This window comes from Equus caballus, chromosome 4, assembly GCF_041296265.1.
Source record: "Equus caballus isolate H_3958 breed thoroughbred chromosome 4, TB-T2T, whole genome shotgun sequence".
Classification (NCBI taxonomy): Eukaryota; Metazoa; Chordata; class Mammalia; order Perissodactyla; family Equidae; genus Equus; species Equus caballus.
Genome location: NC_091687.1, coordinates 106,392,555 through 106,658,054, shown reverse-complemented (window position 1 = coordinate 106,658,054; position 265,500 = coordinate 106,392,555). Strand labels below are relative to the sequence as shown.

The 265,500-nt window shown below is 44.8% G+C and overlaps 14 protein-coding genes and 1 long non-coding RNA gene across 37 annotated transcripts in view; 10 read left to right on the top strand and 5 right to left on the bottom strand.

Annotated features, from left to right (window-relative positions):
- Positions 1-5,761: 5,761 nt before the first annotated feature.
- On the bottom strand, positions 5,762-10,289 carry LOC138923928 (GTPase IMAP family member 1-like). Of its 2 annotated transcripts, none has more exons than XM_070266064.1 (3): positions 10,152-10,289; positions 7,813-7,860; positions 5,762-6,865 (listed from the first exon to the last, which is right to left on the bottom strand). In XM_070266064.1, the coding sequence occupies exons 2-3, from the start codon at positions 7,853-7,855 to the stop codon at positions 5,967-5,969; spliced, it is 942 nt and encodes a 313-aa protein (XP_070122165.1). In that variant the 5' UTR covers positions 7,856-7,860; positions 10,152-10,289; the 3' UTR covers positions 5,762-5,966. The 2 variants fall into 2 exon arrangements, with proteins under 2 accessions (XP_070122165.1, XP_070122166.1); XM_070266065.1 differs by lacking the exon at positions 10,152-10,289 and adding an exon at positions 8,359-8,495.
- An 8,742-nt stretch (positions 10,290-19,031) lies between these two features.
- LOC138915065 (GTPase IMAP family member 7-like) lies at positions 19,032-27,542 on the top strand. Of its 5 annotated transcripts, none has more exons than XM_070266066.1 (4): positions 19,032-19,180; positions 20,736-20,889; positions 21,511-21,650; positions 26,074-27,542. In XM_070266066.1, exon 4 carries the CDS (start codon positions 26,125-26,127, stop codon positions 26,971-26,973), a length of 849 nt encoding a protein of 282 aa, XP_070122167.1. In that variant the 5' UTR covers positions 19,032-19,180; positions 20,736-20,889; positions 21,511-21,650; positions 26,074-26,124; the 3' UTR covers positions 26,974-27,542. The 5 variants fall into 5 exon arrangements, with proteins under 5 accessions (XP_070122167.1, XP_070122168.1, XP_070122170.1 ...); XM_070266069.1 differs by lacking the exon at positions 19,032-19,180 and adding an exon at positions 21,261-21,356 and having other exon boundaries at positions 20,760-20,889; XM_070266068.1 differs by lacking the exon at positions 19,032-19,180 and having other exon boundaries at positions 20,760-20,889; positions 21,432-21,650.
- A 19,728-nt stretch (positions 27,543-47,270) lies between these two features.
- LOC138915149 (GTPase IMAP family member 4-like) lies at positions 47,271-52,041 on the top strand. Its single transcript, XM_070266058.1, has 2 exons — positions 47,271-47,402; positions 50,263-52,041. The coding sequence occupies exons 1-2, from the start codon at positions 47,345-47,347 to the stop codon at positions 51,192-51,194; spliced, it is 990 nt and encodes a 329-aa protein (XP_070122159.1). The 5' UTR covers positions 47,271-47,344; the 3' UTR covers positions 51,195-52,041.
- Positions 52,042-75,523: 23,482 nt separating this feature from the next.
- LOC138923927 (uncharacterized) lies at positions 75,524-77,541 on the bottom strand. Its single transcript, XR_011438294.1, has 2 exons — positions 77,281-77,541; positions 75,524-75,830 (listed from the first exon to the last, which is right to left on the bottom strand). It is a non-coding gene; the product is annotated as an uncharacterized lncRNA (long non-coding RNA).
- A 3,607-nt stretch (positions 77,542-81,148) lies between these two features.
- Positions 81,149-84,205, top strand: LOC100057398 (GTPase IMAP family member 2). 3 transcript variants are annotated; one of them, XM_023639957.2, is made up of 3 exons: positions 81,149-81,269; positions 82,217-82,252; positions 82,864-84,205. In XM_023639957.2, exons 2-3 carry the CDS (start codon positions 82,225-82,227, stop codon positions 83,847-83,849), a joined length of 1,014 nt encoding a protein of 337 aa, XP_023495725.2. In that variant the 5' UTR covers positions 81,149-81,269; positions 82,217-82,224; the 3' UTR covers positions 83,850-84,205. The 3 variants fall into 3 exon arrangements, with proteins under 3 accessions (XP_023495725.2, XP_070122158.1, XP_070122157.1); XM_070266057.1 differs by lacking the exon at positions 81,149-81,269 and adding an exon at positions 81,484-81,687; XM_070266056.1 differs by lacking the exon at positions 81,149-81,269 and adding an exon at positions 81,695-82,001.
- A 2,662-nt stretch (positions 84,206-86,867) lies between these two features.
- On the top strand, positions 86,868-127,252 carry LOC111772168 (GTPase IMAP family member 1-like). The gene is given in 8 exon segments (XM_070264314.1): positions 86,868-86,910; positions 88,005-88,160; positions 88,163-89,761; positions 113,592-113,699; positions 114,522-114,608; positions 118,865-119,015; positions 121,838-121,921; positions 122,309-127,252. Coding segments are annotated over 3 exon segments (1,008 nt in total). The 3' UTR covers positions 88,972-89,761; positions 113,592-113,699; positions 114,522-114,608; positions 118,865-119,015; positions 121,838-121,921; positions 122,309-127,252.
- Positions 89,490-127,246, top strand: LOC138923702 (GTPase IMAP family member 5-like). The gene is made up of 5 exons (XM_070264312.1): positions 89,490-89,667; positions 90,400-90,509; positions 113,592-113,699; positions 124,536-124,763; positions 125,751-127,246. Exons 1-5 carry the CDS (start codon positions 89,490-89,492, stop codon positions 126,684-126,686), a joined length of 1,560 nt encoding a protein of 519 aa, XP_070120413.1. The 3' UTR covers positions 126,687-127,246.
- A 2,989-nt stretch (positions 127,253-130,241) lies between the features above and the next one.
- LOC138915136 (GTPase IMAP family member 5-like) lies at positions 130,242-136,451 on the bottom strand. Of its 3 annotated transcripts, XM_070266045.1 has the most exons (5): positions 136,101-136,409; positions 134,058-134,251; positions 132,997-133,132; positions 132,434-132,482; positions 130,242-131,174 (listed from the first exon to the last, which is right to left on the bottom strand). In XM_070266045.1, the coding sequence occupies exons 4-5, from the start codon at positions 132,474-132,476 to the stop codon at positions 130,288-130,290; spliced, it is 930 nt and encodes a 309-aa protein (XP_070122146.1). In that variant the 5' UTR covers positions 132,477-132,482; positions 132,997-133,132; positions 134,058-134,251; positions 136,101-136,409; the 3' UTR covers positions 130,242-130,287. The 3 variants fall into 3 exon arrangements, with proteins under 3 accessions (XP_070122146.1, XP_070122145.1, XP_070122147.1); XM_070266044.1 differs by lacking the exon at positions 132,997-133,132 and having other exon boundaries at positions 136,101-136,413; XM_070266046.1 differs by lacking the exons at positions 132,997-133,132; positions 134,058-134,251 and having other exon boundaries at positions 136,101-136,451.
- A 7,598-nt stretch (positions 136,452-144,049) lies between these two features.
- LOC138915062 (GTPase IMAP family member 1-like) lies at positions 144,050-148,578 on the bottom strand. Of its 2 annotated transcripts, none has more exons than XM_070266047.1 (3): positions 148,440-148,578; positions 146,101-146,148; positions 144,050-145,153 (listed from the first exon to the last, which is right to left on the bottom strand). In XM_070266047.1, exons 2-3 carry the CDS (start codon positions 146,141-146,143, stop codon positions 144,255-144,257), a joined length of 942 nt encoding a protein of 313 aa, XP_070122148.1. In that variant the 5' UTR covers positions 146,144-146,148; positions 148,440-148,578; the 3' UTR covers positions 144,050-144,254. The 2 variants fall into 2 exon arrangements, with proteins under 2 accessions (XP_070122148.1, XP_070122149.1); XM_070266048.1 differs by lacking the exon at positions 148,440-148,578 and adding an exon at positions 146,647-146,784.
- On the top strand, positions 147,937-165,830 carry LOC138915107 (GTPase IMAP family member 7-like). 7 transcript variants are annotated; one of them, XM_070266052.1, is made up of 4 exons: positions 159,047-159,176; positions 159,599-159,643; positions 159,798-159,937; positions 164,362-165,830. In XM_070266052.1, exon 4 carries the CDS (start codon positions 164,413-164,415, stop codon positions 165,259-165,261), a length of 849 nt encoding a protein of 282 aa, XP_070122153.1. In that variant the 5' UTR covers positions 159,047-159,176; positions 159,599-159,643; positions 159,798-159,937; positions 164,362-164,412; the 3' UTR covers positions 165,262-165,830. The 7 variants fall into 7 exon arrangements, with proteins under 7 accessions (XP_070122156.1, XP_070122150.1, XP_070122154.1 ...); XM_070266051.1 differs by having other exon boundaries at positions 159,548-159,643; XM_070266049.1 differs by lacking the exon at positions 159,599-159,643 and having other exon boundaries at positions 158,949-159,176.
- A 19,762-nt stretch (positions 165,831-185,592) lies between these two features.
- Positions 185,593-190,328, top strand: LOC102149732 (GTPase IMAP family member 4). Of its 2 annotated transcripts, none has more exons than XM_070266042.1 (2): positions 185,593-185,690; positions 188,550-190,328. In XM_070266042.1, exons 1-2 carry the CDS (start codon positions 185,633-185,635, stop codon positions 189,479-189,481), a joined length of 990 nt encoding a protein of 329 aa, XP_070122143.1. In that variant the 5' UTR covers positions 185,593-185,632; the 3' UTR covers positions 189,482-190,328. The 2 variants fall into 2 exon arrangements, with proteins under 2 accessions (XP_070122143.1, XP_070122144.1); XM_070266043.1 differs by lacking the exon at positions 185,593-185,690 and adding an exon at positions 185,763-185,939.
- Positions 190,329-202,590: 12,262 nt separating this feature from the next.
- On the bottom strand, positions 202,591-210,309 carry GIMAP6 (GTPase, IMAP family member 6). Its single transcript, XM_023639958.2, has 3 exons — positions 209,634-210,309; positions 206,231-206,315; positions 202,591-204,496 (listed from the first exon to the last, which is right to left on the bottom strand). Exons 1-3 carry the CDS (start codon positions 209,805-209,807, stop codon positions 203,703-203,705), a joined length of 1,053 nt encoding a protein of 350 aa, XP_023495726.1. The 5' UTR covers positions 209,808-210,309; the 3' UTR covers positions 202,591-203,702.
- A 31,338-nt stretch (positions 210,310-241,647) lies between these two features.
- Positions 241,648-245,555, top strand: LOC138915061 (GTPase IMAP family member 2-like). 2 transcript variants are annotated; one of them, XM_070266041.1, is made up of 3 exons: positions 241,648-241,761; positions 242,710-242,745; positions 243,357-245,555. In XM_070266041.1, the coding sequence occupies exons 2-3, from the start codon at positions 242,718-242,720 to the stop codon at positions 244,340-244,342; spliced, it is 1,014 nt and encodes a 337-aa protein (XP_070122142.1). In that variant the 5' UTR covers positions 241,648-241,761; positions 242,710-242,717; the 3' UTR covers positions 244,343-245,555. The 2 variants fall into 2 exon arrangements, with proteins under 2 accessions (XP_070122142.1, XP_070122140.1); XM_070266039.1 differs by having other exon boundaries at positions 241,663-242,180.
- Positions 245,556-251,239: 5,684 nt separating this feature from the next.
- Positions 251,240-255,634, top strand: LOC102151033 (GTPase IMAP family member 1). Its single transcript, XM_070266038.1, is given in 4 exon segments — positions 251,240-251,377; positions 253,537-253,584; positions 254,537-254,745; positions 254,747-255,634. Coding segments are annotated over 3 exon segments (942 nt in total). The 5' UTR covers positions 251,240-251,377; positions 253,537-253,541; the 3' UTR covers positions 255,437-255,634.
- Positions 255,635-263,116: 7,482 nt separating this feature from the next.
- LOC100146250 (GTPase IMAP family member 5) overlaps positions 263,117-265,500 on the top strand; it is a 6,675-nt gene continuing 4,291 nt past the window's right edge. The window contains exon 1 of one of the 5 annotated variants that reach the window (XM_005609518.4): positions 263,117-263,812. The gene's annotated coding sequence lies outside the window, so the exon portion shown is untranslated. The remainder of the gene's footprint in view (positions 263,813-265,500) is intronic. The other 4 variants (XM_005609520.4, XM_005609521.4, XM_023639963.2 and 1 more) reach the window with 4 other exon arrangements.

Sequence of the window (265,500 nt, the reverse complement as noted above, 5' to 3'; positions counted from 1 at the left end):
CAAAGTGGTTTTTATGGTTTTTAATGCTATTGTGATGGTACTGATGATTTAATTCAACTTTCCAGTTGTTCATTGCAGAAATACCATTGATCTTTGCATGTTGACCTTGTATTCTCCTACTTTGCTAAGCTAAGTCATTAGTCCTAGAATATCTTTTTTTCTCGACTCTTTGGAGTTCTGTATGTAGACAATCATGTTATCTTTGAATAAAGAGCTTTATTACTTCCCTTCCAATTTGTATGACTTTAATTTCCTTTCCTTGCCTCATTTCGCTGGCTGGATGGCCATTGCTATGTTGAATTGGAGAGGTTGGGATGGACAGCCTGACCTTTTCTTGACCTTAAGGGAAAAGTATTGTTTACACCTTCTGTAATCTTACTGATTTTCTGCCTGGGTGTTTCACTGATTACTAAGAAAGGAGGTTTAAAGTCTGCAATTATAATTTAGGATCTGTTTATTTATCCTTTTGATTTGTTGAGTTTTAACTTCATGTCTTTTGAAGCTCTATTTTAGGTGCATACAATTTTAGGATTGTGTCTTCCTGGTAAATTAACACATGTATCCTTATGTAATGTCTGTCTTTCTCTTCAGTAAGGTTCCTTGTTCTATAGACTACTTTTTTATCAATGTAGCCATTCAGCTTTCCTTTCGTTAGTATTTTCATGGTTTTTCTTTCCCAATTCTTTTACTTTTAGCCTGTCTGTATTGTTCTGGTAGACAGAATTCTAAGATGGCCCACGATCCCCCTCTACACGTGTGCATGCCCTGGATAATCCTCTCCCTCTGAGTGGGGCAGACCTGTGAATAGGATGGAGGTCACTTTAGATGGCAATGATGAATAGACCCCCAGATGTAATTAGGGTCCCTACTCAGCTGGCTTTGAATTAGTCAAAAGGGAGGGTGTACTGGGTGGACCTGACCTGCTCAAGAAAGCCTTAAAAGCCAGAGATTCTCCTGCTGACTTTGCAGAAGGCAAATATCCATGCCGTGAACTGCCTATCAAGAGGGCCTGCCTGTAGAGCCTCTGGGAGGACCTCAGTCCTACAGGCACAAACAACTCAATTCTGCTAACAACTCAAGTGAATTTGGAAAAGGACCCTGAGCTTCAGATGAGAACCACTGCGTGGCTGAGCCCTTGACTGAAGCTTTGTGAAGCTCTGAGCAGAGGGCCCAGTTAAGCTGGTGCCCGGACCTCTGACCCACAGAAACCATGAGATAACAAATGTATGTTGTTTTAAGTTGCCAAGTCTGAGGTCATTTGTTAGGCAGCAATCGAAAACCAGTCCAGTTGTTATATTTACAGTGAGTTTCCTGTAAATAGCCTACAGATTGGTCTTGATTTTTAACCCTATCTTATAGTCTCTGCTTTTTATTCAGGGGGTGTTTAGACCATTTATCACAGTGAACTTGTAAATAATATTAGACCACTTCGCATGTGGTTTAAGAAACATACAACAGTATAGTTGCAATTTCTCCCTCCCACATGTTGTCATGTTTGCCTTTTGCATATGCTGTAAATTCCCTAATATGTTATTAGTAGTTTTGTTTTACACAATTATCTTTTAGAGCTATAAAATGTAAGAAAAATGTCCTTTATATTTATCTTCTTTCTTTTGGTCATTTCTGGAGCTTTTAATTTATGTAAATAAAGATTTCTGTCTGGTATCACATTAATTCCTTCTGCCTGAAGAACTTCTTCTAATATTTCTTTCAGCGCAGGTAAGCTGACAATGAATTATCTCAGCATTTTTTAGCTGGACAGTCTTTATTTCACCTTCATATTTGAAGGAAATTTCTGTTGTTTATAGAAATCTGGGTTGACACTTTTGTTCTTTAGTATTATAAAGATGCCACGCCATTGTCTTCTGAATGGCAGGCTCTGACAAGAAATCATCTGTAATTACAATATTTATTTCTCTAATATAACGTCTTTTTCCCTGGTTATTTTTTTTATTTTTATTTTTTATTTTTTGGTGAGGAAGATTGTTGCTGAGCTAACATCTGTTGCCAATCTTTCTCTACTTTGTCTGTGAGATGCCGCCACAGCATGGCTTGATGAGCTACGTTTAGGTCCATGCTTGGGATTCGAAGCCCAGGCCACTGAAGCGGAGCACACGAACTTAACCACTACACCACTGGACGGCCCCTCCCCTGGTTATTTCTAAGTTTTTGTCTTTATCTTTGGTTTTAACAGTGTGGATATGAAGCGTCTAGACTTTTGTTTGTTTGCTTGCTTCTGTGTTTATTCCGCCCGGGCTTCTCTGTGATTCTTGGACCTGTGGCTTGGTGTCTTTCATTATTTTTAGAAGAGTCTCGACCAAATCTCTTCACGTATTTCTTCTGCATGTCCTCTCCTTTCTCTTTCTGGGGCTTCAGTTATACGTATGTTAATCCGTTTGATATTGTCTACAGCTCTTGGATATTCTGTTCTGTTTCTTTTTCTCCCTCATTTTTAGCTTTTGTTTCAGTGTGGGGACTTTCTCTCCACCCGTCTTCAAGTTCACTGATTCCTTCGTCAACTGCGCTGAGTCTACTGATGTCCCTGCTCAGGAAGACTTCATCTCCGACAGGGCTTTGGATCCCTGCCACTGATTTTTGACTCATGGTTTTCGTCTCTCTCTTGAAATTCCCCTTCTTGTAGTTCATGTTACCCACATATTTTATTCAGTCCTCGTTGTTATTTTAAAATCCTTGTCCAACTTCTGGACTGTTTCTGAGTCTGGCCTGTTGATTGCTTGGTCTTTTGGTAATGTACATTTTTTTTCTTGCTTTTTTTGAATGTTTCATAATTTTATTAAATTATACACATCATGTGTAGAAGGAAAGTAGAAACTGAGATAAATAGTATTTGTGCCTAGAAGTGGAATCCCGTTTCTCCTGTCTGGCTGTGAGCATGGGGTTTGAGTCAGTCTACCCAGGAGGGGAGCTGGTGGGGGTTGTTGCTATGGTTCCCTTTGTGCACCTTAGGCTTGTATTTCCCGAGAGTTGCCTGTGCTTAGGGTGGGCACTCAGATGCCGTAAGGTTTTACTCAGTGTTCCTGCTTTGCCCGCCTTCAGCTTCCAGTCATCTCTGCACAACTCTGCCTCCCAGTGTCTCCAGGCCTGACCCTCCCTTGTGGTAGAGGCCACTGCTTGTTACTTGTTATTAAAACTGCTTGTCAATTGTTAATTGCTTTTGAGGCACAGAGTGGGGCAGGGCAGTGTCCTCTGTTCTTGTCCAGCTTCAGTCTCAGGCATCTTTGTGAATCTGGGCCTTGGGAGCTGGACTTTCTCCATGTGTCTAACTGGATTAGGGTCTCCAGAGAAACAGAACCAATAGGACAGACAGATATAGTAATATATCTTCTTACACTTGCACTTTGTAAACGTATTCAACAACTAATCATATCCCACCTTGCATTACCACTAGCTCCCAACTCTATACACTTCTATATAATGTGAAGTATTTATTCTCATGAATAATAAATATGGAATATTTATGAGTGTGAAATTTATTTATGAGTGTGAAATTTATTTATTGATGAGTATTTATTATTATGAAAAGTTTCCTCAGGTATTTCTATTTCTGTATCATAGTCACGGTATTTACCTACAAAGTGCTTCCACCATATTATTTCATCATCCATAAAAGCTATAAAGATTAATATTAATATACGCATCTCAAGAAAAAAACGGAATCCTCTTGTGCCCCAGGTCTTGGAGCAAGTACACAGCAGACCAGCTCTGAAACACGAGCCCCTCAGGCCCCGTGGTGCATCTCCCGCTGTCTTTACTACTCCCGTTATCGCGCCCCTTGCGATGCCCCGAGGAGGGCATTTTACCCACGGACGTCCAGCCCTCCCTTGATCCAGCTATACATTTCTATATGCTACGGTCCACATGAGAATTTAAAAACCGTAATACTTATATTTACTTTAAAGTCACATTTCCATTTATAAACAAGGCAGAAACAATAAGTAATGACAAATATTGGAGGGCATTTGCGGACACATGTACGCAAGACAAGGAAAAAATGAAAGAATAACAGATTAAAATCAGCCCACTGGTAAGCAACGCCTTGGCCCACAGCACTTGCTCCTGCACACGTTGCTCTGGAGCCAAACTGGGGACACGGGCCATCCCCCCGGCTCTGCCCCTTTCTGCTGCCCCTCGGGTCGTTGAAGGAACCCCTGCCTGGCTCAGAGCCCCTGCATTAACCCGGCAGGGCTGCTGAGGACGCTAAAGGCGGGGATTAATAAGGAACATTTCCCCAGCCATGCTTCACAGACCCTAACGCGCTGCAACGGTCGCCAGGCCCCTCAAGCCCCCCCGACCACAGCCCACCCTAAGCCCGCAGCCCACCCCGGGCCTCCCCCCAGCCCTAAGCCGTGGCCCCAGAGCGCTTTTGCGTAGGCCCCTAGTTCACGTGGAGCCAGCATGGTCCAGGGCGCCTGCGCACAACTGCCTACCTTCCCCACAGATGCCTCCTGGCGCATCCACACCTCCCCACTAGAGAAGAGAAGCGTCTGTCACATTCGGAAACAGAAATAAGGAAATCCTATCCTTTGATTACACAACTTAAGGATGGCTCTGGTTTTCTAACGATGCGGCATTCCAGCACTTTCGTGGGCTGGCCCATCCTCTGTAACACCCAACCATACAGCCACACCAGTCTAACCTCGGGTGTTCTGCGACTTTCTGCCCAGGCACCTGCCTCTCCTTCTCTTCTCCACTATCACAGAGAAGTTCGATTTTTTTTTTCTTTTGCATAAAAATCCAGGTAGATAACCACACTGAAGACATTACTCAAAATCCTGCTTCACTTTGGATAGACTAGAACCATGAAAAGTGCAAAAAAAAAAAAAAAAAGGAAACTGCTATTTTCAGTATAATTACGTTTTTCTTGTGGGTAGTAAATCCTTGTACAAGTAGGTAAACTGATGTGTCAGATGTAAACGTTAACATGTATGCCCCTGATATCGCTTCATTGATGATCCTAAAAGCCCATGAGGATCATAAAGGGATGAATCTACCATGTTGAGAACTAGAAAACTGTTAAGCGAGGCGACCCTGGGGCTGAGTGGTTAAGTTCCTGTGCTCCACTTGGGAGGCCCAGAGTTCACCAGTTTGGATCCCAGGCGCAGACCCACACAGCAGTCATCAAGCCATGCTGTGGTGGAGGCCTGCGTAGAAGAACCAGAATGACCTACAACTAGGATATACAACTATGTACTGGGGCTTTGGGGAAGGAAAAAAAAGAAGAAGATTGGCAACAGATGTCAGCTCAGGGCCAATCTTCCTTACCAAAAAAGAAAAGAAAAGTATGGTTTTCCATACTTTTCGAATGTCTGTTATGGTCTGAAGGTTTGTGTCCCCTGGGAGGTGATTAGGCCATGAGGGCAGATCCCTAATGATTGAGAATTGTGCTCATATACCACAGGCCCCAAGAGCTGGCTCATCCTTTCACCATGTGAGGACACAGCCAGCCAGCATCTGGAACGCCAAAGAGGGGTCTCACCAGAACCCGACCAGGCTGCCATCTTGATCTGGGACTTCCAAATCCGGAACTGTGGGGAAAAAAGTTTGTTGTTTATAAGCCACCCAGTCTGCAGCATTATTTTTTTAAAAATAGCAGCCCTAACGGACTAAGACCGTGTCTAAACTTTTTAAAACGCTCAAAATAAAAATCTTTGCTTTCCTTTTGCCTAATCCATTTTCTAATACGAACTATCACTCACTTCATTATTTTTCAAGAAAGGAAAGATGCATCAAGACTAAAACGTTTAAAGGACATTTTAAAGTTAGGCCAATTTATTTTAAAATGATATACATTAGCCAAAACTGAAACTTGAAAACTTAACAAGTGAACTTCGAGCTTTTACAAAATTGATGCAGTGTTCACAGATTTCCGCGACATTAACACTCTGTCTGAAACTGCAGGATTCCTTTGGAAGGAGGTTTTAAGTCCCCCCTTCAGCTCCAAGCATTCAGCTCCTCTCCCGCCAGGGGAAGGCATTTTTAAGACCTGCGCTATCTGTCGCGGCGTCCGCCTGGCGCCTGGCAAGCAGCAGGCAGAGCAGGCCCAGGGCCCCCAGCAGCGCGGCCACGACCAGCCTCGGACGGCTCCACGGCGCCCTCCCGCGCCCCCACAGCGCCGCCAGCAGCCCGCGCCCCCGCCGCCGCTGCACGCGGGCCGCCACGCTCTCCGCCACCCTGCGCAGCCGCTCCTCGGGGCGCGCGCGGCCCAGGGCGCGCGCCAGGCTGTACACGTCGTTGGTGTAGGGCGCGCCCCCGTGCGCGCGCACCAGCCGCTCCAGCAGCGCCATGAGCTCGGCCACCTGGGCCTCCCGCTCCGCGCCGCTGGCGCGGTTGTCGAAGGCGCAGACGCGGCCGCCGCACTCGGCCACCAGTTCCCGCAGCGCGCGGTTGTCGGTGCAGCGCACGTAGTCCTGCAGCGAGGTCCCGGCCAGGTCCTCCTTGTGCGTGAAGAGCAGGACTGTGCGAGCCACCGCGCCCTCGCCGAACATGGCCTTGAGCCGGCGCGCGGCCTGCTGGTCCTGGGCGGTGAAGCGGCCCAGCTGGCTGACGAGGAGCAGGGCGTGCGGCCCGGGCGCCGAGAGCAGGTAGCAGCGGCCCCTCTCGCCGCAGCCCGGCTCTGTCCTGGCGTCTTCGGCGCCGAACAGGTCCGGGGTGTCGATGACGTCCAGGTGCCAGCCGGCCCAGCGGCAGCTGCCCACGGCGCAGGTGGTGGTCACCTGCGCGGCGCTGAGCCTCGAGAGGAAGCGCCGCTGGCCCAGGATGCTGTTGCCTGTGGCGCTCTTGCCGGCCCCCGTTCTCCCGGCCAGGATGAGCCTGAGCCTGGGCTCCTGCGGGTCGTCCTCGGAACCTGCGCGGACAATGATTCGTGAGCCGCACGCCTGGAAGCGACTGAGCCTGCTGACCTGGACCTGCTGAACGCCTTTTGAACAAAGGGGACCAATAGTGCCTCAGCCTTTGCTTTTAAGGCCAACCTTCGCTGAGGTGATCTGGTTAGAGACTTTTGGACTCCGGGGTATCTTTACCCGTCTATGTCTTTCCTCTTTGGCGTCACCACATGCGCCTGGGGATGCTCCAAGACCCCGTGGGCTTTTCCCTAGAGGACGCCCCTTTGCAATTCCAGGCCGCATGGGCTGCATCTGACGTGACCTCTGGTCACCCACAGCGTGCAGAGCTGTTGCTTATTTCACGACTTCAGTGGCCTCTGCGATACTCTCCCAGGTGCCATCCCAGGAGGAAAGGCAGCAGGCCTCGTGTGGAAGGGCTGCCCAGAGCCCTAGACACCTGGGTTTGAGCTACAGCCCCGCCATCAGCCAGCTGTGTCACCTGTGAAGGTGCTTACTGTAAGAGTTAAACGTCTTCTGCAAAAATGGAAATAGATTGTTTCTCACAGGTTTGTGGGGGGTGAGCTGAGACAAGCTCTCTTCTTCCCTCCCTCCTCCTTCCCTCCTCCCTTTCCTCTCTCTCAAACCTGCTGCCTAAGAAGACAGCGGTTTAACCTTCCATCCTGTTCTCTAACACCTTCTGCCTGGCAAATCGTGTTCCCTCTAGTCCATGATTGGATCCCTTCTCCATCCTCCTCTGCGGAGATCCGAGTAGATCCATGGTCCTCATTTCCCACTTTGGGATTGGAGGCGCAGGCTAGTCACAGAACTTAATGTCTCCCAGCAGGGCAGGGGCAGAGGTCCAGCTAACGTGCAGGTGGGGCTTGTCTCTGGTCAGTCTGGAGTTGGCTCGCCCCTCATCACCCAGAGCTCACCCCTGGGGGCAGGAACGCCTTGCGAGATGTGTTCTTACCATAGGCATTTTCTTCGTCTCTTACCATCTTCCGTCCTCCCATGCTACCTGCAAGAGTCCCAAACACAGTTTGATCTTTCGTTTCTCATTCATTTATTCATCAGATAGGTATAACTCCCCACAATGTGTCAGGCAAAGTGGAAAGAGCTGGTGACCCCACAGTGAGGAGGCCACGGTTCCCTCCTGCCCCTGAACATCTGAGTTTAGGGAGGAACCTGGGAAGAGCCTGGGCTGAGGTTGGAGTGAGGCTGAGAACTTGGCTTTGTCATTTCAGGGACTCCAAGTGCAGCAGCAGAGCGCAGAGCGTGACACTCTGCGTCAGTGAGGTGGCTGTGGATGTTAATTTCCTAGGTAATTTTGTATCAGTACATGAGCCTTACATATTAAATTTTCCCAGGAGGTTCAGCAGCCAGAGGAGACTTTGGAAAACCCTGAGAACCCCAAAATTTGCCCAGTGACTTAGGGAACACCCTAGGGTGGTTGACCTGGGAAACAAACAAGAAGAAAATTGGCGTTTTGTTTGTGGAAATTGGAAAACAGACATACCTCGCAAGCTGCTCTGGACAGCCTCTGACTCTGCTCTCAGCAAGCTGGATTATTTGGCTCGCAATGTGTCTAACTCTGATCTGTGTGCTGGAGAGACTGGGGCGCTCCCCTCCGTCTCCTGATGTTCTGCCCCAAATCTGAGGCTTCTCGAAGTAAACTGATGATGCCCAGTTCAACCATCATTTAATACAATAAACGTTCAGGGAGCACATTTGCCGGATCCCACAGGTACCTGGACGCAAGTGCACAGTCTCTCCTCCATCTGCGTCTCCAGCCTCATCTCCAGCCAGTCCCCGACTCGATCAGCCGCTCCACCAGGAGCAGACTTCAGGGCCTTTCCAGCCCACCTTGTGCTTTCCCTGCTGTGACCATTCATCCTCTCCCACGTTCTGTCTGAGTCCTGCCTGAGCTCACGTGTGTTTCCAATTCTCCCTGTCCCTGTCGTCCACCTGGTTACTGCAGGTGACCGTGTTCTCTCCCACTGGCACCACACAAGGGAAAGCAAAGCAGAGGTTTGCTGAATACCTTGTCTCTGGCCAAAGGACCAAGAGGACAGGTTTGCCTGGTCCTCAGTCCAAAGTGCTCATGTTCCTGCAGTAAGTGCCCTGCCACCTCCCCAAGCCTTAAGTTCAGCCCACGGGCCTCCTGTGATTGATTAGTTTGTGTGTAGAAATCAACAAGCTGCCGTAATTGACAGCAGAGCAGAAATGAGGAAACAGCCACAAGATTAGAACAAAGATCAAGACTTTAGCCAAAGTGAGCAGTCCTCGTCAAAGATGGAAATGAGAAAGTGTGCTGCAGGGAATTCACTGAGCCCTTGGGAGGCGTTTGGAACCTCCCGCGGAGTTTGGAGTGGGATTTGAACAGTTCTCCCAAAGTTCCTAAGAGCTGAAACCTGGGGTGCACAAGACGTATTGTTGCTGAGGAACGTCAGCCGTGTAGAATCCTGTCATCTGAAAGCTCCGAGGGTCGGAGTCTGTTTACCTAGTCCAGTGCTTCTTGAACCTGCTATCTTTGGAATTGTCTAGGGGATTCTTTAAAATGAGGATTTCTTAGAGATTTTGGTTCCCATATCTGTACTTTTGAGAAATAAGTTCCCCCCTCCTGTGACTCTAAAGCGTTTGGTCCACGGTCTGAGTTTCTGATGAGTTATCCCATAGCCTCCTTCATTACACGGGTGAGAGGAGGCGAGGACGTCAAGACGGCGCAGCAGCCTGCAGAGCCCTGGGCAGCTGAGATTGGGGGCAGGTGTTGAAGGGCACACGTAGGGCGAGGGACTGAAGACCACGCTCGTAACCTTAGATGCCTCCTGCAAGACCCAGTTGTGGACAGAGCTGAGGAAAGTGGAGCGTTTCAGGAGGATTCAGTTCAGGTTTATACCGAATTTTCACTTTGTAACTTGCTCGAGTTTAGATTTGTATGTATGTCCTCAAAAATATTTTTTGCCTTGCTGAACATGCATGTGGGGAGTGTGTGTGCCTTCTAGAGTGTGCTGTGTTCCCTGTAGTGGTTCTAGCAAACACCTTCCTTATTTATTAGGGGAGGAGGGAAGGAGAGAGGATTTGATAAGACTGTGTGCCCTCCAGAGCTGGAGAAGCTGTGTCCCACTTCTTGGGAACTTACTCAATTTGAATCTCAGCACATCCTTTAAAACCTGGAGGTGTGAAGTGATTCTTTCTAGGCTCTGCTCCCCGCCACCCCTCAACCTCGTAGCTCACTCATCGGGTGACATACAGACACCGCATTCCGCACAGGTCCTCCTCCCCGGCCGGCTCCCTTGCCCTTGGGCTCACCTTTCCTGCAGAGTTGGTGAAGGGCTCTGACGCTGGCTCCCGGGAGCCTCTGACCTACTGCTTTCCCTTGGTTCTGAGGCCAGCAGGCTGTTTCCTCCCAGCACAGGAGGAAGTCTGCCTCTCAGCCCTCAGAGCTCAGGAAGCTCGGGGCGGGAGGGTCCCGAGGTGACGACTTAAAGAGACAGAAGCATTTGCCAGTGCCCTGGTGGGTATCTGATGTTTCCACTGGGAAACCACCCCCCTCACTGTGGACTATGATGACGTTTTCAGAAAGTCCTGTGACACCAACATCTTGTCTCCCAGTAGGGAAGAGCGTTTTAGGTTTCTGATGCCTGTTTTCACTTCTGGCCTTTGACCGATAATCTTATGCCCTTTTGCTTTATATTTTTCTGTAAAATGGCCTCTTGAGGGTCTCCTTCCCCAGGACAGGAATCCTTGACATGAGTGTGGACAGTGCTACCAGTGTGGACCTATCTGCCAGGAACATCACATGCAACTCTCATCATTCTCAAAGAAAAAGAGCTGTTTTCCAGCTGTTAAAAATAGCACAGCTGGTAGAGGATGGAAATTTTTCATACAAGGCTTAGTCTGTCCATCTCTGTTGGCATCTCCAACCCAAGTTACTGTCTCTCCTCTCAAGAGGGTCTTGAGAAAGGTGAGTAAAACGTGTGGAGGGAAGGCCACCACAGGATCATGGTGAAATGGGTCCTGGAGCTGGTTAGGTCATTAACAGGCCATGTGATTGTGCCTAACTCCCTTGAACTCTCTGGAATGGACTCTCCTGTATGTAGTGAGGACATTAACTTAACCTGAATCTGATTGGCGGGGTCTGATTTTCACCCATTCTTGCCAGCTCATTATCTGCAGTGAATTACCCAGCTCTCACTGAACTCCACTTGTTTGTATTCCCCCAGCTTTATTGAGATAGAATTGACATACAACATTGTGTAAGTTTAAAGTGTACGGTGTGTTGGTTTGATAGACGTACATATTGCAGAAATGATCACCACCATAGCATTAGCTAGCACCTGCACCATGTCACGTAATTACCATTTCTTTCTGGTGGTGAAGACATTTATGCTTTCTTAGCAACTTTCAAGGATATAATCTAGTATTATTAGCTGTAATCACTGTGCTGTCCATTAGATCTCCAGAACTTAGTCATCTTATAACTGGAAGTTTGTACTCTTTGACCAATATCTCCCCATTTCCCTCCATCCCCCAGCCTGTGGTAACTACCATTCTACCCTCCATTTCTATGAGTTCAGCTTTTTAAAATTCCACATAAGAAAGCATGGTATCATACAGTATTTGTCATTGTCTGTCTGACTTACTTCACTTAGCAAATGCCCTTTGGGTCCATCCATGTTGTTGCAAACCACAAGACGTCCTTCTTTTGCATGGCTGAGTAATGTTCTATTAAGTATATGTACACCACGTCGTCTTGATCCATTCATCCGTCCCACTCTAACAGGTATGAGGTGATATCTCCTTGTGGTTTTGGTTTGCATTTCTCTAATGATTGGTGATGTTGAGCACCTTTTTGTGTATCTCTTGGCCATTTGTTTATCTTTGGGAAATGTCCATTCAGTTCCCTTGCCCATTTTTTAATTGGATTGCTTGCTTTTTACTATTGAGTTGTGTGAGTTCCCTGTATATTTTGGATGTTAACCCCTTATCAGACATATGATTTGTAAATAGTTTCTCCCATTCCATAGGTTACCTTTTCATTTTGTTGATGGTTTCCTTTGCTGTGTGAAGCTTTTTAATTTGATGTAGTCCCACTTGTTTATTTTGGCTTTTTTCGCCTTTGCTTTTGGTGTCACATCAAAAAACTTATTGCCAAGACCAACGTCAAGGAACTTACCACCTATGTTTTCTTATAGGAATTTTATGGTTTCTGGTCGTATGTTCAGGTCTTAATTCATATTGAGTTGATTTTTGTGTATGGTGTAAGACAGGAGTCCAATTTTGTTCTTTTGCACATGGCTATCCAGTTTTCCCAACATCATTTATTGAAGAGGCTATCCATTTCCCATTGTGTTTATACTTGGCTCATTTGTCAATAAATTTATTGCCCATATATACATGGGTTTATTTCTGGGGTCTCTGTTCTGTTCTGTTGATCTGTTTGTCTTTTTTTTATGTGAATACCATGCTATTTTGATTAGTATAGTTTTGTAATATAGTTTGAAATTAGGAAGTGTGATGCCTCCAGCTTTTTTCTTTTTTTTAAGACTGCTTTGGCTTTTCTGGACCTTTTGTGTTTTCATACAAATTTGGGGGTTGTTTTTTCTATTTTTGTGAAAAATGCCATTGGAATTTTCATAGGGATTGCGTTGAATCTGTAGATCACTTTGTGTAGTATGGACATTTTCACGATATTAATTCTTCCAATCTGTGAGTACAGAATATCTTTCCATTTCTTTATGTTGCCTTCAGTTTCTTTCATCAATGTCTTATAGTTTTCAATGTACAGCTCTTTTACCTCCTTGCTTAAATTTATTCCTAGGTATTTTATCCTTTGCGATGCTATTGTAATGGGATTGTTTTCTTAATTTCTCTTCCTGATGAGTCATTACTAGTGTATAGAGACACAACTGATTTTTGTATATTGATTCTGTATCCTGCAGCTTTGCTGAATTTGCTTATTAGTTCTCACAGCTTTTTGGTGGAGTCTTTAGGATTTTCTATATATAAAATCATGTCATCTGCAAATAGAGACAATTTTACTTCTTCCTTTCTGATTTGGATGCCTTTTATTTCTTTTTCTTGCCTAATTACTCTGGCTGGGACTTCTAGTACTATGTTGAATAAAAGTGGAAAGAGTGGGCATCCTTGTATTTTTCTTGATCTTAGAGGAAAAGCTTTCAGCTTTTCACTGTTGAGAATGATGTTAGCTATGGGCTTGTCATATAGGACCTTTATTATGTTCAGGTGTGTTCCCTTTTTACTCAGTTTGTTGAGAGTTTTTATTGTGAATGGATGTTGAATTTTGTCAGATGCTTTTTCTGTGGCTGCTGAGATCATCAGGCAATTTTTATCCTTCATTTTGTTAATGTGGTGTATCACCTTGATTGGTTTGTGGATGTTGAACCATCCTTGCATCCCTCTCCATCTTGTGTTTGAACAGTGTCTTTTCTTGTCTAATTGCCCTAGTTAGAACCTCCTGTACAAAGATGAAATTAAGTGACAGGATCAGATATCCTTGTCTTATTCTTGATTTTAGCAGGAAAGCTTTCAGTCTTTCATCATTAAGTGTAGTACTAGTCGTGGGATTTTCATAGATGCCCTGTACCAGGTTTTAGAAGTTTCTTTCTCTTCCTAGTTTGTTGAGTGTTTTTATTATGAAACGCTATTCAATTTTGTCAAATGCTTTTTCTGGGTCTATTGAGATGATCATTTTTTTCTCATTTATTTTATTCATATGGTTTATTACATTAATTGATTTTTGGACATTAAGCCAATATTGCATTCCTGGGATAAACTTCAGTTGCTTATGGTGTATATTCCTTTTTATATTGCTAGATTCTCTTTGCTAGTATTTTGTTGAGGGTTTTTGCTTCTATGTTCATAAGAGATACTGATCTGTAGTTTTCTTTTATTGTGCTGTCTTTTTCTGGTTTGGTATCAGGATAATACTGGCATCATAGAATGAGTTGCGAAGTATTCCTCCTCTTGTATTTTTTGGAAGAGTTTGTGAAGGATTGATGTTAATTCTTCTTAAATGTTCAATAGAATTCACCAGTGAAGCCATCTGGGTCTGGGTTTTTCTTTGTAGGTAATTTTTTTGTTCGTAATTGAATCTGTTTATGTGTTACAGGTCTATTCAGATTTTATATTCCTTCTTGAGTCAGTTTTGGTAGTTTATGAATTTGTCCATTTCATCTAAGTTACCTGATTTTGTTTAGTATAGATATTTCCAGCTGTAAACTTTCCTCTAAGCATGGCTTTAGCTACACCACTTAAGTTTTGCTATGTTGTTTCTTAATTTACATTCATCTCAAGGTATTTATAGTTCCCCCTTTTGATTTCTTCTTTGACTCACTGGTTATTTAGGATTGTGTTGTTCAATATCCACATGTTACTGAATTTCCCAATTTGTTTTCTATTGTTCATTTCTAATTGCACTCCCTTTTGGCTGGTGAGCATACTATGTATGATTTCAAGCCTCTTAAATTTATTGAGGCTTATTTCATGGCCTCACAAACAGTCTCTTTAGGAGAATGTTCCTTGTGCGCTTGAAAAGAACGTATATTGTGCCGTTGTTGGGTGGAGCGTTCTGGTGTTAGACCTAGTGGATTTATAGTGTTGTGGTCACATCTTCTACATCTTTGTTAACCTTCTGATTAGTTGCTCTACGCTTTATTCAAAGTGGGGTATTGAAGTCTGCAACTATTATTGTTGAATTGTCTATTTCCCTTCTGTTATTTTTTGCTTCATGTGTTTCAGGGCTCAGTTGTTAAGTTCATATATGTTTATAATTGTTATATCTTCAGATTCATTGATTCTTTCTTCTGCTGGTTCAAATCTGCCATTAGAGCCCCTCTAGTAAATTTTTGATTTTCAATTATACTTTTCACCTCCATCATTTCTATTTTGTTCATTTAAAAAAAGATTTGTATCTCTTTCTTTTTCTTTTTTTTTGGCCGAGGAAGGTTCACCCTGAGCTAACATCTGTTGCCAATTTTCCTCTTTTTGCTGAGGCAGATTTGCCCTGAGCTAACATCTGTTGCCAGTCTTCCTCTGTTTTGTACATGAGCTGCTGTCACAGAGTGGCTGCTGACTGACGAGTGGTGCAGGTCTGTGCCCAGGAACCGAACCTGGGCTGCCTAAGCGGAGAGCACCGAACTTAATCACTAGGCCACCAGGGCTGGCCCTCTATGTCTTTCTTGATATTTTCTATTTGATGCAATAGTGTCATTGTAACTTCTTTTATTTAAGTGTGCTTTCCTTCAGTTCTTTAAACGTGTATAATTGCTGCTTTGAAGCCCCATCTTTAAATCCAATATCTGGGCCGTCTCACAGGCAGCTTCTGTTGCTTGTGTTTTTTCTGGTGAGAGATTACGCTTTCCTGTTTCTGTCTCTTATAGTTTTCATTAAAAGCTGGGCATTTTAAGGAGTACAGTGTAGCAATTCTGGGTACTGATTCACCTTCTGCTTTTCTAGGGCTCGATGTGATGCTGTTTGTGTATTTGCCTGGTGACTGGGCTGGACTCTTCCAGTGAGGTCTGTTTCCCCTGCGGCGTGAAGCCTCTGGTGTTGTCCTCAGAGGGTGCAGCCTGGAGCCTGCACACAGTCACCTGGAGTGAGAGCAGTTTAAGCAGTGCTCTCTCTGACTGTCTCCTTCCTGCTCTCTCTGTTAACCTGTGTGTCTCTGTTGGTTTTACACCTGGCTGTTAGGCTTGCTAATTACCCCCTGATTGCTCTCTTGTTTTTGACAATGACCTTGGGCATAAATTGCTCCCCCATCTGATCTGATTAAATTTTGCTTCCTCTGCAGGGGTAGTTTTCGTGGTCAGTCTTTCAGGTTTTCTCTGACCCTGGAGGGACTGTTCTTACCTGTCTCTCTTCCTGGTTCTCTCTGGCAAACTTGCTGCCCTGTGGTTTCTCCTGTGGCTCTCAGACTCCTCTAAATTGCTTACCATGAAAATCTTCATTGTTTTCAAGAGTACCCTTGACTTGAACTTCCCACACTCTGTTTAAAATAAAGTTATTTCCTTTGGGGAGAGCTGAGAAGTTCTCTGTTGTTATGGACTTCTTTTCATTCTAAACAGAATCTCTGAGCCAGAGCTCTGGGCCCAGAGCAGAAGACAGTAGTCTCTGGTCTTCTCAACTTGCCTCTCCCTGCATGGAACCTCCATCATGTGAGGGAGCTGCAGTGTGGGCAGTTGGGGTCCCAGTATTTTTAGCCTGTTGTGCCTGGGACAGAGCCCCTGCCCTGTGAACAGAGGAGCAGTAGGGTGCTGTTGGCGGCACTTCCCAGGAGTCCCCTCTGCAATTCATAGCTAGAGGGGATGGTCACTGCTTCCAGTCTACCCCTATCTGTAGGATGCTCTTGATGAGCAGCTAAAGGGAGAGGGAGCCCCGTCTTCTTGCCCACACCTGCCCAGAGTGGAGTTTCCTTCAGGCTGAGCTGAGGATGGGTTGGGGAAGGAGGAATTAGGTCATGGCTCAAGTACCACACAGAGTGTCACTGTTCTTACTAAGATTTATCAGGTTTTAAAAAAATAAGTATTTCTTCATTTGCTCTATGGCATTCAGACAACTTTTAGAGACTTTAAATTTTTTTTCACTTGTTCTGGTTATTCCACTAGCAATGTCTGCAGGATTCTTCATGGTCCTTTCTGGAAGTGGAAACCATGTCAGTAGTTGTAGATTAAACTTTGGCCACATTGCTAGCTCCTCTCTGCTTTCTTCCTGCTGAGTACGTGGATTTTCTATAGTTTAGTTTTCCCTTCTTGTGGTTCTTTATTGCAATTGAATGAAATACTGCAAAATGGGAACCTAGGAGGCAGCTGCCGTTCTCTTCCAGATTGCTATCTTTATCTGGAGTCCTTGGTTTTCCACTAAATGCAAATGTGTTATACATGCAGAGGATACGAGAAATGTTGGTGCCTCCTTATATTTCTAAATAATCATTAATTGTCTTTCACAGCTTAGAGATGAGTCATTTAAATACAATTTTCAAGTTATGCTTCTTCATGATAAACAATAGTCAAAAGGAATGAGGCTGCTCAGCTGCTAGTTGGCTCTTGAGGCTTTGAGAACTTCATTGTTAGAATTTTGGAACATGACAACCTGCATATGCACCTATTCCAGTTTAGAGCAGAGCTTCTCTTGCTGAGCTCATGTCAGAGTCAAAGTGCCTGCTGTTGTGCCTGCTCTGAACGAGGCCCTGGGTGGGTTTGGAGGCTCACAGGAAAACTCTGCCACTTCATCCTCAGGCAGCAGCAGCCTGAGGAGGGTCCGAAAAGGAGCCTGAGCACAGTTTGGAGTGACCTCCACGGTGTGATTTCTCCTTGGCCCAGTCTTTCTACCCTCATTCCTTCTGAACGCTGCAGCAGGTACAAACAAGGGGACATGGCCCTGCGACCCAGCCTTTCCAGCCTGTGCTTTGACCACAACTCTCTGTGCAGAATAAGACAGAGTCAGGGGAGGAGAGGCAGGAAGTGGCTGTGGCTGAGGCAGGATGCCTGTTTTTCTGTGCACAAGTGAATTTACAAAACATCATCGGGTTGCTCATTTCTTGAAAATATAGGGGATTATGAGAAAAACAATGTGATATGCTGAGATATGCATTACAATTGTTCTCTTTACTCCTTGTTAAATTTTATTTCTAGAATTTATCACGAGCACTAAAGCACTTAAGAACACTCTCTTAATGCAAGGATTGGAGTGAAGCAACAAAAGACGTCAGATTGAAACCAAAAGGAGAAAATGAAGATCATAGTGGAAATTGTGCAGACCAAATTGCAAATCCCAGAAAGAAGGGAAGTTACTGAGCGCTGTTGGGTGGTCGTGGCGGCCTCTGAATCTTTTCCCCGATTCCTCTCCTCCTAGGCAGCCTCTTCTTCTTCCACTAGGGTCATGGAATGGCTAAGAGTTCAGGGATATGCAGGCAAACCTTGTGGGCTTTGGAGGGATGGGACTAAAAATTCTGGTAGCCGAGTGAGGAAGGGAGCCGTGGGTGTGTTGAGAGCAGCAGGAAGCTGTGGGGAAAATGCCTGATTCTTTGTTCTTGCTTTCTTGGCTGTTGGTGCCAAAGGGTAAATGACGTTGACTCTGTCACTGTCTGTAACTATACGTTTCCCTGATGACCCTAGGGACTCAAACGCCCTGGGAGAGGGGCCTGTGCTCATATTGCTCCCTCTCGCCAGACCGCTTAAGCCAAGAGCCCAGCTCTTGTGGTCTCCCTTTGAGGACAATTGCTCTCTGTGCTGCTGCTGGAGGTTTGTAACTATAACCACCCGACGTCTGAGAAGTAGCATGAGTGAGCGGAGCTGGGCTCATGATCGTGCCACTGGGAGAGTCTGGGGACTTGTTCTCATTGGACAAAGCCCGAATGTTATTGTCTGACACAGTTCCACAGCAGGCATCAGTCTGAGACAATGCAACACCACCCCATCTTCGCATCTGTAGAGATACTGTGGCTCAGAGGGCTCATGAGTTTTTTCGCTGAAAGCCATAGGTCTTGCTAGTGGCAGAATCAGACCCACATGCTTTCTCCCTGAGTGTGCGGCTTATATTAGAGGGAGATGCCCAGTGCTGTTGGGCTGATATGCGACTCCAGTACTGAAGCTCATGGAACAAAACAGTTGCCATTGGGGGAACAGAGGGTGTGATTGACCTACTTAGACAGGGTAGTAATCCTGTGCAGCCAGCGTAGCCTAGGAGGAAGGCTCCTGGATATTTAGACGCTTCACAGCTTGTTTTGTCTTATTGTGAGGGGATAATGCCCCCCTCCCCCTTTTCTTTTAGATAAAACCGTTCTTTTGTGTGAGTTTGGTATCCTGTAAGAGCGTGAGCTTGGCTCTTGCTGGTGGGACTGGGCCATGCTGGGAGGCGGACGTGGTCTGATAACCCCTCAGCTCAGCCCATCCGGGAGTCTGCCTGTGCCCCTCATGAGTCAGGAGGCCTCAACTGCACTCTCAGGACTTGAGTCCCTCTGTCCCTCTTTAAAAGAAACGTTTTTTTGTTTTGGTTTTGGTGTTGAATAAATTGTTGACAAAAACTAAACTCCCCTGAGAATTTTAAAGCTAAATTCTCTGAGGAAGCCAGCGTCTCTCCTCCCTGAGATTCCATGGTCATCTGGGCCTGCCGTGTGGGTGGGACTGAGGGAGAAGATGTGCTCATAAGGTTGCACCGCTCAGACTGCGCAGTGCAGAAGGGGAAATCTTTGAGTCGTTAAGAGGATGGAACGAACTGCAGGCAGAAGAAGAGGTGTAGGAAGGAGAAGGTGGTGCATTAGATTCCCAGGGCTGCCGTGACAGATCCCTGCACACCGTGTGGCTTAACACAACAGAAAGGTATTGTCTGTTAGTTCCGGGAGTCCCAAATCAGAGTGTCGCAGAGCCTTGCTCTCTCTGAAGGCTCCAGGGGAGGACCCTTCCTTGCGTCTTCACAGCTTCTGGTGGTTGCTGGGAATCCTTCGCATTCCTCGGCTTGTTAGTGTATCACTCCAGTCTCTGTCCTCGTGCATTTTACCGTAAATCAGCAAGAGAACCCAGGCAACACCATCCACACTTTGCTCGGACACCTCCTCAGCTAAATATTCAAGTTCTTTGCCTACGAGTTAGGCTTTCCACCCAGTGGTAGAGCATAATTCAACCGACTTCTCGGCCACTTTATACCAAGTATCACCTTTCCTCCAGTGCCTGATAGCGTGTTCCACTCTTGGATCTGAGATCTGACCAGAAGTACCTTTAATGTTCGCTTGTCCACCAATAGTCTCTTCAAGGCAATCTAGGACTTTTCTATCCGGCGCCTCAAAATTCTTCCAGTTTATGTCCATTCCCCAATTTCAAAACCACTTCTACATTTTAGGTATTTTTTAACGCAGCACCCCACTTCCTGTACCAAAACCTAAGTTAGTTTCCATGGGCTGTTGTCACAAATGGGCACGAACTGGGTGGCTTACATCAGCAGAGATCGGTCGTCTCACAGTCGGAAGGTAGAAGTCCAACACCGAACTGCTCTCGGGGCCGCGCTGTCTCTGACGCCTCTGAGAGGATTCTCCTTTGCCTCCTCCAAGCTTCTGGAGGCTGCTGGCCACCCTGGGCCTTCTTTGGCCTGTAGATGTGTCACTCCAATCTCTGCCTCTGTTGTCACCTGTTGTTCCCCTCTGTGCATCTGTGTCCAAATTTCCCTCCTTTCATATTGATACAGTCATTGGATTAAGGCCCCCCCCCCCCTTAGTGACCTCATCTTAAATGGATTACTTGCAAAGACCCTATGAAGTCACAGTCTCAGGTACCAGTGGTTAGGACTTGACCCCATCTTTGGGGGAGACAATGCAACCTCTAACAGGTGCTCAAGGACCAGTGTACCCAGTTGGAAGGTGAAATGCCCTGATCTCTGTCTTCCCAGGCCTAGTTGTAGTTAGTAGGTTAAACCCATGTGCTCATTGGAAAATGTTTTCCAGGCCTCGTCTTCCTCTTTTTCTCTTGGTTCCCAATGGTTTAGACCCTTTGGCTTAGTTTCTGAGTGCTGTTAACTTCGGAAAGAGTAACATGAGACCTTCCTGAAAGACTATAGTAAAAACCCACATTATAGGGTCACTGGGAAGCATCCCCAGGCTCTAAACTTGGAAACACCAAGCCACATATCTGAGTTCTTTCTTCCCCGAATCACCCTGCAGTCTCCCACCCCACCCAGGGGAGATGAGCAGACCTTGTGCCTGGCTTCCTGGGCCAGATGTGGGTCATTTAATAAGGTCCCTTTGGCTCCACCACTATAACCCAAAACAGTGAATGTAGCTTTGGAAATTCTGGTGCGCTAGCAGGCACGTGGAGAAAAAGCTTTCAACTTGCGAACACTGAAGCACCCACCAAATCATGAGGCAATATTTCTGTCTCTTTAAAGGCAGAGAGTTCCTTCACTGGCTCCACCCAATCTGAGTTTCCTCACTCAGAGGTTTCAGAGGATGCAAAGGCTTTTTCCCCAAAGTTAAAGCAAAAGCACCATTTCAAAGAGCTTCTTTGGAGAGGACTTGAGAACTCAACTCATTCAAAAGAAGGTGAGCCTGGCTGAGAAGAGGCCCCCTGAGCATAGAGCTGTGAGGGGCAGTAGGATCCAGGGCACTGCCTGGGGTGTAGATTCTGGTATGAGTGTGGTGGGAGAGATGTGGTGGTGGAGGGTAGGGTGGGGAGTGAGGAGACGGCGTCTGTCCATCTCCTATGTAACGGGACAAACTTGTGCTGCGTAGGGCTCCTTCCATCCAGTTGCTCCTGTGATGGACATGAGTGCTGCCTGATAACCCATCCTCTTCCCTGACTAGGAAGTTAGTGTCCCCAGGGCAGGTCTTAGAGCACTTTAGAGACCACCTAGTCTTTTTACTGAAAAAGAAGCAGAATCCCAGAGTGTGGTGACTCTCCAGGGGTTACACAGGTCACTAACGGCAGAGGAAATTTGGAATTCGGTTTGCTGAATCCTTTCCAGCAGTTAACAGAGAGAAGCTGTGTCCCCAGCAGTGTAAGAGACGAGGTGAGGAGGGGAGAGGGTCAGCTACGCTAAGGAGACAACGTGTGTGACGCCCTCCTCGTTCCTGCCTAATTACAGCCTTGCTGCCAGTTCTCGCTTCTGGAAAGAGCGGACTGTCTTCCCTGCTCTGCCCTGATCTCTCTCTGTCCTGATGCAGACTGAAATTTAGAGCCGTGCTCCTGAGGAGGAACCCAGAAGAGGCCGTAGTGTGCAGTGGTTAAGAGCGAGCGCGGCGTGGTCGGACAGACTTTGAGCTGGATCCCCCTCTGCCCACAACCTTTAGCACCGTGACCTTGGGCAAGTTTCTCAGTATTTTTGAGCCACATCTACTTCCTCACTTAAAAAATTAGAATAATAAAATTAGTTTCGTTGCAGATCATATTTTGGGAGTAAATGAGATAATGTGCGAAACATATTTTTCATGGTGCTTAGTATACAGTGTGTGTTCAGGAGTAGTTATACTATACACAGGTTAAGTTTTTCATTACGGAAAAGTTTTAACTTATTCGAAGATAAGGAGAATAATATAAGGAACTTTCCTGTGCCTATACCAAGATTCAACCATTATCAATTGATGCAGTTTTGTTTCCTCTATTACTCAGCACTCTCTATCCTCCTCAGATCATTTTCAACTAAATATCTGACATGACGTCACTCCATCAGTAAATATTTGAATATGTCTGTCTGAAAGATAAGGGCTGTGTCAAAAATATTACCATAATCAGACTTCAGAAAGCAACTAGAATTTTAAAAAATATTACTGATTATATTCAGACTTCTCTGATTGTCTCATAATTTTTAAAATTGTTTGATGTCAGATCTAAATAAGGTCCATAACTTGCAACTGTTCAATATTTCTTAAGTTTAGCTTAATATTAGGTTTTCACCTTCCTTGTTCTTTCTCTAAAATATCTTTTTTTAAGAAAGGGGAAGTTTTTTGTCTAACAGACTTGGACAGTGTACTTTTTGTCGATTGCATCCTCAAGATGTCATTTACCACGCTCTTCTAGTTCTAGTGTTTTGTGTGAATTTATATTTAGGGAGAGGCTTAATCAGATTCAGGTTTGACTGGTGTTTTGGTGGGACTGCTTCAGAGGTGCAGCTGTGAACTTCCATCAGAAGATGCGTGATGTCCTGTTGTCTCTCCTTCTGTGATGTTAGCAGACAGTGATGACTGCCTGGAGTAAATTTGTTTCATTAAGGGTCACAAATAAGGATATTCCATCTTTCTTTCTTCATTTATTAGATAGAATAATCCTATAAAAAGAAACTTCCCCTTGGCAATCCTTTCAATCCACGAGGTACAGTTGTTATAAGGAAGACAAGAGAAGTGCTTGATTCTTTCCCTTTTTGTCAATGTTCAGAATGATTAGATGCTCTCCTGGCAGACTCCAAGGAGAGCAAGTGACTTCTTTTCCGAAGGTGGAACTGTTAGCAACTCATGGATTTCAACACATTTGATATATTTCAATCCTTTGGAATTATTATTCTTATTGACGCTCAAATGGTCTCATCTTTGTCCAGTGGGAGCCTCTTCAAGTTGGCTCTTGAGTCTCTTTGGTAAGATCCCAGAATTTTTGGTAGCGTCCTGGCTTTCTAGTATGACAAGGTGGTCTAGGGTCAGCTTGTACATTTCCTGGCCCAGACCCGGAATCAGTTCTTCCTTCTAAGAGCCTTAATTTTTTGTTGGTGGGAAATGGCATTTGAAGACCACAATCTGGGCACTAAGGGTACTTGTTGCTACTGGGCTCATTGTTATTTTTATGCCTTTACAATGGACTTCAAAACTAGATACACACACACACACAGACAACTAAGGATCGGATTCCTTAAAACAATTTATGATTTTTGCAAATTATTATATATTGCAATGATTATAAATTGCAAATTATGCAATTTATGCAGGGTTTTTTTGGCCTTAAGGTATTTCCCACTAGGGATGAACAATGAGATTACTGCATTTTCAGTCTCTTGGACCAATTCTTTCTGTGTCTCATCTACTACACACACACAGTTAGGTTCATTCGTTTCATTTGCTTTTGCTTTTCACTGGTATTTTTTAAATGTAATTTTTGTTGTATAATTATGTAAACTATTCACGTGGATTCAAGATCAAATCTAGCAAATCTGAATATATCCAAAAAGTCTAGTTTTCATCTTTTATCCCGGTTCCTCCCCCTGTTCCTCCCACTCCGTGTAAGTAACACTTTGTTTAGTTTTCAGATTAGCCAGCCCTGGCGCTCTAGTGGTTAAGATTCGGCAGGTTCATTTCTTGGTCAGGGAGCCACACCACTGTCTGTTGGTGTCACACTGTGGCAGCTGCATGTTGCTGTGATGCTGAAAGCTGTGCCACTGGCATGTCAAATAGCAGCAGAGTCACGAGTGGCGGACAGGTTTCAGCAGAGCTTCCAGACTAAGACAGACTGAGAGGAAGCACCGGGCCACCTAATTCTGAAAAAACTAGCCATGAGAACCCTGAGAATCGCCGTGGAGCATTGTCTGATGTAGTGCTGGATGGTGAGGGTGGCACCGAAAGACCGGGCAGAGTTCTGCTCTGCTGTCCACAAGTTCGCCAGGAGGCAGAATTGACTCCATGGCACTAACAGCAAAGTTTTCAGATTACCCTGACGTTGCTTTCTCCTATATTTGAAAATATACATCTTATATTTTATATGTGTAGTTCATATTCCTCCCTGTTAGAGAAGCGGTAGTAAACTGTACATCACTTTCTTCACTTTGCTTTTTTTGCTTGATGATACATCCTGGAGACCTCTCTATACTGGTTTATAGAGATAGTGCTCATTCCTTTTCACAGTTGCAGAGTACTTCACTGTGTGAATACCTAGGTCTATTCACCCAGTGCCCTAATGATGGGCCTTTGATAGGGTTTTGGTCTTTTGCTATTACAAATAGTGGTGCAGTGAATAGCCTTGTGCATAATTTTTGTCTGTATTTTTGTCAGTGTAGCTTTGGAATAAATCCTAAAATTGGGATTTCTAGTCAAACGGTAAATGCAGATGGACTTTTGCAAGATGCTGCTAACTTCTCCTCTGTAGTCGGGGCTGCCTTTCCACTCCCTCTGGCCGTGTGGGAGAGCACCCGCTTCCCCTGTACCTTTACCAACAGATTGTGCCAGCCGACTTCTGGATTTCTGACAAAGCTGTAGGTGAGAAGTAGTGTCTCAGTGAAATTCTAATTTATTTATTTTGTTTTTTCTACATTTTGACTTATTTTTCTCTATTTTGAAGGAATGTGAATATCTTTTTATATATTCAAGGGACATTTACGTTTCTTTTTTTCTTTGAACTGTTTATTCATATCTCTTGCTTCATTTTCTATCAAGTTGTTGGTCTTTTGTTTCTCTCCTTTTCGATTTTCTTTGTCTAATACGGGAATTAACCCTCTTGGATTTACGTTGGAATTTTTTCCCCTAGTTTGACATTTGTTTTTCAATTTGTCTGTGGTGATTTTTGCCTCACATTGTCGTTTATATTTTTATGTAATCAAATTTATGAGTCTTTTTCCTTCCTCTGTTTCAAATCCTAGCAATATTTCCCCTGCCCTCAGGTTACAAAGAATTCATCTGTGTTTCTTCTATTATTTATAGGGATTTGTGTCTTACCTTTCAGTTCTGATCTACTTGGAATTTGAATGGCATGAGGAAACGGATGCAGTTTCATTTTTTCTGTCAGGTTATGTAGTTATCCCGGTGTTGCTTATTAGTCCATCTTTTTTCCCATTGGTGTGAGATGTTGCCTTATTGAATATAAATGTAGCATAATATAATCGAATTGAATATAAGTGAATATAGTATGATCAATTCGGTCTATTTGTGAATTTTCTGATTTTGTTTCCCTGCTCTGTCTCTCTTTGCATGCACCGACATCATACTGCTTTAATTATACAAACCAGAATGTTTTACTCTCTGGTAGAACTAGTCTTCCTTCATGGTTCTTGTTTTTCTTGGTTGCCCAGCTAATTTTCTTTATTCTTCATCCAACTGAACTTTATAATCAACTATTTTAGCTGCAGAAAAAAAGTAATGGCATAATTTTTAAAATTTATATTTATATAAAATCATATTAAAAACATCTATGAATTCCAATTTAATGAAATGCTTTAAACATGAATCAGTGTTGAATTTGGTTAAATGTCTTTTCTGCATCTAGCTAATTTTCTTCTTAATCTGTTAAGGAGATGTGTTGTAAGAATCAATTTTTCTCATATTGAACCACCCTAATATTTCTGAATAAATCACACTTAATCATGGTGTATTACTTTTTAGTGTCCAATAATATATTTAGGATGTTTGTATCAAAATTCACAAATGAACCATGTCTGTAGATTTATTTATTGGTGAAATCTTTTTTAGCCTTTGGGGTCAATATCACCCTTGCTTCATGAAAATAATTGAAAGTTTTCATTCTCTTTATATGATCAGGAATAGTTTATGTAGCATCAAGATGATCAGATCTTTAAAGGTTTAAATGAGTTCCCCTGTGAAGCCATCTATCTGGACCTGGTATTTTTTTGTGGGGAAACTCCTTAACTCCTTTCTCTATTTGTCTTTCATAGTAGTTGAACTGTTTCATCTTTCTGTCTCTACTGGGATAAATATGGATAATAGACTATTACAAATTTTCAGGGAGGAGAAGAAAGAAAAGAGAGTTGGGAATGGTTCCTATTTACTGAAATTGAACCTTTTTTCTCTTCTTCTCAGCCTTCCTAACCTCCAGGTCTTGTGGGTCCCTAAGTCCCAGATCCTCTGAACATGGCTGCTGCTCAGGACAACACTCTGAGGATTGTTCTGGTAGGGAAAACTGGAAGTGGGAAAAGTGCGACAGCAAACACCATCCTTGGGAAAAACGTGTTTGTTTCTCGAATTTCTGCTCAAGCTGTTACCCCGACCTGTCAAAAAGCATCCCGGGAATGCAAAGGGAGGGACCTTCTTGTTGTTGACACCCCAGGGCTCTTTGACACCAAGGAGAAGCTGGCGAACACCTGTAGGGAAATCAGCCGGTGTGTTCTCTCCTCCTGCCCTGGGCCTCACGCCATCATCATGGTTCTGAGGCTGGGCCGCATCACAGAGGAAGATCAGAATACCATCGCATTGATCAAGGCTCTCTTTGGGAAGGCAGCCATGAAGCACATGATCATCTTGTTCACTGGCAAAGATGGTTTGGAGGGTCAGAGACTATGCGACTTTATAGCAGAGGCGGATGTGAAGCTGAGAAGCGTGGTCCAGGAGTGTGGGGACCGCTGCTGCACCTTCAACAACAAAGCAGACGAAGCTGAGAAGGAAGCTCAAGTGCAGGAGCTGGTGGAGCTGATAGAGAACATGGTGCAGAAGAACAGAGGGACTTACTTTTCAGACGCCATATACAAGGACACAGAGCACAGGCTGAAACGAAAGGCAGAGGTCTTGAAGATGATGTACACTGACCAAAAAAACCATGAAATTGAACTAGTAAACAAGGAATATGCTGATAAACTGCGAGAAATAGAGGAAAAAATTGAATTACTAAAGCTGAAATATGATGAACAAATAAGAAATATAAGACAAGAAACTAAGAGGAGTCTATTCCAAGATGTCTTAGATGGGATTTTGAATATGTTTTAATAAATATGGCATGTGTTTTGGAAGCAATGTAAATTTCATTTTTTTCTTAATTTACTCTGATTTGTTACTATGGTGTTTATATTTTCCAAAGATGGCTACGCCAGTATCTTCTATCCTACTTATTCTTCTTCTATCTGATGTTGATACTCCTTCCATTGAGTTATGGGATCTGTGCCCCTTACCCTGAAATTGGATGGACTTCGTGACTGCTTTGATAAATAGTGGATAGTTGGAGCAACACCATGTGACTGCTCAGGTTCAAGAGGGAAATTGACGCATTGCTCTCTTGTCATGTTTGCCTTTGGAACTTGGCCACCATGTTGTGAGGGAGCTCAAGTTGCCCGTCAAGAGGCCCACATACAAGGATTTCAAGTCACGGGCCCACTTCCCTGGCTGATCTTTCATCTGCCAGCCTCGCAAGTGAGGCAACAGAGAGAAGTGGATTGTCCAGCTGCCAACTGAGCCACCTCTGAGGAAGCTGCAAAGAGCAAAGATGAGCCACTCTCACTGAGTCCTGCCCAAATGGCAGATTCATTAGAAAAATAAAGGATTCTTGCTGTTTTAAACCACTAAGTTGTGGGATGGTTTGTTATGCAGCAGTAGCTAACCAGAATTAAACATCTTCACAGCTCATTCCCTACCACTCCCTGATCCCACTTGTCCCCCATCACAGTGCCAACGAATTTAAGAAGTTACAAAATTGGCAAAATCAGGCAATAACCGATCACTAGAATTCAAAGACTCAATTTAGGAAAGTTCAGATAAGAAATCCTGCATACGTTACGTGTTAGCACCACTGGTCATGTGTGTTATTTCAGTCCACGTCTGTGAATACTTTGTTAGTGAAGCATCAGGCTTCTCTGGCAAGATTGTCCTGTGGTTCCTGGGGCTCTGGAGGTTGACAGGTCCTCTTATTGTTTTTCTCTCTTTTCTTTGTCAGGCACCCTCCTAACTTCAGCTGTCCCTGACTATGACTTAAAACTCTCTTCTGTGCAAAATACTTTCCATTTTCCTCTGCAGACCCACTCTTCACCCTTCTTCACTCTAGCTCTTTCCCTAGGAGGGGATCTCTGTGGACTCCACCAGTGGATCTCTTGCTTTCTGCCTTCTGCTTGGCTTCTGCCAATGGGAAGTCCAGGCAGGGGGTCTCTTGGGGGCCGACAAACAAGGTCAGGGTGTTTGTTCTCCTGCCTCTCTCCCTGTAGGGTCATCACTGACTAGCTGCAACCCGTAGTCCAAGGTCACAGCTCCTGCCCTGGTGGCCTCTCCACCCAACTCTCCTTCTGGGCTCCAGTTTTCACTCACCCCTTAGGGTTAGGATGTGATCTCCTCACCGTCACCAGCACTCACCCTGGTTGTTTCCAAACCCCGTTCCACAGCTTGTAGGAAGCCGCTTCACTAGCTGTTCCTCCAGGTCCCAAATTACAGCGGGCCACCTCTCCTGCTAGAATCCAGATTGATCAACCGTATGACACCCACTTCTTTTTCTCGTTCAGAGCATTCCTTGATATTTACTTTTAAAAAATTCTCTCTAGTGTTTTCTTCCACCAGAAAAATCTCTCCTGATAGCTGAAATCTCTGGGACAAGATTATCCTCACAAACTATGACATTGGCCGCGAGCAGATGAAAGGTTCTGTCTTGCTTAAATAATCGAGAGTCTTCAAAGTTAGAGGGATGACCTTTATATCATTTATTGTGATTGCAGATAAGCCAAATTCAAGTTGTTGGGATTTCTCCAGTTGTCCTTTATTTGGTCTGTGAACATGACCGAGAGTATTTACTGTATCAGTGGATTTTAGGGAGACAGGGAGTAGAGAGTAAGTCGGGAGAAATAACGTCTCAAATACTTGCTCATTCTAAGGTCATTACAAATATTGTGAATGGAGTCAAGACAACGTGGAAGGAAATAACTGTGGTGAGAAAACACATTCATAATATATGGGAAATAGCACAGCCGACCCAACTGCTATTTGCCATAATGCAGTTCTCCTGTTTAAAGTCATTTCTGGTGATTGACACATCAGTGCAGAATCATCTCTAGAGAGCAAAGTGTGCATGCACAGTCCTGGCACCTTTCATTTAAGAACCATTTAAAAGATATTTTCCCTCAGAGACCTCCAGAAGCATTATTTATTCAATTAACCTGTGTGTGTCTAGGCCTGTGTTAGGGTCTATTGAAGATCAACTTAAGTGAGGTGATGTCTTTTCTCCTGATCTTATATTCTGCTTTGGAAGGTAAGACATACCCAGAGGAGAAATGAGCAAATCAAATAAATCGTATCAACACTATCTCTTTGTTTGACAAATGAAATATTCCCCACTCAATTATCTTTACAATCCTTATATCTCAGTTTTCTCCAAAAGTGGTTCTGATTGAGTTCTGAGGTCTCTGGAAGTTCCATCATTTGATGTGTGCATTATCCCTGTTGTTGAAATATACAATCACCATGACCCATAGTGGGGAATTAGACTAGGATTTCTAGGAGAAGACTTGAGGAAGAATTCAGGGCTTGAAGTCTACTCTGAAGGAAGTGTAGGATGTATGCATGTGGCTGATTGAACGACGATCTTGCTTCTTTTCAGAAACAGGAAAGTTGGGGGCTGCAGGCAACATTGTCAGGGGAAACATAGACTCAGCGGCAACAGCATTCAGTGAGGTTTGTGACAAGTTAAGTATCAGATGTCAAAGGGAGGGTCCAGCGTAAGAGTCCTGCATTAACTTGAAATTTTGGACTGAAGATGATGTGAAAGGCCTGGGGCGAATGTGGCAAGATATTAACATAAACATCTCCCTCAAGATCAGCTGAGTCCTCAGTGTTTGCCAATATGGCCAGATTCCAAAGCTGTGTGCCAGAAAATCTATGGAGGACTTGTCAAAGGAAGGAGCTAGAAACCAGTCATATGAGGTTTAGTCTTCAACTAATTCGATAGGTATTTGAAGAGGTCAAGAGGAAAGGACTTTGTAAAAGAGGACATTTAGATTTTGGGTCACTGACCTCAGGGTTCCTCTGTAGAGTAACAGCCTTCCCAGCAGTAAGGTGATCTCTATGCAACAATGTGTTACAATAAGGGAGGCTCCACAGTGACTCCACCTTGCATCTCCTACCCAGTGGGATGATGGTTCCCTCTCTCCTCAAACATAGTAGGGAGCCCTGTTGGACTCTGAAGGTGCCAGAAAAGGTGAGTGGTGTATGGTAATAGATTCCTGGGAGGACATGAGCTTTGTCCTCTGGAGTTTAGTTTTGGAGCCTAGTGGCTCTAAATATATGAAAGGATGTTGCTGTGTGCCAGAGGGAGCAGGGTAAAGATTGAGGAGCCTGTACTGGAAGCACCCATAACTTTCTCTGACTGAGGGGAAAAGTATGTGTTTCCCATAAATCAAATGTGGGCTACACAGAAGGGAGCCAGCCAGAGCCAGCTAGAAGGGAACTTGCCCTGGAGTCCACCAGGGATCCCATCAGTGATGAATGGACCAGACCTCTGGGAGCCCAGGTGCTGGGAACTGGGCTGGAAGTAACCTGCTGGAGGGGACATAGTGGTCATTAGCTGGACTTGGAATTAGACATTTCCAGGGCACACTCTATGATGAGTCATCAATGGTGCCCTATGAGGAAAAGAGTCACTCACTGTGCCTCCAACCCCCAAGGGCAGATTACACTGACTTGTCTTCAGTGTCTCTTCCTGTTCTCCTCCAACCCATGAACAGTCAGACCTATGATGCCTGACTGGAGGCGGAAGAGGAGAAGGGCACCGTTGGGAAGCCCTGTCCACACGGCAGGTCCTTCAGCTGAAGCAGGCACCAGCCAGGGGAAGGAGCCACTTTACCCTTCAATGAAATTCAGAGTTTGATGATTGGGTTGGATGTTTTAATTACACAAATCTGACTAACAGTGATTGGAGAGGTGCTTGCTAAGGGCAGAAGCCATCCAAGATTTTCCTCTTGAGGCACTAACGGAGCCAGTTTGAAAGGGCAGTAGGAGAAAAGAGTAAAAGTCTTCTTTCCATGCCCCTGTGGAGTCCCTCCTATGCAACCACACAGTTATATACAGATTGCCTTCTTGGCTGTGGGGGAGATGACTCTAGAGAAGAACTCCAGGATCTCGCCAATCCTGAGTCCTGCACCTGAGGTGTTGGGAATTCAAGTGAGTGGCAGGAGTGGGAGTCAGGGGAAGGCACTGTGCTCATGCGGATTACTGAGAGAGTTTTGAAGCTGCCACATTCCTACTAGGGAGGGGTGTTTGTGTACAAATCCCAGAGTCACGAGATTCAAATAGGTGGAGTCGGCCCTGCAGTATCTGAAGTGGGAGAAGCGTCCCCGTGAGCCCTGGGCCTTGTTTACTCAAGGTCAACCAGAGCCCAGCCTTGACCAGCAAAAAATCTGTGCTGAGGGGTCTCCACATCCTTGTGGCTGAGGAGAGGACAGGCAGTAAAGAGCAGTGTGGTGCCCGGCAAGACATTTACAGTGGTGTGGGAGACTTTCACAGCAAGCTTATGGTACGTCTGTGGCAAAAGTTCTGACCATTCTTAGGGATCACAACTCAACTTTTTTTTTTTGAGGAAGATTAGCCCTGAGCTGACATCCATGCCTATCTTCCTCTGCTTTATATGTGGGACGCCTACCACAGCCTGGCTTAACAAGCGGTGTGTATGTCCGCACCAGGGATCTGAACCGGTGAACCCCGGGCCGCTGAAGCAGAACATGCGAACTTAAACAGTGTGCCAGAGGCCTGGCCCCACAACTCGACTTTTTGAGAGCGGATTTTGTTTTTGACAGAGTCTCAATCTGGTGTATAGGGCTAATGATCAGACTTGAAAGTATGCTTATGGTTGAAAACAAGAAGATGCTATAAATTAGAGACCTGTTTTCTGCTGTGACTTTTAACTCTGAAGACCACCCCACCAGAGAAGTTCCAGAGATGCTGTGAGTAATAAGCCCCCGAGGTCAAAGAAGGCATGTTTGAGATGCAGCAATCATTTGCCAAAGAGCTGTGCACGTGGTCTATGGACAATGACCAAAAGTTTATTTGTATAGTCAGTTGTTGAATATGGATGTAAAAATTGCAATTTCTGGATGTTGTACCCCACACCGGAGCCCTCACTAAATTCATAAAGCAAGCTTTGAATGGTAGTCAGAAACATGGTCCTTACTGAACTCTAAAATGTCTCTAATGAGAAAAGCCATCCTCCAACTTAGAATGGCCTTAAACATCACTGCCTCGCAAGGAGGCACCTGTGCCATTATCCAAACAGAATGTTGTGTGTTCATACCCGGTGCGTCTGCTAATCTGTTGTCTTTCTTAAATCACATGAGGACACAAGTGAATGCCCTGAACCAACCCCCAGCCTGGAGGACTTAGTAAATCAACGGTGCAGATCACGGGGCTCTTGGTGGACAAAGTTGTCCCTGATTTGGGGAATTATTGTCTTGACCTGTGTTTTCTCTTGCATGTGCCTGTATTGCTGCTGTAGCATTTGCCTCCAACGCAGCAAGACAGCTGCCAAACGAGCCACCTCCGTGCTAGAGAAACCCCTTGCTGACCGCTGAGGGCACATTGGGGAAGAGGGGGCATGAGAGACTGGAAGAGCTGGTCACAAGAGGTGGAGTGTCGTGGGAGGTAATGGAGAGGACACGACTGCCAGTTGACCCTAGAGTTGGAGCTGGGCAATTGGAGGCTCCCCACTTCCTATCCTCTTCTTGGAATGTACATTCCGCATGCCTTCCCCATTCCCAGAAGCTGCCCCAAGGATCCAGCCTTGAGATGGAAACGTGGTGTTGAGACTATCTGGATGGCATATGTGACTGAGCCAAGTAAAGGCTCTATATACATTTTTAGGATTTGGCGAGCAGGTGGGGAAACTACTCATCTTGCCGCCACCTGAGACAAGCCTCGTAAGTAAGCTCCCTGGCTTGCTCGACCTGCCGCCCGCCCATCTAGCATGGTCTGCCTCTTTCTTCCGTCTCTCCTTGCCGTCCACCTACGGGGGTCAAGAAGCTCCTGAGGAGGTTGTGAACTAACATATGCTTTTGACACAGCAGTCTTATCTATGTTTATAAACAAATATAAAAGATGGAATCTCTAAGGCCATGACTCTCAGTTCTTTCTTCTTGTTAGAAAGCATCTTGATGACCTGAAATTCCTTCTACTCTGGGTTGCATTCTCTGGGATTTGGACTCCGCAAATTGCTGTGTTGCAGAAGTTTGTGATGATGGCAATGCACACCCTCATCCTCCTCCTCGTCTCCTCCTCCATAAAGATCTGCGACCTCAGCTCTGAATCTGGGACTCAGGCAGTGTCTCAAATGTTCCCATCAAGGGACAGTTGCTATGCATGTCGGTGCACAGCACATAAATGGTTGCCTGGGATGAGGGTGGTGGGATGGGGAGGGATTGCAAAGAGCGTGAGGAACCTTTTATGGCTGATGGATGTATTCTTTTTTTTTTAAATTTTTTATTGAGTTAATGATAGGTTACAATCTTGTGAAATTTCAGTTGTATATTATTGTCTGTCAGTCGACTTGTAGGTGCAACCCTTCACCCTTTGTGCCCACACCCACCCCCCTTTCCCCTGGTAGCCACTAATCTGTTCTCTTTGTCCACAGGTTTAAAGTCCTCATATGAGTGGAGTCATACAGAGATTGTCCTTCTCTACCTGGCTTATTTCACTTAACATCATTCCCTCAAGGTCCATCCATGTTGCTGCAAATGGGACGATTTTGTTCTTTTTTACGGCTGAGTAGTATTTCATTGTATATATATACCACATCTTCTTTATCCAATCATCCGTTGATGGGCACTTCGGGTGCTTCCACATCTTGGCGATTGTAAATAATGCTGCAATAAACATTGGGGTGCATAGGACTTTTGGAATTGCTGACTTCAAGCTCTCTGGATAGATACCCAGTAGTGGAAAAGCTGGATCATACGGTAGTTCTATTTTTACTTTTTTGAGGAATCCCCATACTGTTTTCCATAGTGGCTGCACCAGTTTGCATTCCCACCAGCAGTGTATGAGGGTTCCTTTTTCTCCACAACCTCTCCAACATTTGTTACTATTTGTTCTAGTTATTTTTGTCATTCTAATGGGTGTAAGGTGATATCTTAGCGTAGTTTTGATTTGCATTTCCCTGGTGATCAGCGATGATGAACATCTTTCCATGTGCCTATTGGCCATCCGCATATCTTCTTTGGAGAAATGTCTATTCATGTCTCCTGCCCATTTTTTGATCGGGTTGTTTAATTTTTTGTTGTTGAGTTGTGTGAGTTCTTTATATATTATGGACATTAAGCCTTTGTTGGATGTATTACTTGCAAATATTTTTTCCCAGTTAGTGGGTTGTTTTTTTGTTTCAATCCTGTTTTCCCTTGCCTTGAAGAAGCTCTTTAATCTGATGAAGTCACATTTGTTTATTCTTTCTATTGTTTCCCTTGTCTGAGAAGACATGGTGTCTGAAAAGATCCTTTTAATACTCATGTCAAAGAGTGTACGGCCTACATTTTCTTCTAGAAGCCTTATGGTTTCAGGTCTCAGCTTTAGTCTTTGATCCATTTTGAGTTTATTTTGGTGAATGGTGAAAAAGAATGGTCAATTTTCGTTCTTTTACACGTGGCTTTCCAGTTTTCCCAGCACCATTTGTTGAAACGACTTTCTTTTCCCCATTGTATGCCCTCAGCTCCTTTGTCGAAGATTAGCTGTCCATAGATGTGTGGTTTTATTTCTGGGCTATCAATTCTGTTCCATTGATCTGTGCACTGGTTTTTGTACCAGTACCATGCTGTTTTGATTACTGTAGCTTTGTAGTATGTTTTGAGGTCAGGGATTGTGATGCCTCCAGCTGTGTTATTTTTTCTCAGGATTGCTTTAGCAATTGGGGGTCTTTTGTTGCCCCATATGAATTTTAGGATTCTTTGTTCTAATTCTGTAAAGAATGTCATTGGGATTCTGATTCTGATGGCGTTGAATCTGTAGATTGCTTTAGGTAGAATGGACATTTTAACTATGTTTATTCTTCCAATCTATGTGCATGGAATGTCTTTCCACCTCTTTATGTCGTCATCCATTTCTTTCAGAAAAGCCTTGTAATTTTCATTATATAGGTCTTTCACTTCCTTAGTTAAATTCACCCTGAGGTATTTTATTCTTTTTGTTGCGATTGTGAATGGTATTGTGTTCTTGAGTTCTTTTTCTGTTAGTTTGTTATGAGAGTATAGATATGCTATGGATTTATGTAAATTAATTTTATACCCTGCAACTTTGCTGTAGTTGTCGATTACTTCTAAGAGTTTTGCAATGGATTCTTTGGGGTTTTCTATATATAAGATCATGTCATCTGCAAACAGTGAGAGTTTCACTTCTTCCCCCCCATTTGGATTCCTTTTATTCCTTTTTCTTGCCTGATTGCTCTGGCCAGGACCTCCAGAACTATGTTAAATAAGAGTGGTGATAGAGGGCATCCTTGTCTCATTCCTGTTCTCAGGCGGATGGCGCTCAGTTTTTGCCCATTGAGAATGATGTTGGCTGTGGGTTTGTCATATACGGCCTTTATCATGTTGAGGTAGTTCCCTTCTATCCCCATTTTGTTCAGAGTTTTTATGATGAATGGCTGTTGGATCTTGTCAAATACTTTCTCTGCATCTATTGAGATGATCATGTGGTTTTTATTCCTCAATTTGTTGATGTGGTGTATCACGTTGATTGATTTGCAGATGTTGAACCATCCCTGTGTCCCTGGTATGAATCCCACTTGATCATGATGTATGATCGTGTTGATGAATTGCTGTATTCGGGTTGCCAAAATTTTGTTGAGAATTTTTGCATCTATGTTCATCAGCCAGATTGGCCTGTAGTTCTCCTTTTTCGTACTGTCCTTGTCAGGTTTTGGTATCAGCGTGATGTTGGCCTCATAGAATGCTTTAGGAAGTGTTCCATCCTCCCTAATTTTTTGGAATAGCTTGAAAAAGATAGGTATTAAATCCTCTCTGAAAGTTTGGTAGAATTCCCCAGGAAAGCCATCTGGTCCTGGGGTTTTATTCTTTGGGATGCTTTTGATGGCTGTTTCAATCTCTTTCCTTGTGATTGGTCTGTTCAAATTGTCTGCTTCTTCTTGAGTGAGCTTTGGGAGGCTGTAGGAGTCCAAGAATTCATCCATTTCCTCTAGGTTATCCATTTTGCTGGCATATACTTTTTCGTAGTATTCTCTCATAATCCGTTATATTCCTGCGGAGTCTGTTGTTATTTCTCCTCTTTCATTTCTGATTTTGTTTATTTGAGCTTTCTCTCTTTTTTTCTTTGTAAGTTTGGCTAGGGGTTTGTCAATTTTATTTATCTTCTCAAAGAACCAGCTCTTTGTTTCATTGATCCTTTCTACTGCCTTTTTTGTTTCACTAGCATTTATTTCTGCTCTGATTTTTATTATTTCTCTCCTTCTGCTGACTTTGGGCTTTGTTTGTTCTTCTTTCTCTAATTCACTTAGGTGTAGTTTAAGATTGCTGATTTGGGATTTTTCTTGTTTGTTAAGATGTGCCTGAATTGCGATGAATTTTCCTCTTAATACAGCTTTTGCTGCATCCCATATGAGTTGGTATGGCATGTTATCATTTTCATTTGCCTCCAGGTATTTTTTTATTTCTTCCTTAATTTCTTCAATGATCCATTGCTTGTTCAATAGCATATTGTTTAGTCTCCACATCCCTGTGCCTTTCTCAGCTTTTTTCTTGTAATTAATTTCTAGCTTTACAGCATTATGATCGGAGAAGATGCTTGTCATTATTTCAATTTTTTTAAATTTGTAGAGGCTTGCCTTGTTTCCCAACATGTGGTCTATCCTTGAGAATGTTCCATGCGCGCTAGAGAAGAATGTGTATTCTGCTGTTTTTGGATGAAGTGTTCTATATATGTCTATTAAATCCAACTGTTTTAGCTTTTCGTTTAGCTCCACTGTTTCTTTGTTGATTTTCTGTCTGGATGATCTGTCCATTGATGTGAGTGGGGTGTTGGGGTCCCCTACTATTATTGTGTTATTTTTGGTATCTTCTTTTAGGTTTGTTAATAGTTGCTTTATGAACTTTGGTGCTCCTGTGTTGGGTGCATAGATATTTATAAGCGTTATTTCTTCTTGATGAAGTGTCCCTTTGATCATTATATATTGGCCCTCTGTGTCTCTCTTTACCTGCCTTATCTTGAAGTCTGTTTTGTCTGATATAAGTATTGCGACACCTGCTTTCTTTTGTTTGCTATTAGCTTGGAGTATTATCTTCCACCCCTTCACTCTGAGCCTGTGTTTGTCCTTGGAGGTGAGGTGTGTTTCCTGGAGACAACAAATGGTTGCATCTTGTTCTTTAATCCATTTTGCCACTCTGTGTCTTTTTATTGGAGAGTTCAATCCCTTTACATTGAGGGTGAGTATTGATGCATGGGGGCTTAATGCTGTCATTCTGTTGCTCGTTTTCCAGTTTTCCTGTGTTTCCTTTGTTTCTCATCCTGTGTGTTTTAGCCTACCCACTGACTTCTGCAATTTCTTATGCTGGGTTTCTTAGACTTTTCCTTATTTATGTTTTGTGTCTGTGTTCTGTTTTTTATTTTAGTGGCTACCCTGAAGTTTGTATTCAGAATCTCATGTATAACATATTCCATTTTCTGGTGGTCTCTTACTTTCTTAGCCTAGACTGTTTCAGTCGCTTTCCTCCTCTCCTCCTAAATTATTATTTTCATCTCTTATTCCAGCTTGTGTTGTGAGTTTGTGTTAGAGTGATAAGATTGTTTCTGCTCTTGTGATTTCCTTCCCTTTATCCTAATGCTATAGTTGAATATTTGCTATCCTATTCTGAGTCTATCTATCTGTCTCCCTACTCTGTGTTTTGTGACCCCTTACTCCCTTTTTTCTTTTTTCAGGTATGAGAGCCTTCTTGAGGATATCTTGTAGTGGAGGTCAGGTGACTATGAAGTCCATCAGCTTTTGTTTGTCTGGAAAAGATTTAATTTCTCCCTCATATCTGAAGGATATTTTTGCTGCATAGAGTATTCTTGGCTGAAGACTTTTATCCTTTAAAGTTTTGAATACGTCACTCCAATCTCTCCTAGCTTGTAAGGTTTCTGTAGAGAAATCCACTGAAAGTCTGATGGGAGTTCCTTTGTAGGTCATTTTCTTCTGCCTTGCTGCCCTGAGTATTCTTTCTTTGTCCTTCATTTTTGCCATTTTTACTACTATGTGCCTTGCAGTAGGTCTTTCTACATTGACAAATCTAGGAGATCTGAAAGCTTCCTCCACACACATTTCTCTCTCAATCCCTAGATTTGGGAAGTTCTCTTCTATTATTTCGTTGAGCACACTTTCTGTTCCATTTTCCTTTTCCACGTCCTCAGGAATTCCGATGATTCTTAAGTTGCATTTTCTCATTGAGTCAGGTATTTCTCTGAGATTTTCTTCAGTTCTTTTTAATTCTTAGTTCTCTTTCTTCCTCTGTCTGGAGCCATTCAGCCTGTCTATCTTCGATTATGCTAATTTGCAGCTCTATGGTGTCTATACGGGCATTCAGGGAACCCGTATTCTGTTTTATCTGATCCATTGTATTTTTCATCTCTAGTATTTCTAATTGATTCTTCTTTATAATTTCAATCTCTTTTGTGAAGTAACTCCAGAACTTGTTGACTTGTTTCTCTACATTTCCCTTTACCTCATTGAATATTTTGAACTCCTCTTCACTTAGTTTACCCATTTCCAAGCCCTCAGGACCTACTTCTATATTTTTATTGTTTTCCTTTTGGACTGGAGCTTTTATAAATTGCTGGATGGTAGAGAAGCGGTTTTTGCGCATGATGCTATTATTCGGCTGCAATTACAGCCTGTTGCCACTAGATGGGGGGTCGAGAGGGTTGTTTTCTGAGCCCTGTGCCTTCAGCCAAGATGACGGCGCCCAAGGTGGGTTAGGGGAGGAGGAGCACTTTCACTCACGCCAACCCGTATTGGATAAGCTCTCACTTTCTGGTCTCCCGGGGCCCTGGCTTGCTGGGGTTCCCCCATGCAAAAGCTTTCCCCTGTTGGAGGGTTTCTGCTGCTCGGGTGGTGGGAGTCCTGGACCATCCCCCCCGACACATGGCCCCTACCCCACTCCTTCCCACACCTGTGGCAGAGATCCCAGTCTCTATGGGAGGGAGCGAAGTTCTCTCCTACCCCGTTCCAGCTCCTCCAAGGCTGGCTGAAACCTCTCTCACTTCCGTCATTTGGCTGCTCTGGGTCTCTGACGATTTCTGTTATTAGGATTGTTTTTTTGGTTGGAAAGCAGTTGCTCTTTTTGGTTGTACTTTGGAGGGGAGAGAGTCCTGAGGGAGCTCACGCCACCCTGTTGCTGACGTCTGTCTGATGGATGTATTCTTTACCTTGGTTGTGGTGATGGTTTCACCGGTGTACACATATGGTAAAATTTATTCCTATGTAGACTCGAATTATATGCAGTTTATTATATGTCAAAACTGCTTATTCATATCTTTTGTCCATTTTAAATTGGGTTGTCTTGTTATTAATGAATTGTAAGTGTTCTTTAGATAGTCTGATCTTTTTCAGCTCTTTACCAACTATGTATACAAGTTCTTTGTCAGGTATTTGATTTGCTGACATTCTCTCCTTGTTTCTAGCTTGCTCTTATTTTTATTATTTTCTTATTACTTAAGATATATATTTTGCTGCTTATTTTTCATTTCTACTATGTACACTTAAAGCTAGAAATTTGATCTGTAAATACTGCTTTAGCTGCATCTCATAAGCCTTGAAATGCAATTGTTGTAAATATTTATCAATTTCTATTATATGTTATTTCCTCCATGAGTTATTTAAAACTATGTCCTCAAATTGCCAAACCCATGGCATTTCATTTATTTATCTTTTAACTACATTGTGGTTAGGAAATATGGTCTATATAATTTCAATCCTATGAAATTTTTAGTGTTTCTTTGTGGACAAACATAAGACCAATATTAATAAATGTTCCCTGTGTCCTTGAAAAGAACTGACTGGAACTGTATGAACTAGTCTATATAGTTCATCAGATCAAGGTTATTCATCATGTTGCTTAAATCTTCTGTGTACTGTTTGAGTTTTTATCTGCCTATTCTAGCAATGACTGAGAGATGTGTGTTAAAATCTGTCATCATAAATGTAGATTTGTCTGTTTTCTCTTATGAATCAATTACTCCCTTTGTAAGTGTGATGCCTCTCCGTGTGGTACATGTAAATAGAGAACCAGTTTTACTTTGAAGAATGGGACTTTGTAGCTGTGCCCTGCCCACACTAGTGATGTGTGACCTGCCATCTCCTCTCTTGATCCTCTTTACCGTATGCCACAATTTTGTTTCTTACATAGGTGAACATCTTCTCATGTATTTTATAAATTACAAATTTATTCCTTCTTTGTCTATTTTCTGTCCTTTCAAGAAACACTGAAAGATCTGGAAATGTAAGGATCTTTACCTGCTATTATCTGCTGAGATATCCAATCACCAAGAACAGTGCCTGCACATAACAGCTCTCAATAAATATTGAATGAAAAGTCGACTTCATTTGATATTTTGCTCTCGTATGTGTAGAATTTGCTATATTTGCCTACACTTCTGATTTCAACCTTTCTCTAGTTTCATGTTTTTGATTTGGATTTTGTTTTGAATCCACGGAAAAAATGTTTATTTTTTTAAACTGAAAGCTTTGGTTCATTTATCATAGTTATAATATCTGATATATTTGGATTCATATACAAAATTTTATTTTTTGCTTTCTACTTGTCTAACTTGTTCCATAATTTGTTTTCTCCTTCTTCTTTGTAGTTTAGTTTGGATTCTTTGAGTATTTTTTCACATTATGTATTCTTTCTCTACTAATTTTGGAAATTATATACAGTTTTCTCAATTTTTTAGTGGCCACTCAGTAATTACAACACATATTTTTACTCTTTTAAAATTTATTTTTTGTGGAGGATTAGCCCTGAGCTAGTGTCTGCTGCCAATCCTCCTCTCTATTTTGTATGTGGGACGCCTGCCACAGCATGGGTTGAGAAGTGGTGCATTGCTCAGCTCCTGGGCTCCCAACCTGTGAACCCTGGGCCACAGAAGTGGAGTGAACTTAACCGCTACGTCCCCAGGCTGGCCCCCAATCTTCCTCTGTTTTGTATGTGGGGCGCCTGCCACAGCGTGGCTTCCGATGAGTGGTCTAGGTCCACGCCTGGGAACTGAACCTGGGCGACAGAAACGGAGTATGCTGAGCTTCAACACTAGGCCACGGGGCCGGCCCCACGACACGTATTCTTAAATTAGCAAAGTCTAAAGGTCATCTCTATTTTTATATTCTTCTAGTACAACAAATTACTTTAGAACATTTTAATTCCATTCCCACTCTCCACATCAATCTACATATAATTGTAGTTCTGTATTTTAATTTTGTTTTTTCTTTTTTAAACCCTAGAAATAATTACTGTTATTTTGTACCTTTTATGTTTGTTTAGACTTAGTCTTTTTTTTAACCTCTGATTTACTCTCTGGAATTACTTTCCTCTTGCCTCAAATACATTCTTCAGAAATTCCTTTAATGACAACTGGAGGCAAGAAGTGTCAGTCTTTGTTGTCTGAAGTGTGTTTATTTTGCCCTTATTTTTGACAGCTATTTTCCCTGAGTATAAAATTTTAGGCTGACCGATACTTTCTCTCAGCACATTGAAAATCTGTTTCCACTGTTTTCTGGCTTCCTTTGTTACTGTTAGGAAATCAGCGTAGTTCCAGCCATCGCTTCTTCAAACGTCATCTGTCTGTTGTTTCCAGTGAGTTTTAAGAGATTCTCTTTTGATGTCCTACAGTTTCACCATTATGTGTGAAGGTGTGAATTCTTTCTTAATTATTTTCTCCGGGATTCATTAGATTTCTTGAATGTGTGGATTGGTGAATTTCACCAGTTCAGCAAACAATTCAGCCATCACCACTTTGAACGTTCCCTCTGCCCTATTCTCTTCTATTTTCTCTCTGTAAGCATCGTTTGCCTGTTTAATTGCATGCTGGCCTGTTCTGTCTCAAATCTCTCATCCAGCTCACCAAGTAGAAGTCACTGGGTTCTAGATCTCCCTTCACTGAGGGAGTGCCCTTTGGGGTTCGTGGTGAAAGTCCCCCTATTAGATGCTCCCCTGAACCAGCCATTGCCTTTGACTCTCATTTTCATGTCAGTGTGGCTTTGAGAAGGAAAGCTATCCAGGGATAGTAACATAAACCCCAAATGACAGCCAGCTGCCATCCTCACTCACCTGTCTGGGTTTCATCCTTCACTTTGCTCTGCATCTGAGAAAACTAATTTTCTTGCCTGCTCACCCATGCTTTTCAGAAAATATATGTAGTATCATTTAGTATTTTTAGTTGGTTTCAATGGGAGGATCAATAATCTAGATACCTGAAAGAGAAGTTTCTTTAGATTTATTTGGTTAGTTTGTTCCTGTTTTTATTTCCGTTTCCTGAGTTAATGGCTCCCTTTAGAGTTATTTTTCTGTTTATCTTTGTCTCTTTTGTCTCGGTTTCATGTTGTAGTCTTTTCTCAAATGTGAGTTCTCCCTGATTGTCTTTTCATGTTTAAGGATAAATCATCACAAAAGCTACCTGAAAGTTCCATGTGGTGAGTGAGGGTCATGACTGCAGGCTTCACCTGAGGTGAGAGAGAGGGACAGGCTTTATGCAGAGGGAACCCTAAATGCCAGAATGCAGAGGTTTTCCTCTGGAGATGTTCTAATCTTTAGAGAAGAGCCCTCTAATTACACACTGGGGAAGAGAGACCTTGAAGTGTGGGTTTCTGAATTAGGGGGAAGTGAGGGGATGATGGCAGAATCACTTGTCTCATATTCATGTCATGCCCTACTTTCAGCCCCACAGCCCCATTCCACGTAGCTGAAGTTTCTGAAGCCGGACCTCCTCGAGGTGCTCCAGGCAGCGTGTGAGCCCACCTCACCTATAGCGTCTCTGGGATTGTGTTGACTGCGGATGTCCTGCCCCAATGCATCCTTCATCTCTCTCTGCCTTCCAGAGATTTGTTGAAACTTCTTGTCGCTGATACTCCTACTTTGAAGGTCTCTATGACATCGTGGTTTAATTAGGGGTTGCAAAAAGAGAGGACGTCTGTGGTCTATGATTTATGTTAATCATTTCCCACAATGGTTAGCATAGGGCCGGTTTGCTATCTTGACTCTGAAATCCCTGATCTCTTGTTAAGTAGAAATAAAATATAATAAGAGAGAATGTGCAAATGACTTTGACATATTTATCCTTACACAGAATGATTTGTGGTCATTCACAACTTGGAAAGAGAGAAACTCAAAACTAATTTCAAGTTGCTATTACTTTAAAATAAGGAATAATAAAAAAACGATTGACCTGCTAAATTTCATATAAACAGTTTAGGCTTTTTAAGCTCCATCATCAGGATTCTAAAAGCAGAGACAGGCAGAACAGCCTGCACCCACTAACGGCCCTGGTCATTTTCCTCAGCTCAGGACAGGGTGTGAGTGTCCTGAATTAGGCCTCCTCTCCAGGTCTGAGTCCACTGTGAGCACCGCCCCACACAGAGTGGGGGACGTGGACCTTGCATCTTAACCTTTCTGTCCTGGGCCGTCACCACAACTCAGTGTGATAGATAAGACAAAAGGTGAAGGTGACGAGGCAGGAAATGGTGGTGGAGACAGGGAGGAAGGTTGCTCTGCAGAGGTAAATTTACAAAGACCTTTCTTGTTTTTGTGGAAGGTTCTAAGAAATGGGCTAACATCATTGCAGACCACATTCTTCCTGGGGACCCTGCTGTGATGTGTGAGAATCATCCTCTGGTCTCTTTACCATATAATTTCTAGTAAAGTGGTACACATATGTTGATATGCATGAGAAGGTGGTTCATAGGTTGGAAAAAAGGTGTCAAATTGTGAAGCAGAAACAGGAAATGCACAAAAGAGCAGAAATTGTCAAAAATCAGCTGCAAAGTCTTTGAGGCTTTGAGCTTCAAGATGTGCAGACATAGACCTCATCTCTGGATGGGAAGAGAGACAAATTCCTGTTGTCAAAGGGTGTGGACATCGGTAGAGTGCTGACTGGTGGCCAGTTGTATAATCATCCTACCATGACCAATTATCTGACTTACATTCAGTTGTACCTAAACAGCTGCAGGTTTCAGCTTTTTCAAATGTTACCTCTCATAAAATAGTGTTTGTTCATTTTAAGTGTACAGCTTGATGAGTTTTGGTAATTTTACAGAGATGTATGACCACCACCTTAATCAAGATACAGAACAGTTCCATCACCTAACAATTTTCCTCATGGCCTTTGGAATCAATCCTCTCCTCCATGTCCCCAGCAACCAGTAATCAGCTTTCTGTCATGACAGTCTTGCCTTTTCTAGAATTTCACATGAATGTAACCTACAAGATGTAGTCTTTTGTGGTTGATGTCTTTTGCCTAGCATTTCTTTTCAGATTCCTGCATGCTGTGGCATGTTCATTTTCTTTTTGGCATGTTCATTGTTCAATTTATTTGCTGACTAGAATTCCATGATATGCACATTAGTTTCCTTGGGCTGCCATAACAAAGCACCACCCATTGGGTGACTTATGGACATTTATTCTCTGAATTCTGTAGGCTAGAAATCCAAGATCCAGGTGTCTGCAGAGTCACTCTCTCTGCGGGCTCTAGGGGCGAATCTGTTCTTAGCTTTTTCTTCTTCTTAGCTTCTGGTGTTGGCAGCAATCCTTGGTGTTCATGGACTTGTAGACCTATCACTCAAGGACTCTTCCTCTGTAGTCACACGGCATTCTCCTCTTCGAATGAGGACACTAACCGTTTCAAGATTAAGGGTCTACCCTCCTCCAGTATGACCTCATCTTAACCAAGTATTTCTCCAATGGCCCTATTTCCAAATGAGAACACATCCTGAGGTTCCAGGAGTTAAAACTTCAATGTATCTTTTTAGGGCATAAAATTTAACCCATAGCTGTATGGAGATACCAGAATTTGTTTATTCATTCACCAATTGATAAACATTTGAGTGTTTCCAGTTTCAACTATTAAAACATTATAACAAGCATTCATATACAAGTCTATGTTTTTATTTCTCTTAAGTAAATATCTAGGAGTGGGCTTCCTGGTTTGTGTGTTTAACTTTATGAGATACTGTTTATTCTTTTCCAAAAATGTGGTAACTTTTCGTATGCTTGTTTGCGATCTATGAAAGAACGTCCCTGCCAACATTTGGTATTGTCAGTGTTTTCAACTTTAGTCTCCTCACAGGTGTGTAGTGGTATCTCATTATGGTTTTAATGTTCATTTCCCCAAAGATTAGTCAAGTTGAGCATTTTCCATGTGCATATTGGGCATTTGTATACCTCCCTTTCATAAAATCGTTTGTCCGTTTTCATATTGGGTTGTTTGATTTTTTATTATTTGTAGGGATTCTCTCTATGTTCTTGATACATGTTTGTGTTTGATCTGTTTTGCAAATAGTTTCTCCCAGTCTGTGGCTTGCCTTTCATTTTCTTAAGTGTGTCTTTAGAAGAGCAAAAATTCGAATTTTGATAATGTCTATATTTTCAGGTTTTTCATCTGTGTTTTTTATTTTTTTGTCCTGTTTAATGAATCTTTGTTTAACCCAGTATCACCAAGATTTTCTTTTATATTTTTCTCTGGGAGTAGAATTGTGTTAGCTCTTACGTGTAGGTTTAAGTCCATTTGGATCTAATTTTTATGTGTGATGTGAGGAAAGGATTCAGGTTTATTATTGTCTACACAGATATCTAGCGATTTCAACACAATTTGTTGAAACAACTATCTTTTCTCAATTGTGTTACTTTGGCACCTTTGCTGTAAATCAATTGATTTAAATATGGGTGTGTTTCTGGGCCGTCTATTCTTTTCCATTGATCTCTGTGTTATCCCTTCACCCACAGAACATCATCTAGATTATTACAGCTTTACAGTAAATCTTGATATGAGGTATTGTAAGTCCTCCATTTCCTTCTTCTTTTTGAAATTGTTTTGCCTATTCCATGTCATCTGCCTTTCCGTGCAAATTTTCTTTTTCTTTTTTTCTTTTTTATTGAGGAAGATTAGCCCTAAGCTAAGTGGAGAGGGGACCGCTCCCCTGGGTCTGTATCTACCCTCCTGGCCGACTTACTCTCAGAATCTATTTCCTGTTGGTTCCTGTTCCCCGTCTTTGCTGATTTTAGGCTGTAATCTGTTTTCAAGGCTGAGACTCACAAATGGATGCCTCTTGCAGGGTCACTGCTCAGAGGATACTTGTACAAATAAATGATTCCTTTGACCATTTATAGAATTTATAAGCAAATGTGAAGCTTTCAGGGATCGAGATGGGTGAGTGGGTGAGCTGTGTGGGGAAGTTGGAGTGGTCCTCCCTGGAGAAGTGTCAGAGGGCTGAGGGCTGAGTGCTGAGCAGGAGTGTGCTGGCACTGGCTTGGAGCAGGAGTGCTCCCGGGGGAGGGAGCAGGGCCGCAGGGGTCTGGAAGTTGGAAGGAGCTTGGGGAGCAATGAGGAGGCCAGTGTGGTGATAAAGCCTTTTGAGAGAGAGTAATTGATCACGCAGGGTCTTAGGACCATCCAAGGACTTTCAACTCCTTTTTTTAAAAAGCAATAGAAAGCCATTAAAGAATTTAAACAAGAAAAGGAATCAAATTTTAGTTCTAAAAAGGCATCTGATCATAGAATAGAAAAGAGATTGAAGATGAGATGATCAGTTAGGAGCCTGTTACATTGCAAACAAATGACAGTGGGTTGGATTAACATGAAGATGAAGAGTAAAGGATAATTTTGCATTCTTTGGATGTAGAAGCAATAGGATTTGGTGCTAGATGGATGAGCAGGTAAAGACAGAAGAGTTGTAGGTGACCCCAAGATTCTGCCTGAGCCACTGGCTGAATGGTGATGCTGTTTGAAATGGGCAGTGATGAAGGTGGAGGTGGAGGTCAAGGGTTCCGTTTCTGCTGAGCTCTGTTTGAGATGCATGTGGAATTGCCAAATGGAGAAGCTGCATGAGGTATAAAGGTTCAGAGCTCTGAGGAGAGTCTAGGCTACAGGCCACGTATAAATGGCGTTCAAAGCAGTAATTCACTGAATAGAGTGGGGGAAGGGCATGCACAGCCAGTGCTGAGGAAGCACGTGAAGCATTTATGTTTGTGTAAAGAAAGAGGAACAATCTGAAAATGGAGAGTTGAGGAGACATCTTGGGAAGTAGGGGCAAGAAATCTAGTAGCAAGTTTATGGAAAAAAGAAACTGTTGGCTACAGGAGGTTGCGGTTTCCAGTCACTCTCCGTTTCCCTAAAATGACATAGTTATGTTTCTTTATCTACAGGAATTCAAACTACAATGGCAGCCCGATACCACAGCTCATGTTCCAACCCCAGTGAATCCAGGAGCTGCCGTGGTGAGAGGGTGCCCTGGCTCCCCAGGCCAGGAGGGTTCCTGTCTGAGCAAGAGCAAACCATTTCCAGCCTCCTCTCTCATTTTCTCTTCGTTCGCCCTGCTCTGTCATTTCTCCCTCGACCCTCTATGCTTTCTCCTCATGATGCAGTAGAACAGTGAAGAAGAAGAGAGGTAGAACTATCTGGACTGATCCCAGGCTCGATGAGGGTTCTGATGTCCTACTTCCCACTATGTGGACACACCAAGCCAGGTGGAGCCTCTCTGGTTGATTTTCTGCCCCTCTCTTCAGGCTGGGAGAGGACTGGGAAGGAGGAACGTGGGAGTAATTGATTCCTCATTCAGGTCCCTAATTTGCCTGCTTCTAGTGGCCTCACTATAACCAACAAGTTCAACAGACAACCTCATCCAGTTCTGTCACATAACCTCCTTCTACTCCCTTAGCCATGGAAAGCGACCACAATAGTTGAGCTTTTGCTGGTTTAGCAAACCACCCCACAATTAAGTCACGGAAAACATCAACCGTTTAGTTGGCTCTCTATTTTGTGGGTTAACTGGGCAGTTCTTGGGTCTGGGTCAACTTGGCTTAGCCAGACTCGCTCATATACCTGTGGTAAGCTAGTGGTTCAGGATGCAACTGGATAATTTTTCACAGCCTCATGGGCATGTTTGGTAGTTAGCAGGCTCTTGGGTGGGCCAGGGTGACAGAGATAAGTGGACCTTGTTTCTCTCATCATCAATGAGGCTAGTCCAGGCCTCTTCATGGGGCAGTTGCAGAGTTCTGAAGAACAAAGGGAAGGCACGCCAGAACGCATCAGCACTTTTGAAGTCTCTGCTTACATCACCTTTTTACTTTCCTATTGTCCAAAACAAATCACAGCCCAGGCAGATTCAAAGGCTGGAGAAATATGCTCAGCATTGTGATGGGAGGAGCTGCAAATCCACATCCCAGAGAAGCATGTGTACAGAGAGATGGGCATCATTCAGGGCCATATCTGCAATCTATCGCATAGATCGTCATCCACATGCTGCCCACATTGGCAAATTGTTGCAGTGTTGGAACTGGCCTTTGGTGCCCTTTGTTTCACCTCTCATGATTTTCCTACTCCCTCTCTCTATAGCCAACCAGAGCCCTCAGCACAGCCTTAGGTTGGAGTCTTCTATGGTGATGATAACCAAATAATAATCTGAAGTCCTGCCCACATTTTTCCTTAGATAATCTTAGCCATCCTGCATGCAATATTCTCAGCTGCTGGAAATTTACTTCTCTCACTCCAGGATTCTGGCTGTCAAATGTGGGAAATTCTACTTTAGGGATGGTTTTGTGAATCTCTGGATTAGCTAAAACCTCAGCATAAAGTGTGTAGGGATGGGGATTAGCTACAGATTTTGCGGAAGCCAGAGTGGCAGTTTCTGCAACATCTCTCTTCTGTTTGTTTGATATTTTTAAAAGATTGCTCCAATTACAGAATAGACTAAGGGGGCAACAAGGAAGTAGAGAGACTGGTTAGGAGACAACTGAGGCATGGGTGGTGATGGTAGCTGGGGCTAGAATGATGGTCTTCAAGATGGAGAGGAGATGGACGGAGCCAAGGGAACTTACTAATGGGTTGGGAATGGAAAATAAAGGAAAGAGAGGAATCAAGAGCCATTCCTAGATTTTCGGTCTGAGGAAGTGAGTGAATGTTGAAGTATCTCGAAAAATCAAAATGGAGTTAATAACATTGTCTGTAATGTTGTGATATGATAATGTATGCATTTCCTCCAAGCAGAAATCAATGGTTGTAACACAGGATTCCTTATGCAGGAACCAATCTTACTCTAGGGCTACACTGGGACGGTCTACCTTCTTGGAGAAACAGGCTCTCAAATGCATTCATCAGTTGCCTTCCGTCTGCTCCCAGTCTGTGCTTAACAAATCCCCAGACTCCAACTCTATAGCCACATTAAAGAGCTATGCGGAGAATTACCGAATACAAATACAGAGAAAGCCATAGAGATTATTTGTTGTCTGACTCAAGGCACAATTATTTGGGAGACATAGTTTCAGTTGACATGTTATGCTGCTCTGAAATTAACTTTCAACTTCCCCAGAAAGTGGAATATGCTTAACCAATGAAACTAAGAAAGTATAACTCTACTGATGTTAATCGGTATGGGTTTTTTTCCATTTGTTAACTATCAAAGGATTTTATAGTAACTCCAGAGAACTGTCATGTATTTGCTGGCTATAATTCTTCCACCTCTTAATTTAAATATAAAAGCTTCACTAAATTTCTATTGATATATCTAGCATTGCCTCTTCCTGATTTGCTAAAGCTAAAGTCGTTAACTTTCGATGTTCGGTGTTTTGTTCTCCTGTGGGTCATAATCCTTGAAAAAATGGTTGCATGTGTGAAATATAACGGGACGATGGGCTGGATACCCACCTACCTGACTTCTTAATGGGAAGAAGAAAAGTCCCATTTTGGATAGAAATTGGGGGGAAAATAATCTCCCACTGCGATGTCCCCAAGTCAGATTTCGTGTTGCTTCCTGCATTATCTTACGAGGAACAGCTACCAGCAGCAGCTCAGAGTTCACTTCTTGAGCCATCCTGTTCCCTCCTCTGTGGGCCACTTAACTAAAAAAGTCAGAGTAAGAACCTCAAAGGAATCCTGAAAAGTCCTTGGGCCTTCCCTAAGCATTGCAAGAGGAACATCAGGCCCACAGGACTTTCTCTAGTCTTCCTGTGAGTGCACACATAACTGAAGAGAGAGGATGCTAGTGGGCAATAGTGGAGGGTGCCCGTGGGTGGGGGTCCTGGGGGGGAAACAGCTGGAGGTGGATCCTAACACTGCGGCTTTTGTTCCCTGTTGTCTTAGGGCTTGGAGACCAAAACCCCAGAGATTTGCAACTGAGACTTGTCTTAGTGGGTAAGACTGGAGCAGGAAAAAGTTCAACAGGGAACAGCATCCTTGGTAAGAAAGTGTTTAATTTCGGCCTTGCAGCAAAATCCATCACCAAGTCCTGCGAGAAAGGGAGCAGCATGTGGCACGGGAAAACAATTGTCGTTGTGGATACGCCTGGCGTTTTTGACACCGAGGTACAGGATGCTGACACCTGCAAAGAGATTGCTCGCTGCATCCTCCTGACCTCCCCGGGGCCTCATGCTCTGCTCCTGGTGGTCTCGCTGGGCCGTTACACGCAGGAAGAGCAGAAGGCCACTGAGAAGATCCTGAAAATGTTTGGACACAAAGCTAGGAGATACATGATTCTCTTATTCACCCGGAAAGATGACTTGGAAGGGACCCACTTCCGCGATTACCTAAAGGTAGCTCCAAAAGTCATTCAAGAGCTGATGAAGGAGTTTGGCGATCGCTACTGTTTGTTCAACAATAAGGCGACGGGAGCTGAGCAAGAGGCCCAGAGGGCACAACTGCTGGCCTTGGTTGAGCACGTGGTGATGCAGAATGAGGGAGGATGCTACACTAATGAGATGTACCAAAGAGCAGAGGAGGAGATTCAGAAACAAATCGAAGTGTTGCATGAACGTTACAGAGCAGAGCTGGAGAGAGAGAAAGCGCTGATAAGAGAGGAGTACGAAGAGAAAATCAGAAAGCTGGAGGATGAGCTGGAGCAGCAGAAGAAAATGGCACAAATGGAGAGGGAGTTAGCTGAAAGGGAGATTGTCTGTGCCTCAAGGCAGCGAAATGCCAGAGAAGAGGTTGAGAGTCAGAATGCGATCCTTGAATTAATCTTTGGAGCACTGAAGATTGCTTCCTTTGTCATCTCCCGGCTGTTTAGGGAAGATTAAGCTTAATGAAAATCTGTCGATACTTCTTGCATATGTTCAGGTGGCCCTGCCACTCATTCCCCAAAGTCAGAGCACGCTGGTCTCTGTCTCTCAGGACTCAGGAGTGCAGTGAAGTTCGCTGTTGGCAGTTGGTAGATGTTGAATCGATTTAACAGGGAGGGACAAATTCTCAATTTGTGAAACTCCAAAGCAGAAAGTATTGATGCTCCCTACCTTGTGAATTCTTTCCCAGAGACATGGAGAAAAGGAATGCAGGAGACCAGAGAAGATGACCTCGAGCTCTCTCTGCTCATCCCTAGTAAAGATTTCTCTCTAGATTCTTTCCAGACTGGCAGACAGTCACGCCCTGGGGCTTTTCTCACTTACTTTCCCTTTAGGAGGACAGTGAGTGAGCAAAAGCAGTGCTCTGCGGTACTCACCCATGGAGATGCTTAGAGAATTCTTTCTCCATGCATGTAAATGTATTTAATTCCGTTTTCACAGAAGGGCTCAATTTGTTCCTTATTGTCTCCCCATTGAAGTGTCGATGAAGAGTTCCTGGAAGATGGATCTCTCAGAACTCAATTAGGTGAAATGCCAGAAAGTGAGAAAGACAGAGACTCAACAGATAGGACAAGAATGTTTGGTGCATTTGGATGCATCTGTAGAAACTCTGACCAACCTCAAAGTGACCAATTTGCTGAATAACCAGTCCTCTCCTTTTCTGTGAAACTAACTGCTGCACCCCCACCTCCATAACCCCACAGCTTGAGTACTTACTGCTTGGCGGGTCACCTTCACTCTGCTGCTCCCACCCAGTTGAGTTATTTGCTTATTATTACTATAATAAAGCTTTTCTGTTCTCTCATATTTGTGCACAATTGGAATCTCTTTTTTTTTTTAATACCACTATTCTGCTACTTCTTCTAAGAACACGGGGATGAATTTCACTTTTTCATAAAAGTTCCAGAGGATTTTCGAGCTAGTTTTGGTCTACCCTCCAGACATCTCTCCTCCTTTTCCCTGGAAGATTGGAACCACGTTCTCAACCCTTCTGCCAGTCAAAGACCACATTCTCTTTGGTTTCGTTCATTATGTGCTGATAGAAATTATGTGTAACCAAGGTTTCTGAGACCTGAGTGGTTTTCCTGGGGCAAAAATTCCCTTGAATATTTGGACAACAAGAGTTGAAGTCCCTGTCCCTTTGTTACTTTTCCACGGGGTACCCCTCACCTGATAACTTCTAGGATTTCCCAAAGCACATTTCCATGTTCTACCAACATGTCCTGGTGGGTATATGTGGCTTATGCCAACTTGAAATTGGCTTGTCCATGCTCCAAGCCATTTGCTCAGAATAGGACATAGACCTCTCCCTTATTTCTCCAAAACAAAAATGAGTTTGTTCACTTAATAAAAGTTAGCAAAGGCTCAAGGGTAAGAGAAGGACTACAAAGAGATGCTCCCAATTCCTTTAGAAATAGTTCCTCTGAGTGAGATAGATTTGGTTTCACTCTTCAGAATGTGGGTGCATTTTGTGTCTGTTGTTTTCATCATTGGAGTATTAGCCAAAGTTGGGGGATACAAATCTAACATCCTATTGCAATAGAATCTTCTATAAGCAAATATATAACCAAAGGGCCATATATGCCTCCCAAGAAAAAGTAAATACAATTTTAATCTGAAAAAAAAGTGTTTAACTGCAGTGGTACTTTCTGTGTCAATGCATTCAATTATTCTTACCCTTGCATTCAGGTTTATGTTGTAGATGAGGCAGAAAAAAAAAAAAAAAAAAGGTTCTGCTCTTGAGAATCGGCCAGGAGACGAGATGCCCATGTGAAATACCCTGAGAGCATTGTTGCCCATCTGTCTCTCAGAGCAGAAGGTCCTTGATAAATACTACTCATTGTGATGAATACAAAGGAGGCAGGTGGCATGTGTCCTTCTCTCAAGAGTCTGGGAGTCTATACCTCTTCATCCATTCCTTATCATTCATTGATTGTTTGCACTTCATGGTAGATTTTATACCAGAGGCTGAGAATCTAGAGACAAGTGAAGCCAAGTCCCTTTTGAGACTGGCTTCATTCACTTAGCATAATCATTTTGGAGAATCATCCAAGTTGTCTGTATGAATAGCTTGTTCTCTTTTATGCTGAGTATTATTCCATCTTAGGGGTGTACCACAGTTTATCACTTCTTATTCTTATGCTTCTAATTGATTTTTCTTGTCTAATTCCATTGGCTAAGACCTCCATTATAATATTGAACATTAGTGTATGGGCATGCTTGCTTTGTTCCTGGATATGGCTTCAGTGTTTCTCAGTTAAGTAAGTGAGATACTTGACTACAGTAGTATATAAGATGTATTTGTGTGTGTGTATATGTGTGTGTATAATCCTATTAAGCAGGTATCCCCCAATCACTATTTTCTTGAGAGTTTTTATCATGAATGACTATTGAATGTCGTCAAAGCCTTTTTAAAAATCGTCTATGGGAATAACTTGTGATTCTTTTTCCTTAAATCTTTTCACAATGTCGACGAAAATAATCCATAACCAATCTATAAATGAAAATTTGGGAGAGTTTATTCTGAGCTAAAATGTGAGGACCATGACCTGGGGCCTTTCTTCCAGAAGGAAGAAAGGGCACCGAAGAAGCGGGGTGCACAGAGTGGTTATATACTATACCCCCAAAGAGGATGTTTCACATATGATTGAAATGTCCCTTTTACAGTAGTCACGAGACTGCTCTGTCGGCACAGCGATTGATGGACACAGCAGGTAGGTCTGCTGTCTCGGTGAACACAACAGGGTGGCAGGTCTGTTGTCTTGAGCTGAGTGGTCACAGGTGAGCTGGGTGGTCAAAGGTGAGTGCAGCAATCAGTTCCTAGCCTAAGGAAAGATGCTTATCCCTAAGGAAATGCCAATGTGGGGGGAAGTTGCACCTTTATCTTAAGGGCATTTGTTCTTGCCATAGTAAATGTTTAAAGCAGATATACAATGCATGCTCAATGGCCACAGTCAGGCCCTTTTTGGAAAAAACAAAGTCAGGCCGAATTAGGTTTACACCAAATGTCTTCCTCATATACTCCAATAGATCCTATTGCTTGCCATTTCTATTTGTCAACAAGATGAATGATATTAATAGATTTCCAAATATTGAATCAATTTTTCATTTCTGTTTTAAATTCCACTTGGTCATAATACATCACATTCTTAATGTGATGTTGGAATATCCTTGCTAATATTTTATTTAGTATTTTTGTATTGATATTCATAAAAGATCTTGGTCTTGTCGACATAAATAATCCATGAACAATCCATAAATCAAAATTGGGGAGAGTTTATTATGAGCGAACCCTGAGGACCACACAACTGGGAGAGTCCTTTCACAAAGGAATGGAGCACTCCAAAGAAGTGGGGGTGTTCAGGGTGGTTGTATACCATCAAAGAGCATGTACCACATGTGATTGGAATGTCCCTTTTACAATAGTCACGAGATGGCTTTGCTGGCACAGCAAGTTGGTGAATGCAGCAGGTTGGTGGTTGCAAGGTAGGTGGTCACAAGGTGAGCACAGCAGGTCAGCAATCCATCCTTAGTTTAGGGAGAGATGCTCATCCTCAGGGAAATGCTGATGTGGGGGAAGTTACATCCTTATCTTTAAGGGCATTGTTCTTGTCTTTGGGTCACAGTAAATACTTAAAGCAGATACAGGCCATGTCAGGCCCTTTTGGAAAAACAAGGTCAGGCCAGCTCTGTTTTAACCCCAATGGCTTCCTCATATACTTCAATACATCCTATTGCTTGTCATTTGTTTATCAGTCTATAGTTTCACCTCTTTGTCCTGTCTGTACCAGGCTTAGGTATCAATATTATATTTGTTTTGAAAAAGCAATTCAGAAATTTCCCTTCATTTCAATGCATTGGAACTGTCTCGACTTTAAAGATTTGGAAGAATTTTCACGCAAAACAATCTGGCCCTGGTGCTTACTTTGTGTTGTGGTTTGTTAATAGCTTTGTCCATTTCTTCCATCTAAATTGGTCTATTTAAATTTTCTTTCTGTAATGGAGACAACTTTTGTTATCAGTATTTCCCTTGGAAATTATCCATTTCATCTAGGTTTTCAAATTTATTTGCAAAGGGCTTTTAAATTTTTAAAATTTCTTCTACTTCAATAGTTATTTCCTCTTGTCATTTTGAAAATTTTATCTGTGCTCTTTTCTCTTTTTTTATTTTTATTTTTTGAGGAAGATTAGCCCTGAGCTAACATTCCCTGTCAATCCTCCTCTTTTTCCTCCCTGATCTAGCATCTGTGACCATCTTCCTCTTCCTCTACTTTAAATGCGGGACACCTGCCACAGCATGGCTTGACAAGCAGTGCACAGGTCCACACCCAGGATCCGAACCGGCTAACCCCAGGCTTCTGAAGCAGAACATGCGAACTTACCTGCAGCACCACCGGGCTGGCCCCTTTTCTCTTTTATTCTTGAGCGAGTTACTTAGCACTTTGTCTATTTTAATTTTTTCAACAAATCAGGATTTTGAATTATTAGTTATCTGATGTTCTTTATTCTCTACTACACTAGTTATTGTTTTCTATATTTTTGCTTTCTCTTGGTTTACTTTATTGTACTTTTTTCTAGTGAGAAAAAGTTTTTGAAGTGAGAATTTAATTATTTTCACTGAAAAAGTCTTTGGTGCAGTGCATTTTCCTGTTATCATCTCTTTAAAAGAATTCCATAGCTTCTGATATTTAGTGTTTTCACTACTAAGACTTCTAAGAAATTCTAAAGTCTCAGTTTGTATTTTTCTTTTCAACAAGAGCTGTTTAATAGAAAGCATTTTATTTTCCAGATCGAAGGACTATTTTTCAGAAGTAATTTCTGGTTTTATTGCATTGTGATCAGAAAGTGTTGTTTGTAATATTTTTATTTTATAGAACTCACTGACATTTGCTAATGTTTATTAATATATGATCAATTTTGGTGAATGTTCCATGTGCATATGCAAAAAAGATGTATTCTCTGTTATCGTTGCAAAGAGAGTGTGTTCTCTCTATGTCTGTGAGATCTACTTTCTTCGTTATGCTGTTTAATTCTCTGTCTCCCTTCTTATTTTTTGTCTACTTGATTTGACTCGTACTGATAACAGTGCATTGAAGTCTCCTATTATTAGGGCATTTTAGTCCACATCTCCTTGCATTTCCCGTACTTTTTGCTTCATAAACACGGTTGCTGTTATGTGACGCGTACTTTCTTAAGCATTATATCTCTGATAGAGGATTTATGAGAGAGCATAATGCGACAGAGACGTTATAACTCTATTTTTCATTCCTTTTGATGTCATAGCCGCCTTTGTAGGAAAGTGCTTTGAAGAAGCCTGTGGAAATGAGTCCCCTGAGGCTGTAAGTCACTGCTTCTTGTGGAACAATTTGGAATTCCTGGAAACAGCCTGCACAGCAAAATCGAACATACACTACATTGAGGGCACAGAGAGAAAACGTAAATTTGTAATTTGTCTGTGATTTTATAATCTTTCCTAGCTCCCATCCATCATTTCTAGGGAACAAATAGAACTAAACATTCCCTCTTGTTTAAACTGGTCCCACTGATCCGTTAAGAAGCCCCTTTTGAAGGTGTTCAGCTCTCTATTTAGGTGACTTAGAGAGCCCAGCCCCCACCATGGTGATTCTGTCCTTCAGTGGGGGATGGATGCCTTACGTGACATTGTGGTTTGTGGAGAAAGATGGGGTCCCCAGGCCTCAGCCCCTGCTCCTCTACTGCTGGGTGATGTCCCTAGTCTGTCAGGTCTCTGAAGTCCTGCTGGCCCCTGTCAAGGCAGTCCACAAGCCGGTGTAACCCAGAGTGAATTTCCCAGTTCAGGCAGTGCCCCTGGGGTGCTCCTTTGCTGAGCTCAGCACAACTCAGCTGCTGTTGGTCTAAAATTCCCTATGGCTGGTCGGGCTGCACCTCTCATGAGTCCTGTAACATCAGCTAGAGAGTGTGTTTGGCTGCACGTCAGAGAAACTTCCCTGCAGCGGCTCAACAAACGAAGGATTCAATTCTGATATAACAAGGAGTTACAGGTGGCGAGTCCAGAGCTGACGTAATTGTGCAAAGAACTTTTTTTTTCTCCCTACCTGCGCCACCATCCTTTGCAAATGACTTTTGTCCTCCAAGTGGCAAGATGGACCCTTCTCCTTTAGCCTCGTGTCTGAATTGCAGGCAGAAAGAAGATAGAAACTATAAGGAAGACAGAATGGCTCTTAAAACACAAAAGCAAAGTCAACCCAGACATGCCCACAGGACGTCTGCTTACATCTCTTCGTCATGTGGTTACGACAAATGCAAGAAACGTTGTGCGATTTAGTGTTTCACATGGGCACATGGGTCTTACAAGGCGAACTGTCGTTTTCTCAGTGAGCAAGAAGGGGCAAGTGGCTAGTAAGCAGGTGACTAGCAGCGTGTGCCATATACAGCGTGGATGAGTGTGCTCTCCACCTCGCTCTGTGGTGACCTCACTCTCACACCCATGGGAAATTCCTATGACAGTCTCCCAACCAAATTTTCACATAATTCTCATCTCCTGTTCATTTTACACACGAACCAAGGAAAGGACAAGAAAATAAAACGTCAAGCTTGAGTGTGGTCTCTAAAATAGCACAGAGGCTTGCAATAGACCAAACATCCTACAGATCAACTTTAGATAAACTATTAAGAATCAAATACCAGAGGGGCCAGCCCGGTGGTGTAGTGGTTAAATTTGTGCATTGTGCTTTGGCGGCCCACAGTTGGCAGGTCCAAATCCTGGGTGTGAACCTACATACCACTTATCAAGCCATGCTGTGGCAGGTATCCCACATATAAAATAGAGGAAGATGGGCATGGATATCAGCTCAGGGCCAAAAAGAGGAAGATTTGGGCTACAGATGTTAGCTCAGAGCCAATCTTCCTCACCAGAAAAAAAAAAATGCAACTGAAACCGGATAGAAACTGAAGTGATTCAATCCTGGGAGCAAGGACCACATAGGGTGACACCCATGTTTAATACGCTTTTCCTCTGAGGGCACTCCCCAGGCCACAGCTCAAGGAGTAACTAGAATGCAATTATCTAATATGCTTTTTGATTTCTGAACCTGGAAAGATAAAATTTAGGACACACATCTGATTGCTTTATTCTTCTGCCTTTCTCTCTGTTTCTTCCCCTTGTAAGATGAAGAGGTGTCCGCATCTCTTATTATCTGGACTTCTACTGTATAAAATGTTGTTGCCTAGTGACTACACCAGGGACTTTTATGCAAATTGGAGATGTGATAGAATATAGAGGATCCATTCTAAAGGAAATGCCCAGTCTTACAAGGCTGTCATCTTTTGACAAAACTCTATTAATATTCTCTTAATATTAGAAGCTGATTAGTCAGGTTTTTCTCTGTATTTTGTGAAGCATTAGCGTGTATCAGGGCCCCCCAGAAGGCTTGTTCCAATACAAAGTTTCTGATCCAGTGGGCGTGGGGTGAACCTGAGAGTCTGCATTCCTAACAAGCTCCCAGGTGCTGCTGATGCTACTGGCCCAGGACCGTCCTTTGAGAGTCGCTGCACAGGAGCAAATGTCCTGTGTTTGAAAAGGAAAAGGGACAGTGACCTCAATACTGGTCCAGGCATTTCCCCCACTCCAAATGCTACAAGTGGATCCGGGGCTCCAAACACCCTTTTCCCCTCCAGGATTCTGAAGGAAAGTATGCACACAAAGAACTGAATCAAATAAGGCAAAACACCATATTTCTACCATAAGGCCAGCTCTCCCCAATAAAGATGAAGCACAGACCAGAGGCCAAAGTTCGATGTCTTCATTTTTCTCCCTGAAAGGAAGAGAGCTAGTTGCACATGGTGGGGCCACCCGACAACCAGAGGCACCGTCTGGGAGGATGGAGCCGAAAGAGTAAGACTTAGCTGGACCTGCCCGAAGGAGAACATCGTTGATCAGCCTGTAGAATGAAACCAGGAACTGAAAGAGCAGGTCACATCTGGTCACAACTGCCCAAAAGGAGAGAGGACAGTCTGTTTCCCGTTTCTTGCTTTTGGGGTTTTTTTCTTTGGACGATAAAGCCAGATGCCCTTCTGTTTCATTTTTGAAAAGTGAAAATAATAGTGGGAAGTGGTCTAACGGAGGTCAGGCTCTCCTAACATCCTCACATCCCGAAACAGGTCAACCCCTCTGCCTTCCGTGAGGGAGAGGATTTACGAGGCAGCGACCCAGAGCTCCTCCCTCCTGGGTGCTGGAGGGATGAGCACCTCTTCCTTCCAAGCCAGAGGGACGACAGGCAACTTGGCGTAGCACTGCCAAGGGCTGCCTGTGGGACCCCTGCCTGTGACTTTCAAAGTCTCTGATGAAGATGCTAACGCCTACAAAATGCTTCATATAAGTTGTTAGTGTGGAAATCAGCTAAAGAACTGAATTTCAAATCTACCAGAAATGACTTGAGCCAAGTCTCACCAAATCTCCAAGGGGTAGGGTGAAAAAATACCTAGTGAGAGCCTCGTATGTGCCAGGAACTTGGTGCACAACAGTGAACGAGGAAGAGCTCACTGCCACCCACTCCCGTGGCCCTGTGTGTTAGTACACTGAGACAACGAGTAATTGAAATACAAGATGATAAAGCAATACTTTGTCCCAGGCAGACCCAGGATCTAATAGGCCGAACTCCTATTTGACATCTTGGAGGAGAGAGGACACATTTCCACAAGAAAGTCAGATATAGGACGAATACTCACATATGAATGATTCAACTCTTCTGAATCCTGTTATAAACATGGCACCCCTGGTGGTCCCTCTATGCTCTCTGCATCCCAGAGAAGGAGGCTGGAACAATGCTCCTCATCCTCCCTTTCCAGATAGGTTGGGTTAGAGGCTGTGGATGAGAGGCGATCCCGTGAGGTTTGGAGCGTGGACGAGGAGGACGATTGGCAGCTATTGCAAGTGGACGGCAGTGGTGTTTCACAGCTGATGGCTCTTGAAAACCACTCAGTTCCGCGCACCAGTTAGTCTCCCAGGCCCCAGCGTTCCCAGCCCTCCCAGGCTTGGGCAGGCCTCTCAGTCCCCAGGTTAAAAGCATATCCTAGTGTTAATACCTACATTGGATCAGTTTTCCTAATCAAGTACTCTGTATAACTGGACGGAGATGAAATGTTTCTGGAAACAACTGAGGCAAAATAAAGGCAGGATGCAGAAGTGGCCACGAGTCGTTCTGGGACAGAGAGAGTGAGAGCTGGACTGGAGTCTTCCGCAGGCACTGCCATCGCAGGTGCTTTGTGCCGAGTTTCTCCCGCACTTCTCATCCGGCAGCTTGAAAAGCTTTAAAAGTATCTATCCCACTAATGTGATATTTTTGCCCCGAGTTTACAACACCTCTTCATAGCTTTGGGAACGCTGTAAGACACACTCAAAGTGTCATTTGGGCAGTGTCTTACATCACACTTCCCACAGGGCTCTGGAGAGGAATATCTGCAAATTGTCACATTTTAAGTCAATTGATCTTTGATGTTCTTACAAAGGTCTTGTCTTCTATGGGCAACTGTTTGGCTCCTTAATGGAAGGTCGTTCACATTTTATATACTTTAAAATGTTTAATCTTAAATTTTTCCAACAAAACTTCCATAACCAAAGTAGTGATTTCTTTTCCATCTCTGCAACTAAAAGTGTTTTGCTTTTTTGTGCCATAATCCAAGCTATTTTAAAGCTGGTCTGAGCTACAAGCTCAGATCCTATCCACAGTTGAAATAAAGGATTGCTTTTGAATTCTGCTAGCAGCCATTTTCTGGGTGCTGACCCTGGAGAGCTGCCAGACTGCAGCCGATGGCAAGAGATCGACTTGGAGCTGAGCCACTGAGATTCTGGGAGTGTTTGTTACTGCACGTGATCTGGCCTAACCTGACTCACATGGAACGGAAATCTCATGTTTGATCTTTCTGCTGACTCTCACTTTTGGCGATTTCTTTTCTGAAGGAATCTTCACCATCTTTGACTGTGAACTCAAATGTGGAAATCCTAAGGACTGAAATAAAGGCAGTTTTACTCCAGAGAGGGTTTGTGTGGACTTTGATCAGGGACTGAGAAGGGGGTGTTGGTGCCACTGACCTGAGACCACGTTAGCCCCCTTCGGGTGTCTCTGACTTAACCAGAAACCCCCAGTCTATAGTTCACTTTACAACCGAGTCGAGACGCAGGCTTCAAATGTAGGGCTGATACCTTCGTGTTCTCAGAGCAGCCAACCTGCCCTTCGAGTTTATAGCTCACAGCTCCCATTTCAGTTTAAGATTTTGTTGTTGTTACTTGTTTTGGTTTTGCTCACACAGCGTCAAACCTCACTTCTTGCATGGCAAATACGGTCGTGTGCTGTGTAACAATGTTTCAGCCAATGATGGATGCGCACACACCCTGGGGGTCCCAAAAGATTATAATAGAGCTGAAAACTTCTGAAAGGAATGACACCTCCTCAAGAAAAGCCTCAGGCAGGTCCCCCAGGAGCTGTTCCAGAAGAAGGCGTTGTTATCACAGGAGATGACAGCTGCATGAGCGTCACGGCCCCTGAAGACCTTCCGGTGCGACGAGATGTGGAGGTGAAGACAGGGGTATTGGTGGTCCCGAACTGCCAGCCCTGCAAGCTCCGTTCACGGCAAGCGCCCTACGCAGGTGCACCATTGTGTATCTTTCATGCTCTACTTTTACTGCGCCTTTTCTGTGTTTAGAGACGTTTACATACGCAAATACTTCCATTGTGTCCCCATGCCGACAGTATTGGGTACAGTAACACGCTGTGCAGGTCTGCAGCCTGGGAGCAGTAAGCTGGACAGTCTAGGTTTGCGTGTGCACTCTATGATGTGTGCACAACGACACAGTCACTCAATGACTCTTTCTCAGAACATATCCCCATTGTTAAGTGACACATGATGGTAATACAGTCTGTTGTTTCGTAGAGTGAGGGCCTCTCTGTGCTGATCTCTTAAACATAGCATCTCTGAGGACATCATAGAATGTAGCTCACAATCCCTTGCTTGTCCTGTTTCTTAAACCTTGACCAGAATCCCACCACACTGTCACCAGCGCCCTGGGTGCTTGTTGTCCCCCAGGATAGAAATCAAGAGCGATAACAAATGGGAGCAGAAAAGCAAGTTTGTTAGCTTGCACACAAGAGAAGCACAAGGGAGCCGGTGCGGAAAGGAAGGGGACAGGTGACCTGCTGGTTAGGGAGTGGGATTGTGGGGCTTTTTATCAGGCAAAGGCTGGGGAGGGGGGCCTTCTCACGGCATGTGCAGGTGGGATTTTTCTGGCGCTTGCATTCTTGTTCCACAGGCCCCCACAGGTGTTGCACGCATCGTTAGCATGCTAGCTCTCCACCCCTGGGTGTGACTTTTAGTCTGGTAATGGGGCTAAGGTCACCTTCAGCCAACTCCTGGGTGCTGGGGCACATGGGTAAGCCTGGAAAAGTCTGGGGGCTGTGGATGTCGGATCTTGGTGGTCTATCTGATTCTCTTAGCTTACCGCTTGGTTAGCGCCTTATCTTGTTAGGCCAGGGGCCTTGCGATGACCCTGTCTCGTTAGGCTGGCTCCTCTCTCAGTGTGGCCCCAAACTAACAGCCTGGGAAGCTGGGATATATGGTGGTCACTAATGGTGTCAGGCACGCTGTCCACCCTGCGAGGTGAGAAGCCAAACATTAGTCACAGTTGCAAAGAAAGAGCTTAATACAACGTATGGTTTCTGAAAAGGATGATGATTGGAAAGTTGCAGCTCACGTTTGGATAAAAGTTCCTCCAGGCACGGCTGTGAGTGCTTTCCGTCGTTAACTCATTTAAGGCTCACGGCCGCCCTCTGAGGAGGAGACTATTGCAGCTTCAGTGTTTACAGACAGAAACCGAGGCACAGAGAGCGAAGCTTCCTGTCCACAGTCCTGAACTGGGAATGGCCAAGCTGAGGTTTGCACTCAGCCAGTCCAGCTCCAGAGTCCAGGCTCTTAGCACTAAACACAAGTTCAGAAGATCCCACCGGGAGCGTCGTGTGGTCCAGGCAGCCTAGATAAGACAGAAAGAGGCGAGTCGCCCTGCTGTAGAACATTGCCACGGTCCACAGTCTCTGACGTCACAGCTGGAGTCCCTCCTCCCCAACACATATGCTCTTGACCCAAAACAACAGTCAAACGTGACTAAGGACAAGGCAGGGTCTTCAATTTGAGAACTGTAAAAATCCTTAATTTTTAAATGTTGTGTCTGATGTGGGTTAGCATTTCTTGTATAAACTTCCTTATCTGCTTCTCACATATTTACTGCTCACGTGTGAACATGCCCTGGCTGGTGTGCTGGTCCCAGGAGGAGGAGGACTGACATGGAACAGACCTACCCCAGCCAACCCACACGTGATGTGCTGGTTAATTTTGTGGGTCCACTTGGCTAGGCTTTGGTGCCCAGCTGAGGGGTCAAATAGCAGCCCACATGGTACTGTGAAGGTGCTGATTTATTTATTTTTCCAGCTTATTTAAGTATAATTGACAAATAAAATTGTAATATATTTAAAGTGATGATTCAATATGTGTATGCATTGTGAGATGTTAACACATCCATCACCACACAGAGTCACCTTTTTTTCTTTTTGGTGAGGACACTTAAGATCTAGTCTCATAGCAAATTTCAAGAATACAGCACAGTGTTGTTGCCTATGGTCTCCATGCTGCACGTTAGATCCTCAGAACCTACTCATCTTATAACTGAAGCTTTGTACCCTTTCACCAACCTCTCCCTAATGCCCCCAGCCCTCCAGGCTCTGGCACCCGCCATCCCGCTCTCTGTTTCTATGAGTTCCACTTTCATTTTTTTGGATTCTACATGTAACTGGTGTACCATGCAGTATTGTCTTTCTCTGTCTGCCTTATTTCACTTAACGTAATGCCCTCCAGGTTCATCTGTGTTTTCACAAATGGCAGGATTTCCTTCCTTTTTAAGGCTTAATAACCTTCCATTGTGTATATATACCACATTTTATTTATCAATTCCTCCATTGACAGACACTTAGGTTGTTTCCATATCTTGGCCATTGTGAATAATGCTGCAATGAACATGCGAGGGCAGGTGTCTCCGCAAGGTACTGATTTCATTTCCTTCGAAATCAGAAATACCCAGAAGTAGACTAGCTGCATCACATGGTAGTGCTATTTCCGTTTTGGGGGGACCTCCCTGCGGTCTCCCAGGGTGGCTGTACAATGTGCATTCCCACCAGCAGAGCCTGAGGGCTCCCTCTCTCCTCATCCTCTCCATCACCTGTTATCGCTTGTCTTTTTGGTGACAGCCCTTCGGACAGGTGGGAGGTGATACCTCACTGTGGTTCTGACTTGTGCTTCCCTGATGATTCGTGGTGCTGAGCACCTTTTCTTGTATTTATTGGCCATTCATGTGTCTTCTTTGGACAAATTTCGATTCAAGCATTTGCCCATTTTTCAATTAGGTTACTTGTTTTTTATTATTGAGTTATATGAGTTCCTGATGTATTTTGGGTGTTAACCTCTTATGAGATAAATGGTTTACAGATATTTTCTCCCATTTAGTAGGTTGCCTTTTCATTTTGGTGACGGTCTCCTTTGTCGTGCAGAAGCTTTTTAGTTTGGTATAGTTCCACTTGTTTATTTTTGCTTTTGTTGCCTTTGCTTTAGGTGTCAGATCCAAAAACTCATCACTAAGAGTGACGTCAAGCAGTTTTTCCCCATGTTTTCTTCTAGAATTTTTACAGTTTCTGATCTTATGTTTCAGCCTTTACTCCATTTGAGCTGATTTTTGTGTGTGCCTTGAGATAGGTGTCCAGTTTCGTTCTTTTGCATGTGGCTGTCCGGTTTTCCCACCATTTATTGAAGAGACTGTCCTTTCCCCTATGCTTTTGTTGAGAATTAGTTGACCACACGTGTGTGGTTTAGTCCTGGGCTCTTCGTTCTGTCCGCTGACCCGGATGACTGTGCCCACGTCACGCTGTTTGGAGTCAGATCGCTTTGTTATGCAGCTGAAGTCAGGAGGTGTGATGTGGCTTTGCCTTTCCCTGGCTTCTGTAGATTCATGTTGTTCTTTTGTTTGGAATGCATTCCCTTGTTTCTTCATTTTCCTTGACTCTGTTGTGGTTACCGCACATTTGACTACATAGCCACCACTCCCGGTCTTGACAGACTGACCTCATGGAGGAGACGAGCCTCACCATCCAGGCTGGCCTGAGCTCCTGGCTGCCTCTCAAACCTTCATGCTCTTCCAAACTGTTGTCTCTGTTCTCAGTGGCTCCCAGGAGATTAGGCTGTGCAGAGACCCGCCAGTGCCCCCGGGCCTGGGAAATGCCCACCCGCCTGTCCAGGCTCCCAAGGACTACGAATTGCCTGCCCCTTCAGCTGCCCAGTGCAGGCTAATTGGACACCGACCTTCAGGCAGCAGGTGGGAAAGTCAGGGCATTGGAAACACAGCCCGGCCCCTGTCAGGGGGACACCCTGGGTGCTGTGGCTGCTCCCTCTGTGCTGAGCCAGCAGGAATGGGCCCTGGGAGTGCTCGTGCTCCCCCACAGAGCAGCCCCTTTGTCCTCCGGGGTCCTGGGGAGCCTGTGAATGCCTAGCCCATCAGCTCACAGGGTGGGGCATTGGGAGCCCCCCTAGGGCAGCAGCTGTGGAAGGTGGGACGCGAGTGAGTGGACAGCTCCTTCTGTGGAGAGTGGAGATGACTAGGTTTGATTGCTGGAGTGCACCTGGGGGAGAAGGTAGGGGGCTTGCCCACCAGCTCCTTCAGGCTCCCAGGATGATGCGCCTCAGCTCCCAGACACAGGCTGGCTAGAAGCCTGACCTGTGGGCAGCAGGAGGAGAGCAGGAGGCAGATCCCTTGAGAGAGAAACTTTGAGACGGTGTTTTTGCCTGTTCCCTCTGCACTGAGCAGGGGGGCGGGGGCGGGGAGGTAGCTGCAGGAGGTGCTCTGAGCCGGGTGACTTGCGAGCCAGGCGCCCGGGTGCCAGCCGTCAAAGCTGGGGCGCTGCGTGGAGGGTCCCAGCTCTTCACTCCTAAGGGATAGACTTGCAGCAGGGGCTCCCTCCCGATTGTAAGGGTGGGGCTTGTGGTGAGTGGGTCTCAGCCGTTCCTTCCCATTTACGTGGGTACTTTCTCAGCTGCCAGGTGTGCAGGAGTCACTAAACTGGCTTCTGGATTTCTCTCAGAGAGCATTGAGCCATGTGGGGCTGTGCATTTGGTTCGTCTGTGGGAGCACGGGAGGTCGGGAGCCTCCGTCCCGCCATCTTGCTGATGCCCCTGTGAAGGTATCCGTTAGCTGTGATTCACATTGACAGCAGTGGACTTTGAGTAAAGCACATTATCCTCCATCTTGTGGGTCGGCCTCATCCAATTAGTCGTACGCCTTAAGAGAAAAGTCTCAAGGTTTTCAATTCCATGTCTGACAATTCCAACATCTGTGTCATATCTGCATTGCTTCTAATGTTTGCTTTGTGTCTTCAGACTTCTCTTGCCTTTTAGCACGCCCTGTAATGTTGCTGAAAGCTGGATGTGCTGACTCAGATACTGGGAGTTGAGGTAAACAGCCTGTGGTGTGAGGCTCTATGTTACTCCATCCAGGGGCTGGCTTGTTAATGTTTGCTGTAGCCGTAGGTGCCCGAGTGCCCATTTCCCGCAGGTCCTTGTTTTGTCTCGCCTGTTGTCTGTGGTTCTCTCTGAGTCCTTCTGAAACAGAGTTTGTGCCTCGCAGTCCCTCAGCGTTAATCTCGTTTTTATGCGGAGCGCTGTTGGCGTGGTGGGAGGAGGGAGGGAGGGAGGGGAAGTGTGAGCCTGGGGCTCAGTCTCCCTCTCCAAGTGGGTCTGTGTCCCTCTGTGATCAGCATTATTTTTTTACCTTTTCCCTCTTCTCCCCCTTTAGGCGACACAAGCCAAACACGGACACTGCCCACCTCTCCCTCCTCAGTTTCTTTAGTCTCTTTCTTTCCTCTCTGCTCTGGCCTCAAAGGACTTCCTGGAGGCCTGACTGCCCTCAGGATCAGGCTCCTTCTATCTTCCAGAACCACCTCGTTCATCAGAAAGCCTGCCTCAGGTATGCTAAGAAGACACAATAACGATCCCACACCCTCTTTCTTTGGGAATCAGGACACCAAAAGGGGGTTTGCTGCATCTGGATCTTTGGGGGAGGAGAGTGGGAGATGAGGCATTGCCATCAGGAACAGAAGCAGAGAAAGGAGGATGAAAAGATAAACTGGATGTTCTAGAGTGTTCCCCCAAGGGCTGTTCCTGGTCACAGGCTAAGATGTGAGAGTTCTCACTACAAAGCCACAGGACACATTCTACAATGTCCTATCCCATGGTCGATGGTATTCTCTCTATTTCCTAAATATGTCTGTAATTATATAAAATTCCTTGTCACTTAGATTGCTTTCTCTGGGATCTGGAATCCACAAGTTACCATGTTGCCCAAGATGGTGATGAAAATCAACAGTGTCCTCATCCTCATCTTCATCATCTTCCTACTTCTCCTCCTCCATGAAGCAATTTATATTTTGGGAAATTGTCTTCTTTACTTTGTTTGCATTCTTCTTCCAAGATCCCTGTGAAATGGTACAAATACACAGTATAATTTCTGTTAAAATATTAGGAAACTGAGGTTCGAGTGAGGTATTAAGGTCACACAGTTAGCGATGAAGTTCATACATAATCCAGACTTCTGTTTTTCATATGTTCTCCTTAATTCTCCAGGAAAAAACAAAAACTGTTATTCTAAATAATATTTGCAATGAGACATCCTCAGGCCAGGAAACAAAATGACATTGACAAGCTAGAATCTTGTACTAAAACCAGCTGGATAATTATTTTGAAAATTCTTAAGTGATAGTTCTTCCAAAAATAAATTTAAAAAGCAGATTTGAGGGGTTCTAAATAGAATCATTTCAGTAGAAAATAATCCAGTGCTTTCAGGTGAGCTAAAACTCAATATGAATCAATGATGCCAAAAAGCTGTCACTCAAAATAAGCCCCGTGCACTCAGGCTATATTCACAGAAGTTGGGACTCGGCAGGAAATCATGCTCCCAACTCTCTCCGAGTTGACTAGACAACACAGAGAAACACATAACCACTTTCAGGGACCAGGTTCTGGAGGGTATGGACCATTCAGAGTGTTCTGGGGAGTGCAGCGAAGAATATTAAAGAAGTGTATGAAATCATTATCCAGGAAATAGTGAAGGAACTGGATAGAAGTTTCAAGAAGATACCTGACAATTATGCAAATCAGAAGAAATTTGCTGTCTGTTGATCTGCAAAGCAGACAACAGACAAATGGGTACATATTTCAGGATTTCTTCACCATAAAGGAAAACCTAAATGAGGTGTTCCAAAACAGAGGAGGGCGCCATCAGCGAGAGAAGACTAGAGTTTGATCAGAGAGCTTACAAAGCCTGATGATTGTAACCACGTGTAAGAAGAGGTCAGGCTTATGTGGGAGCCTGAACTCGATGGATGCCAACGCGCTTTCCCCTTTTACTCGTTTATAATTCTGATCTCAGTGCAACAGTGAGTCATCTGGAGTATCCCCACAGCAGAGGAATTTATGCGGGATTTCCGAGCCACATTTCTTAATCTGCCCCCTCCACCCCCAAAAGCATCTCCTCTACAAATCCGCTGCAGTGCTGACATTCTAACTCCTAGGCCGTCACCCACTTAGGGTTTTATTAATTGTGACTCTCTGAAACCCCCAGGTTAGCACACATGAAATTATTCACTCAGACGCTGAGACCTGGTTGCAGGAACGGGGCACGGGCTCCGAGCGGGAGGGAGGACCGGGCTTGAGAGAGCGAGCGCACAGGAGGAGGTCAGGTTGGATCTGTGCTGAGTGACAGGAGAGCCATCTCGCCTGCATGCCCCAAGGAGACCTTAAACGGGCATCACCGCCTCCAGTCAGTCTTGACGTGCAGAGATGAGCGCCGAGCAGCGACATGTGGGGTGGGGAAAATGTGCAAACAGCCCCGTGGACTATCAAGGATTTCATTTTCTGGTCTTCCAGTGGTATTTGCCCGGTTTTGCTATATTTTCACTATTTGCTCACTTTCACACTGTGTCATTTCATAGGACATGGAGAGAGCAATTAAAATTTTTAAGTGGTTAAAGAAAAATAAGAAGAAAAACCACCACATACCAAAGAAATGGTTATTTCCCAGACCTCCAATGGGCAGTAATCTCCCGGAAACCTGCCGGGCAGACCCCCCCCCCAGCTCCCACACAAACAGTTGCTGGTGCACGTTCACCAAACTGTGCCCACCCACTCAGCATGCTCGCCCACAACCTGAGTTCAGCCCATTCCAGCCCACACCTTCAGCTCAGGTGAAAGGCAAAGTAAGGGCAGAGTAATGGGTTCCAACTGAATGGTCGTTTTGATTGCTCACGAGGGTCAAAAATGCTCATTGCTGAGCCTGCTCTGAATGAGGCCCTGGCGTGTTCTGGAGACTCAGAGGAAAAGGCTCCTGCTTCCCCTCAGGCCAGCACCAGGCTGAGGGGGTCTTCGGAGGAGGCGGGGCACAGGCCAGCAAGATGAGCACGGTGAGGTCTCTCTTCGTCCCAGCCTGTGCCTGTACCGGGTTCTGAGCGCCATCCTCATACAGGGTAGGGGTCCGGGGGTCCAACCTTCAACTCTATCCTGTGAAGTGACCACAACATTATGTGACGGGGAAAGGAAAGGTGGAGGAGGTGAGACCGGGATGACCGTGGCGGAGACAGGAGGCAGTGTTGCCATGCCCCCAGGGAAGGCCACAACCAACAGCCTTCTCATAATTTGAGCCAGTTCTGGGAAATAGTCCAACATCAGCTGTGGAGCACCGACTTCCTGCCGGCAAGCTGAGATGCACATGAACAAAAACTCATATCCTATAGTTGACGTCAGACAAATGGAGACTGACAAACAGTCCCCGCCCGCCCACTAACATGCCCCATTGTAACAACATAGCCCAGAGCCTCACTCCGGGTTTGGTTTGCATGATGTGGGTTTGCAAACTGTCTTTTTGGTGTGTGCACAATAAACTTTTATTAATTACTACTTAGGTGATTCATTGGTTTTACTTCTGTTGTTTCTGAACTTTCGACAATATCTAAGAAAGGGGCACAGACTTCGGTGAGTGATGGAGAACGTGAGCAGAGGAGATGTTCGATTGGAGGGAGAACTGAGGACAGCAGGGACATGCTCAGGCCTGGCGGTGAGCCCCTGGGGTGGCGCCCTGCTGGCGCTGACCCTCCTATTCCTGCCGGCTGTCTGAGCAGCATGAGCTCCACTGACACTGAGGGACAAGTAAGAACTTGGGGCTATTCAAGTGTATAGCCTGGTTGTGGTGAGGGAGAAAAGGACTCGGAATACCAGGAAGGGCCGTGTACACACTGCCTCCGGGATATTTTGTGCCATGAGGTGCATAAAGCTGACTTAATTTACCCTTAATTGTCTCCAAGTCAGCTTCTCTTTTGAACCTAGGAGTCAAAACTCCAGGACCAGAGGATGCTTATCGATATTGCCCTGACAGGGCTCTTGACTCCAAGCCTCCCAGTTTGGCACTGCCCCTCCCCTGGTCTGGCCCCCACTGATGATCTTGCATTAGGGATCGCTCATCCTCTGAACCAGCCCGGCAGAGTTAGAACCTCCTTCCAACCAGCTTCGGAGACCTGCGTGAGCCTTGCCGGGTTGGGGGGCCTGGGCTTGCACTAATGGGTGGGCAGGGCTCTCGTGCTCACTGGGGAAGGCCAGAAGTATTGGGGAGCCCTAAGGCCAGGTGGGAAGAGACCTTAGATCGCCTGCCACAACTTTCATTTTATCCATAAAATGAGTGACACTTGGAGGCTTTATGAGTCTCGTCTAAGGCCGTAAAACACAGTGGCAGCATCATGTCCACAACCTTCAGCTTCTGCCCTCAGACCCATAGAGTTTCTGCTCTGCCTGTATATTAGTGGGAGCACTTGTGCTGGGGTGACAATAGGAAAGTCCAAAACTGATGGGCTCACAGGAAGCCAGCACCACTGCGCGAATGGAAGAGTCATAATGTCACTAAGATGGTCATGACTGGTACTAGGTATGGTAACACGCAAAGAGGGTGAGAACTCAGATACTAATGGGAAGGGGTAGAGATGATTTCAAGGGAAGGCTAAAAAAATTTAAAAAGTCCCTACATATTTCAATTGGTGCTCTAGCGGTTAAATCCAGCACTCTCACTGCCGTGGCCCAGGTTCATTCCCTGGTCGGGGAGCCACATCACCCGTCTGTCTCTTGCCATCCTGTGGGAGCTGTGTGTTGCTGTGATGCTGAAAGCTGTGCCACTGGTATTTCAAATACCAGCAGGGTCACCCGTGGTGGACAGGTTTCAGTGGAGCTTTCAGACTAAGACAGACTAGGAAGAAGGACCTGGCCACCCACTTCCGAGAAAACTGGCCATTAAACCTTTGAACAGCAGCAGAGTGTTGTCTGACATAGTGCTGGAAGGGGGAGGATGGTGCAAAAAGACTGGGCAGGGCTCTGCTCTGCTGTCCACAGGGGCGCTAGGAGCTGGAATCAACTATGCAGCATTAACAACAACAATATACCTTAATGCAGTAGAACAAGGGCTGTTGGAGTTAATACTTCCAACACTTCCGATACTTCCAACTTCCCCTTTGTTAACATCAACACAATTCTCTTGGTAGGAATTCAAATTCCTGTCTTTGTGTGAGAATGTCTCGTGGCCAGTGAGTTATACTTATGGGGGCCTGGAACCATCTCTGACCACCCTAGCCTAACGGTCCGCCTGCACCCTGAAATTTCCTCCATTTCTCGGGAGAGGAGCTCATTGCTTAATCTCCAGATTAAATTAATGTGTGAGGCAAATTCCTCCATAGAGGAAGCAAATCCCTAAATAGGTGCTAATCTCAGAAGAGACCTGAAAGTAGGAGAAGCTGGGAATGGGCTGGGGGCTGGCCACCATGGGGGGGGGGGGGGGGGGGGGGGGGGGGGGGGGGGGTGGGTGTGTGTGTCTGGACACGAGTATACTTTGGCTGGAGCCATCTCTGAGAAACAGCTTGGGCAGACTCTCGAGTGGCCTTTCCAGAAAAGCCAGTGCCTCTGCTCTACTCAATGAACTTTAGGACCCATCAGTTCTGGATCTGTCAGGACCCCAAGCCAGGACTGAGGGAAGAATGCTCCAGTAAGGTGGCTACTTCAGCTCCCTCATTTATCAGGGCAAGGCACTGGGACCAGGGTTGTTAGAAGGACATTGTGTGAGAAAGAGAGAAAGGAAATGAAGGGGAGGACAGGGACACAGACGAAGAGCCCTAAGTCAGACATATGGTTTCGGGGGTCAGAGAGAGGAGAGAAGAGGGCGTTTATGTAGAGAAGGAAACTTCCCTCTTGTCCCAGTTTCACTTCTTTAATTCAATCTTCCTTTACCAGACCAAGATTATGTAACTCAGATTTATCCTGTGTCTGTTGCTCAAGAGACCATCACTTTAGGTCACAATTCACACGTCCTAGCCTGGAATTCACAGAGTTACATCAGGCTGCAAACTTTCTTCACAGCCCCATCTCCTTCTAGTTTGCTACATGATAAGAAACACAGCAATAGGCTCGGGGTCCTCAAAGTTAGATTCCAGTCGCTGGCCCCACACTAGTTCTCTGAGTAACGTTGGTCAAGTTAAGCATCTTTCTGAATCTTATTTTTACTTATTTAGAAATGGAGATAATCTCTCCTTCGCAGTATTGCTGTAAGCACTAAATGAGAAGAAGAAATATAACACGGGCTTGGCCAGAAGTCATTAAATAAGTGGTAGACGTGTCTGCTCCAGGCACTTCACCTGTTTTATCTTCCCACCCATGTAACACCGACTTCTACCTTCAAGCCATCAGTCATGCTGTTTCCTCCACCTGTCTATTTGTCTGTCCCCAAAGCTCTCCACGTAGCCATATGCTCCATCCTTCAGTGGAAACTTCCTCCATGGTCTCCCCAGGACACTTGAGAGCGTGCATCCATCCTCCTCTGCCTGTCAATAACCACGGCCTCTTGGACTCCATTTTCCCATGTGTTTTGGTTTTGTCTTCTCAGCAATGAATGAAGACACCTGTAGAGATGAAGCCAGATGGGTTTCTTCCTTTTTTCCAGACAGCATCCTCTGGCACGTGACAGGTACGTCAGAGACTTCAGACTCTGCTTGGAGTTTATGTAAGTAGTCCACTTACTCTGATGCTCCTTGAAGTCATAGAAACTAGTAACATTAGCTATTTTGCAGACTTACTGTGTACTAGATCGGTGGTTCTCAAAGTGTGGGCCAGCGGCGTCAGCATGAATGGGAAACTTGTTAGAAATGCAAAGCCTTGGGCTGCATCCCAAACCTACTGAATCAGAAACTATGGCAGTGGAGTCCAGTAATCTGTGTTTGAACAAACCCTCCAAGTGAGTCTGATGCATGGTCAAGGTTGAGAACCATCGGGCTAAGCCATTGTCTGGGGGTCTTTCATCTCTGATTAAATCAGATAAAGGGGCTAGACAAAGCACATCTGAAATTGAAGGGTTTTGGTGAGAAAGTTAGCATAGGACCCTCTGTTGTAAGATGGACCTAGAAGAAACAAAGTGCAGGGGCGCTTGGGCAGCCAGGAAACAACCTAAATGTCCTGTGTAGAGAGCAAAGGCAGGAAGCTGGGGGGCCTCAGAGGTAAAACTCCTACTTACATTTATAGTTGGCTGCAGGGTTCCAATTCCACAGCTGGAACCCCCAGACACGACAGTGACCCCACTACAATAACGTAAATGACAACAATGTCCTAGTAAGGTCCTGGGGCCAGCAGCATTAGCATTGCCAGGGAACCGATTAGAAGTCCAGTTTTTCAGGTTCTGCCCAAATCCTACTGCTTCAGAACCTCCAGGGACATTCCACAAGCCCTTCAGGTGATTCTGATGCAGGCAAAGTCGTGTAAACTGTGCTAGGCACGGGGGCTACTCGCTTTCTGTGCAGTTTTTCATTTAATTCTGACAACCCTATGAGCAGTTTAAATTTTTGCAGTTTTAAGGGGAAGGAAATCAGGGCCACAGCTGCCTAAGGGCACACAGCTGGTCAGTGGCCCAACAGGAATGGAAACTGCCTGATTCAAACACCCCGCTGAGCAGATGGAAGATGTGTTTTGGCCAAATGTGGTCTCTGATGAACTCCCGGTAACTGAAAATGCGTTTGGGAGGGTTTGGGGGCAGGAGGGAGAGGGCGAGTCAGAAATAGAGCAAACAGAGCCATCTCTACAATTTAGTGGGTGGTGTTCAAACCCAGGATCTGGTAGCAAATTAGCCCTGTGGACCTTATCTCCTTTATAAGATCCTGCCCACCTGAGAGCCATGGCTCAGAGACTGCACCAAACAAACCTTCCAGCCGATACCTGGTGTTCAAGGACTCATATCCTCAGGTCTTCCCTTGAACTACCTGGATCTGTGTTCGGCAACTTTGCTCTCCTTCTCAGTCTCTCCCTGTGTGTTGTTTTCTCTGCCTAACCCTTGACCTGGAGGAAAATCTTTACTCACAAGAGACGAAGGCTCGCTCAAGGACAGGGGGCTGCAGATGTGTGTTTGGGCGGAGGGCAATTTCAGTCCCTTCAGATCACACCGAATAAGACAATTCTACCTCTCAGAGGGCAGAGCTGAGCTCAGGAGCAGCTCTGGGCCTTGTGGTTTCCTTTCACAGACTGAACCAGAAAGAGTTATTTTTCACTCTTGGCAAAAACACCCAGGAACCAAGTTCTTCTCAAGACATAGTTGAACTTAGAAGGAGAAGTTAAAATGAAAAGGCCCTATGTGGGAAGGGTTGGAGGGGAAATGAAGGGCTGACGGGGTCCTGACCACAGGGGAAGGTATCAGGAAACAGATTGGGGTGAAGACCTCGTCAGGCTCACCTCAGAGTTCACAGCCAGCGTTCCTCCAGCTCACTTTAACAACAATTGTTCTGTTTTCATACACTAAGGGGATGCAGTGGGTGGGGAGGCAGAGGAAATGAAGGAAAACATTGAGTAAAACCCCAATAATGCTACCCAAAAGCAGATCAAGTAAAGCAGGATGAGGGCCAGACCTTTCGAATTCATTCTTCACACCGCCCACAATTATACACACCTGACCTGTGTATTGACCGCCCCCCCCCCCCCCACGCCCAAGTCAACCCTGGGGTGATTTTCCCATTTTCCATAAGAAAACATTCAGGATCCCAACTTCATGACAAATCATCTGCCTCAGTCTCAGCCTCATTTCTACGCATCCTGACTTCCTGCTGTTACCGAGCAAGGGCTCACTATCCGACGTGCACAGAAGCCAAGAGCACGGCACCAGCTTTTGAGGACAGAAAAGGCTTTATTGTCAGGTTCACTGGCAAAGCAGGAGGCGAGGCTCTCAAGTCCGTCTCCTCAATCCAAGGTTCGGGGCACATTTTAAGGAGTTAGGGCTACAAAGCTGCAGCTGGGCTCATAGGCTGATTGGCTAGTCTCGAATCAATCCATATGTGGTAATCCAGGTACTTGGGCGGCTGGATCCCAGATTTTCCTTATTGAAGGCGGAGGTCATCCTGGGGCTGTGGGTTCCTGCCTGGCACGTGCGCAGTGCTGTCTCTGCTATTGAGCGAGATTTGATTCACCAACAACCTGTTGTAAGGAAGCAAAACTCATTTAAGCTGGTCAATGATTTATGTGCTGTTTCCCTGCCTCTAGGTTCCAGCCGTCCTTGGCTTCCTTCGAATATCTGCCAGCTCCATTGCTGTCACTTGCCTTGAAATATGCTATTTTCTTTTCCCTGGAAATAGCTCCAATCTCTTTCCCTAACTTTCATTCATTCTTCAGTTTTGGCTCAAACAAGGTTATTTCTTCTCGGAAGTCTTTCCCGACTTTCCCCCCGTCATTAGTTTAGCTTGTCTCTCACACACTCCCAATGCACCCCCGCATTCTCCTTAGCAACACTCACTATGCTAAAGTCTTTGCTCAGTGTCAGGCTCACCCAAGAAAGGAGACAGTGAAGGGGGAAAGGTAAAAGCCTTAGTTTCTTAAAAGATAGAACCAGAACTCTTCTGGAGTGGAAAGATCTATTCAGAAAAACACCGTGGTTGGTATGTTTGGAAGAAAGATGAGGCCGTGAAACCAGATACAGCTGGAGCCAGGGCAATCAAAGAGAGAAGAATTCCTCTGTTTTAGAAATGGATAAGATTACTCATGAAGCAATGTAAAAATCCTAAATTAGTTATTAACAAATAGAATCCAGCAGTACCTTCAATGATAAAGATCTATTCTAAGGAGAACAAAGGAAAGTTCAATGCAAAGAAGATTCAATATCAGGAAATATTTTCATATAGTTCAATGTGTTATACAGCTATGGAGCCACAAATCTGATCATCTCCTTAACTGCTGAAGGGTACTCTGGTAAAATTCAACATCTAATAATTGGGTACTTTTTACCATAATAAAATTTTCCACCTCAGCCACAAAGCCTGCATCTTGTTTAATGGGAAACATTGGTATGACCACAAAAGTCAGGAACATGTCAAGGAGGCCTACTGTCATGGTGACTATTTAACATTCTTCCAGATACTAGCCATAATAAACTAACAGGGAAGGAAATTGGAAGTTTTTTAGAAAATTTGGGAGAAGGAGGTAAAATGATCATTTTCAGCCATACAAAGAACATCTACAAATCAATATGAAGATGATCAACAACAGAATTTCAACATGAGCAACAAATATATAACACAGGTATTAATAAAAACTTGACATAATTTTTTAACACGTGAAAAACCATTCGACCACATTCATATTGACTAATACACATGAACATCACAGTAAGATACCATTTTTCACTGATCAGATTGGCAGATAAAATCATGAGCAAGTATATGGGGAAACTACTAAAAGTCTGGTATAAGTAATATGGTAAAAATTTTTACCGTGGGCAATTCAGTAATAACTGTCAAAATTACAAAGGCATGCACCAATTGTCCAGCAATTCTACTTCTAGGAACCCATTCAGGTGATCCAATTATTTATTGCTGTATAACAAATCACTCCAAAACTCAGTGGCATAAGACAACAATTTTATTGTGCTTACGATTTCGTGCGTCAGGAATTCAGGCAGAGCACAGAGGGTGCGGCTTGCCTCTGCCCCATGCAGACTGGGGCTTTGGCTGGAGTGGCTCAACCGGCTGCCGACGGCTGGGGCGCTAGACAAGAGCCACATGTCCGTGCTCCCTGGTTGTCAGCTGTGTTCCTAGGTTCTTCTCCATTTGCAGCTGCTGGGGCTGGAATGTCCAAGCCGGCTTCTTAACTCCTTCTTGGACGACCACACTCTTCTCCTGGTGGTTCTGACTCCCTAGTTCATCATAACAACGTAAAGTCAGAGGAATTTAGAGAGATGATTGGTCAGCTTCATTCACTGAGAGAGGAGGGAGATCAAAGAGCAGTCACGGTGGCTGTTCAGTGGGGGGAGAGCGGGAGAGTGTGAACGGGCAGAGGAGAGGGTGGAACAATCCGTGGCTGAGGCTCATCCCTGTCCAATTCCAAGGAACCAGGAAGTGTCTTTACATCATGGAACCAGATGGCACATGGTGCACCTGGTGCCCCGGCTCCAGAAGAGACGATTGTGACCCATGATCTGGAATCATAGACAAAGCAATGTGATGGAATAAAACTTAAAATGGGCATCTCCGTGTTCCCTTACTTGCAAACAAACACCGCTTGTGGATGTAGCACTGTACTGGTAATCACATCTTTTAGTGGGATGCTTCTGTTATTTCTTCTGTGAAGGACCTTTTCCTCCAGTTGCTGGGGGTGCTGCCAGCGTCACACTTGTCTGGAAATTGGCTTCTGCTGAGGAGAGATGCCTTACGTAAGGTCAAGTGTCCTACCCAGGGGAAGCTTACATCCAATAACTGGTCAATGGGATTAAGCCCGGCCCGCTCACCTTCACTCAAAGGTCCATCCAAACTTTAGGTCTCCTGTAGAGTGGACATTTGTGGTAACGCTATCTCAGTCGCACTCCCCCTGCCTAATCCTGTCTTTCCTTCTCCTGCAAGTGTTACTCCTGAGGGGACTTCTTCATAAATGTCCTATCTCCATCTCGACAGTCTGCATTCCTTGGAGCCCAACCTTTTATATGCACACACATACACATCATCTATGTTGGGAAACTTATTAACATAATTTACAATTCTAATAGGTTAAAAGAAAAACTCATGGAATTATTTTAATCAACATTAAAAGAGACAATTTTCCAAATTTACACCTCAGATAAATGGCGTTAAGGAAAAAGTCTAAACATAGTGTGCTACCTTGATCTCTAAACAAACTGATTAATTAAAGGGCAAAAACCAGCATCAGTGTTAATGATATTAGATACCCTAAAATTAAAGTAAAAAATAGAAGCACAACATTAGTTCACTTTTTAAAGGTGACAACCAATGTAATTATACAAGAAAAAACAATACCGGGTATATTTTTGGAAATAGGGGAGTAAAATATCACTACTTGCATCCTATCTATGACAAACCTAGAAACCCCAAAAGAATCAAAAGGAAGTGAAAAACTATTTTTCTACATTGAAAAAAAGACATAATACTTTAATGAAGGACATAGAAACTGCCAGATGTTTTCCCAAAATGTAACGTTTTACACTCTCACCAACAGTGCAGTTTTGGTTCTTCAACATCCTTACTTGCTGTCTGTCTTTATTTTTTGTCCCCTCTGCCCCAATTTTATTGAGTTACAATTGACGAATAAAACCATATATATTTAAAGTGTACAAGATGATGATTTGATATATGTATACTCTGTGAAATGATTATTAGAGTGAAATTAACGAACACATCCACCGCCTCGCGGAGTTGCCTTATTTGTGTGTGTGGTGAGAACAGGACAGATGTGCTGACTTCACAAGTTTCACGTGTGAGGTGCAGGATTCTAACTGTAGTCACCCTGCTCACAGTGCATCCCCAGAGCTGGCTCACTCATAACTGAAAGCTTTTACCCTCTAACCATCGCCTCCCCACCTTCCTAAACGTCCAGACCCTGGGAATCACCACTCTACTCTCTGTTTCTAGGAGTTCCACATTTTTTCTTTAGATTCCACATATAAGTGAGATTACACACTATTTGTCTTTCTCTGTCTGACTTATTTCACTTAGCATAATGCCCCAAGCTTCACCCATGTTGTTGCAAAGGGCCAGATTTCCTTCTTTCTCTTGGCTAAATAATATTCTGTCATTTACACCTACCACCTCTTCTTTATCCATTCACCCATTGACAGACACTTAGGTTGTTTCCACGTCTTGGCTATTGTGAATTATGCTGCAATGAACATGGGCGGGCAGGCATCTCATCAAGATACTGGGTTCATTTCCCTTGCATCTATACCCTGAAGAGGGATGGCTGGATCATATGGCAGGCCCACTTTTAATTTTCTAAGGAACCTCCACATCGTTTTCCATAGTGGCTGTACCAATTTACACTCCCACCAACAGTGTGAATTCTCCACATCCTTGCCAACACTTGTTATCTCTTGTCTTTTGGATGATAGCCATCCTAGCAGGTGTGAGGTGATGTTTCATCGTGATTTTGACTTGCATTCCTCGAATAACTAGTGATGTTGAGCACCTTTTCACGTATCTATTGGTTATTTGTATGACTTCTTTGAAAAAATATCAATTCAGATCCTTTGCCCAGTTTTTAATCGGGTTATTTTCAGGGAGACTTATATTATCCAGTAGCTTTCTTTTATACACCAAAAAAAGCTTTTTGGTATTCAGAAAAACAATGTTTTAAGCTTTTTTAATTCTGAAATGATAGTTTTTCTTATAGATACGTGCTTTACTGAATTTTGAATATAATTTAGAAAATTGGTAGGCTTTGGGTTTGACGTATATTGCATTACATTTGTCTTACATATAAACGATATGAAATAGGTCCTTGTGAGTGTTTTGACCCAGAATGTTCTAACATTAGGAACAGACTATTGATATTAAGCAGGAGTTGCCCATATTGCATGGCTCTTTAAGCACACTTAAGAGACTGCAAAGTGAAGGATCTGGAAAAATACAGCACAAAACGCTCATCGTGTGTGACACGGTAGTGGCATTCACCTGGGCCCCGTGGCTCCACGGCGTTGCCCAGCCTCCTTATCACGAGGTCAGGGCCATGTGATGATTCCTCCTCAGTGGTCTGGAGAGAGAGAACGTGCATCACTCCTGTTCTGGGATAGTTAAAGGCCGTGTACATTTCATAGTCTCTTTCCCTCTGCTGTACTGATTGTCATATAAATAGGAAAAAGAGCGTTTGAATGATTTCAACTTTAACTCTTGGGTTGTTCATCCTGATTGTGGACACTCCAGCTTGTTATTGTGGACACTGCCTAGATCATTGCTCCCTGGGGTGTGTTCCCTGAAATCACAGAGCCGGACAGGAAAGAAAGGCAGGGATGCCAGCGAAGCCACGAGTGAGCTGTTTCAAGATGCTTTGATGGTCACTGATGTTACTCTCGGTCTGATTTGGACAACATGGGCTTCTCTCGGGGTCTCCTGTCTCTATCCTTCTTCCCCTGTATGGTGCGCTGTCAGAGGTGCCCCCCCAATGCTTTCTCCTTCCCCAGTGGCACTTGACTTCAAAGCCATCATGGCCACCAGTGTGAATGAGGTTGGCCTTCTCAGGGGGCCCTGCATTTAGGCAAACTTGTAACTGTGAGGACACAGCCGGGTGGGAAGGAATCAAACTGCCCATTTCCTGGTGTCCCTGCCTTGCTATCCTGTCCAGTCGAAATCATTCAAACAAGAGCTTTTCCCTACTGACAGGAAGAGACAGGCGGCCCACACGATAGCGAATGACTACGGATTAGATTTTCCCATTCCAACTGCTTATTTTGTATATGTGGCATAAATGAGAATTTCAGACTCCGGCACGCGGTGGAGCTCTTTTGCAAGAGGAAGCTCAGTGGAGATTACAGAGAGGAAGAAAACAGACTGGGGTTTTTGTTTTCTTTTTCTCTTCGCCCTGAGCCGGCAAGTCACAGGTTTGGACGGGGAGCCCTCTGTTCCTTTGGCCAGTAAATTGGTAAGCGCACATTCAAGAAACACCGTTCAGAGTTGATTTCTAGTTCCAAGCTATGTTCAAAAAAAATTTGTCACGAAGAAATTTGCCCTATTTTAAGGGAAACGATTTAGAGTGACTGCCTTTGGCTTAAGGGAAGCCAGCTTACAGAACTGAGAACTTCCCATCGCTCAGTTTACACATCTCTGGCAAAGAGAGTTTCCTTAGCATAAAGCCAATGAAAAGTGCTAACTGGAAGAATTTGGGCTTTCTCATGTGGGTATCGGTTTTCTGTGCCTTGTTGCTTTGGTACATGCTGCCGGATTTAAGGGAGAGAAAAAGCGATTGGATGAACATGAACCGATGCTCCTCACCGCCCAGGACAGGGAACTAGGTCGCAGGGCTGCTTCCTGGTGGCAGCTGAGGGAGGAGGAATATTCAGGTAATTGACAGATCACATGAAGTGTATTTCTGGCTTAAAGGACAGTGTGCTTTTCCAGAGTCGTGCTCCTAACTCATTGAGTGTCTCCACAAGGACTGAAAATGAAGGCAGGGGGTTTGGAAAGAGCGGAGAAGTGGAAGGAAGGGAGCAAGGTGGGGAAAGAAGGAGAGGAGGAGGAGGAGACAATCTCAGAAGCGGGGAGAGCACACTTAGACAGGAAGGTGAGAGAAGTAAAGGGGTGAGGCCAAGAGAAGGGGCAGGGAGGCCAGTGAGCGGAAGGGAGGAAGGAAGCGAGAGAAGAGGTGGGCATGGAGGTAAGAAGCAGGGGGCTTCTCCACTCCCCAGGTGACTAGGGGCAAGTGACTGGATTTCTCTGTAATGGAGGATGGTAATTCTCCTCCAGCACATTGGCAGCTATGTGTAAACAAGTGAAGCACAGTGAGAGAGTGCTCTTGGAGTACAAGGGCCTTTCACGATCCAGAACTGAAAGGTAATGGTTTTTTATTGGTCTCTGGTGTCTGTCCCTCAGGAGCAGCAATGGACCAACGTGAACACCATCACTCAGGTGAGACAGTGACTTCCCGTGTGCCTATTTCACCATATTGTGTGCCTATTTTACATAGAAGTCATGCTGTCCTCTCTAAGCAAAGCATGGGCCATCAGCTGCTCCTTCACTCAGGAGAGGAATTTTGCACTGCTCTTTCCAGTATTTTCCTGCTCCAGCCATTTTGTTGGTGGTCACGACCACAGCCCTGCCCAGCCGAGGTCAGAGGCGCCAGCTCTGGCCTCAGAGCAGAGTCAGGTTACTTAACCCGCCTGGAGATGGAGCCACAGTCTTGGCCTCACATCTCTGATCTTCAGAAAATTTGTCTTTTAGAGGGCCAGAGAGCAGCGATTCAGGCAAGCCTTAGGTGATGAGATATGTTTCTAAATTCATCTTGTCACCCACGTACGCTTGCCTGGGATCCAACATGGCAATACCCTGCAGTCCTAGAAAATCGAGAAGGTTTAAAACCCATAATTTATTTATTTTATTTGCTGATGAAGCTTTGAGTTCATAAGTACAATATATTGTTGAAGGTCTTTTCCCATAATGTGAGAATAAGTCCTTATCATTAAAAACATTCCATTGGCGTGATCAATAGAGTAATAACACAGCAAATTTGCTCTTAACAGGACCACATGGGAAGAACCAACTTGCCAGAGGATCAGAGCTGAGGATCATTCTGGTGGGCAAAACGGGCACTGGCAAAAGTGCCACTGGGAACAGCATCCTTGGGAAGCAAGCGTTTGAGTCGCGGCTGGGTGCCCGGACCCTGACCAAGACTTGCAGTCAAAGTCGGGGAGGCTGGGGAGAGAGGGAGATGGTCGTTATTGACACGCCAGATATGTTTTCTGGGAAGGACCACGCTGACTCCCTGTACAAGGAGGTCCAGAGATGCTATTCGCTCTCTGCCCCAGGACCCCATGTGCTGCTCCTGGTGACGCAGCTGGGCCGATTCACCACCCAGGACCAGCAGGCTGCGCAGAGAGTGAGGGAGATCTTTGGAGACGATGCCATGAGACACACAATTGTCCTCTTCACCCACAAGGAAGACCTGGAGGGAGGGTCCTTGGTAGACTACATCCACGACTCAGAGAACAAAGCCCTAAGCAAGCTGGTGGCAGCGTGTGGGGGGCGAGTGTGTGCCTTCAATAACCGTGCTAAAGGCAGTGACCGGGACGACCAACTGAAGGAGCTCATGGACTTGATTGAGGACCTGGTGAGGGAGCACAGGGGTGACCATTATGCCAATGGGCTGTACGGCTTAGTGACAGGGTCAGAAGGTGGACCTGTGCAGTCAGAGGAAGCACTGAAGGATTTCAAAGAGAGTCTTATCAAGTACATGGAAATTCAGAGACGTTACACAACCACGGCCAACGCCAATTGCCTAAAACAAGCCCTAATCAAAGCACTAGTCTGTCTTTTGTTTTGTATTCAGTTGTTTGTCAAATTGCTAATTCTGTTATTTTGTGTATTGTACAGAATGTGCAACTTGTTTTACTGCTCACTCTTTTGTATATACAATTTCTTCTGTAGCTTCCTGTTAATTATACTCCAAAAATTAATGATAATTTCCAGAAAGACCACTGGACTGGAACGCAAGACTCCTAGACTATAGGGACAGACCAGTAATTATCTGCTCACTGTCATATAGTGCATGAATCACAGGGTCTCCGTGTAATGTACAGCCTGACATCAGTGAATGTTCGAGATTCTGTGAAGCGTTTCAATCTTAACATCACCCTATTTATTAATGAACCAAATTATTTTAAAAGTTACTGTTTGTTTCAAAATATAATACCAAAACCATTTGGAAGTTGCCTACATAAAATTCGTCTCATTTTCAAATCTCTAAAGCCAATTTTATGTTCATGGAAACTCCCTTTCTTCGTCCTAATACTATTTCTACTGGACTTAAGAAAAATAACAATAAAATTTCTACTCAATATAATAAAATAACAAGTAAACCATAAAGTTCCTGAAATCACTTGTGTTTATTTCTGTTCTATGGTTTTATCCTCAGAAGATGGTAAGTGGACACATGGCTCATTTACTCCACAAGGGATCCAATTTATGCCCAACGACCACACACAGACACATGGACACGTCATTGGTCTGTTTCATGCACATCTAATTTGCTTAACACAGGAAGAGGCTCAGCCAGGTTTGATCCCTGGCCCCACTCACATCGGCCAGTGAAACACACACAGAAGCTTAGACTTCAGACAAGATGGTGGACTGGGTACTCTGATGCATTGTCCTGTTAAATGCAAATAGAAGCTGAATTTATTAAAATTAACAGCCTGCTGCACTCACAGCCGAACAGAAAGCAGTAGGCCAGCTGCTTTGGGGAGCCAGCATCTGAGCCTGTCACCAGGAAAGGTGAGCCCAAACTGGGAGGTATCTGGCTGGGGAGTGGGAGGTGTGACCACCCAGCAGGAAAGTGGTTCTGAGAGCGTTTACTGCCTGAGCTCCTGCATCCCACCAGGCACCATGCGGGTGAGTAAGAGCCTGAGCACCCAGGATGATGCTTCCAGGTTTAAAGATGTCCCGAGTTTCAAGAGAGGAAGTTTATGGGTATCTTCTCCAGCCTGGAGGATGCACATTCTTGTTTAGGAACAAACCTGTCTCCCCTCTTTACTCCCTTAACACAGTGAGTGAAGTGTGTGCTGGAACCACTTCCAGGAACAGGTTACATTTTGAAAGCATGCAACATTGCCCAGACTGCATACTCAGCAAAGGCGAAAGATGCTTCTCTGGACCATGAGCAATCCAACCTCAGAGCGAGTGACAATGTGGCAGATCCGGGTACATCTGAATGGACGCCCCAGATTCTCCCTCCCCATACTGCCCACAGCAGGGGCCCTCGGGAGACATCTGAGGTTAAGCTTGCTCTCCAACCCCTTCCCATGCAGAACCCCTAATCCAAGCTTCTCCCACCCCAGCGGCAGGGACACCTCAATTTCTCCATCTGCACAATGAAGACGTTTGAATAAATAACAGTTTCCAGTCTCTGATTTGTGGACTGATTACATCACAAACACCTGATTCATGAATCAGACTCTCTGAGGATGGTCCCCAAAATGTACATTTTTAAAGAACACTCAAGCAGTTCTGAAAAACAGTAAGTTTGGGAGGTGCTGAACTAGATGAACTTTGAAGTCTCAGAGCATTAAGAATACAGGACTCACATGGTTTACGCCCCTCAACAAGTACGAGCCATTTGTCACCCAAACTTCAACTTAAAAACTGTTTAAAATCACTTCAACCCCCATCCAAACTATATGGAAAAGCCCACAGACCTACCCCAGGGTACTGTGAATTCCGTGTGACACATGTTCTCATCTCCACCTTTGACAAGGACTTCTTGCTTTGGCTAAATTCTTGTTCTTTGCTCTAATCTTGTGGCTGTTTCTTCATTTCTGCTCTGCTGTCAATTATGGCAGCTTGGTGATTTCTACACACAAACTAATCAATCACAGTAGGCCCGTGGGTTGCACTTTCCTCAAGGCTTGGGGAGGTAGCAGGGCACTTACTGCAGGAACACGAGCACTTTGGACTGAGGACCAGGCAAACCTGTCCTCTTGGTCCTTTGGCCAGAGACAAGGTATTCAGCAAACCTCTGCTTTGCTTTCCCTTGTGTGGTGCCAGTGGGAGAGAACACGGTCGACTGCAGTAACCAGGTGGACGACAGGGACAGGGAGAATTAGAAACGGATGTGAGCTCAGGCAGGACTCAGACAGAACGTGGGAGAGGATGAATGGTCACAGGAGGGAAAGCACAAGGTGGGCTGGAAAGGCCCTGAAGTCTGCTCCTGGTGGAGCAGCTGATCGAGTCGGGGAGTGGCTGGAGATGAGGCTGGAGACGCAGATGGAGGAGAGACTGTGCACTTGCGTCCGGGTACCTGTGGGATCCGGCAAACGTCCTCCCTGAACGTTTATTGTATTAAATGATGGTTGAACTGGGCATCATCAGTTTACTTCGAGAAGCCTTAGATTTGGGGCAGAACATCAGGAGATGGAGGGGAGCGCCCCAGTCTCTCCAGCACACAGATCAGAGTTAGACACATTGCGAGCCAAATTATCCAGCTTGCTGAGAGCAGAGTCAGAGGCTGTCCAGAGCAGACTGCGAGGTATGTCTGTTTTCCTATTTCCACAAACAAAACTCCAATTTTCTTCTGGTTGTTTCCCAGGCCAACCACCCTAGGGTGTTCCCTAAGTCACTGGGCAAATTTTGGGGTTCTCAGTGTTTTCCAGTCTCCTCTGGCTGCTGAACCTCCTGGGGAAACTTCATATCTAAGGCTCATGTACTGACACGGAATTACCTGGGAAATTAACATCCACAGCCGCCTCACTGACGCAGAGTGAGTGTCATGCTCTGCGCTCTGCTGCTGCACTTGGAGTCCCTGAAATGACAAAGCCAAGTTCTCAGCCTCACTTCAACCCCAGCCCAGGCTCTTCCCAGGTTCCTCCCTAAACTCGGATGTTCAGGGGCAGGAGGGAATCATGGTTTCCTCACTGTGGGGTCACCAGCTCTTTCCACTTTGCCTGACACATTGTGGGGAGTTATACCTATCTGATGAATAAATGAATGAGAAACGAAAGATCAAACTGTGTTTGGGACTCTTGCAGGTAGCATGCGAGGACGGAGGATGGTAAAAGACGAAGAAAATGCCTATGGTAAGAACACATCTCGCAAGGCGTTCCTGCCCCCAGGGGTGAGCTCTGGGTGATGAGGGGCGAGCCAACTCCAGACTGACCAGAGACAAGCCCCACCTGCACGTTAGCTGGACCTCTGCCCCTGCCCTGCTGGGAGACATTAAGTTCTGTGACTAGCCTGCGCCTCCAATCCCAAAGTGGGAAATGAGGACCATGGATCTACTCGGATCTCCGCAGAGGAGGATGGAGAAGGGATCCAATCATGGACTAGAGGGAACACGATTTGCCAGGCAGATGGTGTTAGAGAACAGGATGGAAGGTTAAACCGCTGTCTTCTTAGGCAGCAGGTTTGAGAGAGAGGAGAGGGAGGAGGAGGGAAAGGAGGAGGGAGGGAAGAAGAGAGCTTGTCTCAGCTCACCCCCCACAACCCTGTGAGAAACAGTCTGTTTCCATTTATTTTTTTTTAAAGATTTTATTGTTTCCTTTTTCTCCCCAAAGCCCCCCGGTACATAGTTGTATATTCTTCGTTGTGGATTCTTCTAGTTGTGGTATGTGGGACGCTGCCTCAGCGTGGTTTTGATGAGCAGTGCCATGTCCACGCCCAGGATTCAAACCAATGAAACACTGGGCCGCCTGCAGCGGAGCGCGCGAACTTAACCACTCGGCCACGGGGCCAGCCCCAATCTGCTTCCATTTTTGCAGAAGACGTTTAACTCTTAGAGTAAGCACCTTCACAGGGAACACAGCTGGCAGATGGCGGGGCTGTAGCTCAAACCCAGGTGTCTGGGACTCTGGGCAGCCCTTCCACACGAGGCCTGCTGCCTTTCCTCCTGGGATGGCACCTGGGAGAGTATCGCAGAGGCCACTGAAGTCGTGAAATAAGCAACAGCTCTACACGCTGTGGGTGACCAGAGGTCACATCAGATGCAGCCCATGTGGCCTGGAATTGTAAAGGCGCGTCCTCTAGAGAAAAGCCCACGGGGTGTTGGAGCATCCCCAGGCGCATGTGGTGACGACAAAGAGGAAAGACATAGACGGGTAAAGATCCCCGGGAGTCCAAAAGTCTCTAACCAGATCACCTCAGTGAAGGCTGGCCTTGAAAAGCAAAGGGTGAGGCACTATTGCTCCCCTTTGTGCGAAAGGCGTCCAGCAGGTCCAGGTCAGCAGGCTCAGTCGCTTCCAGGCGTGCGGCTCACGAATCATTGTCCGCGCAGGTTCCGAGGACGACCCGCAGGAGCCCAGGCTCAGGCTCATCCTGGCCGGGAGGACGGGGCCGGCAAGAGCGCCACGGGCAACAGCATCCTGGGCCAGCGGCGCTTCCTTTCGAGGCTCAGCGCCGCGCAGGTGACCACCACCTGCGCTGTGGGCAGCTGCCGCTGGGCCGGCTGGCACCTGGACGTCATCGACACCCCGGACCTGTTCGGCGCCGAAGACGCCAGGACAGAGCCGGGCTGCGGCGAGAGGGGCCGCTGCTACCTGCTCTCGGCGCCCGGGCCGCACGCCCTGCTCCTCGTCAGCCAGCTGGGCCGCTTCACCGCCCAGGACCAGCAGGCCGCGCGCCGGCTCAAGGCCATGTTCGGCGAGGGCGCGGTGGCTCGCACAGTCCTGCTCTTCACGCACAAGGAGGACCTGGCCGGGACCTCGCTGCAGGACTACGTGCGCTGCACCGACAACCGCGCGCTGCGGGAACTGGTGGCCGAGTGCGGCGGCCGCGTCTGCGCCTTCGACAACCGCGCCAGCGGCACGGAGCGGGAGGCCCAGGTGGCCGAGCTCATGGCGCTGCTGGAGCGGCTGGTGCGCGCGCACGGGGGCGCGCCCTACACCAACGACGTGTACGGCCTGGCGCGCGCCCTGGGCTGCGCGCGCCCCGAGGAGCTGCTGCGCAGGGTGGCGGAGAGTGTGGCGGCCCGAGTGCAGAGGCGACGGGGACGCGGGCTGCTGGCGGCGCTGTGGGGGCGCCGGAAGGCGCCATGGAGCCGCGTGAGGCTGGTCGTGGCCGCGCTGCTGGGGGCCCTGGGCCTGCTCTTCCTGCTGCTCGCCAGGCGCCGGGCGGACGCCTTGCGGGAGGTCGACCCGGGCTGACAGACCTTATAGAGGCCTTGACCCATCCACTGATGAGCACATTCGTGCCTGGTGTTCTGTGCCTTCAGTGCTCACAGGCCCTCCTTCCTTCCCCCACCTCGCCCTCATCTAACAGCTTCAGAGTCCTGCCAGGTCCCATGTCCCTCCCCAGACCGTCGCATGGGACCTGGCTCTCTCTGAGCTCTCCTCTCACTGAAGACAAACAGCTCTTGTTGCTTTAGCTTACTTCGCCCTGACCCCAGGCTGCCCTTCCCTTCATGGAATTGGCTTTGCTCTGAAAGCAGATGAGGAACGCTTGTCCTCTCATCCCCTGGAGTCCCCACAGGACCAGGGCGAGAGCCAACACAGAGCCTCAGGACAAATCGCTTATTCGAATTGACTCTGAACTGAATAAATAAGTGTACCGACATCACGTTGTGTCAGAGGAAAGCAGTATTTGTAGATGTTTGCTCATCTGCCTCATATGCCCATTGAACAAGGACACTACTCTGCCGTCCCTAACCCTATCTGCAAAATCCATGCACCCCAGTGCAGACGCACACCGCACACACCTTCGGGTGTGTGATCCTAAGAAGTCAGCAGCTTGGAGTAGAACCGCCCGTCTGTACCGGTGGCAGAATGATTCCCGGTGCGTCCTCCTTCAGACTCCTCAGCAGCTTGATGGCAGACGATTCCACAAGTCCGAGGAAACTACGTGTGACTAGAGACTCGATTGCCCAGGAGCCACTGAGACCCTGCAGAGAGTCTGCTTCTGAAGCGGAGTTTTCTCACTAGCCTACACTCTCACAGGGTAAGGATATGCTTTTCAACTCAGGGATAAATAAAAGAATGTAAGAGGTCAGAAATTTTTCTTTTATTTCAATGCCAAAATAAGGGCAAACAGCTCTTTGTTGGCTGAGAACTGGTGCTAAGGTGGTGAGTATGGAGTCATCTCCTTCTGTCCCACGCGTATCTGGGGGAGTCAGCTCTCTGGTCTAGGTGATGTGAGCCGGGTTAGCCTATGTGCTCAGTCCTAACTGTGCCTCCCCATCTCTCCACTCATACTCGCTTTGTCCCCAACACCACCACCGTCGCACCCAGTCAAGCACATCTGGGGTACTGCTGTGTAATTCCAGATCTCTTCCCTGTAGCATCCTCCACCCGTTGCCTTCACAGCCAGAGAATCTCAGGTTACTGATGACCTCAGATCACTAAAGAAACACATACAAACGGAAGGTAATCTGCAACAGCTGAGCACATCTTCGAGCGAGAGGCCCACAAGCCATTCATGGAAGCCTTTGCAAACACCAACAGGAGGAACGCCAGAGCCAAATGCTGAGACTTGAAATTTCCTCACCTGCACAGGTCATTCTGGATTAAGGGTTTGTGCACAGATCCCAGGAGAGGCTGTGATAGGGAACCGTGATTTTGGTCTTGTTCACTTTTCAGTGTACTCTTGTGATGGACAAACAGAGAAAACCTCCGCCATTTTCACTCTGTTGAGAAGGGGATGGTCACTGGTGAAAATAAAGGTGAAAAAGGATGGCAAAGTGTCCCATGTGAGCAACGGAGGGTTTTAATTCCATTTTTGCTCTTCAGCTGGGGAGGAACGGAGCCCAGGGAATTTCCAGAGACGGTGACTGAACTTCTGGGAGTGTGGGAAGGACCACTCCAGGGACCCCACAGGGAAGGCACACCCCACTAAGGCTGCGATCCAGGACACACCGGGGAAGAGAGTGTGGTTGCAGGCAGTGTGTTAGGACGGCTGTCTATGTATATGTGGGATATATGGAAAAGGATCAAGGATGCCATAAAAAGTATCTGAAACAAATTAATGGATAAAAATAACATGTAGTGTTGGAATAACTGGCTATCCACATGCAAAATGATGAATTTGGATCCCTGTCTCACACTATACACAAATATTAGTACAGTCACTGGTCGCTTAACAATGGGATATATTCTAAGAAATGGGTCATTAGGTGATTTCCTCATTGTGTGAACATCATAGAGGGCATTTACACAAACCTAGATGGTATAGCCTACTACATACCTAGGCTCGATGGTGCTAATCTTATAGGACCACTGTCATATATGTGGTCCCTTGTTGACTGAAACGTCATTATGCAGCATGACTATACAGACAATGGATCAAAGAGCTAACTATAAGAGTTAAAACTATAAGACTCTTAAAAGAAAACGTAGATGTAAATCTTCATGACCATGGATTAAACAATAGTTTCTAATATATGACACCGAAATCACAACCAACCAAAGAAAAATAGATAAACTGGATTTCACTGGAATTGAAAACTTCTGCCCATCAAAGAACACCATCAAAAAAAGTAAAAAGACAACCCACAGAAAGGGAGAAAATATTTACAAATCATATATCTGATAAAGATGTAGTATCCAAAATATATAAAGAACTCTTATAACTCCACAATAAAAATAGAAATAACCCAATTTTAAAGTGGACAAAAGATTTGAATAGATGTATCTCCAAAGAAGATATACAAATGGCCAATAAACACATGAAAAGATGCTCAACACCTTTAGTCATTAGGGAAAGGCAAATCAAAACCAAAAAAGATACCACTTCATAGTCACTGGGATGGTTATCATTTAAAAAAAAGAGAGAGAAGGGAGGGAGGGAGGGAGGAAGGAAGGAAGGAAGGAAGCAAGGAAAGAAAAAATAACAAATACCAGTGGGGATGTGGAGAGATTGAACCTGTATACATTGCTGGTGAGGATGTGAAATGCTGCAGCCACTGTGGAAAACAGAGTGGCTCTTTCTCGAAAAGTTAACTGTGGAGTTACCATGTGAATCAGTAATTCCACTCTTAGGTTCAGATCCAAGAGAACTGAAAACATATGTTCATACAAAACTTCCACGTGAATGGTAAAACAGTATTTTTCATAATAGCCAAAAAAGTGGAAGCAACCCAAATTTACATCAACTGATGAATGGGTAAACAAAATAAGGTATATCATCCAATGGAATATTATTTAGCCATAAAAAGGAATGGAGTACGGATACATGGTACAGCATGAATGAACCTTGAAAGCATTATACTAAGTGAAAGAAGTCAGACACTAAAGACCACAGAAGGTATGATTCCATCTATATGAAATGTGCAGAAACTGGAGTGAGCTCATGAGAGTGTCCTTAAAAGGGTTTTAGCTTGTTTGTAAACATTTATATTCAGCTTCACTTTTTAAGCTTTCCTCCCCTCTTCTGGGTTGAATTTTGTCCCCCTAGAAAAGAAATCTTGAGGTCCTAACCCCCAACCTCTGACTGTGACGAATGTGACATTACTTGGAAATAAGGTCTTTGTAGATTTCATTGTTAAGATAGTGCCATTAGGGTGAGCCTTGATCCATTATAACTGGTATGTATATCAGAAGAGGGGAATTGGGACACACACACACACCCAGAGGGAAGACAGTCATGTGAAGATAGAGGCAGAGATTGCAGTTCTACTGCCACAAGCCAAGGAACACGTGGGGTCACCAGAGGCTGAAGAGGCAAGAAAGGACCCTCTCCTACAGCCCCCAGGGGGAGCATGGCCCTGCCAACACCTTAATTTTGGACTTCTGGCCTCCAGAACTGTGAGAGGACAAATTTCTCTCATTATAAGCCACTCAGTTTGTTGTACTCGGTTACGGCAGCCCTAGGAAACTGCCCCTCCTCCACGTTGTGATTCCCTCTAGTTAACCCTGTGATTCCCTATAGTTAACGCTATAATTACATGTTGTTGGGAGATGAAATGGCAGGTCATGCATAGGTGTGGGTGGGTGGGGACAACAAACCTCAACAAGTTTACAAGAATTGAAATCATACAGAATATGCTCTCTACCCACGGTGGAGTCAAGCTAGAAATCGATAGCAGAAAGACACCAGAAATGTCTTCACTGCCCCATAGCAGCATCGTGACTCTAAACAATCATCAGAATCTGAGAGAGGCCTTGTTGTTTTCCGTCCGCTGTCCAGTTCTACGTCTGGAAAGGGACTTTTCTGGTCTTGGGAAACACTCATGACACGGTCACAGAAGATGGAAAAGTAAGGGGTAAATGGCCATTTCTCCTTTCTTTCTCCCCGTGGCTGAAGCCAGTCTCCTTTGTTGTTGAAGAAAGGAGGGGATCATATTCTCCCTACCACACGTCTGTCTCCTGGCTCCACCACTCACCCACTCCTTTTCTACTATGAGTGCGGATGACTTTACTCAAGAAGCAGCAAATTCAGTCTCTACTCGCCCTTGGCCAGCTTCTGCCCACCAGTTACAGCATAGCTAACCCCGTGGGCATGATCAGCTGCAACTAGTATAACGTGGCCACTTGGTGAAAGTTATGAAAGCGACTACCTGGTCAGTGGTAGATATCTTCCAGGCTGTGCTGAGAATCGCCTCACAGAACACTGGGAACACCACGGGTCAGATCCCTGAGGCATTGCGAGTAGCGTGCTCCTCGGTCCGCTGGTAGTGATTTCAGGGACTCCAGCTTTACTTGCAGACAGGGGAGGGACTGCTATCTTTTTCTGACAAAAGGAGAAACTGAGGCCCGGGAAGCTTAGATGACGTACACTAAGCCGCCCACTGTGCTGGATCTGGAACCATAATCCACGTCTTATAGTTCATCCTCCTTCTGTCCCTCCGTGACCCTCTTGAGCCCCCACCCCACCTGCCCAATGATGACATTGTGGTAAATATGGAAATGAAACCACAAGTCAGAGTTTGGAGGCAAGAAATCTGAATAAGGAAACATAATTTCTCTTCTCTTGTCTGTGTTCAATCTTAAGAAAAAAAGGAAATACACCTTATTGAGAAAGGAGTGTTGAAATCTCCAACTGTAACTGTGGATTTGTCTATTTCTGCATCATTTCTCTCAGTTTTGCCTCTTGAATTTTGAAATTCTCTTGTTTTTCTAAAGGTCTGTTACTTAGGAGGTGATGCACAGTGAGCATTATTTTGTCCTGCGCATGAATTAACCTATCTGTCATTATCAAAAGTCCTTCCCTATCCCTGGTGTGGAGATGGTGTGGTTCTGACCCTGCTTCGTCTGAGATTCGTATAGCCACTGCCGGTTTCATGTGCTTGATCTCTGCACGGTATCTTTTTATTCTCCTACTTTAATCTCTCTGTGTCTTTGTATTTACAGTGGGAATTTCTTTAGAAAGCATGCATTTGGGTGTTGCTTTTTTATCCAGTCTGACAATCTGTCTTATAATTTGAAAGTTTAGACAATTTACATCTAGTATGGTTATCAGCATTGTGTTAAAATTCACTATCTTGCGATTTGTTTCTATTTGTTTCATCTGTTTGTTTTTTCTGGTGATTTTTTAAGATTCCATTTTATTTCCATTACCGCTTTATTAGCTGCACCTCCTTTTATTTTCTTAGTGGTTTCTCCACAATTTACAATGTGCACTTTTAACTTATTGTATTCTACCTCCAGTGAATGTCACATCACTTCACATACTCTGTAAGATCTTCATAACATTACACTTCTACTTCCTCCATCCTATCTTCTGCGTTATTGGTGTTATAAATTTGACATTCACACAAAATAGAAACAACAATATATTCTTATTTTGCTTTCAAGAGTCAGTTATCTTTTGAAGAAATTTTTAAATAATAAAAAGAATCTTTTATATTTACCCATCTATTTACTATTTTTGGCCTGTCATTTTGTTGTCGAGATCCCACTTGTCATCCACTTTTATTTCCATCCACCTGAGCCATCTTACAGATCACTCCTGAGCAGCCTGTTGTTCAATGTCTGGAAACAGTAGTTTTAATATATTACATATACATAGTTTCCCGGTTGTCTATGGGAGGAGGGTAAGTAACAATCCTCGTTACTCCATCACGGCCAGAAACAGAAGATCCTCCCTCATTTCTTGTCTTGCAAAGTGTTTATCAAAGACACTAGACATTTGTACTATTGACTTTCCCACATTCTGAACTTTGCTGCTCGCATCCTCATGATATCATTTAATGTATTCCTCTATCTCATACTTTTCTTAAAATGGAAGTTAGTGGTGGTTGATTTGATCAGACAGATAGGAATCAAGCTTATTTTTTTTCACAATTTTACTCTTAGTTGGTGTTTTATGTTGCCGTCAGGGGGCCCTTTTTATGTTAGCACTCATTGATGATCATTGCATAGATGTATTACTTAATAGGTATTTCAAAATGGTGATAGTCTATTCTAATATTTGTTTTTCCTTTAGTGGCTAGAATATTTCTATTAGGATATTCTTACCCTCTTCACTTATTTAGTAACGTGAAGTAGTTCATGCAGGAAAGGCAGGATAAATGCTTGATAAACCCCAGGATAAATTACAAATGAATAAAAGGTTTAAATGTTAGAAAAAAGGAAACCTCAAAAGTTCTAGAAGGAAACAGAAAAGTATTCCACTATACACTACACATGTGGAAGGTCTTTCTAACTATGACTCAAAAGCCAGAACACACAAATAAATGTGGTTGATTAATTTGCCTACATAATAGTGATATACATCTATATAACAAAACAAAGTAAAATATGAATGACAAACTAGACAATAATATTTGTAACTCACATGATAGACAAATGCCTAATCTCTCTAATATGGAGAGTTCCCAGGAAATTGAAATGAAAAGACCAGCAACCCATTGTAAAAAATGGACAAAGGATATGAAGAGAATTAACAGAAAAAAACTGATATCGAACATAGGAAAACACGCTTAATCTCACTCATATGGACAGAAATGCATATCAAACTGCACTTAGACATGATTACTCCCCATTAGGTGTTCAAGACCCAAAAGTATGAAACAGACAGCTGCCTTCATACTTCCTTAGCCGAAACACAGGATGGCACAACCCATGTGTAGCAGACAATGCAACATTGTTTGACACAGCAAAGGTTGGAAGAACCCCAAATGACCATCAACTGGGACAGGTGAAAAAGAAACTCGGGTATAGCTACACAAAAGACTACTGTGCAGCGGGACAGAACAAATAAGGAGGCTCTCTACGTGCCAATGTGGAAAACGCCCACGGTGTGTTGTTAAGTGAAAAGAACAAGATATAGAGCCATAGAAATAGTATGCTACCTTTCATGCAGAAAAAGAATAAGTTTAGATTATGTACTCAGACTTGCTTATATTTGCAGAAAGAAACACTGTAAGTATATCCAAGAAAGAAAGTGGTTAATTTTAGAGGACTGTGGGAGACTCAAGTGGACAAGGTAAAGCCAAGATCTCTTAATATTTGCTTCTTCATAGTCTTTTATTGTAGAAACACATAACATCAGACATACCCTCTTAGCAGATTTTAAGAGCGCGGTCCAGCATCGTTAACTGTAAGCACAACGCACAGCAGATCTCTCGAACTTCTTCACCTTGCGCGACTCAAACGCTCAGTCCATTGAACAGCAGCTCCCATGTCTCCCTTCCCCCAGCCCCTGGCACCCACCATTCTACTTATTGTTTCTGTGAATTTGACTACTTTAGATGCCTCATATAAGTAGAAAATGCAGTATTTGTCCTCTGTGACTGGCTTACTTCACTTAGCACAATGTCTTCAAGGTTCATCATATGTTGTAGCGTTGACAGGATTTCCCTCTTTTTTATTACTGAATAATATTCCACTGTGTGCATGTGTGTGTAAATATATATATATCACATTTTCTTTGTCCATTCCTCCATCAATAGACATTTAGGTTGCTTCCACCTCTTGGTTATTGTAAAAAACAACAGAATACACATTCTTCCCAGGCACACATGGAACATTCTCCATCATAGATCATATGGTAAGTCACAACACAAGTCTTAGCAAATTTAAAAAGATTGAAAACACAATGAGTGTCTTTTCTGACCACAATACTATGGAACTAAAAATCAGTAATAGGAGGAAAATGAGAAAATTCACACAAACATGAAAATTAAACAGTACACTCCCGATCAACCAGTGGGTCAAGGAAGAAGTCAAAAGAGAAATAAAAAATATTTTGAAATGAACAGAAATGGAAACACAATATACAAAAACTTATGGAATGCAGCAAAGGCGATTCTAAAAGGGAATGTTTTAGTGATAAATGCCTACATAAAAAAAGAGAAAGATCTCAGATAAACAACTTAACTTTACACCTCAACAAAGCAGAAAAAGAGGAACAAACTAAGCCTAAAGTTGGTAGAATGAAGGAAATGGCACAGAGCAGAGGTAAAATACAAACTAGAAGTATAATAGAAAAGATCAACAAAACTAAGAGTGGCTTTTTTTTGAAAAGATAAGCAAAATTGGCAAACTTTTAGCTAGATGAATTAAAAAATAATACATATAAATAAAATTAGAAATGAAAGAGGAAACATTACAAATGAGACCAGAGAAATACAAAGAATCATAAGAGACTACTATGAACAATTATATGCCATCAAGTAGATAAACTAAAAAAAAAAAAGGAGAAATTCTTAGAAATATACAAGTAACAAAGACTGAATCATAATGAAATAGAAAATCTGAACAGACCAATAACAAGTAAGGAGACGGAAGCAGTAATCAAAAACCTCCCAACAAAGAAAAGCCAATACCATATAGGTTCACTGGTGAATTCTACCAAACATTTAAATAAAAATTAATACCAATTCTTCTCAAGGTCTTCCAAAAATTGAAGAGGAGGGAACACTTCCAAACTCATCTTATGAGGCCAGAATAACCCTGACATCAAAACCAGACAAGGACACTACAAGAAAAGAAAACTACAAAGCCATATCCCTGATGAATATAGATGCAAAAATCCTCAACAAAATATTAGTGAACAAAATTCAACTGTTCATTAAAAGGTTCATACACCACAATCAAGTGGGATTTATCCATGAGATGCAAGGATGGTTCAACACATGCAAATCAAACAATGTGATACACCACATTAACGGAACTAAAGATAAAAATCACATGATCAACTTAACAGATGCCGAAAAGCAATCGACAAAAGTACAACATCCTTTCATGATAAAGACTCCCAATAAAGTTAATATAAAAAGAACTTCCCTCAACATAATGAAGGCCATATCTGACAAGCCCACAGCTAACATCATACTCAATGGTGAAAGGTTGAAAGCTTTTCCTCTAATTGGAGTAACACAAATATGGCCACTCTCACTTCTGTTCAACATAGTACTGGAAGTCCCAGCCAGAGCAATTAGGCAGGAAAAAGAAATAAAAGGCATTCAAGTCAGAAAGCAAGAAGTAAAATTGTCTCTGTTTGCACATGATATGATCTAATATATCTAATATATTACATCTAATATATCTAACATACTTTGCTGGATGCCCACATGAGGAGGAGTGCAATGTAACTGCTACGTGTGCTGCCAGGTTATGTGATAGTAACAGGTACAAGATTTTGCATTATACTAGCTTTTTCTGCACAAGAATAATGTGCCATCGAATGCAGAGATATGACCACTTTCTTAGCAGAAATTTTCAGATGTAGTATTTCTAGTGAAATCAGTAACTTCTTGAGCAGTTGTAGAGTGAAGTGCCCAGTGAGAGCCAATATTGGAATGAGTTTTAGAACTCCAGCTGTAAGAAACAAACAAGTCACTGATCTCAAGCTGCATGAGAAGCCACCTCAGAAGAGGAAATCACAAGGGCAAAAGAATAAGCTGTTATCAAAAACATCCACTGAAAAACAAAGGAAGGATGAGACTAAAAGTGCCAAACAGGAAGCACACCACAAAACATCTTCTCTCAGCAACATGAGACCCAGCATGAGATAGAGGGGAAAAAATCAAGAACCTAAAAATGAAACGGAAAGCAACCCAGCCACTGAGATAACAAGCAGCAGGTAGCAAACAGCTGGAACAGCCAGAGGGAGAAAAGGCAAAAGAGATAACCCCTCTCCAGGAGCTGGAAGATTTAGAATTGAGTCTTTTAAATAGTCCTAGAAATGGGGCTGGCCCCGTGGCTGAGCGGTTGGGTTTGCGCGCTGCACTTCGGTGGCCCAGGGTTTCCCCGGTTCAGATCCTGAGATCCTGGGCGTGGACATGGCACTGCTCATCAAGCCATGTGGAGGTGGCATCCCACATGCCACAACTAGAAGGACCCACAACGAAAAATATACAACTATGTACCATTGGGCTTTGGGGAGAAAAAAGGAAAAATAAAATCTTTAAATAGTCCTAGGAAACAAGTTAGATACCAGAAATAAGTACAAATATATCTTTTTGTTAAACCTGATGGAGACCCTGACATTCTCTGGTCCGACCTTGATGTTCATCTGTAATTTATTCAAAATTCTGAATATTTGGGAAATTTTTAAATGTTTGTTAAATTGACTTTTCCTACCTTTCAAAATAATGTGGAAAGGATGGGGGAGTAAGGTTTTGCTTTGTTTTTAACCAAAGTTTGACAGACTAAGAGAGATGCCATTATTATCCACTAAGGGACAGGATCTCGTGTACACAAATAAAAACATCTTAAAAAAATTTTAAATGAGGGGAAAACAAAGAGAAGAGAGTGATCAGAAAGGGAGAAAAAGTCTGGTGCTGACTCCTGTACTCTGTAGAATCTCCGGAAAAGTTTATAAACCTGGAAAAAGAAAGAAAAAGGTGATTATGAGTAATATTGTGTGAATACCAGTTTTGGTTTTTTTTTTTGCAGTGTTTTAATTGAGGTTATGATAATTTACAACATTGTGAAATTTCACTTCATCATTATTATTGGCAGTCATCTTATATGTGTGTCCCTTCACCCTTTGTGCCCACTCCCCACCCCTCTTCCCCCTGGTAGCCACTAATCTGTTCTCTTTGTCCATGTGTTTGTTTATCTTCCACATATGAGTGGAATCATGCAGTATTTGTCTTTCTCTATCTGGCTTATTTTGCTTGACATAATACCCTCAAGGTCCATTGATGTTGTGAATGAGAGAATTTTGTCATTTTTAATGGCTTAGTTGTATTCCTTTGTATATATACACCACATCTTCTTTATCCAATCATCAGCCAGTGGGCACTTGGATTGCTTCCACGTGTTGGCTATGGTGAGTAATGCTGCAATGAACATAGGAGTGCATAAGTTTCTTTGCATTGCTGATTTCAAGTTCTTTGGATAAATACCCAGCAGAGGGATGGCTGGGTGATATGGTATTTCTATTTTTAATTTTTTGAGAACTCGCCATACTGTTTTCCATAGTGGCTACACCAGTTTGCATTCCCACTAACAATGTATGAGGGTTCCTTTTGCTCCACAACCTCTCCAACACTTGTTATTTTTTGTCTTGGTTATTATAGCCACTCGAAAGAGTGTAAGGTGGTATCTTAGTGTAGTTTTGATTTGCATTTCCCTGATGATCAGTGATGATGAGCATCTTTTCATGTGTCTATTTGCCATCCTTATATTTCTTTGGAGAAATGTGTATTCATATCCCCTGCTCATTTTTTGGTCGGGTTATTTGATTTTTTGTTGTTGAGTTGTGTGAGTTCTTTATATAGCATGGACATTAACCCTTTGTTGGATATATGACTTGCAAATACCTTTCCCCAGTTGGTGGGTGATCTTTTCATTTCAATAAGTTTAAAAAAATAGTAAAAACACTGCATTTGAGGCTTTTACAGTCATAGGCTGAAGTAGAAACAGTACGCAATTTCATAGGACTGAGGAAACAGAGAAAAGGCTGAGGAAGAAGTAAAGGGAACCCTTACAAATAGTAAGAAGGATTTGGAACTCTTCCATACTATGTAATTACTTGGACCAAATTTCACCAATTCTTCAAGGAGTAGGGGATACTCAACTGAACTATGAGTGAAAAATTATAAATTGAGGGCCTTGGACATATCACACATTGAGATATAATTTAACAACAAGGAGTCTTCTGTCACCACGGTTTCTACGATGTATCTTGGGATATAGACAAGAAATAGAAGCACTTGGCCTGTGTATGCAAAGAACGTGATCAAATTATACAGGAGGGGCAGTTAAGTCAGCCTTAGGTGGGTCTGAAAACTTTCCTTAAGAATGTGAGATTGAAGGTGAATCCTTAAACCCAAATGATGAGTTGGAGTAGCCATCCAGAGCATGTGTGTATGCCTGGGGAGGAGGGAACTGGCAGAGGTGGGGAGAGCTGCTGTCGGAAGCAATGCAGGCAGGAGGGCAGGACCCTTGGTGGTGACATCTGAGTAAGCATAGTGATTGATGAGTGGAGATTTCAATGGATGCCTCAATACGAAGAGCCTCACTTAAAATACCAAGGAGTCTAGAACTTGCGAGGACAGTTGACAGCATAAACGATAATAAGCTGGAGAACATAATGATTATTATAGTTCTTCCTAGTTTGTCGATTGTTTTTGTCATAAATGGGTGTTGGATTTTGTTACATGTTTTTTTTCTGCATCTATTCAGATGATCATGTGATTTTCTCCTTCATTCTAATATGGTGTAATACAATGATTGATATTTATATGTTGAACCAATCTGTCATTCCCGGGATAAATCCCAAGAATCTATATTTATATATGTTACATGCTTCTCATGGCATATACTTCTTTTCATAAGTTGCTGTATTCGATTTGCTAGTATTTGTTGACGATTTCTATATCTATATTTATAAAGGATATTGATCTGTAGTTTTCTTGTAATATCTTTGTCTAGATAGTACTGACCTCATAGAATAAGTGGTGAAGTACTGTCCCTCTCATATTTTGTAAAGTGTTTGTGGGGCCGGGCCCATGGCCAAGTGGGTAAAGTTCCATGTACCCTGCTTCAGTGGACCGGGGTTTGCAGGTTCAGATCCCAGGTGTGGACCTACTCCACTCATCAACTATGCTGTGGAGGCATCCCACATACAAAGTAGAGGAAGATTGGCACTGATGTTAGCTCAGGGCTAATCTTCCTCAAGCAAAAAGAGAGAAGGATTGGCAAGAGATGTTAGCTCAGGGTGAATCTTCCTCACACACACACACACACACACACACAAATTAAAAGTGTTTGTGAATTACTGGTGTTGATTCTTCCTTAAATGTTTAGCAGAATTCATCAGTGAAGACATCAGGTACTGGGCTTCTCTTTGGGGCCAGCTTTTTAAATTACTAATTGAATCTCCTTACCGAAAGGCTGTAGATATATTCAGATATTATTTCTTCTTGAGTCACTTTCAGTAGTTGGTGTCTTTCTAGGAATTTATCCATTTCATCCAAGTTATCTAGTTTCTTGGCATCCAGTTGTTCTTAGTATTTCCTAAGGTCCTTTTTATTTCTGTAAGATCAGCAGCACTGTACCCTTTTTCATTTCTGATTTTAATAATTTTAGCCTTCTTTCTATTTCATGGTCAGATGAGCTAAATGTCTGTCAATTTTTTTCCAAAGGACAACTTTGAGTTTCACTCATTTGCTTTTCTATTGTCTATTTCACTTGTGTCTGTTCTCATCTCTATTATTTCCGTACTTCCTGTTGCTTTGTTTTCAGTCGCTCTTCTCTTTCTGGTGTCTTAAGATGGAAGGTTACGTTACTGATTTGAGATCTTTCTTCTTTTTAATAAAAGCTTTCACAGCTTTAAATTAGCCTCTAAGCATTATGTCAGCTGCATCTCATACGTTTTGGTATGTTGTGTTTTCCTTTTCATTCATCTCAAAGTAGTTTCTCAATTCTCTTGTGATTTCTTCTTTGGTCCACTGGTCACAGTGGTCCCCTCTTATCCACTTACCCATGAAGGATACATTCCAAGACCCCCAGTGGATGCCTGAAACTGTGGATAGTACCAACCCCTTTATATACTGTGTTTTCCTATACATACAGACTTATGATAAAGTTTAATTTATAAATTAGGCACAGGAGGAGATTAACAACAATAACTAATAATAAAGTAGAACAATTATAACTATTGTAATAAAAGTTATGTGGATGTGGTCTCTCTCTCGCTCTCTCTCAAAATATCTTATTGAATAGCACTCACTCTTCTTGTAATGATGTGAGATGATGAAATGCCTAAATGTTAAGATGAAGTGAGGTCAATGATGTAGGAATTGTGAGGTAGAATTAGGCTACTATCAACCTTCTGATGATAAGTCAGAAGGACAATGATGGAGCCATGACAATGTTGATGGTCGGATATGAGGAGGAGATGATGTTGATGGTTGGGGATACAACAAAGGGATGATTCATGTCCCATGCGGAATGAAGCAGGATGGTGTGAGATTCCATCGTGCTACTCAAAATGGCACTGCCATTTACAATTTATGAATTGATCATTTCTGGAATTTTCCATTTAATATTTTCAGAGCACGGTTGACCTCGGGTAACTGGAATGTGGAAAGTGAAACTGCAGATAAGGGGGACTGCTGTATTTGGGAGTGTGCTGTTTAATTTCCACATATTTGTGAATTTTATAAATTGCCTTCTGATATTGTTTTCTCATTTTGACCCATTGTGGTAGAACACACTTTGTATTATGTCAATCTTTTTAAATTTATTGAGACTTATTTTATGGCTTAGCATATAGTCTATCCTGGATAATATTCCAAGACCCCTTAGAAGAATGTGCATTTTGCTCTTTTTGGGTGGACACCTATAGAATATTTGTTTTCTATATATCTAATGTCTTTTTTATTCCTCTCTTACTGACCTATTTTGTGTTAAATAGATATTTTCTAGTGTACTATTTTAACACCCTTGTCATTTCTTTTACTATATTGTAAATGTTATCTTTTTACATCATTTTAGGGGCTGCCCTTGGGATTAAAATTTACATCTTAATTTATAACAATCTGTTTCAGATTCATTCCAACTTAATTTAAATAGTATACAAAACATTACTGTTATATCACTCTGTTCTCTCTTCCCCAGCTTTGTGCTGCTAATATCATATAAATTGCATGTGTATAAGGTACTCTTTATTTCTTCCTGTGGATGTGAGTTACTGTTTAGTGTTCTTTCATTTCAGCCTGAAGGACTCCCTTTAGTATTTCTCGTAAGGTAGATCTGCAAGCAACAAGTTCTTTCAGTTTCTCTTCATCTGGGGATGTTTTAGATTTCTTCATTTTTGAAGAATTTAGGGTTGACAGTCTTTCTTTCAGCACTTTGAATGTATCATCCTATGGACCACTGGCTTCCATGTCTTTTGATGAGAAATCAGCTGTTAATCTTGTCGAGGATCTCTTGTACATAAGTCACTTCTCACTGTTTTCAAGATTCTCTCTTTATCTTTGTCTTTTGATAGTTTGTGGATGCTATGTCCAGGTGTGGGTCTCTTTGGATTTATCCTACTTAAAGTTCATGGAGTTTCTTAGATATGTGAATTAATGTTTTTCCTCAAATTTTGGAAGTGTGCGGCCATTATTTCTTCAAATACTCTTCCTGCCTCTTTCTCTCTCTTCTCTCTGTGTTCTGCTCTGGGGTTCCCTTTATGTGTATGTCAGTATGTCGGTGACGTTCCATGGGTCTCTGATGATCTGCTTATTTTTCTTCGTTCTTTTTTCTCTCTATCCTCAGCAAAAATAGGTAGGTGAGACCCTATCAAACTAAAAAGCTTCTGCATAGCTTTTTTTCCTGTATAGGCATCATACATTCTTTTTCTTTGCCTGTTCAGTAATATTTTGTTGAATACTGGACATTTTAAGTAACAGAATGTTGCAACTCTGAAAATCACATCCCTCCAAGCCTTTGGTTAACATCCAGCGTTCTGAAAACGTTGATTCTGACCATTTTTGAAAGTATTCCTTGTTTTTGTAAAGCTACAGATTTTTGGAGGTCTTTACTCTGCCATTTCAACTATATCACCTCATAATTATATTTAAGCCCTATAAATAGCATTCTGGTTGCAGCATGAGGGGCAATTAGAGAGCAGCAATCCTTGAAACAAGTTCAGTCCCAGGAAACAGTTGCAACAATCCAGACCAGAAATCATGGTGACCATAAAATGGGGTGGAGATGGGGGTGAGGAGTGAATGCTCTGGAGAGATACAAAGCCATTATAATCCACAATTTGTGTTTTTTGTGGGAGGGATAAATCAAGGTTCCTGGTTCGGGCACCTTGATGGAGTGTGGCACCACTCCCAAGGTGGGAAACCCAGGGAGGAAAGAGATGCATGGCCCGCAGAGCCAATAGTGGTCCCTACAAGACACACTCAGAAGAAACACCAGAGGAGTTTGGTGGATGCTCCAGTACCAAGTGGACCTGGAGGCTGACAACCTGAGACTTGACGACCAATAAAATTGAGAATCATGCCTGGTAATCAGTGGTGCCTTGTAGGCAGTACCCAGCAGAGAAGGATCCATATCAGGAAAAGCATGGTAAACACCACATAGCCGGTGAAAGAAATTTTCAGGAGCTAACATAATTCATCCTCTGGGGAACCTCAGAAATATATCCAAGGAAAACAAGAACTTGTTGGGGGTCTGGAGTGCTGCAATAGCAGGTGGAGTGAAAGCTAAGAAAACATTCATAACCATGTCCAAATGACCTCACTGTAAACTTCAGGTTACTGCAGCCTTATGAAAGACAACGGACAAATTACTTCCTTGGCCCAGGCTTGACCCCTTTAAACTAGCCTACACACTGTCCCATAACCTAGGGGTCAGGAAACACAGGGCTGCCACACTACCACCCACCAACATATGTGAGGACAGCATTAAGGGGAAAGCAAGAAACAGGAAAGGTTTGTAGCTGAAGAGAGAAATGCGTCATGTTGCTCACAGCTAGACTTTACACCCACAGTCAAATGAGTCCATCCTGTGTCTGTTCTCAGAGATCAATGCAATTGTTAAAGCCACGGAGGTTTCTTTCTTTCTGTTTTTATAGATTGGCCCTGACCTAACATCTGTTGCCAATCTTCCTTTCTTTTCTTCTCTGAAGCCCCCCAGTACATAGTTGTATATTCTAGCTGTAGGTCCTTCTAGTTCTGCTATGTGGGACACCACCTCAGCATGGCTTGATGGTTGGAGCTAGGTTGGAGCCCAGGATCTGAACTGATGAACCTCGGGCCACAGAAGTGGAGGCCGTGAACTCAACCACTGGGCCCCAGGGCCAGCCCCCAGACGTTTCTTGTTAGCATCTCATTGTCTCTCATGGGAAAATTGGGGGTGAGACATGCTGATGCCTTAGTCTGTTAGGGAGGATAACACTATGCCCACGGGAGTGGCTGGACCAATGGGTCCATGACACAAACCATCGTAATGATGGGACAGGAAGATGAGGACTTTTTCAGATTTTCTGTCTTTTTGTAATCAGAAAACTTTTTTTCTTTGACTCTTTAAGCTAAATTCACCACAAAAGCCATACTCTTCAGGGCCGGCCCCGTGGTCCAGTGATTAAGTCCGGCGTGCTCCACTTTGGCAGCCCAGGTTTGCAGGTTCTGATCTCTGGTGCAGATCTAGACCACTTGTCAAGCCATGCTGTGGCACTGACCCACATACAAAATAGAGCAAGACTGGCACAGATGTTAGCTCAGGGCTAATCTTCCTTAAGCAAAAAAAAAGGGGGGAAGACTGGCAACAGATGTCAGCTCAGAGCAAATCTTTCTCACCAGAGGGGGAAAAATAAGCCATATTCTTCACTATGTCTTTCTCAGTGCAAAAACAGAATGAAGTGGACGTGAAAGAAGTTGCTATGAGGAAGGGAAGGCTGTGCAGGGTGAGTCTGGGGGTGCTGGATGACCCAAGGTGAAAAATAAGCACACGCTTACTGCATTAGCAAGATAGACACACTGTGAAAAAAGGGAAAACGACTTCCCTAGGAGTTACCTCTCCTGCTCTCTGATCCAAAGAGATTTGGACCATCTGGACATCTTGCAATATATCACATTGATCCATTGCATCAAGGTCTTGCAACCTCGGCACTATTGACATATTGGGCCAGACAATTCTTTAGGGGGCTGTCCTGTGCATTGTAGGATGTTTAGCAGCATCCCTGGCCTCTACCTACCACATGCCAGTGGTACCCACCTCCCTGTTGTGATAACCAAAATGTCTCTAGATATTGTTAATGTCCCTTGTGGGGGAAAATCATTCCCAATTGAGAACCACATCACATCAATGATATCACATTGAACAGGCAGGATGAGCAATAGATGGCCAGCATGCTAGTGGCCTTGGCAAGACACATATGCTTGAGAGAGAGGAGGATCAATTCTGGACTGCCAGCTCAAAGGGGGGATCCTTGGTGAGAGTGCGGTGCCACCTTCTAGAATGCCCTAGACACAGTGCATCAGTGATCTCCAACAAGAAGAATACACAGGTTTGAGAACCAGAAGATAAAAGAAGCAGGAGAAGCCACACTTAACATTATTCCCAGTTACCCACTGGAGGGCTTTGTCTTTCTTGTCCCTGGGCTCTGCAGGGTTAGATTTCCCATCTGCAGCAAAAGTCCCACTGAACCATGACCTGTGGCTGCCACCTGAACACTGTAGACTCCTTGTGCCCAGAAACCAGCAGCCAAGAACAGCAGACTCACCTTGGCATCATTAATTGACCCTGATGAGCAGAAGAAAAGGCTGCTGTTCACAATGGGGGCATGGTAGAACCTGTGGAACTCCACTCGGGTGCCTCTGGGTACTCCTTGCCCAACTGAAACTATGAATGGGGGAGTACCACAACCCCAGCCTAAGAAGAGTACGGTTATTGAGGTCCGAGATCCCTCAGGAATGAGGGTTTGAGTCGCACAAAAGGTAAGCACTGACACAAACAGATGAAATCTGAAGGTGAGGGGAATTGAGAATGGGTAATGGAGGAGGAAGACAGTGAGCCCTAGCTGCAGCCGGGACTGAGGACAGCAACAATGGCTGCAGTCCATCCCAGAAATCTTCCACTTTTAGCTGCCTCTCAGGAAGAGAGTCCTAGGGAACCCTGAAGGAACAGATCTCTAAACATTTATGGGGAAGTGGATCCGCGTGGAGCATGCCAACCAGCCGTGGAAGCCATGAAGGTGCATCACTCTTGAAGGTTCTCCCTCCAAGAAGAAAACTTACTCAACTAATACTTGACAAGGGTGCCAATAACACACAATGGGGAAGAATAGTTTCCTCAATAAACGGTTTTGGGAAAACTGGATACCCGCATGCGAAAGAATGAAATTGGATTCGTATCTTAGGCTACACAAAAATTAATTGTAAATTCATTAAAGATTTAAATGTAAAACCTGAAACTGTAAAACTACCATAAGAAAATGCTGGGAAAACACTCCCTGACATCGGTCTTGGCAATGACTTTTTTCGTTATGACACCAAAAGCATAGGCAGCAAAAGCAAAAACAGACAAGTGAGATAACGACAAATTAAACAGCTTCTGCACAGCAAAAGAAACCATCAACAAAATGAAAAGGCAACCTATGGAATGGGAGAAAATATTTGCAAATGATATATCTGATAAGGGGTTAATATCTGTAATTGATAGGGAACTCATACAACTCAATAGTAAAAATAGTAAATCATCATAATAATAATTTGATTAAAATGTGGGCAAAGGACCTGAAAAGATATTTTTCCAAAGAAGACATACAAATAGCCAACAGGTACATGAAAAGGTGCTCGGTCACTAATCATCAGGGAAATGCAAATCAAAACCACAATGAGGTATCACCTCACACCCATCAGAATGGCCATTATCAAAAAGACAAGAAATAACGTGTTGGCGAGGATGTGGAAAAAGGGGAACCCTTGTGTACTGCTAGTGGGAACGTAAATTGGTGCAGCCACTATGGAAGACTGTGTGGAAGTTCCTCAAGAAATTAAAAATAGCACTACCATATGATCCAATTCCCCTTCTGGATCTTTCCAGAGCAAATGAAATCAGGATCTTGAAGGATATCTATACCCCCATATTCACTGCAACATTCTTATTCAGTGTCTCAGTTTTGCTAACGCACTAAGCATGTGCTTATTTTTCACCTTGGGTCATCCAGCACCCCCAGGCTCACCCTGCACACCCTTCCCTTCCTCATAGCAACTTCTTTCACTTCCACTTCATTCTGCAGCTCTTCACTGCCCATTGGTCTTCATGATAGCCAAAATATGGGCACAACCTAGGTATCTGTCAATAGATGATTGGATAAAGAAGATGTGGTTAAGTTCACGGCCTCCACTTCTGTGGCCCGAGGTTCATCAGTTCGCATCCTGGGCTCCGACCTAGTTCCAATCATCAAGCCATGCTGAGGTGGTGTCCCACATAGCAGAACTAGAAGAATTCATGCTTTTCTCTCTAAAACCTAGAAAACTCTCTGAGTGATGCTTTTGAATAGTTCCTCTCCTGCATTCTCTCTAACATTTCCTTCTCAAATTTTGATCAGACGTACCTTAGACCTTTTCATTCCAGCTTCCTCATCTCCTAACCCCATTTGTATTTTTCATCTTTCTTCTGTTTATTTCTACCTGCTGCATTCTGGTTAAATTCTTTATAATTATTTGCCAAGTTCACTAATTTCTCCCTCAGTTATGTATAATCTGCTTTTAACCATTCTATTTTAAATTCCAATTTTAAATTGCTAGATTTTATATCTGCTTCTTTTTCAAATCCTCCTTTTCCTTTTTGATACTCTCTTTTTCCTAAGTCATACCACTGATGATCTATTTTATTTCTTTAAACTTACTACATTATTTATTTTATTTTCTGCTGGAAATAATACAAAATTTTGAAGTCTTTGCAGGTTTTTTGCTACTGATTTTCACTAGTGATATCTTATTTATTTTTATTTTAAAGTATTTTATCATTTCTCTTTCTTTTTTTTTTTTTGAGGAAGATTAGCCCTAAGCTAACATCTGCTGCCAATCCTCCTCATTTTTCTGAGGAAGATTGGCTCTGAGCTAACATCCGTCCCCACTTTCCTCTACTTTATATGTGGGACGCCTACCACAGCATGGCTTGCCAAGCAGTGCCATGTCCGCACCCGGGATCCGAACCAGTGAACCCTGGGCCGCCTAAGTGGAAGGTGGGCAGTTAACTGCTGTGCTACGGGGCCAGCCTCATATTTTACAACTTTTAAATGTACAGTTCAGTGGCATTAAGTACATTCACTTTGTTGTGCAACCATCACCACCATCTGTCTCCAGAACTTTTTCATCTTCCCAAACTGAAACTCTGTCCCCATTGGACATTAACTCCCCATTTTCCTCTCTCTCCAGCCTCTGGGAACCACCATTCTGCTTTCTGTCTCTGTGAATTTGACAACTCTAGTGGCCTCATATAAATGGAATCATACAATATGTATTGTTTTTTGTCTAGCTTAAGATCTTCAAGGTTTGCCTATGTTGCAGTGTGTACCAGAATTTCCTTCCTTTTAAGGATGAATAATATTCCGTGGAATGCATATAGCACATTTTGTTCATTCGTTCTGTGTCGATGGACAATTTGGGTAATATAGATTTTGAAGTCAGCAATGAATTGTGAACAAACCCTCCTGTCTTGTACATACAAGAATGATATTAGAGACAGTTGAGAGGATGGCTTCTAAATATTTGTTGGATGAATCAGTAAATGGCGTGAATTGTTTTTTCCAGCTGTGCATGGAGTTTGAGCCATTTCGACTCAGTTTGCATCGTGATCAATGGGGCCTATTTGGGTGGTAATTGAGTAGGGCAGTGGTTCTCAGTGTGGGATTGGAGGAACATTCCCACTAGGAGATATACCAGAATCGTCTGGAGGCTTTGACAAGTTATCCCACCATTTTTGGTTGAGACATGGGGTGAGGAAAGTAGTTTTTGAGAACCAATGAGCTAGTGTTAGTATGAATCTCGTAAGCAGATGGCCCCCAGCATTCGTTCCCCCTTTTCTGGGAACAGCCCTGGAGTTCCATTTGGGGATCCACTTCTCTCTCATTGTCCAGCTGTGTGTTCGTGGTGGCGCTTTATCCTCAGTTCCAGGGATAAAGCACGTGACCCAATCTTAGATCAAACATCAGATTGTTTCCCTCAGACCAGGGTGGTTGTTTCAGGAGTGGGCACATGGCCCAAGCCGGTCACATGCGAATACATCTTAGGGCTACCAGAAGAGGCTCTTGCTTTTTACGCTGAACTTGAACCTGGAAGGATGTAAAGCTGGAGCTGCAGCAGCCATATTGCCCCATGAGAGGTCCTCCTGGAGCCGCCAGAGACACGCCAGGAGCCTGAGAAGGAAGAAAGCTTGTGGAAGTCAGAGCTGAGAGATGGGAAAAACCACTGCTGATGATATTGCTCGAGCTCTGACTGCAGCAGTGCCTGAAGCCAGATTCACTCTTGACCATTTGGGTGTGTGACCAATAATCTTTTCCTTAAGTCACTTGCATTGAAAGACTTTTAGTTAATAGTCTGAAAGACTGGGATCCAGTAACTGGCATTGAACTTGGTTGCCCAGGAATCTCTAGGTCCCAAATCCTAGGTTGCTGCACTCGAAGTGTCCTGAGCTGGGGGCCACTTCTAAGAATGAAACGAGGTGTGTTGCTCCATTGCTGTTATGCGGTGGGATACACATCACAGTTCTGGGAAAAATCACCTGTGCACCAACGCGACTCCACACTGTGCTATCACCATTCTCCAGATTTACCACTCCCTTGTCAGCAAATTTGGGTTATGAAACAGATCTGTAGCAGAAGAGATTGCGTATATTCTTTGCAATGCATGCAAATATACGGACACATATACATAAATATATGCATATTATTTACATATGCGTAGGATCATTTTGGAAGGAAACACAAAGACTTGGCCACCTCAAGGTGAGGAAACTGAGCATCTAGGAGATGAGGTAGGAGTGAGACTTTTCATTGTGTACCCTTCGCATATTTTGAATATTCCTTAATCAAAAAAGTAATTTAAATTAAATCATTAAAGAACTTTTAAAAAATTAAAGAAAGGCCTCCCCTGGATCCTCTCTGTCCTCTCTCAGCCAGCATCTATGTGGCTTCATCACTAAACCATCTGCTTTTGTCACTTTACTTCTTTTTTTTTTTTTAAAGATTTTATTTTTTCCTTTTTCTCCCCAAAGCCCCCCGGTACACAGTTGTGTATTCTTCGTTGTGGGTTCTTCTAGTTGTGGTATGTGGGATGCTGCCTCAGTGTGGTCCGATGAGCAGTGCCGTGTCCGCGCCCAGATTCGAACCAACGAAACACTGGGCCGCCTGCAGCGGAGCGCGCGAACTTAACCACTCGGCCACGGGGCCAGCCCCTGTCACTTTACTTCTTGAAAGCGAGACCACGTGACATCCTCGGGTCCGTGGAATGACCCCACCTGCACGGAGAACCCAGGGTGCAGTGTGGCCCGAGGCAGAGAGCACAAAAGCTCACAAACCTGGAAGAGCCATCCTCCAAAGTGACTGAGCCATCTCTCTGGGGAGAGCTGAGATTCCCAGCAGGGCCGTGACACTGCAGAGCAAAGGCCCCTTTTGCAGACATTTTGGGAGTTGGGACTCCCTGCCTGACAGACAGGGGCCCCTAATCAGACTCCTGGGTAGGCGGTGGCCTGGGGAAAGTCTGCACATGGGCAGAGGCAGCCCGCACAGACTGCCTCCTCCTTCCTTTGTAAGAATGAACAGAGAGCCAAGGACGACCAGGTACGTGAGGGAAGCACAAGGCTCACTGAGCTGACAGAAAAACAGACCCTAAGAGGGACAGAGGGAAATGAAGAGCATCCAAATAGCACCTTGAGCAAGATGAAGACAGTGGGACCACATCGCATCTATCAGCAATAAGAACACACTAGGTGCAGAGACCATTAGGGGCAAGAGTTACTTGGAGATTAAAAATATAGTTGCTGAAGTTAAAAAAAGTCCAAGAAAAATCTAGAACATAAAAGAATGAAAAGAGAAAGAGGCCTGAAATATGAAAGACAAGATAAGAGTGAAAGAGGACAATCCCCATGGCCACGGTTTTGCTAGGGAAATCTCCTCCAGCGGGAGCGTCTGAAAGAGAGGGCAGAGAAAGGGCTAGGGAGGAAAGGTCAATAAGAAGCAAATCACACAGAGTTAAGGAAGGATTTTCATTTGCAGCATGAAAAGCCCACTTAGTGGGAAGCACAAGAAATAGGAAAAAATATACTGTTTCACACTCCGACCCATCTTCATGAAATTTCAGTCCCGGGGGTCTAGTGGTTAAGATTTGGTGCTCTCGCTGCCGAGGCCCAGGTTCATTTTCCCGCCAGGGAACCACATCACTCGTCTGTCATTGTCACACTGTGGTGGCTGTGTGTTGCTGTGATGCTGAAAGCTGTGCCACTGGTATTTCAAATACCATCAGGGTCACCCATGGTGGGCAGGTTTCAGCAGAGCTTCCGGGCTAGACAGACTAGGAAGAAGGACCTGGTCACCCACTTCTGACAAAACTGGCCACGCAAACCCTCTGAAATAGCACTGGGAGGTGAGATGATGATGCAAAGACCAGGCAGGGTTCTAGACGGGGAATGGACTTGGTGGCACTGACAACTAACAAAGTCTAAGGAGAAGATTCCAGACCTTAAACAACAAACAACACAGTAACAAACGTATAGGCCCTCACAGAGGTATAGGCATCAGATTGGCATCAGACCTAATGTAAGCTGGGGGACAGATGGAGCAATGTCAGAATTTTGAGAGAAAACGGTTTTGGACTGGGATTTTTAAATGCAGTCAATCCAGCTATTGAACGAAGGGGCAGAAAAAAAGAATTTTTTCACACTGTAAGAAATTCAGAAAGTTTGCTCTCATAGACCTTTTTTTATCATAGATATTTGACGATCTCCTCTGGAAAAACAAGGGAGAAAGCCAGCCAGAGGAGCGACGGGATCCAGCAGTGGCCCTGACCCGGAAGAAGGAGGAGCAGAGGTGGCGGCAGGTGGGAGGCATGGGAATGAGGAGGGAGGGCGGGCAGAGATGCCCTCCTCTTCCGTGGGAGAGGCTGGAAATAGTCACCACTGTTGGTGGGACAGGAAAGACAGGTATACATTGGTAGAGAGGGCATCACTGGCTGAAAATAGGTAAAAATTGCAAAGAAAACTCGAAAGTAACCTAGAAATGATATATACTTACTAGAATTATGCATAAATAAGTCCCAAAACCACGTTGTTCTAGTGTGCACCAACACTGTGGATACCTGAATGGAAACATTCAATTTTGATTAATCTTTTTGGGACAATTTTAACAAACGTCATTTGTTTTTGCTGCTTAGCATCCATTCCCGCTCTTTCTGGGAACAAGCCTCTGCTTTTCCTCTGGAAACAGTCCCCCACTTCCAGTCCCTGTGCTGTAAGTGACCTAACTTCACCCCCTCTCACCCGAGGGGATCCGGGGTGAGCACCTGATCCAGGCCAATCGGTGCATCCTGTCACCGTGGCCACAGTGATGGATTTGGGGGTGGGCTTGTGATCTGAGGCTGTCCCACAAGACTCAGTCCTGGAGTTATTGTTGGAATGGTTGGAGAAAGAATTGCCTTTTCTTCCTGGATGGCTAGCTTAGACTAAGAAACTGACCAACTGTTTTCCAAAGTGATTGCACCATTTTATATCCCAACCAGTTCCTCCACATCCTTGCCAGCACTTAGTGCGGCCAGTCTATTTAATTTTAGCCATCCTAATAGTCCTTTTTAATGGCTGCACAATATTCCCATGATATCCCTACTGATGAGCTTTTGCCTCACTTCCTGTGTTTCTGCCTCTAGAAACAACGGAATCCGACTCTGTATGCTCCCGGAAATTGCTTCTTTTGTTCAACATAATGTATGTGGTGTTTATCCACATTGACGCAGGTAACTGTGTTTTGTTCGTTTTTACTGCTGCATATTATTCCCTTGTATGGGTATTCTACGATTTGTTTATCCAATCTACTGTTGATGGATATTTGGGTTGTTCCTAGCTTTTACCATTATGAGGTTTCTTATAAAAATATCTTCATACATTCCTGTAAGAGTTTCTTTAGAGCAATGGTCTTCAAAGTTTTTTGCTTGTGTATTCTCTAAAAGAATTTTTAAAATCTAGGTGCTGTCTTGAGCATTTTAAACTGAACTTCTAAAATTTTTTTCCTTGTGAATGCTTGCAAAGAATGCAATTTCTGGCACATTGTAGTTTTAACATTTGAAAATAAAATTGCTATTTCTTTAAAAATATTATAAATAACATAGAAATTGAATACCGATCATAAGCTATTTAAAAAATACATGAACAGGGTCTTTTCTAATAGAAACTTTACAGGTTTTTTTTCTCCTTGACTGTCCATTTACCTCCTTCACAGCATTGTATCTTATCGTAATGGATTTTTATGTTGGAAAATCTTTTGTTTTAATCAGTGTAGGCACGGAGAAACCTCATTCACATAAATAAATAGGAATGGAGACAATTTTGTTACAGCAGTGACACTCAATTCTTTGAACTCTTTCCAAGATAAATGCCAAAACACACATAGTGATCTAACATTAATTTTTAATTGTCTATTAATGGATATATCTGTCTTCCTTTTTGTTGAAAACAAAACAGTGTAAACTGCTTGCCTTGCAAAAGGATTTATTAGCCAGTCATTAGGGACATTAGATTTCAAAATATCTGGGAAACACACCAAAAAGCCTTTACCAAGACCTATCAAATCACGATACCGTATTTCTTACTCCTTCACTGAGAGGCTGAAAGGTATCCTCTTTAACCCAATATATCTAAAACATTTGGAAAGAATTGAAATATTGCACATTTTGATAAACCTTTGTCAATATATTTTGAAAACTTTTTAAATGGAAAATTCTATATATGGAGAAGTTGGAAAAAATAGTGCACAGAACCCAATGTATCCATCATTATGTGTCAACCGTTGTCAATTGTGGGCAATCTCGTTTCATCTAAACCTCTATCCCTTCCTCTCCTGATTCTTTGAAAGCCAGTCCTCGATGTCATATCATTTCATCTGTACACATTTCAGCAAATAACTCTAAAGCAGTAGGATTCTCCCTTTTATTAATATCACATCTGAAAAACAAATATTTAATATTAAATATCCAGGCAGTTTTTGCAGTTTCCTGTCATAATTCTTTTTACATTTTACTTGAATATGGATCCACATCAGGTTCATACATTGCAGCTTGTAAATGGTGCGTCCACTTCCTTCTGGAGGCGTATGGTGGCTGGTTGCATCTCTTTAGTGATACCTAGCAATCGTTTAGGATCACTGCTTAGATCCATTCATTTATTGCGGTTATAAAATGCTGATACTTTAATTTTATCATTCCCTCTGTGTTTATTAGCTGGACTATCTGTATAAAAAGAAAGCTTTGGCCATTGAGATGGGGGCCAGCCCAGTGGCGTAGTTGTTAAGTTCACACCCTCTGCTTCAGTGGCCTGGGGTTCACAGGTTTGGATCCTGGGCTCGGACCTACACACCACTCATCAAGCCAGGCTGTGGTTGCATCCCACATATGAAAAAAGAAAAATAGAGGGAGATTGCCACAGATGTTGGCTCAGGACCAATCTTCCTCACAAAGATATATATCTATATCTATATCTATATCTGTATCTGTATCTATATCTGTATCTATATCTATATCTATATCTAAAGAAAACTTTGGCCATTGGGAGCTCTTTCAGGTTGCCTCTTGTCTCCTTTTGATGTGCTGCCAACCCCCAACCCCTTAATTTTGCACTTCCTTACTTTTTGGTACTAAAAGATACTGATACTGATATTTCTGACTCCAGTCCAGCACCAGTTTATTCTAGCATTCTTCTTTTGCTCATTTGTAATTTCTTTCTGTGACAGTGAGAAACTTGGCTCTCATTAGCTACAATATATTTGCTGAGTAGTTGAACTCTAGGATACTATAGTTTCAAATTTGCTACTTCTCCCATCTTAGGGTGAAATCATTCAGTATTTCACCATTATATATATTTGTAGATGCCTTTTACTAGATTGTAGAACTTACTTTCTATTCTTACTTTCAGAGTTTTATAATGGTTCTTGAATTTTGTCAAATGCTATCCTGCATCTATTGAGATGATTACATGGTTTTTCTTCATTAGTCTGTACACGGTGAATTGCACTGACTGATGCTTGAATGTGGAATCAGCCTTGCGTTTCTGTGATGAAACACACTCGTGGGTATTACCCTTTTTATATATTACTGGATTTCATCCGCTGACAATTTGTTGAGGAACTTTGCATCTATGTTTATGAGAGATAAATGACAACTTTTGTTTCTTACAATGTCTTTCCCTGATTTTAGTGTTAATGCTGGCTTTGTAAAATGAGTTGGGAAGTGTTCCTTTTTTACTTTCAGAAGGGGTAATGTAGAGCTGACATTATTTTTTCTTTAAATACTTGATAGAATTAGACAACAAAATAATCTGGGCCTGGAGTTTCTTTTTTTGGAAGGTTTTAAAGTATAAATTTAATTTCCTTGAGAGATGTAGGACTATTTAGGCTATCTGTTTCTTCTTGAGTGTGCTTTGGTAGTTTGTGTCTTTCAAGGAATTGAAAGACTATTTAAAGATGATTTCACCTAAAGCATCAAGTCTATGGGCATAGAGTTGTTCACAGCATTTCCCTAATGGCTATTTAATTTCTGTGGGGTGGGTAGTGGTGTCTCCTCTTTTATTGGTGATCTTGGTAGTTTGTGTCTTCTCCTTTTTTTTGCTTGGAAAATATTTTTTAGAGGTTTATTAATTTTATTGGTCTTTTCAAAGAAACAGTTTTTGGGTTCATTGATATTTCTCTATCGTTTTATCTGTTTTTAATTTCATGATTTCTGCTCTCATTTTTATCATGTTTTGACCTTTCTACTTGCTTTGTGTCTGCTTTGCTCTTCTTTCTCTAGTTTCTTAAGGTGGATGCAAAAATTACTTTTTTGAGAACTTTCTTATTTTTGAAATATGCATTTAATGCTTGCTATGGTCTGGATGCTTGTGTTCCCCCAAATTCATATGTTGCATTAGTGTGGTATGTTTGTTGCAGTTGAGAAGCCAATATTGAAACAGTGTTATTAATTAAAGTCCACAGTTTACAGGAGGATTCAGTCTTTGTGTTGTACTTTCTATGGGTTTTGACAAATGTATAGTGACATGTATCCAGCATTACAATATCATACAGAATAATTTCACTGCCCTAAAAGTCATCTGTGCTCCACTTATTCATCCATGACCCCCACCCCTGGAAACCACTGATCTTTTACTGTCTCCATAGTTTCGCCTTTTCCAAAAGGTTATGGTGTTAGAATTGTGCAGTATGTAGCCTTTTGAGATTGGCATCTTTCACTTCGTAATATGCATTTAAGTTTCCTCTGTGTCTTTTCATGGCTTGATAGCTCATTTCTTTTTAGCATTGAATAAAATTTCATTATCTGGAGGTACCACCGTACTTTTATCCATTCCCCTATGGAAAGACATCTCGGTTGCTTCCAAGTTTTGGTAATTACAAACAAAGCTGCTATAAATATTCATGTGCAGATTTTTGAGTGGACACAAGTAATATATTTTTAAATAAAGAGATGAGAAAGGAGGGCTTTTTAAGGATGACAGAAGCCATAAAGAAAACATTTGTTAAGATTTTCAGACTGAGCAAAAAACTTAATTAAGAGACAAACAGCAGGGGGTGGTCTTGGCAAGACATTGACAACAGTGGACAGTTCTGTTTTACTTCGCGTATGTGAATTTAAATGAGGCAAGAGTCTCAAACTCTTTGACTATTTTGTCGTGTTTCATTTTGTTCCTGCATGCCTGTGGTAGAAGAGGGAAATATCAGGGATCTCCTTTGGAGTTGTCTAAGAAATCTCCTAAGTATTTCGACTGGTTAGGAATTTCTAGCTTTCAATTTACATCTCACTAATAGAGAAGCACATTACTAAGTAAGACGACCATAATTTCACAGACTTTTGGAGATGAAAGGTTATTTTCACGGGCCAGAGCTACAATTTTCAAGCACTCGATATCTCACAGACTCCTTTGTAGGAATAATATTTGCTGTTTTTCTCTGTAGCTGTCAGGGAAAAGAACAATTTTTCCCCTTCTTTATTGCTGACATTTCTTTCAGCAGCAATTAGAAGCTCCTATGGTTTGAAAAGCCATCACTAGAATTCCATGAGATAGCGCTGAAAGAAAAGAGGAGGCCTGAGCAGCCATTAACACTCTGAACATGGAAATGAAAGGGGCAGAAAAGGACTGTGAACAGGTGTTCTATAGAGCAGGTAATATTTTGTTTTCTTGTATCATAAATAAAGGCCTTTCTTGAATCAACAAGAAAAGTACATATAATTTAACAGAAAAAAATCAACTAAGAATATGAATAGGCAATTAAGAGGAAAAGGCATACAATTGTCCCAAATGGAAGGCCTCCCATCTCAGGCTACATAGTCGCTGAGGGAATGCTTGAAGACAGAATCGAGACTCTGTTTTCCATGACCAATTTGCATTTTCTCCAGTGCACAGGAAGTAGCTGCTCAAGACCCACAGTCTTCTCTCCATGCTGTGGACGCAGGAGTATCGGCCTGGGCAGCTTAAGGCAGTTAAACCTATGTGTTCACCTCCACCACAAAAACTCACAAGGCCCGTGTGGATTTGGTACCTTTGGGCAATGTCCCTTCCGTGTGTATCAAATGTGTACAAAATATATGCCGAGATAGCTGAATGAGTTAACTTTAGGCACAAAAGTATTCATGATAAGTCAGTTTGGAACTGATAAATGTCTCCCCAAAATACTTATTTTTGTTTTGGAGGAGTTCATCCTTAGCCTTCTTTTCTTTTTCCTGGCAAAAATGAGATGGGAGAGACATTTCTAGCTAATAACAAGAAAATCCATCGTGCCTTCCACATGTTAAAAGCACGCCTTTCCGTCCTCTACAGCAGGAGGGCACGCATCCCCGCATTCCGGGTGGTAGCTAATGTTGTCTGAGAAGTTAAATCACAGTATCAATAGGGGAGTGTTAACATTGTAAGTGAAGCAGGGCTTTCATTTGCAAACGGTGAGTTGTGCCTGTTGCCTGCGTTGTGGCTGCCCTCCCCTCCACACTGAGCAGAGACCCCAGAGGCACCCGTAGCCCACCTTTCTGCTTGTGGCTGTTTTTCTATATTAATCTGAACTCACAAGTCCAAGTGGCAGATCAAACTGCCCCTTCACACTAAGAATGTCCCCAGAGAGGTGCTTCAGGCCCCCCAGGGGCCCCAGCAGGGCCAGCGCCCGGAGGCAGAGGAGGAGCACCGAGCAGGGCCGTGTGGGGACCCAGGGCCCGCCAGAGTCCCCCTCTTAAGTGCTTGTCACTCTGCCTACTGCGGGGGGTGGGGGTGGACGTCTCCTGGTTTCTGTGGAAATGCAGGTCCACCTCGGTGAAGGAACCTACTAAACCTTGTTTCCCTCTCGGGTCAAAGCACGGGGAACCTGAGAACAGGGCATTTGACAGAGAACCTAGAGGGAGGTCAGGGTCATAGAACGTCTCCAGCAAGGTGCCTGTCTTCAGTTCCGTGTCTGCTGCCGTCTAGAATCACATACAGGAAACCGTCTTTATGAAGGAGAGGAAACGGTGGGGTGGGGAGATGCACCACGGGCCAGTTTGGAACAGTGAGGGCAGCGGATGGCCACGTTCGGGATGCAGCGTTCCTTGGCTTGTCTGGGTCTCCATTCTCTGGACTAACCCTGGCAGAGAATTTCTTTGGCACACAAGTGTTACAGAGACATGGTGGGGAGAAGGAAAAGGAGCTCTTATTAAAAACAGACCATAGCCAAAAAGCTTCTTCCTCAGGCTTTTCTGAGGGCTTCTGGGTCACCTGAATAATCATGGTCCAGACTTTTATATACCCCAATGCCTGAACTAAGTGCAAGCTGAAAAATTACTGCTACCATATATTTCAGAACCTAAAGTTCGCACTGAGTGAGCTCAGACTGTAGCCCTCTGGTGATACTAACAAGCTTATTTCTCGTGTTTGTGCAAAAGTGTTTTCACGTGCGCACAGAATGGCTGCTGCGCCCATTTCTGGGGCATGTATAGGTGCTCACACGTTGCTGCGTGATGGATAATGGCCTGAATCCCCCGCCCACTTGTCCCCAGAAGTCATAGGATGCCCTTTGAAGAACAGGCTGAAAGCTCATCTTTCAATTTTATCTTATTGTTTTTTAAATACAATTTGGTGGAAAGAGTTTCCACCTTAAAGAGAAGAGAAAGATTTCAGAGTAGGACTCACGTTGATCTGCTCAGGTAAACCATTTGCTTTTTTTCTGATAAATGCAGTTTATTCCTTACGAACATTATTTCTCCCCCCTCGTCAGCCAGGATGGAGTTATAAACAGCAGGGCTTTGCTCCTGGGGCATTCCCCTGCCTCACACCCTTGACAGTGGCAGTTTCTCATGAGGGCACCTCGTTAACCTTTCCTGACCAGCGTGCCATCCGTCTCCAATGCTCCAGGAGAGCAAGCAGGGAGGATGGTATCACTACTTTTGGCAAATGAGGGTAGGATAATCTGCCCAAGTTCCAGACCATCCCACCATTTCCCAAGCGTGTCCCTCCCTTTCCCATCCCTACAGGCTTCTTTCAGTCCTGTGTGGTGGAGATGGTGCAGGCAATAGGGCTTCACGAGGTGGGTGGAGGGAATCATGATTCTGTGGCAGGAGCTGTTCTTGGAACGGGTCGATCTGTCCTCCAAGTGCAGGGAGAGGAATGCCTGGCAATAGAGGTGTTTAGTACCATTTTTAAGTGAACTAATGGAGGGATCGATGGATATAAAATGAGGAGGGTGCTGATGGCCAGCCCTGAACAGGCTGTTGAGCGGGGGAAGCAGGATGATGGTGAAGTCCTGAGGGAGAGATGTGGCAGCGAGGGTGCAGTGTCTGCAGGGGACGGAGCAGGGAAGGGGACACCCTGGGAGCCCTGAACCCAGTGGCCGAGCTGTGGCGGTTTGCACTAGAGGCGGCACGGTGACTGCAGAGGGAAAAAATCCTCAACAAGTAATTGAGAAAACTGAGTAAAACCTAGACGGTTCTTGCGAAGGAGTCCCTTTTTCACTTCTCTTTCTATGCAGGCTGGCTTCTGAGAGAGCAGCAATTTAAGCCTCTCATTCTCCGAATAAATGGCCTGCTACCAGTCGCCTGGCCAAACACATCACGTGAGTAGCACTGTTTGATGGTGCCTGAGGGCCCGAGGACCGACCCCTCCCAGCACACCCCACAGCACACCCAGGTCCTGCCTGGGCTCCCAGTTTGCGGGGAAACATTGGGAAGGGGTTGCCATCTCCCTTTGATGGCCTTTCATCCCACAGCCCTGGGCACAGGCCTCTTTGTGCAATGGCTGTATTATGTACCCCCGACCCAGAAGTCTCTGTTTCCTCACATTTAAAAGGAGTGGATGGTGTCACCTGATCTCTGAGCTCACTCCTGTCTCCAGGAGTCCAGGCGCAACAGCTCCCGCCCTCCTACAGCCCCCTGTCTGCATCTCTTCCAGCACCACCTTCTCTGCCCCTCAGTGCTCACCACTCCTGTCACTTTCCTGGCAGCTGTGCATTTCCCTCGGAGGCTCAGGACCCCCTCGTCCCTAGCCCTCTCCGGAGACCACAATTCAAGATGACTCAAGGGCAGTTCACCGGAAGACAGAGCATCTCGGTTTCAAAATCATCAGCATTGGGAACAAGCTGATCTCTAAGGAACATGCTCCCCGTGCTGCTCTCCATGCAACCACATCCTAAAGCCAATCTCCCCACAGGCCTCGTCCTTGAAAGGGACCAGCCACAGACGAGAACTACGTTCAGGTTTGCTCCTTCTCTGGGTTTCCATGGAGAGAATTTAGCTGGATGGAGGCATCAGTCCGGTTTCTCCAGAGAAATAGAACCAATAGAATATAAATATATGAAGAAGTTTATTTGACGGAATTGCCTCCTGCGATTGTGGGGGCTGCTAAGTCCAGAATCTGCAGGGCAGGTCAGCAGCTGGAAACTCGGGAAGGAGTCGATATTGAAGTCTCGAGGCAGAATTTCTTCTTCTCTGGGAAACCTCAGTGTTTGCTCTTAAGGCCTTTAACTGATTGGGTGAGGCCCACCCACATCCTGGAGGGCCACCTTTATTTGACCACATCTGCAAAATACTCTCACAGCAACACCCAGATCCGTATTTGATTAAATCACCAGGTACTAGGGTCCATCCAAGCTGACACCTAAGCCAACCATCATACTTGTTTGAAAAGCCCCCTCGAGGATGGCAGGATGGCAGCAAATGCTCAGGACCAGCTTCCATCCGACAGGGCGGCACTTGCTTGGACATAAATGCAGGACTGAGCTGCACAATCAGTGTGGTGGTTCCTCGGCTTGGATGCATCTCCCTTGAATTGTACAGATGCTGGGACAGACTTTACAAGCCAGAGTCGACTAGTTTCCATGGGACTTGGTCAAAGAAGAGATTCCAAGTGTAGAAAGTTGCTACCGTTTCTCTTTTGGCTCTAAAATAGCATTAGAAGGAGTTACAGTGATGTTACCTGGGAACTGGCTGACGGAAGCTGGGTTTTGACGTTTGGTACTTAAATTCAAATGATTCCCAAGCTGTTTATATTTAGGGAATTATTTTTCCTGCCAAGGTAATTGCTGTGGCTGGTTTCGTGTGTGGAGGGCTTGGACCATATCCTGTATGGCGTGATCCCAAGGAGCACTGGGAAAAGCCACTTCTTTCACAGTGTTTTTTTCTGTTCACCTGTCATAGACCCTGAAATTCCACAGGTGGAGATTCATTCTTCAGCATCAACTCCTTGAACAGTTACAAGGAAAATACCCTGAAACTTTGCACACAGCAAGGTCCTGATTTGCTTTGGAGAGGATTGTGTGGGATTTTCCCGGTAGTGAAGGCTGTGAAATCATTCTTGGGTGGGGCCTGACTGGACACCCTCCCTGAGAACAGGAAGTAGGAGGTAGGAAGAAAGAGAAGGATCAGGAGAAAGGTATCTGGAAGACAATGCAAGAAGGTGAGTGGGCAGAAGAGAGATGCCCCGGGGTAGCTACTGGCACAAGACTATTCGAGTAAGAACATGGAAGATGGATCTTCTGTAGTGTAACAGTTGCCGTGAGCCTAACAAATCAGGACTTCCCTCTGTTTACTGGATGTACACTCCACTCCACGGCGCTTGGACTCAGGATGATCTCCTACTCCTGGCATGACCAACTCATCCTGGTTGCCTGGGACTTTCCCAGTTCCAACACTGAAGGTCCTTTGATCAGGGAGTGCTCTCACTCCTGGACAAACGCGGATGTTTGGTCACCCTCCATTCCACCATCACCATGGAAGCTGAGGAGGGAATTTCTTTTGTGAATTTACCAAAGGGGGATACTTTGCCAGGCAAACTTGAGTTTGGGGTGCGAGGACTGAGACCCTAAAGGCAGACAAGAGCTTGAGACACCAGGAGCTCAACAGGAAATCACTAACCTCCTTGATTGGTCTTCTGGGCGGACAGCACATGTTCAATGCCTCCTATGAGCTAAATACAGGTCACAGGAAACCACATGCATGTGCTGGCATGTTGGCGCTGTCTATACCCTCTTCGGGAGGAGGCTCGGTCTAGTGCTCAGAACGGCTGAGGGTCAGCAGACCTGGGCTTTTGTCTTGGCTCATCCATTAAATTACGTGTGACCGTCAGTAGTCCTTTTGTCTCCCCTCAATTTCCTCATCTATAAAATGTGGGGTTTTGTGTCAGGTGTCACATCCACTGCCGGTATGAACAATCCCTGCATCTTTCCCCTCTAGAACACAATGGAAGGGCCTCAGAAGGGCGGGAAAGACACCGTCACCACAGGTAAGGATCTGGTGGAGCTCTTCGCGACACTTGGGGCCACAAACTCAGCACTGGGCAAGCAAACCTCCCACCTTGCAGTGAAAGGCACAGGACTAGAGTCACCCCAAGACAAAGCAAATGCATTTCCCCAGGAAACACAACCTATTAGACTGTTTGCTGTCGTGCTGTCCTTGGTGAAGGTAAGTTTCTCCAGATAAAACCCTGTCATCTTGTACAACAGAGACCGGGCACGGATGGGAGGAGTGGAAAGGAGAGTATGAACATCTCAGTGGTTGTAGGAAGCGCTGAGCATCAAATAGCAGCTTGAGGCCTTCAGGGTGGGAACTGAATAGAGAGAAATTTCCAGAAAGGGTGGCAAAATTCGGCAGTCCCAAAAGGAAAGGTCCCAAGGGCTCTGGCCAGCTGGGGTAGTTTATTCCACTAGCCCCATGTGGGTTCTCTCAGGTCTCTACCTGAGAGGGAGTCTGGTGTTTGCTCTGAGCACAGCCCGGTGATGGGAACAGAGGGTGTGATGCCTAATTGATCATCGACGCCATTTCTCTGGGTCTTTTCCTTTTTGTCTTTGATCCTCCTCCTCCTCAAAAGGCACTTATTACCGTCTTAGTTCAGGCTGCTGGATCACAATAGCGTACAGTGGGTGGTAAACAACAGATATTGCCACCTCACCGTTCTAGAGGCTAGGAAGTCGGAGATCAAGGTGCCAGCAGATTCAGTGTCTGGTGAGAGTCCACTTTGTGGGTGCTGTGTCCTCACATGGTGGAGAGAGAGCTCTGGTCCCTTCCTCTTCTTTTTTTTGAGGAACATTAGCCCTGAGCTAACTACTGCCAATCCTCCTCTTTTTGCTGAGGAAGTCTGGCCCTGAGCTAACATCCATGCCCATCTTCCTCTACTTTATATGTGGGACGCCTACCACAGCATGGCTTGCCAAGCGGTGCCATGTCCACACCCGGGATCTGAACCAGCGAACCCCGGGCCGGCGAGAAGCGGAACATGCAAACTTAACTGCTGCGCCACCGGGCTGGCCCCCCTTCCTCTTCTTATAAGGACACTAATTCCATCATGGGATTGCCACCCACCTGGCCTCATCTAAACCAAGTCACCTCCCAAAGGCCTCAACTCCAGATGCCATCACACTGGGGTGAGGGGTTCAACATCTGTATCTGGAGGTTACAGACATTCAGGCCCAGCAATTACACCTTCACTTTTCATGCGCTCTGACAAGTGGAGGAAAAGAGAGCTCAACTCCAGGATCATCTCCATTGAGGATCCTCCTGGTGGGCAAAACAGGCAGCGGGAAGAGCGCCACAGGGAACAGCATCCTCTGCCAGCCAGCGTTTGAGTCCAGGCTGGCGGCCCAGTCCGTGACCAGGACGTGCCAGAAGGCGACAGGCACCTGGAACGGGAGGAACATTCTGGTGGTTGACACGCCCTCCATCTTTGAGGCCAAGGCCCAGACCCAAGAGACCTACAAGGACATTGGGGACTGCTACCTGCTCTCGGCCCCAGGGCCCCACGTGCTGCTGCTGGTGACCCAGCTGGGGCGCTTCACTGCCCAGGACACGCTGGCGGTGAGGAGAGTGAAGGAGGTCTTTGGGGCAGGAGCCGTGAGACACATGGTCGTCCTCTTCACCCACAAGGAGGACTTAGGGGGCGACTCCCTGGACGAGTATGTAGCGAACACGGACAACCACAGCCTGAGGAGCCTGGTCCAGGAGTGCGGGAGGAGGTACTGCGCCTTCAACAACCGGGCCACCGGGGAGGAGCAGAGGGAGCAGCTGGCCCAGCTGATGGCCGTGATCGAGAGGCTGGAGAAGGAGCGCGAGGGCGCCTTCCACAGCAACGACCTCTTCTTTGACGCACAGATGCTCCAGCGAGAGGGGGCCGGGGTGGGTGGAGGAGACCACAGGTGCTACCTGGCCAGGGTGCAGTTGCAGGTGGAGAAGCAGAGGCGAGACCTGACAGAGAGCGAGAGTAACTGGGCGCTGAAGGCGCTCCTCAGAGCCAAGAACTGGATGATTTTGCTTTATGAGTTTTGTGTTTTTCTTGTTTGGTGTAGTTTACTTTTTCTTCTTATTTTACTGCTCATCTTGTATTATCATTGATTCCGTGTGTCAGAGCATTTTCTGAAGAATCCCCTCATGAGACTCATGGTTCTGTGTGTCCCCTGTTCTGAAATTGTCACGCTCTGTATAGGACACGGTTTGTTGTCTGTGCAGCTCCCTTCCCTCCCTTTTGGACCTCTGGTTTGGCTCAGCCTCCTCCTCTCCCGAAGGGAGGCCTGCACCTCAGAAGGAGGTGACAGCAGGCTGCCTGTGTCCAATCCCATGCTCGTTGCCAGTGACTAGTTCAGGAACAGTCCTGAGACCCAATTCAGGCCGATGAGAAGTGAGGAAACATCTGCAGAGGTGGGGCCAGAAGGTCTCTCCCTTCCCAGGAGAAACGCACAGAAAGAAACAGTCTCTCTTCTTCCTCTGGGCACGCTTGAGTCTGAATGTGATGCTCGAAATCTAGCAGCCACTTTGCTACCAGCCTGATGTTGAAGGCGACACTTCAAAGCAGAGCAGAGCGATGGAACACACCTAAGCCCTGAGTCAACCAGCCCTGAAGCCCACCCTATCTCTGAATTTCCAGTCATGTCAGTCAATAAATTCCCTTATTGTTTACACTACTTGAGTTTGGGGTCTCTTTTACCTGAATTGAAGGCATTTGCACTAAAGAAGAGTTCTCCATATTCCTTTACAAACTCCTTAAATCTGTCAGAACTTCCCGCTCTGACGCTTCCTCCGAGGAAGTAAATGAACAGACCTCTCTGTTCTTGTTCCCAGAATCAGGAAGGACCTCCCTCTGCTGCTAAAGTGTCCGCTGGGTAGTAGGCCCTCACTGAATCCCGAATGAAGTGGAACCCCTTTTAGCTGGATTATTTTGAAGAGTGACAGTGAGAGGCGGGGGGAAAGTGTGGCCGCCTCTGGGCGGGTTTTCTGTGTGCTTCCTTTACTGTTTTGGGGAGAAACAGAGCTACCTTTGAGCACCTTCCAGGGACTATTTTGGTGAACGTCCATGTCTGAGGGAAGGGTTGACAACCCCTCTCTCCTGCTCTGCTGTCAAACATCTCTAGGTTAACTCTCCAGCTTGACTCCCCCTAGAAATCGGCCATGGTGGAGCGTCATCTGGATTCCCAGCAGCACTGCTTGTGATGAAAGAGATGCCCTGCTGGTGCCCCACATCCCGGGGAGGCCTGGACGGGACCGTCTCCGCCCCTGGAGGGAGGCCATCCTCATCCTGCTCCCCGAGACTGACTTGGGCCGAGTCTACACCTGGTTCTGCTTTATGCCTTCCCTGGAGGGAGGATGAGACCCATCACCAACCATGTCCTTGACGACTGGAACGGTGGCCCAGAGGGCTTCAAGGCCGGCATGGCCAGACCCTAAGTCTTTGCCTTCCTCTGCTCAGCACACTCTCCCTCTGAAGGCCCAGGGCAGTGAAGGTCCGGGCCACACCTTACAGGGGTCCCAAGACAAAAACTGGTTCCCACCCCAATACTGCTGCCCGTGATGACATTGTATTGATTCCACCTCCTCAGTGTCTCAGTGTGTCCTTCCTCTCTGTCCCCATTCCTATTGCTACAGCTCAGGCCCTGATCGCGGGGATGAATTCTGTTTTTCCAAATGTTATTCTGTCCCCAGGCTTGCATTTATATAACCCAGCTGCCACGTTTCCGCCACGGGGTCTTCCTAAACTATCCTAACCTGCTTGAAAGCCTCCAGTGACTTCCTGTTCTCTGTGAGACAGCCTTCGAGGTCTGAGGTCTGAGGGTGCCGCACAGGCCCCTCCCCGCCCCCCCTCTCTGCTCCCCTCCTCCCAGAGCTGATTCTCATTCCCTCCCTGACTGTGGCCTCCCCCAGCCTGAAGTGAGTCCAGAGAGGCCAGCAGGCTCCTCCTCAGCTCAAGCACCACCCCATCCAGGGAGCCTCTGCTGAGCCTGGTGCTCTCCTTTTGGCTGACACTTTACCTCCAAGGGAATTTCCCTTCCACCCCAGTTTTACATGGCTTCATCCCTCTAGCGCTCCCCTGCTTTCGTGGAGCAGGAACCTTGTGTTATTTATCTTACATTCCTGGTGCCGAGTGCAGAACCTGACAATCAGTGCGCATGTAACAAATGTCTGTGCAGCTGGACTGAATTAAGCCAAGGGAGGGGAGACCACGTAAGGCTGGACAATTCGGGAAGACTGCCTCTAGGAGGCAGTCCTCGGGCTGAGCACTCAGAGCTCCTTAGGGTTCCGAGGGTCTGAGGGGCTTATACATAGCACACCCGCACATGTTTGCAATCAGCTCTGTGAGGGAGCTGTTGCGATCAACATGGCACTCTTCACACTGATGGAGGTTTGGAGAATGACACTTGGGTGTCATGGTCGAGTTCCTGAGACACACTCTGGAGTTAATCACTGACCCATCCAGTCACAGGCTGCCTGGGACGATGGCAGGTCTCCCCTATGGGGTACAAAGGAGCAGAGGATGGGGGGCAGCTTCCAAAAAGAAGGAGAGGGTGGGAAAGGGGCCACCCCGGGACCTCCCGTTCCCACTGAATTCGCACCTCTGCTCAGATTTCACCCCAGTGTCTGTCCTCTTCTCTTCACCACCACTGAAATGCGGAACACCACCCTTTCCCCAGATTCCCACAGATGGCACATGATTGGACTGTGTTCGGGGTTAAAGGTGCTGCACCACGACGCAGCGCCACCAACAATGGACGTCTACTCTATGACAGGGGTCCGCAAACTTCAGTCCTTGGCCCAAATCCACCCTGCCGCCTGTTTGTACAGCCTGTGAGCTGAGAAGGGCTTTCTCATTTTTAAATGAAGAAATCAAAAGAAGAATGACACTTCACCGCCACATATGAAAGTTACATGAAATCCAAATTTCAGGGTTCCAAGTTTTATGGGAACGCAGCCTCACACCTCACGCATGTCTCGTCCACGGTGGCTTTTGCACGACCAGGGTAGAGCTGAGCAGCTGCAACCGAGACCACATGGTCGGCTGAGCCTGGAAGACCCAAGCTCTGGCCTTGCCTTGCCCTGCTCTGAGAAGTTGAGTTTCTTTCTTTCCCTTGACCAACTCGTCTTTCCCCCAGGCGCGGCCCATCCTGCCGCTGGGACTCCTGTTCTCTGCTCCCGGCCCAGTCCAGGGCTCCTCTGGCCCTTCTTTCCAGCCTCTGCCCTCCTCCACAATTCCCCCCAGAATGTCCTCTTCTCTCTTGTGTGGGTGGGGATGGGGATGGGGTGTCATCTTTTACAACCTATGATGGAATCTGAGTATGTTTCTGCGTGAAATAAGGAATGGTGCTATCAGTTTTTGATGGAACCTATTTGGCCCTCAGTGGCAAGCCTGGCAAAGGGGAGCCCAGAGGCAAGGCGTTCACACGGTGTCCCCGTCCACTCCCCCTGCCCCTGCAGGCCCCTGAACAGTCAGGACAGCATCCAGTGTGTTTAGTATCTACCCTCACAATTGTTAGCAAAGCAAAAAAGGAAAATACTTTTTTCCTTTGGATTTTATTTACCTAAAAGCACTTGAAGAAAATGGATGACATGTTTGATGCAAGGAGGAGAAATTGAAAGTGAAATTATGTAAAAAGCAAATAAAGTACCCTACAAACAGACAGAGATGGTGACTAAAAAAAAAACTGATTTAGAACTCATCTGAAAATGCTCAGTGTCCATGAGAAATACACAAGTAAATTAAAACAGCAAGAAAAATCAAAGTGCATATGACAATAACAGCAGATATTCCACGGTGAGCAAGCATCCAGTTCTTGGCTCTGAGGAGCGCCTTGAGCACCCAGTTACTCTCGCTCTCTGTCAGGTCTCGCCTCTGCTTCTCCACCTGCAACTGCACCCTGGCCAGGTAGCGCCTGTGGTCTCCTCCACCCACCCCAGCCCCCTCTCGCTGGAGCATCTGTGCGTCAAAGAAGAGGTCATTGCTGTGGAAGGCGCCCTCGCGCTCCTTCTCCAGCCTCTCGATCACGGCCATCAGCTGGGCCAGCTGCTCCCTCTGCTCCTCCCCGGTGGCCCGGTTGTTGAAGGCGCAGTACCTCCTCCCGCACTCCTGGACCAGGCTCCTCAGGCTGTGGTTGTCCGTGTTCGCTACATACTCGTCCAGGGAGTCGCCCCCTAAGTCCTCCTTGTGGGTGAAGAGGACGACCATGTGTCTCACGGCTCCTGCCCCAAAGACCTCCTTCACTCTCCTCACCGCCAGCGTGTCCTGGGCAGTGAAGCGCCCCAGCTGGGTCACCAGCAGCAGCACGTGGGGCCCTGGGGCCGAGAGCAGGTAGCAGTCCCCAATGTCCTTGTAGGTCTCTTGGGTCTGGGCCTTGGCCTCAAAGATGGAGGGCGTGTCAACCACCAGAATGTTCCTCCCATTCCAGGTGCCTGTCGCCTTCTGGACTGTCCTGGTCACGGACTGGGCCGCCAGCCTGGACTCAAACGCTGGCTGGCAGAGGATGCTGTTCCCTGTGGCGCTCTTCCCGCTGCCTGTTTTGCCCACCAGGAGGATCCTCAATGAGGACGACGTTCCAAACTGGTTATCTTCTCCTCTGTCTACAAACAAAGAATTTTTGGATCTTCCCAAGTTAGTGATTTTTAAGAGTTTTACATTACAGACCTTCATGATAGCTCATGAAAGCTGTGAATCTGTCCCCAGGAAAACATTCACATCTAAACACATCCAAAAGTTTGATCCAACGTTAGGAGTTATTGGATCACAGGGGGTCCACATCTGGACCCACAGCCCGGAGTAAGAAGTGCTACGCTAAGGAGGCTGCTCCAAGCATCTCATCTACACCTGGGAAAATACAGTTTTTCTGAAAGAAAAGTGGTCCCTGTGCTTTTCCGTGGACGGTGCCTAGGCCAGTGTCACACTAAATAAATGTGAGATTAGAAGAAGGCAGAGGATGGGAAGGCACTGAGAAAATATTATCACCTCTTTTCCACTCACAAATTCCCAGGCACATGCATATAGAAGTGCTCGACACACACATCCGAACCTTGGGGGTAAAGGGAGTCTCCAATGTCAGAGCTGGAGTGACCTCCCACCCAGGACCAGCTGAATGTCCCTGGGTCTCTGCCCTTTGGGTGGGGGGTTGGATGCTAGAAATTGAGATGACAGAGGTCACAGTTAATGTCAAGGACAAGTCTGGGAGATGACTCTGCATGGGTGGCTGAAGACGAGTGGAAGATAAGACCATTAAATGTACATGTGTTGGAAAGATCATCTATCTGGATGATTGAATCACAGGAAATTATTAAAATAAAGTGGTGCTGGAGAGGGCAACACTGAGCCAAGAGCTAAGATCTTGAAGGGATGCAGAGGGTGAGGAGCCGAGGATTTCTTGAGCTCCTATGAGCCCAAACGAATCTTAAATTCATTCTAGGCTCCGAAAGTCTATTCCTCTATTCCTTCTATTCTGGGTTGGTCCTCCCTTTCCTAAAGCATTCTGGGATGTTCTGTAGCAAACACGGTTACGAAATCTCTATGGGGAACTTTTTTCCTTTTCTTCAGCTGAGAGCAGACAAGGAAGGAGAAACATTTTCACAATTCAGTTTCAAATCCTCCAACTTCAGACCAGAAGTTTCATTTCCACATTTCCCACATCGTGTGCAGGGGCAGCATCACACTGCCGCGTGTGAGCGGGATTGATGACAACGGGGAAGGGAGAGAATAAATGACAGTTGCCCTTTTCTCCTCCTGTTTAAAACAAGTGGGTTTCCATCCGTGTGTTGGAGGTGGGGGCCAGGCGGACAGAGAACAGGGACTCCTCCGCTGCCCTCAGCTCCGGAGACCTGCGAGGCTTTCTTACCTTCAACTATAGTTCCATATCTGCTCCTCTGAAGCCCTTCCATTCTCTTCTGCAATCAAAACAGGAAAGGAATGAAAAGCAAGTGTCCATATGGGAGTCGGTGAGGCCTGAGAATGCCTCCAGTTCAGATTCCTAAGAATAATTACCCTTAGATGAGCCATTTCCACCGCTCATTTTTCTAACTCATATTTTACTTTCAAATGTCTACAAATAACTTTAAGCTAACCAGGCGATTCTAAGTTATGTTAACGCAAGGCAACTGACTGTTGCTTTTTTTCTCAGCTTACAGGAAAGCAGGAAATATTTTGAAACCAATCAGTTGATTATCTCCATCCAACTTGAAAAGGCATGAAATGAAGACAAAGCATTCTTCTATGGAACGAGGAGTGGGACATCATTATTATTTTTTTATTGGAATCAAAGTAGGAAAACATAGTAGAATAGAGAAAAAAATGCCTTGCTGTAAATGACATTGATTTGTTTAAAGTACTTGGAATTTCCAGTGGCCGAAACTCTTTGTGTCAGATGGATATTCTAGTGGCAAAGAGGAAAGTGCAATGTACCTTCCAATGGGAGGATGGAATTGGGGCCGAGGACTCCTTCAAGGAGTGCCACGAGAGGAAGGAGTGGAAGATGGCCGAGCACGACCACCTTCCTCCCTCCCCCTGAGCAGCTGGTGGAGAGAAGGTGGTGCTGTGTCTGAAGGGAAAGAATCAACACTCAGGACAAAGTCAAGATAAACTCGTTTCCTCTTCAGTTTTCAAGCAAATGTCTTTCCCAGTAGCTTCTGAGATCCTGGTCTCCCAATAATCACCATTTTTCTATCACAGCAGATTTAACCAGAAATTGGCACAACCATTGGCATAAATGTTTCATTCAAATGAGGCATGATATTGTGTCATTCTTCTCGGTGTTAGAAAGGGTACGCATACGTTAAAAAAGGCAAGCATGTGAAATTCAATCATAATTAAGATGAACTCTATGAGTGTGTTTTATTTATTAAGTTTTAAAGATTATCCCATTATGGGACAAACTTCTTAGGTGGAGAAATACACAGTTATAAAACTAATACCCACCATCTGCAACGAACAAATGTAAGGATGCTGGCATGTTTCCTGCAGCTGTACTGTTTGATTGAAAAAGTTAAATATTCCCCGTGTACTTCATTTATTTTTTTCTACTCCCCGGTCTCATTCTCCCTCCCCCTGCACTTCAGAGGCAACCATATTCTGAGGTTTTTATGTATCATTCCCATTTGTGTATTTAAGCTTCGACATACACATGTATCTATAGATAATATATAGCACTGCTTTTGTATTTTAAACTTTTACATAAATGACATTATTTATGTAACATTTTATCCAATTACTTGTTAACAAACATTTAAGCTGTTCCAAAATAAATGCCTGCCACCATGAACAAAGCTGCACGACCACCCCCACGCAGATCTCCTCGTGCTCAGGTGCAACAGGTCACCTGGGACACAGACTTCCCAGCTGACTCCACGCTGCCAAGTTGACTCCAAGAGGGCTGTGCCAACTCCCCCTGGCACCAGCCGTGGGTGAGAATTCCCCAAATCTTCGCTTTTGCTAAAACCGCTCAAATTCTCCGACATCTTTTCTACCTTAGGTGACATTTCTGAGGCTTGGAAACCTCAGAAAATATGCTGGAATGAATCTAGCGATGCGGTAAAGACGATGACCGTGCTGACGATGCTGGTGACGAACTTCACCATCGTGCTGATCCCCGTGCGGTCGCTCACAGCTTTCAAAGTTCTTTCACGTCCTTTATTTCACTTGTTCTCCTAGATTCCCCGTGCTGTGATCAAGATAGGTGTTAACATTTAAAATATTAGGAAACTGAGCATGAAATGACCTGCCCGAGGTCACACAATTGCCGTGGAGCTAAGGGCAACAAATGGATGCTTTGCCTGTACACTCTCCTTGATTCCACAGGAGGAAAGAGGTTGTTCCAAGTCAGTCCACAAGCCTCTTGGAACACCACACGCCAGGCTGTCAGCCCATGGTCAGGACACAGACTGATACTGACAGGCTGGAGGCCAGCCCTAAAACCAACACAGAGAATTGTACTGCAAAATCTTGAGTACATATTTTTCAATAAATAAATAAGTAGAAAGATAAAATTGCAGGCAGCAGAAGCTGTTCTGAACGGAAGTATTTCAGTTTAAAACAGCCTGGTGTTTTTACTTGACTTAGTGTGACCCAAATGCAACAATGGGGCTGTCACAAAAAACCAATCGAACTCAGATCACGTGATCCGAGGAGCGGGGCAGGAGTTCTCCAGAACCATCTTCCCCGTGGCTCAGGCTGCAGGAGCAGACCCGAGTCCCACTGAGGAATAGAGTTTTAGGCAGCTATGAGCAAATTACAAAGTGTCCAGAGGGAGTCAGACAGGATATTGACGGAGATGCTAACAGGAGTCATAGACAAAATATTAAGAGGACTGAGCCAAGCTCAGGAGAAGCCTGGCGGAAGCACTGCAGATCTGAAGGAGTGTGGCAGCGCCAGGCTCAGAGCAGGTAAAAGCGAGAGAACTGAGAATGGAGGCAGAATTCTTCTCCAGAAGAAAAATTCTACTAATCTTCCCCTACGTGGGGCCCGGAGTCGTGAGACAGCGGCAGTCAGCGGGCAAGCAGAGAGGATCACAGCATCTGACAGGATGGCAGGAGGCCCCAGTTACTAGGGAGGCTGAAGCAAGGGGACATAATGCACCTTCTGACTTTACAATTACGCGAGCCCGATTTCTTCACGACGATACCTCACTTTATCAAACCCCGGGAAAGCAGGCTCTCTAACGCTGTCTGAGGAGAGACAAAAATATTTCCTGTCTGCCTTGTTCACGAGTGTCTCCTTCACTCGTCTGTCCCCGTCCCTGTACTCCCTAGGAGTACGGTCACTTGCTTGGCAGTTTAGTCATTGTGATTTCGGGACGCGTCTCTCGCATAAGGTCTGGCGGACAAAGGGGTTGTTTCCATTCGCCCTGAACATGAGTCTGTTTGCCACAGAGCAAAGTCCACATCGTGTCATAGGAAAGGTGTGGGGCATTTGGGGGAGAATGTGTGGTTTCCAGAAGATCAATATCACAAAACAAAGTCCACCGAGGGGCCCCGTTTGGAACATGTGGCTCACTGCGGTGGGAAAATAATGACCGCACATTTGCCTATGGCGCCCTAAGGGTCCTGTCTGCAGGCCCAGGCCTCTCTGGGACCCCGCGCATGGCAGAGCTTGGGGCGGGGGATATGAGAAGTTAAGAGGGAAAAACTGAGAAGTGCGCCCCCACCTCGCTCGGGCACCTTGGGAGTTTCCGCTTCTCATCTGTTAAATGGCAGGAGAACACTGGTCCAGCTTTATGAAACCCTGAGAGTCTCATGAAGACCAAGCGGCTAAGAAGTAGGCAATGGGACGGAGAAGCCCGCAGCGCTGTGGCTCGAGGGCTGGCAACGCAGGGGGAGCGTTTCCAAGTCTGCTTTGCACCCCTAGAAATCTGCTGTTGCCCATAACGCTCACCGTCATCGCCCACTTTCAGGCTGGGCGAACACAGAAGTATGGGAACCCATGTGGGACCACACCAGAAGTCAGCAGCCTGGACTAACCCCTGGGCTCTCCGCCCCCCCGCAGACGCTGGGCCCCTCACCGGGTCCCCTTACCGGGCGCGGGGGGCGCGTCGGGTCTGCGGGTCGGGAAGGCGGCGGGGCGGACGCAGTGAAGGAGGAAGCGCGCGTGAAGCCGAAGGTTCCAGGCTTGGCAGCAGGGAAAGAGGAGAAAAGGCGCTTATGGAGCGCCCCCCCTTCCCCGCAGCCAAGGACGCGTCCCTTGGGGTCGACTGCGAAAGGCTGCGCACCGGACCCGGGAGCAGCGAGCGCGCGGGCGTGCGCGTCCCCCTGCACCGGCCGCTTCCTGTCAGAGCCCGCGGACCGCCAGGCCCCCTCCCATTTCCTTTCGCGACTTGTTAGAATAAGCAAGATGCGGAGGAAGAGGCTGTGCAGGCAGTGACGGATCCCTCGGGCTCAGAAACGCCCCCTGTGACCCTGGAAAGTTCTTGTGGGTCACCAGCCGCTCCCCTCAGCACCCGTTGCAGGAGCACCTGCACCACCCAACTCCCCAGGCCCCTTCTCCATCCTCTGATTCCAGAACGTTCCTGCTTACCAGGGAGGAAAGGCACTGCTGGTCCACAAAGGGCCTGGAAGCACAGCGCTGAGGACGTGACTTTGAGGGGCTCCCCAGGCCCCGTGTGCTGGCTGCCCCTTCTGTGCCATCTGACAGACAAGCCCCATGGGGCCTTACTGGGACTGGAGCTTGTGTGTCGATTGTTAGGCGCGGGTTGGGAGCAGGGCTGTAGCTCCTAGGTTTGTCAACTGATTGCACATTTAAGGCCAGAGCAACGGACTTAAAACGACTATGTTGCAAAGCCAGCTGGAGAGCACAGCGTGGGCTTAGGCAGGAGCCAGTCTTGTCCCAGAGAATCTCCAGATTCCTTTCTGTTGACTTTTGAGTTTAGGCTCAGAGTCACATAATAATGATTGTCTAAGATTTGTTGGGGAAAAGACATTAAATCTCCCGCCAATCCACAAAACCTCTCCACCAAAATAGAAGAGAAAGAAACAGTTTTGTCATCGAACAAGTGTTAGAGTGGCGTCACATCACAGTCCTCGAAGAGATTGCAAAGACAAGGACATCCCACCCTGTCAGACAGCCCAGCAGATGCCGCCCACGACTTACATGGTCTCGAGATAAACCGTTACTAGTCCCCAAGTAAGAGAACTTGACGACGCCAGTTGTCACACGGAGTTCATCTTAAATTCACCTGGTAATTGGGGTGACCACCTGTGTTACTGAATTGCCTTTATCCAAAGGAAAAGTAAACTTGTCACATTTTATTCTTCTTCAGAGAAAGGGAAGCACAGCCCTGGACAAGGATAAAAAATGAATGCAAGACCGACCCACTGCAGAGAGGGTGAAGGGGGTTGATTTGCACAAGAGGTGCCAGAAGCAGTTCAGTGACAACGTAAGAAGTCATAAGAGGTCATGACCTTCTGCAGCTTCTCCATGACACCCATGGCCTCTGCTGCCATTAGCCTCAGGGAGACTTGCATGCACACGTTGCTCATTGAAAGTTTAACCCAGTGAATAAATGAGGTTCACGAATGCAAAAGATAAGAAGGATACAGTGTAGGAGGTGAAAGCAAAGGATAAGGATCTCAGAGTTTATCTAGAATAGCTCTTTTCCTTCCTTTTTTTTCTGTCACTTTACAGATAAGGAGACTGAGACCAAGAGGAGAGAAATGCTGTTCAGAAAATCACATAGTTAATTTTAGTAAATGGTGTGAGGTATGCATCAAGATTCTTGACAAGTAGAAGGTCAATTTTCCATCTCCATATCTTGAAAAGACTATTCTTTCTCTATTGAATTACTTTGTAAGTTTTGCTAAGAATTAATTGATCATATTTGCAGAGGTCTATTTCTGGACTCTATTCTGTTTCATTGATCTATATGTCTAACCTTCACCAAAACCCTGGAGTTATGATGACTGCAGATTTATAGTAAATCTTGCAATCAGGGAGGGTAAATCCTCCAACTTTTTCTTATTTAAAATACTTTTCATTGTTTTTTTTTTATATAAGTTTTAAAAGCAGCCTGTAAATATCTACAAGAAGTCCCACTCAGATTTTGATTAAGATTGCATTGCTCTGTAGATTAAATTAAGGAGAACTGACATCTTAATAACATTGAATCTTCTTATCCAGGAACATAGTCTGTCTCTCCGTTTATTTTGGTCTTAGATTTTTCTCAAAATCAACATTTGTAGTTTTCAGCATAAAAATCTTAGATTTATCCCAAAGTGGTTTTTATGGTTTTTAATGCTATTGTGATGGTACTGATGATTTAATTCAACTTTCCAGTTGTTCATTGCAGAAATACCATTGATCTTTGCATGTTGACCTTGTATTCTCCTACTTTGCTAAGCTAAGTCATTAGTCCTAGAATATCTTTTTTTCTCGACTCTTTGGAGTTCTGTATGTAGACAATCATGTTATCTTTGAATAAAGAGCTTTATTACTTCCCTTCCAATTTGTATGACTTTAATTTCCTTTCCTTGCCTCATTTCGCTGGCTGGATGGCCATTGCTATGTTGAATTGGAGAGGTTGGGATGGACAGCCTGACCTTTTCTTGACCTTAAGGGAAAAGTATTGTTTACACCTTCTGTAATCTTACTGATTTTCTGCCTGGGTGTTTCACTGATTACTAAGAAAGGAGGTTTAAAGTCTGCAATTATAATTTAGGATCTGTTTATTTATCCTTTTGATTTGTTGAGTTTTAACTTCATGTCTTTTGAAGCTCTATTTTAGGTGCATACAATTTTAGGATTGTGTCTTCCTGGTAAATTAACACATGTATCCTTATGTAATGTCTGTCTTTCTCTTCAGTAAGGTTCCTTGTTCTATAGACTACTTTTTTATCAATGTAGCCATTCAGCTTTCCTTTCGTTAGTATTTTCATGGTTTTTCTTTCCCAATTCTTTTACTTTTAGCCTGTCTGTATTGTTCTGGTAGACAGAATTCTAAGATGGCCCACGATCCCCCTCTACACGTGTGCATGCCCTGGATAATCCTCTCCCTCTGAGTGGGGCAGACCTGTGAATAGGATGGAGGTCACTTTAGATGGCAATGATGAAGAGACCCCCAGATGTAATTAGGGTCCCTACTCAGCTGGCTTTGAATTAGTCAAAAGGGAGGGTGTACTGGGTGGACCTGACCTGCTCAAGAAAGCCTTAAAAGCCAGAGATTCTCCTGCTGACTTTGCAGAAGGCAAATATCCATGCCGTGAACTGCCTATCAAGAGGGGCTGCCTGTAGAGCCTCTGGGAGGACCTCAGTCCTACAGGCACAAACAACTCAATTCTGCTAACAACTCAAGTGAATTTGGAAAAGGACCCTGAGCTTCAGATGAGAACCACTGCGTGGCTGAGCCCTTGACTGAAGCTTTGTGAAGCTCTGAGCAGAGGGCCCAGTTAAGCTGGTGCCCGGACCTCTGACCCACAGAAACCATGAGATAACAAACGTATGTTGTTTTAAGTTGCCAAGTCTGAGGTCATTTGTTAGGCAGCAATCGAAAACCAGTCCAGTTGTTATATTTACAGTGAGTTTCCTGTAAATAGCCTACAGATTGGTCTTGATTTTTAACCCTATCTTATAGTCTCTGCTTTTTATTCAGGGGGTGTTTAGACCATTTATCACAGTGAACTTGTAAATAATATTAGACCACTTCGCATGTGGTTTAAGAAACATACAACAGTATAGTTGCAATTTCTCCCTCCCACATGTTGTCATGTTTGCCTTTTGCATATGCTGTAAATTCCCTAATATGTTATTAGTAGTTTTGTTTTACACAATTATCTTTTAGAGCTATAAAATGTAAGAAAAATGTCCTTTATATTTATCTTCTTTCTTTTGGTCATTTCTGGAGCTTTTAATTTATGTAAATAAAGATTTCTGTCTGGTATCACATTAAGTCCTTCTGCCTGAAGAACTTCTTCTAATATTTCTTTCAGCGCAGGTAAGCTGACAATGAATTATCTCAGCTTTTTTTAGCTGGACAGTCTTTATTTCACCTTCATATTTGAAGGAAATTTCTGTTGTTTATAGAAATCTGGGTTGACACTTTTGTTCTTTAGTATTATAAAGATGCCACGCCATTGTCTTCTGAATGGCAGGCTCTGACAAGAAATCATCTGTAATTACAATATTTATTTCTCTAATATAACGTCTTTTTCCCTGGTTATTTTTTTTATTTTTATTTTTTATTTTTTGGTGAGGAAGATTGTTGCTGAGCTAACATCTGTTTCCAATCTTTCTCTACTTTGTCTGTGAGATGCCGCCACAGCATGGCTTGATGAGCTACGTTTAGGTCCATGCTTGGGATTCGAAGCCCAGGCCACTGAAGCGGAGCACACGAACTTAACCACTACACCACTGGACGGCCCCTCCCCTGGTTATTTCTAAGTTTTTGTCTTTATCTTTGGTTTTAACAGTGTGGATATGAAGCGTCTAGACTTTTGTTTGTTTGCTTGCTTCTGTGTTTATTCCGCCCGGGCTTCTCTGTGATTCTTGGACCTGTGGCTTGGTGTCTTTCATTATTTTTAGAAGAGTCTCGACCAAATCTCTTCACGTATTTCTTCTGCATGTCCTCTCCTTTCTCCTTCTGGGCCTTCAGTTATACGTATGTTAATCCGTTTGATATTGTCTACAGCTCTTGGATATTCTGTTCTGTTTCTTTTTCTCCCTCATTTTTAGCTTTTGTTTCAGTGTGGGGACTTTCTCTCCACCCGTCTTCAAGTTCACTGATTCCTTCGTCAACTGTGCTGAGTCTACTGATATCCCTGCTCAGGAAGACTTCATCTCCGACAGGGCTTTGGATCCCTGCCACTGATTTTTGACTCATGGTTTTCGTCTCTCTCTTGAAATTCCCCTTCTTGTAGTTCATGTTACCCACATATTTTATTCAGTCCTCGTTATTTTAAAATCCTTGTCCAACTTCTGGACTGTTTCTGAGTCTGGCCTGTTGATTGCTTGGTCTTTTGGTAATGTACAATTTTTTTCTTGCTTTTTTTGAATGTTTCATAATTTTATTAAATTATACACATCATGTGTAGAAGGAAAGTAGAAACTGAGATAAATAGTATTTGTGCCTAGAAGTGGAATCCCGTTTCTCCTGTCTGGCTGTGAGCATGGGGTTTGAGTCAGTCTACCCAGGAGGGGAGCTGGTGGGGGTTGTTGCTATGGTTCCCTTTGTGCACCTTAGGCTTGTATTTCCCGAGAGTTGCCTGTGCTTAGGGTGGGCACTCAGATGCCATAAGGTTTTACTCAGTGTTCCTGCTTTGCCCGCCTTCAGCTTCCAGTCATCTCTGCACAACTCTGCCTCCCAGTGTCTCCAGGCCTGACCCTCCCTTGTGGTAGAGGCCACTGCTTGTTACTTGTTATTAAAACTGCTTGTCAATTGTTAATTGCTTTTGAGGCACAGAGTGGGGCAGGGCAGTGTCCTCTGTTCTTGTCCAGCTTCAGTCTCAGGCATCTTTGTGAATCTGGGCCTTGGGAGCTGGACTTTCTCCATGTGTCTAACTGGATTAGGGTCTCCAGAGAAACAGAACCAATAGGACAGACAGATATAGTAATATATCTTCTTACACTTGCACTTTGTAAACGTATTCAACAACTAATCATATCCCACCTTGCATTACCACTAGCTCCCAACTCTATACACTTCTATATAATGTGAAGTATTTATTCTCATGAATAATAAATATGGAATATTTATGAGTGTGAAATTTATTTATGAGTGTGAAATTTATTTATTGATGAGTATTTATTATTATGAAAAGTTTCCTCAGGTATTTCTATTTCTGTATCATAGTCACGGTATTTACCTACAAAGTGCTTCCACCATATTATTTCATCATCCATAAAAGCTATAAAGATTAATATTAATATACGCATCTCAAGAAAAAAACGGAATCCTCTTGTGCCCCAGGTCTTGGAGCAAGTACACAGCAGACCAGCTCTGAAACACGAGCCCCTCAGGCCCCGTGGTGCATCTCCCGCTGTCTTTACTACTCCCGTTATCGCGCCCCTTGCGATGCCCCGAGGAGGGCATTTTACCCACGGACGTCCAGCCCTCCCTTGATCCAGCTATACATTTCTATATGCTACGGTCCACATGAGAATTTAAAAACCGTAATACTTATATTTACTTTAAAGTCACATTTCCATTTATAAACAAGGCAGAAACAATAAGTAATGACAAATATTGGAGGGCATTTGCGGACACATGTACGCAAGACAAGGAAAAAATGAAAGAATAACAGATTAAAATCAGCCCACTGGTAAGCAACGCCTTGGCCCATAGCACTTGCTCCTGCACACGTTGCTCTGGAGCCAAACTGGGGACACGGGCCATCCCCCCGGCTCTGCCCCTTTCTGCTGCCCCTCGGGTCGTTGAAGGAACCCCTGCCTGGCTCAGAGCCCCTGCATTAACCCGGCAGGGCTGCTGAGGACGCTAAAGGCGGGGATTAATAAGGAACATTTCCCCAGCCATGCTTCACAGACCCTAACGCGCTGCAACGGTCGCCAGGCCCCTCAAGCCCCCCCGACCACAGCCCACCCTAAGCCCGCAGCCCACCCCGGGCCTCCCCCCAGCCCTAAGCCGTGGCCCCAGAGCGCTTTTGCGTAGGCCCCTAGTTCACGTGGAGCCAGCATGGTCCACGGCGCCTGCGCACAACTGCCTACCTTCCCCACAGATGCCTCCTGGCGCATCCACACCTCCCCACTAGAGAAGAGAAGCGTCTGTCACATTCGGAAACAGAAATAAGGAAATCCTATCCTTTGATTACACAACTTAAGGATGGCTCTGGTTTTCTAACGATGCGGCATTCCAGCACTTTCGTGGGCTGGCCCATCCTCTGTAACACCCAACCATACAGCCACACCAGTCTAACCTCGGGTGTTCTGCGACTTTCTGCCCAGGCACCTGCCTCTCCTTCTCTTCTCCACTATCACAGAGAAGTTCGATTTTTTTTTCTTTTGCATAAAAATCCAGGTAGATAACCACACTGAAGACATTACTCAAAATCCTGCTTCACTTTGGAAAGACTAGAACCATGAAAAGTGCAAAAAAAAAAAAAAAAAAAAGGAAACTGTTATTTTCAGTATAATTACGTTTTTCTTGTGGGTAGTAAATCCTTGTACAAGTAGGTAAACTGATGTGTCAGATGTAAACGTTAACATGTATGCCCCTGATATCGCTTCATTGATGATCCTAAAAGCCCATGAGGATCATAAAGGGATGAATCTACCATGTTGAGAACTAGAAAACTGTTAAGCGAGGCGACCCTGGGGCTGAGTGGTTAAGTTCCTGTGCTCCACTTGGGAGGCCCAGAGTTCACCAGTTTGGATCCCAGGCGCAGACCCACACACCAGTCATCAAGCCATGCTGTGGTGGAGGCCTGCGTAGAAGAACCAGAATGACCTACAACTAGGATATACAACTATGTACTGGGGCTTTGGGGAAGGAAAAAAAAGAAGAAGATTGGCAACAGATGTCAGCTCAGGGCCAATCTTCCTTACCAAAAAAGAAAAGAAAAGTATGGTTTTCCATACTTTTCGAATGTCTGTTATGGTCTGAAGGTTTGTGTCCCCTGGGAGGTGATTAGGCCATGAGGGCAGATCCCTAATGATTGAGAATTGTGCTCATATACCACAGGCCCCAAGAGCTGGCTCATCCATTCACCATGTGAGGACACAGCCAGCCAGCATCCGGAACACCAAAGAGGGGTCTCACCAGAACCCGACCAGGCTGCCATCTTGATCTGGGACTTCCAAATCCGGAACTGTGGGGAAAAAAGTTTGTTGTTTATAAGCCACCCAGTCTGCAGCATTATTTTTTTAAAAATAGCAGCCCTAACGGACTAAGACCGTGTCTAAACTTTTTAAAACGCTCAAAATAAAAACCTTTGCTTTCCTTTTGCCTAATCCATTTTCTAATACGAAGTATCACTCACTTCATTATTTTTCAAGAAAGGAAAGATGCATCAAGACTAAAACGTTTAAAGGACATTTTAAAGTTAGGCCAATTTATTTTAAAATGATATACATTAGCCAAAACTGAAACTTGAAAACTTAACAAGTGAACTTCGAGCTTTTACAAAATTGATGCAGTGTTCACAGATTTCCGCGACATTAACACTCTGTCTGAAACTGCAGGATTCCTTTGGAAGGAGGTTTTAAGTCCCCCCTTCAGCTCCAAGCATTCAGCTCCTCTCCCGCCAGGGGAAGGCATTTTTAAGACCTGCGCTATCTGTCGCGGCGTCCGCCTGGCGCCTGGCAAGCAGCAGGCAGAGCAGGCCCAGGGCCCCCAGCAGCGCGGCCACGACCAGCCTCGGACGGCTCCACGGCGCCCTCCCGCGCCCCCACAGCGCCGCCAGCAGCCCGCGCCCCCGCCGCCGCTGCACGCGGGCCGCCACGCTCTCCGCCACCCTGCGCAGCCGCTCCTCGGGGCGCGCGCGGCCCAGGGCGCGCGCCAGGCTGTACACGTCGTTGGTGTAGGGCGCGCCCCCGTGCGCGCGCACCAGCCGCTCCAGCAGCGCCATGAGCTCGGCCACCTGGGCCTCCCGCTCCGCGCCGCTGGCGCGGTTGTCGAAGGCGCAGACGCGGCCGCCGCACTCGGCCACCAGTTCCCGCAGCGCGCGGTTGTCGGTGCAGCGCACGTAGTCCTGCAGCGAGGTCCCGGCCAGGTCCTCCTTGTGCGTGAAGAGCAGGACCGTGCGCGCCACAGCGTCATCGCCGAACATGGCCTTGAGCCGGCGCGCGGCCTGCTGGTCCTGGGCGGTGAAGCGGCCCAGCTGGCTGACGAGGAGCAGGGCGTGCGGCCCGGGCGCCGAGAGCAGGTAGCAGCGGCCCCTCTCGCCGCAGCCCGGCTCTGTCCTGGGGTCTTCGGCGCCGAACAGGTCCGGGGTGTCGATGACGTCCAGGTGCCAGCCGGCCCAGCGGCAGCTGCCCACGGCGCAGGTGGTGGTCACCTGCGCGGCGCTGAGCCTCGAGAGGAAGCGCCGCTGGCCCAGGATGCTGTTGCCTGTGGCGCTCTTGCCGGCCCCCGTCCTCCCGGCCAGGATGAGCCTGAGCCTGGGCTCCTGCGGGTCGTCCTCGGAACCTGCGCGGACAATGATTCGTGAGCCGCACGCCTGGAAGCGACTGAGCCTGCTGACCTGGACCTGCTGAACGCCTTTTGAACAAAGGGGACCAATAGTGCCTCAGCCTTTGCTTTTAAGGCCAACCTTCGCTGAGGTGATCTGGTTAGAGACTTTTGGACTCCGGGGTATCTTTACCCGTCTATGTCTTTCCTCTTTGGCGTCACCACATGCGCCTGGGGATGCTCCAAGACCCCGTGGGCTTTTCCCTAGAGGACGCCCCTTTGCAATTCCAGGCCGCATGGGCTGCATCTGACGTGACCTCTGGTCACCCACAGCGTGCAGAGCTGTTGCTTATTTCACGACTTCAGTGGCCTCTGCGATACTCTCCCAGGTGCCATCCCAGGAGGAAAGGCAGCAGGCCTCGTGTGGAAGGGCTGCCCAGAGCCCTAGACACCTGGGTTTGAGCTACAGCCCCGCCATCAGCCAGCTGTGTCACCTGTGAAGGTGCTTACTGTAAGAGTTAAACGTCTTCTGCAAAAATGGAAATAGATTGTTTCTCACAGGTTTGTGGGGGGTGAGCTGAGACAAGCTCTCTTCTTCCCTCCCTCCTCCTTCCCTCCTCCCTTTCCTCTCTCTCAAACCTGCTGCCTAAGAAGACAGCGGTTTAACCTTCCATCCTGTTCTCTAACACCTTCTGCCTGGCAAATCGTGTTCCCTCTAGTCCATGATTGGATCCCTTCTCCATCCTCCTCTGCGGAGATCCGAGTAGATCCATGGTCCTCATTTCCCACTTTGGGATTGGAGGCGCAGGCTAGTCACAGAACTTAATGTCTCCCAGCAGGGCAGGGGCAGAGGTCCAGCTAACGTGCAGGTGGGGCTTGTCTCTGGTCAGTCTGGAGTTGGCTCGCCCCTCATCACCCAGAGCTCACCCCTGGGGGCAGGAACGCCTTGCGAGATGTGTTCTTACCATAGGCATTTTCTTCGTCTCTTACCATCTTCCGTCCTCCCATGCTACCTGCAAGAGTCCCAAACACAGTTTGATCTTTCGTTTCTCATTCATTTATTCATCAGATAGGTATAACTCCCCACAATGTGTCAGGCAAAGTGGAAAGAGCTGGTGACCCCACAGTGAGGAGGCCACGGTTCCCTCCTGCCCCTGAACATCTGAGTTTAGGGAGGAACCTGGGAAGAGCCTGGGCTGAGGTTGGAGTGAGGCTGAGAACTTGGCTTTGTCATTTCAGGGACTCCAAGTGCAGCAGCAGAGCGCAGAGCGTGACACTCTGCGTCAGTGAGGCGGCTGTGAATGTTAATTTCCCAGGTAATTTTGTATCAGTACATGAGCCTTACATATTAAATTTTCCCAGGAGGTTCAGCAGCCAGAGGAGACTTTGGAAAACCCTGAGAACCCCAAAATTTGCCCAGTGACTTAGGGAACACCCTAGGGTGGTTGACCTGGGAAACAAACAAGAAGAAAATTGGCGTTTTGTTTGTGGAAATTGGAAAACAGACATACCTCGCAAGCTGCTCTGGACAGCCTCTGACTCTGCTCTCAGCAAGCTGGATTATTTGGCTCGCAATGTGTCTAACTCTGATCTGTGTGCTGGAGAGACTGGGGCGCTCCCCTCCGTCTCCTGATGTTCTGCCCCAAATCTGAGGCTTCTCGAAGTAAACTGATGATGCCCAGTTCAACCATCATTTAATACAATAAACGTTCAGGGAGCACATTTGCCGGATCCCACAGGTACCTGGACGCAAGTGCACAGTCTCTCCTCCATCTGCGTCTCCAGCCTCATCTCCAGCCACTCCCCGACTCGATCAGCCGCTCCACCAGGAGCAGACTTCAGGGCCTTTCCAGCCCACCTTGTGCTTTCCCTGCTGTGACCATTCATCCTCTCCCACGTTCTGTCTGAGTCCTGCCTGAGCTCACGTGTGTTTCCAATTCTCCCTGTCCCTGTCGTCCACCTGGTTACTGCAGGTGACCGTGTTCTCTCCCACTGGCACCACACAAGGGAAAGCAAAGCAGAGGTTTGCTGAATACCTTGTCTCTGGCCAAAGGACCAAGAGGACAGGTTTGCCTGGTCCTCAGTCCAAAGTGCTCATGTTCCTGCAGTAAGTGCCCTGCCACCTCCCCAAGCCTTAAGTTCAGCCCACGGGCCTCCTGTGATTGATTAGTTTGTGTGTAGAAATCAACAAGCTGCCGTAATTGACAGCAGAGCAGAAATGAGGAAACAGCCACAAGATTAGAACAAAGATCAAGACTTTAGCCAAAGTGAGCAGTCCTCGTCAAAGATGGAAATGAGAAAGTGTGCTGCAGGGAATTCACTGAGCCCTTGGGAGGCGTTTGGAACCTCCCGCGGAGTTTGGAGTGGGATTTGAACAGTTCTCCCAAAGTTCCTAAGAGCTGAAACCTGGGGTGCACAAGACGTATTGTTGCTGAGGAACGTCAGCCGTGTAGAATCCTGTCATCTGAAAGCTCCGAGGGTCGGAGTCTGTTTACCTAGTCCAGTGCTTCTTGAACCTGCTATCTTTGGAATTGTCTAGGGGATTCTTTAAAATGAGGATTTCTTAGAGATTTTGGTTCCCATATCTGTACTTTTGAGAAATAAGTTCCCCCCTCCTGTGACTCTAAAGCGTTTGGTCCACGGTCTGAGTTTCTGATGAGTTATCCCATCGCCTCCTTCATTACACGGGTGAGAGGAGGCGAGGACGTCAAGACGGCGCAGCAGCCTGCAGAGCCCTGGGCAGCTGAGATTGGGGGCAGGTGTTGAAGGGCACACGTAGGGCGAGGGACTGAAGACCACGCTCGTAACCTTAGATGCCTCCTGCAAGACCCAGTTGTGGACAGAGCTGAGGAAAGTGGAGCGTTTCAGGAGGATTCAGTTCAGGTTTATACCGAATTTTCACTTTGTAACTTGCTCGAGTTTAGATTTGTATGTATGTCCTCAAAAATATTTTTTGCCTTGCTGAACATGCATGTGGGGAGTGTGTGTGCCTTCTAGAGTGTGCTGTGTTCCCTGTAGTGGTTCTAGCAAACACCTTCCTTATTTATTAGGGGAGGAGGGAAGGAGAGAGGATTTGATAAGACTGTGTGCCCTCCAGAGCTGGAGAAGCTGCGTCCCACTTCTTGGGAACTTACTCAATTTGAATCTCAGCACATCCTTTAAAACCTGGAGGTGTGAAGTGATTCTTTCTAGGCTCTGCTCCCCGCCACCCCTCAACCTCGTAGCTCACTCATCGGGTGACATACAGACACCGCATTCCGCACAGGTCCTCCTCCCCGGCCGGCTCCCTTGCCCTTGGGCTCACCTTTCCTGCAGAGTTGGTGAAGGGCTCTGACACTGGCTCCCGGGAGCCTCTGACCTACTGCTTTCCCTTGGTTCTGAGGCCAGCAGGCTGTTTCCTCCCAGCACAGGAGGAAGTCTGCCTCTCAGCCCTCAGAGCTCAGGAAGCTCGGGGCGGGAGGGTCCCGAGGTGACGACTTAAAGAGACAGAAGCATTTGCCAGTGCCCTGGTGGGTATCTGATGTTTCCACTGGGAAACCACCCCCCTCACTGTGGACTATGATGACGTTTTCAGAAAGTCCTGTGACACCAACATCTTGTCTCCCAGTAGGGAAGAGCGTTTTAGGTTTCTGATGCCTGTTTTCACTTCTGGCCTTTGACCGATAATCTTATGCCCTTTTGCTTTTTATTTTTCTGTAAAATGGCCTCTTGAGGGTCTCCTTCCCCAGGACAGGAATCCTTGACATGAGTGTGGACAGTGCTACCAGTGTGGACCTATCTGCCAGGAACATCACATGCAACTCTCATCATTCTCAAAGAAAAAGAGCTGTTTTCCAGCTGTTAAAAATAGCACAGCTGGTAGAGGATGGAAATTTTTCATACAAGGCTTAGTCTGTCCATCTCTGTTGGCATCTCCAACCCAAGTTACTGTCTCTCCTCTCAAGAGGGTCTTGAGAAAGGTGAGTAAAACGTGTGGAGGGAAGGCCACCACAGGATCATGGTGAAATGGGTCCTGGAGCTGGTTAGGTCATTAACAGGCCATGTGATTGTGCCTAACTCCCTTGAACTCTCTGGAATGGACTCTCCTGTATGTAGTGAGGACATTAACTTAACCTGAATCTGATTGGCGGGGTCTGATTTTCACCCATTCTTGCCAGCTCATTATCTGCAGTGAATTACCCAGCTCTCACTGAACTCCACTTGTTTGTATTCCCCCAGCTTTATTGAGATAGAATTGACATACAACATTGTGTAAGTTTAAAGTGTACGGTGTGTTGGTTTGATAGACGTACATATTGCAGAAATGATCACCACCATAGCATTAGCTAGCACCTGCACCATGTCACGTAATTACCATTTCTTTCTGGTGGTGAAGACATTTATGCTTTCTTAGCAACTTTCAAGGATATAATCTAGTATTATTAGCTGTAATCACTGTGCTGTCCATTAGATCTCCAGAACTTAGTCATCTTATAACTGGAAGTTTGTACTCTTTGACCAATATCTCCCCATTTCCCCCCATCCCCCAGCCTGTGGTAACTACCATTCTACCCTCCATTTCTATGAGTTCAGCTTTTTAAAATTCCACATAAGAAAGCATGGTATCATACAGTATTTGTCATTGTCTGTCTGACTTACTTCACTTAGCAAATGCCCTTTGGGTCCATCCATGTTGTTGCAAACCACAAGACGTCCTTCTTTTGCATGGCTGAGTAATGTTCTATTAAGTATATGTACACCACGTCGTCTTGATCCATTCATCCGTCCCACTCTAACAGGTATGAGGTGATATCTCCTTGTGGTTTTGGTTTGCATTTCTCTAATGATTGGTGATGTTGAGCACCTTTTTGTGTATCTCTTGGCCATTTGTTTATCTTTGGGAAATGTCCATTCAGTTCCCTTGCCCATTTTTTAATTGGATTGCTTGCTTTTTACTATTGAGTTGTGTGAGTTCCCTGTATATTTTGGATGTTAACCCCTTATCAGACATATGATTTGTAAATAGTTTCTCCCATTCCATAGGTTACCTTTTCATTTTGTTGATGGTTTCCTTTGCTGTGTGAAGCTTTTTAATTTGATGTAGTCCCACTTGTTTATTTTGGCTTTTTTCGCCTTTGCTTTTGGTGTCACATCAAAAAACTTATTGCCAAGACCAACGTCAAGGAACTTACCACCTATGTTTTCTTATAGGAATTTTACGGTTTCTGGTCGTATGTTCAGGTCTTAATTCATATTGAGTTGATTTTTGTGTATGGTGTAACACAGGAGTCCAATTTTGTTCTTTTGCACATGGCTATCCAGTTTTCCCAACATCATTTATTGAAGAGGCTATCCATTTCCCATTGTGTTTATACTTGGCTCATTTGTCAATAAATTTATTGCCCATATATACATGGGTTTATTTCTGGGGTCTCTGTTCTGTTCTGTTGATCTGTTTGTCTTTTTTTTATGTGAATACCATGCTATTTTGATTAGTATAGTTTTGTAATATAGTTTGAAATTAGGAAGTGTGATGCCTCCAGCTTTTTTCTTTTTTTTAAGACTGCTTTGGCTTTTCTGGACCTTTTGTGTTTTCATACAAATTTGGGGGTTGTTTTTTCTATTTTTGTGAAAAATGCCATTGGAATTTTCATAGGGATTGCGTTGAATCTGTAGATCACTTTGTGTAGTATGGACATTTTCACGATATTAATTCTTCCAATCTGTGAGTACAGAATATCTTTCCATTTCTTTATGTTGCCTTCAGTTTCTTTCATCAATGTCTTATAGTTTTCAATGTACAGCTCTTTTACCTCCTTGCTTAAATTTATTCCTAGGTATTTTATCCTTTGCGATGCTATTGTAATGGGATTGTTTTCTTAATTTCTCTTCCTGATGAGTCATTACTAGTGTATAGAGACACAACTGATTTTTGTATATTGATTCTGTATCCTGCAGCTTTGCTGAATTTGCTTATTAGTTCTCACAGCTTTTTGGTGGAGTCTTTAGGATTTTCTATATATAAAATCATGTCATCTGCAAATAGAGACAATTTTACTTCTTCCTTTCTGATTTGGATGCCTTTTATTTCTTTTTCTTGCCTAATTACTCTGGCTGGGACTTCTAGTACTATGTTGAATAAAAGTGGAAAGAGTGGGCATCCTTGTATTTTTCTTGATCTTAGAGGAAAAGCTTTCAGCTTTTCACTGTTGAGAACGATGTTAGCTATGGGCTTGTCATATAGGACCTTTATTATGTTCAGGTGTGTTCCCTTTTTACTCAGTTTGTTGAGAGTTTTTATTGTGAATGGATGTTGAATTTTGTCAGATGCTTTTTCTGTGTCTGCTGAGATCATCAGGCAATTTTTATCCTTCATTTTGTTAATGTGGTGTATCACCTTGATTGGTTTGTGGATGTTGAACCATCCTTGCATCCCTCTCCATCTTGTGTTTGAACAGTGTCTTTTCTTGTCTAATTGCCCTAGTTAGAACCTCCTGTACAAAGATGAAATTAAGTGACAGGATCAGATATCCTTGTCTTATTCTTGATTTTAGCAGGAAAGCTTTCAGTCTTTCATCATTAAGTGTAGTACTAGTCGTGGGATTTTCATAGATGCCCTGTACCAGGTTTTAGAAGTTTCTTTCTCTTCCTAGTTTGTTGAGTGTTTTTATTATGAAACGCTATTTAATTTTGTCAAATGCTTTTTCTGGGTCTATTGAGATGATCATTTTTTTCTCATTTATTTTATTCATATGGTTTATTACATTAATTGATTTTTGGACATTAAGCCAATATTGCATTCCTGGGATAAACTTCAGTTGCTTATGGTGTATATTCCTTTTTATATTGCTAGATTCTCTTTGCTAGTATTTTGTTGAGGGTTTTTGCATCTATGTTCATAAGAGATACTGATCTGTAGTTTTCTTTTATTGTGCTGTCTTTTTCTGGTTTGGTATCAGGATAATACTGGCATCATAGAATGAGTTGGGAAGTATTCCTCCTCTTGTATTTTTTGGAAGAGTTTGTGAAGGATTGATGTTAATTCTTCTTAAATGTTCAATAGAATTCACCAGTGAAGCCATCTGGGTCTGGGTTTTTCTTTGTAGGTAATTTTTTTGTTCGTAATTGAATCTGTTTATGTGTTACAGGTCTATTCAGATTTTATATTCCTTCTTGAGTCAGTTTTGGTAGTTTATGAATTTGTCCATTTCATCTAAGTTACCTGATTTTGTTTAGTATAGATATTTCCAGCTGTAAACTTTCCTCTAAGCATGGCTTTAGCTACACCACTTAAGTTTTGCTATGTTGTTTCTTAATTTACATTCATCTCAAGGTATTTATAGTTCCCCCTTTTGATTTCTTCTTTGACTCACTGGTTATTTAGGATTGTGTTGTTCAATATCCACATGTTACTGAATTTCCCAATTTGTTTTCTATTGTTCATTTCTAATTGCACTCCCTTTTGGCTGGTGAGCATACTATGTATGATTTCAAGCCTCTTAAATTTATTGAGGCTTATTTCATGGCCTCACAAACAGTCTCTTTAGGAGAATGTTCCTTGTGCGCTTGAAAAGAACGTATATTGTGCCGTTGTTGGGTGGAGCGTTCTGGTGTTAGACCTAGTGGATTTATAGTGTTGTGGTCACATCTTCTACATCTTTGTTAACCTTCTGATTAGTTGCTCTACGCTTTATTCAAAGTGGGGTATTGAAGTCTGCAACTATTATTGTTGAATTGTCTATTTCCCTTCTGTTATTTTTTGCTTCATGTGTTTCAGGGCTCAGTTGTTAAGTTCATATATGTTTATAATTGTTATATCTTCAGATTCATTGATTCTTTCTTCTGCTGGTTCAAATCTGCCATTAGAGCCCCTCTAGTAAATTTTTGATTTTCAATTATACTTTTCACCTCCATCATTTCTATTTTGTTCATTTAAAAAAAGATTTGTATCTCTTTCTTTTTCTTTTTTTTTGGCCGAGGAAGGTTCACCCTGAGCTAACGTCTGTTGCCAATTTTCCTCTTTTTGCTGAGGCAGATTTGCCCTGAGCTAACATCTGTTGCCAGTCTTCCTCTGTTTTGTACATGAGCTGCTGTCACAGAGTGGCTGCTGACTGACGAGTGGTGCAGGTCTGTGCCCAGGAACCGAACCTGGGCTGCCTAAGCGGAGAGCACCGAACTTAATCACTAGGCCACCAGGGCTGGCCCTCTATGTCTTTCTTGATATTTTCTATTTGATGCAATAGTGTCATTGTAACTTCTTTTATTTAAGTGTGCTTTCCTTCAGTTCTTTAAACGTGTATAATTGCTGCTTTGAAGCCCCATCTTTAAATCCAATATCTGGGCCGTCTCACAGGCAGCTTCTGTTGCTTGTGTTTTTTCTGGTGAGAGATTACACTTTCCTGTTTCTGTCTCTTATAGTTTTCATTAAAAGCTGGGCATTTTAAGGAGTACAGTGTAGCAATTCTGGGTACTGATTCACCTTCTGCTTTTCTAGGGCTCGATGTGATGCTGTTTGTGTATTTGCCTGGTGACTGGGCTGGACTCTTCCAGTGAGGTCTGTTTCCCCTGCGTCGTGAAGCCTCTGGTGTTGTCCTCAGAGGGTGCAGCCTGGAGCCTGCACACAGTCACCTGGAGTGAGAGCAGTTTAAGCAGTGCTCTCTCTGACTGTCTCCTTCCTGCTCTCTCTGTTAACCTGTGTGTCTCTGTTGGTTTTACACCTGGCTGTTAGGCTTGCTAATTACCCCCTGATTGCTCTCTTGTTTTTGACAATGACCTTGGGCATAAATTGCTCCCCCATCTGATCTGATTAAATTTTGCTTCCTCTGCAGGGGTAGTTTTCGTGGTCAGTCTTTCAGGTTTTCTCTGACCCTGGAGGGACTGTTCTTACCTGTCTCTCTTCCTGGTTCTCTCTGGCAAACTTGCTGCCCTGTGGTTTCTCCTGTGGCTCTCAGACTCCTCTAAATTGCTTACCATGAAAATCTTCATTGTTTTCAAGAGTACCCTTGACTTGAACTTCCCACACTCTGTTTAAAATAAAGTTATTTCCTTTGGGGAGAGCTGAGGAGTTCTCTGTTGTTATGGACTTCTTTTCATTCTAAACAGAATCTCTGAGCCAGAGCTCTGGGCCCAGAGCAGAAGACAGTAGTCTCTGGTCTTCTCAACTTGCCTCTCCCTGCATGGAACCTCCATCATGTGAGGGAGCTGCAGTGTGGGCAGTTGGGGTCCCAGTATTTTTAGCCTGTTGTGCCTGGGACAGAGCCCCTGCCCTGTGAACAGAGGAGCAGTAGGGTGCTGTTGGCGGCACTTCCCAGGAGTCCCCTCTCTGCAATTCATAGCTAGAGGGGATGGTCACTGCTTCCAGTCTGTCCCTATCTGTAGGATGCTCTTGATGAGCAGCTAAAGGGAGAGGGAGCCCCATCTTCTTGCCCACACCTGCCCAGAGTGGAGTTTCCTTCAGGCTGAGCTGAGGATGGGTTGGGGAAGGAGGAATTAGGTCATGGCTCAAGTACCACACAGAGTGTCACTGTTCTTACTAAGATTTATCAGGTTTTAAAAAAATAAGTATTTCTTCATTTGCTCTATGGCCTTCAGACAACTTTTAGAGACTTTAAATTTTTTTTCACTTGTTCTGGTTATTCCACTAGCAATGTCTGCAGGATTCTTCATGGTCCTTTCTGGAAGTGGAAACCATGTCAGTAGTTGTAGATTAAACTTTGGCCACATTGCTAGCTCCTCTCTGCTTTCTTCCTGCTGAGTACGTGGATTTTCTATAGTTTAGTTTTCCCTTCTTGTGGTTCTTTATTGCAATTGAATGAAATACTGCAAAATGGGAACCTAGGAGGCAGCTGCCGTTCTCTTCCAGATTGCTATCTTTATCTGGAGTCCTTGGTTTTCCACTAAATGCAAATGTGTTATACATGCAGAGGATACGAGAAATGTTGGTGCCTCCTTATATTTCTAAATAATCATTAATTGTCTTTCACAGCTTAGAGATGAGTCATTTAAATACAATTTTCAAGTTATGCTTCTTCATGATAAACAATAGTCAAAAGGAATGAGGCTGCTCAGCTGCTAGTTGGCTCTTGAGGCTTTGAGAACTTCATTGTTAGAATTTTGGAACATGACAACCTGCATATGCACCTATTCCAGTTTAGAGCAGAGCTTCTCTTGCTGAGCTCATGTCAGAGTCAAAGTGCCTGCTGTTGTGCCTGCTCTGAACGAGGCCCTGGGTGGGTTTGGAGGCTCACAGGAAAACTCTGCCACTTCATCCTCAGGCAGCAGCAGCCTGAGGAGGGTCCGAAAAGGAGCCTGAGCACAGTTTGGAGTGACCTCCACGGTGTGATTTCTCCTTGGCCCAGTCTTTCTACCCTCATTCCTTCTGAACGCTGCAGCAGGTACAAACAAGGGGACATGGCCCTGCGACCCAGCCTTTCCAGCCTGTGCTTTGACCACAACTCTCTGTGCAGAATAAGACAGAGTCAGGGGAGGAGAGGCAGGAAGTGGCTGTGGCTGAGGCAGGATGCCTGTTTTTCTGTGCACAAGTGAATTTACAAAACATCATCGGGTTGCTCATTTCTTGAAAATATAGGGGATTATGAGAAAAACAATGTGATATGCTGAGATATGCATTACAATTGTTCTCTTTACTCCTTGTTAAATTTTATTTCTAGAATTTATCACGAGCACTAAAGCACTTAAGAACACTCTCTTAATGCAAGGATTGGAGTGAAGCAACAAAAGACGTCAGATTGAAACCAAAAGGAGAAAATGAAGATCATAGTGGAAATTGTGCAGACCAAATTGCAAATCCCAGAAAGAAGGGAAGTTACTGAGCGCTGTTGGGTGGTCGTGGCGGCCTCTGAATCTTTTCCCCGATTCCTCTCCTCCTAGGCAGCCTCTTCTTCTTCCACTAGGGTCATGGAATGGCTAAGAGTTCAGGGATATGCAGGCAAACCTTGTGGGCTTTGGAGGGATGGGACTAAAAATTCTGGTAGCCGAGTGAGGAAGGGAGCCGTGGGTGTGTTGAGAGCAGCAGGAAGCTGTGGGGAAAATGCCTGATTCTTTGTTCTTGCTTTCTTGGCTGTTGGTGCCAAAGGGTAAATGACGTTGACTCTGTCACTGTCTGTAACTATACGTTTCCCTGATGACCCTAGGGACTCAAACGCCCTGGGAGAGGGGCCTGTGCTCATATTGCTCCCTCTCGCCAGACCGCTTAAGCCAAGAGCCCCAGCTCTTGTGGTCTCCCTTTGAGGACAATTGCTCTCTGTGCTGCTGCTGGAGGTTTGTAACTATAACCACCCGACGTCTGAGAAGTAGCATGAGTGAGCGGAGCTGGGCTCATGATCGTGCCACTGGGAGAGTCTGGGGACTTGTTCTCATTGGACAAAGCCCGAATGTTATTGTCTGACACAGTTCCACAGCAGGCATCAGTCTGAGACAATGCAACACCACCCCATCTTTGCATCTGTAGAGATACTGTGGCTCAGAGGGCTCATGAGTTTTTTCGCTGACCATAGGTCTTGCTAGTGGCAGAATCAGACCCACATGCTTTCTCCCTGAGTGTGCGGCTTATATTAGAGGGAGATGCCCAGTGCTGTTGGGCTGATATGCGACTCCAGTACTGAAGCTCATGGAACAAAACAGTTGCCATTGGGGGAACAGAGGGTGTGATTGACCTACTTAGACAGGGTAGTAATCCTGTGCAGCCAGCGTAGCCTAGGAGGAAGGCTCCTGGATATTTAGACGCTTCACAGCTTGTTTTGTCTTATTGTGAGGGGATAATGCCCCCCTCCCCCTTTTCTTTTAGATAAAACCGTTCTTTTGTGTGAGTTTGGTATCCTGTAAGAGCGTGAGCTTGGCTCTTGCTGGTGGGACTGGGCCATGCTGGGAGGCGGACGTGGTCTGATAACCCCTCAGCTCAGCCCATCCGGGAGTCTGCCTGTGCCCCTCATGAGTCAGGAGGCCTCAACTGCACTCTCAGGACTTGAGTCCCTCTGTCCCTCTTTAAAAGAAACGTTTTTTTGTTTTGGTTTTGGTGTTGAATAAATTGTTGACAAAAACTAAACTCCCCTGAGAATTTTAAAGCTAAATTCTCTGAGGAAGCCAGCGTCTCTCCTCCCTGAGATTCCATGGTCATCTGGGCCTGCCGTGTGGGTGGGACTGAGGGAGAAGATGTGCTCATAAGGTTGCACCGCTCAGACTGCGCAGTGCAGAAGGGGAAATCTTTGAGTCGTTAAGAGGATGGAACGAACTGCAGGCAGAAGAAGAGGTGTAGGAAGGAGAAGGTGGTGCATTAGATTCCCAGGGCTGCCGTGACAGATCCCTGCACACCGTGTGGCTTAACACAACAGAAAGGTATTGTCTGTTAGTTCCGGGAGTCCCAAATCAGAGTGTCGCAGAGCCTTGCTCTCTCTGAAGGCTCCAGGGGAGGACCCTTCCTTGCGTCTTCACAGCTTCTGGTGGTTGCTGGGAATCCTTCGCATTCCTCGGCTTGTTAGTGTATCACTCCAGTCTCTGTCCTCGTGCATTTTACCGTAAATCAGCAAGAGAACCCAGGCAACACCATCCACACTTTGCTCGGACACCTCCTCAGCTAAATATTCAAGTTCTTTGCCTACGAGTTAGGCTTTCCACCCAGTGGTAGAGCATAATTCAACCGACTTCTCGGCCACTTTATACCAAGTATCACCTTTCCTCCAGTGCCTGATAGCGTGTTCCACTCTTGGATCTGAGATCTGACCAGAAGTACCTTTAATGTTCGCTTGTCCACCAATAGTCTCTTCAAGGCAATCTAGGACTTTTCTATCCGGCGCCTCAAAATTCTTCCAGTTTATGTCCATTCCCCAATTTCAAAACCACTTCTACATTTTAGGTATTTTTTAACGCAGCACCCCACTTCCTGTACCAAAACCTAAGTTAGTTTCCATGGGCTGTTGTCACAAATGGGCACGAACTGGGTGGCTTACATCAGCAGAGATCGGTCGTCTCACAGTCGGAAGGTAGAAGTCCAACACCGAACTGCTCTCGGGGCCACGCTGTCTCTGACGCCTCTGAGAGGATTCTCCTTTGCCTCCTCCAAGCTTCTGGAGGCTGCTGGCCACCCTGGGCCTTCTTTGGCCTGTAGATGTGTCACTCCAATCTCTGCCTCTGTTGTCACCTGTTGTTCCCCTCTGTGCATCTGTGTCCAAATTTCCCTCCTTTCATATTGATACAGTCATTGGATTAAGGCCCCCCCCCCCTTAGTGACCTCATCTTAAATGGATTACTTGCAAAGACCCTATGAAGTCACAGTCTCAGGTACCAGTGGTTAGGACTTGACCCCATCTTTGGGGGAGACAATGCAACCTCTAACAGGTGCTCAAGGACCAGTGTACCCAGTTGGAAGGTGAAATGCCCTGATCTCTGTCTTCCCAGGCCTAGTTGTAGTTAGTAGGTTAAACCCATGTGCTCATTGGAAAATGTTTTCCAGGCCTCGTCTTCCTCTTTTTCTCTTGGTTCCCAATGGTTTAGACCCTTTGGCTTAGTTTCTGAGTGCTGTTAACTTCGGAAAGAGTAACATGAGACCTTCCTGAAAGACTATAGTAAAAACCCACATTATAGGGTCACTGGGAAGCATCCCCAGGCTCTAAACTTGGAAACACCAAGCCACATATCTGAGTTCTTTCTTCCCCGAATCACCCTGCAGTCTCCCACCCCACCCAGGGGAGATGAGCAGACCTTGTGCCTGGCTTCCTGGGCCAGATGTGGGTCATTTAATAAGGTCCCTTTGGCTCCACCACTATAACCCAAAACAGTGAATGTAGCTTTGGAAATTCTGGTGCGCTAGCAGGCACGTGGAGAAAAAGCTTTCAACTTGCGAACACTGAAGCACCCACCAAATCATGAGGCAATATTTCTGTCTCTTTAAAGGCAGAGAGTTCCTTCACTGGCTCCACCCAATCTGAGTTTCCTCACTCAGAGGTTTCAGAGGATGCAAAGGCTTTTTCCCCAAAGTTACAGCAAAAGCACCATTTCAAAGAGCTTCTTTGGAGAGGACTTGAGAACTCAACTCATTCAAAAGAAGGTGAGCCTGGCTGAGAAGAGGCCCCCTGAGCATAGAGCTGTGAGGGGCAGTAGGATCCAGGGCACTGCCTGGGGTGTAGATTCTGGTATGAGTGTGGTGGGAGAGATGTGGTGGTGGAGGGTAGGGTGGGGAGTGAGGAGACGGCGTCTGTCCATCTCCTATGTAACGGGACAAACTTGTGCTGCGTAGGGCTCCTTCCATCCAGTTGCTCCTGTGATGGACATGAGTGCTGCCTGATAACCCATCCTCTTCCCTGACTAGGAAGTTAGTGTCCCCAGGGCAGGTCTTAGAGCAATTTAGAGACCACCTAGTCTTTTTACTGAAAAAGAAGCAGAATCCCAGAGTGTGGTGACTCTCCAGGGGTTACACAGGTCACTAACGGCAGAGGAAATTTGGAATTCGGTTTGCTGAATCCTTTCCAGCAGTTAACAGAGAGAAGCTGTGTCCCCAGCAGTGTAAGAGACGAGGTGAGGAGGGGAGAGGGTCAGCTACGCTAAGGAGACAACGTGTGTGACGCCCTCCTCGTTCCTGCCTAATTACAGCCTTGCTGCCAGTTCTCGCTTCTGGAAAGAGTGGACTGTCTTCCCTGCCCTGCCCTGATCTCTCTCTGTCCTGATGCAGACTGAAATTTAGAGCCGTGCTCCTGAGGAGGAACCCAGAAGAGGCCGTAGTGTGCAGTGGTTAAGAGCGAGCGCGGCGTGGTCGGACAGACTTTGAGCTGGATCCCCCTCTGCCCACAACCTTTAGCACCGTGACCTTGGGCAAGTTTCTCAGTATTTTTGAGCCACATCTACTTCCTCACTTAAAAAATTAGAATAATAAAATTAGCTTTGTTGCAGATCATATTTTGGGAGTAAATGAGATAATGTGCGAAACATATTTTTCATGGTGCTTAGTATACAGTGTGTGTTCAGGAGTAGTTATACTATACACAGGTTAAGTTTTTCATTACGGAAAAGTTTTAACTTATTCGAAGATAAGGAGAATAATATAAGGAACTTTCCTGTGCCTATACCAAGATTCAACCATTATCAATTGATGCAGTTTTGTTTCCTCTATTACTCAGCACTCTCTATCCTCCTCAGATCATTTTCAAGTAAATATCTGACATGACGTCACTCCATCAGTAAATATTTGAATATGTCTGTCTGAAAGATAAGGGCTGTGTCAAAAATATTACCATAATCAGACTTCAGAAAGCAACTAGAATTTTAAAAAATATTACTGATTATATTCAGACTTCTCTGATTGTCTCATAATTTTTAAAATTGTTTGATGTCAGATGTAAATAAGGTCCATAACTTGCAACTGTTCAATATTTCTTAAGTTTAGCTTAATATTAGGTTTTCACCTTCCCTGTTTCTTTCTCTAAAATATCTTTTTTTAAGAAAGGGGAAGTTTTTTGTCTAACAGACTTGGACAGTGTACTTTTTGTCGATTGCATCCTCAAGATGTCATTTACCACGCTCTTCTAGTTCTAGTGTTTTGTGTGAATTTATATTTAGGGAGAGGCTTAATCAGATTCAGGTTTGACTGGTGTTTTGGTGGGACTGCTTCAGAGGTGCAGCTGTGAACTTCCATCAGAAGACGCGTGATGTCCTGTTGTCTCTCCTTCTGTGATGTTAGCAGACAGTGATGACTGCCTGGAGTAAATTTGTTTCATTAAGGGTCACAAATAAGGATATTCCATCTTTCTTTCTTCATTTATTAGATAGAATAATCCTATAAAAAGAAACTTCCCCTTGGCAATCCTTTCAATCCACGAGGTACAGTTGTTATAAGGAAGACAAGAGAAGTGCTTGATTCTTTCCCTTTTTGTCAATGTTCAGAATGATTAGATGCTCTCCTGGCAGACTCCAAGGAGAGCAAGTGACTTCTTTTCCGAAGGTGGAACTGTTAGCAACTCATGGATTTCAACACATTTGATATATTTCAATCCTTTGGAATTATTATTCTTATTGACGCTCAAATGGTCTCATCTTTGTCCAGTGGGAGCCTCTTCAAGTTGGCTCTTGAGTCTCTTTGGTAAGATCCCAGAATTTTTGGTAGCGTCCTGGCTTTCTAGTATGACAAGGTGGTCTAGGGTCAGCTTGTACATTTCCTGGCCCAGACCCGGAATCAGTTCTTCCTTCTAAGAGCCTTAATTTTTTGTTGGTGGGAAATGGCATTTGAAGACCACAATCTGGGCACTAAGGGTACTTGTTGCTACTGGGCTCATTGTTATTTTTATGCCTTTACAATGGACTTGAAAACTAGATACACACACACACACAGACAACTAAGGATCGGATTCCTTAAAACAATTTATGATTTTTGCAAATTATTATATATTGCAATGATTATAAATTGCAAATTATGCAATTTATGCAGGGTTTTTTTGGCCTTAAGGTATTTCCCACTAGGGATGAACAATGAGATTACTGCATTTTCAGTCTCTTGGACCAATTCTTTCTGTGTCTCATCTACTACACACACACAGTTAGGTTCATTCGTTTCATTTGCTTTTGCTTTTCACTGGTATTTTTTAAATGTAATTTTTGTTGTATAATTATGTAAACTATTCACGTGGATTCAAGATCAAATCTAGCAAATCTGAATATATCCAAAAAGTCTAGTTTTCATCTTTTATCCCGGTTCCTCCCCCTGTTCCTCCCACTCCGTGTAAGTAACACTTTGTTTAGTTTTCAGATTAGCCAGCCCTGGCGCTCTAGTGGTTAAGATTCGGCAGGTTCATTTCTTGGTCAGGGAGCCACACCACTGTCTGTTGGTGTCACACTGTGGCAGCTGCATGTTGCTGTGATGCTGAAAGCTGTGCCACTGGCATGTCAAATAGCAGCAGAGTCACCCGTGGCGGACAGGTTTCAGCAGAGCTTCCAGACTAAGACAGACTGAGAGGAAGCACCGGGCCACCTAATTCTGAAAAAACTAGCCATGAGAACCCTGAGAATCGCCGTGGAGCATTGTCTGATGTAGTGCTGGATGGTGAGGGTGGCACCGAAAGACCGGGCAGAGTTCTGCTCTGCTGTCCACAAGTTCGCCAGGAGGCAGAATTGACTCCATGGCACTAACAGCAAAGTTTTCAGATTACCCTGACGTTGCTTTCTCCTATATTTGAAAATATACATCTTATATTTTATATGTGTAGTTCATATTCCTCCCTGTTAGAGAAGCGGTAGTAAACTGTACATCACTTTCTTCACTTTGCTTTTTTTGCTTGATGATACATCCTGGAGACCTCTCTATACTGGTTTATAGAGATAGTGCTCATTCCTTTTCACAGTTGCAGAGTACTTCACTGTGTGAATACCTAGGTCTATTCACCCAGTGCCCTAATGATGGGCCTTTGATAGGGTTTTGGTCTTTTGCTATTACAAATAGTGGTGCAGTGAATAGCCTTGTGCATAATTTTTGTCTGTATTTTTGTCAGTGTAGCTTTGGAATAAATCCTAAAATTGGGATTTCTAGTCAAAGGGTAAATGCAGATGGACTTTTGCAAGATGCTGCTAACTTCTCCTCTGTAGTCGGGGCTGCCTTTCCACTCCCTCTGGCCGTGTGGGAGAGCACCCGCTTCCCCTGTACCTTTACCAACAGATTGTGCCAGCCGACTTCTGGATTTCTGACAAAGCTGTAGGTGAGAAGTAGTGTCTCAGTGAAATTCTAATTTATTTATTTTGTTTTTTCTACATTTTGACTTATTTTTCTCTATTTTGAAGGAATGTGAATATCTTTTTATATATTCAAGGGACATTTACGTTTCTTTTTTTCTTTGAACTGTTTATTCATATCTCTTGCTTCATTTTCTATCAAGTTGTTGGTCTTTTGTTTCTCTCCTTTGCGATTTTCTTTGTCTAATACGGGAATTAACCCTCTTGGATTTACGTTGGAATTTTTTCCCCTAGTTTGACATTTGTTTTTCAATTTGTCTGTGGTGATTTTTGCCTCACATTGTCGTTTATATTTTTATGTAATCAAATTTATGAGTCTTTTTCCTTCCTCTGTTTCAAATCCTAGCAATATTTCCCCTGCCCTCAGGTTACAAAGAATTCATCTGTGTTTCTTCTATTATTTATAGGGATTTGTGTCTTACCTTTCAGTTCTGATCTACTTGGAATTTGAATGGCATGAGGAAACGGATGCAGTTTCATTTTTTCTGTCAGGTTATGTAGTTATCCCGGTGTTGCTTATTAGTCCATCTTTTTTCCCATTGGTGTGAGATGTTGCCTTATTGAATATAAATGTAGCATAATATAATCGAATTGAATATAAGTGAATATAGTATGATCAATTCGGTCTATTTGTGAATTTTCTGATTTTGTTTCCCTGCTCTGTCTCTCTTTGCATGCACCGACATCATACTGCTTTAATTATACAAACCAGAATGTTTTACTCTCTGGTAGAACTAGTCTTCCTTCATGGTTCTTGTTTTTCTTGGTTGCCCAGCTAATTTTCTTTATTCTTCATCCAACTGAACTTTATAATCAACTATTTTAGCTGCAGAAAAAAAGTAATGGCATAATTTTTAAAATTTATATTTATATAAAATCATATTAAAAACATCTATGAATTCCAATTTAATGAAATGCTTTAAACATGAATCAGTGTTGAATTTGGTTAAATGTCTTTTCTGCATCTAGCTAATTTTCTTCTTAATCTGTTAAGGAGATGTGTTGTAAGAATCAATTTTTCTCATATTGAACCACCCTAATATTTCTGAATAAATCACACTTAATCATGGTGTATTACTTTTTAGTGTCCAATAATATATTTAGGATGTTTGTATCAAAATTCACAAATGAACCATGTCTGTAGATTTATTTATTGGTGAAATCTTTTTTAGCCTTTGGGGTCAATATCACCCTTGCTTCATGAAAATAATTGAAAGTTTTCATTCTCTTTATATGATCAGGAATAGTTTATGTAGCATCAAGATGATCAGATCTTTAAAGGTTTAAATGAGTTCCCCTGTGAAGCCATCTATCTGGACCTGGTATTTTTTTGTGGGGAAACTCCTTAACTCCTTTCTCTATTTGTCTTTCATAGTAGTTGAACTGTTTCATCTTTCTGTCTCTACTGGGATAAATATGGATAATAGACTATTACAAATTTTCAGGGAGGAGAAGAAAGAAAAGAGAGTTGGGAATGGTTCCTATTTACTGAAATTGAACCTTTTTTCTCTTCTTCTCAGCCTTCCTAACCTCCAGGTCTTGTGGGTCCCTAAGTCCCAGATCCTCTGAACATGGCTGCTGCTCAAGACAACACTCTGAGGATTGTTCTGGTAGGGAAAACTGGAAGTGGGAAAAGTGCGACAGCAAACACCATCCTTGGGAAAAACGTGTTTGTTTCTCGAATTTCTGCTCAAGCTGTTACCCCGACCTGTCAAAAAGCATCCCGGGAATGCAAAGGGAGGGACCTTCTTGTTGTTGACACCCCAGGGCTCTTTGACACCAAGGAGAAGCTGGCGAACACCTGTAGGGAAATCAGCCGGTGTGTTCTCTCCTCCTGCCCTGGGCCTCACGCCATCATCATGGTTCTGAGGCTGGGCCGCATCACAGAGGAAGATCAGAATACCATCGCATTGATCAAGGCTCTCTTTGGGAAGGCAGCCATGAAGCACATGATCATCTTGTTCACTGGCAAAGATGGTTTGGAGGGTCAGAGACTATGCGACTTTATAGCAGAGGCGGATGTGAAGCTGAGAAGCGTGGTCCAGGAGTGTGGGGACCGCTGCTGCACCTTCAACAACAAAGCAGACGAAGCTGAGAAGGAAGCTCAAGTGCAGGAGCTGGTGGAGCTGATAGAGAACATGGTGCAGAAGAACAGAGGGACTTACTTTTCAGACGCCATATACAAGGACACAGAGCACAGGCTGAAACGAAAGGCAGAGGTCTTGAAGATGATGTACACTGACCAAAAAAACCATGAAATTGAACTAGTAAACAAGGAATATGCTGATAAACTGCGAGAAATAGAGGAAAAAATTGAATTACTAAAGCTGAAATATGATGAACAAATAAGAAATATAAGACAAGAAACTAAGAGGAGTCTATTCCAAGATGTCTTAGATGGGATTTTGAATATGTTTTAATAAATATGGCATGTGTTTTGGAAGCAATGTAAATTTCATTTTTTTCTTAATTTACTCTGATTTGTTACTATGGTGTTTATATTTTCCAAAGATGGCTACGCCAGTATCTTCTATCCTACTTATTCTTCTTCTATCTGATGTTGATACTCCTTCCATTGAGTTATGGGATCTGTGCCCCTTACCCTGAAATTGGATGGACTTCGTGACTGCTTTGATAAATAGTGGATAGTTGGAGCAACACCATGTGACTGCTCAGGTTCAAGAGGGAAATTGACGCATTGCTCTCTTGTCATGTTTGCCTTTGGAACTTGGCCACCATGTTGTGAGGGAGCTCAAGTTGCCCGTCAAGAGGCCCACATACAAGGATTTCAAGTCACGGGCCCACTTCCCTGGCTGATCTTTCATCTGCCAGCCTCGCAAGTGAGGCAACAGAGAGAAGAGGATTGTCCAGCTGCCAACTGAGCCACCTCTGAGGAAGCTGCAAAGAGCAAAGATGAGCCATTCTCACTGAGTCCTGCCCAAATGGCAGATTCATTAGAAAAATAAAGGATTCTTGCTGTTTTAAACCACTAAGTTGTGGGATGGTTTGTTATGCAGCAGTAGCTAACCAGAATTAAACATCTTCACAGCTCATTCCCTACCACTCCCTGATCCCACTTGTCCCCCATCACAGTGCCAACGAATTTAAGAAGTTACAAAATTGGCAAAATCAGGCAATAACCGATCACTAGAATTCAAAGACTCAATTTAGGAAAGTTCAGATAAGAAATCCTGCATACGTTACGTGTTAGCACCACTGGTCATGTGTGTTATTTCAGTCCACGTCTGTGAATACTTTGTTAGTGAAGCATCAGGCTTCTCTGGCAAGATTGTCCTGTGGTTCCTGGGGCTCTGGAGGTTGACAGGTCCTCTTATTGTTTTTCTCTCTTTTCTTTGTCAGGCACCGTCCTAACTTCAGCTGTCCCTGACTATGACTTAAAACTCTCTTCTGTGCAAAATACTTTCCATTTTCCTCTGCAGACCCACTCTTCACCCTTCTTCACTCTAGCTCTTTCCCTAGGAGGGGATCTCTGTGGACTCCACCAGTGGATCTCTTGCTTTCTGCCTTCTGCTTGGCTTCTGCCAATGGGAAGTCCAGGCAGGGGGTCTCTTGGGGGCCGACAAACAAGGTCAGGGTGTTTGTTCTCCTGCCTCTCTCCCTGTAGGGTCATCACTGACTAGCTGCAACCCGTAGTCCAAGGTCACAGCTCCTGCCCTGGTGGCCTCTCCACCCAACTCTCCTTCTGGGCTCCAGTTTTCACTCACCCCTTAGGGTTAGGATGTGATCTCCTCACCGTCACCAGCACTCACCCTGGTTGTTTCCAAACCCCGTTCCACAGCTTGTAGGAAGCCGCTTCACTAGCTGTTCCTCCAGGTCCCAAATTACAGCGGGCCACCTCTCCTGCTAGAATCCAGATTGATCAACCGTATGACACCCACTTCTTTTTCTCGTTCAGAGCATTCCTTGATATTTACTTTTAAAAAATTCTCTCTAGTGTTTTCTTCCACCAGAAAAATCTCTCCTGATAGCTGAAATCTCTGGGACAAGATTATCCTCACAAACTATGACATTGGCCGCGAGCAGATGAAAGGTTCTGTCTTGCTAAAATAATCGAGAGTCTTCAAAGTTAGAGGGATGACCTTTATATCATTTATTGTGATTGCAGATAAGCCAAATTCAAGTTGTTGGGATTTCTCCAGTTGTCCTTTATTTGGTCTGTGAACATGACCGAGAGTATTTACTGTATCAGTGGATTTTAGGGAGACAGGGAGTAGAGAGTAAGTCGGGAGAAATAACGTCTCAAATACTTGCTCATTCTAAGGTCATTACAAATATTGTGAATGGAGTCAAGACAACGTGGAAGGAAATAACTGTGGTGAGAAAACACATTCATAATATATGGGAAATAGCACAGCCGACCCAACTGCTATTTGCCATAATGCAGTTCTCCTGTTTAAAGTCATTTCTGGTGATTGACACATCAGTGCAGAATCATCTCTAGAGAGCAAAGTGTGCATGCACAGTCCTGGCACCTTTCATTTAAGAACCGTTTAAAAGATATTTTCCCTCAGAGACCTCCAGAAGCATTATTTATTCAATTAACCTGTGTGTGTCTAGGCCTGTGTTAGGGTCTATTGAAGATCAACTTAAGTGAGGTGATGTCTTTTCTCCTGATCTTATATTCTGCTTTGGAAGGTAAGACATACCCAGAGGAGAAATGAGCAAATCAAATAAATCGTATCAACACTATCTCTTTGTTTGACAAATGAAATATTCCCCACTCAATTATCTTTACAATCCTTATATCTCAGTTTTCTCCAAAAGTGGTTCTGATTGAGTTCTGAGGTCTCTGGAAGTTCCATCATTTGATGTGTGCGTTATCCCTGTTGTTGAAATATACGATCACCATGACCCATAGTGGGGAATTAGACTAGGATTTCTAGGAGAAGACTTGAGGAAGAATTCAGGGCTTGAAGTCTACTCTGAAGGAAGTGTAGGATGTGTGCATGTGGCTGATTGAACGACGATCTTGCTTCTTTTCAGAATCAGGAAAGTTGGGGGCTGCAGGCAACATTGTCAGGGGAAACATAGACTCAGCGGCAACAGCATTCAGTGAGGTTTGTGACAAGTTAAGTATCAGATGTCAAAGGGAGGGTCCAGCGTAAGAGTCCTGCATTAACTTGAAATTTTGGACTGAAGATGATGTGAAAGGCCTGGGGCGAATGTGGCAAGATATTAACATAAATATCTCCCTCAAGATCAGCTGAGTCCTCAGTGTTTGCCAATATGGCCAGATTCCAAAGCTGTGTGCCAGAAAATCTATGGAGGACTTGTCAAAGGAAGGAGCTAGAAACCAGTCATATGAGGTTTAGTCTTCAACTAATTCGATAGGTATTTGAAGAGGTCAAGAGGAAAGGACTTTGTAAAAGAGGACATTTAGATTTTGGGTCACTGACCTCAGGGTTCCTCTGTAGAGTAACAGCCTTCCCAGCAGTAAGGTGATCTCTATGCAACAATGTGTTACAATAAGGGAGGCTCCACAGTGACTCCACCTTGCATCTCCTACCCAGTGGGATGATGGTTCCCTCTCTCCTCAAACATAGTACGGAGCCCTGTTGGACTCTGAAGGTGCCAGAAAAGGTGAGTGGTGTATGGTAATAGATTCCTGGGAGGACATGAGCTTTGTCCTCTGGAGTTTAGTTTTGGAGCCTAGTGGCTCTAAATATATGAAAGGATGTTGCTGTGTGCCAGAGGGAGCAGGGTAAAGATTGAGGAGCCTGTACTGGAAGCACCCATAACTTTCTCTGACTGAGGGGAAAAGTATGTGTTTCCCATAAATCAAATGTGGGCTACACAGAAGGGAGCCAGCCAGAGCCAGCTAGAAGGGAACTTGCCCTGGAGTCCACCAGGGATCCCATCAGTGATGAATGGACCAGACCTCTGGGAGCCCAGGTGCTGGGAACTGGGCTGGAAGTAACCTGCTGGAGGGGACATAGTGGTCATTAGCTGGACTTGGAATTAGACATTTCCAGGGCACACTCTATGATGAGTCATCAATGGTGCCCTATGAGGAAAAGAGTCACTCACTGTGCCTCCAACCCCCAAGGGCAGATTACACTGACTTGTCTTCAGTGTCTCTTCCTGTTCTCCTCCAACCCATGAACAGTCAGACCTATGATGCCTGACTGGAGGCGGAAGAGGAGAAGGGCACCGTTGGGAAGCCCTGTCCACATGGCAGGTCCTTCAGCTGAAGCAGGCACCAGCCAGGGGAAGGAGCCACTTTACCCTTCAATGAAATTCAGAGTTTGATGATTGGGTTGGATGTTTTAATTACACAAATCTGACTAACAGTGATTGGAGAGGTGCTTGCTAAGGGCAGAAGCCATCCAAGATTTTCCTCTTGAGGCACTAACGGAGCCAGTTTGAAAGGGCAGTAGGAGAAAAGAGTAAAAGTCTTCTTTCCATGCCCCTGTGGAGTCCCTCCTATGCAACCACACAGTTATATACAGATTGCCTTCTTGGCTGTGGGGGAGATGACTCTAGAGAAGAACTCCAGGATCTCGCCAATCCTGAGTCCTGCACCTGAGGTGTTGTGAATTCAAGTGAGTGGCAGGAGTGGGAGTCAGGGGAAGGCACTGTGCTCATGCGGATTACTGAGAGAGTTTTGAAGCTGCCACATTCCTACTAGGGAGGGGTGTTTGTGTACAAATCCCAGAGTCACGAGATTCAAATAGGTGGAGTCGGCCCTGCAGTATCTGAAGTGGGAGAAGCGTCCCCGTGAGCCCTGGGCCTTGTTTACTCAAGGTCAACCAGAGCCCAGCCTTGACCAGCAAAAAATCTGTGCTGACGGGTCTCCACATCCTTGTGGCTGAGGAGAGGACAGGCAGTAAAGAGCAGTGTGGTGCCCGGCAAGACATTTACAGTGGTGTGGGAGACTTTCACAGCAAGCTTATGGTACGTCTGTGGCAAAAGTTCTGACCATTCTTAGGGATCACAACTCAACTTTTTTTTTTTGAGGAAGATTAGCCCTGAGCTGACATCCATGCCTATCTTCCTCTGCTTTATATGTGGGACGCCTACCACAGCCTGGCTTAACAAGCGGTGTGTATGTCCGCACCAGGGATCTGAACCGGTGAACCCCGGGCCGCTGAAGCAGAACATGCGAACTTAAACAGTGTGCCAGAGGCCTGGCCCCACAACTCGACTTTTTGAGAGCGGATTTTGTTTTTGACAGAGTCTCAATCTGGTGTATAGGGCTAATGATCAGACTTGAAAGTATGCTTATGGTTGAAAACAAGAAGATGCTATAAATTAGAGACCTGTTTTCTGCTGTGACTTTTAACTCTGAAGACCACCCCACCAGAGAAGTTCCAGAGATGCTGTGAGTAATAAGCCCCCGAGGTCAAAGAAGGCATGTTTGAGATGCAGCAATCATTTGCCAAAGAGCTGTGCACATGGTCTATGGACAATGACCAAAAGTTTATTTGTATAGTCAGTTGTTGAATATGGATGTAAAAATTGCAATTTCTGGATGTTGTACCCCACACCGGAGCCCTCACTAAATTCATAAAGCAAGCTTTGAATGGTAGTCAGAAACATGGTCCTTACTGAACTCTAAAATGTCTCTAATGAGAAAAGCCATCCTCCAACTTAGAATGGCCTTAAACATCACTGCCTCGCAAGGAGGCACCTGTGCCATTATCCAAACAGAATGTTGTGTGTTCATACCCGGTGCGTCTGCTAATCTGTTGTCTTTCTTAAATCACATGAGGACACAAGTGAATGCCCTGAACCAACCCCCAGCCTGGAGGGCTTAGTAAATCAACGGTGCAGATCACGGGGCTCTTGGTGGACAAAGTTGTCCCTGATTTGGGGAATTATTGTCTTGACCTGTGTTTTCTCTTGCATGTGCCTGTATTGCTGCTGTAGCATTTGCCTCCAACGCAGCAAGACAGCTGCCAAACGAGCCACCTCCGTGCTAGAGAAACCCCTTGCTGACCGCTGAGGGCACATTGGGGAAGAGGGGGCATGAGAGACTGGAAGAGCTGGTCACAAGAGGTGGAGTGTCGTGGGAGGTCATGGAGAGGACACGACTGCCAGTTGACCCTAGAGTTGGAGCTGGGCAATTGGAGGCTCCCCACTTCCTATTCTGTTCTTGGAATGTGCATTCCGCATGCCTTCCCCATTCCCAGAAGCTGCCCCAAGGATCCAGCCTTGAGATGGAAACGTGGTGTTGAGACTATCTGGATGGCATATGTGACTGAGCCAAGTAAAGGCTCTATATACATTTTTAGGATTTGGCGAGCAGGTGGGGAAACTACTCATCTTGCCGCCACCTGAGACAAGCCTCGTAAGTAAGCTCCCTGGCTTGCTCGACCTGCCGCCCGCCCATCTAGCATGGTCTGCCTCTTTCTTCCGTCTCTCCTTGCCGTCCACCTACGGGGGTCAGGAAGCTCCTGAGGAGGTTGTGAACTAACATATGCTTTTGACACAGCAGTCTTATCTATGTTTATAAACAAATATAAAAGATGGAATCTCTAAGGCCATGACTCTCAGTTCTTTCTTCTTGTTAGAAAGCATCTTGATGACCTGAAATTCCTTCTACTCTGGGTTGCATTCTCTGGGATTTGGACTCCGCAAATTGCTGTGTTGCAGAAGTTTGTGATGATGGCAATGCACACCCTCATCCTCCTCCTCGTCTCCTCCTCCATAAAGATCTGCGACCTCAGCTCTGAATCTGGGACTCAGGCAGTGTCTCAAATGTTCCCATCAAGGGACAGTTGCTATGCATGTCGGTGCACAGCACATAAATGGTTGCCTGGGATGAGGGTGGTGGGATGGGGAGGGATTGCAAAGAGCGTGAGGAACCTTTTATGGCTGATGGATGTATTCTTTTTTTTTTAAATTTTTTATTGAGTTAATGATAGGTTACAATCTTGTGAAATTTCAGTTGTATATTATTGTCTGTCAGTCGACTTGTAGGTGCAACCCTTCACCCTTTGTGCCCACACCCACCCCCCTTTCCCCTGGTAGCCACTAATCTGTTCTCTTTGTCCACAGGTTTAAAGTCCTCATATGAGTGGAGTCATACAGAGATTGTCCTTCTCTACCTGGCTTATTTCACTTAACATCATTCCCTCAAGGTCCATCCATGTTGCTGCAAATGGGACGATTTTGTTCTTTTTTACGGCTGAGTAGTATTTCATTGTATATATATACCACATCTTCTTTATCCAATCATCCGTTGATGGGCACTTCGGGTGCTTCCACATCTTGGCGATTGTAAATAATGCTGCAATAAACATTGGGGTGCATAGGACTTTTGGAATTGCTGACTTCAAGCTCTCTGGATAGATACCCAGTAGTGGAAAAGCTGGATCATACGGTAGTTCTATTTTTACTTTTTTGAGGAATCCCCATACTGTTTTCCATAGTGGCTGCACCAGTTTGCATTCCCACCAGCAGTGTATGAGGGTTCCTTTTTCTCCACAACCTCTCCAACATTTGTTACTATTTGTTCTAGTTATTTTTGTCATTCTAATGGGTGTAAGGTGATATCTTAGCGTAGTTTTGATTTGCATTTCCCTGGTGATCAGCGATGATGAACATCTTTTCATGTGCTTATTGGCCATCCGCATATCTTCTTTGGAGAAATGTCTATTCATGTCTCCTGCCCATTTTTTGATCGGGTTGTTTAATTTTTTGTTGTTGAGTTGTGTGAGTTCTTTATATATTATGGACATTAAGCCTTTGTTGGATGTATTACTTGCAAATATTTTTTCCCAGTTAGTGGGTTGTTTTTTTGTTTCAATCCTGTTTTCCCTTGCCTTGAAGAAGCTCTTTAATCTGATGAAGTCGCATTTGTTTATTCTTTCTATTGTTTCCCTTGTCTGAGAAGACATGGTGTCTGAAAAGATCCTTTTAATACTCATGTCAAAGAGTGTACGGCCTACATTTTCTTCTAGAAGCCTTATGGTTTCAGGTCTCAGCTTTAGTCTTTGATCCATTTTGAGTTTATTTTGGTGAATGGTGAAAAAGAATGGTCAATTTTCGTTCTTTTACACGTGGCTTTCCAGTTTTCCCAGCACCATTTGTTGAAAAGACTTTCTTTTCCCCATTGTATGCCCTCAGCTCCTTTGTCGAAGATTAGCTGTCCATAGATGTGTGGTTTTATTTCTGGGCTATCAATTCTGTTCCATTGATCTGTGCACTGGTTTTTGTACCAGTACCATGCTGTTTTGATTACTGTAGCTTTGTAGTATGTTTTGAGGTCAGGGATTGTGATGCCTCCAGCTGTGTTCTTTTTTCTCAGGATTGCTTTAGCAATTGGGGGTCTTTTGTTGCCCCATATGAATTTTAGGATTCTTTGTTCTAATTCTGTAAAGAATGTCATTGGGATTCTGATTCTGATGGCGTTGAATCTGTAGATTGCTTTAGGTAGAATGGACATTTTAACTATGTTTATTCTTCCAATCCATGTGCATGGAATGTCTTTCCACCTCTTTATGTCGTCATCCATTTCTTTCAGAAAAGCCTTGTAATTTTCATTATATAGGTCTTTCACTTCCTTAGTTAAATTCACCCTGAGGTATTTTATTCTTTTTGTTGCGATTGTGAATGGTATTGTGTTCTTGAGTTCTTTTTCTGTTAGTTTGTTATGAGAGTATAGATATGCTATGGATTTATGTAAATTAATTTTATACCCTGCAACTTTGCTGTAGTTGTCGATTACTTCTAAGAGTTTTGCAATGGATTCTTTGGGGTTTTCTATATATAAGATCATGTCATCTGCAAACAGTGAGAGTTTCACTTCTTCCCCCCCATTTGGATTCCTTTTATTCCTTTTTCTTGCCTGATTGCTCTGGCCAGGACCTCCAGAACTATGTTAAATAAGAGTGGTGATAGAGGGCATCCTTGTCTCATTCCTGTTCTCAGGCGGATGGCGCTCAGTTTTTGCCCATTGAGAATGATGTTGGCTGTGGGTTTGTCATATACGGCCTTTATCATGTTGAGGTAGTTCCCTTCTATCCCCATTTTGTTCAGAGTTTTTATGATGAATGGCTGTTGGATCTTGTCAAATACTTTCTCTGCATCTATTGAGATGATCATGTGGTTTTTATTCCTCAGTTTGTTGATGTGGTTTATCACGTTGATTGACTTGCAGATGTTGAACCATCCCTGTGTCCCTGGTATGGATCCCACTTGATCATGATGTATGATCGTGTTGATGAATTGCTGAATTCGGGTTGCCAAAATTTTGTTGAGAATTTTTGCATCTATGTTCATCAGCCAGATTGGCCTGTAGTTCTCCTTTTTCGTACTGTCCTTGTCAGGTTTTGGTATCAGCGTGATGTTGGCCTCATAGAATGCTTTAGGAAGTGTTCCATCCTCCCTAATTTTTTGGAATAGCTTGAAAAAGATAGGTATTAAATCCTCTCTGAAAGTTTGGTAGAATTCCCCAGGAAAGCCATCTGGTCCTGGGGTTTTATTCTTTGGGATGCTTTTGATGGCTGTTTCAATCTCTTTCCTTGTGATTGGTCTGTTCAAATTGTCTGCTTCTTCTTGAGTGAGCTTTGGGAGGCTGTAGGAGTCCAAGAATTTATCCATTTCCTCTAGGTTATCCATTTTGCTGGCATATACTTTTTCGTAGTATTCTCTCATAATCCGTTATATTCCTGCGGAGTCTGTTGTTATTTCTCCTCTTTCATTTCTGATTTTGTTTATTTGAGCTTTCTCTCTTTTTTTCTTTGTAAGTTTGGCTAGGGGTTTGTCAATTTTATTTATCTTCTCAAAGAACCAGCTCTTTGTTTCATTGATCCTTTCTACTGCCTTTTTTGTTTCACTAGCATTTATTTCTGCTCTGATTTTTATTATTTCTCTCCTTCTGCTGACTTTGGGCTTTGTTTGTTCTTCTTTCTCTAATTCACTTAGGTGTAGTTTAAGATTGCTGATTTGGGATTTTTCTTGTTTGTTAAGATGTGCCTGAATTGCGATGAATTTTCCTCTTAATACAGCTTTTGCTGCATCCCATATGAGTTGGTATGGCATGTTATCATTTTCATTTGCCTCCAGGTATTTTTTTATTTCTTCCTTAATTTCTTCAATGATCCATTGCTTGTTCAATAGCATATTGTTTAGTCTCCACATCCCTGTGCCTTTCTCAGCTTTTTTCTTGTAATTAATTTCTAGCTTTACAGCATTATGATCGGAGAAGATGCTTGTCATTATTTCAATTTTTTTAAATTTGTAGAGGCTTGCCTTGTTTCCCAACATGTGGTCTATCCTTGAGAATGTTCCATGCGCGCTAGAGAACAATGTGTATTCTGCTGTTTTTGGATGAAGTGTTCTATATATGTCTATTAAATCCAACTGTTTTAGCTTTTCGTTTAGCTCCACTGTTTCTTTGTTGATTTTCTGTCTGGATGATCTGTCCATTGATGTGAGTGGGGTGTTGAGGTCCCCTACTATTATTGTGTTATTTTTGGTATCTTCTTTTAGGTTTGTTAATAGTTGCTTTATGAACTTTGGTGCTCCTGTGTTGGGTGCATAGATATTTATAAGCGTTATTTCTTCTTGATGAAGTGTCCCTTTGATCATTATATATTGGCCCTCTGTGTCTCTCTTTACCTGCCTTATCTTGAAGTCTGTTTTGTCTGATATAAGTATTGCGACACCTGCTTTCTTTTGTTTGCTATTAGCTTGGAGTATTATCTTCCACCCCTTCACTCTGAGCCTGTGTTTGTCCTTGGAGGTGAGGTGTGTTTCCTGGAGACAACAAATGGTTGCATCTTGTTCTTTAATCCATTTTGCCACTCTGTGTCTTTTTATTGGAGAGTTCAATCCCTTTACATTGAGGGTGAGTATTGATGCATGGGGGCTTAATGCTGTCATTCTGTTGCTCGTTTTCCAGTTTTCCTGTGTTTCCTTTGTTTCTCATCCTGTGTGTTTTAGCCTACCCACTGACTTCTGCAATTTCTTATGCTGGGTTTCTTAGACTTTTCCTTATTTATGTTTTGTGTCTGTGTTCTGTTTTTTATTTTAGTGGCTACCCTGAAGTTTGTATTCAGAATCTCATGTATAACATATTCCATTTTCTGGTGGTCTCTTACTTTCTTAGCCTAGACTGTTTCAGTCGCTTTCCTCCTCTCCTCCTAAATTATTATTTTCATCTCTTATTCCAGCTTGTGTTGTGAGTTTGTGTTAGAGTGATAAGATTGTTTCTGCTCTTGTGATTTCCTTCCCTTTATCCTAATGCTATAGTTGAATATTTGCTATCCTATTCTGAGTCTATCTATCTGTCTCCCTACTCTGTGTTTTGTGACCCCTTACTCCCTTTTTTCTTTTTTCAGGTATGAGAGCCTTCTTGAGGATATCTTGTAGTGGAGGTCAGGTGACTATGAAGTCCATCAGCTTTTGTTTGTCTGGAAAAGATTTAATTTCTCCCTCATATCTGAAGGATATTTTTGCTGCATAGAGTATTCTTGGCTGAAGACTTTTATCCTTTAAAGTTTTGAATACGTCACTCCAATCTCTCCTAGCTTGTAAGGTTTCTGTAGAGAAATCCACTGAAAGTCTGATGGGAGTTCCTTTGTAGGTCATTTTCTTCTGCCTTGCTGCCCTGAGTATTCTTTCTTTGTCCTTCATTTTTGCCATTTTTACTACTATGTGCCTTGCAGTAGGTCTTTCTACATTGACAAATCTAGGAGATCTGAAAGCTTCCTCCACACACATTTCTCTCTCAATCCCTAGATTTGGGAAGTTCTCTTCTATTATTTCGTTGAGCACACTTTCTGTTCCATTTTCCTTTTCCACGTCCTCAGGAATTCCGATGATTCTTAAGTTGCATTTTCTCATTGAGTCAGGTATTTCTCTGAGATTTTCTTCAGTTCTTTTTAATTCTTAGTTCTCTTTCTTCCTCTGTCTGGAGCCATTCAGCCTGTCTATCTTCGATTATGCTAATTTGCAGCTCTATGGTGTCTATACGGGCATTCAGGGAATCCGTATTCTGTTTTATCTGATCCATTGTATTTTTCATCTCTAGTATTTCTAATTGATTCTTCTTTATAATTTCAATCTCTTTTGTGAAGTAACTCCAGAACTTGTTGACTTGTTTCTCTACATTTCCCTTTACCTCATTGAATATTTTGAACTCCTCTTCACTTAGTTTACCCATTTCCAAGCCCTCAGGACCTACTTCTATATTTTTATTGTTTTCCTTTTGGACTGGAGCTTTTATAAATTGCTGGATGGTAGAGAAGCGGTTTTTGCGCATGATGCTATTATTGGGCTGCAATTACAGCCTGTTGCCACTAGATGGGGGGTCGAGAGGGTTGTTTTCTGAGCCCTGTGCCTTCAGCCAAGATGACGGCGCCCAAGGTGGGTTAGGGGAGGAGGAGCACTTTCACTCACGCCAACCCGTATTGGATCAGCTCTCACTTTCTGGTCTCCCGGGGCCCTGGCTTGCTGGGGTTCCCCCATGCAAAAGCTTTCCCCTGTTGGAGGGTTTCTGCTGCTCGGGTGGTGGGAGTCCTGGACCATCCCCCCCGACACATGGCCCCTACCCCACTCCTTCCCACACCTGTGGCAGAGATCCCAGTCTCTATGGGAGGGAGCGAAGTTCTCTCCTACCCCGTTCCAGCTCCTCCAAGGCTGGCTGAAACCTCTCTCACTTCCGTCATTTGGCTGCTCTGGGTCTCTGACGATTTCTGTTATTAGGATTGTTTTTTTGGTTGGAAAGCAGTTGCTCTTTTTGGTTGTACTTTGGAGGGGAGAGAGTCCTGAGGGAGCTCACGCCACCCTGTTGCTGACGTCTGTCTGATGGATGTATTCTTTACCTTGGTTGTGGTGATGGTTTCACCGGTGTACACATATGGTAAAATTTATTCCTATGTAGACTCGAATTATATGCAGTTTATTATATGTCAAAACTGCTTATTCATATCTTTTGTCCATTTTAAATTGGGTTGTCTTGTTATTAATGAATTGTAAGTGTTCTTTAGATAGTCTGATCTTTTTCAGCTCTTTACCAACTATGTATACAAGTTCTTTGTCAGGTATTTGATTTGCTGACATTCTCTCCTTGTTTCTAGCTTGCTCTTATTTTTATTATTTTCTTATTACTTAAGATATATATTTTGCTGCTTATTTTTCATTTCTACTATGTACACTTAAAGCTAGAAATTTGATCTGTAAATACTGCTTTAGCTGCATCTCATAAGCCTTGAAATGCAATTGTTGTAAATATTTATCAATTTCTATTATATGTTATTTCCTCCATGAGTTATTTAAAACTATGTCCTCAAATTGCCAAACCCATGGCATTTCATTTATTTATCTTTTAACTACATTGTGGTTAGGAAATATGGTCTATATAATTTCAATCCTATGAAATTTTTAGTGTTTCTTTGTGGACAAACATAAGACCAATATTAATAAATGTTCCCTGTGTCCTTGAAAAGAACTGACTGGAACTGTATGAACTAGTCTATATAGTTCATCAGATCAAGGTTATTCATCATGTTGCTTAAATCTTCTGTGTACTGTTTGAGTTTTTATCTGCCTATTCTAGCAATGACTGAGAGATGTGTGTTAAAATCTGTCATCATAAATGTAGATTTGTCTGTTTTCTCTTATGAATCAATTACTCCCTTTGTAAGTGTGATGCCTCTCCGTGTGGTACATGTAAATAGAGAACCAGTTTTACTTTGAAGAATAGGACGTTGTAGCTGTGCCCTGCCCACACTAGTGATGTGTGACCTGCCATCTCCTCTCTTGATCCTCTTTACCGTATGCCACAATTTTGTTTCTTACATAGGTGAACATCTTCTCATGTATTTTATAAATTACAAATTTATTCCTTCTTTGTCTATTTTCTGTCCTTTCAAGAAACACTGAAAGATCTGGAAATGTAAGGATCTTTACCTGCTATTATCTGCTGAGATATCCAATCACCAAGAACAGTGCCTGCACATAACAGCTCTCAATAAATATTGAATGAAAAGTCGACTTCATTTGATATTTTGCTCTCGTATGTGTAGAATTTGCTATATTTGCCTACACTTCTGATTTCAACCTTTCTCTAGTTTCATGTTTTTGATTTGGATTTTGTTTTGAATCCACGGAAAAAATGTTTATTTTTTTAAACTGAAAGCTTTGGTTCATTTATCATAGTTATAATATCTGATATATTTGGATTCATATACAAAATTTTATTTTTTGCTTTCTACTTGTCTAACTTGTTCCATAATTTGTTTTCTCCTTCTTCTTTGTAGTTTAGTTTGGATTCTTTGAGTATTTTTTCACATTATGTATTCTTTCTCTACTAATTTTGGAAATTATATACAGTTTTCTCAATTTTTTAGTGGCCACTCAGTAATTACAACACATATTTTTACTCTTTTAAAATTTATTTTTTGTGGAGGATTAGCCCTGAGCTAGTGTCTGCTGCCAATCCTCCTCTCTATTTTGTATGTGGGACGCCTGCCACAGCATGGGTTGAGAAGTGGTGCATTGCTCAGCTCCTGGGCTCCCAACCTGTGAACCCTGGGCCACAGAAGTGGAGTGAATTAACCGCTACGTCCCCAGGCTGGCCCCCAATCTTCCTCTGTTTTGTATGTGGGGCGCCTGCCACAGCGTGGCTTCCGATGAGTGGTCTAGGTCCACGCCTGGGAACTGAACCTGGGCGACAGAAACGGAGTATGCTGAGCTTCAACACTAGGCCACGGGGCCGGCCCCACGACACGTATTCTTAAATTAGCAAAGTCTAAAGGTCATCTCTATTTTTATATTCTTCTAGTACAACAAATTACTTTAGAACATTTTAATTCCATTCCCACTCTCCACATCAATCTACATGTAATTGTAGTTCTGTATTTTAATTTTGTTTTTTCTTTTTTAAACCCTAGAAATAATTACTGTTATTTTGTACCTTTTATGTTTGTTTAGACTTAGTCTTTTTTTTAACCTCTGATTTACTCTCTGGAATTACTTTCCTCTTGCCTCAAATACATTCTTCAGAAATTCCTTTAATGACAACTGGAGGCAAGAAGTGTCAGTCTTTGTTGTCTGAAGTGTGTTTATTTTGCCCTTATTTTTGACAGCTATTTTCCCTGAGTATAAAATTTTAGGCTGACCGATACTTTCTCTCAGCACATTGAAAATCTGTTTCCACTGTTTTCTGGCTTCCTTTGTTACTGTTAGGAAATCAGCGTAGTTCCAGCCATCGCTTCTTCAAACGTCATCTGTCTGTTGTTTCCAGTGAGTTTTAAGAGATTCTCTTTTGATGTCCTACAGTTTCACCATTATGTGTGAAGGTGTGAATTCTTTCTTAATTATTTTCTCCGGGATTCATTAGATTTCTTGAATGTGTGGATTGGTGAATTTCACCAGTTCAGCAAACAATTCAGCCATCACCACTTTGAACGTTCCCTCTGCCCTATTCTCTTCTATTTTCTCTCTGTAAGCATCGTTTGCCTGTTTAATTGCATGCTGGCCTGTTCTGTCTCAAATCTCTCATCCAGCTCACCAAGTAGAAGTCACTGGGTTCTAGATCTCCCTTCACTGAGGGAGTGCCCTTTGGGGTTCGTGGTGAAAGTCCCCCTATTAGATGCTCCCCTGAACCAGCCATTGCCTTTGACTCTCATTTTCATGTCAGTGTGGCTTTGAGAAGGAAAGCTCTCCAGGGATAGTAACATAAACCCCAAATGACAGCCAGCTGCCATCCTCACTCACCTGTCTGGGTTTCATCCTTCACTTTGCTCTGCATCTGAGAAAACTAATTTTCTTGCCTGCTCACCCATGCTTTTCAGAAAATATATGTAGTATCATTTAGTATTTTTAGTTGGTTTCAATGGGAGGATCAATAATCTAGATACCTGAAAGAGAAGTTTCTTTAGATTTATTTGGTTAGTTTGTTCCTGTTTTTATTTCCGTTTCCTGAGTTAATGGCTCCCTTTAGAGTTATTTTTCTGTTTATCTTTGTCTCTTTTGTCTCGGTTTCATGTTGTAGTCTTTTCTCAAATGTGAGTTCTCCCTGATTGTCTTTTCATGTTTAAGGATAAATCATCACAAAAGCTACCTGAAAGTTCCATGTGGTGAGTGAGGGTCATGACTGCAGGCTTCACCTGAGGTGAGAGAGAGGGACAGGCTTTATGCAGAGGGAACCCTAAATGCCAGAATGCAGAGGTTTTCCTCTGGAGATGTTCTAATCTTTAGAGAAGAGCCCTCTAATTACACACTGGGGAAGAGAGACCTTGAAGTGTGGGTTTCTGAATTAGGGGGAAGTGAGGGGATGATGGCAGAATCACTTGTCTCATATTCATGTCATGCCCTACTTTCAGCCCCACAGCCCCATTCCACGTAGCTGAAGTTTCTGAAGCCGGACCTCCTCGAGGTGCTCCAGGCAGCGTGTGAGCCCACCTCACCTATAGCGTCTCTGGGATTGTGTTGACTGCGGATGTCCTGCCCCAATGCATCCTTCATCTCTCTCTGCCTTCCAGAGATTTGTTGAAACTTCTTGTCGCTGATACTCCTACTTTGAAGGTCTCTATGACATCGTGGTTTAATTAGGGGTTGCAAAAAGAGAGGACGTCTGTGGTCTATGATTTATGTTAATCATTTCCCACAATGGTTAGCATAGGGCCGGTTTGCTATCTTGACTCTGAAATCCCTGATCTCTTGTTAAGTAGAAATAAAATATAATAAGAGAGAATGTGCAAATGACTTTGACATATTTATCCTTACACAGAATGATTTGTGGTCATTCACAACTTGGAAAGAGAGAAACTCAAATACTAATTTCAAGTTGCTATTACTTTAAAATAAGGAATAATAAAAAAACGATTGACCTGCTAAATTTCATATAAACAGTTTAGGCTTTTTAAGCTCCATCATCAGGATTCTAAAAGCAGAGACAGGCAGAACAGCCTGCACCCACTAACGGCCCTGGTCATTTTCCTCAGCTCAGGACAGGGTGTGAGTGTCCTGAATTAGGCCTCCTCTCCAGGTCTGAGTCCACTGTGAGCACCGCCCCCCACAGAGTGGGGGACGTGGACCTTGCATCTTAACCTTTCTGTCCTGGGCCGTCACCACAACTCAGTGTGATAGATAAGACAAAAGGTGAAGGTGACGAGGCAGGAAATGGTGGTGGAGACAGGGAGGAAGGTTGCTCTGCAGAGGTAAATTTACAAAGACCTTTCTTGTTTTTGTGGAAGGTTCTAAGAAATGGGCTAACATCATTGCAGACCACATTCTTCCTGGGGACCCTGCTGTGATGTGTGAGAATCATCCTGTGGTCTCTTTACCATATAATTTCTAGTAAAGTGGTACACATATGTTGATATGCATGAGAAGGTGGTTCATAGGTTGAAAAAAAGGTGTCAAATTGTGAAGCAGAAACAGGAAATGCACAAAAGAGCAGAAATTGTCAAAAATCAGCTGCAAAGTCTTTGAGGCTTTGAGCTTCAAGATGTGCAGACATAGACCTCATCTCTGGATGGGAAGAGAGACAAATTCCTGTTGTCAAAGGGTGTGGACATCGGTAGAGTGCTGACTGGTGGCCAGTTGTATAATCATCCTACCATGACCAATTATCTGACTTACATTCAGTTGTACCTAAACAGCTGCAGGTTTCAGCTTTTTCAAATGTTACCTCTCATAAAATAGTGTTTGTTCATTTTAAGTGTACAGCTTGATGAGTTTTGGTAATTTTACAGAGATGTATGACCACCACCTTAATCAAGATACAGAACAGTTCCATCACCTAACAATTTTCCTCATGGCCTTTGGAATCAATCCTCTCCTCCATGTCCCCAGCAACCAGTAATCAGCTTTCTGTCATGACAGTCTTGCCTTTTCTAGAATTTCACATGAATGTAACCTACAAGATGTAGTCTTTTGTGGTTGATGTCTTTTGCCTAGCATTTCTTTTCAGATTCCTGCATGCTGTGGCATGTTCATTTTCTTTTTGGCATGTTCATTGTTCAATTTATTTGCTGACTAGAATTCCACGATATGCACATTAGTTTCCTTGGGCTGCCATAACAAAGCACCACCCATTGGGTGACTTATGGACATTTATTCTCTGAATTCTGTAGGCTAGAAATCCAAGATCCAGGTGTCTGCAGAGTCACTCTCTCTGCGGGCTCTAGGGGCGAATCTGTTCTTAGCTTTTTCTTCTTCTTAGCTTCTGGTGTTGGCAGCAATCCTTGGTGTTCATGGACTTGTAGACCTATCACTCAAGGACTCTTCCTCTGTAGTCACACGGCATTCTCCTCTTCGAATGAGGACACTAACCGTTTCAAGATTAAGGGTCTACCCTCCTCCAGTATGACCTCATCTTAACCAAGTATTTCTCCAATGGCCCTATTTCCAAATGAGAACACATCCTGAGGTTCCAGGAGTTAAAACTTCAATGTATCTTTTTAGGGCATAAAATTTAACCCATAGCTGTATGGAGATACCAGAATTTGTTTATTCATTCACCAATTGATAAACATTTGAGTGTTTCCAGTTTCAACTATTAAAACATTATAACAAGCATTCATATACAAGTCTATGTTTTTATTTCTCTTAAGTAAATATCTAGGAGTGGGCTTCCTGGTTTGTGTGTTTAACTTTATGAGATACTGTTTATTCTTTTCCAAAAATGTGGTAACTTTTCGTATGCTTGTTTGCGATCTATGAAAGAACGTCCCTGCCAACATTTGGTATTGTCAGTGTTTTCAACTTTAGTCTCCTCACAGGTGTGTAGTGGTATCTCATTATGGTTTTAATGTTCATTTCCCCAAAGATTAGTCAAGTTGAGCATTTTCCATGTGCATATTGGGCATTTGTATACCTCCCTTTCATAAAATCGTTTGTCCGTTTTCATATTGGGTTGTTTGATTTTTTATTATTTGTAGGGATTCTCTCTATGTTCTTGATACATGTTTGTGTTTGATCTGTTTTGCAAATAGTTTCTCCCAGTCTGTGGCTTGCCTTTCATTTTCTTAAGTGTGTCTTTAGAAGAGCAAAAATTCGAATTTTGATAATGTCTATATTTTCAGGTTTTTCATTTGTGTTTTTTATTTTTTTGTCCTGTTTAATGAATCTTTGTTTAACCCAGTATCACCAAGATTTTCTTTTATATTTTTCTCTGGGAGTAGAATTGTGTTAGCTCTTACGTGTAGGTTTAAGTCCATTTGGATCTAATTTTTATGTGTGATGTGAGGAAAGGATTCAGGTTTATTATTGTCTACACAGATATCTAGCGATTTCAACACAATTTGTTGAAACAACTATCTTTTCTCAATTGTGTTACTTTGGCACCTTTGCTGTAAATCAATTGATTTAAATATGGGTGTGTTTCTGGGCCGTCTATTCTTTTCCATTGATCTCTGTGTTATCCCTTCACCCACAGAACATCATCTAGATTATTACAGCTTTACAGTAAATCTTGATATGAGGTATTGTAAGTCCTCCATTTCCTTCTTCTTTTTGAAATTGTTTTGCCTATTCCATGTCATCTGCCTTTCCGTGCAAATTTTCTTTTTCTTTTTTTCTTTTTTATTGAGGAAGATTAGCCCTAAGCTAAGTGGAGAGGGGACCGCTCCCCTGGGTCTGTATCTACCCTCCTGGCCGACTTACTCTCAGAATCTATTTCCTGTTGGTTCCTGTTCCCCGTCTTTGCTGATTTTAGGCTGTAATCTGTTTTCAAGGCTGAGACTCACAAATGGATGCCTCTTGCAGGGTCACTGCTCAGAGGATACTTGTACAAATAAATGATTCCTTTGACCATTTATAGAATTTATAAGCAAATGTGAAGCTTTCAGGGATCGAGATGGGTGAGTGGGTGAGCTGTGTGGGGAAGTTGGAGTGGTCCTCCCTGGAGAAGTGTCAGAGGGCTGAGGGCTGAGGGCTGAGCAGGAGTGTGCTGGCACTGGCTTGGAGCAGGAGTGCTCCCGGGGGAGGGAGCAGGGCCGCAGGGGTCTGGAAGTTGGAAGGAGCTTGGGGAGCAATGAGGAGGCCAGTGTGGTGATAAAGCCTTTTGAGAGAGAGTAATTGATCACGCAGGGTCTTAGGACCATCCAAGGACTTTCAACTACTTTTTAAAAAAAGCAATAGAAAGCTATTAAAGAAGTTAAACAAGAAAAGGAATCAAATTTTAGTTCTAAAAAGGCATCTGATCATAGAATAGAAAAGAGATTGAAGATGAGATGATCAGTTAGGAGCCTGTTACATTGCAAACAAATGACAGTGCGTTGGATTAACATGAAGATGAAGAGAAAAGGATAATTTTGCATTCTTTGGAAGTAGAAGCAAGAGGATTTGGTGCTAGATGGACGAGCAGGTAAAGACAGAAGAGTTGTAGGTGACCCCAAGATTCTGCCTGAGCCACTGGCTGAATGGTGATGCTGTTTGAAATGGGCAGTGATGAAGGTGGAGGTGGAGGTCAAGGGTTCCGTTTCTGCTGAGCTCTGTTTGAGATGCATGTGGAATTGCCAAATGGAGAAGCTGCATGAGGTATAAAAGTTCAGAGCTCTGAGGAGAGTCTAGGCTACAGGCCACGTATAAATGGCGTTCAAAGCAGTAATTCACTGAATAGAGTGGGGGAAGGGCATGCACAGCCAGTGCTGAGGAAGCACGTGAAGCATTTATGTTTGTGTAAAGAAAGAGGAACAATCTGAAAATGGAGAGTTGAGGAGACATCTTGGGAAATAGGGGCAAGAAATCTAGTAGCAAGTTTATGGAAAAAAGAAACTGTTGGCTACAGGAGGTTGCGGTTTCCAGTCACTCTCTGTTTCCCTAAAATGACATAGTTATGTTTCTTTATCTACAGGAATTCAAACTACAATGGCAGCCCGATACCACAGCTCATGTTCCAACCCCAGTGAATCCAGGAGCTGCCGTGGTGAGAGGGTGCCCTGGCTCCCCAGGCCAGGAGGGTTCCTGTCTGAGCAAGAGCAAACCATTTCCAACCTCCTCTCTCATTTTCTCTTCGTTCGCCTTGCTCTGTCATTTCTCCCTCGACCCTCTATGCTTTCTCCTCATGATGCAGTAGAACAGCGAAGAAGAAGAGAGGTAGAACTATCTTGACTGATCCCAGGCTCGATGAGGGTTCTTATGTCCTACTTCCCACTATGTGGACACACCAAGCCAGGTGGAGCCTCTCTGGTTGATTTTCTGCGCCTCTCTTCAGGCTGGGAGAGGACTGGGAAGGAGGAACGTGGGAGTAATTGATTCCTCATTCAGGTCCCTAATTTCCCTGCTTCTAGTGGCCTCACTATAACCAACAAGTTCAACAGACAACCTCATCCAGTTCTGTCACATAACCTCCTTCTACTCCCTTAGCCATGGAAAGCGACCACAATAGTTGAGCTTTTGCTGGTTTAGCAAACCACCCCACAATTAAGTCACGGAAAACATCAACCGTTTAGTTGGCTATCTATTTTGTGGGTTAACTGGGCAGTTCTTGGGTCTGGGTCAACTTGGCTTAGCCAGACTCGCTCATATACCTGTGGTAAGCTAGTGGTTCAGGATGCAACTGGATAATTTTTCACAGCCTCATGGGCATGTTTGGTAGTTAGCAGGCTCTTGGGTGGGCCAGGGTGACAGAGATAAGTGGACCTTGTTTCTCTCATCATCAATGAGGCTAGTCCAGGCCTCTTCATGGGGCAGTTGCAGAGTTCTGAAGAGCAAAGGGAAGGCACGCCAGAACGCATCAGCACTTTTGAAGTCTCTGCTTACATCACCTTTTTACTTTCCTATTGTCCAAAACAAATCACAGCCCAGGCAGATTCAAAGGCTGGAGAAATATGCTCAGCATTGTGATGGGAGGAGCTGCAAATCCACATCCCAGAGAAGCATGTGTACAGAGAGATGGGCATCATTCAGGGCCATATCTGCAATCTATCGCATAGATCGTCATCCACATGCTGCCCACATTGGCAAATTGTTGCAGTGTTGGAACTGGCCTTTGGTGCCCTTTGTTTCACCTCTCATGATTTTCCTACTCCCTCTCTCTATAGCCAACCAGAGCCCTCAGCACAGCCTTAGGTTGGAGTCTTCTATGGTGATGATAACCAAATAATAATCTGAAGTCCTGCCCACATTTTTCCTTAGATAATCTTAGCCATCCTGCATGCAATATTCTCAGCTGCTGGAAATTTACTTCTCTCACTCCAGGATTCTGGCTGTCAAATGTGGGAAATTCTACTTTAGGGATGGTTTTGTGAATCTCTGGATTAGCTAAAACCTCAGCATAAAGTGTGTAGGGATGGGGATTAGCTACAGATTTTGCGGAAGCCAGAGTGGCAGTTTCTGCAACATCTCTCTTCTGTTTGTTTGATATTTTTAAAAGATTGCTCCAATTACAGAATAGACTGAGGGGGCAACAAGGAAGTAGAGAGACTGGTTAGGAGACAACTGAGGCATGGGTGGTGATGGTAGCTGGGGCTAGAATGATGGTCTTCAAGATGGAGAGAAGATGGTTGGAGCCAAGGGAACTTACTAATGGGTTGGGAGTGGAAAATAAAGGAAAGAGAGGAATCAAGAGCCATTCCTAGATTTTCGGTCTGAGGAAGTGAGTGAATGTTGAAGTATCTCGAAAAATCAAAATGGAGTTAATAACATTGTCTGTAATGTTGTGATATGATAATGTATGCATTTCCTCCAAGCAGAAATCGATGGTTGTAACACAGGATTCCTTATGCAGGAACCAATCTTACTCGAGGGCTACACTGGGACGGTCTACCTTCTTGGAGAAACAGGCTCTCAAATGCATTCATCAGTTGCCTTCCGTCTGCTCCCAGTCTGTGCTTAACAAACCCCCAGACTCCAACTCTATAGCCACATTAAAGAGCTATGCGGAGAATTACCAAATACAAATACAGAGAAAGCCATAGAGATTATTTGTTGTCTGACTCAAGGCCCAATTATTTGGGAGACATAGTTTCAGTTGACATGTTATGCTGCTCTGAAATTAACTTTCAACTTCCCCAGAAAGTGGAATATGCTTAACCAATGAAACTAAGAAAGTATAACTCTACTGATGTTAATCGGTATGGGTTTTTTTTCATTTATTAACTATCAAAGGATTTGATAGTAACTCCAGAGAACTGTCAATATTTGCTGGCTATAATTCTTCCACCTCTTAATTTAAATATAAAAGCTTCACTAAATTTCTATTGATATATCTAGCACTGCCTCTTCCTGATTTGCTAAAGCTAAAGTCGTTAACTTTCAATGTTCGGTGTTTTGTTCTCCTGTGGGTCATAATCCTTGAAAGGATGGTTGCATGTGTGAAATATAAAGGGACGATGGGCTGGATACCCACCTACCTGACTTCTTAATGGGAAGAAGAAAAGTCCCATTTTGGAGAGAAATTGGGGGGAAAATAATCTCCCACTGCGATGTCCCCAAGTCAGATTTCAAGTTGCTTCCTGCATTATCTTACGAGGAACAGCTACCAGCAGCAGCTCAGAGTTCACTTCTTGAGCCATCCTGTTCCCTCCTCTGTGGGCTACTTAACTAAAAAAGTCAGAGTAAGAACCTCAAGGGAATCCTGAAAAGTCCTTGGGCCTTCCCTAAGCACTGCAAGAGGAACATCAGGCCCAGAGGACTTTCTCTAGAGTTCCTGTGAGTGCACACATAACTGAAGAGAGAGGATGCTAGTGGGCAACAGTGGGGGGCGCCCGTGGGTGGGGGTCCTGGGTGGGAAACAGCTGGAGGTGGATCCTAACACTGTGGCTTTTGTTCCCTGTTGACTTAGGGCTTGGAGACCAAAACCCCAGAGATTTGCAACTGAGACTTGTCCTAGTGGGTAAGACTGGAGCAGGAAAAAGTTCAACAGGGAACAGCATCCTTGGAAAGAAAGTGTTTAATTTCAGCCTTGCAGCAAAATCCATCACCAAGTCCAGCGAGAAAGGGAGCAGCATGTGGCACGGGAAAACAATTGTCGTTGTGGAAACGCCTGGCGTTTTTGACACCGAGGTACAGGATGCTGACACGTGCAAAGAGATTGCTCGCTGCATCCTCCTAACCTCCCCGGGACCTCACGCTCTGCTCCTGGTGGTCTCGCTGGGCCGTTACACGCAGGAAGAGCAGAAGGCCACTGAGAAGATCCTGAAAATGTTTGGACACAAAGCTAGGAGATACATGATTCTCTTATTCACCCGGAAAGATGACTTGGAAGAGACCCACTTCCGCGATTACCTAAAGGTAGCTCCAAAAGTCTTTCAAGAGCTGATGAAGGAGTTTGGTGATCGCTACTGTTTGTTCAACAATAAGGCGATGGGAGCTGAGCAGGAGGCCCAGAGGGCGCAACTGCTGGCCTTGGTCGAGCACGTGGTGATGCAGAATGAAGGAGGATGCTACACTAATGAGATGTACCAAAGAGCAGAGGAGGAGATTCAGAAACAAATCGAAGTGTTGCATGAACGTTACAGAGCAGAGCTGGAGAGAGAGAAAGCGCTGATAAGAGAGGAGTACGAAGAGAAAATCAGAAAGCTGGAGGATGAGCTGGAGCAGCAGAAGAAAATGGCACAAATGGAGAGGGAGTTAGCTGAAAGGGAGACTGTCTGTGCCTCAAGGCAGCGAAATGCCAGAGAAGAGGTTGAGAGTCAGAATGCGATCCTTGAATTAATCTTTGGAGCACTGAAGATTGCTTCCTTTGTCATCTCCCGGCTGTTTAGGGAAGATTAAGCTTAATGAAAATCTGTCGATACTTCTTGCATATTTTCAGGTGGCCCTGCCACTCATTCCCCAAAGTCAGAGCACGCTGGTCTCTGTCTCTCAGGACTCAGGAGTGCAGTGAAGTTCGCTGTTGGCAGTTGGTAGATGTTGAATCGATTTAACAGGGAGGGACAAATTCTCAATTTGTGAAACTCCAAAGCAGAAAGTATGGATGCTCCCTACCTTGTGAATTCTTTCCCAGAGACACAGAGAAAAGGAATGCAGGAGACCAGAGAAGACGACCTCGAGCTCTCTCTGCTCATCTCGAGTAAAGATTTCTCTCCAGAGACTTTCCAGACTGGCAGACAGTCGCGCCCTGGGGCTTTTCTCACTTACTTTCCCTTTAGGAGGACAGTGAGTGAGCAAGAGCGGTCCTCTGCAGTACTCACCCAAGGAGATGCTTAGAGAATTCTTTCTCCATGCATGTAAATTTGTTTAATTCCGTTTTCACAGAAGGGCTCAATTTGTTCCTTATCGTCTCCCCATTGAAGTGTCGATGAAGAGTTCCTGGAAGATGGATCTCTCAGAACTCAATTAGGTGAAATGCCAGAAAGTGAGAAAGACAGAGACTCAACAGATAGGACAAGAATGTTTGGTGCATTTGGATGTATCTGTAGAAACTCTGACCAACCTCAAAGTGACCAATTTGCTGAATAACCTGTCCTCTCCTTTTCTGTGAAAGTAACTGCTGCGCCCCCACCTCCATAACCCCACAGCTTGAGTACTTACTGCTTGGCGGGTCACCTTCACACTGCTGCTCCCACCCAGTTGAGTTATTTGCTTATTATTACTATAATAAAGCTTTTCTGTTGTCTCATATTTGTGTACAATTGGAATCTCTTTTTTTTTTAATACCACTATTCTGCTATGTCTTCTAAGAACACAGGGATGAATTTCACTTTTTCATAAAAGTTCCAGAGGATTTTCGAGCTAGTTTTGGTCTACCCTCCAGACATCTCTCCTCCTTTTCCCTGGAAGATTGGAACCACGTTCTCAACCCCTCTGCCAGTCAAAGACCACAAAGACATTCTCTTTGGTTTCGTTCATTATGTGATGATAGAAATTACGTGTAACCAAGGTTTCTGAGACCTTAGTGGTTTTCCTGGGGCAAAAATTCCCTTGAATATTTGGACAACAAGAGTTGAAGTCCCTGTCCCTTTGTTACTTTTCCACGGGGTACCCCTCACCTGATAACTTCTAGGATTTCCCAAAGCACATTTCCATGTTCTACCAACATGTCCTGGTGGGTATATGTGGCTTATGCCAACTTGAAATTGGCTTGTCCATGCTCCAAGCCATTTGCTCAAAATAGGACATAGACCTCTCCCTTATTTCTCCAAAACAAAAATGAGTTTGTTCACTTAATAAAAGTTAGCAAAGGCTCAAGGGTAAGAGAAGGACTACAAAGAGATGCTCCCAATTCCTTTAGAAATAGTTCCTCTGAGTGAGATGGATTTGGTTTCACTCTTCAGAATGTGGGTGCATTTTGTGTCTGTTGTTTTCATCATTGGAGTATTAGCCAAAGTTGGGGGATACAAATCTAACATCCTATTGCAATAGAATCTTCTATAAGCAAATATATAACCAAAGGGCCATATATGCCTCCCAAGAAAAAGTAAATACAATTTTAATCTGAAAAAAAAGTCTTTAACTGCAGTGGTACTTTCTGTGTCAATGCATTCAATTATTCTTACCCTTGCATTCAGGTTTACGTTGTAGATGAGGCAGAAAAAAAAAAAGAAAAAAGGTTCTGCTCTTGAGAATCGGCCAGGAGATGAGATGCCCATGTGAAATACCCTGAGAGCATTGTTGCCCATCTGTCTCTCAGAGCAGAAGGTCCTTGATAAATACTACCCATTGTGATGAATACAAAGGAGGCATGTGCCATGTGTCCTTCTCTCAAGAGTTTGGGAGTCTATACCTCTTCATCCATTCCTTATCATTCATTGATTGTTCACACTTCATGGTAGATTTTATACCAGACGCTGAGAATCTAGAGACAAGTGAAACCAAGTCCCTTTTGAGACTGGCTTCATTCACTTAGCATAATCATTTTGGAGAATCATCGAAGTTGTCTGAATGAATAGCTTGTTCTCTTTTATGCTGAGTATTATTCCATCTTAGGGGTGTACCACAGTTTATCACTTCTTATTCTTATACCTCTAATTGATTTTTCTTGTCTAATTCCATTGGCTAAGACCTCCATTATAATATTGAACATTAGTGTATGGGCATGCTTGCTTTGTTCCTGGATATGGATTCAGTGTTTCCCAGTTAAGTAAGTGAGATACTTGACTACAGTAGTATATAAGATGTATTTGTGTGTGTGTATATGTGTGTGTATAATCCTATTAAGCAGGTATCCCCCAATCACTATTTTCTTGAGAGTTTTTATCATGAATGACTATTGAATGTCGTCAAAGCCTTTTTAAAAATCGTCTATGGGAATAACTTGTGATTCCTTTTCCTTAAATCTTTTCACAATGTCGACGAAAATAATCCATAACCAATCTATAAATGAAAATTTGGGAGAGTTTATTCTGAGCTAAAATGTGAGGACCATGACCTGGGGCCTTTCTTCCAGAAGGAAGAAGGGGCACCGAAGAAGCGGGGTGCACAGAGTGGTTATATACTATACCCCCCAAGAGGATGTTTCACATATGATTGAAATGTCCCTTTTACAGTGGTCACGAGACTGCTCTGTCGGCACAGCGATTGATGGAAACAGCAGGTAGGTCTGCTGTTTCGGTGGACACAGCAGGGTGGCAGGTCTGTTGTCTTGAGCTGGGTGGTCACAGGTGAGCTGGGTGGTCAAAGGTGAGTGCAGCAATCAGTTCCTAGCCTAAGGAAAGATGCTTATCCCTAAGGAAATGCCAATGTGGGGGGAAGTTGCACCTTTATCTTAAGGGCATTTGTTCTTGCCATAGTAAATGTTTAAAGCAGATATACAATGAATGCTCAATGGCCACAGTCAGGCCCTTTTTGGAAAAAACAAAGTCAGGCCGAATTAGGTTTACACCAAATGTCTTCCTCATATACTCCAATAGATCCTATTGCTTGCCATTTCTATTTGTCAACAAGATGAATGATATTAATAGATTTCCAAATATTGAATCATTTTTTAATTTCTGTTTTAAATTCCACTTGGTCATAATACATCACATTCTTAATGTGGTGTTGGAATATCCTTGCTAATATTTTATTTAGTATTTTTGTATTGATATTCATAAAAGATCTTGGTCTTGTCGACATAAATAATCCATGAACAATCTATAAATCAAAATTGGGGTGAGTTTATTATGAGTGAACCCTGAGGACCACACAACCAGGAGAGTCCTTTCACGAAGGAATGGAGCACTCCAAAGAAGTGGGGGTGTTCAGGGTGGTTGTATACCATCAAAGAGCACGTACCACATGTGATTGGAATGTCCCTTTTACAATAGTCACAAGATGGCTTTGCTGGCACAGCAAGTTGGTGAATGCAGCAGGTTGGTGGTTGCAAGGTAGGTGGTCGCAAGGTGAGCACAGCAGGTCAGCAATCCATCCTTAGTTTAAGGAGAGATGCTCATCCTCAGGGAAATGCTGATGTGGGGGAAGTTACATCCTTATCTTTAAGGGCATTGTTCTTGTCTTTGGGTCACAGTAAATACTTAAAGCAGATACAGGCCATGTCAGGCCCTTTTGGAAAAACAAGGTCAGGCCAGCTCTGTTTTAACCCCAATGGCTTCCTCATATACTTCAATACATCCTATTGCTTGTCATTTGTTTATCAGTCTATAGTTTCACCTCTTTGTCCTGTCTGTACCAGGCTTAGGTATCAATATTATATTTGTTTTGAAAAAGCAATTCAGAAATTTCCCTTCATTTCAATGCATTGGAACTGTCTTGACTTTAAAGATTTGGAAGAATTTTCACGCAAAACAATCTGGCCCTGGTGCTTACTTTGTGTTGTGGTTTGTTAATAGCTTTGTCTATTTCTTCCATCTAAATTGGTCTATTTAAATTTTCTTTCTGTAATGGAGACAACTTTTGTTACCAGTATTTCCCTTGGAAATTATCCATTTCATCTAGGTTTTCAAATTTATTTGCAAAGGGCTTTTAAATTTTTAAAATTTCTTCTATTTCAATAGTTATTTCCTCTTGTCATTTTGAAAATTTTATCTGTGCTCTTTCCTCTTTTTTTATTTTTATTTTTTGAGGAAGATTAGCCCTGAGCTAACATTCCCTGCTAATCCTCCTCTTTTTCCTCCCTGATCTAGCATCTGTGACCATCGTCCTCTTCCTCTACTTTAAATGCGGGACACCTGCCACAGCATGGCTTGACAAGCAGTGCACAGGTCCACACCCAGGATCCGAACCGGCAAACCCCAGGCTTCTGAAGCAGAACATGCGAACTTACCTGCAGCACCACCGGGCTGGCCCCTTTTCTCTTTTATTCTTGAGCAAGTTACTGAGTACTTTGTCTATTTTAATTTTCTCAACAAATCAGGATTTTGAATTATTAATTATTTAATGTTCTTTATTCTCTACTACACTAGTTTTTGTCTTCTATATTTTTGCTTTCTCTTGGTTTACTTTATCATACTTTTTCTAGTGAGAAAAAGTTTTTGAAGTGAGAATTTAATTATTTTCACTGAAAAAGTCTTTGGTGCAGTGCATTTTCCTGTTATCATCTCTTTAAAAGAATTCCATAGCTTCTGATATTTAGTGTTTTCACTACTAAGACTTCTAAGAAATTCTAAAGTCTCAGTTTGTATTTTTCTTTTCAACAAGAGCTGTTTAATACAAAGCATTTTATTTTCCAGATGGAAGGACTATTTTGCAGAAGTAATTTCTGGTTTTATTGCGTTGTGATCAGAAAGTGTTGTTTGTAATATTTTTATTTTATAGAACTCACTGACATTTGCTAATGTTTATTAATGTATGATCAATTTTGGTGAATATTCCATGTGCATCTGCAAAAAGATGTATTCTCTGTTATCGTTGCAAAGAGAGTGTGTACTCTCTATGTCTGTGAGATCTACTTTCTTCGTTATGTTGTTTAATTCTTCTGTCTCCCTTCTTATTTTTTGTCTACTTGATTTGACTCGTACTGATAACAGTGCATTGAAGTCTCCTATTATTAGGGCATTTTAGTCCACATCTCCTTGCATTTCCTGTACTTTTTGCTTCATAAACACGGTTGCTGTGTTACGTGGCGCGTACTTTCTTAAGCATTAGATCTCTGATAGAGGATTTATGAGAGAGCATAATGCGACAGAGACGTTATAACTCTATTTTTCATTCCTTTTGAGGTTATAGTCGCCTTGGTAGGAAAAATGCTTTGAACAAGCCTGTGGAAATGAGTCCCCTGAGGCTGTAAGTCAATTGCTTCTTGTGGAACAATTTGGAATTCCTGGAAACAGCCTGCACAGCAAAATCAAACATATACTACATTGAGGGCACAGAGAGAAAACGTAAATTTGTAATTTGTCTGTGATTTTATAATCTTTCCTAGCTCCCATCCGTCATTTCTAGGGAACAGATAAAACTAAACTTTCCCTCTTGTTTAAACCGGTCCCACTGATCCATTAAGAAGCCCCTTTTGAAGGTGTTCAGCTCTCTATTTAGGTGACTTAGAGAGCCCAGCCCCCACCATCGTGATTCTGTCCTTCAGTGGGGGATGGATGCCTTACGTGACATTGTGGTTTGTGGAGAAAGATGGGGTCCCCAGGCTTCAGCCCCTGCTTCTCTACTGTTGGGTGATGTCCCTAGTCTGTCAGGTCTCTGAAGTCCTGCTGGCCCCCGTCAAGGCAGTCCACAAGCCGGTGTAACCCAGAGTGAATTTCCCAGTTCAGGCAGTGCCCCTGGGGTGCTCCTTTGCTGAGCTCAGCACAACTCGGCTGCTGTTGGTCTAAAATTCCCTATGGCTGGTCAGGCCGCACCTCTCATGAGTCCCGGAACATCAGCTAGAGAGCGTGTTTGGCTGCACGTCAGAGAAACTTCCCTGCAGTGGCTCAACAAACGAAGGGTTCAATTCTGATATAACAAGGAGTTACAGGTGGCCAGTCCAGAGCTGACGTAATTGTGCAAAGAACTTGGTTTTTTTTTCTCCCTACCTCCGCCACCATCCTTTGCAAATGACTTTTGTCCTCCAAGTGGCAAGATGGCCGCTTCTCCTTTAGCCTCGTGTCTGAATTGCAGGCAGAAAGAAGATAGAAACTATAAGGAAGACAGAATGGCTCTTAAAACACAAATGCAAAGCCAACCCAGACATGCCCACAGGACTTCTGCTTACATTTCTTTGTCATGTGGTTACGACAACTGCAAGAAACATTGTCCCATTTAGTGTTTCACATGGGCACATGGGTCTTACAAGGCGAACTGTCGTTTTCTCAGTGAGCAAGAAGGGGCAAGGGACTAGTAAGCAGGTGACTAGCAGCATGTGCCATATACAGTGTGGATGAGTGTGCTCTCCACCTCGCTCTGTGGTGACCTCACTCTCACCCCCATGGGAAATTCCTATGACAGTCTCCCAACCAAATTTTCATATAATTCTCATCTCCTGTTCATTTTACACACGAACCAAGGAAAGGACAAGAAAATAAAATGTCGAGCTTGAGTGTGGTCTCTAAAATAGCACAGAGGCTTGCAATAGACCAAACATCCTACAGATCAACTTTAGATAAACTATTAAGAATCAAATACCAGAGGGGCCAGCCTGGTGGTGTAGTGGTTAAATTTGTGCATTGTGCTTTGGCGGCCCACAGTTGGCAGGTCCAAATCCTGGGTGTGGACCTACATACCACTTATCAAGCCATGCTGTGGCAGGTATCCCACATATAAAATAGAGGAAGATGAGCACGGATGTCAGCTCAGGGCCACTCTTCCTCAAGCAAAAAGAGGAAGATTTGGACTAGAGATGTTAGATCAGGGCCAATCTTCCTCACCAAAAAAAAAAAAAAAAGGCACCTGAAACCAGATAGAAACTGAAGTGATTCAATCCTGGGAGCAAGGAACACATAGGGTGACATCCATGTTTAAAAGGCTTTTCCTCTGAGGGCACTCCCCAGACCACAGCTCAAGGAGTAACTAGAATGCACTCATCTAATACGCTTTTTGATTTCTGAACCTGGAAATTTAGGACACACATCTGATTGCTTTATTCTTCTGCCTTTCTCTCTGTTTCTTCCCCCTGTAAGATGAGGGGGTGTCCCCATCTCTTATTATCTGGACTTCTACTGTATAAAATGTTGTTGCCTACTGACTACACCAGGGACTTTTATGCAAATTGGAGATGTGATAGAATATAGAGGATCCATTCTAAAGGAAATGCCCAGTCTTACAAGGCTGTCATCTTTTGACAAAACTCTATTAATATTCTCTTAATATTAGAAGCTGTTTAGTCAGGTTTTTCTCTGTATTTTGTGAAGCATTAGCATGCATCAGGGTCCCCTGGAAGGCTTGTTTCAATACAAAGTTTCTGATCCAGTGGGCGTGGGGTGAACCTGAGAGTCTGCATTCCTAACAAGCTCCCAGGCGCTGCTGATGCTACTGGTCCAGGACCGTCCTTTGAGAGTCGCTGCACAGGAGCAAATGTCCTGGGTTTGAAAAGGAAAAGGGAAAGTGACCTCAATACTGGTCCAGGCATTTCCCCCACTCCAAATGCTACAAGTGGATCTGGGGCTCCAAAGACCCTTCGCCCCTCCAGGATTCTGAAGGAAAGTATGCACACAAAGAACTGAATGAAATAAGGCAAACACCGTATTTCTACCAAAAGGCCAGCTCTCCCCAGTAAAGATGAAGCACAGACCAGAGCAAGGACCAGAGGCCAAAGTTCGATGTCTTCATTTTTCTCCCTGAAAGGAAGAGAGCTAGTTGCACATGGTGGGGCCACCCGACAACCAGAGGCACCGTCTGGGAGGATGGAGCCGAAAGAGTAAGACTTAGCTGGACCTGCCCGAAGGAGAACATCGTTGATCAGCCTGTAGAATGAAACCAGGAACTGAAAGAGCAGGTCACATCTGGTCACAACTGCCCAAAAGGAGAGAGGACAGTCTGTTTCCCGTTTCTTGCTTTTGGGGGGTTTTTCTTTGGACAATAAAGCCAGATGCCCTTCTGTTTCATTTTTGAAAAGTGAAAATAATAGTGGGAAGTGGTCTAACAGAGGTCAGGCTCTCCTAACATCCTCACATCCCGAAACAGGTCAACCCCTCTGCCTTCCGTGAGGGAGAGGATTTACGAGGCAGCGACCCAGAGCTCCTCCCTCCTGGGTGCTGGAGGGATGAGCACCTCTTCCTTCCAAGCCAGAGGGACGACAGGCAACTTGGCGTAGCACTGCCAAGGGCTGCCTGTGGGACCCCTGCCTGTGACTTTCAAAGTCTCTGATGAAGATGCTAACGCCTACAAAATGCTTCATATAAGTTGTTAGTGTGGAAATCAGCTAAAGAACTGAATTTCAAATCTACCAGAAATGACTTGAGCCAAGTGTCACCAAATCTCCAAGGAGTAGGGTGAAAAAATAGTTAGTGAGAGCCTCGTGTGTGCCAGGAACTTGGTGCACAACGGTGAACGAGGAAGAGCTCACTGCCACCCACTCCCGTGGCCCTGTGTGTTAGTACACTGAGACAACGAGTAATTGAAATACAAGATGATAAAGCAATACTTTGTCCCAGGCAGACCCAGCATCTAATAGGCTTAACTCCTATTTGACGTCTTGGAGGAGAGAGGACACATTTCCACAAGAAAGTCAGATATAGGACGAATCCTCACATATGAATGATTCAACTCTGCTGAATCCTGTTATAAACATGGCACCCCTGGTGGTCCCTCTATGCTCTCTGCATCCCAGAGAAGGAGCCTGGAACAATGCTCCTCACCCTCCCTTTCCAGATAGGTTGGGTTAGAGGCTGTGGATGAGAGGCGATCCCGTGAGGTTTGGAGCGTGGACGAGGAGGACGATTGGCAGCTATTGCAAGTGGACGGCAGTGGTGTTTCACAGCTGATGGCTCTTGAAAACCACTCAGTTCCGCGCACCAGTTAGTCTCCCAGGCCCCAGCGTTCCCAGCCCTCCCAGGCTTGGGCAGGCCTCTCCGTCCCCAGGTTAAAAGCATATCCTAGTGTTAATACCTAGATTGGATCAGTTTTCCTAATCAAGTACTCTGTATAACTGGACGGAGATGAAATGTGTCTGGAAACAACTGAGGCAAAATAAAGGCAGGATGCAGAAGTGGCCACGAGTCGTTCTGGGACAGAGAGAGTGAGAGCGGGACTGGAGTCTTCCGCAGGCACTGCCATCGCAGGTGCTTTGTGCCGAGTTTCTCCCGCACTTCTCATCCGGCAGCTTGAAAAGATTTAAAAGTATCTATCCCACTAATGTGATATTTTTGCCCCGAGTTTACAACACCTCTTCATAGCTTTGGGAACGCTGTAAGACACACTCAAAGTGTCATTTGGGCAGTGTCTTACATCACACTTCCCACAGGGCTCTGGAGAGGAATATCTGCAAATTGTCACATTTTAAGTCAATTGATCTTTGATGTTCTTACAAAGGTCTTGTCTTCTATGGGCAACTGTTTGGCTCCTTAATGGAAGGTCGTTCACATTTTATATACTTTAAAATGTTTAATCTTAAATTTTTCCAACAAAACTTTCCATAACCAAAATAGTAATTCCTTTTACCATCTCTGCAACTAAAAGTGTTTCGCTTGTTTGTGCCATAATCCAAGCTATTTTAGAGCTGGTCCGAGCCACAAGCTCAGATCCTGCTGAAAATTGTTTAGATTTTCTTTGTTGGACATTTAATTCTGGCTCCAGTTACTCGTTTTGTCAATTCTGTTTCTGATTGTTGAGAGGAAATATTTGAGGAACTCCCTACGTATTTGCTGGAAATGTCTCCCACAGCTGGTTTGATTTTGCCGTACTGCACCAAATTGCAATTGCCGCTCGTCACGAATTCTGTAACTTATCTTCTTTCAGTCTCTCTTTCTCTTCCATGTTCTAGTCATCGGACCTGCTTACTCATCTCTGTTCATTCCGCTTCAGTATCATGCCTTCATTTTAAAGTAAGAAATTTGTCCATACTTATTTTTAAACTAAAAATTAAGTGTATTATAAATAAAATAATCAGAATTTAAATTTAATTACCAATTACAATGTAGATAGGTGTCACTGTAACTCACACAGTCCTCATAAAGTATTCCAAGGAAAGTATTACATCAATGTGTAAAAAAGATTATTCAAATGGAATCAGTCTATTGATATTGACTAGGTCAATGATATGTTTAGAAACAATGCATGGGACTGACATTTGCGTTGCAATATGGCAATAATATGTGATCAACAGTTAGGGTGAAATGTATTTCTATGAAAACAACAAAGTTGTGTTTCATGGTAAAATATTTTACACTGCTTCAGTTTTTAAATTTAAGTGAAAGCTAATTATAATTCCATAATATTTCAAATTCAGTTTCTCAGGTATGCCAGCTACACTTCAAGTGCTCAGTAGCCACCTGTGGTAGTGGCTAGTGTATTAGACACTGCAATTTCTAGAAAATACTCAAATGCTTGAAAATTAAATAGATACTTGTCAATAACCCATGATTAAAAAAAGATTTCACAGGGGCCAGCCTGGTGGTGCAGTGGTTAAGTTCCCACGTTCCGCTTTTGCAGCCAGGGGTTTGACGGTTCAGATCCTGGTGTGGACCTACACAACACTTATTAAGCCATGCTGTGGCAGGCGTCCCACATATAAAGTAGGGGAAGATGGGCACGGATGTTAGCTCAGGGCCATGCTTCCTCAGTAAAAAGAAGAGGAGTGGCAGCAGTTAGCTCAGGGCTAGTCTTCCTCAAAAAAAAAACTTTCAAAAAAAAGATATCACAAAGAATATAGAAAATATTTAAAACTGAATGCTAGCAAAAACAATGTACAAAAAATTGTGAGATGTAGATAGACATGCGTAGAGGGAAATTTTATAGCTTCCTATCTTTATGTTAGAAAAGAAAAATTTTAAATTAAATAGCTATTGTTAATTTATTATTTAATTGAAGTCTAGTTGGCATACAATATCCTATTAGTTTCAGGTGTACATCATAGTGACTGGACACTTGCATAATTACGAAATGATCACCATGTAAGTCTAGCTGGATGAATTTTTAATAGTTTACAGGATATTGTAGACAGCATGTTGTAGGGACTCTGGACATTATTACCTTCTTCTGAAGAACACTGAGATTATTCTGGCAGGCACTTAAATTTCCGGCAGTTCAGTTTGACCCCGGGAAGGCTGGGTCTTAGAAATCCTCAGCAAAGGACTATTCTGATTTTGCTTTTCCTCTGGGTCAATCCTTTAGTCCTGATGTGGTTTTGACTCTTAAAGTCTGACTCAGGGTATTTCAGCGGAATACCTGGTGGACTGGAACCTCAAATCCTGTCTTCACTGCTGTGGGAAAGGGCTGACATCTCTGACCTCCCAGAGAACTTGCCCCCGGACTCTGGAGATGGCAGTTCGTGGGGTGGCCAAAGACAGACCTGAAGGGAGTCCGGGTGCAGAGTCTCTAGGGCCCCTGCCGCCCCGCGCCCCCCTTCCGGGGGCTCCTCGGCTGTTCCACCTGCTGGGGCCGCCCCCGCTGCGCCCCCTCTCAGGTCACCGGGAGCTGCTGCTCGGGCACTGCCCCTGCGTCAGCGGGACGGGGACGTGCCCTCGGGGGAGCCACACGCACGTGGCGGCCTGGGCGGGCCCCTATCTTAAGGGTCAGTTCCTGTAGGGTCTGCTTGGATTCGGTCACTTCCCAGGGCCTGCAAATAGCTGCGTTAAAATGATTACTTTGTGCTTTCTACACAGCTCATCAGTGTTCTTGCAGGAGGGCTGAGAGCCGGGAGCCTCCCCTGAGACTTTCAGGAGCCGCTTGGACCCACAAGGAGGAGCACCGTGTGCTCGTGGGCTCCTCAGCTTCTCCGAAACCCTGCTTTTCATGCCTTGCTCAGCGTGGAGACCTTTTTCAAAAATACCAAATTCTAAAGTTCGCTATTTCCACAGCCTTGGCCAACAACGCTCTCTCCCCGCCCCAGCCCCCACCCCCGCCCCTTCTTTCTTGCTGGGACACAGACCCTGGAGTTTCCAGAACCTCCCCACACCTGCCTTCCCTGTTCTCTGAGGCCCCGTCCCTCGTTCTGAAGTAACGTGGACGCCTCTCCCCTGACTTTCGGTCACAAAGGAGAGAAGCCTGTACTTGATACACCCAAAACCATTTCTGTAGAATGTTTAATGAATGACGTTTCCAGTGACTTGTCATTTAGGGTCACTGATGGGTGCCGTTTGGCCGAATGCTTGTATTTTCTATCATGAAATTATTTAACAAAGTTAAAACAATAACACCTATATTGAAGAAATTTATCTTCTTGTGCCAATGGAAATGCAAACGATTTTAGCGTTTACTTCAATAGCTCTGAAGTTGCAAGTCTGTCCACTGAGAAACGAGATGGCCTTGATCGACTTCACTGGAGTATTTACCAATTCTCTCTCTTTTTTAGATCTTAATGTGACTTTTTTCCTTGGATAAATTTGATGTGCAACATTGTGTAAATTCAAGGTGGACAGTATATTACTTTGATATAGTTCTATATTGTAATATGGCTGCCTTTGTAATGATATTTATCACATTACATACTTGTAGTACAATGTTATTGTCTATTTTCACTATACTGGACATTAGATCTCTATGGCTTACTTACTACTTATTACAAGTTTGTGTCCTTAAAACACCGTCAATCTTACCCCACAACCCCCAACTCTGGTAACCACTGTTTTACTTTCTGGTCTTTTTTTTTTTTTTTAAAGTTTTTTAGATGCCACATATAAGTCATATCATACAGTACTTGTCTTTCTCTGTCTGACTTAGCTCGCTTCTAATTCTTCCAAATCTAATACATAAATGTAAGACAATTCCAAGTGGAATGCCAACGAGACTAATTTTTGAAAATTAAACAAGTGATTTAAACTCTCATACAGAAGAATAAGTGCCTGAGAATAACAAAGGGAATATAAAAACATAGACTGAGGAGGAGTCGGCTCACGGTATCACAATCAAAGACACTGTAATCGAATCAATATTTTATTCATGTAGGAGTAGAAAAGTAGAAGACAAGAACAGAACTGAGAACCCTGACACGGATCTCAGGGAGCACGAAAATGTTGTATGTGATAAATGTGATGTTCCAGTTCAGCGGGAAATGGGTCACTTATTTAATCAATGGTTCTGGCACAGAGACTATCTTAAGCATAGACCAAATCAGTCTCTATTCTGCCTTGAGACACTTTTCTGAATCTTTTAGCAAAAGAAATGCTCGAGCTGTCTTAGGAGTCCACTGGGTCCGGGGCAGACAGGTGTCACGGCCTTGCAGTGTGGGACTGCAGGTCTCTGGGCGTCTGACTGCAGAGAATCCCCAACCAGCACACGAGCATCAGACAGACCTGAGGCTGCGACCTCTGATTCCTGATTGTCCCCTGCACTGTCACCCCATCTCCACTTCCCACCCCTCCCAGGGGAAGGCAGCTGCAGACACACAGCTTGAAAGGGAAAGAGGAGTGTAGTGGGAGACATGTCCCCCTATTTTCTCCTGCTCTGTTTCCATCAGTTGAGCAGACTCCCCAGGAGCATCTGAGTCACGTCAGTCTCCTTATGCAGTAGGATGGCACCTATCAGGGGCCCCGCCAGACCAACCTCCTGCTCTCCTCTCCTCTCCTCTCCTCTCCCTGTTGCTTCTAATGGGCCCTGTCCATGGGAAGTTGCCTGATTGATATCTACACTGATTTGCTACATCAGGGTTTAACGAGTGACTCCAGGGTCCAGGAAGCTGCTGGAATTACATGGAAGAATGAGGCCCAGGCCTGCCCTCAGGAAGCTTGGGTTCTATCAGCGTAAAGACAAGTACCTCAAGAAATGTAATGCCAGTGAGGTGTAAGGTTCCACATGAGAAGAGCGTGCTGGAGGGGTACAGAGCGTGTTCTGGAAGATGTGATGCTGGACTTGGGACGTGAGCTGGGAACTCTGGACCCCACACGCCTCTCACCACAGCAGACACTGACCTGGAGGCTGGGATGACCAGTGACCTATGGAGATGGAGAAAGCAAGCGATGGGCTGGAAGCTGGTCACAGGGGCTGAGGGAGGCTCACAGGAAACAGCTGTCCCGTACTGAGGTCCAGCGTACGCTCAGATGGGCGCCCTCTTCAGGAGATGTTTGTGAGTCTCCTCAGATTCCTTCTGGATGTGGCACAGTCTCTCCAGCCGGGACTCCTCACTGAGCACTTCCTCAGAGCCTTGTCCCTGGACGGTTCGCCTTTCCTGCACTTCTTTGAGCAGAACGTTTTGCTGGGAGTATTGGTAAGCCTTGTTGCTGTAGCAGTGGCCTTCATTTTCCCACAGGATTCCTTCGATTTTCTCCATCAGCTCCTTCAGCTGGGCCTCCTGCTCCGCCCCCTCCGCCCTGTTGTTGAAGCCGCAGTGGCGTCGCTCACACACCACATCCAGCTTGGCAAGGCCCTGGTTGTCGGTCTCTCGTACATACTCTTCCAGGGAGCCACCCTCCAGGTCTTCCTTCCGGGTGAACACCAGGATGGTGTAGGCCAGGATGCCCACTCCGAAGACCTCCTGGAGGCGCCTGACCACCTGCTGATCCTCTTCTGTGAACCGGCCCAGCTGTGTCACCAGGAGCACGGCATGAGGCCCGGGGGAGGAGAAGGCAATGGCTTCACAGATGCCCTGAGCTGCCATTGCTGGTGGGGCCTGAGGGGACAAAATGTCAGGTGTGTCAATGACCTCCAGTTCCTTCCCGGCCCATCCTCGGCTCCCCGTCTGGAAGGCCTTGGTCACTGGTCTAGCACTGAGTTTAGACTCAAACACTTTCCTGCCCAGGATGCTGTTTCCTGTTGCACTTTTCCCGGTTCCGGTTTTCCCCACCAGGATGAGCCTCAGTCTCTGTGGGCTCAGTTCGCTCTTTCTCAGACCTAGAAGCATCGAGAGAAAGCAGAGGGATTGGGGTTACAGCCCATCCGCCCCATTCTGCCTCGTCAGAGGCCATGAGGCTGGGGATGCTGCTGGGCCTCAGGGCACGTTGTCCTGGTGGGAGGAGGGACGGAGACCCACAGTGGAACCTGAGACCTGCCTGGACTCACATTTTCTTTTTTAACGTTCTTTTTTAAGAGTAGTAAAATATACACAACTTAAAATTTACCATTTTAACCACTTTTAGGTGTACAATTCAGTGGCATTAAGGACATTCACATTGTTCTGTAATCATCACTACTATGCATCTCAATAATATTTTCATCCTCCCAGGTGAAATCGTACCCTTTAACGCTCACTCCCCATTCCTCCCTCTCCCTAACACCTGGTAACCACCATTCAACTTTCTCTCTCTCTGAGTTTGACTATTCTAGATCCCTCTTCTAAGTGGAATCATGCAATATTTGCCCTTTTGTGTCTGGCTTATTTCACTTAGCATAGTGTTTTCAAGGTTCATCCATGTTTAGCTGGTGTCGGAGAGTGCCAAGTAAGAGCCGGTTCCTGAGTCTGTTCCACGTTGGAGACACTGACGTGTCTCAATGACAGAGCCCTAAGCCTCCTGAGAGCAGGATGACACCGTCTTCTTCTGCATCTCCTTAGTGACAACATGTTTTTCACTGCCTGCCACCCTTGCCTGGCTGACCCCTGACTGATTCAGGCTGGGTGACATGGCCGCCCTCAGCTTCCCCCAGGAGGCAGAAAGGCCGGGTGAGTGAACGGGTGGGAGTTTCAGGAACGTGTGGAAGGTGGGCTGCTCGTCCCTGCCCTGCTCCCAGTGCAAAGCTGGACAAAGGCCGCGTCTCCTGTCCGGCAGCCTGGAGCCAGCGTGCACCACAGGACTTTAAAGCCAAATACATTACTTGAGCTCTGGAGAGGATTTTTAAAGTAATATTTAACCTTGATTACTGCAAGAAAGGGTAAATCAGGTGTCCACACTTGTCTTGGTAATTTTCCAATGCGGATTATTAATATGGCTCTCTCCCAATGGCTCGGGCCATCGAAGGTCATGTAGTAAAACGTCAGCTGGGTTAAAACACATCATGAATCACAGAGAAATTCTTCTGGCCAGGAAAATGGATGAACTTCCGGCATTCCTTAATCCTATGTCCCCAGGCAAGAGGACAGAGTGGATCCCGTGAAAGCTGAGGGCCTGACCCTGAGGCAGTCTCTGTGAGGGAGGAGAACCCCTTGGGTGGGTGGAGCCCAGGTCGGAGGCAGGGCCGAGCGTGGCCTGCTTGTCCATGTGGCGCTTTGCAGCCTTTGACCCTGAGAGCTCTCAGATCTGAACCAGCCAACCACCCACACAGGGGTCTGTTGGCCTCCAAGCCTCAGGCCAAGGTGAGTGATTTTGTCACACCCCGGGTCAGCACACCCTTCCTGAGGAGGAAAGCCCAGAATCTGCAGACCCTTTTTGCGGGCCTGGCATGGAAATTCAGTAAAGGGGGCGACTGGTGCCCTCTCTCACCTCCTGTCGCCCACTGTGCCTCGCAGGGGCCTCTTCTCCCTTATTTGCTGCAGTAAAGAAAGGCCCCAACCCAAAGGCCCTCTGATAGCGGCCCAGGTGGGCAAATCTCTGCCGGGGTTGAACCCCCGCTGCCTCTCCTGGCCCCCTGTGCACATCGGATGTCCCCGTCCGCACGTCTCTCAAGTCTACCTCTGCTAGAAAGTGGTCTTACCTGGTGACATGGCCTCTTTAAGGTCCTGGGGCAGCGCTCCTGTGGGATTCTCCTGGAGAAGCTGTTTGTATTTTTCTTCCTCTGTCTAGAGAAATATGAGACATCTCACTGACTTTTTAACCGAGTGTTAGAGGCCCCTGACTTTGCCTCTGGTGCCAGAAGGAGGGTTTTGCATTGGTTTGAGGGGGGTGGACTGACTGAGGAGGGGGGAGGGGTCTGAGTCACTCTCTACCTCCTTTAGGGGCCCTACTGTCTTCTCTCTCTCTCCCTGCACTGCGGTCTCCATCGGGAGTTTAAGAGATTTCACGGAGAAAGGTGCAAGTGGGCTGCAGCCTGAGGAGTGGATGGCATGTGGATAGACAGGGTCCTGGAGCTGCTCTGTGAGGAGGAGGAAGGAGCAGAGACGCAGAAGCAGGTCCTATCGTTCATCCTGAGCTGTGGGAAGGCCTGTGGCCAGAGTGTGCTGGAGGGCACGAGCAGGAAGTCCTGGTGAGGAGCTGGCTCTGGGGTCTTGGGGCCAGAAAGAGGGTCCCGGTTTGATCTGTGGGGAAGGCTTGGCAGCGAGGTTTGCTGAGGGCTGAGAGGTGGGTGGCTGGATGCTATGGTGAGGACCATGCCAGCCACGGCACAGGCATCTTGACCGTGTGGGACAGGGTCGTTCTGGGAGCCAGGAGACCTCAGTGCTCATCTCTCTGGCCACCAATTTAGGATGGTCACACTGCTCAGGTCTCCGTGTCCCCATAAGTGCAAATGCTGGGCCTGAACTAGATGTCCCTGTGGTCTTTCTCCCTATAAGATTCCAACACATTTTATGACATTTTCTAGAGAGGCTCCTAGTCCTCTTTGCAAAGTAGGGCCATGGCACCCCAGCTGGGAACTCCTGCCGTCCTTCTGACGAGAGAAAAATGTATCCTGGCTTCAGTCCGCACTGCCTTGCAGACTAACTCAGTTCCCCATTTCAGAAGCCCGCCATGTCATAGCTGCTTGATACTCTCTGTGGGGATGGGGAGGAAACCACACGGCCCCATGATTGTTTTTCCAGAACATGTAGGACACTTGGAGACATTCACAGTCAGAGGAACGTCTCCTGAGAAGGCTCTGGGGCTGGGGAAACCTAAGTCCAGCGGGCCTTGGGAGACGGTCTTCCCATCGCCCCCACATCCTCGGAAGGTCACTGCCCTCTGTTCATCTGGCAACCCCTCCCAGCTGCACCGGACCCCAGGAGGGGCCGGTGGGGCCAGCGTGGCTATTGCTGTAAGATTGTTGGCTTCATTCAGTAATGTCAGCTCCAGAGTGCTAGACAGAGAGTGGACACTGTCCAGTAAGGTTTGGTGACTTTCCAGGAAGAGAGAGTGACCAGACGAGGTGATTAGCTTCACCCACACCTGGTCAGCAACACTCTAGCAAAGACACAGTATTTTACTTATCAAGGGGCTTCTGGAATAAGGAGGTTAGTGCCCCCATCTCTAAAAACTGTAGACCCCCCAATCTCTTTGTCCTCAGCTTCCCTACATCCTTGGTGGAAACAGAGGCGGTATTTTACCACTGAAGTCTTTCCTCCTTTACAGAGAAGGGACAGCCTGGTAGGAGAGGATGGCAGGGCCAGGAGGAGGCAAGGGAGGCACCCAGAGCAAACTTTACACATCCTGCCCTCTGCCCTCACACTACCAGAGAGAGAGTGTGACCCTGCACCTCACTGCCACACCCTAGGTCCTGCCCTGAACAGCCCCACATGTTTGCCACACTTCTAGTTTTGTCTCCAACAGAGAACACAAAGCAGACACCAGCATCCTCGGTATGTTTCTCAGGAAGAAATGGAAACTCACGGAAGCGTCTTGCCCAAGATTCAACAGAGAGATGGAGAGAGGGCACAGAAGGTCCAAGACTCTCCTGATTTCTTAGTCACAGCTCATTCTATATTATACCACAAACACACAAACACAACACACACACAGACACAGCACACACACACAAACACAACACACACACCACACACACACACCATTCACACACGTACACTCACAAACACAGAACACAACACACACACCACTCATACACATACAGTCACAAACACAACACACACACCATTCACATGGATACACTCACAAACACAACACACACACATACATGCACAACACACACACCATTCACACACATACAAACATAACACACACATAAACATACATAGACAACACAACACACATACTCCCAAACATAACACACACAAACATACATAGACAACACCCTCACAAACATAACACACACAAACACATACACACAACACACACATACACTCACAAACACAACACACAACACACATACTCACAAACACAACACATACAAACATACATAGAAAACACACACAAACATAACACACACTCATACACAAAACACAAATACACAACACATGTCATATACACACAAACACACACAAACATATATACACAACACACATACACTCACAAACACAACACAACACATACTCACAAACATAACACATACAAACATACATAGACAACACACACACAAACATAACACACACTCATACACAAAACACAAATACACAACACGTGTACATATACACACAAACATAACACACAGACATACATACACAACACACACACACTCACAAACACAACACAACACACACATACACTCACAAACACAACACAACACACACATACACTCACAAACACAACACAACACACAACACATACTCACAAACTAACACATATAAACATACATAGACAACACACACAAACATAACACACACCTACACAAAACACAACACATGTACATATACACACAAGCATAACACACACAAACATATGCACACAACACACATACACTCACAAACACAACACAACACACAACACACACATCACAAACATAACACACACAAACATACATAGACAATGCACACACACAAACATACACACTCATACACAAAGACACAACACATGTACATGTACACACAAACACAACATACACAAACACACACAAACATACATACACAACACAACACACATACTCACAAACATAACACACACAAACATACATAGACAACACACTCACAAACATAACACACACTTATACACATAACACAAATACACAACACATGTACATATACACACAAACATAACACACACAAACACACACACACAACACACTCATACACTCAGAAACACAACACACAACACACATACTCACAAACACAACACACACAAACATACACACTCATACACAAATACACAACACGTGTACGTATACACACAAACATAACACACACACATACACAAACACACCACCCATACACATACACTCCCAAACACAATATACACACAAACAAAATACATACACACAACACACAGACAGACACACTCACCCATACACTCAGACTTACCGCTCTGTGGGCCGGTGGACAAGAGGAATGGCCATGTTTCCTGTCTCCTGGGGCCGAGTGCTCTTGTGAATTCTTGGTCTCTCCTTTTGGGGCCCACTCGTTGTAGCCTTTTGGGGGGCTTGAAGGGAGGAAGGAGAGGAAGGTGTCCAAGGCGTATGAAAATATCCAGGACATGGCCTATATTTTTCGGTGAAATGTGGTCTGAAGGCTCAGCTCCGGAACCGCCCGAGAGAGAGCAGCTGCCCCGCAGGGCAGGCGGGGGAGGAGGAAGTGGGTAGGCCCTCCCGGGGCCAGGCCCTCCTGAGGCAGAAAAGCAAGCTGCTTGCACTTGTCTGCAGGGCGGCCACAGTCATATAAACAGGAAGAACGAGAACACGAGCGTCATTTGTAGCCTGACCCAGGATAACTACAACTCAGAGGCTTGACAAGCAGCGGATCCTTCAGAAAATGTTGTGCAAGGGCGTGATTTTTTACTGATCTCCCCGTTTTGAGAATTGCCCGCTCCCTGCAGATGCCCTAGGACTTCACCAGTGTGACAGACATCCATGGTCTCTTCCTTCTCCTAACTCCTCCCTCCTTTACATATTTCCTCTGCAGATAAGGGCTGATTCTCTCTCTGAGGTGTAAATCACTGATAAGAACTTGAACTGCTGTATCTCCTAGAAGTTTGCAGTCTAAGAGGGGCTAATGCAAAAGCCCACGGCTACGTAGGATTGTAAGAGGATGATGACGTAGGATCAGAAAGAGCAAGGTTATGGGGGGCAGTGTTTTGGAGACAGGCTAGGGGAGAAAAAGCCACAGCATCCTCAGAAACACGTTTTCCAGGACATTAGGAAAAAATCCAACCACTCTAATTAAAAGGAGGCTGTTGAAGGAAGAAATTGAGAACATTTGAACATAGGTGATGATAGAGTTTTAAAGTGTTAAGATTCATTCTGGGGCTGGCCCTGTGGCATAGTGGTTGAGTTCAGTGCGCTCTGCTTCAGTGGCCCGGGTTCAGTTCCCGGGCATGGACCTACACCACTCGTTGGCAGCCATGCTGTGGTGGTGACCCACATACAAGTAGAGGAAGATTGGCATGGATATTAGCACAGGGCAAATCTTCCTTAAGCAAAATGAGGAAGATTGGCAACAGATATTAGCTCAGGGTGAATCTTTCTCAGCAGAAAAAAAAAGTCTCATTCAAAAATCCCAGTCAATCTACCACAGTCACTCTAATTTTCCCGTGTTCTGTCCTAGTTAGTATCCATGGATTATTCACTACAATTGTTACACAGTGTATATATCTCTAATGTTCTATTTTAAATTGTTCTCTAAGTGCCTTGACATGATTACTTCTTAGAAGTCATGTGATCTTCACCACTCCTTCCATTGCCTAAGTATTTAGAATATTATTACTCCATCCACAATTGAAATAAAGGATCGCATTTGAATTCTGATAGCAGCCATTTTCTGGGTCCTGACCCTGGAGAGCTGCCAGACTGCAGCCGATGGCAAGAGATCGACTTGGAGCTGAGCCACTGAGATTCTGGGAGTGTTTGTTACTGCACGTGATCTGGCCTAACCTGACTCACACGGAACGGAAATCTCATGTTTGATCTTTCTGCTGACTCTCACTTTTGGCGATTTCTTTTCTGGAGTAATCTTCACCATCTTTGACTGTGAACTCAAATGTGGAAATCCTAAGGACTGAAATAAAGGCAGTTTTACTCCAGAGAGGGTTTGTGTGGACTTTGATCAGGGACTGAGAAGGGGGTGTTGGTGCCACTGACCTGAGACCACGTTAGCCCCCTTCGGGTGTCTCTGACTTAACCAGAAACCCCCAGTCTATAGTTCACTTTACAACCGAGTCGAGACGCAGGCTTCAAATGTAGGGCTGATAGCTTCGTGTTCTCAGAGCAGCCAACCTGCCCTTCGAGTTTATAGCTCACAGCTCCCATTTCAGTTTAAGATTTTGTTGTTGTTACTTGTTTTGGTTTTGCTCACACAGCGTCAAACCTCACTTCTTGCATGGCAAATACGGTCGTGTGCTGTGTAACAATGTTTCAGCCAATGATGGATGCGCACACACCCTGGGGGTCCCAAAAGATTATAATGGAGCTGAAAACTTCTGAAAGGAATGACACCTCCTCAAGAAAAGCCTCAGGCAGGTCCCCCAGGAGCTGTTCCAGAAGAAGGCGTTGTTATCACAGGAGATGACAGCTGCATGAGCGTCATGGCCCCTGAAGACCTTCCGGTGCGATGAGATGTGGAGGTGAAGACAGGGGTATTGATGGTCCTGAACTGCCAGCCCTGCAAGCTCCGTTCACGGCAAGCGCCCTACGCAGGCGCACCATTGTGTATCTTTCATGCTCTACTTTTACTGCGCCTTTTCTGTGTTTAGAGATGTTTACATATGCAAGTACTTCCATTGTGTCCCCATGCCGACAGTATTGGGTACAGTAACACGCTGTGCAGATCTGCAGCCTGGGAGCAGTAAGCTGGACAGTCTAGGTTTGCGTGTGCACTCTATGATGTGTGCACAACGACACAATCACTCAATGACTCTTTCTCAGAGCATATCCCCATTGTTAAGTGACAAATAATGGTAACATAGTCTGCTGTTTCGTAGAGTGAGACCCTCTCTGTGATAATCTCTTAAACACAGCATCTCCAAGTACATCATAGAATGTAGCTCACAATCCCTTGCTTGTCCTGTTTCTTAAACCTTGACCAAAATCCCATCACACTGTCACCAGCGCCCTGGGTGCTTGTTGTCCCCCACGATAGAAATCAAGAGAGACAACAAAAGGGACCAGGAAAGTAAATTTGTTAGCTTGTGCACAAGGGAAGCACAAGGGAGCTGGTGACAGGTGGAAGGGGACAGGTGACCCACTGGTTAGAGAGTGGGATTGTGGGGCTTTATATCAGGCAAAGGCTGGGGAGGAGGCCTTCTCACGGCATGTACAGGTGGGATTTTTCTTGCGCTTGCATTCTTGTTCCACAGGCCCCCACAGGTGTTGCACCCATCATTAGCATGCTAGCTCTCCACCCCGGGTGTGATTTTTAGTCTGGTAATGGGGCTAAGGTCACCTTCAGCCAACTCCTGGGTGCTGGGGCACATGGGTAAGCCTGGGAAAGTCCGGGGGCTGCAGATGTCGGATCTTGGTGGTCTATCTGATTCTCTTAGCTCCCCGCTTGGGTAGGGCCTTATCTTGTTAGGCCAGGGGCCTTGCGATGACCCTGTCTCATTAGGCTGGCTCCTCTCTCAGCGTGGCCCCAAACTAAGAGCCTTGGAAGTTGGGATATTTGGTGAACACTAATGGTGTCACGCACACTGTCCACCCTGAGAGGTGAGAAGCCAAACGTTAGTCACAGTTGCAAAGAAAGAGCTAAATACAATGTATGGTTTCTGAAAAGGATGATGATTGGAAAGTTATAGCTAACATTTGGATAAAAGTTACACCAGGCACGGCTGGGAGTGCTTTCCATGCGTTAACTCGTTTAAGGCTCACAGCAATCCTCTGAGGAGGAGACTATTGCAGCTCCAGTGTTTACAGACAGAAACCGAGGCACAGAGAGCAAAGCTTCTTGTCCACAGTCCTGAACTGGGAATGGCCAAGCTGAGGTTTGCACTCAGCCAGTCCAGCTCCAGAGTCCAGGCTCTTAGCACTAAACACAAGTTCAGAAGATCCCACCGGGAGTGTCGTGTGGTCCAGGCAGCCTAGATAAGACAGAAAGAGGCGAGTCGCCCTGCTGTAGAACATTGCCACGGTCCACAGTCTCTGACGTCACAGCTGGAGTCCCTCCTCCCCAACACATATGCTCTTGACCCAAAACAACACTTAAACGTGACTAAGGACGAGGCAGGGTCTTCAATTTGAGAGCTGTAAAAATCCTTACTTCTTAAATGCTGTGTCTGACGTGGGTTAGCATTTCACATGTAAATTTCCTTATCTGCTTCTCACATATTTACTGCTCACGTGTGAACATGACCTGGCTGGTGTGCTGGTCCCAGGAGGAGGAGGACTGACATGGAACAGACCTACCCCAGCCAACCCACATGTGATGTGCTGCTTAATTTTGTGGGTCCACTTGGCTAGGCTTTGGTGCCCAGCTGAGGGGTCAAACAGCAGCCCATATGGTACTGTGAAGGTGCTGATTTATTTATTTTTAACTTCATTTAAGTACAATTGACAAATAAAATTGTAATATACTTAAAGTGATGATTCGATATATGTATGCATTGTGAGATGATTCCCACAATCGAGTTAACACATCAATCACCACACAGAGTCACCTTTTTTTCTTTTTGGTGAGAACACTTAAGATCTAGTCTCATAGCAAATTTCAAGAATACAGCACAGTGTTGTTGCCTATGGTCTCCATGCTGCATGTTAGATCCTCAGAACCTACTCATCTTATAACTGAAGCTTTGTACCCTTTCACCAACCTCTCCCTAATGCCCCCAGCCCTCCAGCCTCTGGCACCCGCCATCCCACTCTCTGTTTCTATGAGTTCCACTTTCATGTTTTGGGATTCTACATGTAGCTGATGTACCATGCAGTATTGTCTTTCTCTGTCTGCCTTATTTCACTTAACGTAATGCCCTGCAGGTTCATCTGTGTTTTCACAAATGGCAGGATTTCCTTCCTTTTTAAGGCTTAATAACCTTCCATTGTGTATATATACCACATTTTATTTATCAATTCCTCCATTGACAGACACTTAGGTTGTTTCCATATCTTGGCCATTGTGAATAATGCTGCAATGAACACGCAAGGGCAGGTGTCTCCACAAGGTACTGATTTCATTTCCTTCGAAATCAGAAATACCCAGAAGTGGACTAGCTGGATCACGTGGTAGTGCTATTTCCGTTTTGGGGGGATCTCCCTGCGGTCTCCCAGGGTGGCTGTACAATGTGCATTCCCACCAGCAGAGCCTGAGGGCTCCCTCTCTCCTCATCCTCTCCATCACCTGTTATCGCTTGTCTTTTTGGTGATAGCCCTTCGGACAGGAGGGAGGTGATACCTCACTGTGGTTCTGACTTGTGCTTCCCTGATGATTCGTGGTGCTGAGCACCTTTTCTTGTATTTATTGGCCATCCGTGTGTCTTCTTTGGACAAATTTCGATTCAAGCATTTGCCCATTTTTCAATTAGGTTACTTGTTTTTTATTATTGAGTTATATGAGTTCCTGATGTATTTTGGGTGTTAACCTCTTATGAGATAAATGGTTTGCAGATATTTTCTCCCATTTAGTAGGTTGCCTTTTCGTTTTGGTGACGGTCTCCTTTGCTGTGCAGAAGCTTTTTAGTTTGGTATAGTTCCACTTGTTTATTTTTGCTTTTGTTGCCTTTGCTTTAGGTGTCAGATCCAAAAACTCATCACTGAGAGTGACGTCAAGCAGTTTTTCCCCATGTTTTCTTCTAGGATTTTTACAGTTTCTGATCTTATGTTTCAGCCTTTACTCCATTTGAGCTGATTTTTGTGTGTGCCGTGAGATAGGTGTCCAGTTTCGTTCTTTTGCATGTGGCTGTCCGGTTTTCCCACCATTTATTGAAGAGACTGTCCTTTCCCCTATGCTTTTGTTGAGAATTAGTTGACCATATGTGTGTGGTTTAGTCCTGGGCTCTCCGTCCTGTCCGCTGACCCGGATGACTGTGCCCACGTCACGCTGTTTGGAGTCGGATCGCTTTGTTATGCAGCTGAAGTCAGGAGGTGTGATGTGGCTTTGCCTTTCCCTGGCTTCTGTAGATTCATGTTGTTCTTTTGTTTGGAACGCATTCCCTTGTTTCTTCATTTTCCTTGACTCTGTTGTGGTTACCGCACATTTGACTACATAGCCACCACTCCCGGTCTTGACAGACTGACCTAACGGAGGAGACGAGCCTCACCATCCAGGCTGGCCTGAGCTCCTGGTTGCCTCTCAAACCTTCGTGCTCTTCCAAACTGTTGTCTCTGTTCTCAGTGGCTCCCAGGAGATTAGGCTGTGCTGAGACCCGCCAGTGCCCCCGGGCCTGGGAAACGCCCACCCGCCTGTCCAGGCTCCCAAGGACTACGAATTGCCTGCCCCTTCAGCTGCCCAGTGCAGGCTAATTGGACACCAACCCTCAGGCAGCAGCTGGGAAAGTCAGGGCATTGGAAATGCAGCCCGGCCCCTGTCGGGGGGACACCCTGGGTGTTGTGGCTGCTCCCTCTGTGCTGAGCCAGCAGGAATGGGCCCTGGGAGTGCTCGTACTCCCCCACAGAGCGGCCCCTTTGTCCTCCGGGGTCCTGGGGAGCCTGTGAATGCCGAGCCCGTCAGCTCACAGGGTGGGGCATTGGGAGCCCCCCTCGGGCAGCAGCTGTGGAAGGTGGGACGCGAGTGAGTGGACAGCTCCTTCTGTGGAGAGTGGAGATGACTAGGTTTGATTGCTGCACTGGGCCTGGGGGAGAAGGCAGGGGGCATGCCCACCAGCTCCTTCTGGCTCTAGGAGGATGCCCGTCAGCTCCCAGACGCAGGCTGGTTAGAAGCCTGACCTGTGGGCAGCAGCCGGAGAGCAGGAGGCAGATCCCTTGAGAGAGCAACTTTGAGACGGTGTTTTTGCCTGTTCCCTCTGCACTGAGTGTGGGGGCGGGGGCGGGGAGGTAGCTGCAGGAGGTGCTCCTGCTCCTGTTGAAAACCCCTTGTTTATTTACTACGAGTCTGGGGCACTCGACAGTGCCAAGCCCGTCGGCTCTCTGAGCCGGGTGACTTGCGAGCCAGGCCCTCTGGTGCCAGTCGTCAAAGCTGGGGTGCTGCGTGGAGGGTCCCAGCTCTTCACTCCTCAGGGAGAGACTTGCAGCTGGGGCTCCCTCCCGATTGTAAGGGTGGGGCTCGTGGTGAGTGGGTCTCAGCCGTTCCTTCCCATTTCCGTGGGTACTTTCTCAGCTGCCAGGTGTGCAGGAGTCACTAAACTGGCTTCTGGATTTCTCTCGGAGAGAATTGAGCCATGTGGGGCTGTGCATTTGGTTCGTCTGTGGGAGCAGGGGAGGTCGGGAGCCTCTGTGCCACCATCTTGCTGATGCCCCTGTGAAGGTATCTTAGCTGTGATTCACATTGACAGCAGTGGACTTTGAGTAAAGCACATTATCCTGCATCTTGTGGGTGGGCCTCATCCAATTCGTCGAAGGCCTTAAGAGAAAAGACTCAAGTTTTTCAGTTCCGTGTCTGACAATTCCAATATCTGTGTCATGTCTGCATTGCTTCTAATGTTTGCTTTGTGTCTTCAGACTTCTCTTGCCTTTTAGCACGCCCTGTAATGTTGCTGAAAGCTGGATGTGCTGACTCAGATACTGGGAGTTGAGGTAAACAGCCTGTGGTGTGAGGCTCTATGTTACTCCATCCAGGGGTTGGCTTGTTAATGTTTGCTGTAGCCGTAGGTGCCCGAGTGCCCATTTCCCGCAGGTCCTTGTTTTGTCTCGCCTGTTGTCTGTGGTTCTCTCTGAGTCCTTCTGAAACAGAGTTTGTGCCTCGCAGTCCCTCAGCGTTAATCTCGTTTTTATGCGGAGCGCTGTTGGCGTGGTGGGAGGAGGGAGGGAGGGAGGGGAAGTGTGAGCCTGGGGCTCAGTCTCCCTCTCCAAGTGGGTCTGTGTCCCTCTGTGATCAGCATTATTTTTTTACCTTTTCCCTCTTCTCCCCCTTTAGGTGACACAAGCCAAACACGGACACTGCCCACCTCTCCCTCCTCACTTTTTTCAGTCTCTTTCTTTCCTCGCTGCTCTGGCCTCGAAGGACTTCCTGGAGTTGCCTGAATCCTTCATCCCATCTTTTCTCTCTGGATCTGCTATGGGGATTGGGGACAAAATGTTTCTCAACGAGTATATTCTATTAACAAAGAGATTTTGATAAAGTTTGGAGGTTTAATGGAGGTTTGGGTGTGTCAGTTTTTCACTATTAACACCAGTTTAAATGTCTTTCTGGAGGAAAAATACACTGAAACTATAAAAGACAAAGAAATTGCATGTATAGAACTGTGAAGGTGGATGTCAAATTATTAGCATTTGTAGATACTATGATTCTATATCTGGGAAAATCAAGAGAATAAACTGACTAACTTATAAACAGTAAGAGAGTTTAGTAAGTTGATGGGTGTAAAACTAAACAAAACATAAAAATTGACTAACATACAGACAATAGCCAATTAAATATAACTTGTGATTTTTTAAAATAACAATAAAAAGAAATGCCTAAGAATTGATAAAAATAATAAGAATAATAAGTTTCCATTTGTTGAGGTATATGGGGAAGCTGTTCTGGTTTAAATCTGATTTGACCTAAAACTGTTTTTCCCAGGGCAGCCTGACTTATGGCCCACCAAAATGCACTGTCCCTCTGCTTCAGACCTTTTCCCCAAGCAAAGATGCACTCTGCAAAGATGAGGATGAGCGTCTCCCTTTCCCTGATGCCAAGTCCACTACTTCTTTGAAGATATGCTTTTCTTCCCAGAGAACCAAGGTCAAGTTGACCTGCTGTCTATGTGCTAAACTGTAGCAGGCATCTCCTTGCGACTTTGGGGAAAACATTGTATTCCTGTTGTGGGGGACTGGCATTGGCTACTCCAAAATATGTCTTTGGCGTGGGGATTATTTGGGGCTGGTTGCTTTGATAAACTGGGACGGGGAGGGAGGCTCTGAGGAGTGGAACTTGCTTGCCCTTTGTTAAGAGACATTTACATTGTAAAGGAGATCTCCATCTGAAAAGACATCTCCCTCTCTATACCTGGAAGAAGGGGAGATGACCTTACCTCTAGAAACTCTTAATTAATGGGGAAGGCAAGGACTTAAATCTGCATTTGTTTATTGTGCTTGTCTGGTAACCTCCTGTAACTGACTCCACCCACCCCCAACATCCTCCTTTGTCTTCAGCTGGATATGATATTTAATGTGGTGGTTTCAGCCATTTTGGTGAGTTGCTCAGCTTGCCTGAGCCTCTCCCATGTATACATTGACAGGTGGAAAGGGCAAGCAATAGGATATATTGGAGTACATGAGGAGGCCATTTGGTGTAAACCTAATTCGGCCTGACTTTGTTTTTTTCCAAAACGGCCTGACTGTGGCCCTTGAGCACACACTGTATATCTGCTTTAAACATTTACTATGGCAAGAACAAATGCCCTTAAGATAAAGGTGCAACTTCCCCCCATTGGCATTTCCTTAAGGATAAGCATCATTCCTTAGGCTAGGAACTGATTGCTGCACTCACCTTTGACCATCAGCTCACCTGTGACCACCCAGCTCAAGACAACAGACCTGCCACCCTGTTGTGTTCACCAAGACAGCAGACCTACCTGCTGTTTCCGTCAATCGCTGTGCTGACAGAGCAGTCTCGTGACTATTGTAAAAGGGACATTTCAATCCTATGTGAAACATCCTGTTTGGGGGTATATAACCACTCTGTGCACCCCACTTCTTCGGTGCCCTTTCTTCCTTCGGGAAGAAAGTCCCTCAGCCATGGTCCTCATAAAGCTTTGTTTAATTTTCTCCTGCTATTCTGTCTCATGTGAATTTAATTTGTTCTCCAGCCAGATGAACCCAGAGAGGGTAGAGGAAATGTCTTCCTCCCCTACAGTGTCATGCTTGATGTATACACTTTGTCCTGAAACAGCATACAACCGTGCTATAAACCATGCTTCTCCAGAGTGCCTTCTTCCCTGGTGGAGATAGCACTTCCAGGCTAGTCCTCGGCATTGCCTCATTAAATATCACTCCATCTTTCGTATCTATAGATTGGTTATTGATTATTTATGTCAACAGAATAAACTTTAAAATTGTGTAAAAAACCCTATATAAAGAAAACTTGAAGAAACTTCTGAAGATATGGAGCAAACAGAACTGTTACATAATGTTTTGTGGAAATGTAGATGGTAGAACCACTTTGGGAAGCTCTGTGGTATCCAGGAAGACAGAACACTGCACATAGTCAGCATCCAGCCATTGTGCCCCAAGGGACACACCAACAGAACCGTGTGCACGTGTCCAACAAGGGTGGTGTCCATCATATTCATTGTGGTGACACTCAGAGGAGCAAAAAACTGGAAACAATGTAAATGCCCAGCAACAATAAGTGTTCTCACCATAAAAAAGAAAGAAAGAAAAGAAAGTTGTAGCTGCGTGAGGTGGTGGATATGTTAATTAGCTTGATTGTGGTAACTAGTTTGAAATCATTGAGTTGTACACCTTAAATATATATAATTTTTATTTGCCAATTATACCTCAATAAAGCTGGAAAATAAAATAGCTTTGTTCAGTTTTTAAAATGAAAAAACCAATACAGTATAGCCCAAATTAACTGGGTTCATTATATAAATTGTATAGCCATATCATAAATTATATATATATACAAATTGAGTTATAGTCAAACAAGGGAAAAGTATATAGCAGTGAGAAGGCACAATTTATTGCTATGCATCATAATATGGATAAATCTCAAAACATATGGTAAACCAAAAAAAGCTAGATACAGAGGAAAATATATGGCATGATTCCATTTATATAAGTTACAAGAACAGCTAAAACTCATCTATGCTATTAGAAGTCCAGCTGGAAGTCAGCCCCGGAGGACACAGAGGGGCTTCTGGGATGCTAACCATGTTCTGTTTCTTCATCTGAGTGCTGGTTACTCAGACGTGTCATTTTGTGACAATTCAGTGAGCTGCAAACTTAGATGAGCCCTGGCCTCTAGGTACATTATACTTCAACAAAAAATTAAAATTGGGGGGAAAAAAGAGAAGAAAGTGGCTAACGGACACACACAAACACATAGACCAAAAAAGTGCAAAGATGTGCAATATACCTGGAAGGAAAAACTCTCTATCATCAAAACGTCAGTAAATTCTTCCTAAGTGTACCAGAGAATTTAACTCAATGTCGATATTTTAGAAAGCCCCTGTCATCTTTCTCTTTTATCTGGAAAGGAAAGTTGGTTCTAAAGTACAGTTGTAAATACACCTGTATGTGCAGCCAGCTTCCAGAAGAACAAAAATAATCTTGTATGGTACAGTCACTAGGAAATGCCCCAAGCTCTACTTTCTACAACTGGGCCCACATGATTTTAAGCCAGGACCCCCTGCCCCAGCTCCCCCTCGGCTTCCTGCTCAACTCAGGGAGGATGGTCAGACCGTGTGCTTTCAGTGGGTGTTGCTGGCTGAGTTCCCCAGGAGGTGGATTCTGAGATGAAAAAGTGCATGTGTGAAGTTTCTTCAGGAGTGCTCTTGGCATCAAAACCTGTGGGAAAGTGAGGGAGGTGGGTTGGACAGAAGGAGACATGGGGCTGCGATGAGTCACAACAAGTCTCAGTCAGCCTCACTAGGAGCTGGGGCTAAGATGGCTCTGGAGAGCTGTCCCAAATTGGGGCAGGACATCAGGTCTTCATACCTCTACGTCAATCTTAGGATGTGAGATGCCCTGGGAATGGGAGATGATCTTGGAGGAGGTGAAGCTCTTCAGCTGAGTAGTCATGAGGGGAGGGCTCGAGGTTGGGGGAGGGGGTCAGCTGTGAGCTGTCAGCCATCGACAGCCCCATCAGCCTGGAGACTGAGGGCTTCCATCCTGAAATGGTGGTGGGGGTGGCTCACGGTGGCAGACCATAGCGTACACTATAACACGCAAAATTTGGGCCATTTCACAGGGCCTTCTGGAGCCAACACTATAATCCAGAGCAATGACACAACTTTGGAAATGTTGGTTGCACAGCAGGTACATGGAGGAAAAGGTTTCAGCTAGGCAAAACCAAAGAACCAACTAAATATTTTTGGAAATATTTTGTTTTTCTATTTAAGCACAAAACGTGTCTTCACTGGCTCCATCCAGTCGGAGCTTCCTGTGGTCAGAGGTTTCAGAGGCAGCAAACACCTTTTCTTCAAACTACAGGATGGGCAACAGTTCAGGCAGCTTTCTTGGAGGAACTTGAGATCTTATCAGTTCTGCAGAAGGCGAGACAATGGAGCTTGTGTGAGCCTGTGCTTGTGAGTGTGTGTGTGCATTGGGGGTGAGGGGATAAGAGGGCAGAGCAATAGATAGGGAGCCTCCACGGGAGTGGAGGGGTTGTAGGTGGGAAGCTAAGATTTATTAGTGTGGTGTCTATACCTCTCATTTTTCACAGGACAGGCATTTTTTATGCTTACAAAAGTTTTATGTGGATAAGAATTCTTTATGATATAATGTTAGGTGTAAAAATTGGGGTGTAAAATTGTTAATATATTGCCATCGGAGAAACAAGACACATAAAACGAAGGAAGTATGTTAATATTTAAATAGCCTCTAATTTTGAATAGTGGAAGTATATATAATTTTTATTCTCTTCGCAAACTATTCTCTATTGTACTGAGTTTTCAACAATTGTGCACATATTTTAAAGATAAACATTTATCACAAAATGTAGAGAAAAGGTTAGAGTGTTTTTAGAAAATTAAAAATGCACAAGGTTGTCACTCTAGAGCAAGGGTGCACAAACTACCACCCATGGCCCGCTGCCTGATTTTGTAAATAAAGTTTTATTGTAACACAGCTACCGTGTCCATTCCTTTACCTGTGATCTATGGCTGCTTTTGCATTCCAATGACAGAGCTGAGTGGTTGTGACTGTAAGTCTAAAACATTTACTGCTGGCCCTTTCAAATTTGCCCACCCCTGTCCATGAGTCATAAATGCCAGTCTAATGAATGAATTTATATCCTGTGATATCAGTTAACTTTTCTTGAAAATATGTCCAATTTCACATGCAGATTCTGGAAGCAAACGCTTTAACTCAAAAGCAGTGGGACAGGGGCTGGCCCCGTGGCCGAGCGGTTAAGTTCGCGCTCTCCGCTGCAGGTGGCCCAGTGTTTCATTGGTTCGAATCCTGGGTGCGGACATGACACTGCTCATCAAACCACGCTGAGGCAGCGTCCCACATGCCACAACTAGATGGACACACAACGAAGAATATACAACTATGTACCGGGGGCTTTGGGGAGAAAAAGGAAAAAATAAAATCTTTAAAAAAAAAAAAAAGCAGTGGGACAGGCTGGAGATAATCCCCAATTTGTAACATGTACACAGTTACATTCAAAGGCAGACCTTGGTACTTGGTCAGCCTATTCTTTTATTCATGAAAGATCTTTCTAAGACTAAGAACTTATAAAAAACACTAAATCAGTGAAATTAATGACAGAATTCTCTTTTAGATATTATTCAATGAAAAAAAATGTGAACATTTTCAATCTCTTCTCTCCAAACTCTTACTTTTTGTTACGTATTATTTTTACACTTTCCAGATATAGAATGTTAACACTCTGCCATGAAACCACCATTCCTACTGTTTCCACGCTGCTTATGGAAAATTGTGAAACCAGCCTGATGTTTTCCCCTCGCCCATCATTTACATTTTTTCTTGGATAATCTAAGAATTCTTCCCTCGTGCTTGGAACAAGACATATTACCCAAAAGGGAATTTAGTATTTAATATTGTGTGGCAAGTTTCCATGGAATAGAGGGTGGTCGTTTGTTCTAAAGAGTAAGATTTTGTTTTTGTTTTTGTTTTCCCATTTCAGGGAAATTCTCCTTGACCAAGTTCTACTTCTTGGGTTGCGTTTACTGATCTGTTTACTGCAGCAACACCAATAATGTTTGAGTTGGGTTCTTTGTCCGTCCTCCTCCTCTTTCGGCTTTCTTCTAACTGCTGTAACCTTCTGGTCTTTTAGATTTGCATTTGTTGTGTTTGTTAGCAAGCTTTCCCATTAATCGACATTTACTTTTCAGTTATATCTTTTTCATCCTTTTCTTTCTAATTCAATTACTGCTCCGGTAGTGATAATGCTTTTTGCCTTCAATTTGTTTCTTAGACTCTGCATTTTCTTCTTGTTCTTTGTTCTACCATCTCCTCTGTGAAGTTGAGGCTGTTTTTGCTTTTGGGGAGATTTGTGTTCTTGTTGTAGTGTTACCTGGTGTAAAGAACTCTGGGGAATGTTCCCTACTCTGGGGACATTCTCCTGTGGGTTGGGTTCCATTGTCTGTATTCATGTATACGTGTACATATGAATAGAGATGCTGTGCAATATGTTTGCACATACACAATTTGCTACCTTTTTCCCTTTTCATTTTCAGGGGGGTGTTTTTCCTTTTGATGTGCTAGGGTCTTTTTCATCTTGCTTACTTTCTTTTTTCTTACACAGTATTGTGAGCTGTTTGCCTTTCTGCCCTATGGCCCTATGGCTGTGGTTATAACTACTACATCAATCGTGTTTTTTTAAAAAATTTTATTTTATTGTGGTAAGAACAATTAAGATGAGGTCTACCCATAAAACCGTTTGGAGGTGCCTCAAAAAATTAAAAATAGAAGTACTGTCTGATTCAGCAATCCTAGCTGAGACCAGGATCATGAAGAGACATTAGCGCTCTGTGTCCATCGAAGCACTGTGCACACTAGCTGGGATGTGGGGACCTGAATGTCCATCAGCAGATGAATGGATCAAGAAAGTGCGGTACCTGCATACAACAGAATATTATTCAGCCTTAAAAAAAGAAGGAAATTCTGTGATGTGCTACAATGCGGATGATCCTTGAGGATATCATGCTAATAGAAGTAAGCTAGTCACAGACAAACACTGTATGATTCCACTTGTGTATAAAATACTCAAATTCATAGAATCAGTGAGTGAGATGGAGGTCGCCAGAGCCTGGAGGAGGGAGAAATGAGTTACTAAGCAACAGGCGGCACAAAGTTTCAGTTACGCAAGATGAAGAATCTCTGGGGATCTGCCGTAGAGCATTGTGCCTATCGTCAACAATAATTTATTGGGCGGTTAAAAACCCGTTAGCAGGGGCGAACCTTTTATTAACAGTGCATCTTCTATAGTGTTTTATTAATAGTGTCTGTTGTGATAGTGTCACCTGAAAACCTATCATTTTCCTTTAGAGAAAATTGGTGCCCCTGAGGCAGATCTTTTGGATAGAAGGCAATTTAGAGACCACACAATCGAAACCTATTCTAACTCCCTTCAATCACTGGAAAAGAATCAAATTCCAGAGAATTGGTGACTCTCCAAGGGTCCTAGAGGTTGACAAGAAAAGACTAGAACCTGGCCTACTGACTCCTTGTCTAGATCCATTCCAACACTTGACAGTAAGGAGGCAGGGTACCCCGAAGTCTAAGATATGGGGTGCAGGAGGGGAGGCTATAAGGAGGGATTAGCTATTCTGCGGAAACAGCATAACCTGCAAGTCCGGCTGAATCTCTAAGGTGCAGTGTGGCTCTAAGTCACTCAGTTACGTTTTGGTCCATGATTTTCTAACATTTCAGTGGCATTTTATAGCACTACATTTTATTGAGCCACTGCTAAGCTCTAGGCGACGTAAGAGACCTTAATAGAAATCGTTCTATGAAAGCCTCATGACAACCCTGCAAGACTAGTTTATTGCCCCTTTTCAAGCAGAGGGAACTGACTCTCAAGGAGCTTAAGGGCTTTTCTAGAGGCAGCGGATCCAGGCTCAGCATTGGGTATTTTCCTTCCTCCAGGTCAGTTAGGCTCTGATAAAACCCCAGCAGGTTAGGCTCCGCTTGACTAGTGTCTCTGAGTGCAGGTCTTGTTGAGAAGAACAGAGAGCTCTAGCACATTTCAAAATAGTTCCTTTCCTCCTTCCCCTGCCAGAAGCACCAGGGGAATTTTCTCTGAGATTTACTGTGAGAGCCCGGTCAAACTGCTAGTAGAAAAACTCACCTAAGTGCGGGGACCTCCCTGTGAGTGGGTCCCCCTGGAGTTAACTCTCAGCGTCCTCCACACTGAGCCTCGAGCAATTTGAACGCCACTTGGTGGATTATATTAATAATTTTCCTCTTATGGGTCCTCCCCCCACACTCTAGTTTTCTAGAGTAAATCTCAGTTGGTCATGAATGTGTCATTTTTAAAAACGTTATTGGATTCCATTTTGCTAATATTTTATTAGGATTTTGTATTGATATTTATAAGTGAGATTCATCAATAGTTTTCTTTTTTGGTACAATCTTGTGAGCTTTGCAGCTCAAAGTTACATTCACTTCTTAGAAAGAATTTTAAAGTTTACCTTCTTTCCCTATGTTCTGGGATAATTTAAGTAGCCCGGGGATTCTCTGATTGCTGAGCGTTTAGTAGAACTCTCCTGTGAAGCCATCCGGGACTGAAGCCATTTTGTGGGAGCTCTTCAACTGCTTTCTCTATTATTTCTTCCATGGACATTGGTCTATTTCCATTTTGTTTCTTGACTGGAGTCTATGTTGATAAGTTGTATTTACCTAGAATAGATATCTGTAACTTAAAATTTAGACGTTAGCTGATCTATTTTCTCACCCAATGCAGGATTATCTTCTAAAATACTGAGCCAGACGACCATCAAACTCACTTCAAATACTTTGTTACTACAGATCATAAGGGATCCATTATTGATTCTAAATATTAGAGTATTTTTTACATAATGACAAAAAATTTATCTTCCTTTTTCTGTGCAGCTTCAGAAAATAAGACTAACTCTGCTCTGTGTAGCACATACAAATTTAAAGACAGTCTCCCCCTCTCTCACTGATTGGTTTTTGCGTCCACGGTTGAGAGTCCCCATGATGGGTCAGCTATAAATGACAGTGAGGCTGCTCTGCCTCCTCCTTCACAGCCGCAGACGCCTTTCTACATGTGCCCAGATTGCGAATGCTTTTTAGTTAGCACTCTTTCAGAGGATGGAATGCTAAGCTTCCATCAGGATTCCTCAGACTTTTTAATTAATTTTTTATTGAGGTAACATTGGTTTATAACAGTGTATAAATTTCAGGTGTGCATCATTGTATTCGACTTCTGTGTAGACCACATCATGTTCACCATGAAAGGTCTGCTTGTCGTCCATCACCAACCTCAGATTTGATATTTAAAAAAAACAAACTTAGACGTGTTCTAGAACAAAATAAATATTGTGAAAATGGGAAAAATAGTAAAAACCAGATTTTAAAATTGTAAACTCTGCTTTCAACACAGCAGCACAAAAGAGGAGTGCCCCGGACGCCAGAAGAATAAGTGTTTTTGTTGTCATTCATTTCTAAATATAGTTTTATTCATTAATTGCAAACTGCTCCGATTTCTAATAAAATATGAATTCCCTCTACTCCATTTTCAGATATATCTTTAAAATTTCAGTGAAAAGTTCACAAATTAGCAGAAGAAATAATGGTGGTTTAAGGGCATAAGCAGGGTGTGAAGGGGCTGGGGGAGCCCAGGTTCGGGGGTGCTGGTTCCTTTCCACAGGACCCTGACTTGGACTTCACAGGTGCCTTAACCCTGGTGTCCTCCCCGAGGTCTGTCCCGGTAAGAGCGGGGGCAGGGAGGTGTGCTGGAAGCGGGGAGAGAGGGGGATTCCAGTCTGAGATTCTCAGGGCCACCAGCAGGCCCATACTACCTGAAGAGCTGTCAGCTACCTTTTCACCTGCTCATTCCCTGAAATACAGCCCAGCTACCTGGCTTCCTCCTCTACCCGCCCTTAGCCTTCGATTTCTGTTCCCTTCAGTCTTAGCCCTTAAACATATTGCTGCTTTATTTTATCCTCTCTTTATGTCATGTGGACAAGACTCATCCTCCCAACTAGACTGAGATCTTCTCTTACAAACATGGTAGCACAGAGCTGAACACATAGAAGATGCTCCACAAAGAGCTGTATGATGAAATGAGATCAAATGGAATAAATGGAAAAGGGAGGGAAGGATGGGATAGACAGGACCAATCCTGTCTGTGAGAAATTAAAGTGGGACTTTATGCTGACTACTGCCAGGAGCAACATGCTTGTGAGGCCTGTTTTGTGTTGGACACCATGGCCTCAGTGTCCTCTATGAGATACATACTGGTGGACAAAGGTGATCCACGGGTGGAAAATTATAAGGTGAGAAATGCCAGTCTTCAGAGTGGATCCTCTTCTTTGGGCTGCTCCCACTGCATCCACCCACCATCCCTCCCCTCACAGTCTAACCAGGACCCCTTCCCCAGCACACGACCCCCCCCTCCTCTCCCTGCTCCAGTTCACCACAGCTTGTAGCACTGAGGTCCAAGTGATGTATTAAGGTCCCTTCTTGTCCTCAACATCCCAGATTTTCTGACCAAGGCCTCAGACCCTCAGGACCAGGCTCCTTCTATCTTCCAGAACCACCTCGTTCATCAGAAAGGCTGCCTCAGGTGTGCTAAGAAGACACAATAACGATCCCACGCCCTCTTTCTTTGGGAATCAGGACACCAAAAGGGGGCTTGCTGCATCTGGGCCTTCGGGGGAGGAGAGTGGGAGATGAGGCATTGCCATCAGGAACAGAAGCAGAGAAAGGAGGATGAAAAGATAAACTGGATGTTCTAGAGTGTTCCCCCAAGGGCTGTTCCTGGTCACAGGCTAAGATGTGAGAGTTCTCACTACAAAGCCACAGGACACATTCTACAATGTCCTATCCCATGGTCGATGGTATTCTCTCTATTTCCTAAATATGTCTGTAATTATATAAAATTCCTTGTCACTTAGATTGCTTTCTCTGGGATCTGGAATCCACAAGTTACCATGTTGCCCAAGATGGTGATGAAAATCAACAGTGTCCTCATCCTCATCTTCATCATCTTCCTACTTCTCCTCCTCCATGAAGCAATTTATATTTTGGGAAATTGTCTTCTTTACTTTGTTTGCATTCTTCTTCCAAGATCCCTGTGAAATGGTACAAATACGCAGTATAATTTCTGTTAAAATATTAGCAAACTGAGGCTCGAGTGAGGTATTAAGGTCACACAGTTAGCGATGAAGTTCATACATAATCGAGACTTCTGTTTTTCATATGTTCTCCTTAATTCTCCAGGAAAAAACAAAAACTGTTATTCTAAATAATATTTGCAATGAGACATCCTCAGGCCAGGAAACAAAATGTCATTGACAAGCTAGAATCTTGTCCTAAAACCAGCTGGATAATTATTTTGAAAATTCTTAAATGATAGTTCTTCCAAAAATAAATTTAAAAAGCAGATTTGAGGGGTTCTAAATAGAATCATTTCAGTAGAAAATAATCCAGTGCTTTCAGGTGAGCTAAAACTCAATATGAATCAATGATGCCAAAAAGCTGTCACTCAAAAAAAGCCCTGTGAGCTCAGGCTATATTCACAGAAGTCGGGACTTGGCAGGAAATCATGCTCCCAACTCTCTCCGAGTTGACTAGACAACACAGAGAAACACATAACCACTTTCAGGGATCAGGTTCTGGAGGGTATGGACCATTCAGAGTGTTCAGGGGAGTGTAGCAAAGAATATTAAAGAAGTGTATGAAATCATTATCCAGGAAATAGTGAAGGAACTGGATAGAAGTTTCAAGAAGATACCTGACCATTATGCAAATCGGAAGAAATTTGCTGTCTGTTAATCTGCAAAGCAGACAACAGACAAATGGGTACATATTTCAGGATTTCTTCACCATAAAGGAAAACCTAAATGAGGTGTTCCAAAACAGAGGAGGGCGCCATCAGCGAGAGAAGACTAGAGTTTGATCAGAGAGCTTACAAGGCTTGATGATTGTAACCACGTGTAAGAAGAGGTCAGGCTTATGTGGGAGCCTGAACTCGATGGATGCCAACGCGCTTTCCCCTTTTACTCGTTTATAATTCTGATCTCAGTGCAACAGTGAGTCATCTGGAGTATCCCCACAGCAGAGGAATTTATGCGGGATTTCCGAGCCACATTTCTTAATCTGCCCCCTCCACCCCCAAAAGCATCTCCTCTACAAATCCGCTGCAGTGCTGACATTCTAACTCCTAGGCCGTCACCCACTTAGGGTTTTATTAATTGTGACTCTCTGAAACCCCCAGGTTAGCACACATGAAATTATTCACTCAGACGCTGAGACCTGGTTGCAGGAACGGGGCACGGGCTCTGAGCGGGAGGGAGGACCGGGCTTGAGAGAGTGAGTGCACAGGAGGGGGTCAGGTTGGATCTGTGCTGAGTGACAGGAGAGCCATCTCGCCTGCATGCCCCAAGGAGACCTTAAACGGGCATCACCGCCTCCAGTCAGTCTTGACGTGCAGAGATGAGCGCCGAGCAGCGACAAGTCGGGTGGGGAAAATGTGCAACCAGCCCCCTGGACTATCAAGGATTTCATTTTCTGGTCTTCCAGTGGTATTTGCCCGGTTTTGCTATATTTTCACTATTTGCTCACTTTCACACTGTGTCATTTCATAGGACATGGAGAGAGCAATTAAAATTTTTAAGTGGTTAAAGAAAAATAAGAAGAAAAACCACCACATATCAAAGAAATGGTTATTTCCCAGACCTCCAATGGGCAGTAATCTCCCGGAAACCTGCCGGGCAGACCCCCCCCAGCTCCCACACGAACAGTTGCTGGTGCACGTTCACCAAACTGTGCCCACCCACTCAGCATGCTCGCCCACAACCTGAGTTCAGCCCATTCCAGCCCACACCTTCAGCTCAGGTGAAAGGCAAAGTAAGGGCAGAGTAATGGGTTCCAACTGAATGGTCGTTTTGATTGCTCACGAGGGTCAAAAATGCTCATTGCTGAGCCTGCTCTGAATGAGGCCCTGGTGTGTTCTGGAGACTCAGAGGAAAAGGCTCCTGCTTCCCCTCAGGCCAGCACCAGGCTGAGGGGGTCTTCGGAGGAGGCGGGGCACAGGCCAGCAAGATGAGCACGGTGAGGTCTCTCCTCGTCCCAGCCTGTGCCTGTACCGGGTTCTGAGCGCCATCCTCGTACAGGGTAGGGGTCCGGGGGTCCAACCTTCAACTCTATCCTGTGAAGTGACCACAACATTATGTGACGGGGAAAGGAAAGGTGGAGGAGGTGAGACCGGGATGACCGTGGCGGAGACAGGAGGCAGTGTTGCCATGCCCCCAGGGAAGGCCACAACCAACAGCCTTCTCATAATTTGAGCCAGTTCTGGGAAATAGTCCAACATCAGCTGTGGAGCACCGACTTCCTGCCGGCAAGCTGAGATGCACATGAACAAAAACTCATATCCTATAGTTGACGTCAGACAAATGGAGACTGGCAAACAGTCCCTGCCCGCCCACTAACATGCCCCATTGTAACAACATAGCCCAGAGCCTCACTCCGGGTTTGGTTTGCATGATGTGGGTTTGCAAACTGTCTTTTTGGCGTGTGCACAATAAACTTTTATTAATTACTACTTAGGTGATTCATTGGTTTTACTTCTGTTGTTTCTGAACTTTCAACAATATCTAAGAAAGGGGCACAGACTTCGGTGAGTGATGGAGAACGTGAGCAGAGGAGATGTTCGATTGGAGGGAGAACTGAGGACAGCAGGGACATGCTCAGGCCTGGCGGTGAGCCCCTGGGGTGGCGCCCTGCTGGCGCTGACCCTCCTATTCCTGCCGGCTGTCTGAGCAGCATGAGCTCCACTGACACTGAGGGACAAGTAAGAACTCGGGGCTATTCAAGTGTATAGCCTGGTTGTGGTGAGGGAGAAAAGGACTCGGAATACCATGAAGGGGCCGTGTACACACTGCCTCCGGGATATTTTGTGCCATGAGGTGCATAAAGCTGACTTAATTTACCCTTAATTGTCTCCAACTCAGCTTCTCTTTTGAACCTAGGAGTCAAAACTCCAGGACCAGAGGATGCTTATCGATATTGCCCTGACAGGGCTCTTGACTCCAAGCCTCCCAGATTTGGCACTGCCCCTCCCCTGGTCTGGCCCCCACTCATGATCTTGCATTAGGGATCGCTCATCCTCTGAACCAGCCCGGCAGAGTTAGAACCGCCTTCCAACCAGCTTCGGAGACCTGCGTGAGCCTTGCCGGGTTGGGGGGCCTGGGCTTGCACTAATGGGTGGGCAGGGCTCTCGTGCTCACTGGGGAAGGCCAGAAGTATTGGGGAGACTTAAGGCCAGGTGGGAAGAGACCTTAGATCGCCTGCCACAACTTTCATTTTGTCCATAAAATGAGTGACACTTGGAGGCTTTATGAGTCTCGTCTAAGGCCGTAAAACACAGTGGCAGCATCATGTCCACAACCTTCAGCTTCTGCCCTCAGACCCATAGGGTTTCTGCTCTGCCTGTATATTAGTGGGAGCACTTGTGCTGGGGTGACAATAGGAAAGTCCAAAACTGATGGGCTCACAGGAAGCCAGCACCACTGCGCGAATGGAAGAGTCATAATGTCACTAAGATGGTCATGACTGGTACGAGGTATGGTAACACGCAAAGAGGGTGAGAACTCAGATACTAATGGGAAGGGGTAGAGATGATTTCAAGGGAAGGCTAAAAAAATTTAAAAAGTCCCTACATATTTCAATTGGTGCTCTAGCGGTTAAATCCGGCACTCTCACTGCTGTGGCCCAGGTTCATTCCCTGGTCGGGGAGCCACATCACCCGTCTGTCTCTTGCCATCCTGTGGGAGCTGTGTGTTGCTGTGATGCTGAAAGCTGTGCCACTGGTATTTCAAATACCAGCAGGGTCACCCGTGGTGGACAGGTTTCAGTGGAGCTTTCAGACTAAGACAGACTAGGAAGAAGGACCTGGCCACCCACTTCCGAGAAAATTGGCCATTAAACCTTTGAACAGCAGCAGAGTGCTGTCTGATATAGTGCTGGAAGGGGGAGGATGGTGCAAAAAGACTGGGCAGGGCTCTGCTCTGCTGTCCACAGGGGCGCTAGGAGCTGGAATCAACTACGCAGCATTAACAACAACAACAATATACCTTAATGCAGTAGAACAAGGGCTGTTGGAGTTAATACTTCCAAGGCTTCTGATACTTCCAACTTCCCCTTTGTTAACATCAACACAATTCTCTTGGTAGGAATTCAAATTCCTGTCTTTGTGTGAGAATGTCTCGTGGCCAGTGAGTTATACTTACGGGGGCCTGGAACCATCTCTGACCACCCTAGCCTAATGGTCCGCCTGCACCCTGAAATTTCCTCCATTTCTCGGGAGAGGAGCTCATTGCTTAATCTCCAGATTAAATTAACGTGTGAGGCAAATTCCTCCATAGAGGAAGCAAATCCCTAAATAGGTGCTAATCTCAGAAGAGACCTGAAAGTAGGAGAAGCTGGGAATGGGCTGGGGGCTGGCCACCACGGGGTGTGTGTGTGTGTGTCTGCACACGAGTATACTTTGGCTGGAGCCATCTCTGAGGAGCAGCTTGGGCAGACTCTCGAGTGGCCTTTCCAGAAAAGCCAGTGCCTCTGCTCTACTCACTGAGCTTTAGGACCCATCAGTTCTGGATCTGTCAGGACCCCAAGCCAGGACTGAGGGAAGAATGCTCCAGTAAGGTGGCTACTTCAGCTCCCTCATTTATCGGGGCAAGGCACTGGGACCAGGGTTGTTAGAAGGACATTGTGTGAGAAAGAGAGAAAGGAAATGAAGGGGAGGACAGGGACACAGACGAAGAGCCCTAAGTCAGACATATGGTTTCGGGGGTCAGAGAGAGGAGAGAAGAGGGCGTTTATGTAGAGAAGGAAACTTCCCTCTTGTCCCAGTTTCACTTCTTTAATTCAATCTTCCTTTACCAGACCAAGATTATGTAACTCAGATTTATCCTGTGTCTGTTGCTCAAGAGACCATCACTTTAGGTCACAATTCACACGTCCTAGCCTGGAATTCACAGAGTTACATCAGGCTGCAAACTTTCTCCACAGCCCCATCTCCTTCTAGTTTGCTACATGATAAGAAACACAGCAATAGGCTTGGGGTCCTCAAAGTTAGATTCCAGTTGCTGGCCCCACACTAGTTCTCTGAGTAACGTTGGTCAAGTTAAGCATCTTTCTGAATCTTATTTTTACTTATTTAGAAATGGAGATAATCTCTCCTTCGCAGTATTGCTGTAAGCACTAAATGAGAAGAAGAAATGCAACACGGGCTTGGCCAGAAGTCATTAAATAAGTGGTAGACGTGTCTGCTCCAGGCACTTCACCTGTTTCATCTTCCCACCCATGTAACACCGACTTCTACCTTCAAGCCGTCAGTCATGCTGTTTCCTCCACCTGTCTATTTGTCTGTCCCCAAAGCTCTCCACGTAGCCACATGCCCCATCCTTGAGTGGAAACTTCCTCCATGATCTCCCCAGGACACTTGAGACCATGGATCCATCCTCCTCTGCCTGTCAATAGCCACCGCCTCTTGGACTCCATTTTCCCATGTGTTTTGGTTTTGTCTTCTCAGCAATGAATGAAGACACCTGTAGAGATGAAGCCAGATGGGTTTCTTCCTCTTTATTCCAGACAGCATCCTCTGGCACGTGACAGGTATGCCAGAGACTCTGCTTGGAGTTTATGTAAATAGTCCACTTACTCTGATGCTCCTCAAAGTCATAGAAACTAGTAACATTAGCTATTTTGCAGACTTACTGTGTACTAGATCAGTGGTTCTCCAAGTGTGGCCCAGCGGCATCAGCATGAATGGGAAACTTCTTAGAAATGCAAAGCCTTGGGCTGCATCCCAAACCTACTGAATCAGAAACTATGGCAGTGGAGTCCAGTAATCTGTGTTTGAACAAACCCTCCAAGTGAGTCTGATGCATGGTCAAGGTTGAGAACCATCGGGCTAAGGCATTGTCTGGGGGTCTTTCACCTCTGATTACATCAGATAAAGGGGCTAGACAAAGCACATCTGAAATTGAAGTTTTTTGGTGAGAAAGTTAGCATAGGACCCTCTGTTGTAAGATGGACCTAGAAGAAACAAAGTGCAGGGGCGCTTGGGCAGCCAGGAAACAACCTAAATGTCCTGTGTAGAGAGCAAAGGCAGGAAGCTGGGGGACCTCAGAGGTAAAACTCCTACTTACATTTATAGTTGGCTACAGGGTTCCAATTCCACAGCTGTAACCCCCAGACACGATAGTGACCCCACTACAATAACGTAAATGACAACAATGTCCTAGTAAGGTCCTGGGGCCAGCAGCATTAGCATTGCCAGGGAACCGATTAGAAGTCCAGTTTTTCAGGTTCTGCCAAAATCCTACTGCTTCAGAACCTCCAGGGACATTCCACAAGCCCTTCAGGTGATTCTGATGCAGGCAAAGTCGTGTAAACTGTGCTAGGCACGGGGGCTACACGTTTTCCATGCAGTTTTTCATTTAATTCTGACAACCCTATGAGCAGTTTAAATTTTTGCAGTTTTAAGGGGAAGGAAATCAGGGCCACAGTTGCCTAAGGGCACACAGCTGGTCAGTGGCCCAACAGGAATGGAAACTGCCTGATTCAAACACCCCGCTGAGCAGATGGAAGATGTGTTTTGGCCAAATGTGGTCTCTGATGAACTCCCGGTAACTGAAAATGCGTTTGGGAGGGTTTGGGGGCAGGAGGGAGAGGGCGAGTCAGAAATAGAGCAAACAGAGCCATCTCTACAATTTAGTGGGTGGTGTTCAAACCCAGGATCTGGTAGCAAATTAGCCCTGTGGACCTTATCTCCTTTATAAGATCCTGCCCACCTGAGAGCCATGGCTCACCGACTGCACCAAACGAACCTTCCAGCCAATAGCTGGTGTTCAAGGACTCATATCCTCAGGTCTTCCCTTGAACTACCTGGATCTGTGTTCGGCCCCTTTGCCCTCCTTCTCAGTCTCTCCCTGGGTGTTGTTTTCTCTGCCTAACCCTTGACCTGGAGGAAAACCTTTACTCACAAGAGAGGAACGCTCGCTCAAGGACAGGGGGCTGCAGATGTGTGTTTGGGCAGAGGGCAATTTCAGTCCTTTCAGATCACACCGGATAAGACAATTCCACCTCTCAGAGGGCAGAGCTGAGCTCAGGAGCAGCTCTGGGCCTTGTGGTTTCCTTTCACAGACTGAACCAGAAAGAGTTATTTTTCACTCTTGGCAAAAACACCCAGGAACCAAGTTCTTCTCAAGACATAGTTGAACTTAGAAGGAGAAGTTAAAATGAAAAGGCCCTATGTGGGAAGGGTTGGAGGGGAAATGAAGGGCTGACGGGGTCCTGACCACAGGGGAAGGTATCAGGAAACAGATTGGGGTGAAGACCTCGTCGGGCTCACCTCAGAGTTCACAGCCAGCGTTCCTCCAGCTCACTTTAACCACAATTGTTCTGTTTTCATACACTAAGGGGATGCGGTGGGTGGGGAGGCAGAGGAAATGAAGGAAAACATTGAGTAAAACCCCAATAACGCTACCCAAAAGCAGATCATGTAAAGCAGGATGAGGGCCAGACCTTTCGAATTCATTCTTCACACCGCCCACAATTATACACACCTGACCTGTGTATTGACCGCCCCCCCCCCCCTGCCCAAGTCAACCCTGGGGTGATTTTCCCATTTTCCATAAGAAAGCATTCAGGATCCCAACTTCATGACAAATCATCTGCCTCAGTCTCAGCCTCATTTCTACGCATCCTGACTTCCTGCTGTTACCCAGCAAGGGCACACTATCTGACGTGCACAGAAGCCAAGAGCACGGCACCAGCTTTTGAGGACAGAAAAGGCTTTATTGTCAGGTTCACTGGCAAAGCAGGAGGCGAGGCTCTCAAGTCCGTCTCCTCAATCCAAGGTTCGGGGCACATTTTAAGGAGTTAGGGCTACAAAGCTGCAGCTGGGCTCATAGGCTGATTGGCTAGTCTCGAATCAATCCATATGTGGTAATCCAGGTACTTGGGCTGCTGGATCCCAGATTTTCCTTATTGAAGGCGGAGGTCATCCTGGGGCTGTGGGTTCCCGCCTGGCACGTGCGCAGTGCTGTCTCTGCTATTGAGCGAGATTTGATTCACCAACAACCTGTTGTAAGGAAGCAAAACTCATTTAAGCTGGTCAATGATTTATGTGCTGTTTCCCTGCCTCTAGGTTCCAGCCATCCTTGGCTTCCTTCGAATATCTGCCAGCTCCATTGCTGTCACTTGCCTTGAAATATGCTATTTTCTTTTCCCTGGAAATAGCTCCAATCTCTTTCCCTAACTTTCATTCATTCTTCAGTTTTGGCTCAAACAAGGTTATTTCTTCTCGGAAGTCTTTCCCGACTTTCCCCCCGTCATTAGTTTAGCTTGTCTCTCACACACTCCCAATGCACCCCCGCATGCTCCTTAGCAACACTCACTATGCTAAAGTCTTTGCTCAGTGTCAGGCTCACCCAAGAAAGGAGACAGTGAAGGGGGAAAGGTAAAAGCCTTAGTTTCTTAAAAGATAGAACCAGAACTCTTCTGGAGTGGAAAGATCTATTCAGAAAAACACCGTGGTTGGTATGTTTGGAAGAAAGATGAGGCCGTGAAACCAGATACAGCTGGAGCCAGGGCAATCAAAGAGAGAAGAATTCCTCTGTTTTAGAAATGGATAAGATTACTCATGAAGCAATGTAAAAATCCTAAATTAGTTATTAACAAATAGAATCCAGCAGTACCTTCAATGATAAAGATCTATTCTAAGAACAAAGGAAAGTTCAATGCAAAGAAGATTCAATATCAGGAAATATGTTCATATAGTTCAATGTGTTATACAGCTATGGAGCCACAAATCTGATCATCTCCTTAACTGCTGAAGGGTACTCTGGTAAAATTCAACATCTAATAATTGGGTACTTTTTACCATAATAAAATTTTCCATCTCAGGCACAAAGCCTGCATCTTGTTTAATGGGAAACATTGGTATGACCACAAAAGTCAGGAACATGTCAAGGAGGCCTACTGTCATGGTGACTATTTAACATTCTTCCAGATACTAGCCATAATAAACTAACAGGGAAGGAAATTGGAAGTTCTTTAGAAAATTTGGGAGAAGGAGGGAAAATGATCATTTTCAGCCATACAAAGAACATCTACAAATCAATATGAAGATGATCAACAACAGAATTTAAACATGAGCAACAAATATATAACACAGGTATTAATAAAAACTTGACAATTTTTTAACACGTGAAAAACCATTCGACCACATTCATATTGACTAATACACATGGACATCACAGTAAGATACCATTTTTCCCTGATCAGATTGGCAGATAAAATCATGAGCAAGTATATGGGGAAACTACTAAAAGTCTGGTATAAGTAATATGGTTAAAATTTTTACCGTGGGCAATTCAGTAATAACTATCAAAATTACAAAGGCATGCACAAATTGTCCAGCAATTCTACTTCTAGGAACCCATTCAGGTGATCCAATTATTTATTGCTCTATAACAAATCACTCCAAAACTCAGTGGCATAAGACAACAATTTTATTGTGCTTACGATTTCGGGCGTCAGGAATTCAGGCAGAGCACAGAGGGTGCGGCTTGCCTCTGCCCCAGGCAGACTGGGGCTTTGGCTGGAGTGGCTCAACCAGCTGCCGACGGCTGGGGCGCTAGACAAGAGCCACATGTCCGTGCTCCCTGGTTGTCAGCTGTGTTCCTAGGTTCTTCTCCATTTGCAGCTGCTGGGGCTGGAATGTCCAATCCGGCTTCTTAACTCCTTCTCCGACGACCACACTCTTCTCCTGGTGGTTCTGATTCCCTAGTTCATCATAACAACGTAAAGTCAGAGGAATTTAGAGAGATGATTGGTCAGCTTCATTCACTGAGAGAGGAGGGAGATCAAAGAGCAGTCACGGTGGCTGTTCAGTGGGGGGAGAGCGGGAGAGGGTGAACGGGCAGAGGAGAGGGTGGAACAATCCGTGGCTGAGGCTCATCCCTGTCCAATTCCAAGGAACCAGGAAGTGTCTTTACATCATGGAACCAGAGGGCACATGGTGCACCTGGTGCCCCGGCTCCAGAAGAGACGATTGTGACCCATGATCTGGAATCATAGACAAAGCAATGTGATGGAATAAAACTTAAAATGGGCATCTCCGTGTTCCCTTACTTGCAAACAAACACCGCTTGTGGATGTAGCACTGTGCTGGTAATCACATCTTTTAGTGGGATGCTTCTGTTATTTCTTCTGTGAAGGACCTTTTCCTCCAGTTGCTGGGGGTGCTGCCAACGTCACACTTGTCTGGAAATTGGCTTCTGCTGAGGAGAGATGCCTTACGTAAGGTCAAGTGTCCTACCCAGGGGAAGCTTACATCCAATAACTGGTCAATGGGATTAAGCCCGGCCCGCTCACCTTCACTCAAAGGTCCATCCAAACTTTAGGTCTCCTGTAGAGTGGACATTTGTGGTAACGCCATCTCAGTCGCACTCCCCCTGCCTAATCCTGTCTTTCCTTCTCCTGCAAGTGTTACTCCTGAGGGCACTCCCTCATAAATGTCCTGAATTCCTATCTCCATCTTGACAGTCTGCATTCCTTGGAGCCCAACCTTTTATATGCACACACATACACATCATCTATGTTGGGAAACTTATTAACATAATTTACAATTCTAATAGGTTAAAAGAAAAACTCAAGAAATTATTTCAATCAACATTAAAAGAGACAATTTTCCAAATTTACACCTCAGATAAACGGCTTTAAGGAAAAAGTCTAAACATAGTGTGCTACCTTGATCTCTAAACAAACTGATTAAAGGGCAAAAACCAGCATCAGTGTTAATGATATTAGATACCCTAAAATTAAAGTAAAAAATAGAAGCACAACATCAGTTCACTTTTTAAAGGTAGCGACCAATGTAATTATACAAGAAAAAGCAATACAGGGTATATTTTTGGAAATAGGGGAGTAAAATATCATTACTTGCATCTGATCTATGACAAACCTAGAAACCCCAAAAGAATCAAAAGGAAATGAAAAACTATTTTTCTACATGAAAAAAAGACATAATACTCTAATGAAGGACATAGAAACTGCCAGATGTTTTCCCAAAATGTAACATTTTACACTCTCACCAACAGTGCAGTTTTGGTTCTTCAACATCCTCACTTGCTGTCTGTCTTTATTTTTTGTCCCCCCCCCCAATTTTATTGAGTTACAATTGATGAATAAAACCATATATATTTAAAGTGTACAAGGTGATGATTTGATATATGTACACTCTGTGAAATGATTATTAGAGTGAAATTAACGAACATATCCACCGCCTTGCGGAGTCGCCTTATTTGTGTGTGTGGTGAGAACAGGACAGATGTGCTGACTTCACAAGTTTCACGTGTGAGGTACAGGATTCTAACTGTAGTCACCCTGCTCACAGTGCATCCCCAGAGCTAGCTCACTCATAACTGAAAGCTTTTACCCTCTGACCATCACCTCCCCACCTTCCTAAACGTCCAGACCCTGGGAATCACCACTCTACTCTCTGTTCTAGGAGTTCCATGTCTTTTCTTTAGATCCCACATATAAGTGAGATTACACACTATCTGTCTTTCTCTGTCTGACTTATTTCACGTAGCATAATGCCCCAAGCTTCACCCATGTTGTTGCAAAAGGCCAGATATCCTTCTTTCTCATGGCTGAATAACATTCCGTTATTTTCACCTACCACCTCTTCTTTATCCATTCACCCATTGACAGACACTTAGGTTGTTTCCACGTCTTGGCTATTGTCAATAACGCTGCAATGAACACGGAAGGGCAGGCATTTCATCAAGATACTGGGTTCATTTCCCTTGTATCTATACCCTGAAGAGGGATGGCTAGATCATATGGGAGGCCCACTTTTAATTTTCTAAGGAACCTCCACATCATTTTCCATAGTGGCTGTACCAATTTACACTCCCACCAACAGTGTGAATTCTCCACATCCTCGCCAACACTTGTTATCTCTTGTCTTTTGGATGATAGCAATCCTAGCAGGTGTGAGGTGATATTTCCTCGTGATTTTGACTTGCATTTCCTGAATAACTAGTGATGTTGAGCACCTTTTCATGTACCTATTGGTTATTTGTATGACTTCTTTGGAAAAATATCTGTTCAGATCCTTTGCCCAGTTTTTAATTGGGTTATTTTCAGAGAGACTTATATTATCCAGTAGCTTTCTTTTATACACCAAAAATAGCTTTTTGGTATTCAGAAAAGCAATGTTTTAAGCATTTTTTATTCTGAAATGATAGTTTTTCTTATAGATACGTGCTTTACTGAATTTTGAATATAATTTAGAAAATTGGTAGGCTCTGGGTGTGACGTATATTGCATTACATTTGTCTTACATATAAACGATATGAAATAGGTCCTTGTGAGTGTTTTGACCCAGAATGTTCTAACATTAGGAACAGACTATTGATATTAAGCAGGAGTTGCCCATATTGCATGGCTCTTTAAGCACACTTAAGAGACTGCAAAGTGAAGGATCTGGAAACATACAGCACAAAACGCTAATTGTGTGTGACATGGTAGTGGCGTTCACCCGGGCCCCGTGGCTCCACGGCATTGCCCAGCCTCCTTATCACAAGGTCAGGGCCATGTGATGATTCCTCCTCAATGGTCTGGTGAGAAAGGAAGTGCATCACTCCTGTTCTGGGATAGTTAAAGGCCATGTACATTTCATAGTCTCTTTCCCTCTGCAGTAGTGATTGTCATATAAATAGGAAAAAGAGCATTTGAATGATTTCAACTTTAACTCTTGGGTTGTTCATCCTGAATGTGGACACTCCAGCTTGTTATTGTGGACACTGCCTAGATCATTGCTCCCTGGGGTGTGTTCCCTGAAATCACAGAGCCGGACAGGAAAGAAAGGCAGGGATCCAGCGAAGCCACGAGTGAGCTATTTCAAGATGCTTTGATGGTCACTGATGTTACTCTCGGTCTGATTTGGACAACATGGGTTTCTCTCGGGGTCTCCTGTCTCTATCCTTCTTCCCCTGTATGGTGCGCTGTCAGAGGTGCCCTCCCGATGCTCTTTCTCCTTCCCCAGTGGCAGTTGACTTCAGAGCCATCACCGCCAGCAGTGTGAGTGAGGTTGGCCTTCTCAGGGGGCCCTGCATTTAGGCAAACTTGTAACTGTGAGGACACAGCTAGGTGGGAAGGAATCAAACCACCCATTTCCTGGTGTCCCTGCCTTGCTATCCTGTCCAGTCGAAATCATTCAAACAAGAGCTTTTCCCTACTGACAGGAAGAGACAGGTGGCCCACACGATAGCGAATGACTACGGATCAGATTTTCCCATTCCAACTGCCTATTTTGTATATGTGGCATAAATGAGAATTTCAGACGCCGGCACGTGGTGGAGCTCTTTTGCAAGAGGAAGCTCAGAGGAGATTACAGAGAGGAAGAAAACAGACTGGGGTTTTTCTTTTCTTTTCTTTTTCTCTTCGCCCTGAGCTGGCAAGTCACAGGTTTGGACGGGGAGCCCTCTGTTCCTTTGGCCAGTAAATCGGTAAGCCCATATTCAAGAAACACCGTTCAGTGTTGATTTCTAGTTCCCAAGCTATGTTCAAAAAAAATTTGTCACGAAGAAATTTGCCCTATTTTAAGGGAAACGATTTAGAGTGACTGCCTTTGGCTTAAAGGAAGCCAGCTTACAGAACTGAGAACTTCCCATCGCGCAGTTTACACATCTCTGGCAAAGAGAGTTTCCTTAGCATAAAGCCAATGAAAAGTGCTAACTGGAAGAATTTGGGCTTTCTCATGTGGGTATCGGTTTTCTGTGCCTTGTTGCTTTGGTACATGCTGCCGGATTTAAGGAAGAGAAAAAGCGATTGGATGAACATGAACCGATGCTCCTCACTGCCCAGGACAGGAAACTAGGTCGCAGGGCTGCTTCCTGGTGGCGCCTGAGGGAGGAGGAATATTCAGGTAATTGACAGATCACATGAAGTGTATTTCTGGCTTAAAGGACAGTGTGCTTTTCCAGAGTCGTGCTCCTAACTCCTTGAGTGTCTCCGCAAGGACTGAAAATGAAGGCAAGGGGTTTGGAAAGGGTGGAGAAGTGGAAGGAAGGGAGCAAGGTGGGGAAAGAAGGAGAGGAGGAGGAGGAGACAATCTCAGAAGCGGGGAGAGCACACTTAGACAGGAAGGTGAGAGAAGTAAAGGGGTGAGGCCAAGAGAAGGGGCAGGGAGGCCAGTGAGTGAAAGGGAGGAAGGAAGCAAGAGAAGAGGTGGGCATGGAGGTAAGAAGCAGGGGGCTTCTCCACTCCCAGGGTGACTAGGGGCAAGTGACTGGATTTCTCTGTAACAGAGGATGGTAATTCTTCTCCAGCAAGTTGGCGGCTACGTGCAAACAAGTGAAGCACGGTGTGAAAGTGCTCTCGGAGTACAAGGGCCTTTCACCATAAAGAACCGAAAGGTAATGGTTTTTTATTGGTCTCTGGTGTCTGTCCCTCAGGAGCAGCAATGGACCAACGTGAACACCATCACTCAGGTGAGACAGTGACTTCCCGTGTGCCTATTTCACCATATTGTGTGCCTATTTTACATAGAAGTCATGCTGTCCTCTCTAAGCAAAGCATGGGCCATCAGCTGCTCCTTCACTCAGGAGAGGAATTTTGCACTGCTCTTTCCAGTATTTTCCTGCTCCAGCCATTTTGTTGGTGGTCATGACCACAGCCCTGCCCAGCTGAGGTCAGAGGCGCCAGCTCTGGCCTCAGAGCAGAGTCAGGTTACTTAATCCACCCGGAGATGGAGCCACAGTCTTGGCCTCACATCTCTGATCTTCAGAAAATTTGTCTTTTAGAGGGCCAGAGCGCAGCGATTCAGGCAAGCCTTACGTGACAAGCTATGTCTCCAAATTCATCTTGATACCCACGTACGCTTGCCTGGGATCCAACATGGCAATACCCTGCAGTCCTAGAAAATCGAGATGCTTTAAAACCCATAGTTTATTTATTTTATTTGCTGATGAAGCTTTGAGTTCATAAGTACAATATATTGTGAGAGGTCTTTTCCCATAATGTTAGAATAAGTCCTTATCGTTAAAAACATTCCATTGGAGTGATCAATAGAGTAATAACACAGCAAACTTGCTCTTAACAGGACCACATGGGAAGAACCAACTTGCCAGAGGATCAGAGCTGAGGATCATTCTGGTGGGCAAAACGGGCACTGGCAAAAGTGCCACTGGGAACAGCATCCTTGGGAAGCAAGCGTTTGAGTCGCGGCTGGGTGCCCGGACCCTGACCAAGACTTGCAGTCAAAGTCGGGGAGGCTGGGGAGAGAGGGAGATGGTCGTTATTGACACGCCAGATATGTTTTCTGGGAAGGACCACGCTGACTCCCTGTACAAGGAGGTCCAGAGATGCTATTCGCTCTCTGCCCCAGGACCCCATGTGCTGCTCCTGGTGACGCAGCTGGGCCGATTCACCACCCAGGACCAGCAGGCTGCGCAGAGGGTGAGGGAGATCTTTGGAGACGATGCCATGAGACACACAATTGTCCTCTTCACCCACAAGGAAGACCTGGAGGGAGGGTCCTTGGTAGACTACATCCACGACTCAGAGAACAAAGCCCTAAGCAAGCTGGTGGCAGCGTGTGGGGGGCGAGTGTGTGCCTTCAATAACCGTGCTAAAGGCAGTGACCGGGACGACCAACTGAAGGAGCTCATGGACTTGATTGAGGACCTGGTGAGGGAGCACAGGGGTGACCACTATGCCAATGGGCTGTACGGCTTAGTGACAGGGTCAGAAGGTGGACCTGTGCAGTCAGAGGAAGCACTGAAGGATTTCAAAGAGAGTCTTATCAAGTACATGGAAATTCAGAGACGTTACACAACCACGGCCAACGCCAGTTGCCTAAAACAAGCCCTAATCAAAGCACTAGTCTGTCTTTTGTTTTGTATTCAGTTGTTTGTCAAATTGCTAATTCTGTTATTTTGTGTATTGTACAGAATGTGCAACTTCTTTTACTGCTCACTCTTTTGTATATACAATTTCTTCTGTGGCTTCCTGTTAATTATACTTCAAGAATTAATGATAATTTCCAGAAAGACCACTGGACTGGAACGCAAGACTCCTAGACTATAGGGACAGACCAGTAATTATCTGCTCACTGTCATATAGTGCGTGAATCACAGGGCCTCCGTGTAATGCACAGCCTGACATCAGTGAATGTTCGAGATTCTGTGAAGCGTTTCAATCTTAACATCACCCTATTTATTAATGAACCAAATTATTGTAAAAGTTACTGTTTGTTTTGAAATATAATACCAGAACCTTTTAGAATCTGTCTACATAAAATTCCTCTCATTTTTAAATCTCTAAAGCCCATTTTATGTTCATGGAAACTCCCTTTCTTCTTCCTAATACTATTTCTACTGAACTTAAGAAAAATAACAATAAAATTTCTACTCAATATAATAACAATAAGTTAACCATAAAGTTCCTGAGATGACTTGTCTTTATTTCTGTTCTATGGTTTTATCCTCAGAAGATGGTAAGTGGACATATGGCTCATTTACTCCATAAGGGATCCAATTTATGCCAAACTACCACACACAGAGACATGGACATGTCAATGGTCTGTTTTACATACATATAATTTGCTTAATGGCTCAGCCAGGTTTGATCCCTGGTCCCACTCACATCGGGCAGTGAAACACACATAGAAGCTTACACTTCAGACAAGATGGCGGACTGGGTACTCTGACGCATCATCCTGTTAAATGCAAATAGAAGCTAAATTTATTAAAATAAACAAGACCTTTACAACTGATGAGCTCACTAGAAAATAAGGAAAACTCCAAAAGTGAAGCAAACAATACACATAAAAAGAAGGTGGAGCTAAAACTGGACTTGAGAGCCACGAGGAATAAGCAAACTTGGAAGGCAGGGTTGACCAACAGGCACATGCTGATACCCACGCTGAGCTCAAGAAACTCAGCCTGGGGTGTCAGCAAAGCTGAAGAGTGACTCCGAGGCTTCTATATCATGTGAGGACCTTCCCAGGGAACTGATATTGCAAACTCATTTTTATCCAAATATACAAGGCTGTTCTCATTTTTTATTTCTTCTTATGCTCATTTTGGTAAGCTATGCTTTTGAAGGTACTTTTCTATTATATTGAAGTTGTTGATTTGCACAAACTCATAAAATCTTTTTATTATGGCTTTGATATGTACAGGAACCACAGTAATCTCTCCTCTTTGAATTCTGCCATTGGTAGTTCATGATTATTTATTTTTGTTTGATCAGCCTGGCTGGAAGTTTATGAATTTTATTAAACATTACAAAAATTTAAGTTTGATTTTCTCTATCGTATTTTCTGCGTTCTATTTTATTGCCTGCTCTTAATATTTTTTTGCAGAGCAGAAGTTTTTAATTTTAATGAAATGTAATTTATCAACTTTTTCTTTCATGGATCATGCTTTTGGTGTTGTATCTAAAAAGTCACCACCAAACCCAAGGTTATGGAGATTTTTCTCCAATGTTATCTTCTAGGAGTCATAGTTTTAATTTAACATTTACATCTATGATTCATTTGGAGTTAACTTTTGTGAAAGATTTGAGGTCTGTGTCTAGACTCATTTTTTTGCAGGTGGACATCCAGCATCACGTTCTGGCATCATTTGCTGAAACGACTAACCTTTCTCCATTGAAACGTTTGCTCCTTTGTCAAAGATCAGTTACATATAACGTAACTACAGCTGTGCTTGGATTTAAGTCTACCTTCCTGCTCCTGATTTCTATTTACCCCATCTTTTCTTTGTCCCTCTTTTTTTCATTCTTTTGTATTAACTGAGTTTTAAAAAATTATTCCACTTTCTCTCTTCTTTTGGCTTTTATTTCTTCAGTGGTTGCTCTAGGGACTAAAATATTTACCCTTAACATTAATTCTCAATCTTGAGTTAAGATAGTGCACCACTTCAAATAAAATATTAGAACCTCAGAGAAGTTACTTCCGTTTAGCTCCTCTCCTCCCTTTGTGATATTGTGGTCCTTTTTTTTACTTCTTCATATGTTAAAAAACGCACAATATGCTATGATTATTTTGCTTTAATCAATTTCCTTTTTTAGAAACAAAGCAATAATCAAAATAGTAGTCTTTTCATATTTCCCACATATTTAAAATGTCCAGAGACCTTCATTCTTTCCTGTTGATCCAAGTCTCTATCTGCTATCATCCCCGTCAGCCTCAAGAATTTCTTGCAGTATAAGCCTGGTGGGACAAATTCTCCCTGGTTTTCATTATCTTCAAATGTCTTCTTTTAATCTTCATTTTTTCAGGGTAGTTCTGCTGAATAAAGAAGTCTATTATTTTTCTGCAGCAATTTAAGCTTGTTCCAATGTTTTCTGGCTCATATTGTTTCTGACGAGAAAGTGGCTGTCATTCTTATATTGTTCCCCTGTGTATAATATGTGTCTTTTTGCCTCCTCTAGTGATTTTAAATTTTTCTCTTTTTCTTTGGTTTTCAGTAGTTTGACTATAAAATGCCTCAGTTTGTTTTTCTTTGTATTTCCTTCTGACTGTTAATTAAGATTTTTGGATTTATGAGTTGAAGTTTTCCATCAAATTTTAACATTTTTGGTCATCATATCTTCAAAACGTTTTTTCTACCCAGTTCAGTCTTGTCTTCTCCTTCTTGGATTCCAATGGCATTAGACCGCTTGATACTGTCCCATTGATCACTAGTGCCATGTTCATTTATTTTTTTCAACTTTTTTTCCTTTTTGTGCTTCAATCTCACTAACTTCTCTTGCCCTGTCTTCAAGTTCTTAGATCCTTTCTTCAATGTCCAATATGCTATTAGGCCCATGCAAGTAAGTTTTCTCAAAAAATTTCAGTTATTTTATTTTCTAGTTTCAGATTTAGGGAGAAGATAGGCCCTGAGCTAACATCCGTTGCCAATCCTCTTTTTGCTTGAGGAAGATTGGCACTGAGCTAACATCTGTGCCAATCACCTGCTATTTTGCATGTGGGATGCCACCTTAGCATTAGGTGATGAGCAGTGTGCTGGTCTGTGCCCCAGATTTGAACCTGCAAACCCCAGACCGCCAAAGAGGAGCACGGGAATTTAACCACCATGCCACTGGGCTGGCCTCAAGATTTAGTTCTTTTGAGAGTTTATATTTCTACCATGAAATTCTTCAACTCTTAGCTCATTATATTTATTTTTCTATAAATTCTTTAATACATTTATAATAGCTATTTTAAAGTCCTTAACTGGTAATTCTAATGAATGAGTCATCTGTGGTTCTGCTTCTACTAACTGTTTGACCTTATGATCATGAGTCATATTTTCCAGATTCTTGACATGTCATGTAAATTTGTATTGTATTTGCGACAATAAAGCTGAAGTCTGAAGTATATGTTCACCCTGGTTTGGTTTATCTCATGGAGAGTGCAAGTTCATTTATCTGTCTGGTGGTTAGAGTGATCACATCCTTGGCTCCTAAATTCGAGTTGAATGAAAATAAGCCACCACTTTAAATTGATTGAGTTCACTTCTCATCCAGCAACCACAAAAGACCACAGCAGCTTCTTTATCTTGTCAACTTTTGAACTGGGAGGGTGTAAGGCTCCAAGTGAAAATGGTTTTACTTCACCAGCAGGGCCCTGTAACAATATGTGGATTGAATAATGTCTCGGTTTTGTTGGCCATTCTCCACTGCTGCTTTCTTAGGAAAGATAATTTATGATGGAAAGGGGAGAAGTTAGCAAGAGAAGCAATTTGGTTTTCCCTCAAGGATCATGTAGATGCCCATCTATTTTGATAGCCCACCTTGTCATGAAAGGGTCATCTAATTTCTCCTCCACTCAGCAAAGTCTACCTTTCTGTGGGAAGCCGACCCATCCAAACGTTTATATCCAGGCCAAGTACCTACCCCAGATAAAGGAGGCTCCCCAGCTCTCTGCTCACCTGTAAGGGCTCTTTCTTATCATGAATCCTGTTCCTCAGTGCTTCCTTGCATCCACCATCCTTTGCTAGACACAGAGAAGTACGTTTTTATTCTGTCCAATTCTTGTCATTGTGGAGGTTAAGGGCTTTTGCATCTTCCACCAACTTAACCAGAAACAAAAAATCCCCCATTTTAACTGATTTTTTTCCTTTTCAAATATTCTTCAGTTTGTTTTTAACAACAACAAACCTTTCAGCTTTTTTTAATTCTTGAACGTTTGCAATACTTTCTCCTTTATGGATCCAGGATGATGAGGGCCTTTGGAGTTCTGTTTCAGTCCTTTTTCTATATACCCTACACATTGTCTGAGTGATTTTTCCTCATTCATTTGTCTTTTTACGGCATGCTGAGGTTACTTCAAATATGCCTCTACCCTTGTCCTTTCTCCTGGTCCTTTATTAACTGAAACAAATCCTAGGTTCTCACACAAGTCTAGACTTATTGTAATATGTTTCTCTCTCACTCTGAACGTTTTTAATACATTTGACTTCAGTGTCCCATTGTACATAATATTTGAAGATGAAATACACAACATTTTAACATCTCATTGGGATAAGACACTTCCATCTCCTTTAAACATAAAGGAAAACATGCTGTAAAATTAGGAAGCTGGCCTTGGTTCTTGTCCTGTGAAACTGAATCCTGGGCACCACCTACATGGCTGGAACTTGTAAACAAGTAAACCTTGATTGCCATGACCTCCCTCTCCTCAAAAAAGAACCAGGATCTACATGGGCATTGAAATAGTGCACCTAAATTCTGGGGAACAGTGGGGCCAATGTCTTTCAGATAGTCAATATTTGATAGAAGGAGTTATTTTCTTATAGTCTCCTCTCCTGAGATGCTATCTGGATCACTCTTCTTCCTTTGTGGCCCTAGGGATGCTGACCGTTCAGCTCTGGGAATGTCATAAAAAGACAGAGAGATCAGGTCTGAAGAATTACCCTAGGAGGTGTGAACTTCTTATTAGCAAAGATCTCTTCAGCAAGGATGTTTTCCTTAAAATGCACAAATTTAACGATTTCTGTGTCATTTTACTGGATTTATAAGAACAGAGAATAAAACAGTGAACGTGTAAATATTGAAAGGGAAGGAAGGAAGTGTCGAAATAGAGGAGGAGAGGAAATAGGCATTCTGGATAGTTCTGAGACCCTGGAGTCTCAGGGCCTCAGGCCTCAGATATGTTCCCACCATTGATGGCAAGTGAGTGAAGAACAGGGGACCAAGCCCAGAGACAGGGAGAAATAATCAAAAGCTAACAGGAATGTAGAGGAAAGTGGAGATGGAGAAAGCCTTTCGGATATGAGGTGATCCCAGGGAGCACTAGCAGAGATGTGGGAACAAAACACAGAGACAGGGAAGGGAGAGGGGCCAAAGCAGGTGGCGTTCACAAGCATGTTCCACTGTAGACAAGGATGCGGACGTCCCCACTGTAGACAACTGGGTCTCAGTCCTGCTGGGGACCTCAGCAATTTGTGCAGACTATACCTCAAAGTTATCTCACTAGGTGGGCAGGGGACAGTTTGCTAAGCAAGGAAAGCAGGGTATTAATTCACTAACTTCTGACTGTCATTGATGAGGTCTGCTCCTGGGTTCGTCAGCTCTCTGACAACCTCAGGTTGCTCCAGGCACTAGCCAAGTAAACTCTTATAGCCAGATAAGCCCTCAGGCAGAGAGTTACAGGTGACTGAAGTAAGACACCACACGCATGCATAGGAACAGCAAATGGCAAGGAAGTATCAAAGAGGCACTGAAAGCATCTTCATGGAAGGTACATGTCGGATCTCCGAGACTCAGTCAAAGCTGATCTCCATGGCTTGGAGTAGGGTGAGGCTAGAGAGGGGCTACAGGCACCTCACTCTTAAGGAAGCCCTCACTCTCAGGACCGTTCACCTGCAGGGTCAGCCCTTGAGTGACTCTGGGGTGAGTGCCTCCTTAAATTCTGTGCCCTGGACACCGCACTTGCCTCACACTAGTCTGGCCCTGCTGATGTAGTGGGAGAACGAGAGGTTCCCTGCCTCAGCAATGCTGACGGAAACAGGGGGAGTGTCCGTCATCCCAAAAAAGGGAGGGAAATAGTGGAAGTTGAGTCTCTTCCCACACTGAAAACTTCAGCTGGCAAGGAAGAGAGGAAAAATCAGGCCGCAGCCAGTGGACCAGGGCTCAGGTTAGCCCTCCTTCTCATGTAAAGGGACAGTGAACTCCCAAAAGTTTAAGTGAGCTAGGTGAGGTCACAGCTGCTTAGTGACATGACCAGGTCTACAGCCAGTTCTTTTGTAGCCTGTTCACCACACGACTGGGTCTTTCGCTGACCTCGCTCTCATGACTCTCTTGAGAGAAGAGAGAAAACTAGAACTGGCGACACCAACACAGATGACTGGACTAGGCCTTGTGACAAGGTCCACTGAAGAACTGTGTCAGGCATTCATCCTCAACACACTGCCGAGCCCTCAGGTCCTTCAATAGCTGGAGCACCTGCCTTCCTTAGAGAATGATGAGACTCTGCTTCCAGACTTTTCTGATGGACTGGACCTCAGGGTAGCACTGGCCACATGGACGTCCAGTCAACAGACAGCCGTTGAGAACGTCTAGCATATTCTTTGTCCTGGGGCAGGAGACTCTCTGGACCTATTTTATAGGGAAAAAGAAATCCCTAGAGGATAAAAGGTAATTGAAGATCAGATCAGTCGCCAACTCTAGAAGTAGAGTCAGGGCTAAGGGCCTACACCGCCCTTCCCTCCCACAGCTGTGGCAAGATATTTGGTAGATTGGCCCTGCTGGAGTCACACACCACCTTGGTCACAGCAGGAAGGAGGGTTTGCAGGAGAAACACTGCAAATGCGCAACCCGATGGGGATTGTGTCTGTCTCTTTAACTTGTCACCACTGGGCCCCCCCTCCCTGAGCTTCCTGGGCTCTGAGGGCTGTGAGGCACAGTGACTTCCTCCGTGTGTTGGGAGGAACAGCCTGCTGCACTCACAGCCGAACAGAAAGCAGTAGGCCAGCTGCTTTGGGGAGCCAGCATCTGAGCCTGTCACCAGGAAAGGTGAGCCCAAACTGGGAGGGAGCTGGCTGGTGAGTGGGAGCTGTGACCACCCAGCAGGAAAGTGGTTCTGAGAGCGTTTACTGCCTGAGCTCCTGCATCCCACCAGGCACCATGCGGGTGAGTAAGAGCCTGAGCACCCAGGATGATGCTTCCAGGTTTAAAGATGTCCCGAGTTTTGAGAGAGGAAGTTTATGAGTATCTTCTCCAGCCTGGAGGATGCACATTCTTGTTAAGGAACAAACCTGTCTCCCCTCTTTACTCCCTTAACACAGCGAGTGAAGTGTGTGCTGGAACCACTTCCAGGAACAGGTTACATTTTGAAAGCATGCAACATTGCCCAGACTGCACACTCAGCAAAGGCAAAAGATGCTTCTCTGGACCATGAGCAATCTAACCTCAGAGCGAGTGACAATGTGGCAGATCCGGGTGCATCTGAATGGACGCACCAGATCCTCCCTCCCCACACTGCCCACAGCAGGGGCCCTCGGGAGACATCTGAGGTTAAGCTTGCTCTCCAGCCCCTTCCCATGCAGGACCCCTAACCCAAGCTTCTCCCACCCCAGCGGCAGGGATGCCTCAATTTCTCCACCTGTACAATGAAGATGTTTGAATAAATAACGGTTTCCATTCTCTGATTTGTGGACTGATTACATCAGAAACACCTGATTCATGAATCAGACTCTCTGAGGATGTTCCCCAAAATGTACATTTTTAAAGAACATTCAAGCAGTTCTGAAAAACAGTAAGTTTGGGAGGTGCTGAACTAGATGAACTTTGAAGTCTCAGAGGATTACGAATATAGGACTCACATGGTTTATGCCCCTCAACAAGTACGAGCCATTTGTCACCCAAACTTCAACTTAAAAACTATTTAAAATCACTTCATATTTAAAGTATTTAAAAACACTTCCATATAGTTTTCATCCAAACTATATGGAAAAGCCAACAGACCTACCCCAGGGCTCTGTGAATTCTGTGTCACACGTTCCCATTTCCACCTTTGACAAGGACTTCTTGCTTTGGCTAAATTCTCCTTCTTTGCTCTGAATCTTCTGGATGTCTCTTCATTTCTGCTCTGCTGTCAATTATGGCAGCTTGGTGATTTCTACACACAAAATAATCAATCACAGGAGGCCTGTGGGCTGAACTTAAGGCTTGGGGAGGTGGCAGGGCACTTACTGCAGGAACAAGAGCACTTTGGACTGAGGACCAGGCAAACCTGTCATCTTGGTGCTTTGGCCAGAGACAAGGTATTCAGCAAACCTCTGCTTTGCTTTCCCTTGTGTGGTGCCAGTGGGAGAGAACACGGTCACCTGCAGTAACCAGGTGGACAACAGGGACAGGGAGAATTAGAAACGGACGTGAGCTCAGGTAGTACTCAGACAGAACGTGGGAGAGGATGAATGGTCACAGGAGGGAAAGCACAAGGTGGGCTGGAAAGGCCCTGAAGTCTGCTCCTGGTGGAGCGGCTGATCGAGTCGGGGAGTGGCTGGAGATGAGGCTGGAGACGCAGACGGAGGAGACTGTGCACTTGCGTCCGGGTACCTGTGGGATCCAGGAAACGCGCTTCTAGAACATTTATTGTATTAAATGATGGTTGAGCTGGACATCATTAGTTTACTTCGAGAAGCCTCAGATTTGGGGCAGAACATCAGGAGACGGAGGGGAGCGCCCCAGTCTCTCCAGCACACAGATCAGAGTTAGACACATTGCGAGCCAAATAATCCAGCTTGCTGAGAGCAGAGTCAGAGGCTGTCCAGAGCAGATTGCGAGGTATGTCTGTTTTCCAATTTCCACAAACAAAACTGCAGTTTTCTTCTTGTTTGTTTCCCAGGCCAACCACCCTAGGGTGTTCCCTAAGTCACTGGGCAAATTTTGGGGTTCTCAGTGTTTTCCAAAGTCTCCTCTGGCTGTTGAAACTCCTGCGAAAACTTCATATGTAAGGCTCATGTGACTGACACAGAATTACCTGGGAAATTAACATCTACAGCCGCCTCACTGATGCAGAGTGAGTGTCACGCTCTGCGCTCTGCTGCTGCACTTGGAGTCCCTGAAATGACAAAGCCAATGTCTCAGCCTCACTCCAACCCCAGCCCAGGCTCTTCCCAGGTTCCTCCCTAAACTCAGATGTTCAGGGGCAGGAGGGAACCATGCCTTCCTCACTGTGGGGTCACCAGCTCTTTCCACTTTGCCTGACACATCGTGGGGAGTTATACCTATCTGATGAATAAATGAATGAGAAACGAAAGATCAAACTGTGTTTGGGACTCTTGCAGGTAGCATGGGAGGACGGAGGATGGTAAGAGACGAAGAAACTGCCTATGGTAAGAATACACCTCACACGGCGTTAATGCCCCCAGGAGTGAGCTCTGGGTGATGAGGGGCGAGCCAACTCCAGACTGACCAGAGACAAGCCCCACCTGCACGTTAGCTGGACCTCTGCCCCTGCCCTGCTGGGAGACATTAAGTTCTGTGACTAGCCTGCACCTTCATTCCCAAAGTGGGAAATGAGGACCATGGATCTACTCGGATCCCCGCAGAGGAGGATGGAGAAGGGATCCAATCATGGACTAGACGGAACACGATTTGCCAGGCAGCAGGTGTTAGAGAACAGGATGGAAGGTTAAACCGCTGTCTTCTAAGGCAGCAGGTTTAAGAGAGAGGAGAGGGAGGAGGAGGAAAAGGAGGAGGGAGGGAAGAAGAGAGCTTGTCTCAGCTCACCCCCCACATCCCTGTGAGAAACAGTCTGTTTGCATTTTGCAGAAGACGTTTAAGTCTTACAGTAAGCACCTTCCCAGGTGACACAGCTGGCTGATGGTGGGGCTGTAGCTCAAACCCAGGTGTCTGGGACTCTGGGCAGCCCTTCCACACGAGGCCTGCTGCCTTTCCTCCTGGGATGGCACCTGGGAGAGTATCGCAGAGGCCACTGAAGTCGTGAAATAAGCAACAGCTCTGCACGCTGTGGGTGACCAGAGGTCACGTCAGATGCAGCCCATGCGGCCTGGAATTGCAAAGGGGCGTCCTCTAGGGAAAAGCCCACGGGGTGTTGGAGCATCCCCAGGCGCATGTGGTGACGCCAAAGAGGAAAGACGTAGACAGGTAAAGATCCCCCGGGAGTCCAAAAGTCTCTAACCAGATCACCTCAGTGAAGGCTGGCCTTGAAAAGCAAAGGGTGAGGCACTATTGCTCCCCTTTGTTCGAAAGGCGTCCAGCAGGTCCAGGTCAGCAGGCTCAGTCGCTTCCAGGCTTGCGGCTCACGAATCATTGTCCGCGCAGGTTCCGAGGACGACCCGCAGGAGCCCAGGCTCAGGCTCATCCTGGCCGGGAGGACGGGGGCCGGCAAGAGCGCCACGGGCAACAGCATCCTGGGCCAGCGGCGCTTCTTCTCGAGGCTCAGCGCCGCGCAGGTGACCACCACCTGCGCCGTGGGCAGCTGCCGCTGGGCCGGCTGGCACGTGGACGTCATCGACACCCCGGACTTGTTGCGGCGCCGAAGACCCCAGGACAGAGCCGGGCTGCGGCGAGAGGGGCCGCTGCTACCTGCTCTCGGCGGCCGGGCCGCACGCCCTGCTCCTCGTCAGCCAGCTGGGCCGCTTCACCGCCCAGGACCAGCAGGCCGCGCGCCGGCTCAAGGCCATGTTCGGCGATGACGCTGTGGCGCGCACGGTCCTGCTCTTCACGCACAAGGAGGACCTGGCCGGGACCTCGCTGCAGGACTACGTGCGCTGCACCGACAACCGCGCGCTGCGGGAACTGGTGGCCGAGTGCGATGGCCGCGTCTGCGCCTTCGACAACCGCGCCAGCGGCGCGGAGCGGGAGGCCCAGGTGGCCGAGCTCATGGCGCTGCTGGAGCGGCTGGTGCGCGCGCACGGGGGCGCGCCCTACACCAACGACGTGTACGGCCTGGCGCGCGCCCTGGGCCGCGCGCGCCCCGAGGAGCGGCTGCACAGGGTGGCGGAGAGCGTGGCGGCCCGCGTGCAGCGGCGGCGGGGGCGCGGGCTGCTGGCGGCGCTGTGGGGGCGCGGGAGGGCACCCTGGAGCCGCCGGAGGCTGGTCGTGGCCGCGCTGCTGGGGGCCCTGGGCCTGCTCTACCTGCTGCTCGCCAGGCGCCAGGCGGACGCCGCGACAGACAGCGCAGGTCTTAAAAATGCCTTCCCCTGGCGGGAGAGGAGCTGAATGCTTGGAGCTGAAGGGGGGACTTAAAACCTCCTTCCAAAGGAATCCTGCAGTTTCAGACAGAGTGTTAATGTCGCGGAAATCTGTGAACACTGCATCAATTTTGTAAAAGCTCGAAGTTCACTTGTTAAGTTTTCAAGTTTCAGTTTTGGCTAATGTATATAATTTTAAAATAAATTGGCCTAACTTTAAAATGTCCTTTAAACGTTTTAGTCTTGATGCATATTTCCTCTCTTGAAAAATAATGAAGTGAGTGACAGTTCGTATTAGAAAATGGATTAGGCAAAAGGAAAGCAAAGATTTTTATTTTGAGCGTTTTAAAAAGTTTAGACACGGTCTTAGTCCGTTAGGGCTGCTAGTTTTAAAAAAAAATAATGCTGCAGACTGGGTGGCTTATAAACAACAAACCTTTTTCCCCACAGTTCCGGATTTGGAAGTCCCAGATCAAGATGGCAGCCTGGTCGGGTTCTGGTGAGACCCCTCTTTGGCGTTCCGGATGCTGGCTGGCTGTGTCCTCACATGGTGAATGGATGAGCCAGCTCTTGGGGCCTGTGATATATGAGCACAATTCTCAATCATAAGGGATCTGCTCTCATGGCCTAATCACCTCCCAGGGGACACAAACCTTCAGACCATAACAGACATTCGAAAAGTATGGAAAGCCATACTTTTCTTTTCTTTTTTGGTAAGGAAGATTGGCCCTGAGCTGACATCTGTTGCCAATCTTCTTCTTTTTTTTCCTTCCCCAAAGCCCCAGTACATAGTTGTATATCCTAGTTGTAGGTCATTCTGGTTCTTCTACGCAGGCCTCCACCACAGCATGGCTTGATGACTGGTGTGTGGGTCTGCGCCTGGGATCCAAACTGGTGAACTCTGGGCCTCCCAAGTGGAGCACAGGAACTTAACCACTCAGCCCCAGGGTCGCCTCGCTTAACAGTTTTCTAGTTCTCAACATGGTAGATTCATCCCTTTGTGATCCTGATGGGCTTTTAGGATCATCAATGAAGCGATATCAGGGGCATACATGTTAACGTTTACATCTGACACATCAGTTTACCTACTTGTACAATGATTTACTACCCACAAGAAAAACGTAATTGTACTGAAAATAACAGTTTCCTTTTTTTTTTTTTTTTGCACTTTTCATGGTTCTAGTCTTTCCAAAGTGAAGCCGGATTTTGAGTAATGTCTTCAGTGTGGTTATCTACCTGGATTTTTATGCAAAAGAAAAAAAATCGAACTTCTCTGTGATAGTGGAGAAGAGAAGGAGAGGCAGGTGCCTGGGCAGAAAGTCGCAGAACACCAGAGGTTAGGCTGGTGTGGCTGTATGGTTGGGCGGTACAGAGGATGGGCCAGCCCACGAAAGTGCTGGAATGCCGCATCGTTAGAAAACCAGAGCCATCCTTAAGTTGTGTAATCAAAGGATAGGATTTCCTTATTTCTGTTTCCGAATGTGACAGACGCTTCTCTTCTCTAGTCGGGAGGTGTGGATGCGCCAGGAGCATCTGTGGGGAAGGTAGGCAGTTGTGCGCAGGTGCCCTGGACCATGCTGGCTCCATGTGAACTAGGGGCCTACGCAAAAGCGCTCTGGGGCCACGGGTTAGGGCTGGGGGGAGGCCCGGAGTGGGCTGCGGGCTTAGGGTGGGCTGCAGTCGGGGGGCTTGAGGGGCCTGGTGACCGTTGCAGTGCGTTAGGGTCTGTGAAGCATGGCTGGGGAAATGTCCCTTATTAATCCCTGCCTTTAGCGTCCTCAGCAGCCCTGCCGGGTTAATGGAGGGGCTCTGAGCCAGACAGGGGTTCCTTCGATGACCCGAGGGGCAGCAGAAAGGGGCAGAGTGGGGGGATGGCCCGTGTCCCCAGTTTGGCTCCAGAGCAACGTGTGCAGGAGCAAGTGCTGTGGGCCAAGGCGTTGCTTACCAGTGGGCTGATTTTAATCTGTTATTCTTTCATTTTTTCCTTGTCTTGCATACATGTGTCCGCAAATGCCCTCCAATATTTGTCATTACTTATTGTTTCTGCCTTGTTTATAAATGGAAATGTGACTTTAAAGTAAATATAAGTATTACGGTTTTTAAATTCTCATGTGGACCGTAGCATATAGAAATGTATAGCTGGATCAAGGGAGGGCTGGACGTCCGTGGGTAAAATGCCCTCCTCGGGGCATCGCAAGGGGCGCGATAAGGGGAGTTGTGAAGACAGCGGGAGATGCACCACGGGGCCTGAGGGGCTCGTGTTTCAGAGCTGGTCTGCTGTGTACTTGCTCGAAGATCTGGGGCATGAGAGGATTCCGTTTTTTTCTTGAGATGCATATATTAATATTAATCTTTCTAGCTTTCATGGATGATGAAATAATATGGTGGAAGTACTTTGTAGGTTAAATTCCGTGACTATAATACAGAAATAGAAATACCTGAGGAGAGTTTTCATAATAATAAATACTCATCAATAAATAAATTTCACACTCATAAATAAATTTCGCACTCATAAATATTCCATATTTATTATTCATGAGAATAAATACTTCACATTATATAGAAGTGTATAGAGTTGGGAGCCAGTGGTAATGCAAGGTGGGATATGATTAGTTGTTGAATACGTTTACAAAGTGCAAGTGTAAGAAGATACATTACTATATCTGTCTGTCCTATTGGTTCTGTTTCTCTGGAGACCCTAATCCAGTTAGACACATGGAGAAAGTCCAGCTCCCAAGGCCCAGATTCACAAAGATGCCTGAGACTGAAGCTGGACAAGAACAGAGGACACTGCCCTGCCCCACTCTGTGCCTCAAAAGCAATTAACAATTGACAAGCAGTTTTAATAACAAGTAACAAGCAGTGGCCTCTACCACAAGGGAGGGTCAGGCCTGGAGACTCTGGGAGGCAGAGTTGTGCAGAGATGACTGGAAGCTGAAGGCGGGCAAAGCAGGAACACTGAGTAAAACCTTATGGCATCTGAGTGCCCACCCTAAGCACAGGCAACTCTCGGGAAATACAAGCCTAAGGTGCACAAAGGGAACCATAGCAACAACCCCCACCAGCTCCCCTCCTGGGTAGACTGACTCAAACCCCATGCTCACAGCCAGACAGGAGAAACGGGATTCCACTTCCAGGCACAAATACTATTTATCTCAGTTTCTACTTTCCTTCTACACATGATGTCTATAATTTAATAAAATTATGAAACATTCAAAAAAAGCAAGAAAAAAATTGTACATTACCAAAAGACCAAGCAATCAACAGGCCAGACTCGGAAACAGTCCAGAAGTTGGACAAGGATTTTAAAATAACAACGAGGACTGAATAAAAAATGTGGGTAACATGAACTACAAGAAGGGGAATTTCAAGAGAGAGACAAAAACCATGAGTCAAAAATCAGTGGCAGGGATCCAAAGCCCTGTCGGAGATGAAGTCTTCCTGAGCAGGGATATCAGTAGACTCAGCACAGTTGACGAAGGAATCAGTGAACTTGAAGACGGGTGGAGAGAAAGTCCCCACACTGAAACAAAAGCTAAAAATGAGGGAGAAAAAGAAACAGAACAGAATATCCAAGAGCTGTAGACAATATCAAACGGATTAACATACGTATAACTGAAGGCCCAGAAGGAGAAAGGAGAGGACATGCAGAAGAAATACGTGAAGAGATTTGGTCGAGACTCTTCTAAAAATAATGAAAGACACCAAGCCACAGGTCCAAGAATCACAGAGAAGCCTGGGCGGAATAAACACAGAAGCAAGCAAACAAACAAAAGTCTAGACGCTTCATATCCACACTGTTAAAACCAAAGATAAAGACAAAAACTTAGAAATAACCAGGGGAGGGGCCGTCCAGTGGTGTAGTGGTTAAGTTCGTGTGCTCCGCTTCAGTGGCCTGGGCTTCGACCTAAACGTAGCTCATCAAGCCATGCTGTGGCGGCATCTCACAGACAAAGTAGAGAAAGATTGGAAACAGATGTTAGCTCAGCAACAATCTTCCTCACCAAAAAATAAAAAATAAAAATAAAAAAAATAACCAGGGGAAAAAACATTATATTAGAGAAATAAATATTGTAATTACAGATGATTTCTTGTCAGAGCCTGCCGTTCAGAAGACAATGGCGTGGCATCTTTATAATACTAAAGAACAAAAGTGTCAACCCAGATTTCTATAAACAACAGAAATTTCCTTCAAATATGAAGGTGAAATAAAGACTGTCTAGCTAAAAAAAGCTGAGATAATTCATTGTCAGCTTACCTGTGCTGAAAGAAATATTAGAAGAAGTTCTTCAGGCAGAAGGAATTAATGTGATACCAGACAGAAATCTTTATTTACATAAATTAAAAGCTCCAGAAATGACCAAAAGAAAGAAGATAAATATAAAGGACATTTTTCTTACATTTTATAGCTCTAAAAGGTAATTGTGTAAAACAAAACTACTAATAACATATTAGGGAATTTACAGCATATGCAAAAGGCAAACATGACAACATGTGGGAGGGAGAAATTGCAACTATACTGTTGTATGTTTCTTAAAGCACATGCGAAGTGGTCTAATATTATTTACAAGTTCACTGTGATAAATGGTCTAAACACCCCCTGAATAAAAATCAGAGACTATAAGATAGGGTTAAAAATCAAGACCAATCTGTAGGCTATTTACAGGAAACTCACTGTAAATATAACAACTGGACTGGTTTTCGATTGCTGCCTAACAAATGACCTCAGACTTGGCAACTTAAAACAACACACATTTGTTATCTCATGGTTTCTGTGGGTCAGAGGTCCGGGCACCAGCTTAACTGGGTCCTCTGCTCAGAGCTTCACAAAGCTTCAGTCAAGGGCTCAGCCACGCAGTGGTTCTCATCTGAAGCTCAGGGTCCTTTTCCAAATTCACTCGAATTGTTAGCAGAATTGAGTTGCTTGTGGCTGTAGGACTGAGGTCCTCCCAGAGGCTCTAGAGGTGGCCCCTCTTGATAGGCAGTTCACGGCATGGATATTTGCCTTCTGCAAAGTCAGCAGGAGAATCTCTGGCTTTTAAGGCTTTCTTGAGCAGGTCAGGTCCACCCAGTATACCCTCCCTTTTGACTAACTCAAAGCCAGCTGAGTAGGGACCCTAATTACATCTGGGGGTCTCTTCATCATTGCCATCTAAAGTGACCTCCATCCTATTCACAGGTCTGCCCCACTCAGAGAGAGAGGATTATCCAGGGCTTGTACACGAGTAGAGGGGGATCGTGGGCCATCTTAGAATTCTGTCTACCAGAACAATATAGACAGGCTAAAAGTAAAAGAATTGGGAAAGAAAAACCATGAAAATACTAACGAAAGGAAAGCTGAATGGCTACATTGATAAAAAAGTAGTCTATAGAACAAGGAACCTTACTGAAGAGGAAGACAGACATTACATAAGGATAAATGTGTTAATTTACCAGGAAGACACAATCCTAAAAATGTATGGACCTAAAATAGAGCTTCAAAAGACATGAAGTTAAAACTCAACAAATCAAAAGGATAAATAAACAGATCCTAAATTATAATTGCAGACTTTAAACCTCCTTTCTTAGTAATCAGTAAAACACCCAGGCAGAAAATCAGTAAGATTACAGAAGGTGTAAACAATACTTTTCCCTTAAGGTCAAGAAAAGGCCAGGCTGTCCATCCCAACCTCTCCAATTCAACATAGTAATGGGCATCCAGCCAGCGAAATGAGGCAAGGAAAGGAAATTAAAGTCATACAAATTGGAAGGGAAGTAATAAAGCTCTTTATTCAAAGATAACATGATTGTCTACATACAGAACTCCAAAGAGTCGAGAAAAAAAGATATTCTAGGACTAATAAATTAGCTTAGCAAAGTAGGAGAATACAAGGTCAACATGCAAAGATCAATTGTATTTCTACAATGAACAACTGGAAAGTGGAATTAAATCATCAGTACCATCACAATAGCATTAAAAACCATAAAAACTGGGTCTGGCCCCGTGGCCGAGTGGTTAAGTTCGCGCGCTCCACTGCAGGCAGCCCAGTGTTTCGTTGGTTCGAATCTTGGGCGCGGACATGGCGCTGCTCATCAAACCACGCTGAGGCAGCGTCCCACATGCCACAACTAGAAGGACCCACAACAAAGAATATACAACTATGTACTGGGGGGCTTTGGGGAGAAAAAGAAAAAAATAAAATCTTTAAAAAAAAAAAACCATAAAAACTGCTTTGGGATAAATCTAAGATTTTTATGCTGAAAACTACAAATGTTGATTTTGAGAAAAATCTAAGACCAAAATAAACGGAGAGACAGACTATGTTCCTGGATAAGAAGATTCAATGTTATTAAGATGCGAGTTCTCCCTAATTTAATCTACAGAGCAACGCAATCTTAATCAAAATCTGAGTGGGACTTCTTGTAGATATTTACAGGCTGCTTTTAAAACTTATATAAAAAAACAAACAATGAAAAGTATTTTAAATAAGAAAAAGTTGGAGGATTTACCCTCCCTGATTGCAAGATTTACTATAAATCTGCAGTCATCATAACTCCAGGGTTTTGGTGAAGGTTAGACATATAGATCAATGAAACAGAATAGAGTCCAGAAATAGACCTCTGCAAATATGATCAATTAATTCTTAGCAAAGCTTACAAAGTAATTCAATAGAGAAAGAATAGTCTTTTCAAGATATGGAGATGGAAAATTGACCTTCTACTTGTCAAGAATCTTGATGCATACCTCACACCATTTGCTAAAATTAACTATGTGATTTTCTGAACAGCATTTCTCTCCTCTTGGTCTCAGTCTCCTTATCTGTAAAGTGACAGAAAAAAAAGGAAGGAAAAGAGCTATTCTAGATAAACTCTGAGATCCTTATCCTTTGCTTTCACCTCCTACACTGTATCCTTCTTATCTTTTGCATTCGTCAACCTCATTTATTCACTGGGTTAAACTTTCAATGAGCAATGTGTGCATGCAAGTCTCCCTGAGGCTAATGGCAGCAGAGGCCATGGGTGTCATGGAGAAGCTGCAGAAGGTCATGACCTCTTATGACTTCTTACGTTGTCACTGAACTGCTTCTGGCACCTCTTGTGCAAATCAACCCCCTTCACCCTCTCTGCAGTGGGTCGGTCTTGCATTCATTTTTTATCCTTGTCCAGGGCTGTGCTTCCCTTTCTCTGAAGAAGAATAAAATGTGACAAGTTTACTTTTCCTTTGGATAAAGGCAATTCGGTAACACAGGTGGTCACCCCAATTACCAGGTGAATTTAGGATGAACTCCGTGTGACAACTGGCGTCGTCAAGTTCTCTTATTTGGGGACTAGTAACGGTTTATCTCGACACCATGTAAGTCGTGGGTGGCATCTGCTGGGCTGTCTGACAGGGTGGGATGTCCTTGTCTTTGCAATCTCTTCGAGGACTGTGATGTGACTCCACTCTAACACTTGTTCGATGACAAAACTGTTTCTTTCTCTTCTTTTTGGTGGAGAGGTTTTGTGGATTGGCGGGAGATTTAATGTATTTTCCCCAACAAATCTTAGACAATCATTATTATGTGACTCTGAGCCTAAACTCAAAAGTCAACAGAAAGGAATCTGGAGATTCTCTGGGACAAGACTGGCTCCTGCCTAAGCCCACGCTGTGCTCTCCAGCTGGCTTTGCAACATAGTCGTTTTAAGTCCGTTGCTCTGGCCTTAAATGTGCCATCAGTTGACAAACCTAGGAGCTACAGCCCTGCTCCCAACCCGCGCCTAACAATCGACATACAAGTTCCAGTCCCAGTAAGGCCCCATGGGGCTTGTCTGTCAGATGGCACAGAAGGGGCAGCCAGCACACGGGGCCTGGGGAGCCCCTCAAAGTCACGTCCTCAGCGCTGTGCTTCCAGGCCCTTTGTGGACCAGCAGTGCCTTTCCTCCCTGGTAAGCAGGAACGTTCTGGAATCAGAGGATGGAGAAGGGGCCTGGGGAGTTGGGTGGCGTAGGTGCTCCTGCGACGGGTGCTGAGGGGAGCGGCTGGTGCCCCACAAGAACTTTCCAGGGTCACAGGGGGCGTTTCTGAACCCGAGGGATCCGTCACTGCCTGCACAGCCTCTTCCTCCGCATCTTGCTTATTCTAACAAGTCGCGAAAGGAAATGGGAGGGGGCCTGGCAGTCCGCGGGCTCTGACAGGAAGCGGCCGGTGCAGGAGGACGCGCACGCCCGCGCGCTCGCTGCTCCCGGGTCCGGTGCGCAGCCTTTCGCAGTCGACCCCAAGGGACGCGTCCTTGGCTGCGGGGAAGGGGGGGCGCTCCATAAACGCCTTTTCTCCTCTTTCCCTGCTGCCGAGCCTGGAACCTTCGGCTTCACGCCCGCTTCCTCCTTCACTGCGTCCGCCCCGCCGCCTTCCCGACCCGCGGACCCGACGCGCCCCCCGCGCCCGGTAAGGGGACCCGGTGAGGGGCCCAGCGTCTGCGGGGGGGCGGAGAGCCCAGGGGTTAGTCCAGGCTGCTGACTTCTGGTGTGGTCCCACATGGGTTCCCATACTTCTGTGTTCGCCCAGCCTGAAAGGGGGCGATGACGGTGAGCGTTATGGGCAACAGCAGATTTCTAGGGGTGCAAAGCAGACTTGGAAACGCTCCCCCTGCGTTGCCAGCCCTCGAGCCACAGCGCTGCGGGCTTCTCCGTCCCATTGCCTACTTCTTAGCCGCTTGGTCTTCATGAGACTCTCAGGGTTTCATAAAGCTGGACCAGTGTTCTCCTGCCATTTAACAGATGAGAAACGGAAACTCCCAAGGTGCCCGAGCGAGGTGGGGGCGCACTTCTCAGTTTTTCCCTCTTAACTTCTCATATCCCCCGCCCCAAGCCCTGACATGCGCGGGGTCCCAGAGAGGCCTGGGCCTGCAGACAGGACCCTTAGGGCGCCATAGGCAAATGTGCGGTCATTATTTTCCCACCGCAGTGAGCCACGTGTTCCAAACGGGGCCCCTCGGTGGACTTTGTTTTGTGATATTGATCTTCTGGAAACCACACATTCTCCCCCAAATGCCCCACACCTTTCCTATGACACGATGTGGACTTTGCTCTGTGGCAAACAGACTCATGTTCAGGGCGAATGGAAACAACCCCTTTGTCCGCCAGACCTTATGCGAGAGACGCGTCCCGAAATCACAATGACTAAACTGCCAAGCAAGTGACCGTACTCCTAGGGAGTACAGGGACGGGGACAGACGAGTGAAGGAGACACTCGTGAACAAGGCAGACAGGAAATATTTTTGTCTCTCCTCAGACAGCGTTAGAGAGCCTGCTTTCCCGGGGTTTGATAAAGTGAGGTATCGTTGTGAAGAAATCGGGCTCGTGTAATTGTAAAGTCAGAAGGTGCATTATGTCCCCTTGCTTCAGCCTCCCTAGTAAGTGGGGCCTCCTGCCATCCTGTCAGATGCTGTGATCCTCTCTGCTTGCCCGCTGACTGCCGCTGTCTCACGACTCCGGGCCCCACGTAGGGGAAGATTAGTAGAATTTTTCTTCTGGAGAAGAATTCTGCCTCCATTCTCAGTTCTCTCGCTTTTACCTGCTCTGAGCCTGGCGCTGCCACACTCCTTCAGGTCTGCAGTGCTTCCGCCAGGCTTCTCCTGAGCTTGGCTCAGTCCTCTTAATATTTTGTCTATGACTCCTGTTAGCATCTCCGTCAATATCCTGTCTGACTCCCTCTGGACACTTTGTAATTTGCTCATAGCTGCCTAAAACTCTGTTCCTCAGTGGGACTCGGGTCTGCTCCTGCAGCCTGAGCCACGGGGAAGATGGTTCTGGAGAACTCCTGCCCCGCTCCTCAGATCACGTGATCTGAGTTCGATTGGTTTTTTGTGACAGCCTCATTGTTGCATTTGGGTCACACTAAGTCAAGTAAAAACACCAGGCTGTTTTAAACTGAAATACTTCCGTTCAGAACAACTTCTGCCACCTGCAATTTTACCTTTCTACTTATTTATTTATTGAAAAATATGTACTCAAGATTTTGCAGTACAATTCTCTGTGTTGGTTTTAGGGCTGGCCTCCAGCCTGTCAGTATCAGTCTGTGTCCTGACCATGGGCTGACAGCCTGGCGTGTGGTGTTCCAAGAGGCTTGTGGAC

Excerpts from the sequence above, each read along its gene's own strand:
- LOC138915061 (XM_070266039.1), top strand. The coding sequence starts at position 242,102 with ATGCTCCTCACTGCCCAGGACAGGAAACTAGGTCGCAGGGCTGCTTCC. Across the intron at positions 242,181-242,709 it reads GAGGGAGGAGGAATATTCAG|GAGCAGCAATGGACCAACGT; the intron begins GTAATTGACAGA and ends TCTGTCCCTCAG. Across the intron at positions 242,746-243,356 it reads ACGTGAACACCATCACTCAG|GACCACATGGGAAGAACCAA; the intron begins GTGAGACAGTGA and ends TGCTCTTAACAG.
- LOC138915062 (XM_070266047.1), bottom strand. The coding sequence starts at position 146,143 with ATGGGAGGACGGAAGATGGTAAGAGACGAAGAAAATGCCTATG. Across the intron at positions 145,154-146,100 it reads AGACGAAGAAAATGCCTATG|GTTCCGAGGACGACCCGCAG; the intron begins GTAAGAACACAT and ends TTGTCCGCGCAG.
- LOC138923928 (XM_070266064.1), bottom strand. The coding sequence starts at position 7,855 with ATGGGAGGACGGAAGATGGTAAGAGACGAAGAAAATGCCTATG. Across the intron at positions 6,866-7,812 it reads AGACGAAGAAAATGCCTATG|GTTCCGAGGACGACCCGCAG; the intron begins GTAAGAACACAT and ends TTGTCCGCGCAG.
- LOC102149732 (XM_070266042.1), top strand. The coding sequence starts at position 185,633 with ATGGCAGCCCGATACCACAGCTCATGTTCCAACCCCAGTGAATCCAGG. Across the intron at positions 185,691-188,549 it reads TGAATCCAGGAGCTGCCGTG|GGCTTGGAGACCAAAACCCC; the intron begins GTGAGAGGGTGC and ends CTGTTGACTTAG.
- LOC138923702 (XM_070264312.1), top strand. The coding sequence starts at position 89,490 with ATGCACCCCAGTGCAGACGCACACCGCACACACCTTCGGGTGTGTGAT. Across the intron at positions 90,510-113,591 it reads AGGATGGCAAAGTGTCCCAT|ATATTTGACGATCTCCTCTG; the intron begins GTGAGCAACGGA and ends TTTTTATCATAG. Across the intron at positions 113,700-124,535 it reads AGGAGCAGAGGTGGCGGCAG|AACACAATGGAAGGGCCTCA; the intron begins GTGGGAGGCATG and ends TTTCCCCTCTAG.
- LOC138915107 (XM_070266055.1), top strand. The coding sequence starts at position 164,413 with ATGGCTGCTGCTCAAGACAACACTCTGAGGATTGTTCTGGTAGGGAAA.
- LOC138915065 (XM_070266066.1), top strand. The coding sequence starts at position 26,125 with ATGGCTGCTGCTCAGGACAACACTCTGAGGATTGTTCTGGTAGGGAAA.
- GIMAP6 (XM_023639958.2), bottom strand. The coding sequence starts at position 209,807 with ATGTCCTGGATATTTTCATACGCCTTGGACACCTTCCTCTCCTTCCTC. Across the intron at positions 206,316-209,633 it reads GTCCACCGGCCCACAGAGCG|ACAGAGGAAGAAAAATACAA; the intron begins GTAAGTCTGAGT and ends ATATTTCTCTAG. Across the intron at positions 204,497-206,230 it reads TAAAGAGGCCATGTCACCAG|GTCTGAGAAAGAGCGAACTG; the intron begins GTAAGACCACTT and ends CGATGCTTCTAG.
- LOC138915136 (XM_070266044.1), bottom strand. Across the intron at positions 131,175-132,433 it reads ATATGGAACTATAGTTGAAG|ACAGAGGAGAAGATAACCAG; the intron begins GTAAGAAAGCCT and ends CTTTGTTTGTAG.
- LOC138915149 (XM_070266058.1), top strand. The coding sequence starts at position 47,345 with ATGGCAGCCCGATACCACAGCTCATGTTCCAACCCCAGTGAATCCAGG. Across the intron at positions 47,403-50,262 it reads TGAATCCAGGAGCTGCCGTG|GGCTTGGAGACCAAAACCCC; the intron begins GTGAGAGGGTGC and ends CTGTTGTCTTAG.
- LOC100057398 (XM_070266056.1), top strand. The coding sequence starts at position 81,704 with ATGAAGTGTATTTCTGGCTTAAAGGACAGTGTGCTTTTCCAGAGTCGT. Across the intron at positions 82,002-82,216 it reads GAGAAGAGGTGGGCATGGAG|GAGCAGCAATGGACCAACGT; the intron begins GTAAGAAGCAGG and ends TCTGTCCCTCAG. Across the intron at positions 82,253-82,863 it reads ACGTGAACACCATCACTCAG|GACCACATGGGAAGAACCAA; the intron begins GTGAGACAGTGA and ends TGCTCTTAACAG.